This window comes from Mesocricetus auratus, unplaced genomic scaffold, assembly GCF_017639785.1.
Source record: "Mesocricetus auratus isolate SY011 unplaced genomic scaffold, BCM_Maur_2.0 Super-Scaffold_100004, whole genome shotgun sequence".
NCBI classification, from domain to species: Eukaryota; Metazoa; Chordata; class Mammalia; order Rodentia; family Cricetidae; genus Mesocricetus; species Mesocricetus auratus.
In genome coordinates, this window is record NW_024429189.1 from 13,325,875 (window position 1) to 13,614,232 (window position 288,358).

General features: G+C 38.6%; 2 protein-coding genes across 2 annotated transcripts in view; both read left to right on the forward strand.

The window, feature by feature from the left end:
• The first annotated feature begins 30,076 nt into the window (after positions 1–30,076).
• Kynu (kynureninase) lies at positions 30,077–170,637 on the forward strand. The gene is made up of 14 exons (XM_005069024.4): positions 30,077–30,164; positions 36,915–37,089; positions 57,214–57,334; positions 67,194–67,276; positions 82,775–82,836; positions 84,189–84,260; positions 85,712–85,786; positions 87,707–87,853; positions 111,198–111,296; positions 112,401–112,474; positions 162,111–162,163; positions 163,921–164,006; positions 168,902–169,132; positions 170,138–170,637. Exons 2-14 carry the CDS (start codon positions 36,921–36,923, stop codon positions 170,267–170,269), a joined length of 1,404 nt encoding a protein of 467 aa, XP_005069081.1. The 5' UTR covers positions 30,077–30,164; positions 36,915–36,920; the 3' UTR covers positions 170,270–170,637.
• A 69,212-nt stretch (positions 170,638–239,849) lies between these two features.
• The window catches only part of Arhgap15 (Rho GTPase activating protein 15), a 591,993-nt gene continuing 543,484 nt past the window's right edge, over positions 239,850–288,358 (forward strand). Inside the window, exons 1-2 of the mRNA XM_013112601.3 lie at positions 239,850–240,082; positions 264,423–264,600. Of these exons, the coding sequence (XP_012968055.2) occupies positions 240,072–240,082; positions 264,423–264,600 (189 nt within the window). The 5' untranslated portion in view covers positions 239,850–240,071. The remainder of the gene's footprint in view (positions 240,083–264,422; positions 264,601–288,358) is intronic.

Genomic DNA, 288,358 nt, shown 5'->3' on the forward strand with positions numbered 1-288,358 from the left:
CGAGTTCTTTGGGTAGATTTAGTTTTAATTTTTTGAGAATTTTCTCATCGATTTTCAGAATGACTGTATGATTTTGCTTTCTCACCAACAGTAAATGAAGGTTCCTGTTTCTTCACAGCCTCTACAGCATTTGTTTTCAGGTGTTTCAATGTTTAATGTCATATTTGTAAATTATTGTTCATACAATTTTGTTCTTTTGTGTATATTTCTTCTCTCAGTAATCAGAGAATTTGGGAGAAATTCTTGACTTGAAATCAAGGTGATGATTGTGATTCAATAAACACTAGAATGTAAAACTGTATGAATCATTTTTGCTTATTGATATATATTATAGAACAATATTGTGATGACATGATAGTTCACACATATCAGTAAAACCGTAAGCTCTTTGCTTTCCCTATTCAGTGTAGTGTCTTGCTTTTAGAATAGCTTATGGATGTTATGACTTTTATTTCCTCATTCTAAAAGTGTTTTAAAGATAGGGAAAGTCCAGATGCTGTGCTAGGAGAAGTAAGGTAAAAGCTACTGGAAGCCCAAGGTGACTCCGTTTGATCATCATTCTAGTGAAGCAGACATATGTCAACAGGGAGCCTTACTTCAATGTATTCTCCCTTCTTTATAAAGGAGAAAAGCAAAGGTTCATAGTGTCCACCAACCTGTGATCAGGAATATAAAATTGCATGCCACTAAAACAGCATTATCTTGTCTCAAGGCCATTTGCATATCACTAAAATGCAGCAATATAATTCTCTTCAACTCAATGAAACCAACAGTCAAAAATCATTCATATTTCAATATATCCACAGTTGACTAACATTCTGCTAGGGTTGTAGAATAAAATTCCTATTATTTGCAATAATATGGATGAACATGGGAGATAATGTGTTATAAGAAATCATCAGATACATTAATAAAATTTCCACATTATCTCTTTTCTACATGAATGTAAAAACGCTTATCTCACAGAAGCAGAGAGTGCAATACCTATGAGAGGCTAGGGAAGAAAGGCTAGAGGGAAATGGCACATGTTAATGAAATGGTGCAAATATTCACTATGAGAGTCAGCAGTGATGGTATGATTCCTACAATGTGGCTAAAATAAGAAAGGATGTATGGTATATTCCAAACTTGCACAAATAATAGTAAAATGTGACTGTCAGCTGACAATTCTGTGAGTTCATCTAATTTAAACCTATATGAGAAACATATCAAAACATCACAGTAAGCCCCAAGAACATTTACAAGTGCCCTGTTAATTAAAAATTACATTAAAAATACTAACATAGAAGGCGAGTATATACAAAGTACATATTTTTCTAACCATACTGAGCATTTCATCTCCTACATTCACACAACATTTTAGCGAGTGATACATGGGATATGGGAGAACACCACATTTATGTGTCACCATGGATAAGCATGCCTGTGCCTTGAACTCATGGAGTGTCCTCTCTAGTAGAAATGTCTAACTATATGCAATCTCTTCTGGTCCACCAGAATTCTTGGGAAGGAGTTAGACAGGTTACAATATTTTGGAAAGAGTACGTGCAGAGTATTGAATAGACTATCTTTTGTCAATGTTTGTGAAAATAGGTAGAAACAGATTACTAATTTGATTTATCTGTTCATGTCTAATTATTCATTATTATTATTGCAACTTCAAAAAGCAAATATTCAGCACAACTTGGCAATATGAGTAGAATTCAATTATTTGGTCACAGGCCTGGAAAACTCCAATGTCTACATTATTCTTCAGTAAAGAAATCATATACAAGACTAAATTATTTTAGCAGAGGAAGTAATACTAAAATCTTTATGCATTATGCAGAACTTTAGTACTTACAATTTTGGCTTGTTACCTGTACTTAATAGATTAAGAAAGTCGTCCTTAAAAGATAATTTTAATTTCTCTCTTCAAGTGCTGAAGCTATGGCCAGAAAAGGAAGATTTCGAATCAGCATTTGCTTTTCTGTCCACTGAAATACATGACACTTGTCAACTACTGAGTTTGGCTGTTCTGTTTTCTCAGAAGCTTTGGGCTTCCTCATACTGCATTGTCTCCTCCAACATATAACACATCTCCATTTTTAATAATTCAAAAATGATCAATATTCTTTTAAAATGGAAATTAAGATGCTGTCTTGTGTCTATTACAGTACACACTTAAAAGTAGTGAAAACATGCCACCTCAAACTATGACACATTGTAGTGAAGAGTCTTTTGAGCTCAAGGCATTTGAGATTCAACAGGCATAGGAAGTATTTTCTTCTCTTAGTAAGCTAAAAGGATATCATGAATGGGCTTCCTGTCAGAAAGGTCTCTCTCTCTCTCTCTCTCTCTCTCTCTCTCTCTCTCTCTCTCTCTCTCTCTCTCTCACACACACACACACACACACACACACAGACACCCACTCAAATAAAAGTCTCTTTGTGTCCGAAACAGCTGACCTGAACAAGGGGGAGCTCTTGGACCTGAGACTGATGACTGGGAGGCCAGCATGGGACTGACCCAGACCCCCTGAATGTGGGTGTCAGTGAGGAGGCCTAGGCAATCTATGGGGCCTTGGGTAGTAGATCAGTATTTATCCCTGGCTCACAAATGGACTTTGTGTGCCCATCCCACAATGAGGGATGCTCTCTCAGCCTGGACTCTTGGGGAAGGGCCTAGGCCCTGCCCTGAACAAAATAACAGCCTCACCCTCCCTGGGAAACTGAGTGGGGAGTGGGGGGGCTGGGGAGCATGGTAGTGGGGGTGGAAGAGGAGGGGAGGGAAAGGGAGCTGGCATTGACATTTTAAGGAAACTTGTTTCTAATTTAAATTTTAAAAAGATAAAAGGTTTCTGTGTGTAGGGAGAGTTCTATGTACCCACAGCCCTGATGACACCTGTGTGGGTGTGTTCACAGGTATGTAAAATGTACAGGGGATACAAAGAGCTAGGGAGAGGAAACTCTCTCTTTGGGTTCCGGTTTCAGCCTGGAGAGCAGCCTTCAGACTTTTGTTTCCTGGCTTTTTTGGCTTCTCATGTAAGTGATTTCTTCCTCAATAAAATATCATAGGGCATCCCTATTTTGTGTATCTTAATATTTCCACATTATCTTGTGTGTTTGCATTATGTATGTGTGTATGTGTGTGTTTATTTTAAAATGTGAAACATTTGAGAGCTCTCAATAAATTTCCAGTGATCTGATCCCAGAGGATTCACTCTAACACACTTAATATGTTAAACTACATAAGGCATCTCTGTCTTATATTTCAAAATGTAAAGATGTATGGAACAAGTAAATATCTGAAATTAACATCACCTATTCTGTTTCCTTAAATAACTAGTAATCACAGATACACAGATGCAGTAGCTGAATACAATAAACAAGAATAGTGTCACACTTATTTTCCATGATTTCCATTACATTTGACCTTGCTCATAAACCATTAGAAACATAAATAACATCATAAATATCACACACTATTGTGTGATGATAATTCCAGAGAGGTTTTAAAATTTCCTTTTTTTAACCCCTGAGGTCACTACCCATTATGGTGATTTCTCCCAATGCCAATTCATTGGTTCCCTGCTATTGACAGAATTCTGATAGGGGCAGTGCCCAACCAACTCAGTATAGCAGAGATCGTGCTTACAACCTATCTACATGGTCTCTGATTTAATGATTCCATCTGTAGGATGGTAGATAAATCTTCATAAAGTTGACTAAGTGTGTCATGTGTGCATCTGTTTGACTGTACTGGAGATGATGGACAGATAACAATAGAAGGCTATTATAAGAAGTCTCAATATTGACAAGTGAGTGTCATCTGAACAGTGACTTCAGAAGGGCTGTCAGTACAAAAGCCATGCAAGGAAAACAGGGACAGAAAGGGCACAAGAGGCATGACTGTGTGTGTGTGCGTGTGTGTGTGTGTGTGTGTGTGTGTGTGTGTGTGTGTACATGGGAGAGAAGGGAAATGAGGAAAGAATATCTCACTATTGCAATGTTACTCATTGTAACCAGTACCTTAATATTAATTAATAGGAGATGATTTTATAACTGTTTGTGTCACTGTAATTGTTTAATACCAAAACTCGTCTCTACACCAGTATCACATTGACAGGTCTACTCAATAACACTGACATCACACCAAGGAAGAACTCATTACCTTGTGGCTTTCCTACCCTGTCTCTTTTCCTGCTTCTTCACACCAAGTTATGAAACACTGAAAAGACAGTATCCAATAAGAATAAGCTTTGTATAGAATAAAATCAGGAAACATTTTTAGGTACTCTATAAAGCTAAGAATATATAGAAACTGGTTGAACATTTATTTAATACAAAGTCCAATAGCAGGTTTCTGTGAATTGTGGCGCATGATGAACTTTAACGTCTTCAAACTTGTTTTTCTTACACATTCAGTATTTCCCATTACTACTTCCTGTTACTACTGGCCAGAGTTCCTCCAATGATGTAGTAGGATTCCCCCAAAGCCTTTGCTAAGTGGGTCTTTAAATCAACAGATATTCCTTAATAGTGTCCCATATTTCCTTTAATCAACTTTAATTTTTAATTACTTTTATCTACAATTTACAAATAGTCAATTAAAAAAGGATATTATAACAGAAATGAAAAATTTACAAAAAATCATATTTTAATTATCTTGACTTTAGGGATTTGGGTAAATATTTCCTTGGAAGTAGATGAAATTGCTTAAGCCCTTAATTTCTGAATTCTGTAGATCTCTTTACAGCTTATTTGTGCCTAAAGAATTTCACAGAAGTCTAGGTACAGTCGAGTCACCATGTGGAGAACTACAAAGATGAAGAAATAACCACAACAAACATAGGGACCTCAACACAGAGAGTCAAATGAGGATGATGACCAGTATGACAGAATGGAGAAACAATGAAGTCATCACTCAGTAGTGATCCATGGCTTTCATTGGGATCCACCCAGTGGAGGAGCTGAGCAGACCTTGTATGAGGTCTGATATGCTGACATTACATGTGTCCCAACAGTATTAACATTTTAAAATAGTTATTTCAATATCCTAATTTCTGATTTTTATGAAATAATTAAAATTTAAAAAGAAATATTGACAATAGAAGAGTAAAAGATAAATATTACATGTAATATTTTCAACTTAAAGGCTAGAAAAGCTGTCTCACAGGACTTTTGAGTGTGACTTAAAATGAAGCAGTTCAGGTAAAATATCGGGGGTATTATAAAATGTAGGAGCAAGTCTATGAAAACAAAAGAAGAAAGGCAAATGTGGTGCAGGGGTACTGCGCTTAAGAGAAGCTTTCATCAAGATAGCCTGACATAGGAAACAACCTGTCCTACAGCGAGATTCACAAAGATTCCTGTGGTATACAAAAGGAGATGAGTTCAGGAGGCAGAGAGTGAGAGATGCTTACAATTTACATGCCTTTTAAATCCTGTTTCTTGATCTTAGTCTGCTGGTGTCTGCATGCAGTAGGTGTCACAATGCTACAGAGTTGCCATTTGAAGGGGAAAAAAAACACACCTTAAAACTAAAATTAAGATTTCTCCCCATCTTCCTGAATGTGCTTTTGATCTGGGATTTAAAATTATAAACTTTTTACAGAGGTAGACAGTCATACTTAAGATATTGAGTTTGAGATCCAGCATGTGCTTCAACTAGCGGTATTATAATCATTTAATTTTTAAAATGACATTGCTAAAATTGCTTTCATGCAAGCATAGGATAATAGATAGCAATACAGATTAGAAAAAAAACTGTAATGCCTCTCTTCAGGGTGCAAAGCAGGTGCCGCTACATCTCTGCTTGTGTAGCCAATGCTTGTACATTTTAAATGTAAATTGTTTCTTTTTTTTTAAGAAAGAGCATTATACTGAATATGGATGCAAAGGGGTTATACATTTGTGTTTCATTTCCTTGTGCTGTGAAACTCATTTTCTACCAGTAATGAGAGTTTTATAAAATATTACAGTGTTTGTAACAAATCTGGCTTTTAAAGAAGCAGATTTACATAAACTAAAGCAGGGATTTCTCTTCTATCTCTATGTAGTTTTGTTCTTTGTGGCATTTTGTGCAGGCTTATTATGATTTTATCTATAGATGCATTTAAATGTGCTTTGAATACAGGGAAAAATAAAAATTGGAAAGTGAACAAGGTGAGTTGCTAAGACAAAAAACAACTTAAATAATATGTTTTAAATGTTAGATAAAGTTACCTGGTAAGTCATCAGGCTATAAAGTAAATGCATGAATCATTTTATGTTGTGATCTAGTGATGAGTTTTCTATAGCTTTCTCTGAAATCATCAAAGTCCCTGAGGTGTGCATATCATGCTTATAGAATGTTCCAGAAGCTGCCCTTGAAATAGACAACATGACCATAGCTTAGATGTCTGTACAATAACATTTATATAGCAATTTTTCAACCAAAGAATGCCAACCCTGTCATGTTGGGTAGTACTTCAATGTGTTATATTTTTCAACACATCTGTTGTAGTTAATATAGAATTATGCCTTATATAAACTATATTATGCACATGTAACTTCAGGATTTTTACATACATATATATAATATATGTATTATATATAAACTTAGTGCTGTACACACACACATAGAGGGATGGAGGAAGGGGATATAAGGATAAGGGAGGGAGGGAAAAAGAGAGAGAGAGAGACAGTTTGGATTTTCTAATTGTTTATGTGTATGTGTGTGCTTGTATGTGTGTTCAAGAGCCCATGGTGTCCAGAAGAGGGCCTCAAGTCCCCTGGCACTGGAGTTGCTGGCAGTAATGAGCTGCCATGTGGATGCTAAAAACTGAATTTATGTCCTCTGCAGGAGAAGTAAGCAGTCTTAACCACTAAGAGATTTCTCTAGCACTATATCTTGAATCTTAAACATCTTCACATCCCAAAGTCCTATGTGCCAAGGCTTGCTCCTCACCCTATGATGATATTTGGATATGAGAAAACATTGAGTAGGTGTACCTTCTAAGAATGTGTTAAGGCCACTCTGGTACCTGATCTGTCTTCTATCCTATGATTCCCTCATCCCTCTATTCTACACCCACCCACTCAACTTCCTGTTCCCCCATGACCAACTCTGTTCCTCTTCACCCCCTTTCTTCTTCCCAGCTCCCACTCCCCCCCACCCCTCGCCGTGATCTAAAGGGATAACACCAATTGGCAAGCTAAGCAATAGTGGAGAGACCACCTCGAATGTCCATTCCTGATAATGAACTTGATGTCTATATCCATCCGGGAGCCTTCATGCTGTGACTGATGGAAGCAAAGGCAAACACACAATTAATCACTGAACTGAACCCAAGGAACCCAGTGACAGAGAGATGAGAGATGAGCAAATTGGCAAAGTATGGGCTGGCAAAACGAGCAGAGACAGCTGATCTGAACAGGGGAGAGCTCTTGGACCCCAGAGCAACAGTGGGGAGGCCAGCATGGGACTGATCTGGATCCCCCAAATGTGAGTGTCAGGCCTGGGCAACCTATGGGGCCCTGAGCTGTGGATCAGTGTCTATCCCTGGAATACAGTCATCGTGTGCCTATAGCACAAAGAGGGATGCTCTCTCAGCCTGGACTCTTAGGGGAGTGCCTCACCCTACCCAGAGTGAAATGACAGACTCTAGATATCCCCTATGTGGAAGGATTTGGCAATAGGGTGGGAGGGTGGGGGGGGGAAGGGGAGTGCGGGAGGAGGGGAGGGAGAGGGAACTGGGATTGACATGTAAAACAAGCTATTTAAAATTAAAATTAAAAATGATTAAAAAAAAGAATGTGTTAAGGCATTGGAGGCTTCAAAGGATCTTCAGTTTCTTTTCTCTCCTCTTTATTAGTGACCATCATTTAGTGAGCACTGTGCTCTTGCATCTTCTCTTGGTGTGAGCTACTGACTTGCCATATGCTTTAAAACCACGGTGCCAGTAGACCAGGAATCAAACATTTTAAAAGATATTAGAAAAAATACACCTTTCTCATAATAAACTCATTTATCTCAAATATCTCATATAGTAACTGAAAACTTGTATCCTTTTGCAAAACAAGCAAGCAATAAAGTAAACAACTTGACCAGGTTCCTCAGTTGTCAGTGGGCTATAAGCAACAGAAATCCTCTGCAGGCTTTGAAGGTAAATTTGGTTCTCACCATTTGAGGAAACAGATTCTCTTGGGCTCTAGAGTCAATGTGTGGCATATGATAAGTCTGTTATTTGGTCAGCTTACAACCTTTATTAGGAACATTGAGAGTTCCGAGAGAACAGGGTAAGAAAGAATTTGTTTTGACTGTGGTATGCAAGGTTCCATTCATTCCAGAACTTCAGAGTAGAGAAGTATAGTGGCACCATGCTGAGAGTAAAAAACAGAAAGAGACCAAAAAGAGCAAGATAGCACCAGGAACCTGATAAAAATTGCTAAGTCACACAGTATGTCCCTTGTGGGAACCCAGCTTTCTGGGGCTACAGTCGGAACCATCAGACTTGCCCGGTTCGTGCCTGAGATGGGGAATTTGGATTGAGAAAGGGCAGATAAAGACTCTAAGAGGAGGACAGAGACACAGGATAGAGTCAGGAGGGCAGTGAATACTGATGCTCCAAGTTTATTCTTCACCATGCTTAAGTACCTTAACCGAAAAGGGGAGCATGGTATCACACACACAGAACAAACAGACTTTCTTCCTCAGTTCTCCAAGGATTCGGTAACCATACCTTAGGTTCAATTTCTCGTTGTCTAGCCTTGAGGTCGAGAGTAACCACACCTCATACCAAGTCAGTTGTTATTTAGATAAGACACCCAAGGCCAAGATCAAATGTCCTACTGTAGCCACACCTTAGGCCTTTAGGTCTTATGACTTACTAGAGACAGTTTTGAACTCTGACCATGAGCCAAGATGAAGCAGAGCCATCTTTACGGGCCCCAACAGTCCCTACTTTATTCCAATACATTTTAAAACTCCTAAATTTCAAAATGATGGTTTTGTGAACTCAAGTGAATAAATAACTTCTCATTTTCTTGTTCCAGAAGTTATCAGAATTTTTACTCTTATGAGTATTATTGATTTATAGACATTTCTTAATGCCTTTAATGTACACTTCTGTAATTTCTAAACTGTCTACCACTTTAAAAATATATTAACTATTCATGTTTTTTCTTGGGGAATGTTTTTACTATAGTTCTTCTGTTTTTCATGTGTTGTCTTTTGTAAAAGCCTCTCTTAAAGTTTTAGGAGTTGTTTCTAACCTTTCATGTATGTTAACTCTGTCTAATGATTATAATCTACTTCCTGTTTTTTAAAATCGAAATAATACTTGCATTGATTGTTTCCACTAAGTATTTAATTAGATAACAAATATAAGATACTAGTATAACTTTCACCATGGAGTAAGGTTTTCATTCATGCTTGATATTTACTAATCTGTTTTCCATTGTACTGATATATTTTTCATACCTAAACATGTATACAAATCTAGAAATTTTAATTTTAACCTAGGTTTAAGTAGATTGTTAGATCCATTTCCTCTCACATCAAAGTCTTAGACTAGACTCCTACAATTTAGAGTGAAAGCTACAATGATAGACGAGGGGATACTTCTAGGAAATGAGAAGCCTTGTGCTCACATTAACCTGCTACTCCTGTCAGGGTAGAATAGAGACCCTCTTTTACAGCTGACCTGCATTTCTGCACTTCTCATCTGACCTGCTGGTGATGGAGGCATCTAATGGTACCTACTGAATCTATATTTTCAAAACAAAGAGACTTTGGTCTTGACCACTCTTGCTCCTACTACTATATGATTTATCACCCAACACATAAAAAATATCTTGAAGCAGGTGTTACAAAATGCAAATTCTACTATGTATCTGATTTTCTTTCTGAAACAAAGTCATCCTACAAGAGAAGAGAAAGTTCTACAGATGTCTTAAAAATAAACAGTTATTTATAAATTCACAAGGTGTATGTTTTACTCAAAACTTTACTATGAATGTTAGACAATAGAGGTAAATGTGACAAATGTGACCAGTCAAAGTTTTTATAAATACATGGCATTTTCTCTTAGCAGAAAGTTTTACTTTCTGTTACTAAATAAATTTGTGAGCAGTGGGAGTATTTCAGAAGTTACCAAGACTTGATCATCAAAGCAAATTTCCTAGTGTTTGGTAAATGTCTACTCAAGTGTCCATTCTCAGCACATGGAGTCAGAGTCTTCACTAGCAAGGAGTCTTTGGGAGTATTTTATGTTCATTGTCTATTCAGGTTAATCTAATATTCATGTTGTCCAGCAGTGGGTACACTCAACCTTAAGCTGGTAAAAACATTTCATCCCTTAAAATTAGTGTCTACATACACTGTTGAGAGAGTGATAGATGGCATCCTGGCACTGAACAATCATGGTGGAGTTCAAGTAGTAGTGGCTGTCACACAGAAGTTAGAAGAGAATAGGATAGAGAGCATCACCCCTTCTTTTCTGTAACATTCTCACCTCCTTGAAGAATAATCATTACCTGTTGGTAATTGTGTGGCAATGTAATTCAAAATACTATCAATGACTCAATTCTAATCATGTAATCCAAAGTTCTAATAGATCATAGAAAATATAAAATACTTTTCTTGATAGCTTTAAGACATTTACAACGTTAATCAATAACTTCAGTTCATTAATCAAGTAGCTTACCAGGTATTATGTACTTAGGATCTGTGCATAATTAGGGCTTTCCAAACTGAGCTAATCCTTTTATCTAATCAAATGAGTATTACAGGTATGCTCATACGGTTTGGGGTTTTTTAAGAAAGTCATATTAGATAGCTTAATGTTCTAAGTCTCACAAACAGAATAAAAAGTGTTCCTTCCATTGCTTTGTGCTGTAATTATACTACAATCAAGTTATAGAGCACATGAGGTAGCAGAAATAAATAAACAAGCCTGTCCCATAAATCAAGAATGAGACTCATTTAATAGACAAAGACTTAGTTCAACTGTTAGGCTAGAGGCAGAGTTATAAAGAATAAGCTTTTAACAACACCTCTTTAGTTGAAAATGCAAGCACAGTCCTTTGTGTGAGCATGAAATGGAAAGAACTGGTTATCAGTATGTGTGAGTAAGTGTGCAGGATTACTTAGTGTCATGATTGCTTGTAATAGGGGCAACTTTGGTTGTGAAGGCATTGGTGTGTGATAATGAAATGAAAAAGCAGAAGTAAAATACTTTATAGTGATTCTGCAGTCTGAGTTTAATCTTGGTTGACATTTTTGTTGATGTGACAGTTTCCTTGAGACTGTGTTTTCTTGGTAGAGTTTTTGTTTGTTTGTTTGTTTTAATCAAAATAAGATTATCTCAGTTATGTTTTCTATTAACTATTTTTAGACTGGAAATTCAGAAAGAATAAACTTTTGAGACCAATGATAGTATTTTCACATAATTTTCTGTTTGGAGACTCATTTATTCAAATCCTTAGTTAGTAAAAGACTTAAATCAGTATTTTAAAAAACATTTATTTTTTAGAAAATCATTTTCTTCCTTATCTAATTGATTTGTCCCTACTCCTTTGTGGAGATTCCATATTCACTTTTCATACCAAGTCAAGATAACACAATACACAGCATCCTGGTTCAGTAGTGTTTTCTGTCTGTTTGCTTGCTTGCTTGTGTGTTTGACAAGCTCTTACTATGTTTTCAGGCTAATTTTGAATTTATGGTCTTAAGAGATCTTTCTGCTTCAGGTTTCCCAGCATCTAGGACCATAGATGAGTGACATCATGCCAGCTTGTTTCCTTCCAATTTTATCACCATATATTTTGGGATTTACCTTGTAATATCCTAACATATTTAAATAATTGACATCATAGAATAATCCTTACGAATAAATATAATTCATAAATAATAAGCACAATAAAGCATAATTTTTAACCCAAATTAGTTTTTGTTTTGTTTTGTTTTGTTTTGTTTGGGGAGAGATTCAAGGCCTGGTTTCTCTGTGCAGTATTGCAGTCTGTACTATCGCTCACTTTGTAGACCAAGCTAACCTCTAAAACTCACAGAGATTTGCCTGCCTCTGCCTCCCAGAGGGATTAAAGGTGTGGGCCACCACTACCTGGCTAATCACACAATATTTGATGAGGTTCCATTTAATGGGTAGTAGAGAAAGAGGAAATTTCCTATGCAAGAAAAAAATTATCTAGAAAATGTGATAGTTGACCTTGACAGTTCAGGAAAATACAGTAAAATGGAGTTGACTGTTTATAAATGGCAGGTACTGGAACATTCTACACAAAGATGATGTCTTATTTCTTCATCCTCTGAAGAGGAAGGGGAATCCTCACATGGCAGAGGGTGAAGACAAAAGATTCATTCTATTCAAACTGACACCTTGTAGGTGTACTCAAAAAGTGAAAAGATGGTGAAGGGCTCCAAGTCTCCATCACTGACTCATCTCCTAAGCCTCCCACCTCCGAATACCATCAGCCTCCAGATAAAATATTAATGCAGTAATGCAGGAAGGCACCAGGATTGAAACAATTCAAATCTGCACTTGAACCCACAGTACCCATTCCTTTTCATACATAAACAACATTCACTCTGTCCCAATAATTCTAACCAACATCAGCTTAAAACCTGTGTCCTCAGCATCATCTAAATCTGATGTGGGTGAAACCCAAGGTGTGAGACATCATGAGACAAATTTACTCTAGTAGTAATCCTGTAAACTCCAACAGATTAAGCACTTCCATGCATAGGATAAACATTCACACTCTAAGAATGAAGCACAGCCAAAAAGAAAGAGTATGAGAAAAGCTCCCAAGTAAAAGCAAAGCCTGCAAAGACAAACAATAAGCCTTAGCACAAGGAAAACTGAGAATGTTTGTTTCCTCTAAAATAAAGAATAAGATAAGGATATCCGTTTAGGCCACCATTGTTCAATACAAAGCTCAAAGTCTTACCTAGAGAAATAAGACATGGTACATAGTCATACAGACAAGCAAAACACCCACCTCGTGACAAACACATATTTTTTTAAAGTTAATAAAAGAACTACAAATCAATGAATTGGCTAATAAAAACAGTAGATGGTTCTCTATTAATGTGCTCTAATATTCTCTATAATCGATTTTTTCTTGAGTTAGAAGGCTGTAGATTTCCATTTAGATTTTTGTTGTTGTTGTTCATTGTTCATTTTGGTTAAGCTTTGTATCAGTATCCTGTTTCCTATATCCTACTCCTCCATATACTCTAACATTCATACCCCTGGTGTTTTTTCTCTCTCTTTCATTTCATCTGTATTTTATTATCTCTTCTCACTCAAGGTATCTCTATCTACAGTTGCCCATTTCTAGTGGTCTGGCTTGCACATTTACTCCAGGTTAAACATATGAAACAAAAGATTTTATGCTAGAATCTACATATGAAAAAAAACAGGACATTTGTGTTTCTGTGTCAGAATGACCTCATTCAGTGTCACTTTTTGCAACTCCATCCATTTACATGCAAATTTTGTTATTTCATTTTTCTTTACAGATAGTAATATTCCATTATGTACATGTATCATGTGTTACAGATGAACATTTTGGCTGGTTACAGTTCTTAGCTGTTTTAAATTCTCTGAACATGCATGTGCATCCTTACAGTAGGATATAAAATCCATTGTGGATAAACCCAGGAGTGATATATGTAGGCAATATGGCAATTGAAAATTATTTACTCATTTATTTATTTTAGAAACATCCGGACTGTTTTCCATAGTGGTTGCCTTAGTTTATCACCCAGCTTACAGACATGAGGGGTCTATTTTCCCTGCCTAGCTATTATTTGCTTTAATTTATATTTCTGATCTTGGTCATTCTGTCTGGGGTGAGATGAAATCTCAAAGTAGGTTTAATCTGCATTTTCCTCATGATTAAAGATGTGCATACAGGATTTACAAACCTTTGCTTTTCATGCTTTGAAACCTGTTTTTTGTTGTTAATTTCATAGACAATTTTTAACAGAGTTCTTCAGTTTTGTGAAGTTCATTTTTTTAGTTCTTTGTAACATCCTATGTTAGATGTATATCTGAAAGACAGTTCAGAAATTAAGGCTCTAAGTAGAATACATGGATTGAGAATGAAGAAGTTAGATAGTGAGTGGCTAAAACTTAAGCTATATGAAGAAGCTATTTTAAAATCCAGCAGTTTGTAGGGTTAATACACATATACACATGCATACATACATATATATAGAGATATATGTATATATATATGGAGCTTTATGAGAAATACTCTTCAAGTGTGACTCCAAAAATATAATGAATATTTTAATGAAGAGCTCAGTGACAATCCTGAGATACCTCTGTATGAGTTATCGGTCATGAAGCCCACAGAAACACTCAAAACAAAACACACTGTTGCCATTGCTCTTGGTTGGCCTTTATAACTAAATGGGGATATCCTATTGCTGAAGATACCACTCACTTGGATTATAATACAGAGAAATCAACCTTAAACTGGCCAGCAAACTCTCTCCCTGCTTGTTAGCTAGCATGGTGCCAAAAGATGCTACACATTCTGGTAGAGGAGAAAAACACTGATGTTGATACTCAGCAATGGACTCTCAATAATATAATACTAGCTTGATGGCAAAATGTGACTACTAGTATAATCCTGGCATGATATTTATGGAGATAATCAACTACTTTCTGATTGAATATCAGGCCTGCTCCATAGGAGTGATTTCATGCCTGCTATATAATTTTGGTATAAGATCCATGACTGTGAAGATAATAGGGCCAAGGGGGAAACCTACTGCTGTATTGTTAAATGGCCATGCTGTCAAGTTACAGTCTGAATATTTATGTGTATACTCATAGATTTGTGCTGCTCTCAGCTGGGGTCTGAGAAGCTTCCTTCTGCAGTGGATGAGTGCAGAGACTCACACTCCTCAAAGGAACAAGTACAGATAACAGTGAGGGTTCTATTGTAGATGGGTCACTTTTATCAATCTCCTACTGTGGAAGGTTCAAGGAATATCATGGAAGAGGGAAAAGAAGGGATGGAGGGACAGTGAATAGGGAAGAGGCATTGATGAAGTGCTGAGTTCTGGACATGATGGATATTGCACACAGAATCACAGCAGCTGTGATTATCTGCACAAGATCACTCCAGGCAAAATTCCACTGTAGATGGGGAGACTCCATAAGGGCTCACCCATGGCAGGGGAACTATTGGCAGTTGGTGGCTGCTAAGTGCATGCCATTCATCTTTGGAAAAATGCTGTTGATGGATTTCTCATACTCCTGTGGATGGGCACATAATCATGAACATGTGGGCAGCACTAATCATGCTCAGGGAGTAATTAATAATAATAATAAAGAAGTTACAATGTTGGGGAGGAAACAGGGTGCAGGGAACTAAAAGAATTTGAGGGAGGTAGTAGTGTATGCATGTCATCAAAATGTATATAGCTGTGTGAAACTTTCAAAGAATCAAAAATAGACAAGAGAGTTGAATGATTAGTAAGCATTTTAAAAAGTTTCAATAACCCTAGCCATCATGGAAATATAAATTAAAAATACTTTGAGACTCCATCTCATCCCAGGCAAAATACCTATCATCATGAAAACTGATGACAACAAATATGGGCAAAGATGTGGGGAAATGATCTTTACTTGTTGCTGCTAGAAGTGTACAGGAGCCACTATATGAGTTTCACAGTTACCATGAAAATGACTATGGATATTTCTCCTAAACTTGAAAGTAGAATTGTTATCTAATCCAGCTATGCCACTCCTGCACATGGATCAAAAGGGTTCACTATTCTACTACAGAGACACTTGCACCCCATCTCTACTATGACTCTGTGCACAGTAGCATGGATATGTAACTTAGATGTCTGTTGAGAGTTAAATGGATGGTGAAAATGTGGTTCACATATACAACAGAATTTTCCTATAAAGTAAAATAAAAATATGAAATGTATAGTAAAAGGAGGAACTGTATCTTGCTTATATTAAGAGAGGTGACTTAGGCTGAGAAGGACAAACAACCATGTAATTTCTCTCATATGAGATCTTAATACTGAATCCTAATACTGAATCTTACTCATATATATATGATTGTTTTAGTCACTTGTTTCTGTGATAATGTACCATAAACAAAATAAACTCATGGAAGTAAGGATTTATTTGTGCTTGGCATTCTAGAGGGAGAGCCCATAATTGGGGCAGGGGACATGGCAGCAGAAATACAGCTTAAGAATTCCATATTCAACCTCAAACATGAGGCAGAAAGAACAAACTATAAGTGAAACAAAGCTACAAACTCCAGCAAGGATCCTCCTCCTAAAGGTTCCACCATCTCCACAACTACCACCACTAACAAGAGATCAACTATTCAAATAAGTTAACCTATTGGGGGATATTCCCCATTCAAATCGTCAGGTGACTTGAAAGTTGAAAGAGAACTAGAAGAGTGGAGTGCAAAGGATGCTGAGGCAGGTGAAAAGGAAGGATAGTCGGTACAACAAATGTTGCTTGAGAATTTCATAATGAGATCTAATACATTGTGTGTTAATTAAAATCAATTAATTGCAAAAAGACTTAGGGCTTAATAATCCGAGCTCCTCTGTCTTGTATATTCATTAGTGCAGGCATTGTATTGCTGATGAACTAAGTGGAAGCTGACCCTGTATTTTCTGCAGGCAGAGCCTCCAAAGAATCCCTCTTTGGAGTTGAACCACTATAACGCTCCCAGGATGGCACTGCATATAGTGGCCAAGCAGTTATGGAGACTGCTCCCTTGGCTTCTTTATACATTGTGGTTGTGGGGAGCCTCAGCATGGTCTACCCAGGTGGCAGTTCTCTCTCTAGTTCCTAAAATTCCTGGAGCATCCTTTAAAATCAGGTGGAAGTAGCATTCCCCCAAGAGTTCATGCCCTTTTCATAAATACTGAGTAAGTTTCTCATGGACATGACCCATATTTATGACTTCAACATTCCAAATGGGTAGTTCTGGACCATGTAAGCCATAACTATGACAGTTAATAAGCACGGCATTCAAATACAGGATATAAAGACTTGAGTTATATTATGAACCGCAGAGCCTCACAATTCCTTTAAATCCCTTATAAAAGCCATTCTGCCTTCAAGCTCCTAGTTTTCTTGGCCTGTAGTTGGTGGTGGTCTCTAATGTGACAATATGCTTTGGAAGTCATTCTTCTATTATCTTGATAGATAGCTTCTGCTTTCCTTACAGCTATACTAATTTCTTTATCAAATATTCATTTGATGCCCTTTTTCCTCCCACATGAACACTCCTCTTCATTATTTATCAGCTGACAAGCCTAAACATTTTCTAAACTTTTTGGTTCTGCATCCCTTTTGACTATAAATTACATTTTTAATTCATTTCTTTCCTCTCACACCATCCAGTAAGCTGCCAAGGGAAACCATACAGAACCCTCAAAACTTCTTTGAGAGTTCTACTGCCAAAAACTCAAATTTCATTGCTCATACATCCCTCCTTTCACACAGCTGTAGGACACAGGCACAATTTGGCCATGCTTTTCAACACTTGGCCAGTTTCTAACACTGTAATATTATTTGTGTCTAGATCCAAGAACTGCCTTCACTGTGTGTATTATTTTAATGCTGTGACCACAATTGCTCATGCAATATTTAAGGAGAGTAAGGATCTCCCCACAGTTTTTTGTCTTCTTCTGAGTCCTTAACAGAATAGCCCTGTATGGTTCAGCTTCTATCATTGCCTACCTCAAAGATGATTACACATTTGGAGGATGCATTTTAAACACTGTTCTTTTTAGTTTTTGAAATTAGAATACATTTATATCAACTTCCCACTCTCTTTTCCTCCCTCTCACTAGTTCTATATACCCTGTCCCTTGCTTTCTCTCAAATCCATGATCTCTTTTTTCTATTAAATATATAGAACATATGCAGTCCACATTTGTCAGACAATCCAGTCCAGTCTGCCACATAGAATATCTAGTCTACCAGGAGTCTTGCTATTTTCATCACAGCTCTGGGTTTGAGAATGGTAAGATGTCAATAACATCAGTGTATAGTTAGGGTTTGCTTTGCCTGTCTACCACTTCTGTAAAGGAAGAGGAGACTGAAGTGCCTTCACATTCAGAGTGGACAAGGAGGGTGCTCTCTGAAACTCCCTTCATACAATTATTCATCTGAACCATGGCACAAAGCCCCTGTGGCCCATTCACCTTCTAAGAAACCTAACTCAGTGTCATCATCTCAAAGTTTAAGTTTTAAGGTAGGAAATTTGGGTACATCCAAACAGTAGAAAGGACCATGAATACAAAGAACATCAAAAAGTAGACTGTGCTATGAGAAACCACACAAAAAGTGCTCCAAAGGCAAAACTGAAGGGTCTATTTCACACTGGTAGCTCTAAAAGAGGAGCATAAAGACAGAATGTAAAAGAAGCAATAGAGCAAGGCTAGAATAAAGATTGGCCCAGGCTCCACACAGTGAAGAAATTAGTACAGGCAAGTATAGTACCTGCCAGCAGAGAAGGCAGTTGGAATTTGTCTAGAGCATCACTACAGCATGGCTGAGAAGGGGTACTGATTCAATTTGTCTAGAGCATCATTGCAGTATGGCCTCGGGAAGGGGTACTGTGAATGATTCAGAAGAACTTGTGCTTAAAGGGACACATTGAAGGTCTTACCTTGGCCTTCTCTTTAAAGGCAACAGAGACTGTGGAAACTTCTTTAAAAACACAGATGGCAATTCCGTTTATTACATCATCCAGGAGTGAAAGCCACTCAAGAGGCCAAGGCCAGAAGGTGGCAAATTCAAATCTAGCCTGAACCAACCCTGTCTCTAAATGCTATTAACAGTTCTGGAAAGGTTCAGTGGTGAAGTACCTTCCTAGCACATCCAAAGCTTAGTCCTAAATAAATAAAACAAAAAGCATAAGGAGAGCTGCCAACCAGCACTAAGACTCAGAGGGAGGAAACCTAGAGAAGGCACTGCTAATTTCTGTGAGTGTCCCAAGGCAGGTGATGTGGTCCGTGGCAACCCATTGAAGTCTATCTAACGAGTACTTTATAGAAAAACAAATAAGCTGGGGAGTGATCTCTAAACTCCATTCTGTGACCAGGCATATGGCTCAGCATTTAAGCATTTTCGGTGCAAGCAAGAATACCCAAGCTCAGATCCCAGAGCATATTTAAATGCTTTGTGGGTGTGGTTATCTGTTTATAATTCAAGACCAAGATGATGGACAGAGGGCTATTTGAGTTAGTGAGCTAGGAAGCCTACAAATCCATATCAGAGAGTTCTAGATTTGTTTAAGGGGCATATCTAAAATAATGAGATGAAAACATGATCTAGGAAGATTCCCAACATGAATTCCACACACTCACATGTGTACATATACCTCACACATGCATAAGCCTATTCACATACTTAAATGTATGTGCACCACATACCATGAACATAGAGGGGGGAGAAAAAAGAAAAAAGAACCTCCAACTCCTCTCTGAACACTGGAAGAAGACATAAGACTGGAGAAGAAAGTACACAGATCAAGAATTATCCTAAGAAATTGCAGTCACTGTGGCTATCAAGTAAATGTAGCAGCAATTTGCTTTATCCTCAGAGATCTAAGCTAGCTAAGTCATCTCCCAACAGAAAAACTGGGTCACCTGGTGCTAATCTTGAACCATATTGATTTTCTGCTTTAACAATAACAAAAAGGATTGGGCCATACTGGGCAGATAAATCCTTTCATGGCTCCTGGATATCTAACCTCTCTCAGAACAAAACCAGACAGTTAAATAAAACATTGTGAGGAGCAATATAAAAGAAGGAAAAAAACACACCTCTGACTAGAGTATAAGGGAAGACCTCTGAGTTAAAATTGAGACTGAAGTTGGGTTTTTTGTTTGGAAGAGTCACAAAAGAGGAAAGAATAGCACGGACAGGAGGAAGTAACCACATGTAAGGGAAGGCAGAGAGGTGACAGCGAGTTTGAGAGTCAAATTCTCATAGAGAATTTAATGGAGCTCTTCTCACCCACAGTGAAAAGGGCTGCAAAATTGGACCCATAGCTCAGCACAGGTCAAATCGAAGAGCCCTGCATGTCATGTCAAGAACTGCATCGTTTTCAGATACCATAGCACAAAGACCCTTTTCCCCCTAATATATAGTTCCATTTGTGTTTAGAAAAAGCTAATATATGTATCACAATGATACTTTATTGTTAGAGAAATTACAGAAGCAGGTAAATATGCTAGGATATTGTCAAAGCAAATTAAAAAAAGTTTGAGTGTAAATGGAATTGGGGAAATAAATGCATACCGTTGGTCTAAGCAAGTGGGTTGTTTGGATCTTAACTATGCCCCAAGCCAGTATGCCACTTGGTGCTGCCAGGAAAAGGTAGAAACTTTTGCAGATGGGGCATAAAATGAGGGAGTAGGTCACAGAGCGTGTGTGCTTCAGTGTCTATCAGGACCATGGCCCCATCCATTTTTTTTCTCGCCCTCATGACGATGCTTCCCATTATTTATTTTTGCCATGTTTTCCACCATGATGATATACCTTTTCCCATGCCTAAAGCAATGTGGCTAAGTGCCCATGTCCACTGATGAGACAAGCAGACCTTTCCTTTTGTGGTTGTCTATGATATTTCCTGCCAGTAGTGGAAAGCTCACAGCACAGTGAAAGCTCCCCATTTGCCATAGAGGATGATGGGATGCTGATTCTATGGTCTTTGTCAAGAATTACAGATAAGCAACTAGAAACAAACCCTACTGAAAACATTTCCTGGTGACATTTTTTGTTCTCTATTAATGTCACATTTTTTCATTCAATATTTAGAATACCATACCTACCTATTTATTATAAGGAAAATATTAACCAATGACTGCCTCTTATAGCAATGAATCCAAGTGTTCATTCCCTCAAGCAGATGGTAAATTAGAGGTCTCATGTAAAGAGACTATTCCCAAATAATTTGTTAGATAAAGATGACAAGTAAACACAACTTGAAAGACACAAAGCATAAGGTATGTCAATTGCTGTGTTAAAAGTGGACCTATGAAAACAAGACAGGAAATGAGACAGTTGCTGACTACTCTGTGTGCCACAGCAAGGATCCTGACAAAAGTCCCTTCTTATGCCAGCTAGGCTGGGAATGCCTGTGGACCTGCCTGCATTTTGGGCCCTTCCTCTGATCAACGTGTTGAGGTGGTGGTGGATATGTTAAGTACATGCTCTCAAGTATATGATAATGAAATAAAACATGGTGCAGCAAGTAGGTTTTAAGAAGTACTCAAGGTACAGAGAAAATGAGAGATGGAGCCTAGGATATGGCTCACTGGTAAGGTGCTTTCCCAACACAACAGAGGCCATGCGTTTGATCTTAAACACCAGAGATGACAAAGGTAATTGTAAGTATTGAAATCATGTCTGTATGGAGAATGGCAAAGAAATAAGTGGATTGATAGAAGAGAATTGTGTGACAATAAGGTCACTAACAGTGAGTGAAAAGCTGACTGGCTGTTTCTAGTAGCCAGAGCAAGTGATAGCACAAATCTGTATCATTTTTGGAACACCAATATTCAAAAGTTATATCTCCTGTGACTTGCCAACTAAAAACTCATGCTTTGTACTGGTCATGGTGGCATATGGTTAGGAATCCCTCATCCAAAAGTCTGAGGCAGGCAGATTAAAATTTTGAGCCCAGCTTGGGCAACATACCAAGGTTGTCTAAAAAAATTCAAATGTGAAAGAAAGAGACAGACCAAAACAAAGACAGACATAGAGACAGATAAAGGAGCTGTTCTGGTTTGGAGTTCAAAAAAAGTGAAATCCATGTCTTTTTTGCCTTTATATGGTCCAGTTTTCACCTTTCGAGAAACTGAGTTCTCTAAAAGCCAAACCCATGGAACCAAAAGCAATGCATTGGAAGTGTGCTTGTTGTTACATGTAAAAACGAAATCTTCTGGGAGATGAGCCAGATCTCTGAACATCACATTTTCAAGTTCCCTTTGTTGGCTCATAGTCATGAATGTATATGAAGAGAGAGATAAATACACAACTTCTCCATCTTGCATGAATTCCAACACTCAGAGTGTTATTTCATCATGAAGACTGTCATTATCAGACACTCTTTCCCTCAATTTGATCAAACTGTGTTGAATATCAGGGCCATTCTATTACCCCTGACAAGAATTTCATAGGCCCAGTCTTGACTTCAACACTGTAGAAAACAGTTTACATCAGAGGATACTAGCACTAAAGATCCCTAACTCTGCTGGTTTGAAAGAAAAATGTCCCACATAGGCTTACATATTTGGAAACTTGGTCTCCAGTTGATCACATTCTTTGGAAAGGTTTTGGGACCTTTAGAAATACAGCACTGGGAAAAGGATTTGTTGTAACATCCTGATCCTGCTCTCTTTCTGTCTGTGTGTCTCTCTGTCTGTTTGTTTACCTCTACTCACTATGTGTGCATGAAAATGTCATCCATCAGATTTCTACTACTGCTGCCATGCCAAGACATCTCTGCCATTATGGACTCAAGCCCTCCTAAACCATAAGACACAATAAATTCTTCTATCTTAATTTGCTTTTGGTGTGCCCTTTTATCACAGCAACAGAAAATGACTGATAGATGACATTTATTTATATATCTTTTATGTTCCTCATTGCCCATCACTTCTTGTGTGCATAAATTTGAACATTGCTTTCATTTTTCAAGGATAGAGAACTTTGCTTCTACCTGGCTGACCTCAACTTAGCTGTGCTAGTTTACAAAATGAATTGCTTGGGCTAACTCTCTGTTGTTAATTTGTTCACTTTCCCCTCAATATTTGTGAACATGGCAAGATAGGAATTTATGAAAATCTCATGAAATTTTTAAATAGCTTTTGATTGACAGAATACAGATTTCCTACTTTGTCTAAGGGGTTGTAGTAAAGTTAGACTGAACATTTTAGGGTCTGTTTTCTTACAAATGTAGGAATTTCATGGAATAAGACATAATCTTGTTTGGACATTTGTGAAAGCAAGTGTATATACAGACACATGGAGGGAAGGCAGAAGAAATACTCAAGGGAAGGGAAGAGGCTGTGACTTTAGATTCACATGGCAAACTTGCTCTCTCATTTAGCTATTTGTCTATTGAAGAAAATTGGTATGTTTTAAATCAATAGATAATATTTGATACAGGCCAGTCTCTGTTTCAATATCCAACAAACAACTAAAGTACAATGATGGGGGATTTCCTTCTGTGTATATGTTTCTCTTATTGGATGATGAATAAAGCACTGTTTGGCTAGTGGACAGGCAGGGCTCCCAGATGAGGAGAATTCTGGGAAGTGTAGGCAGAGAGGTGTCATCATGTGAGCCTGGGAAGAGAGGACATGAGTCAGAAATTCTCCAGTAAGATAAGACCATGTAGAAATACATAGATTAGTAGTTATGGGTTAATAATTAAGACAGACCTAGCCAATAAGAAGCCCACGACACCAGCCAACAGTTTCAACGTTAATATAGAATCTGTGTGTTCATTTGGGGCTCAAGGGCCAAGGGACTTGACTAGTCAGAAAAATCTTGCTTACGAAATGGTGACCATGTGTGATTCGAATGAATTTCCACACAGAACCTGACAAAAGCTTAAAAATGGATTTTAGAAACAAAATAACAAAGCCAAGCACAGCTTATTGGTAGTAGCATTTTCTCTGTTGAGCTCTGTTTGCTGAGGCAAGCAGAACCTCCAGGTTCCTTTAAGGGAGGTTTTCTATTTCAGCAAGCAGCAAAAAGCACACTAGGCTCTTTTATCAAACACTTAAGTGGTGTTAACAAGCAAATAAGACTCATGTGGTTTGAAAATGATATACAGTAAGACAGATTCAGATGAAAAAAAACTCTAAAGGATTTACAGTATATTTAAAAATATACATAGGATTGTGAGAGAAAAAAACAGAATCAAGTTAATGCAGAAATATTAAACTACACAAAATAGGGATGTGCTATGATATTTTACTGAGAGAGAAATCACTTATGCGAGAAGCCAAGAAAGTCGAGAACTAAAGGTCTGCATGCTACTCTCCAGGCCACAACCAGAACCTAAAGAGAGAGAGTCTCCTTCTCCTAGCTCTTTTTATCCCACATATATTCTGTGTACCTGTGAATATACCCACACAGGCATGGTCATCGCTATGGGTATGCAAGATCTCTCTCTGCATAAAGTGATTTTTTAAAAAAAAGAAAGAAATAGAGTAGCTGGGTGATAGTAATGCATACCTTTAAACCTAGCATTAAGGAGGCAGAGGCAAGTAAATCTCTGTGATTTCAAGGACAGCTTGGTGTGCAGAGTGAATTCCAGGACAAGCAAAAGTGCACAAAGAAACTCTGTCTCAAAAAAGGAAAAAAACAAGTAAAATAAATAGAGTAATAGAAAAGCCACATAAATATGGAAAATACCCAGATAGTCTGGATACTATATGCTATAGTGTTGTCTTTGAATTGTTTGATTGCTGAGGAAAGAGATACAGCTGCTAAAATATATTTGACTATAAATGCTGCCAGATTAATCCAAGCTACATATTTTAAAAATGACTTGATTTCATAATTTAAGTCCAAAAACATTTTACTTTGGAAAAGAGATTTTATTTGTGTTTCCTTCCAGACTAATATGGTTTGATGAAACAAGACCCCTTGAAGCAGTGACCCAGGTGATTCAACTTCTAAAACACTTGGGACAATATAGACTACTACAACTAGGATTTGTCCAGGTTTCTGGATTTTCTCAGAATCCCATGGTATGGACAGTTTCCCCAACCAGCAGGAAGCAGTTTGGAATGAACGATGCCCAAATTCCCATATATATATTTTTATAAATGTTTTCATTTAAATGGAGTAGGTTATAAATGGTTAATGATCACAGCCAATCTCTTTTTAAAGGAAAAGGAGAGATTATGATAGATATAGAAATGAATACTTTGCATTGGTATGGATTTTGGTTTATTGATACAAATTTAAGGCCAATTTTGATATATGTGTATTTCTCCTCTTGTTTAGGTATTGTGTTTATACAGATCATTTGAAATATAATGCATAATTATATACAGATTAAATATAGTCACCTATAATAGTTAATAGTTAGGTTATATTTCAAATGGATATATATTTTTCAAACTTCCACACATGAAGCTTTCCTTCAGGACAGAATCTGTAAACAGCAATAGTTAATGGGAATGCACAAAAAATCCCTAAAAGGCAGCCATCCATGTATGTGTCACATCCTTCTAACAAAACATTAACAGTTGTATCCATATTGGAGCCTATGACTTCTGCAGTCATGGGTTTTTGTTTTGCCTTACACTCCAGGATTTCAGCTCCTTCTCATGGAAAGGGCCTTAAAAATGATCAAATGGCAGTTGATAACATTCTAACACTATAAAAGCCAGGTAGCATAATAACAGATCACAATTATGTCATATTTCTCCATGTCAAACAGCCAAAACATGGGGTTTCCTCAGCTATACAGTGTTATCATTTGGCTCCAGCGTGCAATCAACAGCATTAGCAACAGCCTTTGTAGTTTGGGGGTATCAGGAGATTCTGTGCTTAATAGAAGATAGAAAGATAGCTCACCTCTTGTACTGCGTTATTCATTCAATCACCTTATGTTTTCTAACAGTGTCTTTTTTCTATTCACAGAGGTACTTCCTTGAAAACCATCTTAACCTCCTCTTCATTCTTCTTCCAAGATCCTTAAGTCACTCAAGGGTTAGTACTACATAATAAGACAGTTTTACAGAGTATGGTAAGATCTTTGAAGGTTCTGTTATGCTTTATAAACAAGTGTCCATTGGTCTTCGACAGTTATGAGGACACTAAAATGAAACATTATTAGGGTCAAAAATCTTATGAGATCTTATCCTAGTTTCATTTCTGATAAAACAACTTGGCCAAAAGCAACTTAGATGAAAGGGGGTTTATTATATTTACAATTGCAGTTCCTCATGGTGGAAGTGAAGTCAGGATCTAGAAGCTATTCACGTCACATCCTCAGTCAAGAGCAGAGAGAAATAAATTCATGAATATTGCCTTGCTTGCTTACACCCAGTTCAGTTTCTCTACACTTACATACAGTTCAGCACCCCTACCTAGGCAATAGTTCCAATCACAGTGGTCTGAGTCATCCTACAGCAATTAACATCAGACAATGCTCCATTAGTGAGACTCCCATTCTAAGTTTTCTTACAGCTAATCATCAGATCACTTGTACCAACTGTTTCATCAGAAGAGTAATGTTGAGTTCAGGTATGTCAATCATTCTGAAAGGAAATCTGAAACAATTATTTGAAGTACTCACTTATTTTCCAAGTAGGACTGATGATGGTTGAATATATGCATATCCTTAAATATTCATGAACTGAAACATGCACTTCTACAGCATAAAACTGTAGGCAAAAGGAACAAAGCCAGCTCAGATTTCTCATGTTAATATGAACCTTGAAGAAAGTGGGACTTCACCTACAAATTAATGACTTAAAGTTATTCCAACATGATATAACAAAATATTTAGTCACTTTAGCAACAAAAATATATTTGAGAACATGTACAAATTAAGTTAAAATGTCACTCATGAGCATGATCTATGCAAAATAATTTGAATGTCATGGATTGAATCCATGTCCTCAGGCATGCTATGCATGTGCTCTAATCCTAAAATACTCCTCCCAGCCCTGCAAAAAGTTTAAGAAATAACTCTGAAATAAACAGTAAATCAGAGAAGACAATTAAAATTGAAGAAGAAGGAGAGAGGGAAGACTCTCAGAGAAATATAAGCAAAGCAATGTTACCATCACCTATACCCATCTGTGTATAATGAGAATGTAGTTGATAATGACAGACTTGGAAAGTTTAGTTGTTACCCCAGATGCAGTCTCTGGTTAGCCTGGTTCCAGTCTCTTACTGGAAAGACTGATAAACACTAAGCTGCTTCAGCCAAGTTCAGAATACATATACATATGCACTTTGAGAAGAAGGAAGTAAAAGATTTCCAAAATTTTCTTCTATGAATAGGCAGAGACAGAAGGGAAAGAGAGTAAAAAGTCTTGTAAAGGTGTCATTTTTCATGAGGGGGATGTAATAGGAAGGAAGAAGCAGTGAGATTTGTCAGAGGAAAACGATACTTTGATTCCAAAAATGGATTCATGAGGGAGAAATGAAAAGTGCCTAGTAGATACAAACATACAGTAGAACTTCCAGTAAAAGACTGATGGATCAAATAAGAAAACCATAGGGATGGATAGAAAAGGAAGATTTGTAATATAATCAATGAAGTCCAATCTATGTCACACAACAGACTAGAACTATAAAACATGTCACTCTAGGGTAACACTAAATGTATTTGGGATTAGAAGACAGATGATAGACAGACAGATAGACTACTGATAGGTAGATGATAGATGTACGACAGATTGAGGATAGATAGATAGATAAGACAGATAAGAAAGAAGATAGATGATAGAGAGATATATGGAAATACAGACAGATTGATAGGTGAATAGATGAATACATTGATAATTCATTACACATCTGGAAATCAAGAACAATGTTGTGGAACAGGGTTGTATCTCAAATGCTCGAGTTCATGAACCTAAAAATAACCAAAAAGTTCAACACTCATAAATCCAAGAAACTATACATGACAAAGAAGTAGACACAGGAACAAGGAAATGGCCCTTAACAGAATGAGGAGTCAACCATCATAAACAAGGATTGGTTGGCATAAAGGTCCAAATTAGAAGAAAAAATTTATAAATTTAGACAGACATAGTTAAGGATAACAGGTTATAACCAGAGGTATGACTTGCTTAGTGTCCAACTAGACCTCACAAGATTGCTACCACACAGAGCTATTGCTCCATTATTTTGCTCTGGCAAAGAACTGGCTAGAACTTCCTGATTCTGGGAAGTAAGTGACAACTTATGGGGAAAGTCCTTCTGTATGCTGTGGGTATATGTTTCTCATATTGGTTGATAAATAAAGCTGTTTCAGCCAATGGACAGGCATGATGTAGTCAGGTAAGAAGTACAGTAGGGGCTACCAGAGTAAGAGAAAGCTGGGAAGAAGGAGGCACAGAAAGAGTTTCCAGAAAGATTCCATGTAGCTGCCAAAAAAATAACATACCTGAGCATTACAGGTAAGCCACCACCTCGTGGCAATTCATAGCTTAATAGATATGGGTTAATAATTAAGAGAGAGCTAGCCAATAAAAAGCCTGAGCTACTGGCCAAACAGTTTATAATTAATAGAACCCTCTGTGTATTTATTTGGGACTACAGTGCTGAGGGGCCTGGGGAAACAGAAACTCTGTCTTCAAACAGCTTAGTAACAGTTTGTTACTAAATAACTTAATAACAATTAATAAGTAGATTGTCAGAACAACAGATTTTTCCTGTTCTAAGTGTCTATATCAAAGTAGCTTGTGGGTGTCATAAAAAGACTGCTTTTTAAATTATATCCAATGATAATCCCCTAATACTAAACAGTTAGGGGAACTGGGGAATAATGTAAATCATGAACTAAAAACGGCAGGGTAAAGTGAAAGGATGGAATTCAAGAAGAAAGGTATGCAAGCAGGAGAGGATGAGAGGAAGGAAAGCAGCAGCTCTGTCTGCATGCACCACAGTTAACACTCAAAGATTTATTCACCAAATACATGAAAGGAAGACTTTGTCCTGTCTGTCAGTCTTCATCCCTTCATACCTAGTCAACAAGGGAGTATGGCTTTCTCCCTTCTCCAACACTCTGACAGCACAAGACACTAGATGATAGAAAAATAAAGATACAACAATATTTTGGATTTCTCAATTAGATTCAAATTTTTATAATTTGTATAGAGTCAAGTGATCTTTATTTTATGTGTTTCTTTTGATAGTGGTCAGTAAATTATCTCCAAGTAACTTCTTGTGTTCTACCACCATGTCTTAGAAGCTGGAGGACAGTACATTTTGGGGAGCTTTGTCTAATTTGAGGGAACAAAGAGTGTGTCAAACAAATTTATGTGTCACGGTACAGTGGTTTTCCCTTGTATTGCTTTACTATTTCAGCAATCTTGCAGGGAAGAAGGGTTTTCTGTTCATCAGACCAACAGCAGCCTGAGCACAGTGCAGTTGAGGTTACCATGAAGACACTCAGAATAAACTGAAGAGGGCCTCAAGGATCACAGTGTGCTGCGAGCTGCAGCAAGGATTGGGAGCCAATCAGCAATGACTCTTCCAGAAGACTCTTCTGTAGTCCCATTTGGAAAACCTTGGCACTTTGTTTCTCTGCCTCATAGAACATTCCTCAAAAGACCGGAGCTCAGGAATAGGCCAGGGGAAGTAATGTAGGCCAGATAGTACACAGCACAGATTAAAGAATTAATCTGTATTAATGAAGTTGCCCAGGTTACTTTTCACATAGAGTCAAGCCTTAACTCTACTTTCTGTGGTTGTCATACTGTCAAAATTTATAGCCCAGAAATTTTAAAATTCCGTTTGTTAGGTAATAAAGTATTTTGAAGAACTAACAGCCTGTATTAACTTTCTTTGGAGGCAAGGGCTTTCTTATTTAGTGTGGAGTGCTTGAGTTAGTAACATGTACCACCATACCCAGTGTATTTTAAGTTTTTGAATATAATCTGTGTCCACTCTAAGTCAAAAATCCTGCAGTCAAACTGAACAGTGAGTCAGTGTCCCAAAACCCAAGAGAAATGTGTCCAGAGTTGAAGGACAGCATTTCTCCAGGGTTTAGAATATTCCTGAGCACAATGTGAAAATTAAGTGCAGATATTTGGAGTTCAGTTCTCTAACACAGTGATCACAGCAGAGATAAACAGAGGGCAAGGAAGTGTCTGTAGGTGAGCTGTCTAGAATTGACAAGGGCTCCAAAGAAGAAGCCCTCAGCAGAGCCAGATATTTGGCTGCCTACAGGGGAGACACAGCAATTTGCTTAGTTTTTGTCAGTGACTTGAAATTGGCAACCTGAATAAAAATGGTGGGAGGAACTAAAATTGACATGCAAATTCCCAGCAGGGAGGAGTCTGATCAGCTCTTCTAGTCTGCCTGCTAGCCACAAGAGCTATCAAGCATCTGCTGAGAAGGTACTGAAATTTTAGTGTACCGAAATCTGAGTGCCCTGTGAAGATCCCAGCAGGTAAGCAGAGAGGCCACAGCATGGCTCTACATGGAAATGGACATTCACTTTCTCTTGTCCTTTTCCAAATGGTACTACACTCCGCTAATACAGTGCAGTTCTTTGGAGACTTCTCTTGCTTGTTTCTCCTTTTTATAGCATGGCTTTCTACACCTCAAAGCCCAGGATTGAGAGGAGACCTAAATAACACAGTGAGATAAAACATTGCAGTTCATCTACTAAACTTGACTACATGTAATCACCTTGGGTTAGCCCTGCACTTAGTCCAGTTTAAATGGTCCTATAGAAGAAGTCCAGGGGGCAAAAGACATGTTTAAATAAGTTTTGTGATCTCAGGTTTTGTGCTTTTGTCCTGTGCTGCTGTTAGTCACATTAACATTTGCAGAAGTGAAAGTATCTCATCTGGAGTGGGAGTTTCTTCCCCTTTTGTGTTCTACAGCGTTTGCTTAAGAATAGAAAGCCAATTCATTTTTTTTCTATGTTTGATAAACAGTTTCAGTTCCAGTGTTCAATACTGTAAGAACTCAGAAACAAACTCAAACTCAAGCAAAACCATACGGTCATGTCATGCCACATAATTGCCAATGACAGTCCTCTACAGGCATGCTTTGTGCACTGTATATAAACTTTCTACTTTCCCCTTGGAGGATGACAACTTTATGAATGTATCTCTACTAGCTTCTAGACTTTGAAACGTGGTATCGAATTTCCTCACTTCAAGGTTAGAATGACTCTTTGCTGTGTAAAGATTAACTATTGGCTACTGGGTCATTTATTTAACTGGTTAACCTTAGGCCAGTGGGATCAGAAAATCTTAATCTGTGACTCGTAACAACTGAACAACTTTTAGTAAATGGAACCTTTCAACTGTGAAAACTTAAATAAAACCATGAAGACACAATTTTCAAAATTTCAAACATATGCTTGAAGACAAAATCAATTTCCATCAAAACACATTGATATTTAAAGCTGTTATGAAAATCCCTTATGAATGTGACTTGATGCTAACCACAGTCTCCTGGAAAAAAAGTTAAATTGAACTCTATTTTATGTAACAATGACCAGAGAGTGCTAAGATGGCTTACATGCTAGCACATGACATGTTTGCGTACCTTTGCAAAATTAAACCATGCTTAATACATAAAATATGAAATTTGACAGTTAGCATAAGCTAGGACTTAACATCTCATTCACAAACAAATCATGTCAATTTACTTGGGAATGATAAGTCTAAACAAGGCATAAAATGATGTTTCAAAGTACTAATTGTCTTAGCTGGTTGTATGAATGCAGAATTAGGCAGCAATTAGTATGAGCTAATCAACTTCTCTCTTGGGACAAAAGCCTTGAATAAGCATTGCAGCCTGTTGGAACTGTGCACACAGGGGTAACCAGGAAGGAGACCCTACTTCAGGAAAGACATTCCTGTCCAGCATCCCCTCCTACCTTAGGTGTAACAAGCCCAGAAGTGGAAACAGCCACACTTTTGCCAGAGGGGTTATAGCCTAAAATAAAGGCATACAGACATGAATCTGTAGCCCCAGCAGTCAGGAAGGAGAATCATGGGATCCAGATAAATCTCTGCTGCCTCATGATGCTCTACCTCCAAGTATTTTTAAGGGCAAATAAATTCATATATAGAATATGCAGATGTGTAGTCTTTATGTTGAGTTGAAAAGAGAAACTAGAGAGAAAGGGAAGAAACTTCAAGTCATTGATTTTAAGGCATGAGAAACAGGATACAATGTTTTCTCTCTCTGATCAGGGACTTTTCTCTGTGGGACTGACGCCATACTTCCTCAAGAGAAGCCTAGTAGTTTGCCCTACACTCTCAGACATACTTGATGATGAACACTGCACTGTCCTTAGAATCCTTTTTTTAATCTGTTGTATAGTCTTTGCCTTCCAGATTAAAGTAACTCTTAGGTCCTCCACATTGTTCAAACATACTAATACTTTTGTTGTTTCTTTTTTTTTTTTGGATAGGATCTGGCTATTAGTCAGGGCTGGCCTAAAACTCCTAACCCTTCAGTCTTTTCCCCTGCAAGACAACTGTGATAACAAATATGAACCACCATGCCCAACATGATTTGCTTTTATATTGTTCACATGCTTTGTCATGAGAGTAGAAGCATTATTTTACTTTTTTAGAGCTATATGCCTAAGCCATAGAAGATGCTCAATAATCATTTGTTGAATTGATGGTCAAATAACTACCACTCTTTTCACATTTGGAAAGTCTCTATATTTGCTCAAAAATTATTACCAATGGTTTTCTGTTATTGTTTTGGTGTATGTTAAAATATATGTAAGTAACCAGGAAGACCATATTTAGATTGCTGTTGTTTAAGACAGGTCTTATAATATATCCAAGCTTAACTGGACCTCGCTGTATAGCGCAGGGTAATGTTGAATTCAAGGCAATCCTCAGCCTCCATAGTGCTGAGGCTATGAGCATGAGCAAACATTCCCAGTTTAATTTAGAAGTGCTGCACCAGCCTTTCACTGATTGAAGGGATGACAGCAAGGTTAAAATGTGACTACAGAAGATTTTACAGTGTTCACAAATGCTCCCTGTAAGGATAGTGAGGTGCTGCTTGGAATATGACAGTGAATTAATCTCAAAATTGAAAGAATATCTCTCAGAACTCATATGTCCCCAAAGAAACAGTAAAATGCTAGCACTCCAGCTAAACTCCCAACTCTGAGTTTCACAAAAAGTGCTTCTCTAATTGGTCTCCTTATGGTCAGAGGGAAGGAGGGCAAATTCCCCTTGGAGCAGGTTATTGCTCATGTCACATAAGTAACTGAGCTGTTTGTTTGGCCTCTCCTATTCAGCTGTCCTTTTATTTTAGAGAAAGCCTGCATGAATAACACTGCTTACCAATGGGGTAACCATCATGAGAAATCAAACATGGTGTAGTGCCAGAAAAATAGACACAGCCTACAGGAACTCACTGTAACAGGACAAAGAACACCCCAGGATATTTAGCAATAGCCCTCAAAAGGCCCCGGAGCTTTGTACAGAGCTCAGTGCATAGCAAGGTTCTGCGACTCTCAACATGGACTAGTTGGTATTTGTTTAGTGTCTTCACTGTTTTGCCACAACAATTGCTCAGCTCAGCTCAGTGACCTTATTTGCTGCTAGAATCACTCACTGCACATTTTCTGTGTTTTAATAATCAATACTTCTGTTTCACTGTTAAAATAAAAATGACACTCTTGTAACCATATACTCTTGAGCCCCAGAATTTCATGGATTCTCTCTGATTCTTTGAAATTTATGATCCTGTTTCTACCTGAATTAATCAATGTGTATCACAGTTCAAACTCCTGGAAGAATTTGGTGGTATGCTCAAATAATGCTATGCCCACTGCCTCAATGAAATTGTAACAAATAATTCACAGGCAGCAATGCATGATCAAGGATTCAAGCAAGGTCTAAACAAATGTGTCAGGTCAAGGGAGAAATAGTCATCTCTATTCAAGCTTCCTTCATCAGAATGTACCTGAGTAGGAATCAACTTAAAATCAAGTTGCAAGCATGACAGGCATATTCTGTCTTTCTCATCCATACATGGACCTAAACAGTATTCTAGTTAGGATTGAATAGAAAAGGAAGGATAGAAGATAAAATGATACTTTAAAAGCTTCTTCCATACCAGTTTTGGACAAAACCCATTCTAGATTCTTCTTAGCAAGAGGTAAAAACCAAACTACACACACACTCTTCATTGCAGACATGGATGTCAGTGATCACTCTAACATCACACTCTCTAGATGCCCAGTACTTATGGGATTAAATGTTTTCTATGTAAGACTCTGTCATCTATGTAGGAGAAACAGTTGCCACACTGTCTATGTTTTTCTTACCAACTGTATCATGAACTTGCACTCTTCTCTTTTTTCAATCCTGTAACACTTAAAAATGATCTATTATTATGAGTATAAGTAATATTGTGTGCACATGTGTGCATTAGTTTTCTACATTAGTACAGGCACATATGTGCCACAGTGCATTTCTAGAGGTCAGAGGAAAACTTTTGGGAGTTGGTTCTCTCCTTTCACATTTTTGAGTCAAGGGATTTCTTGTTTCTGCAAGGCTCATACTCTAGGCTGGTTGTCCCAGAGAATTCTGGGTAGTTGTCCTGTTTCCCCCTCCCTTGTTATGACAGGAGTACTGTGATTACAGGTGTGTGTTACCCCATCTGACTTTTTGACCTGGGCTCTGAGAATCAGACTCAGGTTGAAAGACGTAGGCAGCAAGTATTTTTACCTGCTTGCCCTCTTGCCAGCTCCCTGTTAGATTCTTATAGTTCTTCACAGTACATAGTGATTTTCATTTAATCCAGATTTACATATCATTTCTCCATTGTGCTGAATAAGTATGTTTTCTATCCAACAAGTATCCCAAAGACCCTTTCAGTTTCAGAAGTTTCCTATGACTAACATCTGGCCCTGTCCACTTCATTCTATTTTCCCCCTCAACCCTACACAGTATTGGTTGACCAGACCAAAGCCATCTCCTGCCATGAAGCTTTCAGTTACAGCTGTCTTCCTTCAAACTGAGATCTCCATCAATGCACAGGGCCCCACTGAGGTTTACCAAACAAACACTCACATTATTCTTTCCTCTTAGATCTTAAAACTATCTATAACATTTACTACCATGGTATTTACTCTCCCTTTCTTCCACATAATGTCAAATGTGCAAGAAATGACACAGCCTTCTACTCTGCCCTTCTAACAGGGTCAGGAGCTCATGGAGGGCACATGGCAACTACATATTTTAAAGGCTTAGGTGAATAATGCTTACAGAACTACCATGTGTGGATCAAGAAAGTTTAAGGAGGACTGGTTGTCTTTTACACCTCTATTACTCAATTTCAACAACCCCAAATTTAGGGCAATATAAATCAATAAACCAACAAATGAATGGAGGTAAACCTGCAATTAAACCTGCATTGTTAGACCAATGAAACAACTCAACAGGTAAAAGTGCTTGCTGCACAGCCTGCTCTTCCTAGTTCAATACCCAGACCCAAAGTGCAAAGAGAAAACCACTGCCTAGCAGATTTCCTCTGACATCTGCACATGCTCAGTGGCATATTGGTGTTCCCATTCACATTTTATACACACACATAATATATATTAATGAAGTAAATTTTAAAAAATGAATGATAATCCTCCAGTGGCCCCTAAGAAAGGTTTTGCTCACTTCCCCAAACACTAAAGAGTTCTAAATGATTATGGAACCGTTGAATGTGGTTTCAACAAACACCACAGATTCCTTCTTGTTAAAGTTGAAGTTATCCATAGTTTTAAAAGGTTGCTAAATAGAGAATTAGGTGTCTGTACTTTTATTTTTTAAAAAGTACCTTCATTGCCACAACTTAACAAACTAGCTAGATTCAATGAGATGAAGCAATAAATTTGCAGTCCTTTTTTTCCAGATAAGAATGGAATGGGGGCTACAGAGGTGGCTGAGTTACTAAGAGTGCTTGTTCCCTTACATTGAAGCTGGCTTTGGTTTTCAGCACCCACAGTTAACAACTGCCTGTAACTTCAGTTCCAATGACCCTTTTCTAGCCCCTGTGGACACTACACAGATAGGGTGCATATATATATGTATATATATATAAGCAAACAATCAAACACACAAAACAAAAATAAATAAATGCTAAAACTGAAAAATAATGGAATGAGAAGGGTAAGGGAGATGTCTCTCACGGCAAACTATCTGCCATAAAAGATAAAAGCATAAGGACCTGATTTCAGATTTTCAGCACTCACAGAAAAATCTAGGTGCAACAACAGGCAATTTGCAATCCCAGCATGAAGGGAAGTTCAGAGACCACCAGATCCCTGGAACTCCCTGGCAATTCAGCCTAGGCTATTGGTGAGCTCCTGGTTTAGTGAGAATACCTATGCCAGGAATGTAAGGCTAAGTGTATGAGGATGGTAGCAACAGTGACATTCAGCCTCCAAATGCACACAAACAGACTTGCAACCCACGAAACACATGCACATACACACACAGAAACACATGCATGTGTGCATACATACATATACCGCACACACCAAAAAAAGAAAAAAGAAAAACGGAAAAATAAACCACAAAATCAAAAATCAGCAACATTACCAACAAAAACTCTTCTTCAGCCTTAGTAATTATTTTTGTTTATTTAGACAAGGTATCACTGTGTATCCCTGGCTGGGCTGCAAATCTTTATGTAATCCAGGTTGACCCCTGCCTCCCTTTTGTGCCACCATACCCAGAGTAGTATTTTCAAACATTTCTAAGGTACATTTTATATATAATGAAATATTATAATGGGGTTTAAAGGGAGTAATTACATAGTACCTTCCACCATGTGGATTACAGGAATGGAACTTGTGTTTTCAGGCTTGGTAGCTAGGGACCTTACTCTTGGAGTCCTATCTCCGGCCGTTTCTGTTTGTTTGATTACTGGGGACTGGGTTTCAGTCGATAGTCCATTCTGGTGAGACTCTTACTGTGTAGCCCAAGCTTCTGTCTATTTATCACTTACTCTCCTACCTCAGCCTTCTAGTTCTGGGATAACAGGTGTGTATCCCCACTCCTGGCTATAACTCTATTGTTTCTGGAGTTGCAAAAAAAATGGAAACCTGAGTTTAAAATCACAGTACACTCTATATAGGGATGATACTCTGAAGAAAAATGATGATAGCTACATTGTCTCATCATTTCACTTCCTTCTTTGATAACAGTTTGTGATGGAGTCCTCGCCTCTTGAGCTACCAGTTGATGCAGTACGACGCATCACAGCTGAACTCAAATGCCACCCAACAGATGAGAGGGTTGCTCTCCGCTTGGATGAGGAAGATAAACTGAAGCATTTTAGGGACTGTTTTTATATCCCCAAAATGCGGGATCTGCCTTCAAGTAAGACTACTGGGAAGGGTTTTATAAATCAATTTAGTAATTAATTTATCTCTGCTAAAGCATGTGATTGTCATACATCTTTGAAACCCATTGTTCCATTACACAATAGAGCTGTTACAATTGTTTCTGAGAAAACAGCAGGCCCCTGGTGCTACCCTATCAACCTGTCTACCTACCTGAGTCTAATATTCTTTATGTTTCTTATCCTTCCTGAATATAATGCTCACAGGGTTCTTATGCTGTCAACTACTTCTGTGAACAATACAGCAGCTGATTGAAAGTATAAGGCAGAGGCGTTTGCTTGCTCTCGGCACTTAAAGTACAAAGCAATGCTTTTCAAAGGGATATTAGAATGTGTCTTATTTTGTGGCATCTCGTTGATGATAGCATGGTGCTTGTCTGAGAGCTAATGCATTTGTGGCTGGGAGTATTGGGAGGCATATTATGTGAACAGCTATCTTTGCATGGTCTAAGGAAAGGCAGTGTGTGTCAGAGCTACAAGAAACCCACACGGTATTTTTAATGTGACAAAGTGACCTGAGTGGTCCTGTTTGGGGAAAAAAACTGTTTTCAAACATTTGTAGCCTAGGTATAAAAGATATGAAGCATCTAGTATCAGGCTCCGTTACTTTATATCAATGAGAAAGCTACAAGGTTGACTGGACTGAGTCACAGAATCAGTCTCGCATGGTGTATATAGTTCAACTTCCTTTATTTTTCCTTCAAATTTAATAAAGTGGATCCAATTTCGAATACACAGAATGTAAGAACCTCCACTAACATTATTCAGGATAGGATTGGTTCATGTATTCTCATTTGGCTTACACTATATGAACACCTCTGTGAAATGTGACACCTCTAGGATCTATACATGTGTGACTGCCATGTCTAGCATCAGACATAATTTTGGAAAGAGGAAAGTGGAGTGCAAATCAGGTGTCACAGGATGAATATACTTGCCTCAGAATTGAATACTTAAAAAATAGAAGAGATGTAAAATTTTGTTGTGAGGGTTTTAGCATATTGTTTTCCTATGTGTTACAAGTAGAAGTTTCTGGGACTGAAGAGCTGACTCAATGATTAATCTAACATTCTGCCCTACCAGGAGATCATAGTTCAGTTCCCAGCACCCATATCAGATGATTCACAACTGCCTGTAATTCCAGCTCCAGGGGTATCAACACCTCTGGCCTGGCACATGAATTCACATCCACAGACCCACACAGAGGCAATGAAAACTGCATTGCCTCTATAATCATTTTAAGAGTTACCATTGTCCCAACCCTAAAAATACCATCTGCCAACCAGACTTTCTTGGGCAAGTCATGGTTGGTTCTTAAAGAAAATAAAGATGGATGATAAATTGATTCAATAAATAATCTAAATTTGTTTTAATAAATCGAGTTTCAGGTGGCTAAAAAATTTTTAGTTCATCAAGACAAAGCATGGTTTCCCCTGTGAGCAGCCTGAGGGTGAACAGGGACTTTATTTAAAACTCTGTTTCTTAGCTCTGGCCCCAGAATTATTGAATGACAGCCTTAGGTTGAGGCCAGTGTCACCTATTCTAGATGAAACTGGTTGATGTACTGGAGGTGGAGCCATAAATCTCCATTCTTGTATTCTCATTCAGTGTGTGTCTCTCTCTAAGGATTCACTCATTCAATTGACATCTTTTCATCATTTTCTGATATGACTCATTTTGCTCAGAATAACTGAGTGAAGTAAGTAGTGATTTATAGTGTGCTTGATTGTGTATCTAGTGTGAGAAGACAGATATTAAGGAAAATCACAAAGAACATAATATATGTTCTGCTCTCTGATACTGCTTTGGTAGAACTCTGATGATGTGTGTTATTTTACTAAAGATAATATGGGATGGAAACTTGGATATGGTGACATCTGTATGGGGATGACAAAGGAGTGAGAATGTAAGCCCTGTGTAGATATAGGTGATGTAAGCCGAGGAAGTGTTCAGGTTTACATTGTTAAAAAAACAACAACAACCAACTCAGGAGCAAATGATGGTGGCTTCTCTTCTGTGTTTACTTTTACAGGATATATATTCATCTAAAAAAACAATATTTTAATAGCATAGAGCAATGACATAGCAGGTCATTCTGAGAGGCTAACATAAAACCAAAGCAAAGAGCTTTAAATACTGAACAACAAGAAAAAAGAAACAAAGGAAGGCAAATCAACAAGGACTAGAAAAGTAAAAGCAACAGGACTCTCAGTGGTAGAATTGTATTTTCTGTTTTGTGCTATAAGATCTTGCTCATAGCCCAGTCTGGCTACAAACTGGTGGTTTTCCTCCAGTCTCCTGATATCTGGGACTGCAGGCACATGCCACCATTCTCAGATCTGATAGCATGTACCATAGAATCTCTAAAAAGCACTGCGTTTATTGACCAGATAACATATAGGTTGGTTGTTTAATTTTTGCAGTCCGTCATATACTTTAGATATTAATACACTGCCTGAGGTGTAGTTGTAAAAGAGTTTCCCTATCTTTTCTCTGGAAAAGTGTTCAACAGCCTTAGCCATTATGAAATTGAAATGGAAAAGTTTGTTGAGATTCCATCTCACCTTAGTTGGAATGACTAATGTCAAGACGAAAATAAAAACAGAAGGAAAAAAGGGGGAGTAAAATAACAGCAAATACTGGCAATGATGCAGGGAAAGAGGAACCCTCATTCCCTACTGGTTAGGATGTAAACAGTTGCAACAACTGTGGAAATGAGGGTTGTATCAGGCTTTCTTTTAGGTCACCAGCCAGCTCTCAAATAATGACAAGAAGACTTATTAGTTGTTACGATTGAATGCTCGGCCTTATTTTATGTCCGTTTCTTGATAGAGCTTATAACTTAACATCTTTATCATCAATGTACTGCCTTGGGGATTTTACCTTTCTTTCCTTCTATATATCTTACTTACATTGCTTCTCCATGGTGTGCTGGTGATGTCCTGGCTTCTGGACCTGGATATATCCTTCTCATTCTCCCTCATTCTCTCCTCCTTCTCTCTTGTTTTTTTAATCAATCCTAGCTTTCTCCTCCTATTTATTCTCTCTGTTCACTATCCCCACCTAATGCTCTCCTACTTAGCTATTGGCTATTCAGCTCTTTATTAGATGCAGATGTCTTAGGCAGGTTGGGTGAATCAAACGCAACACATCTTTACATGATTAAACAACGACAGCAGAAACAAATGTAGCATACCTTCACACAGTTAAAGAAATGTTCCTCAGCATGAACAAATGTAACACATCTTTACATAGCCATAATAATATTCCACAGCAGAGTGTAGAGGATGTGCAAAATCGAAATCAGAACTGCCATGTGACTCTGCTCTGCCACAGTCTTATATGTCTGAAGGACTGTGTTGTCATGCCACAGCAATGCATGCATGTCCATGTGTTTTCATTTGTTTGCATGCCCTGCTATTCATAATGGCCAGGAAATCAAACCAATATTTCACACCTGGCAGCAAAGGAACGGATAGAGAAATATACTGCATTTAATGTGATGTTATGCAACCATAAAGAGATATGGAAAAGTCACATTTCCAGGAAGTAGATCAACTCACTGTGTTAAGCAAAATAATTAAATATGTGTGCACAAATAGCACATGCATTCTCTTTTATGGGCATTTAGGAGCTCTTAAGGGTGAACCTTAAGCTCTTAAGGTCCATGGAATACATGGAATAAGAAAGCAAAAGAAGTATGATATGTGGGAAGGAGAGGGAAGCTAAAGGCAAGAGGGAGTGCAAATGAGAAACCAGTGGGAACAAAGGACACCGGCATCTGTGTGTGAAAGCTTCACAATGAAACATATTACTTCATAGGCTAGCATGAAATTTAATTTTTAAAATTTTTTTCAAGAAAAAGCTACAACTATGATTTATAGCTTTCTATATGTTTTATTAAATGAACGTATAGTCTAGGTTTCCATTAGAGTTTTTCAAAATGAATAAGATTCTAGAAAGGAAAATGAGAGTGGAATTGGGGAACTTCTAACAGCTGGGTTAACGGTGAAATTATCACTTTGAGAGTCATCAATATTTAGGTAATATTTGAAAATATAGGCTTGAACATTAAGAACTATACATCCCACGGGAATAAAATGTCAGAAAGTGAAACCGTAGGCATGAGTCTGGAAAACAAACTATTAACAGAGTAGGGGATATTGAACCAGGGAAAACATAATGCGTGTAGAAAGGCATTCAAAGGAAAGATAGTGATCACCAGCTTGTGAGGTCAGAGGAACTGAATCCAGCCTTGTAATCCAGCAGTTAAGAAAGTGTTATTTAATAGGCTTAACTTTAATCAAGTCATTGGAATGATAGTGGGGATATATTTTTGCAGGTGTAATTGAAAGATTAGAAACTGGAATTTACAGCCGCTTTCCAAAAATCTTTCCCTTGAAAAGAAGAAAACCAGTGATCGCAGGGAGAGAAAGGAAACTTCAGATGTCTTTGATCCTGGCTGCACTTTAAGAAAAATAAGCTGAGGACAGTGAGCTATAAAGACAAGGTTTCCAGCTAAGAAGAATTTATATTAGCTTTGTTGTGTGTCCTCACATTTTCAGCTTGTGGAACCCACAAGCCTAACATAACATAAAATGCTAAAGACAGTCTTTGTCAGTTCTCAAGAGATGGGCATAGTGGGCGAGATCAGCAATTCAGATGGATATTGCTCAAAGAACTTTCAAGGCCCCAACTAGTCATTATATTCTCTTGACAATACAGTCCCTGCCTTACTCTTCTGTGTGACAGAAGGTTGTAAACAGAAATGTGTTTATCAAGGGTGCAGGGTGTCACTAAAGTGTGGTAGCAAGGTCTATTTTCTCTGGCATTTGTTGTCTTAGTTTCTTTTCTATTACTATAATAAAGCTCCATGACCAAGGCATCTTATAAAAGAACTCATTTACTTTGCTCATGCTTTCTGAGGGCTAGAGTCCATGATGGAGTAGGAAAGGAACAACTGGGAGCTCACATCTTGAAGCACAACCACAGACAGAGAAACAGTGGCACACCTCCTCCAACAACTGCATACTTTCCTAGTCCTTCCCAAAAAGGTCCACAAATATTAGACCAAATATTCAAATGCATATATGCATTCAAACACCCAGAGTTGTATATCTTTTTTCCCTAAGGGGAACTTACTTTTAAGAGTATATATAAGGAAATCCTTTTTAAGTCCCCAGATACATCCTTTCTTTGGGAGTCTTCCACCCCATAAATTCCAGACTACATAGTGGACTAACAGACTCAAAAAGTATGTAAATTGTGAGGGCAGGTCTGGTAGTGAACCATATTTTCTCTATCTTCCTCTTAGTAGATGAAGTCCCAAGGGCTCTGCGTGGTCATAGTCTTGCATCTTCATAAAAGCAGATGTAAAAATAAAACCATCCTTTCTTAGTACCCAGGAATGGTTGGTAGGTATTTATCTACCAGTGAACCCATGTGAGATTCGTGCCATTCACACTGGCATCTCAAATGGTGTCATTTTTCAGGCATTATTAGGTTACTATATTTTTAAGTTTCATGGGTGTACCTTCCCTGTCATACAGAAGACACTATTATCCAGTAGATATACTGGTCCTCTGCCTCTTAGGTTATCCCGTCCCAAGTGGGCAGCTCTAAACACATATACATGCAAGCAATATTGAAGGCACTCAGCAGGTTGTATTTATAAGTTTATATAGATATATGCAACAATAATAATTAAAGGATAAGAAGTCATCAATAAAAAGAAAAGGAAAACCAGTTTTCCCTTGGGATAATATTAAAAAATTCTAATAGTATTAAACAGGACATAATGAGGTGTTGTGGTATGTAATGTTAGTATTAAGTCACTCTGCAATACACAAAGACATGAAGTCATTCCATTCTGAACAATGCAAGACTAGACATAGGTACAACTTTTATTCAGTAAAATATATAAACCGGATTAAGAAGTCTTTACAATGTGAGTACATCAGTGTAGTCAGAAACACCGGCACTGTTTTACACATTAATGCCAGATCTTTTTGCACAACTTGAGTTCAGAGACTCATGTGTGACTCCATATGATCTTCGGAAACTCCCTGCTACTGAGAGATGATTAGTTTTGCTTTAATTTTTGTTTTTATGAGGATGCAAGGCTACAGCAGGAAACTCCCTTGCTGTAGTTTGCACACTACCCAGCTTCAAAGGGTCCAGGTTCACGTACCTCCACTAGAAAACCGAGACTTCAATTTGTCAAGTATTCTGCTGTTGACACTGGGAACAAGGAAGCCGGGAAAAAGTTTGACAAGTGCCCACATTGTTTCCCTCCTCAGAGATGTGGCCAAGAAACTTGAAGCGGGACCAACATATGGCTACAGGAAAATCAGATGGACGGCACGAGTAGAAAACAAACCAGCAACTGCAATATCTCATTCGTTCTTCACAATCTTTAGGGAAATACTGCTTTGACAAGAAAAGGGACAGTGGGATTCTCCTAGAATTCTGACAGACAACAAAGCCTAGTTTGCGGTTTTCTGGGTCCATGAATTCCTCAAGAATAGCATGAAACTGTGAAACTGCTTTGCAGGTTGGTTGTATTTCCAGTTCTGACTTTTCAGCCTAATCTACAGATGGCCCTTAAACAGGAAATTATCCTAACCAGCTCATCACAAACTGAAAGTGTCCTAAGGTAAAACCTCAGTTGGAAGTTTAAAGAAACGAGTGAAATTTAAGTCTGTTAAGTTGAACCTACTCATGCCTCTGCAGTCAGTTCTCTAGAGTCATTAGAAGGCCACTAGACACACCACAACAGACTCCAGTGTCATCTGGAAGTGTTTCACTATGTCAAGTTGTGCCTGACTGCTACCTAAGTACAAAATGCAAGCAAGGTTTTCCACAGTTCAAAGGAAGGCAAGTACCCATTGTACCAGAACTGAATAGAAAAAAAGTGAGCTTTATTTTAAAATGTTTTTAAGGGAGAATATTTTAGCACCCTCATATTTCATTTTAATGGCCAGGAACAGAATTGTTCCTTAGGAAGTTTGACAGGCAGAATTATATGTATTAGATAATGGAAGAAAAGGAAGCCTTCCCTTTCCTATTGCTTTCCTTCTGAGACATCTTCACCTTAAACTAAAGTTTTGACCTGATTCTTCAGAGAACTACAATCTCAGATATATGGCCACGAACCTAAGTTCCAGCTACTCCAGACTGTTGAAATGCAGTTCGGTATTGCCAACAGTAACAAAAAAATCCACTTACATCAATATCACAATTATTAAAATTAGAACAATTTTACAATTAGGCAGTTTGCACCCAACAAATTCAGATTACAAACCTGATTCTTCCTGATAAGGGGCTCTGAGTAATCGAAACATGAAGGAAACAAACACAACTGGGCCCTCTGTGTTTTCACCAAGTGATTGCAACACAACCAGCAACCGTTTCATGTCCATTAACCTGCGAAAACATTGTGTACCTTTGAAGACTAGATTATCTTTCATTTATGTCTTTTCCATTTCCTATCTTTGCCCCCTGCTCCTTTCCCTCTCCCTGCCCTTTAACGTGGAAAGAAATTCTCAATTGAGACAAAATTGAAAATAAAAACAAAAGCAACTTATTTCAGCTTTCTTAAATCAATAGTCATGGTACCCCTGAGATAAGACAACACTCTGGATCAGGATTCCAATCACACTGGTCCACACCAGCAGCCCTGGAGAGAAGAGTCAGGGAGCAGCCTGAATAGCAGTAGGGAAGAGTCCTATGTGTAAGATTTCTTCTACAGTTGTGGGGAGGGGGTGGTAGAAAAGTTAGTGCTAGTTCAATAGAAAAGTTCTTGTCACTAGAGTCACTTCAATCACTAACAGATGGACATAGAAGCAGAGCATAGTTATCTGAGCTGTTAGTCTCAAGACTTGGCATGCTGGAGTCTCCCATGCCTGTTATAGGTACAGTAAGAAAGCTGTTCTGTGCTACTTTAAGAAGGCAGTGTCTCCAGTTTCCCTCTGGTAACAACAAACACCCTGGAGGCAAGGAGGAGGGCTGAAGTAGCCTTCTAAAGTCCTCATCTGTGAAGCAGCCATGAAGGCAGGAAAGGCTGTAAGAGGAGGATGAAACTGAGCCTCATGAAACACTTGCAAAACTCGTCTAAAGTAAAAATTCCTTAGTTCAGAGACCTGTTTCTACTTTCTTTCCATAAACCTCTGAGGACACTGCCTGGCACTGATAGAGGGCACTCACTGAGCCTTGTGTTAGCATCCAGGACACCAAGAGGCTGTGAGTAGGAAGATATGCCTTAATCAGGAAGATCTTTATTAACAATATGAGGACACTGGGCAGAACTGAGGGCGGTGACCTACAAATCCATCCTCATATGCTCACTACAGTCTCAGTATTTGTTTGCTAGGAAAGGGAAACAAAGACAAGGCTGAAGATGGGCATGGTGATTGATCATGCAGATAGTCTAGCCTTATGGTATGATTGATCATAACTTTGGAGCATTTTGGCAAAGTCTGCCACACAAAGCTTTGCTGGCACAGGAAGGTCACTGTATCCTTCATGGTAGTTCATGTCATAGTCACTAGTGAGGTTTATTATTCCTTAGAGGAGAAAGATTGAATAGCTCCATCAGGAGAGGAAACAAAAGGGATCAGAAACAACATGGAGTTGGCCAGGACAGTAACGTGGCACTCCTTGAAACTTTCAGGGGCTGGACATCCATCATTCACATTTTATCAAAGTGAAGCTGAACATAAGTATCTACAATGGTATATTGATAATTGAAGTTCTAGCTAGATAGGCATAATGGCACACACCTTTAAAATCTTTACACTTGGGAGGCAGAGGCAGGCTCCGTGAGTTCAAGGTCATCATGGTCTACATAGGGCATGCCGGGACAGCCAAAGCTACATAGTAATACCCTGTCTCAAAAAAAGAAGAAAAAGAAAAATGTAATCCTAGCAATTTCAAATGAAATAGTTCTGTAATAACACCTGAATCCCACCTGTCACATAGCTGTTCACTAAGGTTATCATGTCTTCACATACACGTATAGGGAAAGACATGTCACATATGAATTCTTTCAAACCAAATCATGTATTTTTGGAGTTAAATCTCACAGGGGTATTTCATTTTCTTTCATTTCTTTTTCTTCCCCTGTGCCCTCAAGCCAAAAAAATTACCATAAAATGCTCTTATAACTATGTCAACAATCTGTCCCAAGGCCATGCCGTCAAAGTAGCTTTGTGGCTGACATAGTCACTAAGTCAGGACCTCAGCTTTGACAGCTTTGCTTTTTTGGTGTCACTCTTTGTACTTGGACATCTCTAAAGCACAAAGCGGTGATCTCTGGTTCACAGAAAAAGAATGTCAAAACTGGACAATATTTTTTTGAAAAGAACATGTCCTTCAAAATAATTAAAGAACATTAATCTTTTCTTATAATTTATTCTAATAACAAACATCAGTTGCATAGAGAGACACTTTAAGATTTTTTTTTTACCTTTCTGAAATTGAATGAGAGCAACTGCCGATGTATGAGCTACACCAAGACAAGACCCATGGCTCATCCATCTTAAATTCACACCAGGGACTCAATAAACTCAGTGACTAACATATTCATTCCAGAATCATTTTATTTCTAAATATTCTGTACACATTTAAAAATCTTTGCCATTCTGTAACACTATGTGGTCACTTCTGGGTTCCCTTCATAATTTGAAAAAAGGGTGATGGTGATGATGATGATGATGACGATAACCATAGCAATAATAATAACAACATTGGGCTGGAGAGATGGCTCAGAGGTTGAAAGCACTTGCTGCTCTGCCAGAGGACCTGAGTTTGGTTTCCAACACCCATGTCACACAGCTCACCACCTCCTGTAACCCCATCACCAGGGGATCTGATGCCCTCATCTTGTTCCTGTGGGTACCTGTACATACTTAGCAGACAGATATATACAGGAATACAAGTAAATGTATAAAAATATGGATAATAGTAGTAGTAACAAAGCTAGTTTGTATTTGTCTGCATCAAAATTCTGTGGGAGTCTCAAGATGAGATTGTTACTGCTTGTGTTTGTGCATCTGTTCTGAGGAGACAGGATTGTTCTGAGCATGCAGTCTTTGAGGCAGCTGACCAGAACCTGAGTCTTCACATGAGCCGCTTGACAGACTACAATACACTGAATGATGCAAATTTCATCACGTGCAGAGTGGGAAAATTTTGCATACAAAGACTCTATTATTGAATCTTAAACATTTCCAGTAGGACCCCTCAAGTCCTATATTACTGAAATTACTTGTCCTAGTGAGTGGAAGGTAAAATACCCTACATGGCCTTGGTAATTCCATTAACCTTAAGGAATTTCTGTGCTTTGTTTGCTTCTTTCATTTTGTGATTTTCATGAACTGAGTTGAGTGAGACTTCCCAAACTAACTGGATAATTTGTTAGGTGATTATTTTTTAAATGCCTAATACAGAGGTACTCTATAGGAGCAAGTTAAGTAAAATATTTGGTTCTAGCCCAGACACCAGTATTTATTTTCTTTTTTAAGAAAAGTAATAGACTAGAAAGTAAATCTAAGGATGCCCATGAAGATTTGGTTAGCATTAACAGTATTTTTAGAGTCATTATTTCATTAATGGGTCATAATCACTTTAAACAGCAGTAACCGCATATAGTTGTATAGAAATAAATTAACATAAATATATAAATAAACTTACATGATTTAAAAATAAGTAGCAGTTTATCTCTTTCAATCATAATATACCTGTAACTGGTATGCAATGTATTTTCAAATAAAAGTTTGTGTGAACAAATTATATTGCTAAGTGAGTGGTATAAACATCTAATGAGCACGTTTTGTGTAAGTGGAAAGCAGTTTAATAGAAAATTAAATAGAAAATACATACAGAAGACATGAAACTCTACTTACAGACATTAAAATAATTACAACTTAAAATAGCTTCATTAGTATGTCTGCAACTGCTGAAGGTATATTTCTTTTAATCAACCCAGTAAAAGCTAGTAGAGCTTAAGTTACTCCAAAGAGCTCCACTTGGGAAATCTCCCTGTTAGATTGCAGAAGGTCTGGAAATGTGTTAAAGAGAATAGTAACTACTTCAAGGGTCTGGTGGTCCTTTCCAAAGAGAAGTTTCTGGATTACTCACAATAATTACCTCACCAGGGAAGGAGCTAATGTAGATGCACCAAGGCCTGAGGTAGGTTTCCTTTTGTTTCTGTGCTTTACAACATTCTTGGTTTTGTTTCTATTTTCATTTCCCCCTCTGATGGAGGGATTAGAAGTCACATCCGCATTAGAAAAACAAGTCAGATTTTATTTTTCTGAACTTAGAACAAGAATATGATGAAACTTCACATCAAAGATGATGCAGAAATTTTACGTTATTTCTAACACATGCATACAGCTTAATGAAGTAGGTCCGGTTCCCTATCAGAGCTTTATGTTTGCAGTCAAGTTCCTTTCTCCCGATTCTATGTTCTATTTTTCCCCCACTGTGCCGTGAGATACCAGAATTTACTCCTTCAGCTTGCATACAAACACTTGTCCTCGGCCTTTAGGAATCATTAGATACTCATGTTGCCTTTTTTCAGCATCTATATTAATGAACATGCTGTGTTTTTCTTTCTTTTTCTGGCTTCTCTGGTTCCTCAAACAACTGTGGAATTATTAAATAATTATAAGGGTTATTGTTCTAAACTAGTTCCTATCCTGGACTGAGACTGAAATTCAGTTACAGCCATCCACACTTAGGTTTGATAGAGTCTGGCCTCAACAAAGTGAAACCAAGCATTTTATCGGAACTTCTAAAAGAACAACAGAAATGGGAGATAGTAGTCAAATGTGCCAAACAGGCATCTTCAATCACTGTGGAAAACAAGAATTACCTTAATCCTCTGCACCCTGCGATATGTAATCCTTTAAAAATGACCCAGAGGAATCTGTGTTAACAAAGTCATTAGTTTCTGGTGTTTTGCCCCAGTCTTACACGGAAAGTAATTTTTACATCATCAGTCACCTGGTTCTTCTGTTTGTACTTCCTTCTGCCTTTATGTACCTGTGAAATCAACTTTGTATTGATTAGGTTGTTATTTGGTTTCTTAGTTGCTCATATTTCTGTTTGTTTTGTTTCTTTGTTAGCTAGATCCTCATTGCATAGCCCCAGGTTGGTATTAAATTCTATATTCTTTTTCTGAAAGCCAAGTCTAGGGCTTTGTCATTGGAACACAAATTCTATGTTATACAGTGAAATAGTACTTGGCACTAGAAATGTAAATATGGTTAAATAATATCTTTCAAATAAGTTGCAGTCATTCTGTTCTCCAATAAATTATATTCACTGAACCATGGAGTAAATAAAGACCAAAGTGATGAGCATTTTTATTAATTAACTCGTTACTCAGATTTCTAATAGTGGACAGTACCTCACACTCCAAATAACCAAATTATAGCCATGGCCAAGTAAGGAGACTTCCAGAATAAATCAAAACTTAGTCTATAAAATTGCATAGAGAAAGCCAAAATTTTTAAGTGCTTCTACAAGTTCTTAAATATATTTACAGTGAGTGAGACCTTTGAGGACAGTGCTCTGGGTTGAAATGTATCTTTTCAAAAATCCATGCTGAGGGTCAGTGAGATGGCTCAGGTGCCAGAGCCACTTGGTGTCAAGTCTGATGATAGGAGGTCAGTCCCTGGATAGTGCATGTTAGAAGGAGAAACTGATTCCTCAGCGGTGTCTTCCGGCCTCCACATGAATGTAGAAAGATGAAAATGCATGTGGAATAAACATTACTTTAAAGAATAATCTAGTTAAATTGTCCCTAGTCTACCATGATTTTGTATTTTTATGAAAAGAGGAAGTCAGGAGACAGACTTAGGGGAAATACAATGAGAACTGCCCAGGAAGATAGCCATGTGTTAGCCAAGGATACAGATTTAGAAGAGGTCTTTCCTCATGGGCTGCAAGGGAATTAAATCAGAGAGCAATCTAATGTTCGGTTTCCAGCCTCTATTACCATGAGACAATAAAGTTCTCTGTGTTAGGCCTCCTCATTTGTGATACATTTTTAGAGAAGAGCTGTCCTGTTCTTAAATTTTGGAATTGTTAATTTGGAAATAAATCCAGAGGGCTCATAACACTAACGCAAAGTGTTCCAGCTGGGACATATTGTAGATGCTTCGCAGATAAAGACATTAAGGACACGCAAGAGTTTCAGAGTGGTCTAGGGAGAAGCTTAACATAACAACACCTCTTTTTTTTTTTTTTTTTTTTGGTTTTACGAGACAGGGTTACTCTGTATTGTTTTGGAGGCTGTTGGTCCAGCCTGGCGTGGAACTCACCGAGATCTGCCTGCCTCTGCCTCCCGAGTGCTGGGATTAAAGGCATGCGCCACCACCTCCAGGCAACAATGTCTTTTATTCCCTTAATCAGACCCTCAGGAGGACATGGCCACAATTCTTGTCTTAGGCATCCTCTATAGGTGCTTCCATGCTGATAGAAAAAACCAAGTCACTGCAGCAGAAATAGTATGATTAACAGAGCCTGGCTCATGAAAACCAGCGCCTCACTTTGCGAAGAACAAGACTACTTACTACTCGCTGTTCTACCAACTTGAGGTTGACAAACAAAAGCAGCAAATGGTCAAAGCTGAACACCAAGCCATTTGAAGTAGATCTAAACAGTATGGACTAAAAGGAAAAGACAAGGTCATCTTCTTTACTTCTTCCTCCTTCCAGAAAGAGTGAGGCCAATTCAAAGAAAAATTTCTTCTGATGGACGAGAAGGAAAAATTGAAAAAGAATCATAAAAGAAACCCAAAGAATCAATCACCTCAGGTGTTAGGATTTAGCCAATTTGGGGGCATCTGCTAAGATAGGATGTATCGTAGTTCATGCTAAAAGTAGTTTACAATAGCTCATTCAGGTGAGCATGAAAACAAAACAAAAAGAAAAAAGAAAAATGAGACAGTAATCCTCTGTGACATAATTGGAAATTCTTAATTCCAAGAAAAGAGGTGTGTCAGTGTCATCATTTCTACAATAACTTGTTTTGCAGAGCATCAAAGTAAACATATATTGAAATGAAGGAAGTTGTCATGAGACCAAAAACAATATTATGAAGAATATTAATAACAAATATGCATCAATACTAACTTCATTTTGGAAGAAAAAATAAATCTACCCCAAAGGCATTCATTCTCCTCCTCCTCCTCTTCCTCTCTCTCTCTCTCTCTTACTGTGTATGTTAATGGAAACTCTCCTTAGCCCATAAATAGGATGAATATGAAGCATTAAACAAGGCATCTAATAAGCTCACGAGATGTCAAATTGTGAAAAACTAGGGGTGGAGCAATAAGGAATTTGGAATTATGTATATAACCAGATCTATATTCTCAGGAGTTGCACCTAGAAATCACAGGGGATAAGAAATACACAAATGTGTTTTAGAAGCTTCTAGATGTGTACTCTAGCTCTAATGTAGAAGGAGATAATTATTAGTAATGATTGATTTGACAGACATCAGTTACATTTGACATGATGGTCTTGAGGATGAGAAACAATGAACCATGGCTGACTTGAGGCCCAACAACTAATTTTCTAGCCAAGGGTATCTGGCTTGCACAGAATCACATCTAGACACCCGAGGAACACATAAACATCCTATTATTCCAAAACATTTTGGAAATGTTATGTTCAGGCTACTCCCTTTCTTCCCATTTAACATGGAAAGAGTAGCTAGCTGGACTTCAATATAAGGATTAAAATAAGAGTTAAAATAGAAGCTATTTGATCGTGAACATTAAGGCACATGATGAATTCTGTATAGCTACTGTCTGAAGACACTCCAAACATTCACATAATTAGTTTATTGATACCATTTGATGCCATGTTCTTCACAGCTTTCATAGATGCTGTTTCTCATGATGAGTTCCTGAGAGGTATTGTACAGTAAGTTATGTGTGAACATAGTAAGTTTCTTCCTCAACTCATGCCTCACCACTCATCAAATTGTTGATCTTATGTTCTATGTCCCCAAGGAAATAAATCTTTCTGGAAATATTAAGGGAAAGAAGAGTGGGGAGAGAGATACAGGGAGGTGGAAAGAGAGCTGTAATAGTATGAGGGTTGAATCTGCAGGTAATATCATTCAGGTGAATAAATTTCTCACTGATGAAATTTGCTTAAAGGGCAGTAATGTGATAAAAATAAATGAAATTCTTTCATGATTTTTCTATATGATCTGACTATAAAATAGAGTTAAGGAATAGAAGATCATGTTAGAAGTATTGCTTGGTAGTAAAATGCTTGGCTAGCTTGTACAAGGCCTTGGATTCAATTCCCAGGACAAAACAAGGAAAGAAGAAAGTTCAATTTGAAGAAGAGAGTTATTTTATTTTGTACAATTCAAAAGTCATTAATATTCTACTTTCAGTCAAATTATTGAAATGGATATAATTTCATTTTTAATGCCGGGTCAAATTCACTAGCACAAGAGTTGATAGCAGATATTGTCACATCAATTTTGGAATTTTCTTTCTCTCTTCCTGCACGTCTCTAAGATTTGAAGGGTCTCTCTCCAATCCTCTGAAATCTGATTCTGTAAGAAACGTGTCTCTCCTGTTTACTCTTGTCCCAGATTCTATGTCATAGGTCATAGGCCTCAATGATGGGAGACACTTTCTCCCATGCATGTCGTACCCAGTGCCCTAACATACTCAGGCGAGGGGCTGTCTTCTTTTTTTCTTTCTATATATATTTAGTTTTTTTTTTTTACATCCCAACAGCAGCTTCCCCTCCCTCCTCTCCTCCCAGGAGGTTCCCATTCTCCTCACAGTGACAAAACATCTGAGAAAAACAACTCCAAGAGGTGAAGATTCACTTGAACGCTCACATTTTAAAAGGTTTCGGGGCACGATTAACCACTTGAGCTTGCCTGGACCATGCTGAAGTGGGACATCATGCTAAAAGGCCATGATGGAATAAAGGTGCTGACCTCATGGTGCCCAGGGAACAAAGAGAGGGAGAAATTGCAACAAGGTATAGCCTCCAAAACATGGCCCAATTACTGCTTCCCGAAGCCAGGTATCAACTTCTTAAGTTCCCATAATGCCCCAAAATAGCACCACCAGCAGGGGTCAAAGGCTATTAACACATGGGCCCAGGGACGTTTTCTATAAAACTTAAAATCCTACCTCTGAACCCCAAGGCACATGTCCATCTCATAAGGCAAGATGAATTTAGTATCTCTGTAGCAGTCTTCAAAGTCTCCACAGTTGCAACATTGCTTGAAAGTTCAAGTCCAAAGTCTCCTGAAACTAAAGGCATAGTCTCAACAGTGAACTCCAGTAAAATGGAAAAAAAGGAAAGAAGAAAGAGAAAGAAACCTTTTTCCTCCAAGGTACTACAGTACAGAGTGAATATTTCTATTCTAAAGTGGAAAAAAAAAAGGTCATGGAGTATAGAGAGGAAGGATGGATCCAAGTAAGACCAACACTCAACAGGGAAAGCATAATGAACATAGTTCTGGGAGACATGGCTGTACAGAGCAAAAGTTCCAGCACTTTAAAAAGTGAAGCAGGAGAATTGGGATTTTGAGGCCAACCTGGGCTATATAGTGAGACTCTGAACTTTGTCCCTCCCACAAAGGGGTCTCTAATTATATATCCAGTGTTCAGGACAAGTAGCATCTGTGATTCAAATCTCCAAGAGTGTGGGTGGCCTTGTTCCTATGGACATTGTCACCTGTAAGCTGCACTCTGCTTGGCTTCTGTCTCAGCTGGATCCAAAACAGATATTTTTTGGTAAACATTCATCTCTTTCAATTCTAACTTCCTGGGGTCTCCATTGTATTTTTAGCTTCAAGCATTGCCTTGTCAAAGACTCCCCACAGAGATCCTGGCCCTCTTATATACTGCCTGGCCTCCTAGGTTTTCCTTTAAAGTCTGGGTGGAAGCTTACATAATCCTGTAACTCCTACTTTTTACATGCCTGCAAAACCAGAATTTCATGAATGGTACCAAAGTCAGTCCCCAGCTCATGCAGTAGCTCTACTTTGAGGCCCCACATCATTTAAACAAGGGCTACAATTATTTCAGAGCTGATCCTGAGTAAACACTTCTCTAGGCTATCCAGTGTAAGCAGTGTTCTCTCAAGGGAAAGTCTTTTAAATGCTCACTTTTTTGCCACTGTGCTTTGTTGAGTCCTCAGGTTATTCTGGCCCATTTTAATTGTCTTCGTTTAATAATGCCAACCTCTTTAACATTTCAGTGTGTCTCCATCTTATCTATGCTCTTCTCTGGGGAAACTCTAAGCTTTTCTAACATTTCCTCCTCTCTTTCTTTCTGCTTTGTGTTCATAATTCTCACTGTACATTAATTAAAATCATCCAGCAACACCCATGCTAAATCCAGAGTTCCAAATTGCTCCCATTTGTTTGCCACCAAGTTTCAGCTTAATGTCTAATTAACATTAGCACCCATTTTGTTATGTCAGATTTGAAAGATGCTACAAGGAAGCCCACTAGTTAATAAGAGAAAATTTAATACTTTATGGCTATTAGTATTATTTTTATTTATTTGTTTGTTTATTTGTAACTCTCAACAGGAGTGATGATGTATGTCTTTAACCCCAGCACACTGGAGGCAAGGGCAAGCATATCTCTGTGAGTTCAAGACCAGTCCAGTCTATGGAGCAAGTTCGAGTACAGCAAGAGATACACAGAGAAACCCTGTCTGAAAAAAACAAACAAAATTATCTCTCACAATTCTAGAGATCCAAGGTCAAGTTGTTGGCAAATCTGGTGACAAGGCCACTTTCCTTCACAGGTGACTCCTCATTGGGTGCTCACATGATGGAAAGGACAGGACATTTTTGAAGGCAAAGCCCTTCTGATCTCACAATGCCCCAAGCTCTTCATTTCCTAATATCATCAGTCAGGAAAGTAGAACTTCAACATATGAGTTTTGAGGAGATGCAAACATTCAAAACATAGCATATTTTGACACTTTCTACGTATTTCTACATAGGATTTCATATTTTTCCAGTAGAATAATTTACCTGTCTCCCTGAGGCATTTCTTTATGATAAAATATATGTGACAAATCACAATCATTAAAAGGATGGAGTAAGTCACTTGCTGAGGAAAAATGCCACATTATTAAACAGTGTTTCTACACATGCTCTCATGCAGACATACTATCTCAGCATATCCTTCTAAACAGCCACCCTCAAATCTCAGGTGATACCTCAAAGGTTTAGTTGGTTCGCTGGGAATGCATAAGCTAATGGCTGCCATTCAGCAGTTCCCACAGTCCTTATAGCAAAAGGCACAGGCTTGCTTGTTGCAGAGATGCTCTGCTCATTAGACTCATGAGGATTCAGCCACAGCAGGTCTCAGCCATTGCGATGCTAGAGGGAAGGTCGGTTTTGGATGACCTCACTTTGCTGATTAAAGAATCCAACTTTCAAATGACACAGGCCACTCCTGCTCATGCTTGACTTAACCTGGATCTGTTTGCCCTCTTTACTCAGTCACAAGAAAGTAGGAAGTGTGTTGTCATCTTATGTGCCTGAAGACAGGAGAATGCATAATGTTTGGCAAAGAACTATAATGATTTCCTCACTAAGAACCCATGTGTCCTTGTGTTGAAGCTGTGACTTAAGTCTTGGGGATGACTATGCCTTGTTGTTACCCCTAAGAAAGATATGAGTGACCCTGCATCCTGATGGGCCATCCTGACTCACAGCCATGCAATGCATAACAATGCACATAGCAAAACAAATGTGAGGTTACTGGTGACCTAATTATGAATTCAATAAAGTTCTTTTATGTTGTTGGTCTTTGTATTTCTCCGCTCCTGGCGATTGAACTCAGTAGCTATTACTATTTTTTTCTTTTTTAAAATAGTTGTTTTTTCCTATTTTTTATTTAAATTAGAAACAAGCTTGTTTTACACATCAAACCTAATTCCCAATCCCTCCCCTCCTTCCCTGCTCCCCCCCCCACTAACCCCCTATCCCATTCCCTTTCTGCTCCCCAGGGAGGGTTAGGTCTTCCATGAGGGATCTTCAGAGTCTGTCATATCCATTGGAGCAGGGCCTAGGCCCTCCCTGTGTGTCTAGGCTGAGAGAGTATTCCTCTATGTGGAATGGGCTCCCAAAGTCCATTCGTATGCTAGGGATAAATATTGATCTACTACCAGAGACCCCATAGATTGCCAAGGCCTCCTCACTGAAGCCCACATTCAGGGGGTCTGGATAAGTCCTATGCTGGTTTCCTAGCTATCAGTCTGGGGTCCATAAGCTCCCCTTTGTTCAGGACAGCTGTTTCTGTGGTTTTCTCCAGCCTGGTTTTGACCCCTTTGCTCATCACTCCTCTCTCTGCAGTTGGCTACCAGGAATTCAGTTCAGTGTTTAGCTGTGGGTGTCTGCCTCTGCTTCCATCAGCTACTGGATGAAAGCAGCCATTTTTATTAATGTGTTCTTTTCTCCACAGTCTTACACAGGTCTTAAACATAGAAACGATGTATTTATTTGCTGCAATCAAGGCTAAGACCTAAGTTGGAAAGCACAGCAAAGTTCTGATGTACCTGAAGGAGAAAAAAATGTAGAAAACAATTGTTAATTCATGATGTTTGCACTATACTTGTGTATATAAAAACACATAATAAGATAACTAACACCAATAGCATTACAATGTTTAATTTCTAAACATCTCTGTGATGCCCATTAATTCAGAATGTGCTTTGCCTAAATTCTAGTAAGCTAACACTATTAGATAGGCCATCATATTTCTTGTAGAAAACTCTTCTTAAATCTTCCTAAAGCCTTTGGCCATTTATGATTGGAAGTCGCTGCTAATTTAGATTTCTTCCTGTAGCACAATAACTGTGAGCGATCTCCGTGTCACCTCTGTGGGTTTAAGTTATGTTTTAGTGTAAAATACAAAAGGTTAATTACTGCTCAGAACCTGACACTTCTGTGGGAGTAACTGCAAGTTATTTATTATCCTTCCTCTAGTTAATTATGTTAATTGTAGTGGATTTACAGTGTCAAGTGCAAGCATGTTAATTAATTTAATAAGCACATTTTTTGTACTTTCTTCTGTTGCAGTTGATCCATCTTTAGTGAATAAGGATGAAAATGCCATCTATTTATTGGGAAATTCCCTTGGCCTTCAACCAAAGATGGTTAGAACATACCTAGAAGAAGAGCTGGAGAAGTGGGCCAAAATGTAAGTACCATGTTTAAAAGTGGGATTCTACATCTGACAGAAGAACTTCGAAAATTACAAAAGGTGTTTGATTAGGGCAAGTTATGCCCTAGCACTTTAGGACTGAGGAAAACCTAATTAACCATAATTATCAATACTATACTATTCTGAAGAAAGAATTTAGGGTCAGAATAAAACTAAATTGCAAATCTGTGATGGAAGGAAAGTAAAGTAAGATGTTTAAATATTTAAACCCTTTTCCTACATCTAAGTCAATGTAGCCATTTTATTTCACACAATAAATGACCAACAAAGAAGCTAATTTACGGTGTTGAGCGTTTTATGAATAATTCATGATTAAGTAAGCAATGACATCAAAATATGGAATCCAGGCTTGTTAACGTTAGGTTGGGGGACACATGATCATGGATGTAGTGAGTGAGATGTATCATCTAATCTTAGCATTTTAAAGCCCCTATGGTTTTCTGTTGTGTAGACAGTTAAAAACTATTTCCACGCTTGCTGTATATGAATTCAGACATGTACCCACCCCCACCCTGTACTCTTGTATATGTGTAGTCTTCTAATGACTAACCCTTCCTCTTTTCACCCTCCCTGAGGCCTAATCTTCTGTAAACAAACCTCCTCAGCCACTTGTTACCTCTCCCAAGTGTCACTACATTAATAACACATCTCTTTAAATATTTCAAATTTTTTCATTAACACCCAATGGCGGTACATATTGATGAGTATATCAGTGTGATGTTTTTATATTTGTTTATAATATGTACCAATCAACTCAAGGTAATTGAGGTTCCCATCCATTTATCACAGTTTATTGTGAATTACGATCCCATCAGTTTTATAAAACACTAGAACTTATTACTTCTGTCTAACTGAGTTCTGATACCCATTTCTAACCCTCTACAATTTCCCCCTTGAGTAGACAGCTTAGAGACATCTGTTTTCATTACTTTCCCGTTCTTAGAAAAATAATCCGATTTTATGTATCATCTCTCTTTCTACAGTAATTACTTATAAAACTGAAATGAGATCTATTTGCTAAGTATTTGAATTTTTTTGTCTTATTGCTGAATTGTAAACACTTAAGTATTTTAAACAGCCCAAGATGTTTTTTTAAATGTTTTCTCTGATCATTTGAAAATTAAAAAAAAGATCATTATGGAAATAAGTCCCACCCAATGGTGAGGAGACAACATTTCAGAAAGATGAAATCACATTAAATATGAATTCTGGAGCAGGCCGTTTTGTGTCCATAAAATCTCCTGCTTCCTGACCATTCCTCCTTCTTTGTGCTCTGTCATACTGGGAGTAGTTTAGTTCTTACCACCTAAGTGAGGACAGCTACCTTGACTCTCAGGCAACACTGCAGAGTCCTCACTTTTTCTGGTTAAGAATGAGAGCTCTCAAATTAATGCAAGAATCATGGGAAGCTTATATAATTTATTAAGCATGTTATAATTTCATCTGCCCGAGGACTTTTATGTGTAAGTTTCAAAATACACATCACCACATTTGAAAGCATTTTGGACTAGCAGGTTTTAGTCTTTAATGAATGAGGGTCACAGTTAATAAAAATGGTCGATATTCATGTTGGTCCTTAATATTTGAGAGCAGAGTTAAATTGGATGATTTTGCACTTTTGAAAGTGTCTTTCCCCATTGAATACTCAGGCGGCCAGGCTTTGCATTTTTATGCTCTAGGCATTTAAAAGATGCTGCCCTGCTGCTCCATTCACTCCACATCACACCGCAAACCACCAAGGGACTGGCTGATGATTGTTGGGATGTTCGAATTATGTTTCAGGAAAGTGCCTGTCTCTCATAGACTCGTCCATTGTTGCATTTCACTTTCATATTTTACTTTGTGAACATATACAAAGCCAGAGCCTTAGTTAAATCCTCCTAGTGCTCATTAAACAAATGACTCACAGAGGAGTGCACTTTCAGGCTGAAGGCAATGAAAACTGAATTAAAGGCCTTTTCTGGGCAAAAGAGACCCTCCCACTTTTGCTTTGATTGCTTAAATTCCGCTTAGCCTCAGTCCTGGAGACCCAGTCAACCTTGTGGTCCTGCTTGCTCCTAAATAGCAGTAGGGTTTCAGATGTGCAGTTACACTCTGTTCCTTCCACCCTTGCCTGCACAACTTTGATCCAGAAACGGTTCTCACTTGTTTTTTGCTCCCAAAATATTTATGTTGAAACCCCACTCCTAGCCTTTTCCATGTGAGTCTGTAGTACATAATTATTTTTCCTATCAACTTAGCTCCACATTAATGAGAGGGCCTGCAAACTCTCTGACAGCTGAGAGATTATCGAGGGAAAGCAGGTTGTACAAGCAGACAGGAAGGACTTTTTACTGGCCCAGTTGGCTGAAGAACTTGAGGTGGGGGACAGCTGTAGTGATTCCTGGGGAACACAGGAGGCTCTGTATTGAAGCTAGTGAGTGTCCTGAGCTGGGAACTTCCAGGAAGGACACTAGGAAAGTGACATTGTCCCTCTGAGTTTGGGTCTGTGACAGCTTTACCTTAAGGAGGCTTTTACTCAAGTTCAGACTGTTTCTTTCTTTTTTAAAAATAACTTGCGCTGTGTGCACGTGTTTTCATTTAAACAACCGTGGCATGGCGCTCACTGAGGTAGGCTCTCAGACCTTTCACTTCCCTTTCTGGCAACTGTTCTGCTTTCCCCTCGTGCCATTTGTCTCTAGATCTGGGACTTCCCAGTATTGTGGTAAGCTTTAACGGATTCGATATTACTCTCTCTGTATCTTCCAGACCCATTTTGCTCTAGGGCTGATACCCAAACCAGGTCTGTGACTCTTTCACTTGACCAAAGGAAGATTCCCAACCCAAGAAAGCTACAAACTATGTTATGTTTTCCCTAAAAAAATTACAATATAAAGTGATAAGTTTCATGATGGTATTTTCATACATAATTTACTTTCATTGATCCTCCTTCCTCTACTTACCTTCCCTGGCCTCTTGCTCCTGGGCTTTTGCAGTTCACAATAGTTCCCTCACATCTTTCATATCTTATGTATTCTGCTACTCTAGTCCTGCACTCCAAACGTGTCACCCACTACACAGCCAGGCTCTTTTCTAGTTTCATCACCTATGGCCACATTCATATTCATATATGTTCTCATATGATAAAGTACAGTATTTTTCTTTGAGTCTGGGTTATTTCATGTACTATAATGAATTCCAGAGTCCTCATTTTGATGTAAATTTCAAAATCTCATTTTCTTTACAGCTGGGTAAAGTTCTATTGTGTGTGTGCGCCACACTTTCATTATCTCTTAATAGAAATCTAGTATGGTTCCTTTTCTACAGCACAGCAATGATCATGGATAGACAAGTATCTCTGTATGTCATACAGAGTCCTTTAGAGAAGTCCACAAATGATATTGAGATGGTGAGGAGTGGCTGTCTTTGAATTTGGTGGAAGCTTTCTCACTCACCTCAGGTGGGTTTTGACTTGGAAGTTAGAGTGCAAGATACTTGTGGACACACAAAAGGTGTGGTAAGTCAGTGGCTCGCAAATTTAAAAAGTGAAATTCACAGAGCACAGAGGGTGACTTTTCAATACATGTTTGATAGTAAGGAGTTCAGGAAAAGAAGGGTTAACATCCTACACAGCAGGAGCAAGGCAGCCAGTATATCATTCAGTTGCTACTGTGGGTGCTTTGAAGGAACTGAAGTAGAAAGTCCTACAGACTCTCATGGGGAAAAGGTCAGGAGGCAGCCAAGAGAGGGTCCACTGCTCAATGAGTCCCATGGGCCTCCTCTCAATTTCAGTTAAGTCTTCATGAATAACCTTTAGGCAGGGTTGCCCATTTAGGGAAAAAGAAAGAAGGAGAAACTAGACCAGGAACCAGAACTCCTTTGGGATTTCTTTCCTTTAAGCTAGGACAGGACCAAGGACAAGAATAGGAACTCTTTGCTTTCAGTGTCCCAGTCCCTAAAACGACCCACACAGTTTCCATCTCCCATTCTTCTAGGTATAACTGGTTATGCGGTACTGTTACTTTTAGTTTTTTTTCAGAAACCTCTATGTTCTATTTTCTCCTTAATCATCAAGAAATAAGGATGCCTTTCCCCTACTTTGTCAGCATCAATTATCATGTTTTCTGACTTTAGTTTTTTTTTTTTTTTGAGAAACCTTCATATTGGTTTCCACAGTGGCTGTTCCAGTTCCTACTTATCAGCAGGAAATAAGGTTGCCTTTCCCCTACTTTGCTAGCATTAATTGTCATGTTTTCTTTGTGATGACCATTCTAACTGAATGAGATGAAATCTCTCAAAGCAGTTTTTATTTGCATTTTCCAGATGGATGAGTAAGTGAAACAGTATTTAAAATATTTGTGGGCTTTTTGTTTCTTTTTGAGAACTATCCAGATCACTGCCCTATTTATTGATTAGCAGTTTTGGGTGAGACTATTTTGGAGGTTGTTAAATTTTTGCAGTTCCTCATGTATTCTAGATATTCACATTGTGTCAAAAGTATAACTGGGGAATATCTTTTACCATTCATTTTGCTGCATGTTCTGAGGACTGATGGTTTCTTTTGCTATGAAAGCTTCAAATTTTCAAAATGGTCTAATATGAATTAAAGCTTATTGTCTTGGTAAATACAATATTAAAGTATACAGTCTTGACAATAGCATTAAAAGTATCAATATACTTTGGCAAAAGGAGACAACACTAAGAGCTATGAATATCAAGGCAGGAAATATCATATTCTTGTACTCTAGTACAGACATCCTGTCTATCTACAGCTTCACCTGCTTCTAATTGTAACTGATCTTGACCACCATGTGTGACTAATACTAAAGTCAAAAATCAAAACATTTAGATATTTTTAGTTTTAGGGCCTTATAAAAGTCCAAAAATAACAGAGACTGAAAATCTTATAAATAACAGAAATGTATTTTCTCACAATTGTGCAAAATTAAGGTATGAGAAAGCTTAGTGCCTGCTGAAGGCTGCTCTCTGCTTCCCAACTGCTGCTTCTTGCCGCATCACAGGTAATGGATGGTGCATGCACCTTAATCACCTTTTATAAGGCTGTGAGTCCTACTGAAGCCTCTGTTGACATGGCTTGAAGCACTGTTTAAATCAGCAATGTTTAACCTGTGGCTTGAGACTGTTGATGGACTTTGTGTCCAGCCTGGTCCCTTCGAACCTCAACCCAAATAAACACACAGAGGCTTATATTAATCAAACTGTTTGGCCAATGGTTCAGGCTTATTAGTGGCTAGCTCTCTCTTAATTATTAACCCACATCTATTAATCTATGTATTTCCACACTGTCGGGCTTACCAGTGATGCCCGATCCCCTTTCTTCCTCAGAAGCTGCTCATTCTCTACCTTTCTTTTCCCAAAATGCTCCTAGTCTGGTAGCCCCATCTATACTTCCTGCCTGGCTATTGGCCAGTGAGCATTTTATTACACCAATAAGAGGAGCATATATTCAGAGTATACAGAAGGACATCTCTATCATGAGACCCCCTTTGGGGGTTGAACAGCCATTTCACAGGGGTTACCTAAGATCATAAAAAAACATGAATATTTATTTACATTGTGATTCAAAACAATGGCAAAATTACACTGATGAAGTAGCAAGAGAAGTAATTTTATGGTTGGAGTTTACCATAATATGAATGTCTGTATTAAAGGGTCACAGCATTAGGAAGGTTGAGAACCAACAATTTAAGTGCTTTCCCTATTAATAAGGACACACAAATGACTTACATTAACATATGACGTCTGAAGATATATATCTAGTCTCTAGTAGTACACAAAATATTTCTTATAAAATTTCCACTTATATGTGAAAAAATTTGCATCTCCCCAAGTTTAATAAGAGCTTTGGTCTCTCAGCCGGGCAGTGGTGGTGCACGCCTTTAATCCCAGCACTCGGGAGGCAGAGGCAGACGGATCTCTGTGAGTTCGAGGCCAGGCTGGACTGACAGCCTCCAAAACAATACAGAGAAACCCTGTCTCGTAAAACCAAAAAAAAAAAAAAAAAAGAAAAGAGCTTTGGTCTCTTGTTAAACAATCCTAATTACTGTTATTTTGCAATTTGATTTTCATTTATGAAATTTTTGAAGTTCTGAACAGTTTAAATTATACTTACTTAATTTATGTGTTCTGTCAAATGAAATTATTTAGGCAATTATAATATTTTGAAATAGAAAAGTTGTAATATAGACTCATTTGCTATGTAATAATTATCAATAAAAAGTTTCTATAATCCTAAACATTGTGTCATTAACCTAGTATCCCACCATTCAAGATGTTGAAGCAGGAAATTTGGGTATTTAAGGACACCCTTGGATATAGAGCAAGATACTGTCTAAAAAAATAAAGAAAAATATCTTATAATAATAAGAAATGGTAATATTCTTCAACCCTACAGTATGTGAGCAAGGATAGACTATCAGCTTATAATGTTTTATATTGAATATTTCCTAATGGTCTGTGTGGTAGTTTGAAAAAGAATGGTCCCCAAAGGGAGTAGCACTCTTAGGTATGGACTTGTTGGAGGAAGTGTGTCACTGTAGAGGCAGGCTTTGAGGTCTCTTTTTCTTAAGCTTCCCTCAGTGTAACATAACAGGCAGTCAACTTCCTGTTGCCTGCAAAATATAGGATTCAACTCCTCAGGCACCACATCGGCCTGCATGCAGCCATGCTCGCTGTCATAATGATAATGGACTGAACCTCTGAAACTGTAAACCAGGCCTCTCAATGAAATGTTTTCCTTGTAAAAATTGCCATGGTCATGGTGTCCGCTCACAGCAATAGAAGAAACCCTAACTCGAGAGTCTGCATTATTTAAGAGATAATAGTCTGTTAATAATCCTAAAGGTAAATTTCAGTTGGAAAGGAAAAAAAAAGGGGAGAAAACATCTTTCCTAAGAGTATATTGTACAATGAAAAACATACATTATATCCCAAAGACAGAACCTAGAATCTTGGTATTTAAGTCATCTGCATTCTCAAATCTGTTAGATGTCGTCTGTTTTTCACAGGAGTAATGCCTGTTGTGGTTATGCCTTCATAGAGACTTTTGTAAAAGATGGACAGCATAGGTAAAATTAGTTAAAGAATAAATGTCACATTGATTTATACGTCAGGAACATTCCAACTGGCTGAAGGAAGAATTTACATGGCAATGTGTTTGTGGATGGTGCAATGATGAAGTAGACCAGAGAAGTTTTCATCTGACGACACCTATAATAGTTTTTATTCAATTATTAATTTCTTTCTTTAAATAAAAAGGGACACATGAATAAGAAAATATAGATTTAAGCTTCATTGCCATCTAGCCACAAAATGGGTCATGAATAAAATTGTGCTTCATTTATAAAGGCTGTATGTAGAAATTTATTTATTTACTTATAGGGAAAGCTTTCTAAAATAGGGCAACTTCTCATTTCATAGGATGGGTAAAATATGGTTCTATTTTAAAGAGAATTCAAGTTTCTATTAACTTCTTAATTAGATGTTATATCCTGAAATATAATTTCATGAACAAATATTGCTCATAGCCACCTCATAAGACACCCCACTCCTGGTAATGATTTATGTTGTGGTAATGGGTTAGCTCTTCATATTTCTTTCTCAGTATTTGTAAAGGATTGCAGCTGTGTTAGGCTTATTTTAAACTACTTTGAATGAAAGCAATCTAGCAACTTTCTTAACACTAACACATATGTTTATAACTGCACTTTAATCTACATCAATTCTTCCTAATGACAGACCACTTTACTTTGTGTTTATTTAGATAAAATGTTCTAAATACATTTCACTACCCCAGGCTAGTGGGCTGACAAAATGAGAAAGTAGCCTTAGTTTGTAATACTTTAAAGAGAGGAAGATACCAAAAGCCTTGCAGGGAGAAACATATCCCTAAAGATTATTACCATGGTGTCTACCAGAGTGAGAAGTAGGTGGCATAATATTCAGAGATATAAATTCTCTGAGGCAGAACATAGAATTTTACTACCTAGATCTAATAAGATATATTGTGCTATCAGCAAAGGCCAGGGAGCTCTATGTGATTAAAATAAAAAAAAGGATCTGAGTATCTGCCTTTAACTACCATTTAATGATAATGATTTTTGTCTTTAACATTTATATTGGGAGTCTAGAGAGGCAAGCTGCAGGCTATCTAATAATAATATGAATAATAATAACTAGCAATTGAATTGCCCTTTTCTTCCTCCTAGTTCTTAGCAGCCTATGTTTATTCACACAGAAAGTCCTCCTCCTTCATCTCAGTTTATATGGTAATGGAAATATTAGCTTAAAAATTCCTGTTATGTACCACAGGTTGATGAAGGCAGTTTAGCATTAGATTTACATTAGAAGAGATGAGTCAGCAAGGGAATATTGTGCATCCATCTTTTTTATATGCTATCTCATTTACTTGTTCTGCCAACCCTTTAAAGAACATATTGTCACTCTTTTACTTATCTTTACAATGAAAACTTAGCTCCTGGAAGCTTCCAGTAAATGAGGCTTCCCTCCAGTAGAGACCTAAAGTTGACTCATAACGATATGACTAGATGCCAACTGTCAAACATTCAGAATGATTTTTTGTTTGTCTTGTTTTTGTAGCACGGTATCAAATATAAAGGCATCCCAGCTTGTCATAGGCAGATAAAAGAATTTCAGTAGGTGGACATAAACCTTGATTTCCCTTAGATAAAAAACATGTACACTAGCCTTATTTCCTAGTCTACAAGATATAAAACTAACGCCAATCCATTTCAGAGTTATAGAATACATGAGCACTCTAGATGCTCCTCCACATACTTTGATACAATTTGCTCCATATTTTCATGTGTATTTATCCTCCTCATTTGATGGAAATTTCTTGATACTGAAGTACTCTTTTTGTATTTCCTTATTTGCCTCCAAGAAAACCTGTCAAGAAATTCACTGCAATGATAGAATTGAGCTGGAACATGAAAGGTCAATATGTAGTGAAAGATAGGTGAAAATGTAGTGTTGATTATGACTGTTACTAAATTATGTTATTTGTATAAGATACTAAAACAAGTATGGTGATGTTATGTGTTTTTATATTGTGAATAGATTTTGGCCTCCCAATATAAAATAGTGTATGTATTTTTGTATAGATACTACTATAGGCACCAGTATGTAAAAAGAGTTCTCCAATAGTCCTGAAAATTTTAAAATAAAGAGAAAAAATAGCTGTTTAGACTGGAAATGTTTTAAAAAATGAAATAATACATGGATAATCTTACATCCACAAAAGTAAAAAAATCAACAAAAGAATGATGAATCTTAAATATACAGTACCCAGGTATCATTTCTTGATTTTAAAAAAGTTATACTTTAATGTTATTGCCTAAACATTACAAAGGCATGTGTATTGGTTACTTGTCATGTCACTGTGACAACTGCCTGAGAAGAATCAACATTTATAGGGAAAGATTTATTATGACTCATGGTTTGAGGATACAGTCCATCATAGTAGAGAATATGTAATGGTGATTGCTGCTCTCAGCTCCTATGACAGGAATGTAAGACTGTTGGCTCACATCTGGGCAGATTAGAAAGCAAAGTAGAAGTGGCCTACAAACCTCAGGTTTACCCCTGAATTACCCACTACCTCCAGCTAGGTGCTACCTCCTAAAGATCCTATTACCTCCCAAAAAAGGTTTACATACTTAGAAAGCCATGTTCTGGTACATGAGCCTATGGAACATGTTACATTTAGACTAAAATAGCACACACAGAAGTATCTTATTTGCTAATATTTGAAAACAAAAATCACACACCACTACCATCACAACTAAGAAATGTTTATGTCCCTTCTCAATTTCAGGGGAGCTTATGGTCATGATGTAGGGAAACGTCCTTGGATTATAGGGGATGAGAGCATTGTAGGCCTTATGAAGGACATTGTGGGTAAGTACAATATACAGTGAAGAGAACTTATTGACTAACATTCTGAATTTTTAAGTTAATCCATAAAAGTAAAAAGAAAATATACCTTTAATATTAATAGTCAAGATTTTGTATGAGGAATATAATATTAACATACAGAATATAAAAATAAATGTGTTATTTTCAGCTCTTTCAATTATCTGTTTACTTAATTCTTTAGTTTGCAGTATTAGGATGGGCCCCAGTTCCTCACTCAAAATACTGTGTTATCAACAAGTTATACCCAGGTCTCCTAGGTATCAGCTTGTTTTTTAACACAGTCTTCATCTGAAGCAGGCTATCTCAGAACTCTTGCCTTGGTCTCTTGTGTGCTGGGATTATAGGCATGTCCAGCTTCTTATATGTTTTGAAACCCCTATTTATCATATTCTATAAGGAAAGCAACATTTTATTAATTTATAATCAAATAATTAAAAACTGTATGAATACTATATAATACTACTACATGATAAACATTGCTTTTCATTATTTAGTATAAATCACTGAAATGATCATTTCAATTTAGTCCTTGGTGATCTATTTAAATTAAGACTGAGCCAAGGAAGACACGTGGTGATTCTGAGTTTATGGTCAACAAAGTTGCATAGTACGATTCCATACTAAATTTGACTAAGTAAAAAAAACGAATGAACTAAGTGTGAGTGTGTGTGTGTATGTGTGTGTGCGTGTGTGTATGTGTGTGTGTGTGTGTGTGTGTGTGTGTGTGTTTTAGAATAAGAATGATCCCCATGAGCTCACATATTTGAATGTTTGGTGCCAAGCTGGTGAACTGTTTAGGAAGGGGTGGACTTGTTGAAGTAGATTTGGTCTTATTGGAGAAAGTGTGTCACTGTGGGGTGAGCCTTGAGGTTTCAAAAGGGCATGCCAGGCCTCATCTCTCTCTGGCTACCCCTTGCTGGTCAGGATGTAAGGTTTCATCTACTGCTCCAGTACCATACTTGCCTTTGCTACTATGATCCCTACCACAGTGTGAATGGACTCATACTCTGAAACTGTAAGCAAGCCCCAATTCAAGGCTTGTTTTTATACGTTGCCTTGGTCATGGTGTTTCATCACAGCAAAAGAACAGTGACTAAGACTCTCTCTCTACTTCTCTCTGTCTTTCTATCTCTTTCTGTCTGTCTGTCTGTCTGTCTGTCTCTCTCTCTCTCTCTCTCTCTCTCTCTCTCTCTCTCTCTGTGTGTGTGTGTGTGTGTGTGTGTGTGTGTGTGTATGAGTAGATGTGACCAAAGAGGCTAGAAAGAGGCCTTTGAATCCTCTAGAGCTGGAATTTCAGGCAGTTGTGAGCCATCAACCATGAGCACTGGGATTGCATCTTAGGTATTTCCTTAAATGTCCTTAAATATGGAGCCGTCCATTCACCCCTGAACCTTTAACTGTAATATGCTATTTTGTGGCATAATGAGTTTCTGCAATAAAATTTGGTATTCTATCGGTAAAATTCATGACCTTCTAGATAGTAAATTAACTTTTTATTTCATTGGCTTGAATATTTGGCATTGACGAAAATCTTACATGAAATTTAGAGTTATGCTAAACTTTTCCTATTTTGTATGCTATATGAAAAATATTTGAAGCACTTCAGGAAATTTACAGTTTTCAAATGGATTTGAAAACCTCACTCCCCTATCAGAAAGTATAAAACTATCTTTGTTTTTGTCTTGTTTGATTCTGGGCAAGTAACTAGATTTTTTAATCAACACGGATGACAGGTGGAACTAGAGTGAAGAAAAAAGACTCAAATGCAGAAAAGACTTTGGCAAACCATTAAAATGTAAGATTTAGAATATCTACTCAAAACCAATTTGTGATCCTTTTCTAAAAATCCCAAACTTAAGTGAGGAGGAAAGGAAAACAAAAAAGAGTCCCTGGTTCTGTTGTGGCTGCAAAACAGAAATTAACACGCACATGACCACTGAAACACAAGGAAGCCCAGTATTTGTCACTGTGACTCGTGCTACCACAGGAATTAAGTTTTTAGTTGACCCAGTACCAGGCATATGCATGGGAGTACATTTTACCTGTATTATCATTCAGAAATTATTTAAGGATTTGGAAAAAAATATATCAACTCTAAATGATGTCCATGCTATTTGGAGAATCTGTTAGCAGAAAGACAATTGCTAATTGCTTTGTATAAAGGAATAAAATACAAATAAATACACAATAAGTCAAATTTTTCTACTAATAGAAAAACAAGTAACAATCCATTCGTCACACTGGTAATTATCTCTCAAATCTTTGGGAATTAACTCATTTGGTCAAATAGGGGAATATGTATGAAGATAGGAATAAAGGGGGGGTCTATTGAAAGACTGTATACACTATATGCAAGTGATGAGCTCCTCTTGCTCCTGTGTGTGGCCTCCAGGCTCCTCCTGTGTTAAGCTGCCAGGGAAGTCTGGAGGTTTGGAAAGCAGGGAGAACCAAGCCCAGAGAGAGGAATGGCATGGTGTGCATGTCAGTCAGCCCATGCTGCCATAACAAAGTGTTCAAGACACCTGTTGTTTCTTTTTTTCCAACCTCTGATACCAACGGCCTTGATCTAAATGCCACCAGGCTCTCTTCCTGGATTGTACAAGTCAATTTCTAAGAGGAAAAAAAGTCCAAATTTAAAGTAACAAAAATTGTAAAAAACTTCAAAATATTGTGTCTTCTATACATATTTTACTACATTGTTCTCCTCTCTCTCTCTTTTTCTCTCTCTCTCTCCCTGTCTCTGTCTCTGTCTCTGTCTCTGTCTCTCTCTCTCTCTCTCTCTCTCTCTGTCTCTCTCTGTGTGTGTCTCTCACTCTCTCTGGGGTGTGTGTGTGTGTGTGTGTGTGCAAACGTGTATGCATCTGAGTGTGTACATATCCTCAGATGGAACCACGGTCTTGCATGCAGTATACAAGTACTCTATCATTGTGCCATGCTCCCAGTTGATTTGCAATTTTTTAAAATTAATTTTTATTTAAATTAAAAATAATCTTATTTTACATACTAATCCCAGTTCCCTCTCCCTCCCATCCTCCCATTTTTCCCATCCCCCCATTGTCCCCCCATCTACTCCTCAGGGAGGGTGTATACTCCCATGGGGGATCATCAAATCTGTCACATCATTGGGGGCAAGACCTAGGCTTTCCACCGAATATCTAAGCTGAGAGTATATCTCCATAGGGATTGGACCCCGAAAGCCCATTAGTACACTAAGATAAATACTGGTTCCACTGACAGAGGCAGCATAGACTTCCCAAACCCTCCAACTGACACCCACATTCAGGGAGCCTGATTTGCTCTTATACTAGTTCCCCAGATGTCAGTCTGGGGTCTGTGAGCTGCAACTTGCTCACAGCATAGTCTTGACCCCTTTGCTCATCACTCCTCCCTCACTATAATTGGAGTCCAGGAGTTTAGCTCAGTGCTTAACTATGAATCTATGCTTCTGCTTCCATCAGCTATGGGATGAAGACTCTATGATGGCATTTAAGGTAGTCATTAATCTCATTATACAAGAAGGGCATTTAAGGTAGCTTGCTTAGATTATTAGTTGGGGCCATGCTTCCGGATTCCTGGAGATTTATTTATCTAGTGCCAGGTTTCTGGTTAAGCACATAATGAATCCCTTTATTAAGATATCACTTTCCTTGCTCTCCTTCTCTGGTCTTCCCCCATCTTGACCTTCCTGATCCCTTATGTTCTCCTCCATCCTCCCCTTCTCTCCTCCTCCTTTTCCTCCCTCCCTCCCCTCCTCATACTACCAATTTACTCAGGATATCTTGTCCCTTTCCCTTTCTCTTGGTTCCATGTATATCTCTCTTAGAATTCTTCTTGCTACCTAGTGTGTCTGTGGTTGTGGATTGTAAGCTGGTTATCCTTTGCTCTACGTTTAATATCCAGTTATGAGTGAGTGCATTCCATGATTGTCTTTCTGTGTCTGAGTTACCTCACTCAGGATGGTTTCTTCTAGTTCCAACACTTTGCCTTTGAAGTTCAAGATGTCATTGGTTATTTTTGTTTTTGTTTTTTTTTAACTACTGTGTAGTACTCCATGTGAAAATGTACTGCATTTTCTTCATTCATTCTTAGGTTGAGGGGCATCTAGGTTGCTTCCAGGTTCTGGCAATTATGAATAATGCTGCTATGAGCATAGTTGACCAGATTTCCTTGTGGTGTGAATGTGCATCCTTTGGATATATGGGTAAGAGTGGAATTGTTGGATTTGAGGTAGACTGCTGCCCATTTTCTGGAGAAACTGCCATACTGATTTCCAAAGTGACTGTAAAAGATTGCATTCCCGCCAGCAATGGAGAAGCATTCCCCTTTCTCCACATCCTCATCAGAATAAACTATTATTGGAGTTTTTTATTTTAGTCATTCCAGCGGGTCCAGAGTTCTTTTGATTTGCATTTCCCTGATGGCTAAAGATGTTGAGCAATTTCTTAAGTATCTTTCAGCCATTTTAGATTCCTCTATTGAGAATTCTCTGTTTAGTACTTTACCCCACTTTTTAATGTAATTATTTGGTGTTTTCATGGCTAGCTTCTTGAGTTCTTTGTGTATTTTGGATATCAGACCTCTGTCTGATGTGGGGTTGGTGAAGATATTTTCCTATTCTGTGGGCTGCCGTTTAGTCTTGTTGACTATGTCTTTTGCCTTACAGAAGCTTCAGGAGTTTCCATTTATTAATTGTAAATCTCAGGGTCTATGCTACTGGTGTTATATTCAGGAAGTGGTCTCTCATGCCAATTTGTTCAAGGGTACCTCCCACATTTTTTTCTAAGAGGTTCAATGTGACTGAGTTTATGTTGAGGTCTTTGATCCATTTGGACATAAGTTTTGTGCATGGTAATAGATATGGATCTATCTAACTGCAGTCTTCTACATGCCAGCATGCAGTTATGCCAGCACCATTTGTTGAAGATGCTATCTGTTTTGCATTATAAAGCTTTAGCTTCTTTGACAAAAATCATGTGTCATTGATATGTGAGTTAATATCAGCATCTTCAATTTGATTTCATTGGTCTACCAGTGTGTTTTTCTGCCAATACCAAGCTGTTTTCATTACTATAACTCTATAGTACAACTTGAAGTCAGGGATGCTGATGCCTTCTGAAGTATCTTTATTGTACAAGGTTGTTTCAGATATCCTGGGTATTTTGTTTTTCCATATAAAACTGAGTATTGTCCCTTCTAGGTCTGTGAAGAATTGTGCTGGGATTTTGATAGGGATTGCATTGAATCTGCAGATTGCTTTTGGTAAGATTGCCATTTTTACTATGTTGATACTACCCATCCAAGAGCATGAGAGATCTTTCTATTTTCTGGTATCTTCTTTAATTTCATTCTTTAATGACTCAAAGTATTTTTGCATCAATGCTCATGATGGAGATTGGTCTGTAGTTCCCTATCTTAGCTGTATCTTTGTGTGTTTTGGCTACCAAGGCAGTTGTAGCCTCGTAAAAAGAGTTTGGTAATGATCCTTTTACTTCTATTGCGTGGAACAATTTGAGGAGTATTGATATTAGCTCTTCTTTGGAATTTCTGGTAGAATTATGAACTGAAACCATCTGGCCCTGGGTTTTTTTCGGTTGGGAGAATTTTGATGACAGCTTCTATTTCATTAGGAGTTATTGGTCTATTTAAATTACTTATCTGTTCTTGATTTAATTTTGGTAAGGGATATCTATCCAGAAAATTGTCCATTTCCTTTAAACTTTCGAATTTTGTGGAGTATAAGTTTTCAAAGTATGACATGATGATTCTCAGTCTTTTCTCAGTGTCTATTGTAATGTCTCCCTTTTCTTTTCTGATTTTGTTAATTAACATATTCTCATTCTGCCTTTTGGTTTGTTTTAATAAAGATTTGTCTGTCTTGTTGATTTTCTCACAGAACCAACTCTTTGTTTCATTGATTCTTTGTATTTTTCTTTATTTGTACTTTATTGATTTCAGCCCTCAATTTGATTATTTTCTAGTGTTTATATCTCAAGGGTGAGTTTGCTTCTTTTTGTTTTAGAGCTTTTAGGTGTGTTGTTAATTCTCTAGTGTGACTATTCTACAGGTTTTTTTTATAAAGGCACTTAGTGCTATGGACTTTCCTCTTAGTACTACTTTCAAAGTTTTCCATAAGTTGGGTATGTTGTGCCTTCATTTTCATTGAATTCTATTCTTTAATTTCTTACTTGACCCAGGAGGGATGCAATTGAGCATTGTTCAATTTCCAGGCATTTGTAGGCTTTCTGAAATTTGTGTTGTTGTTCAATTCCAATTTTAAACCATGGTGACCAGATAAAATACAGGGTGTTACTCTACATTTTTTTTCCGTATGTGTTCAGGTTTGCTTTGTTGCTGAGTGTGTGGATGATTTTAGAGAAGGTTCCATGTGATTCTGAGAAGAAGGTATATTCTTTTGATATTCTTTTGTATTTGGATGGAATTTTCCATAGATGTTTGTTAAACCCAGATGAGTCGTAACATCTCCTCCTTTATTTCTTTGTTAAGTTTCTGTCAGGTAGTCCTGTCCAGTGGTGAGAGTGGGGTGTGGAAATCTCTAACTCTGTGTGGATTTTTATGCGTGATTTAAGTTTTAATAATGTTTCATTTACTAATGTCTGTGCCTTTGTATTTGAGACATAGATGTTCAGAATTGATATTTCATCACGATGGATTTTTCCTGTGAAGAATATGAAATGATCTTCTTCATCTGTTTTTATTAATTTTAGTTTGAAGTCTAATTTGTTAGATGTTAGGATAGCTACACCAGCTTGTTTCTTAGGTTCATTTGATTGGAAAATCATTTTCTAACACTTTACTTTGAGGTAACATCTGTCTTTGAAGTTGAGGCATGTTTTTTGTATACAGCAAAAGTATGTATTCTATCATTGTATCCTTTCTGATAGCCTGTGTCTTTTTATAGGTGAACATATATCATTGACATAAAAGGATATTATTGACCATTGAATATTGATATTTTTGGATTTGTTGGTAGTGGTGATAATGTGTCTGTGTTTAACTTTTTTTTTCTTTTTGGCTTTTGCCAATGTGGAATTATCTATTGCCTATGTTTTTGTGAATGCAGCTAACTTCCTTGAATTAAAGCTTTCCTTACAGTACTTTATATATGGCTGGGTTTGTGGATATGCATTGTTTAAATCTGGTTTTGTCATTAAATATTTGGTTTTCTCCATCTATAGTGATTGAAAACTTTGCTGGGTATAGTAGTCTGGGCTTCTATCTGTTGTCTCTTAGTGTTTGTGTAACATCTATCTAGGACCTTCTGGTTTTCAGAGTTTCCATTGAGAAGTCGCGTTCTAATTCAGATAGATGTGCCTGTATGTGTTATTTGGCCTTTTTCTTCTGTAGCTCTTAATATTCATTCTTTATTCTGTATGTTTGGTGTTTTGATGATTATGTGTCAAGGGATCTTTTTTGGGGGAGAGGGGTCCAGTCTATTTGCTGTTCCGTGAACTTCTTGTACTTTCATAGGCATGTACCTCTTTAGTTTGGCAACGTTTTCTTCTGTGATTTTGTTGAATATGCTGTCTGCTCCTTTGAGCCAAACTTCTTCCCTTCCTCTATACCTATTACTCTTCGGTTTGGTCTTTTCATGGATATTTTGTGTTAAGTATTCGTTGGACTTAACATTTTCTTTGGTCAATGAATATATTTCCTCTAGTGTATTTTCAACACCCGAGATTCTCTCTTTTATCTCTTGTATTCTGTTGGTTATGCTTGCATATGTAGTTCCTGATCATTAACCCTGATTTTCTATTTCCAGCATTCTCTCAGTTTGTGTTTTCTTTATTGCCTCTATTTCAGTTTTTAAGTCTTGAACTGTTTGAATTTTTCCTTCACCTGTTTGATTGCTTTTTCTTGGATTTCCATGTTCTTTTAATGAGATTTGTTGATTTCTTGCATTTGTTAGTTTGTCTTTCCTCATTTTTTTGCATTTTTTTGTTTGTGTTTTCTTCCATTTTTAAGGGAGTTTCTTATTTCCACTTTAAGGGCCTTTATCATCTTCATGAGGTTATTTTAAGGTCATTTTCTTGTGTTTCATCTGTGTTGGGATGTTCAGGTCCTCCTGGCTAATGAAAGTGTTCTTATACTGTTGTCCACCCATCTCTTCCGCCAGTGGGTGCAGATGTGGACTGTGATTCATGGGATCACTTTTCCTCCAGTGGTATAGGTGTGATCTGTTGCTCAGGTGGTTGCTCTTGCTTTTCCAGTGGTTGGGGGAGACTCTGCTGGGGGCAGATATAGTGCTGGATGGTTTGAGGCTTTCCCCAGGGCTCTAGGGCTGGATGGGTTGACATGCCCATGTCTGGCCTCCAACCTGGAAGCAAGGGGTGGGTAGCAGAAGGCCCAGTGCTCACCTCACCCAATGAGGGTAAGGCCAAGGTTCCTATGGAGGCCTTATTTGCAATTTTTATTCTTCTTTATATTATTTCAGAAGAAATTTTAAGCTGTCTGTAGAAGCTATTATGACTTAAAATCATGAAATAATTAAAATAATAGTGAAGTGTGGCAAAAAGCCAAATTACTTTTCATTGCTAAATATTTCATAAGCAGACAGACATGTCTTATTTTGGTCATGGTTGAATCTTCTAGTTACTTGAAAGCATAGTCTTTTGTTTAGCATAAGTTTCTTCTAAAAGAAGTAATAGTAGGGCAGTAACAGTCATTGTATTTACACACCAATGGCTCTAGAATGAACAGGGAAGAAATAGTAAAAAAAACTATATTTATTAAAAAAATTTCAATTTTGGTTATAAAGAAAACCTTTTAATGAAAGATATTATATAGTGACAGCAATTCTACTACACATGGGGCATTGGGTAGCTTTCTCTTATAATTAATGTCATATTATCAAGGTGCTAGAAATAGATATGCTGGAGAATATTACTAGGATCATTATTAAGTCTACTTCCCCTGGATACACAACAATCAACAAGAGCCAGATGTGTGTATTTGATATTTGGAAAATGTAATATGAACATATTAATTTTTTATGAAACTAGTGGTTGACCATGAGAGGAGCAATGATCCTCAGGTGATCTGCTTCAACTCTCCCAGACTTTCTTCAATGCTCTGGCCATCTCTACCAGCCATAGGTATTTGCAACTAGAAAAATTCCTTGGGGCTTTGCCTAATTACAGTCCTGACATCAAATGCACAATAGCATTTGCATCTGTTTAATAAAGAAGAGAGAAGGTGATATGACAGTCCACATTGGACTCTCTTACCAGACAGTAAGCAGCTTGGGGACTTTCTTTTCTCTGCTTTCAAAAACTTTGAAGTCATAGTGGGATTAGAGTGACAAAAAAGGAAATTAGTTATGAACCTGGGTCTCCCATGTTTTATTTATGGGGAATGTCTTATAGGCAGTACTTCCAAATATAATTCTGAACAAAAATTATTCTTATTTGTGAGATTTTGGTTAGTTCTAGCTGGATATAAGTTTCCATATTAATACAATGAAGGAAACACACAGTAGATTCCTTATCTCGTTGCTAAGAAGGCTGTGTGAAATGATACAATTTGCAGATTTTAAAGTGTTAGTACACTTTCTGAACAGAGTCTTCAATGGTTCAGCTCTCTTTAGACTCCCAGGAGTGGCTGTTTAAACATTTCTGAAATTAAAAGGTGTCAGTGCATAGTAATGTCTCCATACACGCTACCTGGTCAGGCTTTAATATAAGAAGGCACTGCTTGTGTTTAGTTGACGAAAGCAGGTGGGGAACACTCACCTCAGATGAAGCAACTCCAATTTTGACATTTATCAAAGAAAATCACAGATGGTCCCCTAAGAGGAGCAGCCTCCCAAGTCTTAAGTTTTCAGGAAGCTTCTAAAAAACTGTGCTCTGAATAATTTTAGGTCATGATGTTTCCTCATTAATTCCAAGAAGGCTCTTAGGACAGGAAAAGGAACAAGGAGAGGCAACTTGAAAGAGTTTTATTTAACTTAAACAATTTACCTCTTAGATAATATTAAAATGTTGTAGAACTGTGTTGTTTTTAGAGGTACAACTTGAACCCATGAGGTCAATTAGATAAACTTTCTTTTGAAAATAGACTAAAAATTAGTTCAGTTGGCATTGCTGTGATGTTAAGAATAACTTATTCTTAAGTGTCTTTAGTTATACTCACAGTAAACATTTCTGTTAGTGTTTTAAGACTTTAATTCTAGTTTCCCTCCTGGGCATTCCTAGGTATGCACATTTGCATCTTAAATAAATAGATCCTGTCTTTGGAAATGGCACAGCAGTAGGTTAGGAAGGCATTTGGTGAAGTCCTCTGGTGAATTTCATATGTAGTAGTCAAAGTTGTGATAACAGTGTGAGGAAAAATAATCTTTCAAAGTAGTGACTGTTGACAAAGAATTTGTTAAGAATGAGCATGCCCTTGAAAGTGAGGGAGAAATGCCATGAGTAAGTTTATCTGTGGATCTCTGCATCTGGCTCCACCAGATACTGGATGAAGGTTCTACGACAATTAAGGTTGTCATCAATCTGATTACAGGAAAAGGTCATTTCAGGCACCCTCTCCACTATTGCTTAGAGTCCTTGTGAATTTCTAGGAAATTCCCTAGTGTTAGTTTTCTCACTAACCCCATAAAGTCTTCAACTATCAGGATATTTCTTTCCTTGCTCTACCTCTCTGTCATTCTTCCAACTCAACCATCTACTTCCCTCATGTACTCCTGAACCTTCCCTCCTCCTTTACTCCCCCTCTTCCACACACAGGCCCTCTCCTCCCCCCCCATTTACTCAGGATGTCTTGTCTATTTCTGCTTCTCAGGGGGATGCATTGTATGTACCTCTTAGGGTCGTTCTTGTTACATAAGCTTTTCTGTGGTTGTGGATTATAAGTTGGTTACCCTTTGCTTTATGTCCAATATTACGTATGAGTGAGTACATACCAAATTTATCTTTCTCAGTCTGGGTTTCCTCACTCAGGATGTTTTTTTCTAGTTCCATGCATTTGCCTACAAATTTCAAGATGTCATTGTTTTTTAACCACTGAGTATACTCCACTGTGCAAATGTACCACATATTCTTTATCTGTTTTTTTGGTTGAGGGGCATCTAGGTTGTTTCTAGGTTCTGGCTATTATGAATAATGCTGCCATGAATATAGTTGAGCAAATATCCTTGTGATATGGTTGTGCATCCTTTGGGTTTGCCCAAGAGTGGAATTGCTGGAATTTGAGGTATTGATTCTCAGTTATCAGAGAAACTGTCATACTGATTTCCAAAGTGGCTGTACAAGTTTGCACTCCCACCAGCAATGGAGGAGTGCTCCCTTTACTCCACATCCTCTCTGCCATAAGTTTTCATCAATGTTTTTTATCTTATCCATTCTGACAGGTGTAAGATAGTATCTCACAGTTGTTCTGATTTGAATTTCTCTGATGCTAAGGATGTTGAGCAATCCCCTAAGTGTCTTTTATCCATTTGAGATAGTACAGGATTGGTTTGACCACTCTTGGTTTTTGTTTTTCCATATGAAGTTAAGTATTGTTCTTTCAGGGACTGTGAAGAATTGTGCTGGTATTTCGATGAGAATTGTGGTGAATCTGTAGATTGCTTTTGGTAAGATTTCCATTTTTACTATGTTGATCCTACATATCCAAGAACATGGGAGATCTTTCCATTTTCTGATATTTTCATCACAACTTAAAGTTCCTGTCATACAGGTCTTTCATTTGTTTGGTTAGAGTTAACCAAAGATATTTTATGTTGTTTGTGGTTATTGTGAAGGCTGATGTTTCTCTGATTTCTTTCTCAGTTCATTTATCATCTGTATATAGGAGAGCTTCTATTTTTTTAGTTAATTTTGTATCCAGCCACATTACAGAAGGTGATTATCAACTGTAGTAGTTCCCTGGTAGAATTTTTTGGATCACTTATGTACACAGTCATGTCACCTGCAAATAGTGAAAGTTTAACTTCTCACTTTCCAATTGGTATTCCCTTGATCTTCTTTTGATGTTTTATTACTCTAGCAAGAACTTGGAGTACTATTTTAAACTATAATATCCTTAGGGGTAATAGGTCTATTTAAATTTCCATCTGGTCTTGATCTAATTTTGGGACCAAAATTAAGGTTGTTTCCTTTTGCTTCATCTGAGTTGGGATGTTCAGGTCTTGCTGTTGTAGAACCACTAGGTTCTGGTTATGTCATATTTCTCTTTATGCTCTTAAATGAATTCTTCTTTTATTAGGCAGAAGTAATTTATTCCACATCTGTACTTGAATTTTTGACATAAATTCACTTTGACCATTTTCTTTTATTTCTCTTTTTTAATAATTTATTTTTTACTCTCCAATCCCAATTCCCTAATCCTCCTCTCCTCCAACTCCCCCCACCTCCCATGTGCTCCTTGGAGAGGGTACATCCTCCCTTAGAAAGTCTACTAACTCCATCCCATCATCTCCTTGAGGCAGCACTAAGGTACCTCCCAATCCCCCAGGCCCCTGTGTCTAGACTGAGCAAACTATCTCTCCATATAGAATGGGCTCTACTAAGCCAGCTTGTACATTAGATTTGATCTTGGACACACTGCTAGTGCCTTTATATATTTCCCCAGCTGTACCATTGTTACCTGTATTAAGGGAGTCTAGTTTGGTCTTATGCAGGTTCCGCCTTTGTCAGACCATAGTCAGTGATCTCTCACCAGCTTAGGTCAGTTAATTCTGTGCGTTTCCCCATTATGGTCTTGACTCCTAGATATCAAAATACCAAATAGTCCAATTAAAAATTGGGGTACAGATCTAAACAGAGAATTCTCAACCGAACAATCTCAAATGGTGAAAAGACCCTTGAGGAAATGTTCAACATTCTTAGCCATCAGAGAAATGCAAATCAAAACAACTCTTAGATACCATCTTACATGGATCAGAATGGCTAAGATCAAAAACACTAATGATAGCTTATACTGGAGAATATGTGGAGAAAGGGGAACACTCCTCAACTGCTGGTGTGGGTGCAAACTTATACAAACACTGGAAATCAGTATGGTAATTTCTCAGAAAGTTAGGAATCAACATACCTCAAGATCCTGCAATACCACTTTTCGGTATATACCCAAAGGAGGCACATTCATACCACAAGGACATTTGCGCAACCATGTTCATAGCAACATTTTTGGAATAACCAGAACTTGGAAACAGCCTAGATGTTCCTCAACTGAAGAATTGATAAAGACAATGTAACACATTTACACAATGGTGTACTACTCAGTGGTAAGAAACAATGACATCCCAAATGGACAGAAATAGAAAAACCATCCTGAGTGAGGTAACCCAGACCCAGAAAGACAAATATAGTATATACTCACCTGTAAGTGGATACCAGATGTAAAGCAAAAGCCTACAGTCCACAACCCCAAAGAAGCCAGAACCCTCTCCAGAAACAGATGGAAGCAGATATAGAAATCTACAACTAGCCATTAGACCAAGTTCCTGGAGTACAATTGATGTTGAAGTTATTCTTACACTGACATCGTCCTATCTCTTCAGTGCAGGTGGGACCTGTGCTTCAAAGGGTCCCTTGTCCCCCAGTTGGTGCAGGTGGGCTCTGTGGCTTAAGTGGCTGCTCTTCCTTCAGGATCAGTTGAGCCTATGGCCCAGTTGATTGCCTCTCCAGGTGCAGGTGGGGCCAAGGCTCCAGTGGTCAATGACACGGCAGGGGATGGTTCAGAGTGTGAGGAAGTTGCTGCCAGGTCTCTGGGACTTGGCTGGGTGAGGGTGGGACTCTGAATGTGCCCCTGGGGGTAGGGTCTAGAGAGTAGGACTGTGCAGCTGGGAGCCCAGACACTCACCTCCTCTAAGTACAGCCTTGGTCACTTTCATAGAATTGGTGATACATCTTTACCACACCCAGCCAAACACTACATTTGCACTAAGAGCCCTTGCTTTAGACCAAGAATGTGGTTAGCAAGGAAGAGGTGGCCGCATAGACAAGGGCCAGGATGTTGCTTAATCTGAGGTATTGGCAGTATGGCTACTCATCTGTCCTTAGTACTGCAGGACATATGCTGGTGTTGGAGTGTTGAGTTGAGCCACTCAGAGGAACTTTAGAGGTTTTGCACCTACCAACTTAACTGATGTGTGAGGTTGTATTTCATCTTTTAGGTGGAGGGGCTGGTCCAGAATCTCCTAGTATTCTTTCCTCCTCCTCCAAGATTGTAGGGTTTACAGGCATATACCACCACTACACCCAGATACATTTGTTTTTTTCCACACTTAGTCTTAATCTATGTTGCCAAGGCTAGCCTTGAATTTTCTGTGAACTGCTTACTTTTGTCCCTATTGTTGGGATTCCAGTTGGTGAAGGGTTTTCTTTTTCTTTCCTTCCTTGCCTTTCTTTCTTTTTCTTTTTGCTTTTTGAAACAGGGTTTCTCTATGTAACCAACTTCTATGTTTCTAAAGGGAACTGTTTAGTAAGTATGCCAGTGGGTAGAAAGTGTATGATCAGCATTATATATGTTCTCTAACTACTTTATGAACTTTGTGATATTTAATTCAGTGTCAGTGAGGAAACCATTGCCCTTAAATAGGCCTAGTTCATTTTTTTTTTTTTTTTGGTTTTACAAGACAGGGTTTCTCTGTATTGTTTTGGAGGCTGTCGGTCCAGCCTGGCCTCAAACTCACAGAGATCCACCTGCCTCTACCTCCGGAGTGCTGGGATTAAAGGCATGCACCACCACTGCCCGGCTGTGGTTCTTTTTTTTAAGACAACATCTGGAAATCTGAACCACAGAAGGTGTTAAAGTGTCTCTGAGTTGTCACATCTCATGTATAGGTTCTGTCTCCTGTATACTTCCAGTTTTCAACCTTGGGAGTCAAGTCCTATGATGTGTAATAGATTTCTTAATTTTGCATATGTTTTCATCAGATGGTATACATTGAGATTATCTTTTTATCTCTGTCAATGAGTAATTCATAAAGGTATCTGAGCTGTGATATTTTGCCATGCAACTCCTTTGTCTTGACAACTAGGACCAATCTCACCATGGTAACATTGAGTTACATGTAGAGTTGATGTCTGTTAATGAAGGTGAACTTTAGTTTGATGTCATAAACAACCAACTTTAAAGATATGATTAGCCTTAATATCATTTTAAGTTTATTTTGAAGATGTACACATATAAATAGTACTCTTTGGGGGCTTTGCAAACTGACAACACTATAAATCACTCTGAGCTTGAGGGTCATAGAAAATGATTATTATATCTGTTTTGTTAGTCATAACATCAAAAGAGGAATACAATGTTATAACTGTCTACATGGATGTAATTCCAGATATAATTTGGTAAATGGGTCATCTGGGAAGCCTCCATTTTCACAGTGAAAAATCAATATGCCCTTATCTCTAATGACATTGATATGATCAAGTAAAGTTCCAGTCTCGAACTACATTCCAAACCAATAAGAAAAATCTCAAACATGATGCATTTTTGATGATTATTTTCCAGGAGCCCATGAGAAAGAAATAGTTCTAATGAATGCTTTGACTGTCAATTTACATCTTTTACTGGTAAGATTTCTTTTCCATCTGTGTTTTGAGTTCTTTCATTTGCATAATCTATTGTGTTTCTAAGAATCTTAAATTCATAAGTCTCTAACAGGCTATTTATTAACATGTGAGATTATTTATATTTTCACCAAGAAATTCTAGACCATGATCTCGTGGTTCCTTCTTAATCATGGAAGCATTGCTTCTTAAAAAGAACTTCGTAGTAATGAGTTCTTCTCACAGAGCAGAAGGAAAATAGTAGTAGTACTTGAGAGAGAAAATTGCTACATAAGAATGTTCACTGGCTGCTCAGAAAGGATGTTTCCCTATGCTGGAAAAAAAGTTGACTGTTTCTAATTAAAATGCACCTTTGGTAGCAGAGTCAACTATGCCAAACATATTTCACTGTTATCACCATGTGATCGATTATAGTTATCAAGGCAAGAGAGTTGCATGACAAAATACCACAGGTTAAGTACCTTTGTGGTTTATTCATACACAGGAAGAAAAAGACAAACTAAATGATACACTCTGATGAAAACATACAAGAATATGTTTTCAAGTCATGTCTAAAAGTTCATACATCCTTAGTTTTGACTCCCAACTAATTACTTAGCATCTCTTTAATGTTGGTCAAAAATCTTTAGTATCTCTGCGAAATAGTATTTCCATTTGTAATAATTATGACAATGGTGTCTTCCTCATAGATGTGCAGAATTCAATGAGATAATACGTGAAAATTAACTTAGCACCCTGGCCAGTGATGAGCATCCTGTTGAAAGGTGTTGTCATCTGTATTATAATCTGTACCAAGCTATTATTCAGGGACTTCATGGAGAAATGAAAAGACCAGTGAACAGCATTATACCTCTGACTGGTGCGTCTATGATGAACAGGGGTTCTATGAGAGGATAGAAACACATTTAGCTGTACCTAACCCAAAATACCATAAAGCAAACAATCATCAAAAAGGAATGGTGATAAAGGGAACCAAGCTGGCAGTATAAGATATGTAAATAAGACACACATAGAAGAAGCTATTTCAGCCTCACTCTAGAGAAATTACCTTTAAATGCTTAAGAAGATAAATTTTCAATTAACATTTAGGTAAAGCCTTAGAATATGTTTTTATCTGCTTTACATTTTCCTCTGAGTTTGTTTTCCATTGAAAAATGTAATGAGCCAATATCTTCACCCTCTTCATAATTCACTGGAAACTAGGCTAATTGGAAAGATACCCCTGTCAGGTACCTTAGATGTTTAATTAAATAATGTCTTTAAAATGTTGGTGCTTACAATATGGGAGTGTGGCATAAAGGAACAAATGAATAAATTGTGGGTTAATGCTTCTCGATAACTCTGTTTCATTGTAGCTATCATTCTTTAAGCCTACACCAAGACGGCACAAGATTCTTCTGGAATCGAAATCCTTCCCTTCTGATCATGTAAGGGTTTCTTCAAATTATATTTATGTTCTTTCTACTCTTCCTAGGGGACATATCATTTTTCTGACTTGAATGTTTATTCGCTAGTCATTTCCGAGTAAGCTGACTAAAAAAGATCTGTCAAGTGCCTTTGATTTAAGTTTTTTTTTCTAGATGGTAGATTTATTTCTTTTGTTCAAGTAAAACATGTGTTCAGGGAGAAAAGAACTGAATGGGGACATTGATTTATTAGTCTTTTTAAAGATGTTGAGCAAATCGTTCCCTAAATCAAGTGTGGTTATAAATGTTTTATTAATTCCTGTTGCTGTTTTATTTTATGAAATGAATTCAATATGAACTCCACTGCTTAACCCTTAGCCATGCTAAATTGTCATATGAACTTCCATTTGCATCGCTCTTATCATAGTATGCTAGTAATATTTATTGATTCCATTCTATGAAAAAATATTAAAGATTTAAAATACTCGTGCATGAACATGGCTAAGTCTTCAAAGAGGCTGCTACACAGGAATAAGGACCTAAACTGGGATATCTATCACTCACACAAAAAAAAGCTGAGTGTGGCTATGTAGGCCTATAGTGCCTGAACAGGAGACAAGAGAGACAGAAGAATGTCTAAGGCTTATTGAACAGCCTCTCCATCTTGTTAGTAAGTTTCAGTTTCAAGGAGAGACCTTGTCCCCCCAAAAACAAGTAATAGAATGTCAAGCAAAGTCACCTTGACATTGACTAATGGCTTTTATAAATGAATGTGAACATACACAGGAAAATGTACATATAAATATTGCCCTGCAGAGAGAGAAGATGAAAAGATTTCTTGTATCTCACTCAAATAGTAATGATTCTTCTGGGTCCATATTCAGATGAAACATTTTCATTTAGTTTGATAGAAACTTCACTATCTTTTTATTATTCTATACTACATCTTGTAATTTTAAAGCATGTAATTCTATTAAGCCAACAAATGATTTTTTTCAAAAAAGAAAAAAAAAAGATTGAGACCTTGCTACCTTGAAGACAATTCAAACTCCTCATAGTGATTTTGTTACATGCATATCTTATTTCCTCCATAGAGATTTAATATGATCTGTCTTTGCTGACTCTTGCTGCGGTGAGCAGTTAGTGTATCCTAACTCACACACAGTTCACACTTCAAGCTCCCCTCCTTGGTTACATTGCAAGATCCAGTTGTGATTTTCACTTCATGAGTTTTACTGTACCAATTTCCTTATCTCTAGAAGCTACTCTGCAATTTTGATCACCTTTAGTATGCAGTAAAGCTCTATTATATTAACAAGGTCCTCTCTGATGTAGCCATTCTCTTTACCTGTGATATGTGGCTTAATATAATGACATGGTTTCATTGCTATTTTATTATTTATTTTCAGAGGAGCTACGTTAACAGACTGCCATGCTTTGGACTTAGTTTATGATTTTTTTTTCTTTTTCAGTATGCTATTGAGTCACAGATTCGGCTTCATGGACTTGATGTTGAGAAAAGTATGCGGATGATAAAGCCAAGACAGGTATTTGAGAAAGAAATAAATGTTCATTATACTTCTACTTACTGTCCATTGATTTCCCTCCATTTTCCTCAGAACTTTATTATCCTCATGGCTTTGATGTAACTTCCAGGAAAGCATAAGAGACCAGTGTATTTGTTACTATTAGATTCTTTTGTTTAAAATAGAAAATAAATGGCAAGTATATTTATTTTCATTTTCAAGACCTAGATTCATGGCAAGAAATTTTTCTTTTTATACTAGTGGAGTCCATAGCAGTCACGAAGGTGAGAAGTGAATGACAAATTGAGTATTCCATTTTCAATTTCACATATAGTTGCTTATAGATTCCATTAAATCAAATCAAAGACTTGAGATCATTGTAAAATCATATGGAGACTGTGCTTTTGCAAAGTGTCAAATTTTTCTTATATGTAAGTGAGTTTTCTAAAGCCAGTAATTTGTAGAGTCTGGGATTCCAGTGTATGTAGCAACCAACATTAAAGTTTAGTGGTATAAAAGATTCTCACAAAAACAAAAACAAAGAAAAGATTCTCAATCTGTAAGTGGTACCTATTTTCACATGTGCTGTATAAATGAGTGGTTCCTAGCATAAATGAACATAGCAACCAAGAACAAATATTCAGGGTTACATATGACCAGCAATCTGTCTTCTGGGCCTACTCTAACCCATTGTTTGCATTACTACACAGCTTCAAATCAACATGAATGAGAGATGTATCTCACTTATACCTTTACCTCTTTTTTGATTCAAGGAGATCCTTTAGATACATGAATCACATATTAGTTTCTGCAATATTCTCTTTATTTAGTCTGTTTTTTTGTAAATTGTTGTTGTCAGACTGTATTAGAATTTTAAAGGAGTTTTAAGTTGCCAGTTCCCTAAGTAGAATTTTTATAATTACAAAATTCATTCTTTATAAAAAGAATTCTATATAAAAAGTATATTTCTAATAAATGAGAGATTTCAATATCAATGTTTTTCCTATTTGGTAAACAAGCACCAGGATTCTTCTAATAGAAACTGCACATGCACACACACACACACACACACACACACACACACACACACACACACATACACACACACACTTATCCACACAAGTCTAACATGGAGATTGACCAATAGCAGAAAATTTGAAAACTTATATGTCAGGATAGTATAGGATTATTTTATTAAGCTTTCTACATGATAGTAAGTCAATTAAGGATGCACTGGCCCAAATTTATGTCATATTTACTACCAGAGATTTGTGGAAAGTTGGATATACATTAAACCTGCTCACCCCTAAGCAAATTCTTCATCATTATCTGATTTCTTACAGCTCAATTTAAATCTTACTTCAGTGACAATTTCAACCATTAATTGTGGTGAGGAGGTTAGAGAAACTTTGTTCTTGGTACTTTATTTTGATCTGTTTTCTTTGTGTTTCTCTTTATTGTTACATTAGCTTGGAAAAGATTAAAATTTAAAATAATTGGAATGTCAATTTGGCAAAACTTAGCTGAAGAGCTTAAGTGAGTTTTCATTGGAAAAAGTACCACTAACTTGATAAGTGCAATATGAATCTTCAGCTTTGCAATAAGATATTTCATGGACTTCATGCTTTTGTTTGGATAAAGACAACTACAAAACAACTTATGGGCTTGTACATAATAAATATTAATTGAAAACTGAAGTACAAAAGAGTAAATAGGGTTGTGCAGAATGACACCTAAAAGAAACCTCTTTAGCACTTAATTTTTTATTTTGTTGTAACCAAATGTATTCCCGTGCTATTCTTTTGCCAGATTTCTGAAGAGCACTGGCATGCCATAGCATAATCACCTTCCAGTGCCCCATATGTAGGAGAGATATTTGTGGATATGGAGTAACACGTTTATTACTGTCAAACTGTGTAAATAGCACTGAATTTGACTTAGGGAGAAGAGACCTTAAGGATGGAGGACATACTGAAAGTAATTGAGGAGGAAGGAGACTCAATTGCTGTGATCCTGTTCAGCGGCGTGCAGTTTTACACTGGACAGTTCTTCGACATACCTGCCATTACAAAAGCTGGGCAAGCAAAGGTAGTTCACTCTTCCCTCCTTGTCATTTCCCCAGGCAGTGCTCTGCTCAAGAGTGGTCCACCTGCATTATTTCATGTGTGCTTTAAATTGTTCTAGCTATATTTTTCTTTACAAAGCAGAGGACTTAAAAATTAAACTACTATTATAATTGCTGTATTTCAAGTCATGTTTGCAGGACATCAATGATCCAACCTCATTCATAATAATGTCATCATCTAGGATCTAGGATGAGCATATTTGCGCACATGATGGGACTCTTCAGACAGCAAAAAATAGGGATTGAAGTATTAGGGTCTTCAAGACATGCAAGGACTATTAAAAAGCCCACTTCAATAACCTGGAATACTATAACTCATTCTAAAATGTATACCTGCTCTCACTTAAAGCTAGGTAATTCTAGATAGGGAAATGTGGACTCTATTAGTAACTCATGCAGTTATTAGTAGGATGAATTTTACTCATGTGGCTTCAAGAATGCCATTTTATTTCTAAAAATCTTCTAGCTTTATAATACTGTCTATAATAAAAGTGTTTATTCTTGCATGCTATGAATTCAAAATTAAACTATTTTTATTTATACATTATGTCTCTGTGTATAAGTAAGTGACTAAATTTTTGTATTAATTTTGCGCTATAAAAAAGAAATCAAATAGGAGAAAAATTCAATACTCATAAGTTATATTTAAAACCCTAAGTAGCTGTTCTGTTTGATTATGCAATCAATGCTTGTATTAAAAAGGTGACAATTGAATTTTATTCTGAACATTAATAAGTTATAGGATTACTGTATATGTGAGATCCAGCTAATATATGCAGTTATTGGAGCTAATGAATGGAACTAATGAAAAGAAATTTAACACCATTTTCAGTGGTCTCTAGGAATTTCCAAACAGGACTTCCAGCTGATTTGATGGATAACTATGAAAATGGTGCAATACAAAAGATATAAAGATAATGTGATATTAAATCTTAACCACCAAAATAAAGGGAGGCCAATAAGACTTCTGTTTTAAAATGTCCTGCAAGTAATCAGCAGCCATACACCCTTAGTATCCAAGTAAATCTCATTAGCCTCCACAGAGATGAGACAGGAGACAATGAAGAACCATGAGCGTGGCAATCACACAATCAGGTTTGTAGACACTGGCTGGGCCACTGCTGTACTGTGAGCTCCCTAGTAGGTTACTTCTTTAAGCAGCTGTTTCAGAAGTTTACAATAACAACTTCTACCTCATGAACTCAGAGTTAAGAATATGGTATTTGAAGCGTGTCATGGTTGCTTCACATTCACTGTTAAGCAGTGTCCCCCACCCCCGACTTCTATTCTCTTCAGTCAATATGAAACTATAGGAAATGTCTCAGATGTGGATTTTGTTTCCCATTAAAAATTAAAATAAGGGAGTTAGAGAGTTGGCTCCATGGTTTATAGCACTAGCTGCTGTTTCAGAGGACTAAGGTTTCATTCTCAACATCCACAAGGCAGCTCAAACCATTTGTAACTCCTATTCTAGGCAACCAATGCCTCCTTCCTTTTAGCCTCCAAGGCACCAGGCATACCTGAAGTACATATTCATACATGCACAAAAAACACTCACATATTCAAAATATAAGTAAAATGAAAAAAACCTTAAAATAATGTTTATTAGGTTTATATTTAATTCCTGTTAAGGAATTTAATTGCTGAAACTACTCTCAGGCTGTCATTCATTTAATGTGTCTATCGAGTCAAATTCTCATGGTGCACTGAGTCAAACAGATGAAGGGAAAAATGAACAGTTCCAATCTACATGGAATGATACCATGGGAATGAACTAGCAGTATGGATGACTTAGATTTACCCAGTATCAAATTTATTTTAACAAATGTTTACCCTCTTGCTGTACAATTGCTTTCTTTCTTATCTGGAGTTGAGAAATTAGGTTAATTTAAAATTAGACTTATGTAACTCCCCTGTGTGGTCTGTGAATATAAAGCTGAAAAAAGAGACAGGGAGAAAATTAAAGGTGTCAATCAAGAAAGAAATTGACAATTGTAAGGGGGAAGAGGACCTAAATGATCACTGTTAAGACTGAATAAATGAGGTAAAAGAGGAGGAAGTTTCTAGAAATTGAGCATGATAGCAGCTAAAAATGACAGTGAATAGAGCAATGAAAATCAATGAGTCGGTTATGAAGTAAAACCTTAAAAATCCTAAAGCAAAAAATTTGAAGTTATGCAATAGGGAACTGGATACACAAATTTGAGAGGTAGTTTAAAATGCATATATACCAACAAAAACACAAACCATAAGTATCTGGAGTTATTCTGTATTTTGAAATTAGTTTAAAACTCAGTGTATAGTTCTCTAGATCTTGTTAGGCAACCATATTACTGAGGTATTGTGGTTGTACCTTCCTTGTCATTTCTAAGAGACTCTTTCTCACAGATTTCTTGATCCGCTAAATCTTATAGCCATCTACTCTTTCATAAACAGTGTTGTCTGAGACTTGGATGTAAGAGTTGTAAAGTAGAGAAGAATATTAAGTTTGCAATAGGTATCAAAGAAGAAATCAAATTCAGAGGAAAAGAGCTGATACCACAACTTTGATTTGTATGTGAAAGTAATTTTCATAGCAAGGAGAAGTTCTGAGATTTGAGTGACAAGGTTGAAAATGAAACAGTATGTAAGAAATATAGGAAAGGTTAAGAAGCGTCAGAAGACATTAGTTTGAAGATTGATATGTATCTACTCTTGGAGCTACATGGTTGTTTCTTGTTGCCGAACACCCATCTTTCTGGAGCTCTGATTTCTATATTTCTGATTTTTCTTAGTTTATTACTCGTTTCTACTAGCATTTATTTCCTATACCAACAACATGTGGATGTATTCCCTTAACCTCCACCACAATCTCCAGTTATTTTGACACTGCCCCTCAACTGTGCCACTGGTGCCAATTAAAAGTCCTGGATTGCATCACAATGAAAAACCAATAATCAGTGCTAGTCTGCCCACAACACTCTCTCTCTCTCTCTCTCTCTCTCTCTCTCTCTCTCTCTCTCTCTCTCTCTCTCTCTCTCTCTCTCTCTTTCTCTCTCTCTTTCTGACACTTGACATGAAGCCTAGGGACTTGCACCTCTTCCTGCTGAATGCTAAAATTACAGTCACGTGGTACCATGCTGAGCCTTCTGATCTTACCAACTTTTTTCCAAGAGGAACTTCAAAATAATTTGTTTTCTATTTAATTATTTTAAAGTGAGAAAAACAATTGCCTGCATCCAGTATTTTCTCAGAGTCTAGGTGAATGGTTTGCTATGTGCCACATTTACCTTTGGAAGGGAATTGGAAATTTCATGAATCAATGGTGACATGCATCGTATTTTAGAGTTTTGAAATCACATTGGTCATTTCCATCTTTATTTTGTTTTTTATTCTTTCCTAGTGTATTACATCTTGACTGCATCTTTCCCTTCCTCCCCACCCCAGCATCCCACAACTTTAACTCTCCCTTCCATCTCCCCTCAGAAACGAGAAGGCAACCCCAACCAAACATGGCATAACGTGCTACAATAATATCAGGCGCATACCATCAAATCAAGACTGGACAAGGCAACCCAGTAGAAAGAAATAGGTCCCATAAGCAGGCAAGAGTCAGAAACTGCCTCTGCTCCCACTGTTAGAATTTTAACTAAACACTTTTAAATTCTACTTTATCACTGTCTGCCTTTTCTTAAGTATTCCTCAGTCAAATATTAAGACCTGCAGGAATAATGAACAGAACACCAATGAAAACCAGCCCAAACACAGAACTCTCTTTTGCTACCCATAGAACAGTAGTGGCCTGAGGCTGCTGAGCTGTGTGGAGAAGCACAGTTAAGTCTGAGTGACAGATCTGGAGGCCTCTGACTTTCCACATCACAGTCATATCATGGTTAGTTGTTCCAGACCCATTTCATTTCAAGGCCTCAAGAAGGACAAATGGAAGAGAGGGCAGGTTCATCTATCTCATGTGTCCCTTTTATGTGAAGTGCAAAATCTTTCCCAGAAAAGCCCAGCAGATTCCTGCTCATGACTCAGTGCCTCTGAACTGACAGCCAAAAGCGGCACAGGCAATAAAAGAGTTTGCTTTTGTAGTCCTATAGTAAGAAGAAAGTGCTGGAGAGTGGGTTTGGGATTTCCAACCCATAGTGTTTCCTAATTATATATGCAGATGACCCAATGTTTTCTAACCCATTTCTGAGCCATAACTCCTTTTCTTTCTTCCCTTCTTACCCCTTTACCTCTCTCCCTCCTCACATTTGACAAACACTGAAAACAGTTCATAAGAAACTAATAAGAAAGAAATGCATGTTCTCACAAGTGATAACTTCTTAGTTTAGATTATGATAAGAAATAGGTACCTAAGCCTGATTGTGCATACTTAGAAATCCATCATTGTAGAGGTTGATGTAGGAGAATTGAAAGTCCCAAGTTAGTGTGAGTGGCTGAGGAGCCAGCCTTCTCAAAACCAGACAGACAAACAAAACATTCAAATGAACAAAACTGAAGAGTTAAAAGCTCCTTGGGAATTATTTTCTTTCCAAAATTCTTTGTAGGTTTGTTAATAAAGCCAGAACCAAAGACCCCTTCACAATACCCAGTGTCTATTTCTTTCTCATGCCACCCAGAGGTCAACCTTCTGTCCAGGAAGAGATTAGGGTCCTATGATTCAAGATGGGACTCATTGACATTCATAACCTGATGCTTTGGTGTGCCCAGCCGAAGGAGGAAGATAAAGGGTGTCAGTAGTATAATTTCTACGATGCCTTGCCCTTAACATTACTTCCTCATGTGATCTATTGATTAACAGTCTGCATTCTCTGGGACATGAAGTTTAGCTGTGTCCTGTGAAGGACTATTTGCTTTGCTACTCTGGACTCAGTGCTCTCACATACTGATGACGTGAGACATTCCTTTTGAGATGAAGAATAGAAAGAATGTGCACTAGTAATTTTCATAATTAAGGCTGACAAGAGGGCAAAAGGACTTGTTGTGCAAGACTGAAGACCCGAGCTTTATTTCTAGAACTCACATAAAGACTGACCTCCTACCTCTGCATATGTACCATGGCATGTACACCTATTCTCACATTGTACAATACTTTCACTAATAAATAAGAAGAAAATGTTAAATAATTATACTAATCATTTACTTTTCATATTATATGATAGTGCATTAATTATATTTTATATCAATATACTAATGAGTAATTGATATAAATATATCATATGTTGTTAGAGTGTATTATACAGCTTTATAATATGAAAATTATATTTTAGTGTAATAAGCTGTGAAATGCACTTATCAGTAAAACTTATTTTTTCTACTCAGCAAATTAAATGATAGTAATATTTACTGTATAACCCTGCTTTAGGAAGAATTAAGAGAAATGACATTTTAAAAATGTTTAATTCTTAGCATATGGTTGGTACTCAATAAATATTTATAAGTTTCAACATGCAAAAAATAGTAAAACATATATTGGAATACACAGCTTCATTGGAAAAGGAAATGATGGACAAATGAGACTTCTATATAAAAATGAAAGAGATTTTGTAACTGGTAAATGGACATTTCTGTATCAGAAAGCCCATGCAAGCAGACTAATAGACATATAGACAGATTGTTAGGAGAGGAAGAGACTGTACTTAAGTTTCAACAGTTAAATAACAGACTAATATACCATTTAATAATTTGATTCTTGGAAATCTCAGTGTAAACTCCTCATGTTGTCTGTCCCCAACCAAATGCACCACACAAAACACCTGGTTGCTGGCAGATAGTGTATGCCCTATCATTACTCATCGAAGGTAGATGAAAAAATGAGTTGCTTTAGTCTCTCATCTCTTTTACACATTAGAGTAATGTATATATGTGGGTGTTAACATATTTATTCTCTTTTTGTCTACGAAAACTACATGCAGATGGTGGATTAAAAGAAAAAAATCTGCAAAACACCTCTTTATCATGTATCAGTTTTTATTTTTGTATGTGAATTATGTGCCAGGCCCAACCATAAGGACTTTCAATTAATAACAAATATTAATAGCAATTATAGCCCAATTAATGCTAATAATGTTGAATTAATTACCAGCTATGAATGGTGATATGTACCTGTAGTCCTAGCCACCATTTGAGAACCTGAAGCAGAAGAATCACTTGAATTCAGCAACTTTGGGCCAGCCTGGGCAAAGTAAGAAGACCCCATTTCTTCAAACCTACACAGAGTGATGGGAGGGACAGGGAGAGAGATAGGGATTGAGAGTAGGAGCAGAGAAGGAGGAAGGGATGGAGAGAAAATTGAGAGACTGGCGAGATGGTTCACTGAATAGTAACACTAGTAGAGTAAGCTGAGGATCTGAGTTCAAATACTCAAGGCCAATGTACAAAAGCAGGGCCTGACCACTGGTGCTCCTGTCACTCAATCACTTCGAGGAGGAGGAGACAGAAATATCTCTAGGACTTCCTGGCCAGCCATCCTAGCTGGAAAAAAAATGACAAGCCCAGGTTAGGTTAACATCATTGTCTCCTGAAAATAAGGTGCAGTTGAGAGTAGGACACATGGCCAATGCACATGCATATGGATATGTACAATAAACAAACATGTGTGCACACAATTGATTCTGAACACTGGATGATTAAAGGGAACTAATAAATATCTAATTGGTAAAATCAGTTGGTAAAAAGTCAAAGATAACAAAGCAACACCTACATATGAATGGTCACCAGAACCGTTCATTTATCCACAGCATAAATTCCAATTTTTCTAAAAGTTTTATCGTCTGTAAGGGCACAAATAAATGATTGCTTAAGCCTTAAACAGAAACTTTAGCTTTAATGGTTGAAGTCTACTCCCAGGAACTGTTATAGTACAATATCAATAACATTTACGTGGGACATCAAGATTTGCAGTCAGTTTGAATGCATTAAAAATAAACTAAGTCACCAATAATGCATTGATGTCACATTAAGAAAAAAATCAAAGCATTTCCCCTTGTTTCATTTAATCAGGAGAGAGCCCAGATTTGAATTCTCTACTTGCTCTCTCTGTGTCTTCTGTCATGTTAGATGAGTTTGAAGCTGTGCCTATCTGAAGGCTGTCTTGTGAATGTGTACCTGTGTTTGTGTCTGTCTGGTGGAATGTGTTGGTCCCTAAGAAAGGACTTTGCTCTCTCTTCCAATGGACAGCACAGCAAGCATCACATGGGTGAAGGAATGTGGCAATTTGCAGAAATCTTTAACAGCATTTTACAAAGGATTAAGTCACTGACTCTAGCTCATTCCAGCTCACCCAGATAACAAATAGTAATACAAAATACCATTCTTTATACAGAGTTTTCTATAGTTTGTTTACATTTATGATGATATTCACTTTATAAGTATACTTTCAGTCTTCATTTGTTATTTTCAGCAAATTATTATAACAAATGTATAAACATATATATTAAACATTGATCAGTAGCATGGAAGAACACATAACTTGAGTTTAAATCTATGTATTAGTTTAGAGTGTAAATGTCGGCTATGTTTAAAATCCAAAGCAAGTAAGGTCGGTTGTTATATTTGTCTCTTAAAGGCATGTTAACCATCAGGGAAAATACATAGTAGGGTAGCACTCTTAAGTCTTAAGCAACTTCAAAGTATATTATTAATTATGACTTTGAGGTACAACAAAAGCTCCTGTCTCCTAAAATATGATACATTTTTTCTCATAATGTATTATAGGGGTATATATTACATATTATGAATTAGAATGATGTGTGTGTACACTTTTTGTAGCCCAGTCTGACCTGACTAACATTCATGATATGATCCTCCTGCTTTAGCTTCTTAAGCTTTGAGGTTATGACCATGTGCTTACCTGCCTGAGGACATATAGAACTCTTATAAACAAAAATTAACCTCTTATACAAAGATTTAATATCATGATTTTATTATTAAGCCATCTTTATAAGAAACTGTAAGTTGGAGCTCACTTCAGAGGATCTTACTATCAGCACATAAAATAATTTTGTCACTGTATTCTCTATAGTAAAGTGGCAAATATTCATGTCTTTTACTCATCAGTAAATATTTTATGGTACATTATGATAATAAAATTCCAACAAGGAAAATCTAATACAGCATTGTGTGCCAGGATGACTTTATTAAAGAATATGAGATGAAGCCAATTCTAGAAACATGAGCAGATATTATCCAGGTAAGACCTTCGTTGTCAGGGCTGGATCTTTGATATGGACTATTCTCAGAACTGTAAAGTATTAATGGGTTTTTGAAGAAGCAAATGTTTCAGTATAATCTAATTCAAGAACATGAGGGAAAAAAGTAAGACAGTGTATGAGGGTGACAGAGTGAGAAGCATCCTCTTCCAAGACATACAAACTCCATGGAGACCCATACAAAACACTACAGGACTTTGGATATTTAAAAAGACAGATCTATTATTACTCTTGACAGAAACTTCCTACCTGCATGAGTGAAAATGGACTAGAATGAAATGAGAGTAGGCAACATGAAGGATTATAACATTATCTTTGCAAAAATATAAAGACTATCATTGTGATGCATTTCAGTGTGTTTTTTATCTTTTGAGAAATCATTGTATCTTAGTTCCCTCAATTATAATAAGAAATGTGTTTTAAATAATCATTAGAGATTGTTTCTACTCAGAATTCCTGAAGTATCATATAGACTTGATTCTATCAAAAGAATCCAAGGACAAGAAAATTGAAAATGTGTGTTTCTGTATATATGTGGATATGTAAATGTGTATATGCATGTTTTAGATAATAAAAAATGCTATTACTGCCCAGAAAATAATGGATAACAGAACATTAATCTTTGTTTTAGTAAGGAAAGAAGTAAAATTTAAACTGAATACACCATTAACACTGGTGTTTGGACTGGAAGAGGATTGTTGCACTACATGCAGAAAAGTATCCATACTCTTTAATCCTCCCATTTGAAATCCAGAAATTATTAAGTCAAAATAAATGGGTGAGAATCAGCTCCCATGAATCTAAAATCATAGAGCTATTTCTAAGCAATCTCTATCAGGTGTTTTATTTAAGACTTGATTAAGTGGACCATACAAGATAAAAATAATTTATTCCCAGTGGAAGAGTTTTATAGACTCCAGATGTTGTTTTAAGATTATAGATCTGGGAAAAGCCAGCCTCATAGATGTCAATCAGGATATTGCAGCCATTCCTATCAAAGGCATTAGGGAGAGCTAATTTTCTGATATCAAGCCTCATTTACCTGCTAATTCCAGGACCACCTGAAGGAGAAGTTATATGCAGAGGGTTTTCTTCAGATGATGTAAATTATATAGTTAGTTATCTAAGACTTACGGTTGTCCCTCTACCATTGCATTTTTCTTATCTCTTGAATAATCGAGGAAGACTGCTTTGTCTTTGTATGATGAAAAATAAAATGTATACACCCATGTACATACCTATTATAATTTATTTGCTACTGAAACAATAAAGAAAGATGGTGGAATTTAAAGAGTTCCTCGGACAGAAAAACAATGAAAAATAAAACACAGACGTCATCCATGTCATTTTCTCTCCCCATTTCTTTCTTTCAGGTGAATTATTAAAGGAAATAAGTTTAGTGCAGTCACCTTCAAAATTAGTTGAGTTAGAAAATGTTTATGTACCTACAAATAGTCTACCTATGGGAAGGTAGTAACCAAAGGTGAGAACCTTCAAATCATCTATAAGAAATCTCCTTCATTCTTTTGTCAGTTTTTAGAAGTTATTTTATCTATCTATCTATCTATCTATCTATCTATCTATCTATCTACATATCTAGTTATTTATTATGTGTGGGAGCATTTTTCCTACATGTAAGCACCACATGGGTTCCTAGTCAGAAGCAGGAGTTAAAATCTTCTTGAACTGGAGTTCCAGATGTTTAGGGGCTCCTATATCAGTATTGTGCACCAAACCCACATCCTTTGCAAGAACAGCAAGTGTTCCTAACTACTGAACCATCTCTCCAGAACCTGCTTTTCTATTTCTAAGAAAGGGTCATGATTTGCAGGTATGTGACCTCAAGACTGTAACCTTCCTGCCGCAGCAGGAACCGTGGAAGTGCGAAGCCCCATGTGCAGCTTTTAAAACTGGCTGTGATGGGACAAACTTATGAGAGGTCTCTTCAGGCATTACTGTGTAGATTTTAATGTAACATGATCATATTAGTGAATAATTAAAAACAGAAAAAGAAAAGTTGGTTGGGGATTTTATTACTAAAACTGCCACATAAATTGCTTAAAAATGTCTTATGTTTCTTGATTTCACATCAAGCGAGAGTCGTCTCCAGATAGAGTTGCCATTACTATGTAAAAGAAACATTAAAAGTATCTTTTGCATGTATGACAGAATTGTTACAGTTGAATGTCCTCTGTTTTCATCCTTGGGGTTGACCTCTACCTACCAACTCAACAGGCAAAAGCCTTCTCTAGAGATTTTCCTTGCTGCCTTCATTCCATTAATAAGCAGAGTATGTTTTAGAATTTTAATTACATGTCAACAACTACAATGCATGATATTTTATATAAAAACTACCATTTGAAAATATCACAGGAATAACTAGAAGTTTGTTTGGGTCATCATTTGTGTATTGTAACATCTCTAACCTACGAACTCCTCAAAGGCAAGCCTGGGGCCCGGGGCTGTCCTTCATTCTGAAGCTGAATCACAGCTTATGTTTATATTCATACATGCCCTATGGCATGCTTACAGGGGAAACTGAAATATTTTTCCCCAGACCTAACTCATATGTTACTTGCCTGACTTTAGGGCAGCAGTTTTCAGCCTGTGAGTCACAACCTCTTCAGGGGTCTAAAGACCATCAGAAAACATTACTAACAGTATCAATATTACAGGTGAAAAGAAACAACAAAATAATTTTATGGTGGGGGTCACTACAACATGAGGAATAGTATTAAAGGGTCATGCATGAGGAAGGATGAGAATTACTGCTATGTGTGAAATCCTTGCCCTTCATGAAAGCGTTTGCAGCTCTGTGTAAGATTATCATCCTGCAGTTAATGGGAGCATGATGGGAAACATATCACTGGTTTCCTTTTGCTCTACCTTACAATTACTTCGACACCTATTTTAACTCTTGAGTTTGGGAAACTTACATCAGTGGAGTGCCAATGAGTGACTCTACAAACCTCACAGGCTGCAATTCGTGCTTTACACAAAGTGATTTGTCTTTAAATATCTGTGAACAGATATCTGTGTGTTATCAACAAAAGTGTTGGTCAGGCAAATTGATGGACTACAATGTCGCATAAAGAACAGAATTTAAATATAAGCATTTTATGGCGAACTAATTACCATGGTTAGTTACCCTAAAAATCAGAATACTGCAGTACAGGGTGCTCCGTTAGGTCATTAAAAATTAAATGAACTAAATTAAGCATGAAAAATTACCTTAAGCTATTTTCGCACTGAAGATATCTCAAACAAATCAAACAAGCTCATTTTTAATAAGATCTTTGTCATACAGTCCTAAGATTAGGCAAGAATATGATGTCACTAAATCCATTATATTTTCCTGGTTTTGTACACATGAGATTAATTAATGAAAGAAGCTAAGTGGACATACAGCCATTGGTAGAGTGCTTGTCTTGAATGCATGTGTCCTAAGATTATATACCTAGCATGGAAGAAGGATGGGCAGATCATTAAGGTGTGGAGTGTAAGTGACAGAAATTGTGAGACACAAGGTTCCAGCTGAAAATTATAGTACGCTTCAGAGCCTCTGGATTAATTCGCTTTTCCTGTTTCCCAAGTCCTTGGTTCTTACTCTCCAAACAGCATTTATTTTTGCCTTATTTCTTCAAAATAGACACATTAAATTTCATTAAATTGTGCTAGAAAGATGTCCCTCTTCTTCTTTCCATCCATTTTCATTTTCAGATTTGCCAGACTCATCGTACGCTGGGAATTGAATCCAGGATCTCATATTACCTAAATGCTTTATCACTGAGATAATTCAATCTCAGTGTTTGCTTTTTAACAATAGAACTAAAAAGATGGCGATTTCTGGAGAATGATGCATTCTATAGGTGGGACTAGAAAAATAACAGCTACTTCTTTTTTTATCATTTTTTTTTATTAATATTTTTTTTATTTTCCATTTTAAATTTAGATAAGAAACAAGGTTGCTTCACAAGTCAGTACGAGGTCCCTCTCCCTTTCCCTCCCCTCCTCCCGTGCCCTCCCCCCATCCCCCCCCCCCGTTATCCCCTCATTCCCCCAGGGAGGGTGAGGCCCTCCATGGGGGTGTCCATAGTCTGTCATTGGTTCAGGTGCTTGCTACAGTGCTTTAGAGTTCCCAGAAAACACATTTGTGACGTTTTATCATGGCTCGGATGAGAAAACTGATTCTGCAAAATCACTTGCCCTGCCCACTTAAGTGGATAATGAAGGTTGTTGTTGTAGTCTACATATGGAGGATATCAAAGCTATCTTTTCAACAGCTGGCATGGAAGATCTCTTTCCACTAGACTACTTTTCTCTTCATTCAAGTTAATCCTGCAGTGCAAAGAAGTCTGAGAATTTATGAAAGTGAAGTAAGACTGAGTAATTCTCTTTTCTTATCACCTCTTTCCTTGAGTTTTAGATCAGATGCAGTTTTCAAGGATAAGAAATACATATTAGGAGCTGGAGAGATGGTCATTGGTTAAGAACACTGAGTGCTCTTTCAGAGGACCTGGGTTCAATTCCCAGCAACCCACATGGGCAACTCACAACTGTCTGTAATTCCAGTTCCAGGGGACCTGACACCCATGGCTAAATCTCTAATGAATAAAATAAAAACTTAATAAATTTAAAAGAAAAAAGAAATTCCTTAAAAAAAAGAAATACAGATATTCCAGGTAAGGATCTGATCAATGCCAACATTCAGAGGTTGCTTCTCAGACCCTTAGAAACACAATCTCCATCTCATGCAGAAAGATCTTAATACATGGTTCCTCCACCCCTCCTGGTGTGTATCTCATGCAGCTGCTCCACTAACAATGACTCTGGATGGAGGCCTACTATAATCTGTGCACCTGCATCTCTTTAGTGCTTTATGTGGTGTCTGAAGGAGTTCCTTCTAATTAAAAGGATGTGCAAGCCATTATAGGGCTGGATGAGATCTACATAACACTGGGCAGATTTGCAGCAGGAAGTTCCTGAACACTTCACTGGATCTGAGATGCACAGCACACTCAATGAACTTACATGAGGATTGGCTTTAAAGGGGAAAATAAAGAGAGGAATAAATGGGGAAACCCTCACTTAAGAACTCAGTAAGGCAGGGGTGTACAGATATAGAAACATTGCCTTTTGACTATTGAATAGTGACAAAGAAAAGGATCTAATGCATCTCATGAAGTCAACCCAGACCAACAGGACAAAATTTGTTCATATGTATGTTCCAATTTAAAAAAAATTGGACAATATTATGGATGAGGGACTCCATTCTCAATTCCGAAGCTCTACAGAAAACGCTAGAAGGAAAACCTAGATCCAAGGAAGATAACTACATTCACAAAGACACAGGCAATATATAATACCACCTTACTTTCATTTTTATACTTATCCTTCAACACTAAGCAGAATATAAAGATCAGACGGTAGAAACAGCCATTACAATTTCATGCAGATTTCAAAGAAAAATACTTTTTTTGAGTTGGGATATTGCTGGATTGGCCTCAAACTTGCAACAGTTCTACTTCCATCTCCCAAGTGCTGGCTTCCTAAGCATGCATCATCATAAGTGATAAAGCATTGTTTTGACTGCAATAAGTCCTTTCATCTTTGTGCATCCCTTTTCTCATGACAAACTCCTTTTTTATTCAAAACTCTCTTACTGGATTTCTTATCTTTAAAATAAAGTTCTCTGGGACAGGCAAGTCACAGAGCAATGCTCACTTTATCAGGGACTGTTGTCTCCTCTGCAATTACATTGCTTAAGTACCATCAATCAATACATCTGGGACAAAGGGAACTGTGAAATCAATTTAGTGAGTAGAGTAAGTGTTACCTCGTTACTATGCACTTATGCATTAAAATATCTCATTTGAAATCATCAGACGTCAATCTTGGGGTGGCTATTTGGGATATTATTCCAGCTTCCTTCATTCTATTCCAGTTTGCTACTGACCTTCAATATGAGAATTTAGGATTCATCATCGGGCAGCTCTCTTCTGAGATAAAAGATTGTGTGAATTTATTTTCTATAATGCACATTATTTGTAGTTCTATCTTCTATATTACTTACAAGAGCCTAACGTCTAACACAGGCTTGACTAGCAGAGTTCTGCTCAAAGAGAACTTGCACACTGAGTTATTTTGCAATGCAACTTGACTTCTGAAAGCTGAGTCTGTTGTTGCATGAAAAAGATAATGCCTCATCTCTTTAGACTCACTGTTTTCACTTTTATTTTAGTACTAAATAGCTGCTGTTCCCACTGGACTATTTGCACACAAGACTGACAGCCTTACACCCTATACTAGAATAGAGTAGATAACCCTAGGTACTGTTTAGAAAAAAATCTGACTCACATACATTTGGGACGAAGTATGCTTAGAATACAAAGTAATACTAACTCCTGCTCATACATAACCAGATAGTTGAAATAAAATGAAAACAGGAAGATTAAAGACATCTGACAGCCTTGGTAAATTTGTTCCGTATAAATTTGAGAATTTTGAGAATTCCTGGGCTGGGATGATTGATAGATATACTGGGACAATAGGAGACCCTCTTAGAGATCTGATTGCTTGATTTTATGTTGTTTTACTTATTTATTCATTTTGGAAACAAGGTTTCACTGTGTAATATTAACTAACCAGAAACTTGATATTTACCAGGTTGCCTTCCAATTTACAGAGTGTCCTGAGTACCTGAATTGAAAGTGTGGAATACCACATCTAGCCAGATCTTGTTTTCCATTTTTGTTTTGTTTTTTTTTCCAATTTTATTTATTTATTTATTTTTTATTTTATTTTATTTTACAGTTTAAATTTAGATAAGAAACAAGGTTGCTTCACAAGTCAGTTCCAGGTCCCTCTCCCATTCCCCCCCCTCTTCCCGTACCCTCCCCCTAACCCCCCCCCGTTATCCCCACATTCCCCCAGGGAGGGTGAGGCCTTCCATGGATCTGTGTATGATTGTGAATCTTAACAAGTGAGTGAATTTGGAGATCAAATGTTCCAATACTGTAGCAAGAAACCATATTTTGTTCCCATCCTCTATTCCATTCCTACCCCTCTCTAGTAATTCAGTAGATCTCTAAATGTGAACCTCATTGCAAAACCCAATGTCAGAGTTACCTAGCAAATCTGTTATTGTTAATTCATCATATAGCTATATGTCTCCATAAAATGGTATGTTCACAGGCATGTATGCACATATGAATATACATAGAAAATTTCTTACACATTTTAAACAAATTTTTTCATCACATTTTTTTCTTATAAGAGTGTGGTCCTAATTAGGTGTACAGTATTACCTGGACTTTTGAGTCAAGTAAAGAAGGGTTTTCAGAATTCTCAGATTTCACTCTACTGTAAGGTGTCTGATAAGAAAAGATGCTCACACAAACACATCAAGAGTGCCCACAATTAGTCTGGAAGGAACTGAGCAGACTCTGGACACACTCAGTGCAATTTTCATGACAATGGAGATAGATGTATCTCATTCCATGGACTGTGGTCCAGTGATTTCAGTGAGCACTCAGTGGTTGGTTTCACCAATGGACAGAGTCATTCTTCTGTGTAGCAACTAGGATCAGAAGACCACATCTGTAAGTTGGAATTCAGCTGGCTTGGTACAATGGCTGTTTTCCACCTCATTTATGATTTTGACAAACCTTACGAAAACATAGACATACACCTGGTGAATACCAGCCCCAAGTATTAATATACCTGTCTGTATCATATCATGTTCTGCATATATCAGAGAGCTTTTTGGGGTGAAGAAGCATGCTAAATAGCAATAAAGAGTAAATACATTGCAGAACTTTTAAATTTATTGTAACTTAGAGAATTCCAAACCCCTTTAGTTATCTCATTCTATAATTCATTTAATAAATTCTGAAGAGACTGTGCTTTCCCTTCTGAAGATGTCAGCATTAACTCTGTGCTGCATTTGACTCCACTGATCAGAAATATTATTAGTGCTGTGTTAAAGACAACTTAAAACAAACTCATGTGTTGTTTCATTTTTAATTGAGCAATTTAGAACATTTTGAACTACTATTTTACCTAAAAGTCTCCATTTTAAAAGATGCCCTCAAAGAAAATAGCATATAATAAAGCTACATCAAGAACAACCCTCAAAGCATCTTCTTCATAATCCAACATCTGGGGTTTTCAGATGACCCTGTCCTTTGTAACCACTTTCTGTAAACCGTGGTCAACTGAACCGTGTTCACTGACATTAACATCTTTGTAGGTGGATAGGGAGTCCTTGGGCAATGTCTTCTTTGAGCTGTTTGCAGATAGATTTCTAAAGACAGCATAAAATTTTCCTTCTCTGAGCCCTGGAGGAAAGGGAATTGTTTGCAACGATTCATTTTCTTCACACAATTACTTCAGGATTCATGTGCCAAGGTGGTGACATCATAATGGCACTGGCTGCAAGTCCATCTGTAGGACATATATGTCCTGAGATTTTCCTCATTGCAAATGCTGAATTAAACACAATGACTCCTAGGTTTTGATCTCACTGCCAAGACTGAGTGGTTGGATGACAAACCTGTGATCTTTAGGAAAACGAAAGATGTCATAGCATTGTGGAAGCCATGAAGCTCCTTGAGTCCGGAAGTGGCAAAGCCAGCAAGAGGATGGTCTGGACAGTTCTGATACTTTTGACTTGTGTGGAGCTTAACTACTAGCACATTCCTTCTGTAGATCAGGGGAGCTCCCATTTCTCATCTGCTTGAAGTATCTTGATGCTTATTGAATCTCAAGTCTAGCCATATTTCAATGCTTATGAGTGTGAGTAAGAACAATCAAATAAAAAAATCCAATATGAGATGAGAGGATACCCATTGACAGATGATGATTTTATTTGTTAATTCTTTGCTTACTGTTCAAAAAAACATTTCCACTTATTGTATAAAACAAGAAGACTGGATATTTGCATAAGAATATATAAATAGGGGGAAAGAATGGAGGCCATCTTTAGGAGTTACCCTGTGAACATAATCTGAGCCATTCAGTCCCATCTGATTCCAGTGACTAGAACTGAATGATGTAGACCGAGTAATCCATGAAAGAATGTTGTTTTATTTTACTTGTGGTTCTAAAGGTTGATAAGTCCAAGAGCAAACCCTGGGATTCTTGGGAATGTCCTTTATGAAGCCATCATACCATAGCAGAGGACATCACTTGGGAATCAGAGCACAGATGAAACTGTGGGGTTGTTTACTTTCCTTGTACTCAAGAATGCCCTGTGATGGGACATAGTGACTTCAGCTTATATTAACTACTACCCAAAGGCCCCACCTCCGAATGTTATTTACATATGAATTTCAGGGTGAAGAGGCTCAACAGCTATAGCATCAACTACTATGACATGCTTCCTCATCTTAACTGGAGTGTTTCAGAGGGAGAGCCCGGTGTTGTCAAATTTGCGGTTTGGAAAATTCACTGGAAAAAGGCAGACTGGAAGAATTTGCATTGTTTGAGAAATAAATTATTAGAATTATTCGAGGATGGCTAGAAAGCAAGGTACTGTGTTTCTGTACACACTGTAATGTCAGAATGCATATTCAATAATCATCTATGGTCAATCTGAGTAAAAATGTGTCAAAATTTGTGAATTTTTATTTTAAAAATTGTATAAAAGAGGTAAGCGCACTTTGGGTTCTTCTCTTCCTCCTTTTTTTGTTTGCATCTCAAGACAACTACTCTTATTTGTAAAATAATGGAAACAGCTGAGGGAAAGATCCCTGATAGATGGCTCTGTTTTATGCTTTGTTTTAAGATGCTGCCATCTAGCGACATTTTGTAAAATCACACTGTGGCCATCTCACTCAAGTTTGCATCTTGCTGCAGTACCTACTTTAATAATTTATGTTTTCTGCCATCCATATAAAAGAATTGTACATTCAGTAAGATGTACTGTGGGATCCTGGGGTGGTTCTCTGATACGATGCCATATCTGTGGCCACAGGGCATTAATAACGGGATCCAGCAGGTGAACTCGGTAACTTCTTAAATAATTCACACTGAAATAAAGTGCAGACTTTTGTATTCCCTGAGTTTTCTAAGAAGGTTGAATCCGATTCTAAAAATGTGTAAAGAGATGAGTTTGACAAATTCTTTCATTATGAAATTGCTTCTCTAATTAGAAACATGGTGAGTAGAAAGATGACGTCAATTTCCACATCTTTGTTGTTTTTCACATGGAATCTCAGTCATTTGTGTATCTCACAATACACAGTAACTAACTAATGTGCCTGTCTAGTAAGCCTGGTCATGAATCTATGAGACTAGATCCTGATGATCTCCAAGTCTTCTTGGTGTGGGTTAACTGTATTGCTTCCCAGTCTCTCTCAAAAGATGCACTATCATAAAAAATGTCTTGCTTATATGCTATACAGTCCTCAATTTGGATGTAAGATTAATTGTACAAATCCATCTCTCTACCTTAGAAGGAAGCAACAAAATCAATTAAGTATTATGGATAAGGTTTTCCTTTTGTGAAATGATGGATGCAGTCAAGTTAAAACAAGTTTTGTTTTGTGAACTGAATTTCCAGGGAAAAAAAGCCACACCTGTGTTAAGAATTCTACAAAGCTGAATAGATTAGTGACTGATTAGAATATGTGTGATTGTGGAGAGCTCCGATGTGTTAGGTTTGGGGCACAATTATGTTAGACTATCTTTAGTCTCCTTAATAGTTATTCACAGTTCACCTCTGTGCGTGGCCTACCATCCTTGTGACTGTCAGGTAGAATAATTTGGGAACATGCTAACAAAACTAATTGCTTTCCTCAGCCCATAAACTTAGAATGTCATCTGAGAGCACCGGGGCCCATTACAGAGACTTCTCCATTTTGCTATAACAACCTGATATTTCTTTTTTTAAAACATTTTTATTACTTTAATTTTAAATAGCTTGCTTCACATGTTAATCCCAGTTCCTTCTCCCTCCCCTCCTCTCGTACCCCCCCCACCAAACCTCCAGCCTCCCACCATATCCCCACTTCCTTCCACATAGGGGATATCCAGAGTCTGTCATTTCACTCAGGGCAGGGTCCAGGCACTCCCCTAAGAGTCCAGGCTGAGAGAGCATCCCTCTTTGTGTTATGGACACGCGAAGTCCATTTGTATGCCAGGGATAAACACTGATCTACTGCCCAGGTCTCCTTACTGACTCTCACACTCAGGGTGTCTGGATCAGTCCCGTGTTGGCCTCCCAGCTGTCAGTCTGGGGTCCAAGAGCTCTCCTTTGTACAGATCAGCTGTCTCTGCTGGTTTCGCCAGCCCATTCTTTGCCAATTTGCTCATTGCTCCTCTCTCTCTGTCACTGGGTTCTATGGGTTCAGTTCAGTGTTTAACTGTGGGTGTTTGCCTCTGTTTCCATCAGTCACTGGATGAAGGTTCTAGGATGGCAATATAGGATAGACCTCAAGTTCATTACCAGGAATGGGCATTTAAGGTGGTCTCTCCACTATTGCCAGATATTTCTATGGACGTACATGAGAAGGGACATGATTTATGACTTTGTTTTGTTCTGTTACTGTACTTCATGAAACTTCTGCCACAATGGACATGATATATGAAGTAAACTGAATCTGTCTTCTTGAACATTATCATGCACATTTGGATCTCGAATAAAAATGTCTCTTATTCCCTCTTTGGAAAGAGATGTTTTTGTATCCACAGATATGGGCACACAACCCCAAGGATTATCCACCTCACTGCAGGAGTAACATGCATCTGTGTCGGTTACTAGCATGAGCCTCTCATACCCAATTGCCTAGTTGTGGTGATATATTATTTATGATTTATTAAAACTTGCCTGATGATTCAGAAAGCAGAGCCAGCATCAAGCTATAGATATCAGGCAGTGGTGATCCCAGTAGTTATAGAAACTAGACAGTGGTAGCACAAACCTTTATTCCCAGGACTCAGGAGAAAAAACAGATGAGCTGTGAGTGTAAGAACACCCTGGGCTACTGGAAAGTGAATCAGAGCTCATGCCTTTAATCCCAGGATTTGATAGGTATAAAAGATAGAGGCATTCAGTCTGAGAATTAGTATCTAGATACATTTAGGACAGCATAGCAGTCTTAGTGAATAACAGAGAAATTGTTGAGAGTAAGGTATTGAAGTCACCTCTACTATTGTGCTGGAGGTTACTACGTGACTTTGTCTCCAATAGTAGTTATTTCATGAAATTAGCTGTATCTATGTCCAGGGCATATATGTTTAAACAATGATGGTCCCTTGATTGATTGTTCCATTAATCACTATGATGTTCTTGTCTTTCTCTTTTCTCATTAGTTTTGGTTCCAATTATATTTTGTCAGACATTATGGCAATGATACCTGCTTGTTTGTAGATGCATTTGCTTGAAATAGTATTTTTTATTCTTTCATTTTAAGGTGATGAGGTATGTTTTTTTGAGGCACCAAATAAATGATCCCTGCTTTTTGATTCAGATTGGGCATTGAGACAATTAATATTCAGGGTTATTGAAAGTTGTGTATTGATTCCTGACAATCTGCTGGTTTTGTAGTGTTGTTTTTATTTTATTTTCCTCATTCTCTCATGGTTTATTCCTATCTATAGCCTCACGGGTCAATTTGTATTTATCTTAAGTCTTAAGATCCCTTTAAGTATTTTCTGTAGAGCTGGGCTCAATGGCCATACTTTATTTCGCCTATTTTTAATCATAGAAGTTCTTATTTTCCCTTAAAATATGATCTGTAGCTTATATTGACAGTAATTATATTCCAGAACTTAAACTACATCATACCAAGACTTTATAATTTTTTAATTTCCAGTTGGATAATCTACTGTTATTCTGATGGGCTTTAATATGTGACTTGGTGTTTCTCTCTTGCTGCTTTCAATATACTTTTTTGGTTCTCTTTAAATAATGTTCTAATGAGAAGACTATGAAAGGAAGTACTTTTCTGCCCTAAATGCTTTATCTATCTTCACTGGCATCTCTTTTAATTCTGATAAATTTTCTATCATGGTTATTTTGAAAGTGTTTTCTATGCCTTTAGAATAAGTTTCTTCTCCTCCTCCTATGCCTATAACTCTTTTCAGAGGGCCTCAAATATCTAGAATTCTCTGTATTAACTTACTGTTTTATCTCTGTCCTTGGATTCTTCCAGTCCTTCACTTTGTCTTCAAGTTCAGTATTCTTTCCTCTCCTTGGCCAATTCTATTGCTGAGACATTTTTGTTTTGGAGAATGGTGTTTAAAGACAGGGTTTCCTGAGTGGCTTTGGAGGCTGTCCCGAACTCGCTCTTGTAGACCAGGCTGGTCTGGAACTCTTAGAGGCCGGCTTCTGCCTCCTGAGTGCTGGGATTAAAGGCGTGCGCCACCGCCACCAGGTTTGATGAGGCATTTTGTTTTTGTTTTTGTTTTTCAAGACAGGGTTTCTCTGTGTTGTTTTGGAGCCTGTCCTGGAACTGGCTCTGTAGACCAGGATGGCCTTCAACTCACAGAGATCTGCCTGCCTCTGCCTCCCGAGTGCTGGACGAGACATTTTTAAAGTTTCATTTTATTTACTGTTTTATTTTACTTACTGTGGTATTTATATCCAGCATTTCAGGTTATTTCTCCTTCAATTTTTTTTGTATGTGGAATTCTCTCATATTATCTATCACCTTCCTTATTTCATTTGGCTATTTGTGTCTCTGAACATGTCTATAATCATTATTTTGAGTTCTCTGTCTAGGATTTAATCTAATTCCCTTTTACTAGATGCTATTGCTGCAGGAGCAATAATATTTGAAGGATTTAGGTTGTCTTGTTTTTTTATGTTTCTTCCTGTAGTGAATTGGGAATTGTGTATTTGGTATTACTTCTTCTCTTGACTTAGTGTTTTTTTAATCATCTATGTTCTTTTATTTAAAGGATTTGTAGTGTTCAGGTGTGACATAGATGAGGAAATGTAGAATGTGTATTTCAGAAAATAATTCTTCATATAAGTAGCTCCAGGTGCTTGGTATAAACTCTGTATAAATCCCTCTGTAGTACATTACCTATGTAGGAGAATGATCAGAGCTGTTTGGTATTATCACTATGTAATTTTTATACTGGCAAAGGCTTCAAAAACTGTGGAAAGGTAAACAATCAAGGATAACATGATGTATACTAAAATTTTAGTTGATATGATTAGAAAGGGGGGTTAAGGTAATTAAGGAAAAGGGTTAAAATATTAGATCAACTTTGAAGAAAATAAATTAAAGTAGGGAAACTTGAAGGATAGTAAAAAATCTAGTGAATTTAGAGATTGTTACATTGATGGAAGGTTATAATTAGGCAGTAAAAGGAGGGATAAGGATGATAAAAAGGAGAAAAGACATGAGGAATGAGAGAGTATATGAGATATGACAGAATAGACTAAATTAGACTAGATTGGAGTGAAATGACTTAGAGTAAACTGTATGGAGCAAAATAAACAAAAGTCTAAAACCAGCTGAGCAGCCAGCAAACAAAGAAAGACCATCATGACATATATGTGCACGAGTGGAGGGTAAATGATGGCATCTACATGCTAAAAAGAATGCTTGTGGGTTGATTGCTAGCACAGATGCTTTGTGTTGAAAGGTAAAGATCTCAGATCCTTTGTTTCTAGTAGGTGCTTCTTGTCCAAACAGGGCAGGAGCCATTGGCTCTGAAGCCTGGATGTTCTGGGGACTCTCTGAGTCTTCTGGTGCCAGGGACCTGCTTTTACCCTGTTGTAATTTTCACAAGAAGAATGTAAGCAAACTCCTTCTATTTCCCACAAATAAACTGTTGACTGAGTGCAACAAAGGCATCCCAGTTTGGCAATGCTGCCACCGATTCTCCTACTGGATCTGAAGTTTCATCTCTGTCCCCATTTTTGCATATAGGTGCAAATGTCAACGCACTGAAGAAGGATGTAGTGGCAGTTTTATGAAGATGGCTTTGATCTAGAAGGGTACCAAAAGGATTTGGGGAGTTGTGGGTCAAATGTATTGAGAGGGAACTATTACTTTTCAACAATATTACAATATTACAAGAGATTTGAGATAATTGTCCTTACTGCTTCTAATCATTAAACCAATTGAAACCTTGTTGTGTTCTTCTCTAGGGTTGTTTTGTTGGATTTGATCTAGCACATGCAGTTGGGAATGTTGAACTCCACTTACATGACTGGGGAGTTGACTTCGCTTGCTGGTGTTCCTACAAGGTTAATGTCTGGAATCCTTTTATTTCACATTGATTTTAATATACTCAAAAAACCTTGGTCCATGATGTACATTCTATTTCTGTCAGTCTTGGATTTTCTAAAGTCATATAATAGAATAACATGAAAATAATTTAGTTCTATTATTCCTACAACTGTAGAAAATTTATTCATTAAATTTCTAGGATACTAAGACAATAAATTAAGTGTAGAGAAAAGATTCCACACTTAGAGCTTAATTCTTACTGATTAAGGCCTTTTGATTTTGACGATATGAAAACTAAGTTACATTATCTCTCCATATAAAAGTGAAATTCTTAGACTGTGAGTATTTGACACAGAGCATTTGAACAAAGGCTTTGAAGTCAGTGAACATTTAGTTTATCTGCTAGCTACTAACTAGTGATACCAGCCATCTCAGGAACACCTCTGGAGGTTTTTAGACTATCATGTTCTGAAGGAAGGAATTGAACACAGAAGAGCCACTGAATCAGGGCTGTGTGCTGAAGGTAACTTTCTAGGCAGGAAGTATGCAAGAGCAAAAAGAGCTTAGTAGTTCAAAAGGTCCTACTCCATGGGGATGGCAGCTTTGGAGTCCTTTTTTCCCAGCATTCCATGCATGTTTTATCTGTTAAATGTAATTCTACATACAACTTTGTGCATCACAAGCATGTATTTGCCCATCTTATGCCCCCCCAGGGGTGTTTGTTAGCATATTGATGAATCACAGATCACTTTCCGACAACAGCCTCTTGCATCTGTCTGCATCTGCTCTGTTGCTAGGATTCCTTGGCATCCAGGAGAGGATCAGGCTAGCTAAATTTTCAGTATATGCAAGGCTCTCCAGAGCCTCACTCTCCCCTGCTCGCCTGATGCAATAATATGAAAAATAATATGGCCACATATTTTCAACTTAGTAATACTTTTTGTTTGTTTTTCTTTTAACAGTAAGACCTGATATTCTGTCTCAGAGCCCAAACTCAAATAATCACACATTTTGAACTGGTCAGAAGTTTTGGGCTTATTTAAAGCAAGTAAAAATGAAAACACTATTTATATTTTTCTCATGTATTCAAGTAAACCTATAAATTTTCACTTCCTTTCCAGTATTTAAATTCAGGAGCTGGAGGTCTGGCTGGTGCCTTCGTCCATGAGAAACATGCTCATACGATCAAGCCTGCGTGAGTAGCATCCAAGCTTTTATTCTGCTTTGAACAAATTGGTGTGCATTCCTAGGATGTTAAACACTTCTAAAATTGCTCACGAACAGGAGCTGGAGTAGATTATAATTATTTTACCACTCCATTAACAGTGCCGTGCCTTATCAGAAATAAATGCTTTCCAGAGACTTCAATTGGTTGAATGAGAAGTTTAATCAAAAAAAGGAATCTTCGGTGCAAAGTGAGTTCTTGCAATCATGTAGAGCCAATGGTTTAAGGCAAAAGCCCTCTTGAAATTTATATTTTTTTAATGTGCTGCTTCAGCTTTCCAATTGCTATAAATAAATCTGTCTCTCCATACAAACAAGCCACAATGTTATGACCATGACATGAAAGTTACCAATTGTTTTGAGTTCCCCAATGCCAAGGTGCCAGATGAGCCACTGGAATCAGGACTTTCACCAAGTCTCAATTGCTTTGCCCTCTAAGCTGGTCAAATCATTTTTAGAGTAAGGACAGCAGAGTGAGTGCTCATCCTCCTCTGGGGAATAGGAGAGGGAGCAAGAGGAAACGTGGAGGAAGAAAGGAAGTGATCACTGCTGGGCAGAACTTGAAGAGCAGCTTCAGTCAGTACATGAAAAAATTGTCTGTCCTGTCCCAGAGCCCAATATCTAAGCCCAAGCTGAAGAGAGAAAAATGAAAAATGGAAGGACCAGAAGGCAGAAAACATCAAAGCCGGGGTTGGGATTGATGAAGATTATGAGAGGTCTCAGCTACCTTGACAATTTACCCCAAGAAATCTAAGAAAGCAAGTGACAGTGGGAGTGGCAATGCTGCTCCTCTACTCCACCCTGGCTTTGGACCTTCAGAAAGAAGTAGCAACAAGATGCCCAAGGAGGCCACAGAGACAGCCCATCTGGCTTACCCATTGACTAAGATTCAGAGGGGCAAGAAAAAAGCAGACCCAACAGCTACAGTGAGAAAATGCAGTTGAGCATGGATATCAATATTACCTTCAAAGAATCTGGGTTGAACCACACCCATCGCTGAAGCTAAGGAACCCTCTTTATGCCACTCAAATCCAGAAGCAATTGGGATTGTTTTGGAAACTTACAAGCTGTGCGCACTTAGCTTGAGCGCTGTTTTATCCTAGCCATGAAAGAAACTTTGTGAGCCTGATACCATTAAACACAAGGGAAGGGATGAGTGTACCAATTAACTACGAAAATGTCAAATGGTCATACACACACACACCCCCCACACACATACAGATACACACACACACACACACACACACACACTTGTAAGAATAATTAATGAAAAACAAAGTCATAGATTTGAAAGAGAGCAAGGGAGGATTTGGAATGAGAAGAAAGGGAAAAATAGTGTATTATAATCTCAAAGTATATAAAAGAAACAGCTTTAAAAAATACTTCCACAATCCAGTTGTAGAGAGGGGGGAGTGATGAGCAAAGGGGTCAAGACCATGCTGGGGAAACCCACAGAAACATCTCACCTGATCAAGTGGGAGCTCACAGACTCCAGACTGACAGCTGGAGAACCAGTATAGGACTGAACCAAGCCTCCTGAACATGGGTGTCAGTTAGGAGGCCTGGGTAGTCTATGGGACCTCTGACAGTGGAACCAGTATTTATCAGTTTATGAATGGACTTTGGGAGCCCATTCTCCATGGAGGGATATTCTCTCAGCCTAGATACTCAGGGGAGAGTCTAGACCCTCCCTCAGATGATGTGACAGACTTTGATGATCCCCCATGGAAAGTCTCACCCTTCCTGTGGAGTGAATGGGGAGTGGGATAGGAAGGTCAGTGGGAGACATGGGAGGGAGAGGGAACTGGAATTGATATGTAAAATAATATCATTTCTAAATTTAAAAAAATATCTCCACAAATGAGAAAGGGAGGGAGGGAGGGAGGGAGGGAGGAAGGAAGGAAGGAAGGAAGGAAGGAAGGAAGGAAGGAAGGAAGGAAGGAAGGAAGGAAAGAAACCTTTGCAAATGGCCAAGGAAGAGCTAGCTTTGGGGAAGTGGGAACTACTGATGCAGGTAAGATGTCAGTGGACAACCCAACTCCCAACTCACCAAAAAGCCTCTCAAGACGGTGAGTGTGAAACAATGTCACTGTGTATCAAGTCCCAGTGTCTCTGCAATTCCAGCCCCAGATTTAGCTCCTCATCCTCATCTTCATCTCCTTGTGATATCATTGATTTTGTCTCAATCAGACTAAGAGACAGCTGGGGCAGGAAGTGGCAAGCCCCTTAACCACCCTGCCCCAACATTTAACTCCTTGTGATGCTTATTCTCACGCTTAGTCAAAGGACATCTGACTCTGTAAGGAAGAAGAATACAGGGATGTTCATTAAAGCAGGGACATGACCAAAATAAGACTGAATTCTCCAGGCCTACTGGCAGTAACCTCTTAGATGTGGAATAGATAGGGCAAAGGTAGGGGTAGGGAATGATCAAGGTCTAGCACAAGACTTCCAGAAACCTAATCTGCCCTGTTTATTCCTAAGGATCCTGTTTTGAGGTTTTGGGGGGCTCTTTGTTGTTGTTTTGTTTTTTGCTTTAATTTATTATACTGAGAAAGACTGGTAGTGGGTAACACCGTGGTCCTACCTTCAGCCTCCACGGGTGTGAGAAGGGGCAGGATTTCTTGTTGGCCTTTTCCTACTCTATTCCCTTTGTCCTTTCACCTCATTTGGAGCCTGGAAATTTGGTCATATCTTCTTCATTTAGATCCCATAACTGTTTTTCCTTTGTCTCTTGATTCTAACTTGTAAACAAGGAAAATATTGTTGGAAAAATTATATATTAGAAAATTTCTTATTCCTTGTCAAAATAATGATGACCAGACTGTGCCTAATAGAGGCCCAAGTGTGTTGTTATTCAAACTGAATCGACCTCTAATGCTGACAACCTCACAGGAGACCATGTAAGGAGTATCTTCTCTCATGAAAGACTTTACAGTCCTTGAAACATAAAGGACCTGAACATTGAACAACGGGCTGATATTGCAAGGCAATACTTGCAAGCTTTATATAGCTCTCTTCATGTTTTACACTAAGTGTAAACAAAAATGCAATATGCCAACACATTTGTGCATTTTTACTTGATGAGGGAACTCATTGTGTGCCCTTCATTATTATCTACTGTGGAAATAAACAAATAAAGTCCTGCATCTTATTTGTGTTTGCCCTGCATCTTATTTGTGTTGGATGAGCATCAGGAATGCCACTACATGATGCAGCACAGTTGGTTAGTTTCCTTCATCCCTTTGCCACTGTCTCAATGATTTAACCTTTAAAGAAATTACAGGAGAATTAGTAGACCTTGGAGCACCTCCCACTTCTGCAATCAGCTTCATATTAATCCTAGAAATTTAAGATCATTTTCTGTGGGTTACTTAATCATGTCTGAAGTCTCTTTATGATTTCAAGCTTCCAAAAAAATTAAAGAGTGCTTTTTCGTTGGACAGCTATTTAATCAGGCCTGTATTTTCCTGAAATGCACTGCTGTCAATGCATTAAATTGTTCTCTATATCCCAAATCTTCAGAGAAGACTGTAAAGGACATACTATGATAATTCTATACATATTTTAAGCCATTGTTTTGGTGTGTGTGTGTCTGTCTGTCTGTCTGTGTGTGTGTGGATGTGTACATGTGTGGTACATGTGTGTGGGGGTCACATGCGCATATGTATATCTAAGTGTGAAGGCCAGATGTTGATTTTGGGTCTCTCCTCAGTTGCTCTCTTCCTTAAGTTTTGAGACAGGGTATCTCAGTGAACCTGGAACTCACTGATTTGGCAAGACTACATGATGAACAAGTTCCCAGAATCCCCTTATCTCTGCCCCACAAGTCTAGGTTTACAGCTGTGTGCTATCATCTGAAATTTTTACAAAGGTGCCAGAGATTTGAATCCAGGTATGTCCTTATGCTTGCAGAACAGGCACCTATCTAGCTGGGAAGATAGCTCAGCAGATAAAGCACTTGCCCAACCATGGAGACCAGCATTTGTATTCCAGAGAATCTATAAAAATCCAGATGTCGTTCCATACACATGGTAGTATCAGCTTGCCTGTGATATAATGACAGGCACAAACAAGAGCATCTCTGAAAGTTCCCAAGTCAACTAGCCTGCCTGGCATATGTCACAGTGAAGAGTTAAATAGATATCAAGGCTGTCCTCTGACCTCTCCACTTGTGTACCATGGAATATGTCCAAACACACACAGGAACAAGCAATCACATACAATACACAAATACACACAGCACACATATACACACAATACACACACACACACACACACACAAACACACACAGAACTAATGTTGCTACCATTTCATCCAGCTTAGCTGTTTTCTACATAGTTGAAATATAAGTTATTTTTTATGTTTGTGTGATGAGCATTCTTCTCAGCCATTTGTCATTCTCTGTTATTTAAATTGCGATAGAAGGTCTGATGTGTGATATCAAATTGAAGGGCAAACTTGTTACAGAGGGACGGAGGAAGTAATTTATACATGCTTTAGGCCATGCTAGGAGTTAAGCTCTGGCCTCCCAGCAGAGGTGTGTTGCAATGAATGAGGAGCAGGAGGGTGTAAGGATGTTCATCTGCAATGCACTCTGTAGAATCCCTAAATCATGGTCTCTTGCTGGTGTGCACCTTCAAGAATATTTCCTAAAGGAAATAATGTCTGCCTTTACTCTATGCACAAGCTTTGTGGGGAAAAAATAATTTTATATATACTAAGGCATTAAACATTGCCACTTAATTTTATTTTATGTCATCAGTTTCTATAAGGCTACATAAATATATTCAAAACCCTAGGCAGAATAAAACTGGGTGACATTTCTAAAAATGTCATTAGGAAATTCTTTCATGCTTACTCTTCAGGGCTTCTTTAATACTACCCTGGTTATGTTAGTGGCTCCCAGGAAACATGTAGCATTTTGCCCAATCAAAAGCATTTTTCTCAAGCAAGAAAGATAACTCCAAAGTTTGTGGTTTCTGGCCTTCTAGGTTATCAAATCATTCTTGGCTGTCACCAGTTTTGGTGGACCTTTGAAGAGCTGACTGAATTTCCATTCTCCAAATTCTCTCTCCCACTGGCCTTATTGCCTACTTATTTCTCCTCCCTCCCTTCTTCTTTTCCCTTTTCTCCCTCCTGTTCCTCCCTTCTTTCCATTTTGAGATTTCTGAGGCAGATTGTGTAGCCCAGGCTGGTCTGTTCTGAAGCAGATTGTGTAGCCTAGGCTAGTCTGAACAGTCAGTATAGTCTAGCTCAGCTCTTGAGTGCCTCACTCATTACAGGTGTGTCAACCACACCAGAAAGACCTTCTTAGATACTTTGTGTTTGAATAAGCCATGGTGTAAGGTTTTTGAAAGATTATATTATGATGTACTGTATTTTAGCTACGTGGCTTGGCATATGGATGGGCTTAAATCAGGCTTAACTAGTAAAGCTGCACTACAAGAGCCTGGCTTTTGGTTTTCGGTTTGTTGTTCATTTCTTCGTGTCCTTAAAGCTTCTTTCCATGTGATGTCAGAATGACTAACTCCAGGGCTTCCTGTTTCTTGCCTTAATTCCCTCTTCCAAACCCAGAATCATGTGTTAATTTATGTTAGGGATTGAGTGCTCTGTGGACGTGGGATGCTGCAGACTTGGGCACGAGCAGCCTAAATTATTCCCGGTGATCCGCTCTTGTCTGTGATGGGAGGCTTAGTGCTTCGCTGGAGCTTCACTTTGTGCTCTGCAGTGTGTTTTTCTCCTTTGTGCAGCTGCCAATCAAACAGCATCCCTGGGAAAATGTTAGAGGAAGAACAAATATTGGAAATGTCAAAATAAAACACTGAATTAGATTGAGTCCATAAACAGCAATGACATTCAGTAAAGTTATACTGAGATGAAAGGATGTTTTCTTGTGAATAGTAATTATCATGCACAGACCACATATAACTTAAATTTCAAATGTATCATGCTAATTATATTGCCTATTCACAATTAGATTTCAGTTGTTGTGTCTGAGGTTTCAGTTGGTTAACTGTATTTAATCAAACTTCTAATACTCACACCCTCTCCATTTTCATAGGACTGCAGAGAGACTAGGATGCTTTTCGTTGTTAATTATTCATTACTGTAAGTGAGAACCATACGAACAGCCTCATTGCAGATGCAAGGATCTAAAGGCTAACAAACATGACAAACTTGGCAAAGTCAGCTTTGTTGCTTGAATAGGTCTGACATCTAGTGGTTAAAGCTGTTATTTCAAGTTAATACAAGTCGCCATTCACCTTTAACAAATATTTTCATACACACACAAACACAAATTTTAAATCTTTTATCATAATACCACATAGTACATTGCAGCAGTCTGATAATCAGTGCTTTAAAAAGATGAAGAACAGAATATGGGTGGGAGTAAAGGTATGGGGAAACCTCAGGTGTACAGCTCCAGAGACTTTTAGATGTTCATCATGGATGTGGAAAGAACTGTCTCGCAGAAATGGGTGATCCGTCTGGTGCAGAATGAATCACAGGAAATGAAGTAGGTTCTGGAAAGTTCGTATTTACTATACAACTTTGCAATGCTTTGGCTTCAGTGTTTCCATCAGGAATGGATGCATTAGACCTGTAGCAAGAATTTTACTTCCTTTTTGATTAAAAGGTGCTTGTCGGACATTGTCTGTAGCTTACGATATAATATATTTCTGGGGCTTTTTTGTGCATAAGGAGAATAAGGATATTAGAGGACAGAGGTAATGCATCGTGCAAAGATCAGAACTCAAGCTATCTCACCTTGTTCTAGCTTCTTCTAGTTTCATATCACCCTTTCTCATGGCAAGGTCACATTTTACCTCCCATACTTAACAATTATGATACATTAGGACTGCTATGAATAAGTTACGTATTGGGAACCCCTCGATAGATATTTAAGGTGGAACTCAGTTCAATCTACAAAGTTAATAACTGCCCTAAAATACAGGGAAAATTTTTAATTTACATTCTTTGAGCATTTCAAACGTAAGTATTGCATTTATATCACTGCCGCCACATCCTTTACCCCTCTAATTCTTCCAAAGTCCCATTTCCCTTCAAGTTCATGACCTCTTTGGTCAATATTACTGCTACACACACACACACACACACACACACACACACACACACACACACACATGCATTGCACATATACACATAACCTTCTGAGTCCATTGAGTCCATTTAATGTTGCTCATATGTATGTTTAGGACTGACCCATTCAGTATTGGATAACCTATCAGGGGACTTACCCGAAGAGAAAACTAATTCTCCCTGTCTCAGAGGCCATTAATTATCTATAGTTCTTCAACAATGAGTGGAGCCTTGTGAGACAGATCTCCCTCCCGCCTCCACATGGGCCTATTAATTGGGGTTGTCATTATGCATATCTTGGTTTGTTGCTTATATTACAAATTGTGGTTTGGCTCCCCACAGTCAGGTGTTCTTTGCATTTTGACCACTTGTGTCTTTCTATAAGGATCTCCATCTACTACAAAGAGAAGCTTCTTCCATGAAGGTTGAGGGTTTGCTCTTATCTGAAGGTATAAGGATAAGTATCAGGCATGCAGTTAGGAATTATATTGGTTTAAAACAGTAGTACATTTTCCTACATGATCCATGACCTAACTAGCTGCTAATAGTTAGCTAGATTTACAACAGCCATTATGATTTCCCTCCTGTTGAGCAGGACTGAAATTTCACTAGAGGGATGCTGGCTGCCCCTGAAATGTGGCTGTTGTACATTTTAGGGTATCTTGCCATTCTGGTCATTGTTGTTCACAGGTTTTATAGATGGGTAGGATTGCCACTTGCTGCCCTCTCTTGGTTGCTAGTCTTCAGGTAGGGGGTTTCTAGGCCCATTTTACCTTGATTCCCTCAAGCACTGTATCAAAAGTGGTCTCTTCATCAATACTTCTTACCTTTACGTTCTGGTGACAACTGAGAACAACAGCCATGGCCTAAATTGTTTGGAAAGTCTCCTGGACTCTCCTGACCAAGAACTTGAAGGGAGGTTTCCTGCAGCTGGCTCTCAGGGGAGCATTACCACTCCAAGGGGTGAAATTACATTGAATACATATGTGCATATATTATATATGCATTTTTTAAATTTAGAAATAATCATTTTACAGAGCAATCACCCCATTCCCTCTCCTTCCCATCCTCCCATGCCCCCGACCAATCTTCCCCAACCCACTCCCACCCGCTCCCCAAAAACGGTAAGGCCTTTCATGGGGGATCATAAAAATCTGTCAAATCATTTAGGGGAGGGCCTAGGCTCTCCTCCGTGTATCTGTGCTGAAATGGTATCCCCCCTAGGGAATGGGCTCCCAAAGTCCATTTGTGCACTAGGGATAAATACTGGTTCCACTGTTAGAGGTTCCATAGACTGCCCAGGCCTCCTAACTGACACCCACATTCAGAGGGTTTGGTTCAGTCCAATGGTGGTTCCCCAGCTTTATGACTGGGGTCCCTGTGCTCTCACTAGGTCAGGTCAGCTGGTTCTGTAGGTTTCTCCAGTACTGTCTTGACTCCTTTGCTCATCTCTCCTCCCTCTCTACAACTGGATTCTAGGACTATGGCTCAACGCTTAGCTGTGGGTACTTGCTTCTGCTACTATCAGCTACTGGATGAAGGCTTTAGAGTGGCAATTAAGGTAGTCATCAGTCTCATTATAAGGGGAGGGCATCAAAGGCGGCCTTTCCACTACTGCCTAGATTCTTAGTTGGGGTCATCTTTGTTGAACTCTGAACACTTCCCTAGTGCTAGATTTCTCTTTAAACCTATACTGGCTCCCTCTATAAAGGTATCTCTTTTCTTGCTCTCCTTTATTCCTCCCTTGTCTCAGTCTTCCTGATTCCTCTTGTGCTCCTCTCTCCTCCTCTTCTCCCCTTCTCTTTTTCCTCCCTCTCTCCTGTCTCCCCCCATGCTCCCAATTTTCTCAGGAGTTCTTACTCAACAAGACAAAAGGGCAGCCCATGGAATGGCAAAAGATCTTTACCAATCCCACATCTGACAGAGGGCTGATTTCCAAAATATACAAAGAACTCAATAAGCTACTCACCAAAACACCAAACAATTGAATTAAAAATTGAGGTTCAGAACTAAATAGAGAATTTTCAATAGAGGAATCTAAAATGGCTGAAAGACACTTAAGTGCTCAACATCCTTGGCCATCAGGGAAATGAAAATCAAGACAACTCTGAGATACCATCTCACACTGGCCAGCATGGTTAATCAAAAACTCCAAGTCTGTGCTGGAGAGGATGTGGAGAAAGAGGAACACTCCTACATTGCTGGTGGGAATATAAACTTGTTCTGCCACTTGGAAATCAGTATGGTAGTTTCTCCGAAAAATGGGAATCAGTCTACCTCACGATTCAGCAATTTCACTCTTGGGCATATACCCAAAGGATACACATTCATATAGCAAGAACATAAGTTCAACTATGTTCATAGCAGCATTGTTTGTAATAGTCACAACTTGTAAGCAACCTAGATGCCCTCATCTGAAGAATGAATGGAGAAAATGTGATATATTTGCATAATGGAATATTACTCAGCAGAAAAAATTGAAATCTTGAAATTCAAAGGCAAATTGATGCAACTGGAAGGAACCATCCTAAGTGAGGTAATCCAGTGACAGAAAGACAAGCATGACATGTGCTCACTCATATGTGGATATTAGACATACAGCAAAGGACTATCAGCCAATAATCCACATCATCAGAGAAACTAGGAAACTAGGAGGACCCTAAGAGAATAATACACAGTCCCCTAAAGAAGGGAAAAGGGACAAGAACTCCTGATCTTTTTTAAGTAGACATAGTATGAGTCCTTTAATTGCAAATGCTTAATAATCAGAAATGTATGGCAAAAAGCAGTGTTCAAATTATTTGACTTTGTGTCAACTTTACCAATGTCACCTTTCTATAATGTTTACCCCTTTGATTGAGGAACTTAATGCTATCTGAATTACATGAAAAGTTGCTTTTTCTTTTTCTGCATGATCCCATAGGTTATAATTCCATAATCAGCACCCAACCTGTTTTTATAAACATAGGTATTCTGCTTTGATTGGATATGCAGAAAGATGACTTCTGTTCATGATGTTAACCTTATTCTGTGAGATCTTGGTGTTTAATGTTATTACTCCTCATTTGCACACAGGTTCAGCAGGTCTCCAAATACCACATTATTTATCTCTTGGGGTAATTGTGAGCATTTTAGTTGGTCAAGAATGATGCCTACTGATAATTTTGATGAGAATTGTCTAATGGTAATTCATGCCAACACATTTCAGAACCACTTAGCATTTGATTTGAAACCACATTTTCATAACCACTTACCATTCAACCATTTGATTGAAAATTTTAAATATAGATGACATTTTAAAAACCTTCTTAAAGGCTTTCCTCCTCTTTATTGTTACAGATTATGAGTAAAAAAAAACTTCTGGCTAACTTTAATGAATGTTTAAAACAAATTTTAGACACACGGACTTTGGACTCCCATAGAACAATGTGAGGTGCACTCTCACCCTGAACTCTTGGGGAAGGGTCTAGGCCCTGCCCTATATGAAATGACAGACTATGGACACCCCCATGGAGGGCCTCACCCTCCCTGGGGGAATGAGGGGATAATGGGGGGTTGGGGGGAGGGCACGGGAGGAGGGGAGGGAATGGGAGAGGGACCTGGAACTGACTTGTGAAGCAACCTTGTTTCTTATCTAAATTTAAACTGGAAAATAAAATATAAAAAAAAACCAAATTTTAGATCTCAGAAACACTGGGTAGTATTGTTGTTCTGACACTTGTTATATACATAAAATTATTTTCAGAGAAATACAATAATGAATAAAACTATGCATCAATATGTCCTACCAAAAGACTTAAAAAATACATAAGCTTATACCATGATTTACCCAAGTAAACAATTGATATTTGGGGAGAGTAACTTATACACATTTATTCTGGGGAACACCAAGTTGATGTTTTCTATATCCACATACATCTAGAAGCATGCCCAAAACCATATCTAAAATGGAAACCTTGTTTTAGTTTCTTAGTGATTTCTTCTGACTTATTACTTACCAAATTACTATGTTGTTCCTGTATAACACATCCTTAGGTAATGCTCCAATAGAAAAGAGTGCAGGTTTCAGAGGAAGGTGTTTGTCTAGGACTAGCTCTACCATAGTAAGGATTTTAACCACACATTTGTGGAAGAAAAAAAATTCCATAGTTATCTATTATTTTCATCAAAATGCAAATTGTGGGATTTTATCATTATGCAAACATTATCTGTCAAACACAATACAGAGTGATGAATGAAAGCAAAGATTTCCATACAAGAACACATGTTCACATACCAACCACCCTCTTACAAAATTAGTCTTTACTTGAACATCCTTCAGCAATAGGGTCTTGCCATTATTTTGTGAAGCAGAAACTATAGCCTTTGCAACTGTCTGGATTATTTGGGAGTTTCCATGGGACCCCCTTTTTCAGATAACTCAATTGGTTGTAACCCAATTCTGGTACTGGAAGCTTCATTTAATGACACGAGATGTCCAGTTATCACTCTGTCTCTTCATTATTTGCTGATTTCATTTAGATAACCTTCATACATGTATATATTTTAGGAAGCTTCTACTGAATTAGGTTTCCATAATACTCTTCAAATGACCCTTAATTTTAGCTATCTCTCCCCATATTCCTTCTTGCCCCTCCTCATATTGCCCCTGCCCCTTTCCCTCTCCCTCTCTACTTGATCCTCCTGTTTCAATCCCTCCATTCATCTGTGACTACCTATTCTATTTCCCCTTTCTAGAGGCATCTGTCTCTTCAAAGTCTCTTCTCTTCCAAACCTCTGTTGTTCTAGGGATTGTAGTTTGGGTATCATTTACTTAACAGCAGATATCACATATAAGTAATTACATACTACATTTGTCCTTCTGGGTCTGGGATGCATTACTGAGGATGATTTTTTAAGCCCCATCCATTCACCTGCAAATGTCAAGACTCCATTTATTTTTATAGCTGAGCTGTACTCCATTGTATACATGTACCACAATTTATTTATCCATTCTCCTGTTAAGTCAGGACATTGAGTCATTTTCAGTTTCTGGCTATTATGAACAAAGTGGCAATTAACATGGTTGAGCAAGTATCTCTGTGGTAGGATTTAGCATCCTTTGTATATGCCTGAGAGGTATAGCTGGATTTTGAGATAAATAGATTTTCTTCTTCCTGAGAAAGTGACATACTAATTTCCAAAGTGGCTGTACAAGGTTACCTTTCTGCTGGCAATGGATGAATGTCTTCCTTATTCCACATTCTCACCAACATAAGATGTCACTTGTTTTAATGATCTTAGTCATTCTGATGGGTGTAAGATGAAATCTCAAAGTAGTCGATTTGTATTTCTCTGACACCTAAGTGTGTTTAACATTTCTTTTAGTGTTTTTCAGTCATTCGAGTTTCCTCTATTGAGAATTCTCTGTTTAGATCTGTAGATGATTTTAATTGGATTATTTGGTGTCTTAGGGTTTCTTTTTTTTACTTCCCAATTGTTTTAATATAAATTAGAAACAAGCTTGCTTCACAAGTCAATCCCAGATCCCTCTCCCTCCCCTTCTCCCCGATCCTCCCTCCAGGTCCCCCAGCCTCCCACCCAATTCTCACTCCCATCCCTGGGGAGGGTGAGGCCCTCCATGGGGTATCTCCAGCATCTGTCATTTCATTCAGGGCAGGGCCTAGGCCCTCCCCCAAGAGTCTAGGCTGAGAGAGCATCCGTCATTGCGGGATAGGCACCCAAAGTCCATTTGTATGCCAGGGATAAATACTGGTCTACTACCCAAGGCCCTATAGTATCTGTTCTTATCTGTCTTATGGTTTCTATTGTAGTAAAGAGACACCACTACCACAGCAACGCTTACAAATGAGATATTTAATTAGGGTGGCTTGCTTACAGTTTCAGAGGTTTAATCCGTTATTATCATGGTGGGGACCATGGCAGCATGCATGTAGGTAGACCTGATGCTGGAGAAGCTGCTGAGGTCCTACATCTTGCAGGTAACAGGAAATCAACTAAAACACTGGGCAATATTCTTAGCATAGGAAATCTCAAAGTTCACCCCAAAAATGACATATTTCCTCAAGCAAGGCCATACCCTCTCCAACAAAACCATACCTCCTAATAGTGCCACACTCTATGAACTTAAGGGGTTCGATTATATTCAAATTATCACATTTGTGTATTTTGATATCTAGCTTTTTTTTAGTTCTTTATACAATTTTGGATATTAGTACTCTATCAGATGTGTAGTTGGTAAAAATGTTTTCCTGTTCTGTAGGCTTCCTCTTTATCCAAATGATAGTATCTTTTGGTGCACAGAATCTTTTCAGTTTCATGTAGTCTCAGCTATTAAATATTGATCTTAGTGACTTTGCTAACACTGTTCTGTTCAGAAAGTCTTTTCCTATGCCAATGAGTTCAAAGATATCGCCACTTTCTCTTCTATCAGGTTCAGTTTATCTGGTTTCATGTTGAGGCCTTTGATCCATTTGGAGTTGAGCTTTATACACAGTGATAAGCATGGATCTAGTTGGATTCTTCTACGTGAAGCCATCCAGTTTGACCAGCACTAGTTGCTGAAGATGCTGTCTTTTATCAAGTGTATATTCTGGCTGTTTTTTAATGAAAAATCAGGTTTGTGTATATCTGAGTCTTCATTTCTGTTCCATTGATTGATGTTTTGTACCAATTCAATACTTTTTTTAGTATTATAGCTCTGTAGGAACAACTTGAAATTCAGGATGATGATACTTCCTGCTGTTCTTTTATTATTCAGAACTGCTTTTTAGCTATTCTGGTTTTTTTGTGTTTCTGTAAGAAGGTGAAAATTGTCCTTCCAATGTCTGTGAAGAAGTGTGTTGGAATCTTGGTGGGAATTGTGATGAATCTTTAGATTGCTGAAAAATCCTCTTTTTTACATATAAAATGCCTTTGCTGTATAGTCTAGGCTGTTGAACTTATGATCCTTCTTTGTCATTGCTGGCATTACAGGTGTATGCCATTAGGAAAAACCCTCAAGAAATTAAACATTATTTCAGCTGAAATTTTTTTAAAGTTACATTTAATTTGGGAAGATATCACTTAAAAATCATATAGTTGATTTGAATAACAGACAACACCACAGCAGAACCTGTTTTCCAAACCAACTTATAAGTAATGGCTGATTTTGCCAAAGAAGTGAAGACATATAAATAACTTGGGGCTGGTTGTTGTAACTCAAGCCAAAAGAGGAAGACGTTAAAGCCGCAATTCCTCTCCCAAACAGAATGCAATATTAACTAAGTGATTACCTTTATCCAGTTACTTTGAAATATGAAACTGTTGTCTATAAAATAGTAATTCCACGAATTCCATCCACTTAAGGAGAAATAAAAGGAAAAAGGAATTGTTGAAATGGCAACCCTTAAGTTTATGTTAAGGGACTCTTTTCTATTCACTGGTACTTTTATGGAAATGTTATTGGCTTAACATTTTAAAACTGCCTCACTATAATCAGAGTGTCCTTTATCCCCAGTATTTAATATTTCTGAGAGTGTAAGCAATAATAAAATCAGAATTATTTTATCAGTTCTGAAGCCACACTGAACAAGTCACATACATCTCTCCTCAGACTAGCCCTCATGTTGTGAGTATATGGGGGTTCAAAATCAGACATGTCTCTTTCAGAGAATGAGGAATGTGGAATCATGATATATAACCAACTCTGTTTTCACTTATAAGTGATTAAGATTTAAGATTGATCATTATGAAATTATTATTTCCCTCAAAGGCAAGGTGGTGTGTGTGGAGATGGGGCCGAGCTCATCCAGAAAACCAGACTTCAACATTTGGTGTTTTCCTCTCTCAGTCTTCACCTATTATTTTTACTCATTCTCCTCCCCCAGTTCCTCCAAGATCCCTTCCACCTCACTAACTACCCATCCAAGATTCTTCCCACCTCACTAACTACCCATCTTCTCTCTCTCTCCCTAAAATAAATGAATGTGTAAGGACTGGAGAGATGGCTCAGTGGTTAAAAGCACTGACTGCTTTTCCAGAGGCCATGAGTTCAATTTCCAACTATCACATGGTGCTCACTACCATCTTTAATGAGATCTGGTACCCTCTTCTGGCCTGCAGGAACACTAGAGATACACACACACACACACACGCACACATACACACACACACACACACACCACATATCTTAAAATTTAATGCATAATAAAAACAAATACAGAACCAACAATACTGAAAAAAAATACTAAAACCAAAAGAGAAATGCACAAAATTTATGGAGTTCATTTTGTGTCAGTCACCTACTTCTGGGCATGGTGCTTGCCTCAGTGAGTGGTTAATATACCCAGTGACACTCCAATGGACAAAAATGATTTTCTTTTTTCCAACAAGTGTCAAATGCAAAGAGATCATCGTTTTGGGGGCAGAAATCTGTGTCTACTTCCGGTTCTCAGTGATGAAATTTCATTTGATTAGAACCTGTGCAGGTGTATGAGTGCTGTCACCATCTCTGTGAGTTCAAATTTATATCAGTTCTATTGCATCTAGAAGGCACTGTTGCCTTGGCATTGTTCAACACCTCTGAATTTTATAGTCTTTCAACCTTCTCTTTCACAGATCCCCAAACTTTCATGGGAGGGATTTGATAATGACATCCCAGTTGGGGCTGAGTGCTCCAAGTCTCTCACTGTCTGCACATTGTCCATTTGTGAGTCTCTGTGTCCATTCCTATCTACTTCAAAAAGAAGCTTCTTTGATGAAGGGTGAACAATGTGGTGATCTATAGACACAGCAATATGTCATTAGGAGTCATTTTATTGATATTTCCTTTATTGGAATAACAGTAGTAGGTTTGTCACTAGGGCTCCTGACCTATCTAGTCTCAGGTTTTTGGCCACATTAGCAGTGTCAGATATGGATTCTATCTCATGGAATAAACCTTACATAAAATCAAGATTGGTTACTCCCTTAACAGGTCGCTGTTGTAGGTCATAAGATGGTAGCTGGGTAATACTTATCTCCTCTGGTATCAAACAGAGTACTTTCCAACAATAAAAAATAGTCAGTAGGGGTGTAGCTTCTAGTTAGGCACAAGCTTGAGCTCTTCATTTTCAATGATATAAGTAATATCTTCAATAATAAGGATATAGTATCAGATTGTAGAGATACTGTTACTTAATCTAACATTCACTGATTTGGATAGATTGGTTGACCAGTGAGAGTCCTGGAATCTACCTTTCTCCTTCCATCTGGACTCTGGCTACAGGTTTATAGCCATATCACATTTTTTGTTTTTTTTTTAGTCATATAAGAATACATTTTAATGTTTGCACAGTTGTCCATGGTCTGGGCCTTGTAATATTAATTATTAATGTTTATTGTTGAAATTATAATATTATAACGTTCTCCCTTCCCTGTACTCCCTCCAAACCTTCCCATATGTACCTCTCTAGTTTCCTTCAAATGACCTTTTTATTCACAAATTGTTATTCATATATATATACATATATATATGCCTAAATATAACCTGTTTCATCCGTATAATGTTACTTATATGTATGTTTTTAGTGCTGGGTTTTTGGCACTGGACAACCAGTTGGTGTGCAAGTGTGGGGAAGACCACTTCTCCCATGACAAGTTTATTCAGTTTCTTATAATTATTTTTGTAGGGTTGAGGTCTTGTGGCCATTTCCGTATTCAGTTTTGCATGTCCATTAGTGTTATCCATGTTCAGCTCATCTTTGGGCAGCCATGTTGGTGAGATTTTATAGGTATACCTTCTGATATTACTAGGAGACACAACCTCACAAAAAATACCTTGATCCTCAGGCTCTTAAAATATTCTCATTCCCTCTTGCACAATGTTTCCTGAGCCTTAGGGACAGGATCATTTTGTATAGGTGTGTCCTTTGGTATTGGGTTCCATAACATTGTATTTTGATTGGTTGTGACTTTCTGTAATGGTCTCTATCTATTGCAAAGAGAAGTTTCCTTGATGAGGGTGAATACTACACTTATCTGTGGGTGCAAGAACAAATTTTTATAGACTCATATTAGAGACTATGTGGGTTTAGTAAATTGTTGGTTGTAGATTCTCCTCCAATAACGATGATTTCATTAGCCCTGAGTAATTAGTTAGGATTCTAGTACCAGCTATTGGTTTCCACTTATTGGCATACAAGACTTTTATATGGGGACTAGGGATCTGAACTCAAGCTCATTATTCTTGTGCCTCAAGCATTCTACCCACTTAACCTTCTCCCCAGCCTCAGAAGTTTTTTATTTGTGTGAGATTTCCAAATAACTTTCACATATGGTAAATTTAAGCTGTTAGCATAAAAATAACTTATTTGTACTGAGGTGTGATCACAATTAAAAATAAATTTGATTAATCATTTTGTTTTCCTTCTACTAAGGACATAAATAATACCAGCTGTTAAAGGAAGCCAAATAGTAATTATTCACATTATAAGATCCTTAAGGCCCTTCTTGCTAGCGCATAAGTCTTCACTGATAATGATGACATAATCATACATTTGGGTATGGTGAAGTCCTTTGAAACCTCAAATTTCATTTTATGCTTTAAAACTCTAGTCTAGAGGCTCAGAAGGTACACAGGGTCAATGATCCTTTCAGGATTTAAAAGTAAAACTTGTCAGAGAGCTTCAGCTTTTGTGTTAATTACTTCAAATTCTGTACAGAAAATGACCTTTGAAATACAGGGTTTTTGTTTTTTTCTAAAATTTTACACAGAATTATCTAGAAATTGCATGCATCCCCCCAGTTCTTCAGGATTGCCAAAAGAGCTGGGGTGGAAGTCTGCTGTGAAGATACACACATCTGGTATGTGGACAGATTGGCAAATGACCTCATCACTCATGGGCCTAGAGCACCATAGTATATAAATGGCATTCTGAATACAGTTCTTGAAACAAATGGCTGACCTACTAGACATAGTTTCTCTTTGGCTGTTTGTGTTTTGTCAAAAAACAAAAAGGAATTTGTGTGGGTGGGAACTATTTATTTACCTGACATTCTCATGGCCGTATATAGAGATGACGTGCCTTTGGTTTGCATATCATTTTCTGTTTCAATCAGTTTTGGTTGATGTCTCTGAAGACTAAACATAGCAATTTAGGTAGAATCACCCTGTCACACATTTTTAAATACAGGGTTTATGCTCCTAGTAAGATTTCATCATACTCTCTCCAAAGAAATTGAAAAATTGACTGTAAATTGAAACAATTTAATTCTGAATCATTTGAGTAAGAGACATTGTGCTATTAATCTCTCCTTCATTATCCAACATGCTCAAGGGAAAAATTAATGTATATCCCTGTCTTTCTTTCCTTCTTTCTCTCTTTCTTTCTTTGTTTCTTTATTCCACAATAGACAAACCAGAGTTTAGCATATGGAGGCATTTATACTCTGAAAATTATTCTGAAGGGGGTGTTAGTTGCAAAGTGCTGACAAATTAAATATGTATTTCCATATGCTTCTAAAAGATCAAATGTATCTGTGAGAATCATCTACATAAATCCATCATGAGCTTGGTTCAACATGGATACCCAAAATTTGAGTACTTTTGAAAGTGTCAGGTTGAGATATATTTTTCCTGTTCTTGCACTCAGGACATCAATATTATTTCAAAGGATTTCACATGAATATTTCAAGATAATAAGATACTTCAAGAAAGTATATTCAGAATTTCAAAGATACTTTGCACATAATATTGTATTCTAAAATATTAAGTTAGTTCTTATAAGAATAACACAATATTCTGCAACTTCAGTAAGCAATAGTTTTCATTAACTAAAATTTATCAATTTAGGAGATGTGTTTGTATGATTGTGCTTATCATATTGCTAGTTCACTGGCCACAATTGAATAAGTCTCTTAAAAAATTAAACTTGAAAAGGTGACAGTACCAGGAAAGCACGGATATGCAAATGAGAGAAAGAAAATGAGTTGATCTCAGCAATAAGTCCCCAAACTTCTTTGCTGAAAAGTGTTAGACAACTGTTGAAAATCTAAGCACAGCAATGGTGAGGAGGTGAATAATTTCAGAAAACAAAAATTGACAATGACTTCAATGCCATGCCATATTGAGCCTAATATCAGGCCTGCTTGGGGTCTGGTTGTTAGTGACATAAGAGGAATCAAAATTTGTAGACCAGACAACTTATGGTGCTTCTTTCCAGTAAGCATCTTCTTTGTCATGGAGGTTATAAGTCAAAGTTTGTTTTTGTCATGCAACTACACTTTCACCTTTTTGCCAATATACTGATTAATCAATGACTGGATTTAGGCATTCCTTACTCTTTCTCTGGCTGTTTAATTTGTGTTCTATTATTTATGAATCCTTTAATTGATTTCTTTACCATTGCCTGTCCTGATCCCTCTGTGCTAACCACCTTCACTCTGTGCCTGAAATTCTGTTACTGCTGAGATATTTTGTCTACTTGAAATCTAACAAAGGAGTGTCTGTTTCCTTTGTGTTTCTTCTTACTGTATTCACTGCTTTAGCAAAATAAAGTCCTGCTGTGACAGAGACATTGTGGCCAAAGAATATTACCTCATGTCTTATGTAACTACCAACACAGGTCCAAACATTACCCAACTAACTTCACATGCCAGAACACAGAGTTCTAGTACATTAAAACAGAGGTTGTTTGCATTTGTCCATCCAAATAGGATTATACATCTAGAACACTGCCAGGGGAACATACAAGAAACAGTATGGTGATGATAGGTAATAAACTTTAGATCAATGAACCATTATTATGGAATGATCTATAAGTGTTCATGATTAGAAGTTATGTTCACTGAACCACATAAAAATATTACCTTACAATTTTAACACTGCCAGGGGAACATACAAGAAACAGTATGGTGATGATAGGTAATAAACTTTAGATCAATGAACCATTATTATGGAATGATCTATAAGTGTTCATGATTAGAAGTTATGTTCACTGAACCACATAAAAATATTACCTTACAATTTTAAAAAAATATTGGCCATATTAAAGAAATACTTCTGTACATCAACTATGTACCAAGTAAATTTTAGGACACATGGAATGTACCAACAAATAAGCAATCTTGCTTATCTCCTAAAACTTGTGCTTCTACTGGTATACAGGCCTTGTACATAATACATAACAATTACATGCATTTTTCACTTAAAAATCACTTTATTATAAACAATTTAAAAATAAAAATATCATGCAGCTAGATTAAGGTAGCTGAGAAACAAAAATCACATGATCATCCCGCTAAATGCTGAAAAAGACTTTGATAAAATCCAACACCCCTTCATGATAAAGGTTTTGGAGAGATCAAGGATAACAGGAACATACATAACGTAATAAAAGCTATATACAGCAAACCAACTGCCAGCATCAAACTAAATGGAGAGAAAAATCAAGGCAATTCCTCTAAAATGAGGAACAAGACAAGGCTGTCCCCTCTTGCCATACCTTTTCAATATTGTACTTGAAGTTCTAGCTAGAGAAATAAGACAACAAAAGGAGATCAAGGGAATACAAATTGGAAAGGAAGAGGTCAAACTTTCATTATTTGCAGATAATGTGATCATTTACATAAGTGACCCAAAAAACTCTACCAGGGAACTCCTACAGCTGATAAATACCTTCAGTAAAGTGGCAGGATACAAGATCAACTCAAAAAAATCAGTAATACTTCTATATACAGATGATAAAGGGGCTGAGAAAGAAATCCAAGAAACATCCCCCTTTGCAACTGCCACAAGCAACATTAAATACCTTGGGGTAACACTACCCAAACAATTGAAAAGCCTGTATGGCATGAACTTTAAGTCTTTGAAGAAAAAAATTAAAGAAGATACCAGAAAATGGAAAGATCTCCCCTGCTCTTGGATAGCTAGGATCAAAGTAGTAAAAATGACAATCTTGCCAAAAGCAATCTACAGATTCAATGCAATCCCCATCAAAATCACAGCACAATTCTTCATAGACCTTGAAAGAACAATTCTCAACCTTATATGGAAAAACAAAAGACCCAGGATACCCAAAACAACCCTGTTCAATAAAGCAACATCCGGAGGTATCACCATCCCTGACTTCAAGCTCAATTATAGAGCCATAATCCTGAAAAAAACTTGTTATTGGAAAAAAATAGACAGAACAATGGAATCGAATTGAACACCCCAATATTAACCCACACATGTACAAAGACCTGATCATTGACAAAGACACTAAAATTATATAATGGAAAAAAGAATCTTCAACAAATGGTGCTGGCATAACTGGATGCTGACATGTAGAAGACTGCAGATAGATCCATTTCTATCACCATGCACAAAATTTAAGTCCAAATGGATCAAAGACATCAGCATAAATCCAGCCATACTAAACCTCTTAGAAGACAAAGTGGGAGGCACCCTTCAATGAATTGGTAAAGGAGAATGTTTCCTGAACATAACACCAGTAGCTCAGACACTAAGATCAACAATTAATAAATGGAAACTCCTGAAACTGAGAAGCTTCTGTAAAGCAAAGTACAGAATCAACAAGACCAAAAGGCAGCCCACAGAATGGGAAAAGATTCACGAACCCCACATCAGACATAAGGCTGATCTCTAAAATTTACAAAGAACTCAAGAAACAAGTCTCCAAAAACACCAAAGAATCAAATTAAAAAGTGGGGTACAGAACTAAATAGAGAAATCTCAATATAGGAGTCTAAAATGGCTGAAAGACACTTAAGAAAGTGCTCGACATCCTTAGCCATCAGGGAAATGCAAGTCAAAACATCTCTGAGATGTTTTCTTACTACTGTCAGAATGACTAAAATAAAAAACACCAATGACAGTTTATGCTGGTGAGGATGTGGAGAGAGGGTAACACTGCTCCACTACTGGTGGGAATGCCAACTCGTACATCCATTTTTGAAATCAGTATGGAGATTCCTCAGGAAAATGGGAATCAGTAAACCTCAAGATCCAGCAATTCCACTCTTAGGCATGTACTCAAAAGATGCACAATCCAATTTTATAAACCCTCATGGAGGTTTTAGAAACTCCCACAGATCCTCCTGCTCTCACTACACCTAGAGAAACTGAGGCTCCGTGAGAGTCTGATTTACCAGAGGCCACAATGATTGTAAATATGGAGACTGAGATCCTGTCGTCAAAGGGGATCTAGGTTGAATACTACCAAAGTGACTCAGATCAGAGGAATTAGTCTAGGGTTCTGCAACACAGTGGGAGCACAGGTACTTCCATATCTTTGGCCAAACACTAGTCCCCTTTAGGGAAGGTAGCCCTGGGTGGCTCCTAAATGGTGCCATGTGGGAGAAAGGGGCTTCCTTGCTGAAGCCTCTAAACAAGATCCTAGTAGTGCCACCTTATGAAACAGGAACAGCATCCACACAATACCCCACCCCAAGAACAATAAGGGTAGAATAAAGGTTCTTTCCCTTGCTCTTTGCTTTGAGGTGTTCAAACACAATAAAAAATGAAAACAGACAACTTGTCACACCTACCTGATGTCTTAACACTTTGTTATGGTTCATTTGGTTTCATATATGCTTGCCAGAAAAACAAACAAAACAAAACAAAAAACAAAAGATGCACATTCATACAACAAGGACATCTTTTCAACTATGTTTGTAGCAGCATTATTTGTAATAATCAGAACCTGGAAGCAACCTAGATGCCCCTCAACTGAAAAAATTGATAGAGAAAATGTGGTACATTTATACAATGGACTACTACTCAGTGGGAAAAAAAACAATGGAATCTTGAAATTGGCAGAAAAATGGATGGCACTAGAAGAAACCATCCTGAGTGAGGTAACCCAGTCACAAAAAAGAAAACATAATATCTACTCACTCATATATGGATTTCAGACATAGATTAGGGGAGTGCCAGCCTACAATCCCACTGCCAGAGATTCTGGGAAACAGGATGTACCCTAAGAGAGATATGCATGGTACCCCAGAGAATGGGAATGAGACCAGATCTCCTGAGCAGACTAAGAGCATCGTGGGAGGGAAGAGGGAACCTGGAAAAAGAGGGGGAGAAGAGGAGAGGAGAGGAGGACATGGAGAAGCAGGAAGATTGAGTTGGGGGAAGAATAGATGAGAGCAGGATAAGTAATACCATAATAAAGGGAGTCATTATAGGTTTGGCTCTAGTGAGATTTCCAGTGATCTTCAAGGATGACACCAACTGACAAGCTAAGCAATATTGGAGAGAATACCTTAAATGCCCATCTCTAAAAATGAGTTTTATAACTACCTTGTATGACATCCTAGAACCTTCATCCAATGACTGATGGAAGCAGAGGTAGACACCCACAGCTAAACACTAAACTGAACTCCTGGAACCCAGTGACAGAGAAGAGGGAGGATTAATGAGCAAAGGAGTCAAGACTGGGCTGGTGAAACCCACAAAGACAGCTGACCTGAACAAGGGGGAACACATGGAACCCAGACTGATGCCTGAGAGACCAGCATGGGACTGATCCAGACCCCCATGAATGTGGGTGTCAGTGAGGAGGCCTAGGAAATCTATGTAGCTTTGGATAGTAGATAAGTATTTATCCCTGGAAAACAAATGAACTTTGGGTGCCAATCCCACATTGAGGGATGCTCTCTCAGCCTGGACACATGGGAGAGAGCCTAGGTCCTGCCCTGGATGAAATGACAGACTCTGGTGATTCCCCTAGGAAGACCTCACCCTCCCTGGGGAACAGAGTAGGTATTGGGTGGGGGGCTGGGAGGGCTTGGGGGGGCGGGGGAGGAGGGGAGGGAGACGGAGCTGGGATTGATATGTAATACAATCTTGTTTGTAATTTAAATAAAAAATATTTAAAAACCAAACAAACAAAAACTTTTATTTAAAAAAAAAGTCTTATGGGGATTTTTAAGAGTGTCAAAGAAGAGGTTTATGCATGCACATTTTGTGACACCTTCAGTTTGCCAAATTTTGAAAAGGCTTCTTGAAAACACATTGCCGTTGTTAATGATTTAAATGAATGCAAGTGTAGATGAAGTTCTTCTGAAAAGAGCTGCAAGCAGAGGAAACACTTTATCCAGGGCTCTAATATAATAGCAGACCTTGAGTACTTATGGGGAAGCAAGGATGTCTGAATAGATTGGATGAGATGAGAATGAATTGACAGAATTAGACAGGTAAAAATAGCTGGATTTCTCAGTCCTTTGTTCTAAAGATTTGGATCAATTGTCAAATTTTGCAGAAAACATAGTTAAACTTTTAAATGATTATTCAATTGGATTCATTAGAAGGGATAGAATGAAAGAAAGATACACTTGGCCATTCCTTTATTGCCTAGGATTGTTTTAGCTATCCTGGGATTTTTGTTTTTCCATCTGAAGTTTAATATTGTTCTTTCCAGGTACACAAAAAGTTACATTGGAATTTTGATGCAGATGGTATTGAATCTGTAGTTTGGTTTTTGTAAGATGGTCATTTTTACTACGCTAATCCTACCAATTCATTAGTATAGAAGATCTTTCCATCTTCTTATTTATTCTCCAATTTCTTTGTTCAAAGACCAGAATCTCTTGTCATATAGGTCTTTCACTTGCTTGGTTAGAGTCACCCCAGGATATTTTATACTGCTTGTGGATATTGTGAAGGGTGTTGTTCCCCTGATTTTCTTCTCAGCCCTTTTATAATTTATTCACTTAAAATTTTAAGGTAACATTCTTCCATGGTTTTGCCCTTTATGCAATAGTGGGTAGTATAGGCTGGCATACACTTCCTATATGTCTGCTGAATGAAATAACACATGCATTGATTATACAACATGACATGATACAATGGCATAGCTTCTGTTCATGAACAATCACAGATCATTTGATAATAATTTTATTGCTCTAAGATTTATTAATCCATCATCAGCCATAGTGCTTCATGAACACCCCTTCAGACAGTCTTTTAGATGGGTAATCCAATTTGCATGGACAATTGCAAACAACCTCTTTTTTAATGTACTAGAATTTGTTAGCATATGAGGTTAATTGGACCCAGTCTGGTAGGTGTCTAAGTCGTGAGATTATGTTATTTGCCACAATGTCACAGCAGAATATTGTTTTGGTAAAGCAGTGGGTATAGTAAGAAAAAAACACAGAGGAAACAGACATTCTCTGGTAGATTTTAAGTAGACAACAGATTTCATTGAAGTTTCCCTTGTATCAGTCTTCCACTCTACTCTTTAAAGTCTCCCTTTCCAGTCACCTCTCTCAACACTCTCCTCCTCTGCCTACCCCCAACCTGATCCTTCACGTTCTCATGCCTACCCACCTTGAGTCCAACCAGGATATCTACTCTATTTTCCCTTCCCTGGGAGATTCATGCATTCCCCCTTGGGATCTCCTTGTTACCTAGCCTCTCTGGGTCTGTGGATTACGGCATAGTTATCCTTTACAGTCAATATGAACTTATGAGTAAGCACATGCCTTGTTTGTATTTTTGGGTACTGTGTTACCAAACTCAGGATTAGTTTTTCTAGTTCCATCCATTTGCCTTCAAATTTTCTGGTGTCCTTATTTTTAACAGCTGAGTAAATGGAATTGAGTCAAAGACCCAGTCATAAATCCACACTCTGATGGACAGTTGATTTTTGACAAAGAAGCCAAAACTAAACAGTGAGGAAAGGAAGCATCTTCAGCAAATGGTACTAACATAATTGGATGTCACTATGTAAAAGAATACAAATCAACCCATATCTATGACCCCGCACAAACTGAAGTTCAAGAGGATCAAAGACCTCAATGTAACTCCAGATACACTGAAACTGATAGAAGAGAAAGTTGGCAATAGCCTTGAATGCATTGGTACAGAACACAACTTCCTGAATAGAACACCATTATCACAGACACTAAGATTGACAATTAATAAATGGGAACTCATGAAACTGAAAAGCTTCTGTAAGACAAAGGACACTGTCAATAAAACAAAAATCATCAGCCTACAGGATGGGAAAAGAAATTCACCAACCTCACATCTGACAGATGGCTGATCTCCACATTATACAAAGAACTGAAGAATCTAGTCACCAAAACACCAAATAATCCAATTTTTAAAAATGAGGTACTGGCCTAAGCAGATAATTCACAACATAAGAATCTCAAATGACAGAGAAACACTTAAAGAAATGCTCATCATCCTTAGCCCTCAGGGAAATGAAAATCAAAGCAACTTGAAATTCCATTTTATAACTGTCAGAATCATTAAGACAAATAAACACCAATGACAACTTATGCTGGAGAGGATGTTGAGGAAGGAGAGCACTCATCCATTGCTGGTGGGAGTAAAATCTTGTACATCCACTTTGTAAACCAATATGGCAGTTTCTCAGAAAATTGGGAATCAATCTATTTCAATACACTCCTGGGAATATACCATAAAAAAGGAAACTTGCTCATCTATGTTCATAATGTTCATAGCAGCTTTATTTTTAATAACTAGAATCTGGAAACAACCTAGATGCCCTTCAACTGAGAAATGAATAAAGAAACTGAGAGATTGTAGGAGCAAGGGCAGTTCAAGGAAAATGCACAGAAATGGCTAGCCTGGCTCATGGGAACTCAGTCTGAAACAACAACCTGGGAGTCTGTTTGGAACAAGCGTAGGCCCTCTGCATGTATGTGACAGTTGTATAGCTTGGTCTAGTTTGTGCCACTCCTGGCAATGGGAGCAGAGGCTGTCCCTGGTGCTTTGGCTAGCTCTTAGGACCCTATTCCTCATTGTAGATTGCCTTGCCCAACCTGAATACAGGGGGATGTTCTTAGTCTTACAGAAGCTTGATATACCATGCTTTGTTAATGCCTGTGGGAGGCCTGGCACTTTCTGAGTGAATACAGAGAAGGGGTGAAATGTGGTTTTGGAGGGGGGGATTACAGGAGGTAGTAGGAGAGGAGGGAAGGTAGGCTTAAAATAAATAAATTAGATTTAAGAAAATGAAATAAGTAGAGGGGTGGACTTAGGAGCCCTTCCAGGGAGCTATCCCAGTGACCAAATGCAGATGGGCAGAATGCAAAGAGGAGGACACTAGAGGAGGTTGTGGAAGGTGTCTGGTTTCTGGATATATGCTCTGAGATAGTTAAGAGCTTTCATGAATAATTCAAGAACAGAAATAGTGTCTTCCTCAGGAAAAAGAACAGATAATAGTGGCTCTGCTGAGCAGAAAGACCTGAAAGACTTGCTGACCAAGGTTTGAGAGACTGCAATGGCCTTGTTCAGGCTTCTGCAGTGGTCTTCAGAACAGTAGTCTCATGTTGGAGCTAGGATGGATGTTGCTGGAGTTTCCTTCCAGCTTGGTCCCTCTGCCACTGTGCTGCTTGTACACACTTTTAATTGGTAACAGGGCCTCTTAAACCAGCTGTGTATTTTTTGCCACTAATGCTAAGTCAGGAAACCTCTCTTAAAGGATCTGCAAGCTTCTGCTTGTCTCTAGCAAACAGAGACCGCCCAAGAAAATGCTGCTAACAAGAAGCTGTGTTTGCCTCTGTTCTTTTGTTTTTACGATCCCTTTTTAAAACTTTTGTCAGGTTTTATGTGGAAATTCATGCAAACCACATTGATAGCGCCATTTTGTTGCAGTGGTTTCTCTTGTCGCACCAGGTCCCACTGCTTCAGCCCCAAATGAACACACAGAGACGCCATGTAGAGACCGGGAGGATAGGGCATGCCAGGAGCTGCCTGGTAAGATAAGGCCATATAGAAATACATAGATTAGTAGTTATGGATTAATGATTAAAACAGAGTTAGACGATAAAAAGCCCTAGCCATTGGCCAACAGTTTAATAATTAACATAGTGTCTCTGTGTGTTCATTTGGGCTGAAGTAGTGGGACCTGGTGTGACAAGTGAAAATCCCATAGCAGGTGGAAGCTGGAGACTTGTGGTGGCAAGGAATGGGTTCCCATTATTAAGCTGGGATACCTGGTCAAAGACACAAAACTCATGTTTCTGGAAGAGACCCACCTGTTCTTGTTACCATCAAAGTCTGAAATTATTGGCTCACTCTTGGCTGCATCCTTTAAGGAAGAGGGATTGAAGAACATGTCAATGCAGAAGCAGACTTAGTCTACCAAGTAGACTAGTATAAAGGCTTTTACTGTCATTGGTCACTACAGTGGTCATTCAAAGGGACTTTCTTGGCTGTTTGGAATAGCCAGCACATTTTGTCACTCATTGTCACCTACTATGCTACGGAATACTGAAACCTCTCTTCCCATCTGCCTGTACTGGGTGGTCTTTCTGCTTCTCGGCCTCTACTGACCTCTACTCAACTCACTTCTGTGACATCAACTTCTTCAGCACATACACGTGAAGATATATAGTCACTGACTTTCTCTGCTTGTCATTTTGTGTAGCATCCTCCAGTGTTATCACCAATGACAATATTGTCTTTTCATGTGGCTGAGGGCATTCTGTTTTGTATGTATGCCAAATTTCTTGGTCCATTCATCCACAAATGGACACTTTAGTTATCTGTATATTGACTGTTGTGAATAGACTGCAATGAATGCAATGATCTCTTTGTGTGTAAATATAAGGTCAATCTGCCAACCATTCTAGAAAAGTAAGAACACTTTCAGTGAATGAGTTTCTGATTATTCTCCAATCAAACAAACCTTTGTGAAACTTTGGAGTCCACGAAACTTGATTCACAAATATGTGTGTGTGTGTTTGTATGTTTATATGTCTGTATATTCATTAATGTATTTGCATTTCAGCCACAGAAAATTTGGGCTGACAGATGTTCTAACAATATCCCCTACTACGTTTTACCATTTTGATTCTTTTTAAGAATAAACAATCATGGTGTATCATATTCTGGTTTTGTTTTGTTGTTGTTGTTGTTTTGCTTTTTCAAAACTATAACACTTCATTCAAATCAATTCATTTTTAAAAATCATGAAAGCAGTAAGACAATTGTATTTACCTTTAAGTTATAAAAGAAAAAAAAGTAAGGAGAAGTTGTAAGAAACTAAAAGCTTAAATTCTAAATTTATGGTCATATTATACGAAGGAAAAAGACATTATGAATGCAACATTCGTGACATTTTATTTTGAAGATGTGTGGGACCTGACTGTGTTAAACTTTGGAATGTTTTCCAAGAGCAACTGAGTTTTTATAATAAACTACAAGCTTGAATTATTACTTTGCTTGATTTCAGCGAGGCTTGCTGTGAAGGAAAGTAAGGGGTGTAAAGGTTTTTTAATTTACTAAGTTAGATACTTATGTTAATTTGTTAAATTTTGATCTGAGGATTCTGACATTAACGTCTCCTTAAAGAGATGAAAGATGAGGCTGGAGTACTGGCAAAGTTCTTAAGAATGCTTTCTGTGCCAATGTGAGGCCACAGTTTGGATTCCAGAATCTGGTATCAAGCCAAGCCTACAGCAAACACATAATAGAAGTAACTCTGATGCCCTCTACTGTCCACTGTGTGGATACAGACAGTTAAATCCAGGAGAGTCTTGACTTTACTTCATCATTCCTTATGTTCACATTTAAGCACTCTTGTGGTTTTTCTCTTCCTGAACACGATGGTGTCTCAGAAACACCCTTAATAAGTTGTAGTCATACTTTCCATTGGTTTGCACTTATTTGCTGTTCCCCCCCAATTTATGATGTTCAAAAAAGTTTCTGGCTTTTTTCCAACTCCTCATCATGATTTTTTAAAAAAGAAATCCAGTCCCTGTTTAGTTTTTAATTTTCATGGGAAATTTTTGAATGACTACTCAAAATGCCACGAAATTACATTTTAATTGTGATTGTTCAATTCAACTGTAGAGAGTTTGTTGTGTTGGTAATTAATTAATATGGTGGTAATTTTAGTTCACTGGCTTTACATCTGTTGGTTTTTAGAGTGCATGCCATAACTTCTCCAAACTGCATCTTCTTATTGATCTAGATTTCTTTTTCTTCTCCCTAGTTCTAATTGGTGGGATCTGCTAGATTCTATGCAATACATTTGGAGTCTGAATATTTTTAAAATAATTATATTTTTGTTTTCTAAAATCCTTTAAATGGTCTTGAGTCCATTTGTAACAGCTTCAAGGTACACTGTAGGATTGAATCTCCTCTCTCAAGTTTACTGATTTATGTCCACATCTACCTTTTTTGGGGGGACAGAGTATCATGCCTGGCCTCAAACTTGTTATGCTTTGTAGGTAAGGTTGGTCATGAACTCCTGATACTTCTGCCACACACAGCAAGGTCTATCCATTTTGAAGTAAAATTACTGACTAAAACCAGAGAAGTCAGGCAACGATGCTGGTGTGTTCTTAACCACCACTACTTTCTCAGATCCAGTGAACCAGCACCAATTGGCCAGCAAAGTAAAGGTTTCATTTCAGTGGTGCTGGTCTCTTGTTAATCATGACTGATTCTTCATCCCCAAAGGAACAGAACCACAAATTCTTAACTTAAAGTATCACACAAATAGCTGTGGAAGAGTCTTTACTTCCCTCTGAGACATCACAAGCTAGGCCTGTTTCTTCTGCCTAGCTCTCAGTGGATCTGATAACTAACCAAGTGTTTGCACTGAATTGTTTTTCTACCCCAAAGGTTCCATAGGTCTTCTACAAGTCTCGTGTGCTGGGTGGTTTTATTTCAACTTGACACAAACTCAATTCATCTGAGAGGAGGGAAGTTCAATGTTTTTAAAAAATCTGTATGAGACAGAGCTGTAGGCAAGCCTACAAAGCATTTTCTTAGTTAGTGATTGATGGGGGAGAAGAACCCAGCCCATCGTGGTTGATGCCATCCCTGGCAGTGGTACTGGCTTCTATAAGAAAGCAGGCTGAGCAAACCAGTAAGCACTGCCCCTTCTTTGCCTCCAGGTGTCTGATTTCCTTGAGTTCCTGTCCTGAATTCTTTTAATGAACAGTGACATGGAAGTGTAAACCAAATGAACCTTTTCTTCCTTGACTTGCTTTTTAGTCCTGGTGTTTCACCACAGCAATGGAAACCCTACCTAAAACACTTCCTCAAAACACATGGTCAGGTCTGCCAAATAATTACTCTGTTAGCTGGAACAAATTTCTTCCTCGTCTACGGTTTCCACTGGTATAATAAAGCTCCAGGACCAAAACCAACTTGGGAAGGAAAAACTTCTTTCACTTTGCATGTCCCAATCATAATCCATCATGAAAGAAAGTCAGGGCAGGAATGCAAGGCAGCCACCTGGAGGCATAAATCATGGAGGAATGTTACTTACTAGCTTGCCCACAGGCCAATCTATAGGGAATATTTTCTCAACTGAGGTTCCATTTTCCCAAATGACCTGAGCTTGTGTCAAGGTAACTAAAACTCACCAGTTCACAAACGTTTCCCTTTCAAGCCTCCTTTTCTGCTCTCATGAGCTTCCTTTTAATGTCATTACTCCCATTCACTCGCATAAATACACACACACAAATCAGAAGGCATGGTGTACATGTGAAAGAGAACACTGAGCATTTGTCTTTCAGAACCTGGGTGATCTCACTTGTTATATTGTCAGTTCTGTGCACTGTCATGACTATTTGATCACCCCAGTGTTCGTTACCGTTAATAATATTCCATTGTGTGTACGTATCATATTTTCATTTTCTGTTCATCTTTAAATGGACAAATGAAGTGACTTGTTTTTTCCTATTGTAAGTAAAACAGCAAATGTATGTCTACAACTATCTTCGTGTAGGGTACAGAGTCCTTTGGGAAAATGCCCAGGAGTAGGATTGCTATATTATACAGTAGTTGTATTCATAGCTGTTTAACAACCTTCCAGAGTGATTTCCATAATGGTTCTACTAGCTTATACTGCCTCCAAAAGTAAATGAGGATTCCTCTTTCCCCACATCCTCATTAGCATATGCTGTCATTTGCTTTCTTGGTGACAGCCATTTTCAAATGAGTAAGATGGAATTTCAAAGTGATTTTAATTTGAATTTCCTGGGTAGCTAAGGATATTAGTTGGTCAATTGTATTTTTGTCTTTCAAAATCTGTCTAGGTCACTGGACCACTTATTCACTGGCAGATTTCTGTGGGTGTTCATTACATTTTTGCAGGTTAAAGAAACATATTCTAGATAGTAACCCTTTCTCTGAAGTATAGCAGGCAAAAATTTTGCTCTCATTCTGTAGGCTGCCTGGTTGATAGTTTCATTTAATGTACAAAATCCTTCTAATTTGGTATGATCTTTTTGTAAATGACTAGGTTGCTGTGCCATTGGGATGCATTCAGAAAGTTCTTGTCTGTAACTAAATTCTGGCAAATTTCTCTATCTTTCCTCTAGCAATTTCAATGTTTTGGGTTTTAAAGTAAAGTCTTTGATCCACTTTGAATTGACTTTTGTGCAGCCTGAGATTCATACATGTAATTTCATCCTTCTGTAGGTGGGTATCCAGTTTTGCTGATGCCTTGTACTGAATAAGTTGTCATATTTTTCCCAGTATGTATTTTGTATTCCTGTCAAATGCTGGGTGTCTATAGATGTTTTATTTCTGTACCATGGATTTTACTTAATAGTCTGCATATTTATTTTTGTGCCAGCACTATACTGTTCTTGGCATTATGGGTGTATAGTATAGTCTGAAGTCACGTAATGTGATATACCTGCCTATATACTTTCTGCTTTGAATTGCTTTGGCTATCCATGGTCTTTACATTTTATATGAATATTAGGAAGTATTCTAATTCTGTGATGAATTTCATTGTAATTTTGATGGAGCTATCACTGAATCTGTAGATTATTTTTGCTAGTGTTCCATTTTATAATACTAATTATGCCATCATCTATTGACTTCTTCGGTTTCTTTTTTAGTTACTTAAACTTTCCTTGTTTAGGTCTTCTGTATCATTGGTTAGCTCTTTTTCAAGACGTTTTCAAAGCTGTTGAGAATAAGATATTTTTCCTAACTTTTTTATCTGCAAGTTCTTAAATAAAATATACTGAAACTGTGAATTTTGTATGCTCATTTCATATCCTGTACCTTTTCTGAACGTGTTTATGAGATCTAAAAGTTTCCCCATGGGTTCATGGGTCTTTGAAGTGTAGAATCACATTATCAGCAAGTAGGGATAGTCTAACTTTCCTTTACAACCCTTGTGTCTTTCATACATTTCTGTTTTCTTGCTCTGCATAAGACTCCAAGGAATATGATGATTAAGAGTGAACATAATCTCTGCATCCCAGATACTTTTGGATTTTCCCAATTTAGTATAACATTACTTGTAGCCCTGTTGTCTACAGTCTTTATTATGTTGAGGTTTTATTTCTAGTCTGAGGTAAGTTGTATCCTAAAGAAATGGTGAGGGAATGGAAAGATGTCTCTGTACGTGAGAGTGCTTACTGTACTTGCAAAGGACCTGGGTTTGAGTCCCAGAACCCAAATGGGAGTTCACAATTACCTGTAATTGCAGTTCCAGGGAATCCAATGCTCTCTTTTCACCTCCATAAGATCACCAGACATGCATGTGATGCATTCATATACATCACTTCCTTTCTGATTCTATTGAAATGATTATTTGATTTCTATCTTTCAGTCTATTAATAAAGTGTGTTGCATTTCCTAACTTGATTATATTGAACTAACATGTGATATTGTTAATGTGATCTTGAATAAAGTTTCAAGTCATTTTGCAAAGAATGTTTACAGCTATTTCAATCATGGACATTCTTCTGTAACTTACTTTTTTGGTTATGTCTATATGAAATTTCGGTATCAAAGAAATACTGGATTTGTAGAATGGGTTTGGCCCTGGTTTCTCTGTATTTTGTGGAACATCTTAAGAAGTATTGGTATTAGAAGTATTGATAGAGAGCCTGGTGATGATGGCAGGGAGTTAAGTTGAAGACAGGGAGGAGGGATTTCATGAGCAAGGGGAGGTCAAAGTCAGGACAGGGAAGCCCACAGAGACAGCTGACCGGGGCTCATGGGATCTCATGGACTCTAGACCTACAGCTGGGAAACCTGCATGGGACCTAACAAGGCCCTCTGCATGTGGGTGACAATTGTGTGGATTGATCTATTTGTGGGGCCCCTGGACTAGGATCTATCCCTACTGTATGAACTGGCTTTTTGGAGCACATTTCCTATGGTAAGATGCCTTGCTCAACCTTGATGCAGGAATGAGAAGCTTGGTCCTGCCTCAACTTGATATGCTAGACTTCACTAACTCCATATGGGAAGCTTCACCCTTTCTGGGGAGTGGATGGAGGTGTGGTGGGGAGGAGGTGGGGGGAAGAGGGAATAAGGACAAATGGGGAACTGAGGTTGGTATGTAAAATGAAAAAAAATTAGATCAAAAAGAACTGTTGGTAGGTAGAATTCATTAGTGAATATATCTCCTCTTGGGAGTTTCTTTGTGAATACGTTTTACTACTGCTTCAATTTCATTGTTTGTTGTGAGAATGTTTAAACAACTTAAATGTATCCATACATTTTTATATTCTTCTTGATTCTATGTCCTTGGAACTTGGAAAAATGGAGCCAATAAATGAGATGGGCTGTGGTCTCATGCAATAGCCAACTTTACTCAGAGCATCTGACAGTTTATACTCTGAGGGCAACGAAGAATCACATGAGTAAAATGTACAATTACAAGGGCAAGCCACTGGTGGTAGGCAGGTCACATGTAGCCAAAACTAACCATATTTTTTCATAAAGGCACATAAATAAATAACTGTAGCCAGTTGTAATTAATAACCTGAAGTAAATTCACTCATATACACTGTATCTGGAAGAGTAACTAAAGCATACCACAAGGACAAGTTGTGTTTGAAAGAAACTGAGGTCATAAGACTTATCTTGTTTCTTAGAGTTTTCTCACAGGCACTCAGAAATCTCCCATAACTCCATTCTTGGACCATTTTCTGACAATATACACTTTGAAATTTTTTCTGTTTCTCCTAGATTTTCTTTTTCAAATTTATATTTATTTTGTGTTCATTTGTGTTTTGCCTGCATGTATGTGTATGTAAAGGTGTCAGAAGCCCTGGAACCAGAGTTACAGACAGGTGTGAGCTGCCATGAAGATGCTGGGAATAGAACCTGGGTCCTCTGGAGGAGCAGAATGCTCTTAATCGCTGAGCCATCTCTCCAGCCCTCTTATAGATTTTTCTAAATCATTAGACTAAAGGTCTGCACATTATTCTCTAGTGATTTGGCTTCTGGCTTCTGTTGTAATGTCTCTCTTTTCATCATTGATTTTACGAACTCAAGATCTCTTTAGTTGCATTAGTTTGGTTAGGAGTTTGATAATCTTGTAAGTTTCTACAAAGAAACAGGTATTTGATTGGTGATTCTGTTTATTGTCCTTATAGTCTTAATTTCATTACCTTCTGTCCTGATCTTTATTATTGTTTCTTGCCATCAACTACATTTGGGTTTGATTTTGTCTTGTTTTTCTATAGTTTTGAGCTGCATTGCTAGGTTATTTATTTGCCATCTCTCTGATTTTTATATGTGAGCGCTTACAGTTATAGCCTTTCATCTTAGGCCAGGGTTAGATGCATCCCAAAGGTTCTTGTGTGTAGTGCAATAATTTTCTTTTGATTATAGTTTAGAATCTGCACTGAGTTAATCTATAAAGAAGATCACATTCCCCCCTTGGTATAGTCTTTTGTTCATATTTCTGTATGAACATGTCATTGTGTATACTCAAGACAAGTTATCATTTTCTTCTGTGATTCTATGCTGAACAGTGGGTCTTTGATGTTCCCGTTAAACATAAACAGAAACCATCATAACTCATACTCTTGAATTTTTAATATTATCCCATACACAGAGATGGCAAGTACTCAGTTCTCTAGTGAACACAAAAAATGAAAGCTTGCTAAATAAGAAAAGATTGAAATATCACTGCCAATTTTTATTTTGATCCCACTAAAAATGAAATGAAGAAACATGTTAATGTATTTTTCCAATACTGTGTCTCAAGAGTCAGACTTTTCAAGAAAATGCAAAGGCAAAGTTGGTATCATTGAGTGCATAAAGGCTTGTATGCTATCATGATATGTAGCTGCAAAAGAAATAATCCTACTTAATAAATTGTTATATTCTATGTTTTCAAGCTGTAAAAAATGAAGGTCACTCCAAGTTCATGCTTTTGCCAAAAATTTTACCTAATTCTTTCATTCTACAATTAATATTACCTCTTCTACATTTTCCTTAGTATTTCTCAAAAACTATTATTTAAGCTGCTAATCTAATAACAATTCTAGAATAAGTTTTACCAAAACAACCTTCTGTTTAAATGTTTTATGAAACATTTGTTGTGGGGCTGAGGCAGGCATCATGGCATCATGCGGATTAAACAGCAAATTCTTGGCTGTCCTATGAACATTTACAGGGATAATGATTCTTTCCATTATGATGACACACACACACTCTTTTCTTTCCTTTCTGGTTGCATGTTTCTTTCTGTGTGAGCATGGATTTGATAATCATTACCAGACATGTCTCTGATTATGTTATGCCTTTTAAGTTAAACTGTGTTATGTCCATCATTCAGTCAGCTCTTACCTGTTTTCAAACTAAATAACCATGAACTCATTGGGAGTGAGTTGATCATATTATAGAAATAATTGCATTATGTTTCTTTTTTTCACTTTACCCACTTGATGTCATTCAGCTAGTTACATGAAATGTCTATAATTCCCACATTACACTTAGAAAAGTTCTGATTTTTATTTTAAACATGTTAATAAGACCAAACATTTTGAAAGCTAGTTAGCCAAGTGAAAGCTAGTGACTCAGTGGATAAAGGTGACTGCTACCAAGCCCAGTGAGCTGAGTTCAATCCCTAGTACCCATATGGTAAAGAAAAAAAACCACAATCTTTCGAGTTTTCTTATGAACTGTACAAGTCTCTGTGGCACACAAGTCCATACCCCTCCACACAGAGAAATATAATTCTTAGATGCGAATTTGCCATGCCCATATTGTAAGTATTCATAACCTTTATAGCCATTATTCTTTTGATTTTCACTGGTACATGTCACAAAATACTCCTACAATAGTATCTGGGAATTATCCCTTTTGTCACATTTATCCAAAAGATGGCACACTCAAACTTTTCCTTTTTTCAGTTTGATAGGGTGAAGTATGATGTGTCTTTATAACTATAATTATTAATGACATCACTAAGTGGAAATCTGGTATTTTGAGAGTTAAGACAACTTTTTAAGCAACACTGACATTTTTTATACACACTTTGGTGCTTTGGTTTTTTTTCTATGTGTACTCCGATTTTTTCTTAGACTTTTCTTTTTTTTAAGATAAGAGCTTCACCTATAACAGGTGGCCTCAAACTCTCTATGTCCCTGAGGCTACCTCTGACTTTAGATCTACCTGTCTCTACTTCCCAGGACTTGGGCTCCAAGTATAGAATGCCTTTCACCCTTTGTCCATTCTCAATGAATTGTTTTATGTATGGCTTTCTAAAAGGTAAATTAATTGTGATGCATAAAAGCACAGCAATGATAAATGTTAAAACCACAGTTAGCAGGGCGGTGGTGGTACACGCCTTTAATCCCAGCACTCGGGATGCAGAGGCAGGTGGATCGCTGTGAGTTCGAGGCCAGGCTGGACCGACAGCCTCCAAAACAATACAGAGAAGCCCTGTCTCATAAAAACCAAAAAACAAAACAAAACAAAACAAAAACATACAGTTATTTGATGCATGTGCACATTTAAGTTCAGGTTAGCTGTGTCTGTCTTATAAACATCATTTTTGTGACAAATCCATTTATTCTCCTTTTCTACATTTTGAGAAACACTATGCTCAATTATAATGTATCATCAACCTATGGTGCAGTTTTGTTCCAGAATTTCTTAGCTGTCTAAGTTTAACTTATTACCAGTTGATCTACTTTCCTTAACCCCTTCTTTCTCCCTTTCCAAACTCTGGTCATCTCCATTCCACTCTAAATGTATTTGAAATTAGATCACTTACATTCTATACTTTAGTGGTATCACGTTTGTCTTTCTATATGTGTTTTGTTTCACATAATATAATGTCCCCCATTTCTATCATGTTGTCCTAACTGGCAGAATTTTCTTCTTCCCTTATGGTTGAATACTGTGTCTACATACATAGGAAGAATATAGGGGCTAGAAAGATGGCTCAGGGGTTAAGAGCACTTGCTACTTACTCTTCCACAGGACCTGGGTTTCGTTCCCAACATCCACAAGGTGGCTTACAACCACTTGAAATTCCAACTGAAGGGAATCACAAGACACCTTCTGACTCGGCAGGAACTAGATAGATGTGTTGCGTAGACATATATGCAGACAAAATACCTACATACCTAAAATAAGTAAATTTTAGGTTAGCTAATCCTTTGTGATATAAATTGAAAACATTGTTTATATTGTTATCTAAACAACCCTTTCAAGTTGGTTGTTCTGCAGAAATGGTCTTAAGATTCTTCTTAGTTTTATATGACACAATGAATTATGTATTTATTCACTCATTGACATAGTGTACATTGTTTTGGATTGGAACTTTCACAGATAGTACAATCTTCCAGGAATATTCCCTGTCATTTTTTTTCACAAAGAGATTTCTTAGTGTTATTTGTTTTCCATGTGACATTTGAGTCAGCTCGAATGTTAAATTTATTTCATAAATAAAAGCAGCTTGCTTGTGCTTTTATGTGGCTCATATTAAATTTATACATCAACTCAAGGATAATTGGTTTCCTTTGATTTTGATTACTAATCATGTCCTTTTGAAGTGGTTTAGAAATGTAGGCCTTACATGTTTCTTGGTAATATATTTGTGTAATAATGCAAGTTTGTATTTAAGAATTTATTTTGTAATAATTACATTCTAAACTATTAAATTATCAATTGGTTCTTACCAAGTACAAAATTACATAACTTGAAAGTGGTAATAATTTACCTCTTTCCCCTAATTTTTTCATCCGTAAACTCTTGCAAAGAGTTCAAGCTCTGCAAAGTTCAAATTCTTTGATTGTGTATACTTAAGATTATATTTGATTTTATATCTGTCATTTAACTTAAGTTTCTATTGATATTATATTGCTCTTATAAAATAGTAATTTTTCAAATGTTTTCTGTCTGATTGAATACTTTTTTGATGGATGGGAATAAATAATTTTGAGATTTATCTACTCTAACACAGTAATATAGAGATAGTTTTTTATGGCTTTAGGTTTTTATAATGTTTTCTAGTTCTAAAAAATATTTTGGTTTAGAGTTTTTCCTTTCTGGGACTAAGTTAAATAAATCACTTTCTTTTAGAAAAGTGTTCATCTTATTGGTGTTTTAAACTATTTTAGGTAATCCTTTCTTCACCATAGGCTATGTTTTCCTTATTTGTCACTAACCCTGCATATAGCGTTTTCTTTTACTTTATTACATTGTTTCCTATTTTCCTAAGGAAACAGAATCCGCTGGCCATTACTGACTTCAAGATGCTCACCGGACTCATTGGCATCTATTGCTTTGGCAGATGTGTCTGAGCTTTCTTCAGTGCTGTTTAATGCTGTGTCTTCTCTTTTAAGAGCTTCTAAAGGAGCATTTCAGCACACTTTACTTTTCTGTTTGAAAAATCTTCCAATACTTAGGATTTTCTTTAAAATTTTCTTTCGAAAGATCCTGTTATTTCCCTTCATTGAATAAAGGTGGCATTGGCATGTTTCATCTTCCTTTGGCCCAGCCATCATCACCCTTGGCTTTGATTTCCTTTCCTTTCTGAATGCCTTATAAGCTAAAGTTCTCATATGCAGATGGGTAACTGTGAGTTGCAACTCTCAGATGACATTGCATTGCTTCAATATAAAGGTTCGAATCAGTCTTTATTCCATTAAGTTCTGTTGAAATAGTTCAACTTTTTTTAAATGCTCAAAAGTTCTTTTACTTCTTTTCTTCTTTAGGTGCATGGAGATGATATAATTTCCTTCTTTGGGGCCAATAACTACCGCTTTCTCTGCAAGTTGCATTAGGTCCCTTTCTTTCCTTGCTCTCCTCTGTTCTTTTCTCTTTCCCTCTGCCTTCCTCACATTCCTTCCTAATCCTTCACCACTTTAAGGGGTCCTGTTTTCTTTTCAAATCCAATTCTACAAGCTCATTTTCATCTGTCATATTTCTAAGATGTTGTGTGCAAGACTTTTCCTAAGAAAAACTGCACATACAGACACACACACACACACACACACACACACACAGACGTGAAGGCAGGGTTTATTTTTTTATCATTTTTTATTTTAATTTTAAATAGCTTGTTTTACATGTCAATCCCAGTTCCCTCTCCCTCCTCTCCTCCCGCACTCCCCTTCCCCCCTCCCTCCCACCCTATTGCCAAATCCTTCCACATAGGGGATATCTAGAGTCTGTCATTTTACTCTTGGTAGGGTCAAGGCACTCCCCTAAGAGTCCAAGCTGAGAGAGCATCTCTCTTTGTGCTATAGGTGCATGAAGACAGTTTGTATACCAGGGATAGACACTGATCCACAGCTCAGGGCCCCATAGGTTGCCCAGGCCTTCTCCCTGACACTCACATTTGGGGGGTCCAGATCAGTCCCATGCTGGCCTCCCCACTGTCGGTCTGGGGTCCAAGAGCACTCCCCTGTTCAGATCAGCTGTCTCTGCTGGTTTTGCCAGCCCATTCTTTACCAATTTGCTCATCACTCCTCTCTCTCTGTCACTGGGTTCCTTGGGTTCAGTTCAGTGATTAGTTGTGTGTTTGCCTCTGCTTCCATCAGTCACAGGATGAAGGCTCCCGGGTGGTTATAGACATCAAGTTCATTATCAGGAATGGGCATTTGAGGTGGTCCCTCCACTATTGCTTAGCTTGCCAATTGATGTTATACCTTTAGATCACTAGAGGTCACTCTGGTGCCTGATCTGTCTTCGATCCTATGATTCCCTCTTCCCCCTATTCTACCCCCACCCCCTCAACTTCCTGTTCCCCCATGACCAACTCCCTTCCTCTTTACACCCTCTATTCTTCCCAGGTCCCACTCCCGCCCACCCCTCGCCGTGTTCCCCATCCATTCAGAGGATCTTGTATCCATCCTCTTCTCTTGGGTACTATGCATATATGCATATCTTTTAGGTTCTTTCCTGTTTCCCAGACTCTCTATCTGTGGAAGTGCAGACTGGCACTATCCTGATCCATATCTAAAATCCATATATGAGTGAGTACATACCATGTTTGTCTTTTTGCGACTGGGTTACCTCACTCAGGATGGTTTCTTCCAGTGCTATCCATTTCCCTGAGAATTTCAAGATTCCATTGTTTTTTTCTGCTGAGTAATACTCCATTGTGTAAATGTACCACATTTTCTCTATCCACTCTTCAGTTGAGGGGCGTCTAGGTTGCTTCCAGGTTCTGGCTATTACAAACAATGCTGCTATGAACATAGTGGAGCAGATGCCCTTGTTGTATGAACCTGCCTCATTTGGATAAATGCCTAAGAGTGGAATTGCTGGGTCTAGTGGTAGATTAATTCCCATTTTCCTGAGGAATCTCCATACTGATTTCCAAAGAGGCTGTATGAGTCGGCATTCCCACCAGCATTGGACGAGTGTTCCTCTCTCTCCACATCCTCTCCAGCATAAATTGTCTTCGGTGTTTTTGATTCTAGCCATTCTGGCAGGAGTAAGATGGTATCTCAGAGTTGTTTTGATTTTCATTTCCCTGATGGCTAAGGATGTTGAGCACTTTCTTAAGTGTCTCTTGGCCATTTTAGCCTCCTCTACTGAGAATTCTCTATTTAGCTCTGTACCCCACCTTTCAAGTGGACCCTTTGGTGTTTTGGAGACTTGTTTCTTGAGTTCTTTGTAAATTTTGGAGATTAGCCCTCTGTCAGATGTAGGGTTAGTGAATATCTTTTCCCATTCTGTGGCCTGCCTTTTTGTCTTTTTGACTGTGTCCTTTGCCTTACAGAAGCTTTTTAGTTTCAGAAGGTCCCATTTGTTAATTGTCGATCTCAGTGCCTGTGCCACTGGTGTTATGTTTAGGAAGTGGTCTCCTGTACCAACTCGTTGAAGAGTATCTCCCACTTTCTCTTCTAAAAGTTTCAGTGTGGCTGGAAGTATGTTGAGATCTTTGATCCATTTCGACTTAAGTTTTGTACAAGGCGATAAACATGGATCTATCTGCAGTCTTCTGCATACCAGTACCCAGTTATGCCAGCACCATTTGTTGAAGATGCTTTCTTTTTTCCACTGTACAGTTTTAGCTTCTTTGTCAAAAATCAGGTGTTCATAGGTGTGTGGGTTAAAATTAGGGCTTTTGATTCGGTTCCATTGGTCTACCTGCCTATTTTTGTGCCAATACCAAGCTGTTTTCAGGACTATAGCTCTATAATAGAGCTTGAAGTCAGGTATGGTGATGCCTCCTGAAGTTCCTTTATTGTATAGGGATGTTTTGGCTATCCTGGGCCTTTTGTTTTTCCATATAAAGTTGATTAATGTTCTTTCCAGGTCCTTGAAGAATTGTGATGGAATTTTGATAGGGATTGCATTGAATCTATAGACTGCTTTTGGCAAGATTGCCATTTTTATTATGTTGATCCTACCAATCCAAGAGCATGGGAGATCTTTCCATTTTCTGGTATCTTCTTTGATTTCTTTCTTCAAAGACACAAAGTTCTTGATATACAGGTCTTTCACTTCCTTGGTTAACATTATCCCCAGATATTTGATGCTGTTTTTGGCTATTGTAAAAGGTGATGTTTCTCTGATTTCTTTCTCAGTCACTTCAATATCTGTATATAATAGGGCCACTGATTTTTTTGAGTTTACCTTGGATCCTGCCACATTGCTGAAGGTGTTTATCAGCTCTAGGAGTAACCTTGCGGAGTTTTTTGGGTCACTTATGTAAACTATCATATCATCTGCAAATAGTGAAAGTTTGACTTCTTCTTTTCCTATTTGTATCCCCTTTACCTCCTTTTGTTGTCTTATTGCTGTAGCTAGAACTTCAAGTACAATATTGAAGAGATATGGAGAGAGTGGACAGCCTTGTCTTGTTCCTGATTTTAGAGGAATTGCTTTGAGTTTCTCTCCATTTAGTTTGATGTTAGCTGTTGGTTTACTGTATATTGCTTTTATTATATTCAGGTACGTTCCTGTTATCCCTGATCTCTCTAGGACCTTTATCATGAAGGAGTGCTGGATTTTGTCAAAGGCTTTTTCAGCATCTAGTGAGATGATCATGTGGTTTTTCTTTTGCAGATTGTTAATATGGTGGATTACATTGATAGATTTTCTAATGTTGAACCATCCCTGCATTCCTGGAATGAAGCCTACTTGATCATGGTGGATGATTTTTCTGATGTGTTCTTGAATCCGGTTTGCAAGTATTTTATTGAGTATTTTTGCATCAATGTTCATGAGGGAAATTGGTCTATAGTTCTCTTTCTTAGTTGTGTCTTTGTGTGGCTTGGGTATCAAGGTAATTGTAGCCTCGTAGAAAGAGTTTGGCAGTGAGCCTCCTGCTTCTATTGTGTGGAATACTTTGACGAGTATTGGAATTAGCTCTTCTTTGAATTTCTGGTAGAATTCTGCACTGAAGCCATCTGGGCCTGGGCTTTTTTTTGTTTGGGAGACTTTTGATGACTGCTTCTATTTCATTAGGGGTTATAGGTCTGTTTAGATTATTTATCTGTTCTTGATTTAGTTTTGGCAAGTGATATCTATGCAGGAAATTGTCCATTTCCTTTAAATTTTCAAATTTTGTGGAGTTCAGATTTTCAAAGTATGCCCTGATGATTCTCTTGATTTCCTCAGAGTCCGTTGTTATGTCCCCTTTTTCATCCCTGATTTTGTTAATTAGCATGTTCTCTCTCTGTCTTTTGGTTAGTTTAGACAAAGGTTTGTCTATTTTGTTGATTTTCTCAAAGAACCAACTCTTTGTTTCATTGATTCTTCTCAGTGTTTTCCTGGTTTCTACTTGATTGATTTCAGCCCTCAATTTGATTATTTCCTGGTGTCTGCTCCTCCTGGGGGAGTTTGCTTCTTTTTGTTCTAGAACATTCAGCTGTGCTATTAATTCTCTAGTATGACTGTTCTCCAGTTTTTTCATGTGGGCACTTAGTGCTATAAACTTTCCTCTCAGCACTGCTTTCAAAGTGTCCCATAAGTTTGTGTATGTTGTGTCTTCATTCTCATTGAAATCGAGGAAGTCTTTAATTTCTTTTTTTATTTGTTCCTTTACCCAGGGATGGTGCAATTGTGCATTGTTCAATCTCCATGAGTTTGTAGGGTTTCTGCGATTTGTGTTATTGTTGAATTCTAATGTTAATGCATGGTGGTCTGATAAGATGCAGGGGGTTATTCCAATTTTTTTTTGTATCTGTGGAGATTTGCTATGTTTCCTATTATGTGGTCAATTTTAGAGAAGGTTCCATGTGGTGCCGAGAAGAAGGTATATCCCTTTGTATTTGGGTGGAGTGTTCTATAGATGTCTGTTAAACCCCGTTGGGTCATAACTTCTATTAATTCTTTTGTTTCTTTGTTAAGTTTCTGTCTGGAGGTCCTGTCTAGCGGTGAGAGCGGAGTGTTGAAGTCTCCTACTATTAGTGTGTGAGATTTTATGTGCATTTTGAGCTTTAGTAATGTTTCTTTCACGAATGTAGGTGCCTTTGTATTTGGGGCGTAGATGTTTAAAATCGAGACTTCGTCTTGAGGTATTTTTCCTTTGATGAATATGAAGTGCCCTTCTTCATCTCTTTTGATTGATTTTAATTTGAAGTCTAATTTGTTAGATATTAGGATTGCTACGCCCACTTGTTTCTTGGGGCCGTTTGATTGGAAGATCTTTTCCCAGCCCTTTACTCTGAGATAACGTCTGTCTTTGGTGTTGAGATGTGTTTCTTGTATGCAGCAGAAGGAAGGGTTCTGTCTTCGTATCCATTCTGCTAGTCTGTGTCTTTTTATAGGCAAGTTGAGGCCGTTGACATTGAGGGATATTAATGACCATTGATTGGTGATCCTTGTTTGCGCTTGATTTATTGTTAGTGAAGTTATTTTGTGTAGTTTCTCCTCCCTTTTTCTTTTGGTGTTTTGTAAAGTATGATTATATATTGCCTGTGTCTTTGTGAATGTAGTTATCTTCCTTGGCTCTAGGTTTTCCTTCTAGCATTTTCTGTAGAGCTGGATTCATGGATACGTATTGTTTAAATCTGGCTTTGTCATGGAATATTTTGTTTTCTCCATCTATGGTAATTGAGAGCTTTGCTGGATATAGTAGTCTGGGCTGGCATCCTTGTTCCCTTAGTGTTTGTAGGACATCTGACCGGGATCTTCTGGCCTTTATCGTTTCCATTGAGAAGTCAGGTGTAATTCGGATAGGCCTGCCTTTGTATGTTACTTGGCCTTTTTCTTTAGCTGCTCTTAATATTTTCTCTTTACTCTGTAGGTTTGATGTTTTGATTATTATATGGCGAGGTGACTTCTTTTTCTGGTCAAGCCTATTTGGTGTTCTGTAAGATTCTTGTACTTTCATAGGCATATCTTTCTTTAGGTTAGGGAAGTTTTCTTCTATGATTTTGTTGAATATGTTTTCTGTACCTTTAAGTTGAAGTTCTTCACCTTCTTCTATACCTATTATTCTCAGGTTTGGCTTCTTCACTGTGTCCCATATTTCCTGAATATTTTGTGTTAAGGATTTGTTGGTTTTGAGATTTTCTTTGGTTGACGACTCTATATCCTCTAATGAGTCTTCAACACCTGAGATTCTCTCTTCTATCTCTTGTATTCTATTGGTGATACTTGCATCTGTAGTTCCAGACCGTTTACCGAGCTTTTCTATTTCCAGCATCCCTTCATTCTGTGTTTTCTTTATCGTTTCTATTTCAGCTTTCAATCCTTCAACTGTTTGAGCTGTTTCCTTAATTTTCTTGGTTGTTTTTTCTTGGTGCTCTTTAGATTCTTTGAGAGATTTGTTTATTTCTTGAATTTTTTCCCCCATTTCATGGATTTTTTTGTTTGTTTTTTCTTCTATTTCTTTAAGGGATTTCCTTGTTTCTTCTTTGAGGGTCTCCATCATCTTCATGAAATAATTTTTAAGGTCTGTCTCCTCTTCTTCATCTATGTAGTGCTTTTCGGGTCTTGCTGGTGTTGGATCCCTGGATTCTGGTGGGGTCATGTTGGTGTTTCTATTGCTGAGTGATCTCTTATTCTGTCTTCTTCCCATCTCTTCTTCCAGTGGGTGCTGGTGGGGTCTTCCCGTCTCCACTGGTCTCCTTCCTTACTGCAGCTGAAGCTGGGGATGCTGAAGCCAGACTCGCTGGGGTTGGGGTCTTGGAGGGGCTGATCTCTTTCCTGAAGCTGGACTCGCTGGGGTTGGGGTCTTGGAGGGGCTGATCTCTTTCCTGTGTGGACGGCTCTTCTGGAAGCCGGGAGCGGCCCCGAAGATGGAGGGGGATGGGTGATGGGCGGGCGGTCCCAGCCGGAGACCCAATCTCACCTGAAGCTGGGCTCGCTGGGTTGGGGTCTTGGAGGGGCTGATCTCTTTCCTGTGTGGGCGGCTCTTCTGGAAGCCAGGAGCGGCCCCGAAGATGGAGGGGGATGGGTGATGGGCAGGCGGTCCCTGCTGGAGACCCAATCTCACCTGAAGGCAGGGTTTAAATGAGTCCAAAAGTTCCAAGATAAATGATAAACAGGTATTTATTAGGGAAACATGCAAATAATAGTAAAAACCGCTGCAGTCTTCCTGCTCTAGAAGATACAGTATCTGCCCTTCTGATGCTCTCATTACAACCCAAGAGACTGAGCCAGTCCCTCCTCTACCTTATAAGGGGGTCACATCTGCACACCTGAAGCCATGCCCATAGGATGTGGCCACCATTGCAAGTGCACTGGCAAAGCAAGATTCCACTACACACTTGAATGTGCATGCACACCTATTCACCCCAGAAAGGAGACACACAATAGATGAAGAGTAACATGTGAACCAAAGGGTTTCTTGTAGCAGCAGGGGTGACTCAAAACTGTACTGTCACCAAAATGGCCACTCCAATACCTATGGTGACTGATGAAAGCTACAGCCCAGGGACTCTCTACACAGCTTGCAAATAGCTGCAGAAGTTCTAGAATCTCTTCTGGGCATTGAGGCTGGTCACTTACCTCAAGGGCACTTCTTTGCTGCTTCTACAAACTGCTATACAACATTGTATCTGTCTTTTCATACATTTTCCCTTGAGATTTTCACATCCTATTGAATATTACTAACTTAGCTCTTTAACATTTATTGTTAATTGCTGCATATTTTCCATTACTTTTTGGCAACTCCTGTGTCTTATGATTTCTTATGATTTCCATCTGTGAGTAGGGTTGTTCCTTTATTTGAGAGTTTCATGTAGATTATTCATGTTGTTGCTTCTGCTATTTTCCATGCATTTTGACAAGTCATCCTTTAGAAAGGCTTGAACGATTGCAATCCACATCAGTAAACAAAGGGAAGGTTTGCTTTTCTTTTACTGCTTGGCAAAAACAGGCATCCTAAATTTTCCATCATGTTGTCAGTTCAGTATCTTAAATATGGAGCTTAATTCTTCTATTATTCGAAATTTATATTTGTGAGATTGAGATGTGTTACCTCTTTTCTTGAATGGGGCTACATTTGCATTTCCTCTTTGATCATATTTGGGCATTATTCAAGAAAACATAGCTCTTGAAATATCTTGTTATTCTTTCTATCTGAAAACCAAAAAATAAAAACATGCTCTATGAAACATTTCAAAATTGGCATCATCATTGCTGTCCCTCTCGGCCATTTTGTCTGTAATCTGGCCTACCTTTTTAATACAGGATTTAAGTAGTTATGAGTCTAGTGTGTATTCCTTTATATTTTCTTCTTTTGTTTATACTTAAAAAGAAATTATTTTTAAAATACAGAAAATAGGGTTAAATGTGGCTCAGGGATGAAGAGCACTTGCTGTTCTTCCAGAAGACCTGGGTTCAAATCCCAGCAACCACATGGAGAAGCTCCAGGAGATTCAAAACCCTCTTCTGATCTCCATGAATACCCACATGCATAGTACACATATGGACAAATAGATACGCATGCAAAGACAAAAATAAAACAGAAAAATAAAATAATGGCAATGTACAAGCACATTTTATTTACTTTGGGGTGCTTTATATCACAATCAGCAAATCAGCATGACACAAGGATAGCTTTTATGTATTCTCTCTAGTTCCTTTCATTTTGGAGTTGTTTCTTTTGCCAGTTTCTTTTGCTTACCTGTTTAATGCGCTTTGAGTATTGCATATTTTTTTAAATATTGTTGGATATTATTTACAAAATAAGACAGTAAACTCCTTTCAATACTTCTGCATTTTAAAGTTCATTTTGTTTTCATGAATTTATTATGTATAAATTCACAAATACTTCTCCAAGTTCCAAAAGTGAATGCCATAGTCTTTATTCCTAAGGCATTACACTGACAATGACGTGCTAGTCAGCTTGTGTAACAAATACCTGGGAAGAAGAATTTAACTGAGCAAGAGTTAGTCTGCTTCTCAGTGGCAGATTTCAGTTCATGGTCAGGGGACTCCATTGCCCCTGGTCCCATGGTGAAGCAGAGCTTTATAGAGGAAGATCATAGTAGAGAAGGGTGCCTCACGTCCTGGCACCCAGGAGTCAAGGAAAACAGTAGCAGGAAAGAGCCAAAGCTACACACAGTGTCCCAGTGACCCCATCCTCCAATGAGGCTCCACCTTCCACAGTTCTACCAAGTATTGAAAGTTAGAGGCCACCAAGGAATAGACAACTTATTAGGGCAGAACTTCCGTGATCAGTTTCTATGTCTGCTAAACCTCTATGCTACACCAAAGGGTGAGCTTGCTCATCTTCTCCTGATCTCTAGAGCTCATCAAGCACACATAATATCATCACAAACGTTGTTTACAGAAACTCCCAACTGGGAGCACTGTACTTTTCTCACAGTTTGATTGTATGTTTTTAACTCTAAATTGTTTTGTCCTGTTTTCCATCTAAACAGGATGGAAAACAGAGACAGAGGTGAATTTTTTCTTTATAATCTTGATTTTCAGTCTGGCTCATTCAGATACATTGAATGTAAACTAAGTTCAAACTGAAGACATACATTTCCTTATGAAGTTATTCAAATACTTTCAGAACTCTGTCAAGTTTTGCTAGGCCAACTCTCTAGGATTCTACTGTAAAATATCATGGTATGGATGGTGACATTAATGTTTAAGCTTTAGTTTGTCATTTAAAATCAAAACCCCCATGAATGTTCTTCTAAATCATCTCAGTGATAAAAAGATCATTGTGTAAGAAAATATTAAATGTAGATATATTTTACTATACTAAAACGAAATAATGGGAAAAATTGATTTTTATCTTTATTTTTGATAATGTCTTATTCTCTTGTGTAACATTTATATATGTAAGTATTTGCTAACTTGCACCACAATTTATTTTATTATGCTGGCCAGAAATGTGTAAATCAACGGCAGTAGTATTGTAGAGTAAATGCCTCTTGTTATCTTATATTTTAGGTTAGTGGGATGGTTTGGCCATGAACTCAGTACAAGATTTAAGATGGATAATAGTAAGTATATTCAACTTTATCATGTGCAGTTTTGTTTTGACTTCATTCTAATTTTCAACTGACTTTGTATTCCATGTAATAGACATGCCCCATGGAGAATGCACTTTGAAAATGTCGCTGTGGTTTCCAAAATAAGAAATGACATTTCAGTATGTAAGGCTAAGTGTTTATAGATTTAGCATGATTTTGTATTTTATCCCTTTGAAGAGAGATTAAAGGAAGTGAAATCTAGCCCATGGCTCATGTGGCTTGGTCCAATTCCCGAGTAGAAATGGCCAAAACACAGGCAGGCAAGACAGGGGCAATTTGATGATTGAGGCCAGAGCCAGAGAAACATGAATGTCAGTCCCAATTTTCTGCTTAACAGTTTTGTGACAATGCCAGTTATTGTTTGTTCTATTCAACATATTTAATGTGAATAATGTTGACTTCCGTGTTTGGTTTAAGAGTAAGTTAAATTCAAAATTACAAACCCAATGGCATACTATGGGACTTTAAACAACTGTTTACAGTTATTCATGTTCCAATTATTCCATTGCTGTGGCATTTGCCGTGTACCAAAGACTAAGAATCACTGCAAGCAGCTACATCAAGAGGTGGTGAGCTGCCAGGCTCCAGGGGCACACCTGTCCTCTTCCTTTTTCCCATGACTGTACTCCAGCCTTCTAGAGCACCAGAGGCATCATGAGCCTTTGCCAGCTGAGCATAAATTTAGTGTTTAGTGTGTGTCCAGTTCTTGGGAACTCTTTATGCCTTCAAATTGGCAACAGCCAGGTCACGGAGTCCTGATGGACAGCCCCGATCAGATGAGAAGCCTGTAATGTAGCCAGGCTGCTAACTTCACACCAGTTACTTCAGTTAACTCAGGTAAGGTTTCTTATCCATCACGAGGGGATTTGATTAGGCCAAGAACAGAACTGGCTCTCTTGCTGTGACATAAAAGACTGGAACTCTTTAAGCTGTTCTGCTCAACTCTGTATTATGGTGCCTAAGCAACCCTAGAGGCACATAGAAGTCACTGAGACCATCGTCCAATAAGCCTTTACTCAAAACAAAATAATTTAAAACCAAGTGGTAGACTGGACTTTGACTGTTGGTCTTATTTTAGCTAGGCCAAGGCTTGATAAATTTCCAAAGAAATGTAACACATTCTTCTTTGTCTTAAGTGAATTTCCGGTCAGTCCAATGATATTAGGTTTAACTTGCTTCAGTTTGATGCATTTAATCATGTTAGGGGGTTACCTGCTCCCTCTTTATGTTCTAGATCAGGATACTTAAGCAAATCTTTTCTCTCCTCTCCTTTTCCTAAGAAAGTAACCTCACAAAGCTCCTAGAGCTAGAAGCCACCTTCATGGGTCATTTCATTCATCTCTCTGACTTCAGGTGACTCAGAATCCTGTGCCTGGGCATCATGTTCTCTCTCATGAAGTGACAGTCATAAAATGTTTCTAAGCATGGTGTAAAAAGAAAATAATATCTTGGAATCAGGAAGACAGAGGGTAGGGTTTAGACCATTTTTATTTTCCTTGTGAGGGTTCTAGTGTCCAGTTAGCTGACATGACTGAGCACAAGTCATAGGAACTGCCATGGAGTGAAAACACACCAGAATTTTCCCTCCACTGAGTTTCTTTTATGTCATTTAAGAATACCACTGGGGGAATGGTTTTAAGTCTTACTCTCTCAATTGTGACTTCTTTACAGCTGTAAGCCCTTCTTTAAGATGTCTTATAAATAGTGACATTATACTAATTTTTCAGAACTGCAGTTAATCCCTGGGGCCAATGGATTCCGAATTTCCAACCCTCCCATTTTGTTGGTCTGTCCCTTGCATGCTAGTTTAGAGGTAAGAATCCTGGGCTTCTGCCTTCCCACATCCTGGCCTGCTCACCTCACTGGTTGTAACAAGTTCTAAAGGGTTTCTGCTAATGAGAAAGGTCCTGAATCAGCATAAGCAATTGACAGAAGGCAGCATTTCCTACTAGGACAGTGACTATGACTGTGACCTTGAATGTGTTTTATTTGTTAATTGGACCTGATGTGGGAAGACATATCAGCTGCTGTTCTACTGAAGTGAGTGTGGACCTGGCCGTGCCCATGCTCATCTTTCCAGAAACCAAATGATTATGCAATATTTAATTCTATGTTAATTCTCTTAAGTAGCTGGTATTTACTGAGAAAGAATTGCCAGTTATTATTCTGAGTTCTAGGCATCGTGTTACTTCCTGTTTTCCAAGCCAAGGAACTACCAATGTGCCCTAAAAGACACTTAACAGGAGACTAATTTTGTAAGATAACAGTGAAGAATTAGTGAAACCATACATTGGATAAAGTGGTCTCATTAGATGGGGTGGATATTTTTTCTTATTAAGATGTCTACAGCATTGTATCCATGTATAATTTCTAGTATAATCACTCTGTATTCTCTTTAAATTAATTCATACATATGTCTAAATTGATTTTATACAATATTAATATTTGTAAAATTATGTAGTTATGTATGTATACAAAAAATAGAGACAGATAAAAGAACATATCTAGAAACCCAAACTGTCACGTCTTTGATATCTTTTTGTCATGCTCTAAATTCATTCAGGTAAATAAACTAATATAATTATTACTTCTCAAGTAATTAAAATTATATAATTAGGGGCTGGAGAGGTGATTAAGAATACTGGCTGCTCTTCCACGGGACCTGGGTTTGACTCCAGGCACCCACATGGCAGTTCACAACTGTCTGTAATTCTAGCCCCAGGGAATCCAATGTCCTCTTCTGGCCTCCGTGGGCACCATGCACGCATGTGGTTCACACTTACACATGCAGACAGACATACTCATAAAATAAAAATACACTTCCAAAGTTATATGCTTAGTAATGATGCATATATTAATTGAATAAATTTGACTGTACTCCTAATCAAAAAATTTGGGTCTTTTTTGTTTTTTAATGCTATCTAAAATAATCCAATTCATGATATTTTAGGAAATCAAGTTGTGCAGGATTTGAGCTTGAAGGGGGTTGTTAGAAAGAAATATCTCTTCTAAATCCAAAATATAGCAGTGTCTCCTTATGGCCACTAGATGGCAGTATCAAATTCCTGGTTTTGTGCACCTTCACCCCTAGACAGTGACAATTGCCTTTCTCATTTCATACTAGTTTAGGAAGCACCTACTCAATTTGACCACTAGATGGAGCATGTGCTATTTTCACCTTTTTGAACTGTTTTGATAGAAAATAGAGGAAGTGACAAGGTTAATTTTCATCCAGTGTAACATTTTTCAAAGTCTTTTGGAGGAAAAATCTATTCAGTACTTTGTCCAATGATATTTAGTAGTTGTCTAACAGTATTTAATAACTATTATCCGTGAGAAGAAACGTTGTGTCCAGTGACTTGAAAACAGCAGGTGTCATCTCAGTATGCAAGGTTGTAACAGAAGGGCTAAGAATGGAAGTAACCAAGCCACACCCTAGGGAGCAAGGGAGGGCTAGCATTTAGCTCATTGCTTCTGATTTCCCTTATTCGAATATTCTGAAATTTTCCATTTCTCTTTTCCTCAAGACAGTGTGACCTCCAACTTAGCAGCCTCCATCTTTGGTGCAGGGTGACTCCAGCCTGCTGGGCTACACCCAGCCCCTCTCATTTTAGCTAACTATCTGCACAGAAGGGAGGCCTCCTCTCCTTTATCCCACCGCCTGTCTACTGGGCTGGATTAGAGCCACCTGCACCAACTTTCCATTCCCAGACTCTGGGGACTGGCTGATCTTGCCCTTCAACCCCTAACTTAAAGCTACCTGAAGAAATGTAGCAGCCGCCTGCAGCAGCGGGAAGCAAGGGTCTTAGCAGCTTCTGGTCTTCCACTGCAGGCATCCACTACCAGGGCTATATTCTGGCCGAATGATCTTTTCCCCATTTTTACTGTTTTTAATTTTTAGGCATTTTAATTAAAATATAATTATGTCACTTTCGTCCTTCCCTTTCCTCCTGTTAACCCCTCCTTCCAACTCACTCTATGCCTCTCCCCAACTGAGCACCTCATCTTTGCTATTGTTGAACATACTACACAAGCTTTGTACTGGCTAATGTGGCCTTCAAGTTTTTTCCCCACATTTTAAACCGCAAAGGTTTAAAAATTACAAAATGACACACAATTCCCTTTTCTGATATCCTAATCACCATGCATTCCTGAGCCATGCCAGTAAGCATTGGCAAGTTAAACTCCTTGATTTTGTTTCTATGGTTTGTTTGTTTCTGGGGAAAAGCCAGCCATGCTGTGGAGATGAGAAAGAAAAAGTGCTGTGAGGCAGGAAACCAAAAAGAGAATGTACGAAAGGGGTCTCAAAGAGAGAAAAGCTGAACAGTGAGGGAAGAGAGAAGTTGGGAAGGTAAGCTGGGAGCGAAAAAAGACAAAAGAGATAAGAAGACAGCCGGGCAGTGGTGGCGCACACCTTTAATCCCAGCACTTGGGAGGCAGAGGCAGGCGGATCTCTGTGAGTTCGAGGCCAGGCTGGACCGACAGCCTCCAAAACAATACAGAGAAACCCTGTCTCGTAAAACCAAAAATAAAAATAAAAACAAAAAATAAAAAAGATAAGAAGACAATGAGAGTTGGCAGGGGATTCGTGCTACTAAAATATGGCCAATATTTAAATGAAAAAAAATGATTTAGCTAGTTTGTCTTGTCTGCTTTCCTTTCCAAACAAGTTCCATATACTTGAAAAGCAGCTTGAGGATTGTACATTTAAAAATCAGCTGAGCACGGTGGTCTCAGCATGTAAACTGCTGCTACAAAAAACAGGGAAGCCAAGTAAATAGAGGGGCAGGAGAGAACCAAACTCGCAATGCTGTCCTCCAATGTCCATGTGTGCCCCCACAGTAAGGAAGCCTCCACCCAATACATACTTACAGTTTGGAAGTTCTTTTCAATGAAATAATTTTAAATGCATTAATATGGCTTTGTTGACAACAACATTTGCTCAACTGCTATTGTTAGAAGTAGTTCCTGTATTTCCTATCTTCAGTTTGAAACTGTCACTTCCTGTCCACTGCTGGATAGTCGTCATTTATGCTGTCTTTTAAAATACACCCTGGCTCACTATTAGAGCAATCAGGTGTTTTAGACAGGCAAGGCAACACAGCTTCACAGAGATAAACAAATGTTACATAAAAGAAAACAACACGCCTTTGCATCATTAAACAAATGTTCCACCGTGTAAACAAATGTAACATATCTTAAAATAATATTCTACATCATAACAATGGAAAACTCCACGTTCCACAGGATTTCAATCCTTAAGAGTTTATAACCTTCTCAGTTTGAGAGTCTAACTTTCTTAGGCTTATGCTCATTTTACAAGTAACAACAAAATAAAGCAAGTAGAGAAGCCTGCCAACAATTCTGTTTAAAACTATAGGATTTTAAAACTGAATTTTTCAACTTCCTCTAATTAAAAAATTATCTTTGGTTAATAAATGAAAGAAATAAAAAACAACAGGGAATGTAGATACTCATTATATTTCTCTTCTAACTCCTATTATGTTTTTGTTTTGTTTTTATTTTGTTTTGTTATGGTTTTTCCATGCTGAGCATGAAGCCCCCTGGTCTTTAGGCAAGCAATCCAGCACTGAGCCGATCCCCAGCTTGTTAATTGCAGGTCTTCAGAACCAACTTCTCAGCTCTGGGAGGACATTTTTAGAAGTCTCCGGCCATGTTGTGGTTTGAATGCAGTCCATGAGGATTCATGTATTTGAGTGTCTGGTCCCCAGCTGATGAACCCATCTCAGAAAGGAGGTGGAGTTCTGGAGGAGGCAGGTCATAAGGGCTGGCCTCGGAGTTTTACAGCACATCCCCACTTCCTGTCTACCCTGTTCCTGATGGTGAACACAGTGTGACTAGATGCAAAACACTTCTTAAAAGCACTTCTTAAACAGTCAGCTGGCATAACTACCTCCCCCCCACGTTGCTTCTTGTCAGGTACTTTGTTAGATCACAAGTAACAGGAAATATGACTGAAAACCTCAGCCACCCTTGTTGTGACTGTAAAGTGGAAAATAATTTTTATGTATTTTTCTGTAGAAGAGTAAACCATTTTGTAATATAAAAACTAAAACTGGTTGACATTGAACACAATGACATTTAGCTATAAAAAGGAATCAGTGAAAGAGAATGCCTCATCTTTTTAAGAACACAAGAAATGTTAGCTAACAATCTCCAAGAGCTTCGTTAGCTGCAGATACAAATGAAATTCTTCAAAGTGGACATCTTGCCCTCCATATGTACAGAGTCTTCTTTCACGGACCCCTTACCCAAGGGAAACCATTGCTTTGTACAGACGTATTTTTTTTCCTTGTTACTATACCAGATGACACAGTGTTTACAAGTAGCTACACAGCAGTTGTGCTGTGATAGGTACCGTTAACTAGGATCTGTAAGTATTTGTCTTGTTTTGAATGTTCTGTGGACCAAACTATGGACAACAGTTGAATTATCTGAAGCAAACATTTTCTTCTCTTGCAAACATACATGGCATTCAAATATATTTTCTGTCATGGAAAATTGGCTTTCCCTATTTAGTGATGAGACATTTCAAAGGTGGCATGTTTTAATAGAGAAAAGATTTTCTTAAATGTGATGGTTTTCAATAGATCAAAGCTGGGAATTTCCTCGTTTATGTGTGATTTACATTTAACTTTTGCTTCTCTTGAAATTAGTCGCCACTGCTGATCTGATTGTCACTTTCAGCTCTTTCAGCAAGCAACCATGACAGCGCTGAGGAGAAAATCCATTCTACTGACAGGCTATCTGGAGTACATGCTCAAGCAATACCATAGCAAAGAGAACACAGGAAATAAGGAGCCGCTTGTGAACATCATCACTCCGTCTAGAGTAGAGGACCGCGGCTGCCAGTTAACACTGACCTTTTCCGTTTCCAGGAAAGGTGTTTTTGAGGAACTGGAAAAACGAGGAGTTGTTGTATGTATATGATAAGTTTATGTCTTGCATTGAATCACATATTCTCTTTGGGTTCTGGGTTGGGAAGAGTCTTAGTCCTCAGTTTACACTTTGTTACATATCATTCCCGTCAACCAGTCAGAATAAGTCACACACCAACTTAGCACTCAGCACTCTTCTGATTGACGGCCACAAGGGCTCTCTGTTATTTCTGATCAAGATAGCCCTTTTATATTTTATTGAAAGAAACAAAACTGACCATCCTCATTTGGTTGATTTTGTGTTTTCACAAAAACAATGTGGTGACATTTCCCTAGAATGAGAACAAGACAAAGAATTATTACTATTGTTTCCAACACATATTACCAAGGCAGTTGCCAGGGAACCCATGCTCCGTTGGCTTGAGATTTCTCATCTCCATTTTGTGTTTAATAGCACTTCAAAGAGTCGTTATATAATTCCTTATAGGAATTAAACGGGATAGCATACCCAGACTATACTAACTGATGCCTATAATATTCATTTCTTAAGTTGGCCACGGTAATGACCAGACCAGAAGTAATTATGTGGTCCTACTTCCAAACCCTTCAGCAGTTCTGGGGACATATAGACTCCTCTCTCTCCATGGTCAGGGATTAGAGAAACAAATGAAGGTTGGTTTCTAAAGCTCCTAAAATATCATTGAGGCACTTGAACATTGGACATTTAAATTGGTCCCAGGGTTCCATGTGCTCCTCCAGGTCTTACCCTCTAGAAAGCTTGTTATAGGATCCATTTTCAAAGATAGCTCCCAGTGACTCCAGAAACATCATTTGGACATTCACCTGTGAACCCACTGCTAGTGTCATTATCAAGAGGAAAGCTTGGACTAACAGGGACAAAGGGTTTTACTTACAGTGATTAAAAAAAAGAATTGCTCATGTATTGAATTTTCAGAAAGTCGTGATCTATGGAATTTTATCATGTAAGTAGAATTTCTGTGTGTGGATAGTGCTAACACGATGACTTTATTGTTTTTCTCTGCAGTGTGACAAGCGAGAACCAGATGGCATCCGCGTGGCCCCCGTCCCTCTCTATAACTCTTTCCATGATGTTTATAAGTTCGTCAGACTGCTCACTGCCATTCTTGACTCTACAGAAGCTAGCCAAGTTTTCTAGAACAACTCAAGCAGTTCTCATTTCACTACGATTGAATTTTAGTCCCTAAAAGTATCTAGAAATTGATTGCATAGACCTGGTGGTAGTTATATATAAACTTACATAAAACTTGATATATTTCTTGATGACTGTATTGCTGGAGAGTAGGGTCTCTGGGAGTGGGGAGTCTGATATTACATGGCTTCAACCTGTAGGTCACTGTCTTGATAAGCTGTACATCCCATGGTCCCTGAATGGTTTCTTTAAACTGACAACTTTATAATGTATATGGGCTTCTTATGTCAGCATTGGAAATATCACTTTAATTTTGACGTAAAGAAAAATAGTTTTTCTTTTAAAACTTATAAATGAATCATCTGAAATACGTATGATCTTGTGATGTTCCTTACAATTCCAGGAAAAGAAAACCCCTTTTCTATGCTGTTACAATCGTGTGTGTGTGTGTGTGTGTGTGTGTGTGTGTGTGTACCCATGTAAGTGCACATCCATGAGGGGTGAGGGTGCTTAGGCCTACATGCTCATGTGAAGCATTGCTATCTTCCTCTGTCACTGTGTACCTCATTTTCAAAAATTTTTATTCATTTATTTTTATGTGTATGGGTGTTTTGTTTTGCTTACACGTATGTCTGTTCATCACATACAGGCTCGTGTCTACAGCAGCTAGACCAGAACGTCAGATCACGCAGCCATTTGTGAGCCACCATGTGGGTGCTGGGAATCGAACCCAGGCCCTCTGGAAGAGCAGACAGTGCTCTCTGTTCCTCTGAAACATCTCTCCTGCCCTTCCACCTCATGTTTTGATACGGCCTTTCTAACCAGACCTAGAACTCAGGCCTTCAGCTCACGTGACTGGCCAGTGTGAGTCTTCAGGGTCTCTGTCTCTGCCCCCTTCTGTTAGCGCGGGGTTATTGGCGTCCACTACAGCCACAGATTTTACGTGGCTTCTGGGATCTGAACGTGGCCCTGAGGCTGGTGCATCAAGTGCTTCAGCCACCCAGCCGTTCCCCAGCCTTTGCGTTGTTGTTTATAACTTTCCTTTCATCATGCAGCCCCATTCCATTCTTTCACCCACCCTTTCTCATTCACCCTCCGCTCTTTCAACCTCCCTTTCAAAATAAAATACAATGTAAGCAGAGAACAAAGACTTAAAAAAAATCAGTCTCATCATGGAACCTGTAAAGAGACACAGTGAGTCAGACAGCAACACCCCTTACCCACATACAGTTATTTGCAAGTGTCCGTTGCAAAGAGTCATTGGTCTGGTCCGAGGCCTCTGACTTCTGCTACCCTATCGATCCTGGGTGCTGGAGTTCCCTTTGTTGTCCTGTGTTGTAGCGATCCCACAGCTTTGTGTCTGTAGGATGGCTCCCTCCACACGCTCCAGCAGATCACAGTTTGTATGGATGCTGGAGTCAGCCAACCCACAACCCTAGTTCTGGGCCTGGGTAGTTGCAGGGTTGATCATCCCGCCAGCTCTCCCTTGTCTTCACCACCAGGGTGGATTTCCTGCATAGCCCTGGCTAATTTACCCCTTGCAGTGATGAACAAGCGTCAGGTCCAGTTCTCCAGCTTTCGTGTCCTCAGAATCAGTTTGCCCACACCTACACCTTCAGGGCCAGCTCTATTATGTTGCCCAGGCATAGCATATGAGCATTGCAGCTGATGAGGGGCAGGGTCAGCTCTCCTACTCTCATGTCCTCGGGACCAGCTCTCCCACCTACCGCAGGCATTAACGGGCAGGACATCTTGCTCCTACCCAAGCCACGCCATGACAGATGATTCATTCGGACTGCTCGCCCACGCTCACAACTTCCAGACTGGCTCACCTACGACTCCGCCAATGGGGTTGTCTCTATTGTGCTGCCAGGCGAGCTTCAGGGTCTGCTTTCCAGAGTGCTGTAGCTGGCACCGGTGACTGGGGTAAGGGGGAAGGGCAGACAAGGGGGTTGGGGACAGTTATCCCACTCTCACACTCTCAGAGCCGGCTGGTCTGTGCCTCTGCCACCAGGAATCAGCTGGAGTGTGCTGCCCAGATGAGGAACAGGGCCCCTTTTCCTGAGTGCTGCAGCCGGTAAGGGAGGGGTCAGCCAGCTCTTTCGTCTGTAGCAGGCGATGAGGGGGCATCTCTCCCTTGCCCACACTGCCACATCAGAGACGAGTCCTGGGGACAATTCTGCTCTCACAACCTCAGTACTGGCTCGCCCACACCTCTGGCTCTATTGTGCTGCCCAGGTGAGATGCAGAGCCTGCTTTCCCCAGGTTGAAGCTGGTAAAGGGCTCGGCTCCCTAGCCAACTAGAGGAGGTAGGGGAAAAGCGGGGACATCTTTTCCTTGTCCCCACCACCACACCACAGATGAGGGAGGCCGTACCAACTATTCTCCTTTCACATCAACAGGGCTTAGCCATCACTTTTGATACTACTCGTAATATGTATTTATTAGCAAAGTGTTCTAAATTTGCACATAGAAACAAGATACAATGCTTACAATATGATTGGCGGTACTGATTTGATAAACTTGAATGAAATAAACTAGGTCAGACAGCTACTTGTGATGCAGTAAATAATAAGATGTGAGAGTGTAGCGACAGCTACCAACACACACATGACACTCTTGTTTACCAAGTAGTTCTATTCCATGTATTCCACTCATATGTTTGTTAATGTAACAAGCCTCTCCACTGCGTTATCTTACCTTCATTGATGGAATGACTCTCAAGAACTTGAGCCTCATACCTGCATGGCCTCCTATATGTCATACTTTTTTTAAAATTTCACAATGCTCAACAAAAGATATGATTTCCATTTCCAAGGAATATAGCTACATGGAGTTCAGCCATTAATCATGGAAAAAATAAATACTTAATTACAACTGGTAGCATCTGCTGATGATGTCCTATCTGGCTCTCAGTGGCTGGGACAAACATTGTGCTGGCTGGTGTTTTGTCAGCTAGACACAGGCTGGAGTCATTTGGGAAGAGGGAACCTGAGCTGAGAAAATGCCTCCACTAGACTTGCCTATGAGCAAGCTTCTGTATGTTCTTAACTGATGGCTGATGTGGGAGGGTCCAGCTCACTGGGGACGATGCCAGTCTCTGACAGGTGGCCCTGGGTGCTATAAGGCACTCTGAGAAATCTGTCGGGCAGAAAGCCAGTAAACAGTATTCTTCCATGACTTTCCTTCTAGTCTCTGCCTCCAGGTTTCTGCCTTGAATTTCTGTCTCAACTTCCTTGGATGATGGACCTCAGACTGTAAGGTGAAATAAACCATTTGCTTTCCCAGTTGCTTTTGGTCATTGTGTTCTATCACAGCAATTGAAATGTTAGCTAAGGCAAACATCATCACAAAAATGACTTAGGGAGGAAGTAGTTTATTTTTTCATACAGGTCACAGTCCATTGTTGAAGGGAGTCAAGGCAGGAATTTGAAGCAGAAACCATGGAGACACCCTCCTTAGTAGCTTGCTCACAGGCTTGTGTTCAGCCGCATCTCTCGTACAGTCCAGACCCATCTACCAGGGATGAGATGACCCACAGTGCCTGCCCCCATCTCCCACATCAATTAACAATCAAGTGAATACCCACAGACATGCCCACAGGCCAATCTGATAGAGGCAATATCCTCAATGAAAATCTTCCAGATAAGTCTGGGCTTGTCAAATTGACAGCTGAACGCTAACTAGGATCGATGATAAATAGATGACAATGTGAATTGGAAGACTTAACTTACATGGTTGAGTAAGGGAAGTGTTTAAAGATGCTTATAAGATTATATTAACAATATTACATGCTAGCCATACTTACATTTTATCAAATTATAAACAGAAACTATGGAAGGATTGTAAGTAGCATATACATATAACTCACAATGAAATAGAATGTTACAATCCAGTTCCTTTCCCTCTCTCCTGTTGTCACTTTTGTAAATAACTTGCATGTTTTCAAGAGTTTTACAATTATGTAAGCCCATGGATATGAATTAATTTTGCTGTGTAATAACATTGTATAAATGTATTGGCACTGGATCTACTCAATTGCTTTTGCTCACCATCATTTTTTTTTTAGATTCACCTATTTGTTTTGATTATCATTGACATATAATGTGTAAATTAACTGCTTCTGTACAAGTGAAAGGATAATATAAATATAATTCTATCTTGGTAATAGTTTACAAACGTTTAGAGACCATATATAAGTAACCTTTAAGTTTTAATACCCCTGAGAAATTTTTTCTGAGCATTTTCAAGTAATTTTATTGTATTTTTCCTATTTTATTGTATTTTATTTTGTTTCCTAATTCCATTTTTGTATGTAGGTGTGTGTGTGTGTGTGTGTGTGTGTGATGTGAAAGTGAAAGAAAGGAGGTGTAGGTTAACTTTTGTGATTCCAGCTGCCCAATCTCTATTGTCATTCTTCAATTCTGAACTGCTTTAATTACTACAACATAGTAGGATCCAGCATCTGCAAAATGAAATATCTCATCTTTTATTTTTAAAAGATTGCCTTGGGTATCCTGGGTCTCTTTATTTTTACTTATAAATTTAGAATATATCTAAATAAATTTGGAATAAATGTATTGTGCTCTATAAAATCTCCTGCTGTGATTTCAATTGAATAGCAATTAAATTTTAGTTTAGTTTCAGAAGAATTAACTCATTTCAGTGTTGCGCCTTCTTCCTCAAGAACATAACATTTATTTTAATTTATTTATGACTTCTTTAATGGTTTTTGAAAAGTTTCATTTTCTCTAATTAAGACATTGCACAGTTAGAGTTCAGAGCACTTGTGAATGCCTCTGATGCACTGTTGCCTCTCAGGATACCTTTTATAACTGGTTCCCTGACAGTTAACACTGCACAGATGTTCAACTGATAGGTATGTTTTGAATTTTTATTTAAAATCTAACTCTTTAATGCTCACTTAATGGTGGAGTCTTCCATGAGGGAGTCATCTACAAAGAAACTCCATTTCTATTACTTCCTTTCTAATTTGGGAGATTTATCCTTTCTTTCTCTCTTTCTTTCTTTCTTTCTTTCTTTCTTCCTTCCTTCCTTCCTTTCTTCCTTGCTTTCCTTTTTCCTTTCTTCCTTTCTTTGATTGACATATTTTATCCTTTTATCACCTAAAGGTTAAAGGGTTTGAACACTTGGTTTCCAGGTGGGACTGTTATTTTGGAAAGTTATAGAACTTACTGCAAATGGGGTAGAGCTGACAAATGTTAAGCCACTGGGACATGGGGCTCTGGGTAGGAACTTCCTAGTGATAGCTACTCTAAATCCATCCTGTTTTAAATTGCTTCTTGTCAGGTATTTGGTCAGAGCATGAGACGAGTGATCCATACAGTATGTGTATGCATGTGTGTTCAATCTGCCGTATCCTTTCACTTGTACAGAAGCAGTTAATTTACTCTAGCAGCCCCTACTCTGGTTCTGGAGCTCAAACTCAGGACTTTGTCCCTACTAGACAAGTCCTTCACCACCGAGCTATACCCCATCACTTTGATTTCTGTGGGAGTGTCTCACTGTGCAGGTCAGACTGGCCTCATTGACCTTGCACACTTATTGCCTCAGATGGATGCACAGTCACACGAGTCTTCCCCTGCTGACTGATCTTAACACATGTCCTTGACAAAGCTTAAAAATAGCCCTCTCCTCTGACCCTCCTCCTGTGCCCTGAGCCTGTGGCTTCCACACTGGTCATTTGGTGCTCATTCTTGGGCTGCCTTCCACCAACACTATCACACACTGGGATGTTGTTCACATTTCATATAATTTAAATCACACAAAAAGATTGCATTTAAGGATCATTTGATTTTGTCTTAATGGAATTTTCTATTAGAAATACTCTTATTTCTTTATAACCCTGTAAGGAATGATTTTTTTCTTTGTTACATAATTCTATATTAAGTGTTATTTTCTCTTAAATAGACACTCTTCCCTCCTCTGCTGCGCAGGAGAGGAGGGGAGGGAGAGGGAGCTAGGATTGACATGTGAAGCATACTTGTTTCTAATTTAAATTAAATTAAAAAATAAAATAAAAAAGAAATAGACACTCTTAACTCATTGTCTTAGCACTCATTCACTGCTTACATTTTTTTATTTTAACAATCTGTACTTTTATTCCAATATATCAAGGCAAAATTTGCATGGAATTTTGGTTTAACTGATAGCATATCCAAGATCTGAGAATGACACTTTTAGGTTTTGGATGAATACCCTAGCTCTGGAGTCATTTGTTCCAACATTATTCATTCTCCATGTTTTTGAAACTCCATTAAGATATTGTGCCCTCATTCTTGTCACCAACTTGTTTCTTGTATTTTCTGTTGAGTTTGTAGACACCATTCTTGGTTACAACTTTAAAAACATACGGGTCATGAGAGTTTTTCCTGCATATATGCCTGTGCACCACATGCACGCATTGTTCTAGGGGCCAGAAAAGGTCCTCAGATGCCATGGGTCTACAGTTACTGGCTGTGAGCCACTAGGTGAGTAAAGGAAATTAAACGCAGGTCTTATGGAGTAGCATCAAGGGCCCCTTAATTACAACTTCTAAAACACATTTTGAATCTTTACACATTTGATTTTTTTATACTTTCTTAAATTTTCAATGCTATGTTTTCAACTACTTTCCATGGGCCTTCTGGTATACCGTCTCAGTTCTCCTCACCAGCTATCCTACATGGAGCCTGATCACAGCCTACAACTGCTTCATTTCTACTGGGTGAGTGGCTTAGTCATGTCCTAGTTAGAATTACTATTACTGTGATGAAACACCATGGCCAAACCAACTTGGAAAGGAAAGGGTTCATTTGGCTTACACTTCCACGTTGTACTCCATCACTTAAAGAAGTCAGAGCAAGAACTGAAACAGGGAAAGAATCTGAAGGCAGGAGCTGATGAAGAAGCCATGGAGGAGCCTTGCTTATTGCCTTGCTCTTCATGGTTTGCTCAGCCGGCTTTCTCATAGAACCTGGGACTAGCAGCCCAGAGGAAGTCCCACACACAATGACCTGGGTCCTTCTCCATCAATCACTAATTAAGAAAATGCTCTATAGGCTTGACTACTGCCCACTCTAACGGAAACAATTTCTTAATTGAAGACTCATTCTCCTTTCTGATGACTCTGACTTGTGTGTCAAGTTGGCATAATTTTATCAAATACAGTCACTATTCCACTGTTGTAAAAAGGCCTTGCTTACAGTTTCAGAGGGTTGGTCCACTGTCATAACGGCTGGGAGCATGGCAGCAGGCAGGAATGCATGGTGCTGGAACAGTAGCTGAGACCTTTACATCCTGATCCACAGACAGGGGAGGACTGGGGGGGTTGAAACCTAAAAGCCCATTCCTAGTGACACACCTTCTCCAACAAGGACACACCTCTTAACCCTTCCAAACAGTTCATCACCTGGTGATTAAGTGTTCAAAGATATGAGTCTGTGGCAGTTTGAATCTAATTGGCTCCCATAAGCTCTTAGGAAGTGACACTATTGGGAGGTGTGGCCTTGTTGAAGGAGGTGTAGCCTTGTTGAAATAGGTGTAGCCCCGTGCTGGCAGGCTTTAAGGTCTCTTTTGCTTAAGCTTCACTCAGTGTCACAGAAAGTTTCCTGCTGCCTACAAAGACGTAGGACTCTCAGCTACTTCTACAGTGCCAAGTCTGCCTGCACAATGCCCTGCTCCCTGCCATGATGATAATGGACTGAACCTCTGAAACTGTAAGCATGCACCCCCCCAATTAAATGGTTTCCTTATAAGGGTTGCCATGGTCATGGTGTCTCTTCATAGCAATAGAAACCTTAACTAAGACAGAGACTATGGGAGGAGAGAATTCTCATTTAAACCATTGGATTCCACCCCCTGGCCCCCATAGATTTGTAGCTATGTCATAACACATAATTCATTTCGTCCAACTTCAAAAGTTCCCATAGTCTTTCACATTCTTACTACTGTTTAAAAGTCCAAAGTCTCTTCTGAGACTTAAGGTAATCTCTTAACTATAATTTAACAGGTCCCAAATCTTAACACAACTAACTCCAAAATAGAAGTAACATTCAGGCTATTAAACTCAGCAGGTAGGCAGCAACACCAGCCAAATCTAAAACAAAGGCCTAACCCATTAAGTTTGAATTCTGGGAAAGGCTCTAAATGCACTAACCTTGCTCTTTTGGCTTCTGTAGTTCCATTTCTGGCTACCTCTTCTCGTTAACTAAAGTATGCCAACCCAAAATGTGTTTTTGGTGCTTAAAAGCTCACTCTGAGAAGAGCTCATTGCTCCACTGTGATTCTGAACACCAGTGTAGTTGCCAGTCGGCTAATAAAGACTTTCTATTGGCTTAAATCCATATCCACGCAGTCTTCTCTGGTGGATAACCCACAGTAGCCCCCTGTAAAATCAAAAAGCAGATTACATACTTGCAACATACAATGGCACAGGATTTACATTACCATTTCAAAAAGGAGGAAAGGTAGCATAGTGAGGAAATGCTGGACCAAAGCAAGACGGAAAACCAGCAGGGCAAACAAATTCTGCATCTCCAAGTCAAAGTGATCTTCAGATTGTCAACTCCATTTAGCTTTGTTGACTGCAACACACTTCTTTCTTACATTGGTTCCACTCCCTGTTAGCAGCTCTCCTTGGTAAGTAAGTATCCCACAACTGGCATCTCTAACATCTTGTGTCTCCAACACAATCCAGACTTCATTTTCCCAGCTTCAAGCAGTGGCCTCTTTGTCCTCCTTGCAGGGATTCCCCTGCCACACACCTGGCCCCACTGGCCTTCCTTAACCCTGAGAAAGGTCCTGTAACCGTTTTCCATACCTTTGACTCTAAAGTCAGAACCACATGATAGAAGCTGTCATGTTCTGCTTTCATCATGGCACAGTTGTGCTGAGGTCTGGGACCTACTAAGGCTTAGAGTCCTGTTAAATCTTCCACTGGTACTATGGGCATGAGTCAAGTTGCAGGCTCACCTGAAGATAGGGGGCTATTTGGGTTTTATTGTCACATTAGCACTGGCAACTTAACCTAATTTATTTTCTGTTTTACACAGATAATATTTATGATTTATTAAAGCTCACCTGAAAGGTCAGAGAAGCAAGACAGCAAGGCCAGTAGCTCTTACTTCTACCCAGGCTGAAGCAACCCTGCTCTTAACATCCTGGAGACTAATTGTCCTGACACGGCTAGAGACCAAAATGCCCCAGACTCAATATCTGTTTCTATCTTATATACTTAAGTTCTGGGATTAAGGGTATGTGATCCCAAGTGCTGAGATCACCTTTGTGTGAGCTGTTTTTCTTTTAGACAGGATCAATTTAATGTATCTCAGTGTAACCTTGAATGAACAGAGGTCCATCTGCTTGTCTGTTATACACTTGCGAAACTTGACGTTATCTCAGGTAGATCACATATAACTGTCTCAGTGGGTGAAGGGGTGGTCTCAAAAGCACAACTGATATCAACACCTTGTGTTGAATTGGTTCTGATCTGAGTTTACCAAACTGTTTCAGAAGTTATCAACATTTAGAAGATCTACCTGAGATAACCTCCAGTTTTCCAAGTGTACAATCACACTATGTAAAGTGAGAACATTTTGGAGCTAAAGAGATGGCTCAGAGGTTAGGAGAGTATTACTTTTGCAGAGGACCTGAGTTTAGTTTCCAGCATCAATGTCAGAGGGCTCATAACTTTCTGTATATACAGCTCCAGACAATCTAATGCATCTGGACTCAATGGGCACCTGTGCTCACAGCCCTGTACTCATTCCAACCCAAGCATATATAATTACAATATAATCTTAACATATAATAGTTTTTCAAATGGGGCTGTTTTAATTCAAGACTGTGAGAAAAGTCGAATGACCTGACATTTCACTCCCTCCTTGGCCTCAACTGATATTTCAGAAACATATTTACCTATAATTGTAGGTGATAAGAAATGTATTTTTTGTGCCAATATTTGTGAAGAACAGGTCTTAACATTTTCTCTCTCCCGTGTGTAAGAGCATCACTCCACCCCAACCTCCCTGCATTCCATCATGCTAAGCAGCCAGCTTGTCAAGAATTGAGGCATCGTAGTGATGCATGTGTCTGTGGGACATATTTTCTGTGGGTTAAAGTAAGTGTTGGATCAAAGTCAGGACATAGATGCTACAGCTGGTCTGGGGAAAAATGGCAATTAAGAGGGAATAAAAAGCACACACAGGGAGAGAGAATCACAGACAGTCTTTTTTTAGGTGACAACAACAGATCCAGACTGCTTGAAACTGGTAAATCACTCCAAATGTCTCATTTTTCACTGAATGCTAAATAATATTGCAATTTTATAACCATGAGTTGGTTATTTTGAAGACTATATTAGCTTCTTTCATAAAAAATGTATTGTATACATTTTTATAAACTATTTTTGTTATCTTTCTTACATTCCTTTGTCTCAACAATACTCAGTATGATTGAAGAAAAGCTACTTAAAAGTTAAGAGCTATGACTTTTGAGTGGCTTTCTGTCTAATCAAATCTGACATGTTCAGTGTTATATATGAATGCATGTCTATGTACTTCAGTAAATGGAATCTGTGCCAAAACATATTAAACACATAAAGTCACCTCTGTCAAAGTAAAAAATGAAATAAAGCAGCAGGTAAAATAATGTTTTACAATAATTTCTCTGGTGAAGTTGGTAATTCATAATTACTTAAGGAGAGAGGAATTTCCAGGTAATAATAATATCTATATCACCAAGTAATAAGACATATTACTCATCTAATTTATAGGAAAATCATAATGAATGAATAAAGACAGGAAACAAATGCAGCCAATGTCCTCTCTCCGAATCCTGAGGAGCTAGTGGGAAGGTGTGTGTCAACATAACTCAAAGCTGGAAAAGGAAAAGGAAACCAACATTGAAGAAGGTTGAAACAATGCAACTGCCTAGGGTGGAAACTGAATTGTAGAAACCTGATTCAAGTCAAAGAACCATTGACAAGTCTAGGTCTGAGTTATTCTGAATGTAGTCTGTCATTTCTGAAGGCCAGACTGCAGGCACAATGGGAGACAGATGGCTGAAAAGCTGGAATTAGCAGACAGGGCCCAGATCCCTTTTTCCAGTTGGTGCAGCCAAAACATTCCAAGTGACAGGAATATATTGTCCAGAGAAATGGAACTTGGGTAGTTCTGGGTTCAGGGACACGAGTGTCACCCAAGAAAGAGATAGGGCTTTTGGCTGAAAAAATGGAGATTCAAGGAAAAGTTTTGCATTCTAAACGATGAAAGTTTCCACTCAGTTTCCCACTTGGATCCTGAGGGTTAACACATGCTCATGTTTACATCTACCCTCCCCACCAAGGAAGTGAATGTACACTTTGCTCTGGAAAAACTATGCAGTTCAGAGGAAATCTTTCCCTATACAAAAACTTGCCTCTGTTTTCTCTGAACTCTACCTTAAAAATAAATAAATGAATTTAAGGTATAAATGGATAATTAGTTATAGTGTTTAAAATTCTGAACCAAGTCCAAGGAACTAACAGAAAAGAAACAATTCAAGGAAAACAGTCAAAAGGAAGCACAGAAAAAATATTAATAATCACAGAGAAAACATGGAAAAGAAACACGCTTGAAAATTAAGAATATAATATGAAATTTTTAAAAAGCTTACAAAAACTTTCAAATACACAGTTGAGAAAAATGTCTCAAACAAAGAGAAGAGATTTTGATTATATAATCAATATAAGAGGTCAATAATAGGAAAGGATTTCTAGTTTAAAATTCTGTAGTGAGAACCCAGGAGGTTGTCCAATAAGAAAAGACCCTTGATGACCAGCCTAAGGACCAAAGTTCAAATACAAGGATCCACAGAGTGGACAGAAAGAATTGACTCCTCCAAGTTACCTTCTGACCTCCACAAGCTTGCCATGGCACACATAAGTATGCGTACATGTATACATACATATACATGCAAAAATAATTGTGAAAGCATTCCCATGATCAGTAAAGCTATCAGTCAATGAGAAGGTCCCTAAGAAACTTACAGATGATATCTTAGAATATTGTAGTCCTGCGTTGTAATTCTCAAAATACAGAGAGAATTACTTCAAAACTAAACCTTAGAGGCAGGACAGGCAGTCACCAAACAGCATGAAGACAAACCCAATGCTATCAGTGGTTCACCAGCCCCAAAAGAAGAACTAGACCAGTTGGAGCTGGTGAATAGAAGACTCTCACTGTGGATTCTGTGTTTGTTCCTTCTTAATTCTCTTACCTATCCTCCCATCCACCTAACCCAAACTATTGCGGTACCAAATGCTTGCAATATTTGGGTATTATGTCAAGACTAATTTAAAATAAAAATAAATAAGTATAAGCAATAATGCTGAGAAAATATAAAAGAGGACAATTATCATCCGTAAGACACAGAGATACAGATGATGGGTAAGGAGACATCTAGAGTAAGCTGTACAGTGTTAAATATTCCCAGCTACTGTTTGAGAATGCTGGGTTCTCAATAAATTTTAGGATATATTTCTATTCTTTCATTTATATCTGTTAGTTTTGTCACAAACATAAAAAAATGAATACTGATCTAATCAAATCATAGTTGTATTGTATTTGGATAACAAGGGAGAGATGTATATGAACATTGTGAGAATGAGAATACACAATAGCTGAAGGTACTGGTTCCATGATCAGAAAAGCAATAATACTGAAAAAGTCATTTTACTGAAATAGCAATAAATTCTATTATTTTAAAATATGGAGTGGGAACTAAAGACTTAGAACAGTGGTTAGGAACACTTACTGCTTTTCCAGAGGACGTAGGTCCAATTCCCAGCACCATTTGGTGGCTCACAATCATGTTTAACTCCAGTTTCAGGAGTAGGATGACCTCTTCTGACCTCTGAAAGTATTAGGCATGCATGTGATACATATACAAACATGCAGGCAAAACACTCAAATACATAAAATGATCAAATAAATATAAAATAAATGAATAAACATATGGAGTAGGATCACTATTATTCAATTCACAGAAGAAATTTTGAAAGAGCCTGAGGGAGAGGGAGTGGGTATCTATAGCTAACCATAGTGGGGACATCACACACAAGACATGCACAAGATAAAAGCAACCAAAGTGTCAAGGTGAAGTCCCACTGATCACTAAGTAGCTACTGGTAATTGAGGGATGCTAGGCGAGAGAGGGAGAGGGAGGGAAGGAGACAGAGGGAGAGAGAGAGAGAGAGAGAGAGAGAGAGAGAGAGAGAGAGAGAGAGAGAGAGAGAGTCAGTTTTCTTCATGAGCCTGAGAGACTACCATTCCTCTAATCTATGGTTCTCAATGCACATGCAGGTAGCACTAAGTAAATTCAACAGATATCAAGTAAAACAAGAGATATTGCTAGTCAAGTTGGGAGGAAAAATGGGGGTGGAATAGGAGAGTAATTTGAGGGAGGAAATTGTGGTAGATTTGACACAAACATATTACATGCATCTACTAATATGAAATAAAATGTTTTCAAAATATGAAAGCTGGATGTGGTGATACATACCTGTAACACCAGCATTTTAGAAGCAAAGGCAGAAGGATTACAAGTTCTAGCTTACCTGGGCTACTGTCTTAGTCATGGTTGGTATTGTTATGATAAAACACCATCATCAAAGCAACTTGGTAAGGAAAGGGTTGATTGGACTTATATGTCCATATAACTTTTCATCATCTAAGGAATTCAGGAAAAAAACTCAATCAGGGTAGGAACCTGGAGGCAGGAACTGACGCAGAGACCATGGAGGAGTGCTGCATTCTACCTTGCCCGCTTGCTCAGCCTGCTTTCTAATAGTAGCTTGGATCACCATTCACAATGGAGACACTTTCTCAGCTGAGGCTCTCTCCTCTCTGATGACTCTAGCTTGGGTCAAGTTGATATAAAACTAGCCAGTGAGATCCACCCTGCCTCAAAATTCAAACCAAAAAAGCAATATGGATCTGATTAAAATCAGATACAAAAATAAATACTTGAAAGCAGAAGTAAACAGTAGGTGTGTGTGGAAAAGACCACAGATTTTGACACAGGTGAATAGTACAGAGAAATACTCCAGAAAGGTTAAGTGTATGGATCCGAAACAAACACAGAGTTCAAATGGTGTGCCCACACCCTCCTACTTATAATTCTTGTTTTTAAAACTTACTGCTTTTATATTCCTGCTTGGGAAATTTAGTGATAATAGTACCACTTCAAAGGGTTAGTCTAAAGTTTGTGTTAATAGAAGTCATTACGTAAATAACCCCTAGCACAGTACATTGATGTTGCCAGGTTAGGTGCAGCTGCTAACTGTCTACCTGGACTACTTTGATATAAGAATGGAAGGAAAATAACACATAGTATGACACAAAGTATTCAAGATAGAGGGAGGGTCCTATATTTAAAAGCTAAAAGTTTATAAGTAATCAATAATGGAATATAACTGTTTTAACTTAAGTATAATTGTACTATTATTTAAATAATTATATAATTATGTTTAATTATAGAAAAGATAATGTGCATGCATTACTACAAAATGTCTGGAACACCAACGATATGAACTGCAAATGCTTTTTTTTGAAAATGGAAGCTTTATTTGTGAAAAAGGTGAAGCCATAACAGGTGTCAAAATAATAATGAATTGGCAGAGGCTCGTTAACACCCAAGCTAACATTTCCACTGATGAAAGTTCACACTGCATCTGTATGTGATAGCAGGTGTGCTTTGTTTTCAGTTTAATATCAACAAAGGCCTAACATTTCAATATGTTTTTAATACATCTCTATTCATTTATTAAGATAAAACTGATATTCCATGCTTTTTGCACTTCCATACAAGTTGAATACAGTATTTTTTTTCAACTACCAACCCTATTTAAAAGAAATGCTTCTAAATAAGTGGAAATCGGGTAATGTTTTGATCATGGTAGTTTTATTAATTATAACATACAGTAAGCCATGTTTGTGTTTTTGTTTGTATTTTCAAAATACAATGTAAATAAGAACACCTCCAGATATTCTTTTGGCAGGCACAAAAGCTGTTTATTCAACAGATGATATAGACAATAATGTATGGCTCATAATTAGGGAAAAAGCTGTAACTTCAGAAGTTCTGATGGCATTCAAACAGTTTGTGTGTAACTAAACTAAGGCTGTTAGTGAATGGCAGCTTCAAAACATTTTAAACATGTGGGCAAAAAATTGAATTTTTATTATTGTAAACGCACAAGGAAGATTTGTGGAGAAGCTAGACAACATACTGCAGCCCAGGCTGAGTGAGCTGAGAAGAATGCTGCTGTATAAATAGACACCTGCTCCTCCACACTTGGGCCAATTCTATGTTTCAAGACCTCCTGCTACATGCATGCAACAATGTAACAAGGTAACAATGTAACAATGCAACAAGGTAACTGAAAAATACACAGTGCACAAGGAATGTTGGGGGGGGGGGACATGCACCTGCCCTCACAGACTCACAACTACATACACAATTTAATTAGAACATCGTGTCTGAAACTTTAAGTCATCCAGTCAATAATTTGCATATCTAAAGTTGAAACTGCATGTTGATACCTAAAAATTAAATCAATTCCTCATTTTAAATTATTTTGAAGATTTGATTCGGCAGGTTATCTTTTCATTTGAATGGCAAGTTATCTTTTCATTTCCAGTTAAATTGAGAACTTCACAAATGAGCTTCAAGATTAAAATTATAAAATTAGCCATGTTTTGGTCAATTGACAAGAAAACCATACCCACGTAGTCCATCTTGTCTTATTGAAAACCCCAAGTAGATGTCTAAAACAATAGGTAGAACCAAAGCCATATGTCTTTTCCTAATGCATATTGTCTTAGTCACGGTTCTATTGGTGTGAAGAAACTCCATGACTACAACAACTTTTACAACAGAAAACATATAATTTGGGCTGGTTTGTAGTTACAGAGGTTTAGTCCACTATCATCATAGTAGAGAACGTAATATGATGGTGTACAGGCAGGTGCTGGGGCAGTAGCTGAGAGCTATATGTTGATCTGCAGGCAGCAGGATAAAAGAAACAGATCCTGGGACTTTCATGGGATTTTGAAACCTCAATGCCCACCCCTAGTGACATACTTCCTTCAGCAAGGCCACACTCCCTAATCCCTTTCATATAATGCCACTCCCTGGTGACTAAACATTCAAATATATGTGCCTATGTGGGTCATTTTTATTCAAACTACCATATTCCACTCCCTGCTGCCCATAGGCTTACAGGTACCTCATAATGCAAAATTTGTTTAGTTAACCTTCAAAAACATTCTCAACACTATTTAAAAGTCCAAAGTTCAAAGTCTCTTCTGAAACTAAAGGAAATATCTTTACTGTAACTCCCATAAAATCAAAATCTAAAATCAGATTACATACTTCCAACATCCAATGACACAAAACACATGTTACCATTGTAAAAGATAGGAAATGGAGTATACTGAGAAAATATAGCACAAAAGCAATACTGAAAACTAGCTAGGCAGACTCCAAAATGTTCACTCCATCTCTGATGTCAAAATACTCTTCAGATCTCTGACTCCTTTCAGATTTGTTGACTATCACACACCTGTCTACCTTGGGCTGGTTCCACACCTTGTCTGTAGCTTTCCTTGCCAGGTATTTCATGACTATGGCAACTTCAATGCTTGGGGCCTCCAACACAATCCAGTCTTCAGCTTCACAGCTTCACACAATGACCTCTCTGGACCTTCATGCTTGGACATCCCTAACTCATACCTGGCCTCAGTAACTTTCCTTAACCATGAAGGTAGATTCCTGACGCTACAGCCAGATCCCCGTAGTGAAGTTGTGATGCTTGATGGGGCTGGAACTTTGTCCCCCCTCTTTCAATTACATTTGCATTAGCATTCTGTTGTAGGTGATTTCCTTTACTGCTTACAATTTTCTTTAATTCCTTGTCACAACTTGAAAGCTTAGCTGGATGAGTTCTTGCCTTCAGCTCACCACTCCTTTATTCCATTTTACATCAAACTTTCTTTAACTTTTTTAATCATCTTAAGCATTGCATTCAGCTCCATTATACTTCCTGGTGCTCATTTTCTCCTAAAATTGTACATTTTATATTTCTTTGTTCAGTTTGTATTTTTTCATTATTGATCTTGTAAATGAGTGATAACTAATAAACACCAGACATAGTCAATATTGGCTGTCTTGAAATCTCCTCTGCCAACACCATTAATCCCAAACTCTTTAATTTAGCATTGAACAGAATTTTAGAACAAGGTCAGAAAGCAGTCACATCTTTGTCAACATACCATAAGAATAGTCTCTAGCCCCTTTACTAATACTCTTCAGCTCTGAAACCTCATGAGCCCACTTGCTTTCAGCACTTCTATCTTCTAAGATCCTATTAGCAAGGTTCATTAAAGCCCCTTGATGCTTTCAACCATCTTTCTAGTCTAAAGTACCCAAACCTTCCATATTCCTCCAAACAACATCATGATCAGGTTTATCACAGTAGTACTCAAGTCCCTTGAAGAAATTATGACCAAGGTTATTTTTTATTATAATTTTTTAATTTAACTTTTTACACATGTTTCTCCCAGTTCCTTTTCCCTCTCCTCCTCCCCTGGACCCCCAATCCCCCAACCCCCTACCCCACTGCATCCCCCCCTCTGCTCCCCAGGGAGGGTAAGGCCTTCCATGAGGAATTTTCAGAGTCTGTCATATCATCCCAGCAGGGCCTAGGTCCTCCCCGATGTGTCCAGGTTGAGAGAGCATCTCTCCATGTGTAAATGGGCTCCCAGAATCCATTTATGCCAGGAATAAATACTGATCTACTGTCCAAGGTCCCATAGATTTCCAAGGCCTCATCTCTGACACCCAGGTTCTGGGGTGGGGGTCTGGATCAGTCCCATGCTGGCCTTTCAGTCATCAGTCTGTGGTCCATGCATTCCCCCTTGTTTAGGTCAGCTGCCTTTGTGGGTTTCACCAGCTGAGTCTTGATTCCTTTGCTCATCTCTCCTCTTTGCAACTGGGTTCCAGGTGTTCAGTTCAATTTTTAGTTGCGGGTGACTGCCTCTGCTTCTGTCAACCACTGGATTAGGGTTCTTGGATGGCATATAAGGTGGTCATCAATCTCATTTTCATGAGAGGTCATTTGAGATAGCCTTAATGCCAGTTGGTATTTTACAAAGAAAATTATTTAATTGGGGTATGTTTACAGTTTCACAGAGTTAGTCCACTATCATCATAGCTGGGAGCATAGTGGCAGGCAAGCAGGTACTAGAGCAGTAACTAAGAACTACATCATGATTTGCAGGCAGCAGGATGAGAGAAATAGAGTCTAGGCTTGGTACCAGCCATCACTAATGATACATTTACTTCAAGAAAACAATACCTACTCCAATAAGACCAAACCCCAGGGAAGTGAAATTGTTCAGGAAAAACATTACAGATGGTCCCTAATTTACAATGTTGGTCCCTACTCTATTGTGTTGAGTGTCTACTGTGGAAGTGGTACACTTTTGGTAGAAACTACAATTTAGTATTGAATTTTTATATTTTTTCTGTGCTAAAAATGTATAGTCTGGTATGTTCTTATAATAGAGCACAGTGACCATGAGCTATAGCTCACAGTTGGTCATGTAACCTCCAGGATAAACAACTGAACATGGTGAGATTTTTTCATACTTTGGGTGTATTTTAGTACATTTTTTAAACTTCTGATATTTTCAACTTACAATGTTAGCCTGCATTCTGATTTGTGCATATTAATATAAGAAGAAAGCTTAGGACATGACTTAATCTGCTCTACAAAGTCCCATCTGTGAACATCATGCAACTGGGAAAACAAGGTCTGTGAGAGCTTAAAGTTAGGGAGAAGGATAAGAAATACTGTCTTCTAGTAATGACATAACCATTGCAACCATGTTCTCACAGCTGCAGTGGGTTTCTCAATGTATGGCCATAGCTCTAGGAAGGAATCCTGGAGCTGTATTCCTTCCTGCTGTCTCTGAGTGAAAAAATACTCATTGTTACCAGACTCCAGTGCATAGCTATAAACCTGTGGCCACACAGAAATTCCCAGTTAAAAATCACCATGCTACAAAACAAAATGAAAAGACATGAAAGTGGAAAATGTGCTTGTAAGATAGAAGATAGATGACAGAATAGAATTCAGACAAGACAGAATGGGGAGAGACTAGAAAAAGCCCTTAGCCATTAAAAACTAGTCTCACAACCAAATACAAGAGAGAGTGGTGTGAGAATAAGCAAATATTTGGAAGGAATTGTCAAAGAACAGATTTAATTGGTAATTTTAAAGAAGACTCAAATGAGGTGTACTTACATTATTCTAATTTTGAAAAAATATAATCTCTATGGAAATAATATTTATCTATGAAAATAGAAACTTAGTGAGTATATGTGCATGAGATAATGGAAGGAATGAAGTTTTCTAGTGGACACAGGCTAATCCCATCATCATTCCCAGATGTACAATACTTAAAGACATTGCTAGTCTGTAGGAGGAAACTTTAGGACTGCACCATTAACCATGTGGCATGCTAGAGGCGCATACGGATGTGGTAATGATAGGGCTGTGAAGTACACCGCTAGCCAGGCTAGAGGCATGCACGTAGGTTCTAATAAAAGACTGTGCTGCAGAGCCACACTCTCTTTTCAGTTTCCGAATAAGTGGCAAAAGCTACTTGACTCATCTGGGTTGCCCATTTTCTCTTGTAAGTAATTTCTACAATAAACAGTTATCTATACCCTCAACAAGTGTGCCGTTTATCATTAGAGTTACAATACCCAAGATACATAAGAAAAAATCAGTATGGTGATTCCTCAGAAATATGGGAATAAACCTACCACATGACCCAGCAACTCCACTCTTAGGCATATATCCAAAAGATGCCCATTCATACAACAAAGATGTCTGTTCCACTATGTTCATAGCAGCTTTATTTGTAATAGCCAGAACTTGAAAGCAACCTAGATGTCCCTCACCCGAAGAATGGATAGAGAAAATGTGGTACATCTACACAATGGAGTACTATTCAGCAGAAAAAAATAATGGAATCATGAGATTCGCAGGCAAATGGATGACACTAGAAGAAACCATCCTGAGTGAGGTAACCCAGTCACAAAAAGAGAAACATGGCATGTACTCTCTCATATATGGATTTTAGACATAGATCTGGGGAGTGCCAGCCTACAATACTATGGCCAGACAGTCTGGGAAACAGAAACTTCATTTAGTGGCCGGTTAAGTACTGAGCTGAACTCAAGAAAGCCAGTAACAGAGAGGGAGGACTGATGATCAAAGGGATTAAGACTGGGCTGGTTTAACCCCCAGAAACAGCTGACCAGACAAAGGTTAACTCTTGAATCCCAGGCATCAGCCTGGGAATCCAGCATGGGACTGATCAATACCCCCTGAATTTGGGTGTCAATGAGGAGGCCTAGGGAACCTATTGAGCCTTGGGCAGCAGATCAGTACCCATCCCAAGTATACACACGGACTTTGGACTCCCATAGAACAATGTGAGGTGCACTCTCACCCTGAACTCTTGGGGAAAGGTCTAGGCCCTGCCCTATATGAAATGACAGACTATGGACACCCCCATGGAGGGCCTCACCCTCCCTGGGGGAATGAGGGGATAACGGGGGGGGTTGGGGGGATGGCATGGGAAGAGGGGAGGGAATGGGAGCGGGACCTGGAACTGACTTGTGAAGCAGCCTCGTTTCTTATCTAAATTTAAACTGGAAAAAAAAGAAAAATAAAATAAATGATAAAAAATGTGTAGTTGTTCATGAAGCTTCCTCATATTGTAATTGTGTCTTTGTAAGAGTTTAACATCATAATAGCTTATTAATAAGGAAGGAAAGTAGAGAAAAAGACATCGAAAAAGGAAAGAAGTGAGAAGGGATCACGGGCAGGATGGACAGTATCAATTAATGTTCCTATTTTGAAATAGTTATCATAATGAAAATCCCTGTCATTAGCTCTCTTTCCTGAGAATTCTGCAGCCACTCTGTTTTGTGGTATTATCCTTTCTTATATGCCTCTTACCCCTTGTAAATCTCGATATTTGTTTAAAACTTTCCTTAATAAATTCCAACATTGTTGCGTAGTAAAAAGAAAACTAATTTTTCTATAAACTTCAGGAATTAAATACAAATATATTATATATTATAGAATTCTGAATTCAGTGCTTTAAAAATATTTACTCTAGGTCTGAGGAGATGTCTCAGCCAATAAAGCCTGATAACCCCAAGCATGATGACTGGAAATTGTTCGTTGGTACTCACATGATGAAAGAGGAAAACTGGTTGCCACAAATTATAATATAAGAGAGCATCCAAATTGATAAAATTAGAGATGAAAAGGAAGTCATTACAATAGACATTGAAGAAATTCAGAGAATTGGAGTTTAGACATGGGGGACCAGGAAGATTGAGTTGGGGTAAGAGGAGACCAGGATGAGAGATACCATAATAGTTGGAGTTATTATAGCTTTGAGGAGAGAGCTGACACTAGTGAGATTTCCAGAGATGTACAAGGATAACACCAACTGGAAAACTAAGTAATAGTAGAGAGACTACATTAATAGCCCCTACCAGATGATAAGTTGATGACTACCTTATGTGACATCCTAGAACCTTCATCCTGTGACTGACAGAAGCAGAGACTGATACTCACAGCTAAGCACTGAACTGACCCCCTGGAACCCAGTGACAGAGATGGAGGAGTTATGAGCAAGGTGGTCAAGACAATTCTGGTGAAACCCACAAAGACAGCTGACTGTACAAGGGGGAGCTTTTGAACCCCAGACTGATGACTAAGAGACCAACAGGGCACTGATCCAAACTCCATGAATGTAATGTCACTGTGGAGGCCTCAGAAATGTCTGGGGCCTTGGGTAGTAGACTGGTGTTCACCATGGCATACAAATGAACTTTGGGATCCCATTCCACATGGAGGGATGCTCTTTCAGCCTGGACACATGGGGAAGTCCCTAGGTCCTGCCCTGGATGAAATGACAGACTCTGGATATCACCTCAAGGAGGTCCTCAGTCTCCCTGAGGAAGGATGTTGGGATTGGGCTGAGGTTTAAAATGTTCAACATCCTTAGCCACTAGAGAAATACAAGTTAAAATTACTTGGAGCTTTCATCTTACCCTACATAGAATATCTAAGATAATAAAAGCAAAACAAAACAAAATCTTACATGCTGGCATGGATATGGGGAGATAATAACAGTTATTCACTGCTGGTATGAGTGCAAACATGCGCATCTACGATGTAAACCAATGTGAAGGTTCCTCACAAAACCAAAACCAGATCTACCATATGATAGAGCAATATTATTTTGGGGCATAAATTCATAAGGCTATATATTTTACTATAGAGTTACCTGCTTGCCCATGTTTATTGCTATTCTTATCCAGGAAATAAAATATCTATCAGCTATTGAGAAAGAAATGTGGTGCACTACACAGTGTAATATTATTAATCTCTTAAGGAAAATATGGTTATGAAATTAGGAGGTAAATGAGTGAAAGAGATAACCAAGATCTTCAAAGACAAATATTCAATTTTACTCTAAATTTTAGATGTTAGCCTTGAATCTTCAGGTACAGATGTTTCATTTGGAATATCCACATAGATCAGGAAATCAGTAAGGGACCATGGGCAGGGATCTTTCAAAGGAAAGAAGATAGAAAGCAATTGTATAAAGCTTTAAAGAGGAAAAATGGTACAGGAATACTTAAATGGGGAAAGAGGGTGGAGGCAGGGTAGAGGGAATATAGAAAGGAGTAAATAACACTTAAGACCTTTGAGAATATGAGCACACACATAGATTAAAAGATTTAAAATGGAGTTAACCTATAATAGGATGGCAATGCCCTCACTAAAGCCCATATGCTAACAATAAATACAAAGCTGAGTGGCATGAGTGGGTTGTCTCATTTGGCTAGTGAGGTTCCCCTAAGGATTACAGGCTCTGGTCAGTGCTGCTGGTTACCCTACAGAACAGGATTCTAGGATTCTATCACAGAAGACATCATGTACTTGAGTCATGAGAGACATCAAACTCGTATTGACCTAAAGGTTTCAGACATTTGGACTAGCTTTCTTAGTGATAGAAGGTGCTATGTAGAAAAGTAATCATTAACCTTATCCAGCAGGGAACCCGAGAGCTACAATAATCAGAAAGTTAGTTTGTCCCATGATAGTCATGACACTATTTCACTATTCAACATGTCTTGCCAGGTCATGGTTATTTCTGTATCATTATTTTGTTCCTGCAGATCTCAGGTATGCATGTCTTCCTGAAGCCACAAACTCTGCAAACACATGCCCTACCTTACAACAGTCTAGTAATAATTAAGTCCAACAAGAGTAAAATAGCAAATAAAGTAAAAGACACTTTGTGGGTACAAAAATATTTTTCTTGGGGTCCTCCTTGTTTTCTAGCATCTCTGGGGTTGTAGAGTGAAAACTGATTATCCTTTGTTCTATGTCTAATATCCTCTGAACACAATTTAGCAGCTGCTCCATGAACCCACAGCCATTATGTGAACATGCACAAACCCCATGGAAGTCAAGGCAGACACAATCCCAGTATGGAGATGGGAGGAAAACATGAAGTCTTTCTCCTGGCTAATGAGCTATTTGCAATTCATAGCCAACAGGACAGTTTTCATAATACTGAAAGTTGATCATGCTTCACTGAAAGGCCACGTACGCAAAAATATTTGGGAAACATATATTGGACAAACAAACAAACAAAAGGCCACAAAGTTGAGCTTGTAGAGAAGTGGGGTTGATCTGGGGGTATGTTGCGAGAGGGAATGCATATGATTAAAATATTAATGACGTCATCTGTTTGTGAAGATGCTGAGAAGCCTGTTACTCACACACACTGATCGTTATGGTGAAAAATGACCAGAAAAATCTGCAAAGTACTTTGGGAATTTCTTCTGAAATCAAAACATGTTTGTATTTGCAGTTGCTAAATGCCCTCTTGGGGATTTATGCCAGATAAATGAATGCCCATGTTAATATAAAAATATTTACAAATATGCATAGCAGCCCTGTTTATAATAGACAAAAATTAAGAGTAACAGCATGTATTTCAGGGGATGGATAACTAAAATCTGTTACATCCATATCATAGAATCCTACTTCTAAATATAATGTAACAGACTTTTAACACTTTTAGCCACCTAGGCAGACAGAACTCAGAGGAATTTAAGAAAAGAAAAGGTGCTGTGTCATATGGCTCAACTTTATAATATTTTAAAAATTGTATTTTAAGATCTGTATAGCAGCTATGTAGTTGCCAGCAGCTAAGAATTAGGGATTTGGGGAAAAAAGCTAGAAGTAAACTTGTAAGTTTTCTGAACCCTGTTTTGATCATTTTTATGATATTGCACATACATATTTCATAGAATTACACATAGGCATAAACAAAAATATTGCACACTGATAGTGTATGAAAAAGCTGTGTATCATATACCAGTGTAGATTATGTTTTTACTGTACTGTTGTATAAAGGGGACACCACGTAATCTCTCTCCATGCTTCCTGATGACTTCTGAATCTATAATTATGTCTACTGAAATGCTTTGCCTTCAGTGCTGAGCTGAACCAAGAGTCTTGCATATGCAAGGTAAGTGTTTTACCATTGGAATTCTATCACGGGCCCTTGAAAGCTTCCTTGAAGGATCAGAATGAATATTACTTCCACGTTTCTCATTTCACTGTTTTTGAATAGTTTACATCAACTCTTTCTGAGTAGAACACACTATTTAATATTTCTTCCAAATTCTGCATCCATTCATGTTACTTCAGTATTTGAAATGAGGCAGAGTAGAAGCATTTATTCATGGACACTGGCAAACTCTATAGACCAAGAACTGATTCATTGTTCTGGTGATCCTCCAAACTAAAGAGAGCTATTGAAAATTTCGATAAAACATAAAATGCCTTATCTATAGCTGCTGCTTTGAGTAATAAAATACAATTGAGGACACATTCTTCTAGTACTAAACACTGTTATGTGTTTCATAAAAAATGTCATTCATTTATTATTATTTAATTTTCAGCTGTAACATTACATTATTGCACAGAACTAATCAAGCAATAATCACTCAGGAAGTATACTCTGATTACTAGTTCCCAAATATTTGCCAGCTGCCCACCATTTACTGTGGTGATTTTGATCCTGAAAGAGCTTTCAGCTAGACAGACATGAGTAGGGACAAGACCCTGATCTCACTGTTGGAGTGTGATGCAATTCAATAGTTAGCACTATAAGATCAGGATGATTCATAAACAAAACTAAAAGTTGCTCCTTTGACATTGTCAACCTCTGTATTTTAGGTGAGGGGTCTGCATATGCACTTTCCTGAGTCTAATCAATAGTGTAATTTAAAGTTCTATCATTCAGAGTTTCAAGAGAGAAGTCTAGGTTGGCTTAAGCCTCTCAATAAATGTTTTTACATCTTACTTGTTAAATGGGGCCACTGTATTTGAAAATATTCCCTACCAACATTTTGAAATTGTCCCTGGATTTCTTTACTTCCTTCAAACCCTAAATCTATGGATGGCCTTCACATGGCATTCTTCATCTGTTTTTGCTCTATACCCTTGGATATGCCTTAATTTGGTCAATAAACATAGATTCCCGTATTCTCTATGTCCTCACTATCACTTCTTTCTGACTCACAACATTAGAGCACAGATAACAAATTTTTTGTGACAACCAGACTCCAACTATATCCCTAATGAATCACCCTCCCTACATAGTTCCTTTCTCTGAAGGTGGGTTGCTGAGACCTTAACTTTGGTCAACAGAACATAGCAGAAATGACGTTCTAGCCCCAATGCCTTATGGTAAAGAAATATAGCTTCTATTTTTAACTTTCAGAATGATGTTCCTTAGTCAGCTACCAGGCTCTGTCAAATACAAAAGCATCACTTCATAGGTATGATTTTAAAAATCATCAAATTGGTTTTTATAGCTGATTCAGTTAACAAAAGCCTAGGGAGTAACACAAGAAAGTAAGAAGTAATCATCAACCCAAATATTTGATCTTTGAATATTTGTTTAATTTAATATATTCTTACCCAGAATGGAGAGAAATTCTCCTCTATTTGGTTTTATAGTGACCTTATAGTGATGATTTAACTGAAATCCATCACAATGAGGTCAGTAAACTGCGGATGCTGAGATATACTATCTTTCCTTGGTTAGCTTCAAGCTAAGAGTATTTCTGTTAGTCCAGGGATGGAATTCAGGGCCTCTCATGTAGAGCCATACTCCCAGCCAAGTAATGTTTTTCCATACGTTCGAATGGTTATTCACAAAGTTATAAGATATTTTCATAACTCAGTTATTTATTATTCATTGGAATTCAGCCTTGCTCATGGCACCTTCCATACTATTGCACTAGAGTCCTAAAGCATTACCTATAATGCCTAAAAACTACATCCCCTGTTCTTTTATTTAAAAGATATATGAGCCCCTAAATTGAAAACTTAGTTTATTAAGGGACTATCAATAACATAGCCATATAGTAATATTCAATTCTATTGTATAACTCATTCATTTTAAGTTTTATATATATGTGAGCTACTTCTACTTTTAACATTTAGGGACATTCTTTCCATTGATATATAGAACAATTTAATTTTAATAGTATAAATATAAATATTTTCACAATATATTTTAATGCCTCCTCAATTTTGCTTTGGGATGTTAGAAAGCCCTCTAAAATTACACTATTAAAAAGGTAATATTAGATGCCAGTATTTTATGTATTAGTACAATGAAGACATACATCATTATTACTAAAGACAATAGTAATTTTCACAGGAAAATTACAATTCATCACACTTCCCTACCACATTTTGGGTACCCATGTCATGTAAAAAGGCCCTTACATTTTCTACAGAAAGAAACTTCACTATTTAAGAATGTTGGCTGAAATGGTTTTGTCATATACATGAGCAAGACTAGAATTTAAGAGAGTTCTATTACCAACAAGACCCTCCACATGGTCTCCATTATAATATGAATGGTGCTTCAGAACAATGACCATTTGATGGAAGAGCCTTATTTCCAACCCATTTAGTGGACTGCAGCTTTAGTAGATGACCCTGAGCTGAAAACAGCAACAGCAAGTTATGGGGAAGTGGAAAAGACCCTGAATTAGAACTACATTTCCAAAGGTGCAATAGCTGTCTTATTCAGAGCAACTTCCTTAACCTTATCTCTGCGTCAATTTTCTAATTTGTGTCATGGGTAATATTATGAACCATCTAGTTCATACTCCTCTGGGTTTCTGTGAAGGTTAGATAATTTAGTTGGCTGAGTCATTGTAATCCACACATGTTAGCACCTCTGTCCTGCTACATCCCAGTTTTTCTTTATCTTACACTTAGTATATGACCTTCAAGAAATAGAGGCTTTTACAAGATTAGGAGTGAATCCTATGAATCCTGGAAGGACAGCCCCTCCCCACCCCATTTTATAAAGGTCGTGTTTCCCCATAACCAATCGAGAAACCTGTGACAAAACCAAGCCCTTAAGTTTGGAGGTAAAGCTATACCTTGGGCAGATGAAGCCACCCAAACCCCAGAAATTGTTTTTTAAGTTGTTAGATTTATACATCTTGTAAGTATGTAGTATGGGATGTCTCTCAAAAGCATTTTCTATTTGTCTGTATTACCAGAATGAGAATAATTTGCCAAAGAATGAGAGATTAAATGGAAAAAACCTATCCCATGTTACTCTTTCCTAGAAACTAATGTCTTAGCTTACTTAGTATTTAACTACTTTATGGTTTTAGAATATATAATCAAAACAAAAAGGGATTCTTAAAAGTATGAAAGTATATTCAACCTTATTACATCAATAAGTGAAAAGGAACACCCAAATAAAGTGAAGGAAAAAAGAAATAAACAGACCACACACTTATAGAAACTTACATAATACATATGAATGCTCAATATTAAGTTCAGTCTGACAGCAAAAGACTGCATACACTAAGAATGGAAAGATTAAGGTTGAAAATGTAACTGGTAAACTCTGATCATCAACTTTGTTATGCTTCTGAATGAGTGTTACATCTAAAGCACCCAAAGGTACTTTGGTCCTCTCACTAAGCAGAAAAATCTAACTTTCTTCCTCTTGAATGTGAGCTTCCTTAACCAGTAGAATATGGGTCATCAGTGGCTATCATAAGAACCTAATTGTGTGTACTCATCTCTAAGGAAGAGCCTCCTAAGAAAGATGCCTGCCATGTCAAATGTTCCACTGCCCCATAACCCTCATGCGAAGAAAGTATATGGAGCAGACCCAGTCAAGCACAGCCATCTAGCCAACTTCATCACAGTCACAGAGAGATGAAGGCTGAAGTTACAGCCCTTCAGACCAGACCTTGTACCAGTTAAATGAAACTGGGTGATCTTAGCCAATTTAACACTGAACAGAAGAATCCAGCATGAAACAGCCATGGCCCTGAAACTGCACACATTCACTCTGAACTTGACTCACTCAAGGCTTTGTCCAATACTCACACAGGAGATAGAGTGGAAGGAGGCACAGCTTAACACTAAGGATGTTGGAAGTGACTACATGTAAACCTATTAATCTGTTAGCTTCCTGCAAACATCTATTTGTATAGAAGCACTTAATAGGAGTTAATCTGTGTACGGAGGATACTGCTCCTCTGAAAATTCATAGGTTGCCAGTGTCAGGCATGGGAACTAAACTAATAATTTCACTTTGAATTACTTGTAACTGAATTGAACAAGTAACTTCACATTGGATTAGTAGTCAGGGGTGTCCTAGAAACCTCCAAAACATAAACTATTATAAGCCTCCAAAATCTAAACTATTGTCATTGCTCTCGGTTGCCCACTAGAACTTACTCTAATGACATTATTGCTGAAGACACCACACATTTTGATTACAGAACACTAAGAAATCAAGTCAGTACTAATAGGAAAAGCTCCTTCTTATTGACTAGATTTTAAAATACCAGAAGGCTTCTGTGAGGAAAAAGTCACAAAAAGTCTCACCCAGCTGGGAAGCACATGAGCTACAATAACTAGCCTGGTAAGATGTGCTCATGAGTGCAATAGTGCCACAGATGCTATAGGAGTAAGCAACCACTTACTGTTCAATTTAAGGCTTGCTCCACAGGAGAAAATGCTTACCTAGTACCATAGATCTGGCAAAGAACTTGTGGTTGGAGAGGTCAAAGTCTCCAGAGATAAAGCTGTAACTATTATTTTGCTGAAATGACATAGTTTCAAACTTGTCTTTATCGGTATGCCCACAGGTTAGTGCCACTGTCATTCCACTTCAGAAAAGGCTCTCTTTTCCAATGGTAGCAGATCATACAGAAATTGGCAACTGATGAAAGTCTATAGAGTAATTGTCAAGAGTGTTCATTAACTAGTGGGATGTTTCTGTTACCCAGCCTCCTTCCTAAGGCTCAGCATTCATCAAGGATAAAGCAGTAAAAAGACTGTACAAGCCCGAGATCATAGAAGACTTAAGAAAAACAGTGTCTTTTGGACATGAGAGAACCACAGTACTCATGAACTCAGCGTCTTCATAAGATCTACAAAAGATCAAATAAGTCAGCATTCCAGCATGAAGAGAGGGTGGTTTGAATGGGAATGTTCCACATAGACCCCTATATTTGAATGCTTTGTTCCAAGTTGGAAGAGTTTTTAGGAAAGATTAGGAAATATGGCCTTGTTAGAGGAGATATGCCAATGTCTGCCTCTGTCTCTATCTCTGTCTGTGTGTCTGTGTGTCTGTCTGTCTGTCTCTGTCCCTCTCTCTTACTCTCTCTCTCTCTCTCTCTCTTCCTTTCTCTGTGTGTGAGTGTGTGTGTGTGTGTGTGTGTGTCTTCCATGTGTGCATATGCCTGTGGATCGGATGTAAGTTCTCAACTACTGTTCTAGTGCCATGCTTCCCACCATGAATAATCACTGAAACCAAAAGTAATCTCCATGCCTGGCCAAGTTGCTATTGCTAGCTGATAACTTCTGAGGAAGGGAGATTTCTGAGGGAATCTCAAGCTTCTTTAGGGGAGTGGTCCCTAATAGGTCAATCACGCAAAAGTGGATAGCTCTAGACCCATGAGCTTCTGGACAGCACTCAGTTTATCTAAAACATTTAAAAGAAGAGGTTGCAAAGTTGGAGGGCATGAATCTGGATGGAGTTAGGAGGTGAATATGATCAAAGTGCATTGTTTACATATATGAAATAGGTTTGCCTTTGTATGTTACTTGACATTTTTCCTTAGCTGCTCTTAATATTCTTTATTCTGTATGTTTGGGGTTTTGATTATTATGTGACAAGGGAAATTTTTTGTGGTTCACTCTATTTGGTGTTCTGTAACCCTGTATTTTCATTGTCATTTCTTTCTTTAGTTTGGGGAAGTTTTTGCCTATCATTTTGTTGGATGTTTTCTGACCCTTTGAGGTGGTTTTCTTCACCTTCTTCTATACCTATTATTCTTAGGTTTGGTCTTTTCATGGTGTCCTGCATTTCCTGAACATTTTGTATTAGGGATTTTTTGGACTTAAGATTTTCTTTGGTCAATGACTCTATTTCTCCTAATGTATCTTCAACACCCGAGATTCTCTCTTCCATCTCTTGTATTCTGTTGGTTATGCTTGCATCTGTAGTACCTGACCATTGGCCCAGCTTTTCTGTTTCCAGAATTCCCTCCAACTGTGTTTTTTTATTTTTAATTGTCTCTATTTCAGCTTTTAATCCTTGCACTGTTTGAATAATTTCTTGCAATTTTTGTTTTGTCTTTTCCTCCATTTCTTGAAATTTTGGGTTGTTTTTATTTTTCTTCCCTTTCTTTAAAGGATTTTCTCATATCCTCTTTCAGGGCCTCTATCTTCCCTGAACTAATATAAATTTATTATGCATGCTACCATTCTACATATGGTCGTTTTCATAAAATTAGGTGATATGTTGTGAAAATTCGTATTCCATACCCCTCTCTACCTATCCATCCCCTCCTGCTATCCCTCTCTTCCCTGAGCACTTTCGCTTCTACTTTCATGCCATATATGCAACTGTATGTAGCTACATAAATCTAGAAACCATGAAGGAGAGAAAAACTACTTCTGGGTATTTACTCAAAAGACCTCTAGTCAATATATCAGAGATACCAGTTGCATATCAATGATTATTGCAACATTGTTTCCATATGACAAATTATGCAACCAACCTGGATTTCTGCAGGGCAAATCTTTTTTGCCAACAATTACTCATAAGAAAATCCAGGACTAGGTTTAGCCTCTCCATCTACCTGGAACACTTCACACTACTGTCCCTGTTTGTCTATACTAGTTTGGGATGTTTTCTTCACCTAGGCTTGTTTCTAAGCAGAATCCAATGTTCTCCCTCTTTTGACACAGAAACCAAACAGGCAATGTTCTACACTCACTATCCTCAGTACTTTATTTTCTCTTCCATGGCTTACTTAAAAATAATTTTAAAAACAAAGTCATGTAGGCACCCCTGAAGTAGATACTTTGCTTCCAGCCTATACTTGGAATAGTCATTGCCTCACTGTGTTGATTTGGAGTGATGGTTCCATGAGCACTGGCTCCAAGCCAAGGGCAGTAGCAAAACTTGGTACTTGTTGAAAGACAAATAATTCTTTGGCACTATCTCAGACATACTTTTCAGGTATATGAGGATGGGGCCCATCTTTAAACAATTCTCAATTACTCTCATGTGTGGCCAAATGTATAATCTGCTAGTGTCAAGAATAATTGTATGGACAAACAAAACTAGTTCTTATACTGCTTGCAAGGTTGGATAAGTTTTAGAGGATGTGAAAGAAAGGGAAAAATAATAGGAAAATCTTATTTAAAAAGTCCTTGATATTCATGGGGCTGGAGACATGGCTCAGTAGTTAAGAGCACTGGTTTCTCTTCCAGAACACTGGGTTCAATTCCCAGCACAAACATGACAATTCCCAATGTCTGTAATTTCAGACATACATGCAGACAAAAATGTCAATACACATAAAAACAAATAATTTTTAAAAAGTCTCTGATTGGAAAAAACTGTCAATATAATGATGTATAATGATATTCTGCTATACTCATAAATTGATGACTAGCCCAGTTGTCATGAGTGGGGCTTCATCCAGCAGCTAGTGGAAACAGATGCAAAGACCCACAGCCAAACATTATGGTAAGTTTGGGAAATCCTGCTGGAGAGAGAGAGGGAGAAAGACTTGTAGGAGCCAGAGAGATCAAAGACACCACAAGAAAACCCACAGATGAAACTAACCTAAGTCCATAGGAGCTCACAGTGACTGAACCAGGGAGCCTTCATGGGACTGATCCTCTGGATAATTGTGACACTATGTAGCTTGGTCTTCTTGTGGAACTCCTAACAGTGGGAGCAGGGGCTGTCTGTGACTCTTTTGCTGACTTTTGAGACCCTATTCTTTACACTGGGTCACCATGCCCAGCTTTAATACAGGGGAGGTGCTTAGTCTTACTTCAATTTGATATATCATGTTTTGTTGATATCCATGGGAGGGCTTCCCTTTTCTGAATAGAAACAGTGAAAGAGTGGATGGAGGGGAGGCAGCAAGGAGAGGTTGGGCAGAGAGGAGACTAAGGGGAGGAGAGGGAGGGAAAACTGCAGTCAGGATGTAAAATAATTAAATATGTTTTAAAGTCCCTGATATTCGAGACCACAGCTTCACTGGAAGCTCAAAAGCTAGTGTCTTCCTCTCTTTAGCCTCCAGCATCTACTGTGAGGACATTCAGGGATCCTGATTTAGGAACATCAGACACAACTGAGCTGAGTTTTCCAGGTACATTATCATCATTTTAACCAGTACAACAAATGCATCTGTAGATATTTCTCTTAAATAGATATTTGCATTATTTCTGAATAAAGGATTACTCGACCATTCAGTGACTACAAGAAAACATTGATTGTATTTGCCCATAATTCTGCATGTCTAAAAATTTGATCAGCCTCAATCACTTGTTTCTTCTATTTTTGCAACACACTTTAGGATGCCTTCTAAGGTTCCACCTCACTCAGATGGCAGGTAGGAGCTAAATAGCCAAATGGTTTCACACACCTATGCACTTGGCCCCAGATGTCACCCACAGAAATATGGAAATGAACTCCATTGCTTAATGAAGCAGAAAACCAAAATATAGAAGCAAGCAAAGGATTGTATACGTGGCTGAGGCTCTCTAAAAGGAGTTGAGTATAAATATACCCACAAGAAGTCAAGTTTAGGTAAACTTTTCCAAATAATTCTTAAATGGACAGAAAGTGGAAATCAATATAAAGTGTAACCAGGAAATGCTAATTCAATCAGTGCAACATTAAAAGTAACATCTTTGCAATTTTTGAACATTTTGATTCTCTATATCCAACAGAGAACATAAGCACAAAAATAAGGAAAAAAAAACTATTCCTGTATAAAGAGAAGAAATACACACTAGCATCTTTAAATCTGAATCACAATGGACTGAATAAAAGTACATTACAAAGCTTTTCAAGGAAACTGGGAGTTTTGATACCAGCTGAGGATGTAATGAAGAAGGCCACTCCTCTTCTTTCTGGAAATCTCCAGATGACTCAACTTTACAGGAAGTCTTTCAAGGATGGAATGAATGAGTCAGGGAGGAAACAGTGCCATCCAAATATAGTGGAGTCCTCACATAAAGTAGATTTCACCATCAAACATTCAAACTAAGTGTGCATGGACCAAAATAGGCAAATTAAAGAAGAGATTCAATGATGTGTGTAACCCAGATAGCCTCGCTTCTTGGGGAGCTGAGGGTGTAGGCTGACTGTAACAAGGTTGACACAAATTGCCTTCATTGTCTCAATGCCTCACAAGAACAAGCCATGCCACAATAAATAAGATCACAGAGTTCTCCAGAATCCAAGAGTAGTTGCTGTTCCTGGAACCAACCTAAGTACTACATTTTCTAACAGTATATGAGAACTGACTGCATTGAACTCATTAAAAAAGGGAGACAATGTTTGGGGGGAAAGGGACCAATCAAAGAAACACACTGTGAGCAGAACCAAAGAAACACACTTTGACCCTGCAACCAGAACCAAAGAAATGTGCCCTGACCCTGAAACCAGTGCCAAAGAAACACATTTGTCCCTGGAAATAAATACAACCTGGCCCTAAAATTAGAGCTGAAAGGCTAAAAAGGACCAGATAAAGAAATACACTTTGACCCTGAAACCAGACCCAACTCTGACCCTAGCCCTGTGCAGAAAACTAACCAATCCTCGAGCAGGAGCTCTAGCCAATGTGAGCTCTGCATTGAGATCTGACCAATCCCCATTCTGGAAGCCCTATATGAATCCTATGTTTGTTCAGCTTGTGGCTGTTCCTGCTACCCTGCCACCCAGCCACTCTGCTGGATTCTTCCCTCCAAATAATCCCTTTTGAGGTTCTGGTGAAAACCTTCTTTTGTGGCAGAGCAGGCATTAGCCTGGGAAGAGCAAAACCAGCAGGACTGTAACACTTTTGCGGAGGAAACTTTCCCCTGGCAGAGTGGAGTAGTTACACTCCGGAGCAGAGCTGAACTGTAGCAACTTCCTCAGGAAAACCTCCTGCCAGAGCAAAACTGCTACACTGGGCAAACATCCCCAGCTGGAATACCCTCTCCTGCTGGAGCGGCGCCTATAAGCTGGGAAGCCTTTCCCTGAGGCAGGACTGTAAGCTGCTATGCTTACTGCGACCTGGGTAGTCCTTGGCTCTGGAGCTCCAGGATACCTTTCCATCTGAGCTGTGTAACACAATATTCTGTGACTCCCGAGTGCCAGAATACCTGTCCCACCTGATCTGCCCGAAATACCTACAATGTTGGCCTTCAGGATTTCCGTCATGAAGATACCCAGTGTGTGTAGGCTCATTGTAACAAGTACATCCTTGCTCCTGCCTCTTCTGGATGCTGAAATTAAGGGACACACAGTTCACTTCAGGTCCCTTCAAGTTCTTACTCTGACAATTTCCCATCCCTTTCCACACTACACTTTTGTGAGGATTGACAGTTCTCTGTTGCTCTGCCATTGCTCTCAGTAGAAATAACAAAATTGCAAGCAATTCCTTTAGTCATTATCTTACTTAGCTGCTCAAGTGTCTTCATAAACCCTGTCTCTTTTCTGAAAGAAAACACGACAGTTCTTCCGAGAGCTCTACACACTCCTTTGAAATGTCAGAGATTTAGCACCAAGAAAAGGAATGAGCCATTGGCTTTCAGACAACACATAAGAACCCTGTCACTTGGCTTTCAGAGAGCACATAAGAACCCTGTCCTTTGCCACCCTTCATCACATCAAGGGAGGGGGACCCCCCAACAACCATGTAAGCATGCTAACTTTTAAGAGAACAAAATGATAACACAGGAATACTGCCATTGGAGATTTTTGGCACTAGCCAAAGCTCACCCCCCCCAAACCACAGGGAATGGGAAATAGCCTTGATATGCCATCTCAGCCAAAAGTCCTTCATCCCAGAGGATACAAAGGATAGATTTTTTTAGGTTTCTTTTTCTTACTACATCAGTAGCTTCTGAAAATGGTATGAGAAACTTGAGATGATGGTAACTTTTTTCTTCATAAACCTAATCCAGACTACAAGGAATTAATACATTTAGCCAATATTAAAATGGAAAATCCTTCTTCCATAAGCAAGAAACCCACAGAAGTCACTTGACAACAATCACTGGACTGTTGCTCTATCCTCAAAATCCATCTAGTTTAAATATCACATAGTTAATATGAAATGATCAAGTAGCTAGCATTTCCAATACCAATTGAGGATACCTGTTATTAAGGGCTGCAGAGGTGCTCAGTCAACAAAGAGCTTGCTGCAGAAGAATGAAAACCTGATTGTGGTTTTGTTTCACTAGAACCATTTAAAATCTGAGGGTGGTTTATGACCATAACTCTCAGAAAGTAACAGACAGGAAGATTGATTGCTGAAAGTTGTTCATCAACCCAAATCAGTGAGCTTCAGTTATAGTGAAAGAACCTGTCTCAAATCATCAGGTGAATAAAAATGAAGAAGGTGCTCAACATTAACCTCTGACCTCCATAGGTTCACAAATGAGCACTTGCAAACACACCCACAAAGAGCTCTAGGGTGAGATGGTCTTTCACTAAGTGAAGTCTCTTATGGGGAGATGCCCACCTCTTCTACATAAGAAACTCTTGCAGAAGTGGTCATGACTTCGAGAAAGAAAAAAAATCACTGGCAGGGTTCAGAGTCCAAACCCAAGCGCTACATGCTTGGAGGACTAAATGTTTTAGTTCTAAACATGAAGGCAAGCACTAAGGTCAAAATAGTCGGTGACCAGCAAAATAAGAAGAAAGATTTAAAAGGCAATGCAGTTCTAGAATGATATATCCTTTACCAACCATGTCACACAGGACAGGCTTGTGTGACCCAACCACCTGGAAACAGAGGCAATGCCCTTGTCTTACAACTCTTCCTTCCTCCTGGAGGTTTCTAATTGCCTGACTTTAGTCTAAGGAGCCTGGTACCCATGAGTATGTCCTTTATGCTATATCATCACAAGTCCACACTTCATATAGGAATATTGTCATCGAGTTATCATTATATATATGCAAACATATATACATGCAAATGTATACATTCAATATAGAGAAGATATTCATAGAAATCTCTGTAAAGTGCTCATTCAAGTGAGAATATTTTGAGAACCTTGTGAGCAAGTGTTGACGATTGGGGTACCTGAAAGTCTAATATGAAGCGGCTTTTATTTTTTAAAGAAAAATAACTAATTCTTTAGTAACCTTTAAAATTAGAAATAATACATACACTTCCATGTGTAAGCCTGGAAACTTTAATAATTAAAGATGTGAAAAGAGGAAAATTGCCCTTAACCTGGCCTGAGACAAGGATATTAAATCACCCCCTCCTTCTGGGAAGAAATTAGCATTCCTGATAAACTGTCCCAGCAGTTTGCAGATGAACTCCTAATGGTGTTAAGACCTCTTCTGGGAAACCAGTTGTCATCCCATACAATTTAGTGACAGTCAGACACTCAGTGACCTTTAGCCAGATGCTTTCCTTTCTGTTTGCAATTTTAAAGGGATGGATATGTACATACATTTATATATATGTAAATAATCATGTAGCCCCATATACATGTATATTATGTAAGAGACTCAAATTGTCCAATTTATGATCTTTTCTTTTGCAATAATTTTTTATTGGTCACTATATTTATTTTAGAAACAATCTTATTTTACATATCAATCACCTCATTCCCTCGCCCACCCATCCTACCATGCCCCCCAACAATCCCCCCCAACACAACCCCAAGGATAGTGAGGCCTTCCACGGGCAATCACCAGTCTGTCACTTCATTTGGGGGAGGGCCTAGGCCCTCTTTCATATATCTGGGATGCAATATTATCCCTGCATAGGAAATGGGATCCCAAAGTCCATTAGTGCACTAGGGATAAACATTGACTCCACTGTTAGAGGTCCCATAGATTGCCCAGGCCTCCTAGCTGGCACCCACATTCAGAGGTCTTGTCCAATGCTGGTTCCCCGGCTTTGTGACTAGGGTCTCTGTGCTTTCACTAGGTCAGGTTAACTGTTTATTTGGGTTTCTCCAGCACAGTCTTGGCTCTTTTGCTAGTCCCTTCTCTCTCTCTACAACTGAATTCCAGGAGTATGGCTCAGCGTTTAGGCGTGAGTGCCTGCTTCTGCTTCAATCAACTACTGGATGAAGACTCTAGAATGGCAACCAAGGTAGTCATTAATCTCATAATAGGGGAAGGACAGCAAAATCAGCCTCTCCACTACTACCTAGATTCTTAATTGGGATTATCCCTGGGGATCCCTGAACATTTCCCTAGAGTCAGACCTCTCTTCAAACCTATACTGGCTCCCTTTATCAAGGTAACTCTTTTCTTGCTCTCCTCTATTCCTCCCGTGTCTCAGTCTTCCTGATCCCTCTTGTTCTCCTCCCCCTCCTCTTTGCCTCTCCTCTCTTTCCTACCTCCCTCCTCTCTCCCCCATGCTCCCAATTTGCTAAGGGGTTCTTGTGCCTTTCCTCTTCTTTGGGGGACCATGATTTCTTCTCTTGGGGTCCTCCTTGTTTCCTAGTGTCTCTGGTGGTGTGGATTGTAGGCTGGTAGTCCTTTGCTCTGTGTCTAATATCCATATATGAGTGAGTACATACCATGCTTGTCTTTCTGTGATTGGGTTACCTCACTCAGGATGGTGTCTTCCAGTTCCATCCATTTGCCTGCGAATTTCGAGATTTCTTTTTTTTCCACTAATACTCCATTGTGTAAACATACCACATTTTCTCCATCCATTCTTTGGTTGAGGGGCATCTAGGTTGCTTCCAGGTTCTGGCTGTTACAAAAAATACTGCTTTGAACATAGTTAAACATGCGTCCTTGTTGTATGAATGTGCATTCTTTGGGTATGTGCCCAAGAATGGAATTGCTGGTAGAGTGGTTTCCATTTTTCTGAGCAACCGCCATATTGATTTCCAAAGTGATCATACAGGTTTGCACTCCTACCATAAGAGGAGGAGTGTTCCCCATAGATTGTCATTGGTGTTTTTGATTTTAACCATTCTGGCCAGTGTAAGATGGTATCTCAGAGTTGTTTTGAGTTGTATTTCCCTGATGACTAAGGATGTTGAACACTTTCTTAAGTGTCTCTCAGCCATTTTATATTCCTCTACTGAGAATTCTCCATTTAGTTCTGTACTCACTTTTTAATTGGATTGTTTGGTGTTTTCATGACTAGCTTCTTGAATTCATTATATATTTTGGAAATCAGCCCTCTGTCAGATGTGGGGTTGATAAATGTCTTTTCCCATTCTGTGAGCTGCCATTTTATCTTATTGAATGTGTCCTTTGCCTTAAAAAATCTTCTCAGTTTCAGGAGGTCCCATTTACTAATTGTCCATCTCAGCATCTATGCTGCTGGTGTTATGTTCAGGAAACACTCTCCTGCACCAATTTATTCAAGGGTACCTCCCACTTTCTCTTCTAAGGGGTTCAGTGTGGCTGGATTCATGTTGAGGTCCCTGATCTATTTGGACTTAAGTTTTGTGCATGGTAATAGATATGGATCTATCTGCAATCTTCTACATATAAGCATCCAGTTATGCCTCTTTTGCAAAAATTTAAAAATAAAATTCAATCAATAGACCTAACTTTGTTTTTTCAAAAATAAGAACCTTTTGAAGTAGGAAATATTTCATACATATTTGGAGATATTTAGAAACCTCCTTTAAGTATTTTAAAACACAGGTACAAATTTTAAAACTCATTTAATTTATTAGAAACTTACATGATCACAAAGATCTTTTGGGCACTTACATAATTATTACAAAATGTACTAAAATAATGTGTCAAATATAACAAAATCAACAAATGCTCTAATACTAATGAAAACTAATATTTTTGTTCTGATCTCAAGTTCAGTCAATATCATAATTGCATATTCTGAGGTAAGATTACAGGCCTGGTCTAATATTCTAATGCACCAAATCTTTCAAAACATGTCAGGTATTTCAAACAATAAAGATGCATAGTTTACTAGACAACAATATAAGCATACTATATTTAAATTCTCTTAAACATTTTTTAACATTTTGAAACATGGTTTTCCTGTGTAGCAGACTGAACTGAAACCCAGATTTCTTCTGTATCATGTGTGTGCTGTATACTCCGAGTCTTCCAGCATTTGGATATGTCATTCTAAATCGTTTAAAGAGAAATAAAACCACACATAAGAAAGCAATTATGACTTCAAACACAGTTCCTGAGTTTTGTTCCCAAGATGCTTTTGCTTTGCATCCTTTTGGTTCTTAAAGAACTGATAGGAATCCATGTCTACACAGAGCATCCAACAGAACCTCCTCACTTGAAAGCATTGTCACTTGGATCCTTTTCTTAGGAGTACTCACATTTTTCCAAAACTGTATGGAAACACTACCATCAAATACTTTTTTAATCACACAATACTGCCCAACCCATGGCTATGTTGTAAAAACTTAACACGATGTTTATAAAAGTTGTGTGTTGTAGAGAGATTATTTCAATTACCATGCCAACTGCTCTCCACAATGTTTTCCTTGTAGGTCAGAAACCACGTTATGGGTCCCACATCATCTTTTACACCACAAACCAATGCTGTGTGGCAGGCAATAGAAATCTCCACTTCACAGCCAGAGTTTCAAAGCATAAGTAATACGTTCAGGGTTGTACTGCAGCTACTGATGGAGCTGAAATTTGAAGGCAGTCTGCAGCACCACATGGCTGGCTCTTAACCTCTACTGTATGAGCAATGGCTTAATAAAGTAAGAATCTTATGCCCTAAATGCTCCAGGCAGACAGGAGAGCAGTGATCAGTCTCCACTGCCACATCCCCATCTTCATGTAGAGGTGGTCCACTATTTGTTTCCCCATCCCCTTTAAAAACATTTTTCATACCCACAAATTGCCTTTTCTTCATTTGCTGTTTTACCCTTGTAGGGCTCATGTTATTAGATGGTTTGAAGGTAGGACTTGCGTTTGCATTGTTTGTAGCATCTGGGTGACATCCAATATCACTCCGTACACAAGATCAGCAGTAAGAAAATTACTTGTACGCTAATGTGGAGAACGGGTTTGTGCCATTTAGTACTTACACACAAGTGTAGCTATATAAAAGGAGAAAAACAAAACCTTTAAAATGTTTGTGCTGATTGATCTTAGCTCTGCTATACAATGGATGTTGTTTCAGTTCCATCTAGCTCCAGACAGCAACTCTTCAATATATCCAGCCTACAGTCCACTTTATTTATTCAAGCTTTTCAATAACCTGCCAACACAGGCCATATTGCCACCATCTATTACTGTTGCTGTAACACTAAAGAAGTTAAAGGACTTGTCAAAGGAAAAAGATCATATAAGTACTAGGACAGACTTTGGAGTCTAGTGTGTCTGATTTCACTAATAGTCTTACCCTTGATCACAGAGGGGGTACTGAAAGTCAGTTGTTATTGAAATTGTTTCTTACACTCTGCTGAGGATTCCTTGGTCCTACAGCCCTCCTCCAGGTTGGTTGAAGTGCAGTGTCCTCATACCATAGCAAAGATTTTAGAAAATAAAAATGTGCATTGATTTTTACTGCATCCCACGTTTGGTGTGTATGCCTCACTCTCCAAACACCTGTTACCCAGGAAGTCTTCGGGAATGATCTGGGTTGACATGCACCTCCTCTCTGAACAGAATGACAGAGGAGGTTTGCTCCCACCCCATCTTCTGCATGTTTAAAACTGAACTCACTACCTTCCCCACCACCGCTAACAAACCCTGACCCCCTCCTTCCTCCTCCATTCTCTCAATTTACCTCCCCATCTGTCCAGGGTTTAACATACATATCCACTCATTAATTGAACCCTCCTTTCGGGTACCCACATTCAACCAATTATTACATTGCATTGCTTTTTACCTCACATTGCCTTAAAATTTGATTCATTTTTCTCCATTCCCATTGCTCAAATTATAGTCCAATGTAACATGAATAATAAAAAAATCCAGAGACAGATATTGAGGTTCAAGCTGAAGATCAGAAAAACAAAGCAGCCAAAGTCACCAGAGAGTGCTCACCTCTACCAAGACTGAAAGGGGGATCCTGTCCTCAAAGTGACTAGAGACTAACTGCCTAAGACTGACTGCCCGTTCCTGTCCTAAATACCTTTTTAATGCTGAGATTATAGGCATGAGCTCGATTTCTCTTTTAGATTGATTCACTCTTATGTAGCCCTGGGTGGCCTTGAACTCACAGAGATCCATCTGCCTGTCTCGTGAGTCCTGGGATGAAAGGTGTGTGCCACCACCACCCAGATTCTATGCCTGTGGCTAGCTTTGTATTCTGATCTCCAGGCAGACATTATTAGATCTTAAACAGTCACCACAGTCCAACACAAAAAGAAGATCACATCAGTTGGCTTACCTAGTAGAGAGAGCATGGTGCTCTTAGAATTGTTTAGATTTGTAAAAGTGCATCTTCATATTTCTTTCATGGGTAGTCTCCTATCCTTTGCGTTCCTTAAAATACAGTATGGGATGGCATCTTTTAAATACAGATATGTTCAGCCAGTTCCTTTTGGTAGCTATCCTCACTTCCAGGAACCTGGGGACAAAGTGCGTATCTGCTCTGATACCTCTGAAACCTCACACTTTACCACCAGTTCCTTCCATTTGTCCTTCGGCAAAGCTTAGACTTTCTCTTGCTTCACATCACTAGCCATGGTTCTGCTTGCATGACCTCTCTCATGCATTGTCCCCTGGTTATCCCCTAGTCGCTCCTCCAGTCTGTCTAAGTCTTCACTTGCTAAAGAGACCCTTTCTGTTGAGTGTAGACTTAATCTCCCCTAACAGGCCTGTATGGGGTACCTAAATTCATTCATTAGAAATTGACAACCTGTGTTTCTACTGCAATTTTGCACTCTGCTTTCATCTCGCATCATGTATGGAGCCCATCTTCTAAGTGATAGACCAAGATCTGGAACACATGTGGCATTCTTAGAACATTTGTGCACCTGCAAAAGCATACTCATCACCTACATCACTCATCTAAAGGGACAAACCTCGGTTAACTGAATCACAAATTCAAATTGGATCTTTCTACTTTTGAAATTATGTATGTAAAGGAAATAGAGAAAAACAATAAATTATCATAACTAAAAGTATGACATTATGCTTATATGAGATTGGATATCATGACAACTCAACATGACTAATGAGAAATCTTTGTGACAAAGTTGTGCTTAAATGAATTGAGGAACAGTGCATAACATTCATACTTATGAAATACTTATATGACATCATGTTATATATTAATCTCCTATCTCTGGCTCCTTTCTGAGATTTGATGCTCTATTGGATTGCCTTTTGGGTCAACTGAATTAATTTAAATAAGTGAGTTTTGAAATGTAGATTAAGGGGAAAATGCTCAAGTTGAGGATAACTGATAAAAGGTTGTAAAAAGTGAATTGGCATAAATGAGAAAATATAAAACTCTCAGCCAGAATAAAATGTTCAACTTTTGATGTAGCACGTGTCTTTCATGACATTTAATATCCTTACTGGGTAGAAGAAAACTCAAATAAGTCCCATGCAGTTTCTCTTGGATGGCATACACACCGAAGAACAGTTTTCTATAAAACTCTTCAAGTGTGTAACATGATTAACCACTATTTTGTCCAGGTATGAGCAGATTTGGCTCTGTGTTGAGTGTTTTTTTTTCATTTATTGTTATCAAGCAAACAAACATGCATGCAATATTAGTGACACATTTTATTTACAAGCCCTGAAGCCATCACAATGCCTCAGCTACAAATCTATAATTTGTGCCTTTTATTCCTCAATTTTATTACCTAAACTTACTCTTCTAAGCATTGTTTTATGTTTCTGGTTAAATATAAGTGAAAATTGATTGGAGTATTTCTCAATGGAATTTTATCTTTATTTCATCATAATTGCTTCATATTTGAATAATGACAGATGAACTGCCTCATTCGATTGCAGTTTTAAGGCTTTGAAGTCACAATAACATCACAGGGTTTAAATCCTCAAGCCATTATTACAGCAGAAACGACATCGGGGAAAATGGAAACTTATGGTGTGATAATTTGCTGGGGGAAGGAAAAGAAACTCCAGTAGCTAAAACATATTATCTCTAGGACAGTTTCTAGCCTATGACATACGAACTAGAGTGAACCATGACAGAGTGAACTGGAGAGTTACATGGGGTCCCACTTTTCCCAGTGGCTTCGAGAACACTATGACTGTGGAACCAAAATTCACGCAACAAACAAATGACATCATAGTTAATTTTTTCTAAGATGAAACGTCCGGGCTAGGAGTTAGCTCAGCATCACGTTTGCCACTCATGCGCAAGACCCCAGGTTTGCTCGCCAGCACTGCTAAGACAAAGATAAAACATGACCTCGGTAACTTGTAATAATAATTCATTACTCATTATTTCATCAACAGAGAACACATGCAATTTCTTTTTTCTCTGACATACGTATCAAGAGCCGAGTACTTGTCATCCTGCTCCAACGTGTATAATTAGGTTATCTTTGTCTTTGGGTTCAGTTTCAACAAATGACTCAAATTATTAGCAAATGCCAAAAGTAAAAACAGACCTGGAATTTAAAATATCATCAATAGATATGGTGTTTTGGGGTGCTGACTGATCTATGCGCACAGCACTTTCCTTACTTGAATATTTAACTGTTTTCCTGCCCTTGTGTTGGTGAGGGTTCAGGACCACACTAGAAAATGGAGTATGATGGAAATTCTCTAGAATACATGAAACCGTGAAAAGCACTCAGATTACATGGAATAGCATAGGCATGAGGGGATGTCTCTAACAAGTTACTGTATACATGGTAAACATGAAGCATACTCCACTAATGGGGTAGTCTCTAGCCAATTATAAAAGCATACTGAATAGGTCAGCTCAGTGGCTTTCTTTTCAAAGTGTCTTAGTAAAGAAAAGCCAGGTAACACTAGCTGGACTTAATACTAGAACATTAGTCAATGTTTCGATAAAGCATCACACCTCATTATGAATGAAGCATTCCAGAGCTTGTGCAGTATCTAATCCATGGATTCTCTGCCTCTACCATTGTCAAAGACAGCCTGATGTTTAATTCCATCTTGTTCTGCTGAGATAGTTCTAGATTCTGGCCCTAGTTGAGGAGAGATTTGCTTGGTCCATTTTTAAGATTTATTTCATTTTATTGTGTATGAATGCTTTGCCTGCATATACATATGTGCAGCACGTGTGTATCTCAAGCCTAAGGAGCAGCTTGCCAGGTCTCCTAGAACTGAAGCTATGGGTAGTAGTGAACTACCACATGGATACTGGGAACTGAACCACGGTCCTTTGAAAAGCAGCAATGTTCTCCAGCCCCTGTTCAGTACTTTTTTATCATTGAGTTGAATTTGCTCCATTCACCAAACTAATTCATTGAAGCATTCTTGTCTCCATTTCCTGTGACGCAAACTTTGATTTGTCAATGCCTCTTTACTAAGTGTCTTTATTTAAAAAGAAACCAGAGCTCAGTAGACATTGGAAGACACTAGTACAATTCAGATTTGGACAAGAAGACAGTTGAAGAACACCTCAGCAAAATATATCAGGTTTTTGTTGTATTGAGGGGCATTTTTTGTTTGTTTACCTTCCTCTGCCTAAATGCATAAGAGACTATCACATACCTGGAAAAATGATGCTTCCCCCCCCCACACACACACTTTTTTTTTTCAAAATCACCCCAGTATTTGCAGAGCCCTGGGCAGAAGGAAAAGTAAAGTCGCTTAAACCGCATGATGAAATAAAAGTTGCAAAACAACTACACTGAAATCCAACACAACCCTGTCTGCTGACACAGGATGTCCCCCTCAGTGTGACTTGAATCGCCACACTCAAATTTTGGCTTCCCGTGCAGCTTGGAGTGCAGGAGACCTGGCTGTGTCCTTGAATGGTCCGTTTCCACTCTGATTTCTATGCCGCAGCCCCGTGCCTCACCCACTCTCCCCGGAACATCTCTCTCTAGGCAACCTTGAGGCTGAGAAGAGCACATAGTTGGTAGTGTGGCAAGATGAATGGAGGGGTGAGGCTTAAATGAGATCCCAAGTAGACACAGAGATCCTTGGGCAGTAAACAGTCAAATATCCAATCCCTGAAAATGTCTAGAGGCAAAAGCCACAAAGGTCAATGTCCCCAAACAACCCACTGTTTTCAATCAGCTCCCACATACTAAGTGTCTACCGCCTCTCAATAGCCCATAAGATAGGTGACTAAACTCCCAAAGCTACACTGCTGAACATCAGAGCACTGGGGACCAAACACTACGCACAATAGGGGACAATTTAAGAATCTGTTGAGAGATGGCACCTATCTTACACACGAATTAATTAACTCACACACGGAAACATTAAAGGACACGCAACACAGATGTCTGTTCATGTCCTCTAATTCCCCTAAGGCTTAAAAGCTAGTTCTTTTTCATCTTGGTGATATTTGTGCAACCCGTGACCACTCTACTTAGAATCCACTTAACGTGGGGACCATACAGTAAAAGAAGAGTGGTTTTAAAAGAGCGAGGTCTTGTCTGTGTCCTATCAGTGAATCTGGAGCGTGGTAGGCTGTGGGGACTGTCCCCACGCCTGAACTGTTGTTTGGGGTGGCTGCGACTTAAGCGCAGTATCTACTGTTTTTAATTCCTGTCCTCTTGCCGCTCAAACGTCACCATTTGGCTGATCTAGCCGACCTAGATGTCAGCCTGCTACAAATACACGTGGCTGGGGTTTCTGAGAGCACTGTCTCTGGATAAGAAGTTCCAGTTAGGAAAACCCAGAAAAGGTCCCCGTTAGTATTTACGCTGACTGCTATAGCGGCCACAAGGTGGCGCCAAACCACAAAGAAAACTGACAAGAACTTGCCTGATCTCAAATGTGCAGATCTCGCATCTGGGCAGCAAAGAACCAAGGCCCTGCCATTTCTTTAGCTTCCATTTCCCTGATGCACTAATGCTCGCATCCGATCTTTCTTATCTTTGAAGGATTTTGCTCTAGGTACCAAGAAATCAATGAAACCGAGGGTTTGGAGATAATCCATAAAATACACAGTTAAATTTAAGAGATAAGGAGACAGAGTCAGGTGAGGTTTAAGCAACAGGAGACCAGCACCATGACGACACCTGCCCGCAACTCCGGCTCTGAAGGACTCTAGTGAGACTTCATATGTAGTCTTTCTCACCACGTGATATCATGCTATGTTGTCTGAAACATAACTCTGGGTATATATGTCCCAGAATAGGTGGCACTGTGAAGGCACTTACAACTTATGTGCTAAAATGGCTTGTCAACGGGGACTGCCACACACCCCTGTGAGCCCGGAGGGTCTAGTGTCTGGAAGGACTGAGCTTACACTTAGCTTTTCCTGAAGCACTGACTTGATTTTCATGACGCGTGTGGGGGGGGGGTGTGGGGGGTGGGTGTGTCTGAGAGAGACAGAGACAGAGACATAGACAGAGACTTCATGCACATATATCAATATATCTACGAGTCTATATGTATAAATTTGTTTATACTGGTTGTAGAGTTAGGTTCTTACTAATTGTATAGGTTTTACTTGTCTGTCACTGATCATAGATTTTGTGGAATCTTCCTGGATTTTGTGATATGTAAAGTAAAACACATTATTTAACAGTAGGTTAATTGATGCATGAGAAGGTCAATTCTTACCCAATCTTTCATTCTGGAGACTCCCAAGCATTACTCTCTCCTTCAGAGGTAATAAGATCTCTTTTTTTGTTTGGGCTGTCAGTGGACCCATCCTGAAGTGATGCATTTGTGGGCTGCAAAAATAAAAGCAAAATTGTCATTGTGGAACATTTGGAAGAGTGTTTTTGCTCGTGTGCCCGGTAGTCTGTGAGGAACCCATCCATGAAGGCAGGAGGTATGGCAACCATTTTGAGACTCCGAGGCCAAGGAAAAAGGTCACTAGCTGACTGGTTCTTTCCTGTTCAGAGTTGTTGAGTTCATTGTCACTGTTAGCCACAGGCCAGCGCTATGTTTCCCTTTACATACAGAGACATGTATATGTCAAAGCAACTGGCAACTTGGGTTTTTGTTTGTACAAGAAGTAGAATGCTACCTACGATAGGGAATAACTGAGACCAGCCTGGTCTACAAGAGCTGGTTCCAGGACAGCCTCCAAAGCCAAAGAGAAACCATGTCTGAAAAGCAAAAAAGCAAAACAAACAAACAAACAAAAAGAGAATAACTGCAGACCATGCTTACATGCTTCTTTTGAGCTTGATACCCAGGATGAGTCACTAAAGCAAACTGGGCTGCTATTTCTCTGTTCTTTTTAACTTGAGCTCTAAGTCATTATTCCATTTGAGCAACACAAAGCTGGAAGTGATCCCCTCGCCATGGGTTTACTACACAGAGGCTGAAAGAGGATGCAGACACATCACACAAGCAGTGTGAAAGGTGAAATGAAGAAATAGGAAAATTGGTGAAATGACATAGAACATGGACAAAAAGAGGTTAGCAAAGTAGAAGATGGGACAGCCTGGGCGTGGTGGTGATGTTTTGTTTATAATATAACAAATAAAGCTTGCCTGAAGATCAGAGTGCAAAGCTAGCCACAGCCACAGAGGCCAGGCAGTGGTGGCACACAGTTAATCCTAGCACTCAGGAGACAGAGGCAGATGGATCTCAGTGAGTTCAAGGCCACCCTGGGCTGCATGAGAATGAATCAGTCTAAAAGAGACAGAGCTCACATCATTGATCCCAGTACATGGGGTCACATGCCTTTAATCCCAGCACGAGGGAGATGGAGACAGGATTAATATAGCTAGGTGGAAAGGGGAATATAAGGCAGGAGGAGATAGGAACTCATTGCAGTCTGAAGTTTGGTGGAGACAGACTGCAGTCTGAGAATTTGTGGAGACAGGACCGCCCATTTCAATCTGAGGTAGAGGTAAGAGCTGGTGGCTGGCCACTTTGCTTCTCTGATCTTCAGCTTGAACCCCAATGTCCGACTCTGAGTGTTTGTTATTCATGCTATACCTGGGCTTCACACAGTACACATGGGGAGCCTCCGGATGCTGGACAGAAGTATCACAGAGAAGAGAGATGTGTGGAGAACCGAGGGGACCCCAGCGAGCATGCAGGCCTCAAGAGGGCATAAGCCACACATATTCCAGTGACCACAAAGAGAGAACCGAGAGAACCTCAGAAAGCATTCTGCTGAATATGCGGTAAAGACTCCAGAAAGATTCGCTAAAAGCCAACAATTGGAAGCCAGTGAAACAAGCCTGTCAGTACAATTAATGAATGAGCACCCGGATGGGAGGGAGGTCTTCAAATACCACATGAAAGAGCAGCTTGACTTTCAGACTTCATCTGTAACTGTTTACTGGTGACGTTGTTGCTATGAAATGAAGTACGATGGATAGCATGGTAGAGCTGGCAGAACTCCGTGATGATCCTGATCATTACATATGTAGCGTTTTTTAGAGTTCATTTCTCTTTTGTGAGTTTAGCTCATTTGTTACAATGTTACAAACACCTGTCTCTGCCTAGGAAGCTGAAATGCAGGAGAGTAACAGAAGTCACCCATCCGTTCTTCCACCCCCCCATCCCCACACCCCTGTCTAAAATGTCCTCCCTGTGTGGTCCCACTTGACACCGACTGAAAGTTTTAATATAATTTATCCAGGAAGGCAGGCCTGCTAGAGAAGGGTGGGGTCAAATTTCTTCCTTGTGGCTCTACGCACTAATATTTGATTAAGATATTTATAGAACAAATGTTTTGAAATATGAAAATAAGATATTTGAAGTTGAACATCTAGAAAATATTTGATCAGATATGAAATTACTGTTAACACATCAACTTTGTGAATGCTTTTAGATGTAGGCTTAAAATTAACCCTTAAGTTTAAGTTTACTTCAAAGTATATCTTTGCCTTGGGGACTTGAAGGAGGGCCACATTCAACCCGTGTTCCTGTTGCTACTGGGATGGCCTTGAACTTGGTGACTGCAAAGCCCAAATTTGTCTTTAGTCCCTCTTTCCTCACCTACTGCTTACCCGGGTGAGTGGCTATGTACTCTGCCTCATCATTAAGCCAGAATCCTGCAACAGAGCCAAGGGACCACAGACCAGAACCTCAGAAACCCTGAGCCTCATTTAGTCTTTCCTCCATCATTATTAGACATTTTGTCTTGTGGCAAAACCAACCAAACAAACACAAAGGAAAAACAAACAAAACACAGTATTTTAGCATGCAAAACTATTGACAATCATTTCCCACTTTACTCTGGAAGAAGAAAGAGAATCCACTCAAGTTTCATGACTGAGACCATGTGACTACGAGGGTTGGTGGGCTTCAGTGTATGCAATGCGCTGCTGAAAACCCAAAGATTACTTTTGAATGGGCTAAAATCTACCTAGTGGATTATCATATGCGAGATGAAAACTGCTTATTCTAGGAGACCTTTTTGAAATAATGAGTCCACAAGACTCCTAATTCAGTAGGTAAGGGGCACTGAAGTTTTAGTGTGTATTTTTAAATTCTGCTCATTTTGGTGCAGGAATTTTGACTAGATTTGACGACAAATGTACAAATAAGTAAGAGTTACTCTCTAGGTTTTAGCCAGGCAAGGTTTTAAAAGAGCTCCCTACAGAAAGGAGACAACATTATTTCCCAGAGCTGTGGTGGTTTTCCTCATTACATGTAAGCAAAAGGATGTTTTCATTTTGAATATTCAAGCCTGCCAGAGAGTGAAATACAACTGAACTGAAGAGTCAATGTAAGATGAAAAAAGGAGCCCCCACCCCAGCTGTCTGCAAAAATAGATTATTTCTCCTAATTTCCTGATTTAGTTATAGTCATAGTGTACATAAAAACAGATTTGATTTTCTTGGAATCAAACGTAAAATGAAAGCCAAGCCCTTATCGCTGGAACAAGACAGCAGTTTGCAAGGCTGTTGCATCCTTTGAACTCCGATGACATTGTCTCAGAGGGAAAGATGTTTGATGAGTTTTTTACACTTTAAAGCTCTTGCTAGGGAAAATGAGCTGGGAATCTCTTGGTAGAATTGAAGGGGGTGGATCATTCTGTCTTCAAAAGATGAGGGGGAAAGTGTCATTTTCTATTTCCCTTAAGTATCATTCTTTCAAATACTTGTGTGACAAGAGGTTCAACAGGCTTAGATATGGAGTTTTAGTTTTCCAGAAATGCGTGGAGGACTAAACTGGCCTTGTACATCAAAAAGAAAAAAAGAGTAAGAGAAAGACAGAGAAAATAAAATCCCCAGAAAGAAGAGAATGCTAGAACAAACCCTGGAAAACTCTAGTTCATAAAACTCCTGTGACCAGCTTTCTACCCTACCAGTGCAAAGGAAATAGGCCATTTAAACCCACACTAACCCACACTAAAACACAGATTTCATTCTTCTTGTCAACAATAAACTCAAAGAGAAATGCTCATTAGAGACAGAAACATCTTTGAAACTTTGGTCATTCCTCCCAATATATACAATATGCTAATAAACAAACATCTGTGTCTCATGGTACCCAGGTACCCAAGCGTTGTCAGGAATAAAGCAGTAGCAGAACAAAATGGCACCAAGGAGAAATGAAGGAGAAGGGGTCACTGGCCTATGACTGACACGGTGAAGCTAACAAAGGTGAAAGTGGAGACAGAAGGAAAGGAAATGTGAAGGCTCAGAGCCTGAGGCTTTGCTGTGTTTACAAGTTAACAAGTCTCTCCAAGCATCAAAGATGGAGGCAGAAGACAGGAACCTCCTGGTCAGAGCCCCCAGAACAAGTTTCTCATGTTCACCTCTGCTCCCCTTGTTCCCAGTCCCCCAAAGACCCTGGGGATGCAGTCATAGGAACACTATTTTCACAGGGGATTTCTGTGAGCACTTGAAAATGAACAAAACTTGAGATTGCAAAACTTCTATAGTGCATGAAGGTAATCCTGCCCATCAAACCTCTAAGGCAATGATAGGCATAATTTTCATCCTCTTTATAGATAAAGAAACGCTATGTCTGCCACTGAGTAAGACACTGTGTCCTCCAAGGCTGTTGTCTATAGAAAGTTCCTGGAAGCTGTCCCAGAACGAAGCTACCAAGGCCTTTGTCTTGCAGACAGGCAGACAAGATTGTCTGCAGTAGGATGTAGACATTAAAATTATTTCTCTTAGGATTCATGTGACAGTCTCTGCCATTTCATATCTTCATGGTTCTTTCCCTAAGTCCAAAATACAATGGGCCTCAATCATTCTTCTACATAATCTTATTAGAAATCTGCTTTGCATAGTCATTCCTGAATAAAGCAAACAGATATGTCCTTTCTAGAAATAAATGTATAGAAGATGCGCAGTGGATTAAAAATGCCATGGTTTGGAGGAAATGTATCATGATATTTTTATCATGCGTGTTTTAAATGTGATTAAAAGGACAAGAGAGATGCCTCAGTCGGTATGCCTATCCTGGAAGTATGGGGACCTAAGTTCAGATTTGCAACACCTGTGTAAAAGCCAAGCATAATAGCACACATGTGCAACAGGCTTGGAGCAAATAGACATCAACTGGCCCCGTACTGCGATCTTTGGTCAACCTGGGTAGCTAATCATTGAACTCTGGGTTCAATGAGCAACCTTGTCTCAAAAGAAAGAGTGGAACATAATAGTGGAAGACTGCTAACATCAAATTCTAGTCTAGAAATGCATGCGTGCATATGTGCACATGCCCTCACATGCACATGAACACATACTATAGATGTCGAGACATACTATACACAGAAAACTGATTTAACATTTTTTATTAATTCATTTCTCTTTATTTGCATTATTATTATCATTTTAGAGAAAATGCATCATGATAATTGACAAGTCTGGGAATTTGAGGTTGATACTAATATTTTCTGTGTGGTCTAGTCATTCTTATTTCTTTCAGTGAGAAAAAAACAAACATGTTTCTGTCTTTCAAATATTTTTTTATTTTTTAAATTGTAATATAAATTACATCATTTCTCCCTTTCCTTTTCTCCTTCCAAACCCTCCCTTAACCCCACTGTGTGACTGAAAAGAAATAAATTCTATTCTTAATTAATTGCTGTTACATATATATGCCTAAGTATATAAATAGTATTATATACATATTCCCAAATACATAAAGAGTCAGATTGGTCTGTATAATATTACTTTTATGTGTGCTTTCAGGGCTGACCATTTCATATCGAATAAATAATTGGTGTGTTCTTCTGGGAAGACTATTTCTTTTGCTGTCAGCATATTTTAGCTGCCTGTAGCTTTTTGTGTAGGGTTGAGGTCTCCTGGGCTTTCACTGATCCACTTGGGAGACAACAGTCTCACAGTAAACTCCCTGTTCCTCCGTTTTGTTTTGCTTTTATTTTAAATCTTTGTTCCCTCTGTTGCAAAATGTACCCTGAGTCATGGGTGCAGGTTTATCCTGTAGACATCTTCATTGAGGCTGAGCTCCTGAACTCTTCATTTCGATTGACTGTGTTTTTTTTTTTTTTTTTTTTGGTTTTTTGAGACAGGGTTTCTCTGTATTGTCCTGGAACTCGCTCTGTAGACCAGGCTGGCCTCTCACAGAGATCAGCCTGCCTCTGCCTCCCGAGTGCTGGGATTAAGGGCGTGTGCCACCACCACCCGGCGGCTGTGAGTTTTTAAAATTGTCTCTGTTTCGAAGACAAGTTTTCTTGGTGGGGGCTAAAGACTACACTTTTCTTTGGGTATAAGGACAAAAAGGACAAATATTTAAAATGTAGTAAGGGATTATGGTGGTTTAGTAAAATGGCAGTGGTAAGTTCTTCACAAAGTTTCATGACTTCACTAGCCTCCTGTAATTGGGTAGGTTTCCAGTATCAGGAATGATTTCCCTCTTGTTAAGCATGTCTGAAGTCCAATTAGAGAGCCGTTGGCTACATGCCGCTACTGTGCCCTTAGGGTTGCTGAGCCATACTAATCATTTTTCTGGTTCATAGGCATCATAGTTCAGAAGGACTGCTGACTACGTACCTCCTGTTTTACTCAGTCATCTATTGCTCTAAAGAGACACCATGACCATGTAACTCTTTTTTTTTTTTTTTTTTTTTTTTTTTTTTGCTTTTTTGAGACAGGGTTTCTCTTTATTGTTTTGGAGGCTGTCCTGGAACTAGCTCTGTAGACCAGGCTGGCCTCAAACTCACAGAGATCCGCCTGCCTCTGCTTCCCGAGTGCTGGGATTAAAGGTGTGCGTCACCAACGCCCAGCAACCATGCAACTCTTGTAAAAGAAAAGCATTTAATTGGGACTTGCTTACAGTTAATGAGGTTTAGTACATTATCATCATTTCAGGAAACTTGGTAAGAAGCAGGCAGACAATGCTGGAGTAACAGCTGAGAGTTCTACATTCAGATCTGTAGGCGACAGGAAGAGCAGAGAGCCACTGGTCTTTCCATGGGCTTCTGAAACCTCAAAGCCCACCCTCAGTGACATATAGCCTCCAACAATGCCATACCTCCAATCCTTGTAAGTAGTACCACTCCCTGATGACTAAGCATTCAGATATATGAGACTATGGGAGCCATTCTTAGTCAAACTACCACATCTCCTCTAGAATCTTTCATGATAATTTCTGAGACAATGAAAGCTAGTCTTTAGGGAAGAGGCATTCAGGTCAGTTCTAGATGGGGCATCTGGGCCCTGCTTGTAAAGTGCATGGTGTCTTCAGCAGTAGGGACTTACCTTCCACTTCCGGTGGGGATATCCATAAGCAATAACAATAGTCTGTAACGTTGTTGGAATCTCTTGGAAAACCTTGGCCAAGAACTTGAAGGAGGAGTTATTTTTCATGGTGTTGGGGTTTTATTAGATGATCTCTTTCTCTTGAAGAGAGCAGAGTCAGTTCAGATGAGAAAATTTCATTTAAACTATAAATGTATACTTATATACAGACTTGTGTGTACTGTAGGTTTTTTCTTTTTAATTTTTATTAATTATTTGTGGATTTCATATCATGTATCCCAATCCCACTTACCTCCCTGTGCCCTTACGTCTGCCTTCTGTCCTTGCAATCTCCCCCCAAAACAAAATTTAAAAGTAAAGCAAACAAAAATAAATTTTAAAAAAGTCTAGGAGTGAAAGCTATAGTGCGACCCAGTGAGTCACACAGTATAAACTTTAGTACATACTAAAGTACTTGTAAGAGTTCATTGCAGTGTGTCACCCAAACTCCTAGCTCCTACACCATGCTTGGTATCAATAGGAGTCATGGATGTCAATTCAGAGCCCAGGTGCCACAGGGTCATGGCCCTAAACATGGCCCTCAGTGTTGTGGGTTACCCTATTCCGACACCCCTTGGAGGAGGGGGTGAGATGACATAGCACCAACAGCTCAGGTACTGGGATTTAATGAGTAACAGAGCATGGTACAGACTCATATATTAAGGAAGTTAGGCCTGCCTTCATACCCCCTCCCAAGGTCCTGTTGACTCAGGTGGCTGACTCTGTTACATGTCCTTTCCTCATTGGTGTCTCTGGGTCAGGTGCCTCTCCATTAGCAATCTCTGGGCGTTAAGGCAGGCTTGGCGGCTTGGCAGCTTGGTCAGAGTGACTTCAGATTGGGTAGGCTGACTCCAGTTTCTCCTACATCTCCGCAGCAGTCTGGGCTGGATATTACCATTTTCCTGGGTGAGGCAGAAATCCTGGATCGAAATGGTCCCTGTGGGGACATATCCCTTAGACATCAACTTGGTAGTGGTCCAGACTCCAGGCATCCACAGGGCCCTCATTGGCAACAAGAGTCATGTACATCAACACAGACCCCACAGCTGCATCATAACCATGAACCAAATCATGGCCCTTGGCAGCAGCCCAGGCTCAGACATCACTATGGCTCTGGGTATCAAGCAGGGCATCTACCTCAACCCATTCCATATTGCCCTTGCCTCTTCAGATCTACCTCTCTTCCAAGAACATGAATGGTTCTGCCTCGTTCTCTCCCCCATTTCACAACCCTGTACTCACTCACAATAGTGGTGCCTGACTGCCCATCACCAGAGGCGCCAGGCAGGCTCTTAGGTGAATTCTTCACACCCCAGGTCTAGAGACTTGGGTAGAGCTGTGTTTGTCTTCTAAGAATGCGAGGCAATTCTCATTCAAGTGACATTCTGCTCCCTGGTCCCCATAGGCTTGTAGCTGTCTCATAATGCAAAATGCATTCTGTGCAACTTCAAAAGTCCCCATAGTCTATTACAGTCTCAACACTGTTTAACAGACCAAAGTTCAAAATCTTCTGAGACTCGTGCAATCATTTAACTGTAATCCCCTGTAAAATCAAAATGGAAAAGAAGATCACATACATCGAACATACAGTGTCCCAGGATACACATTACCATCCCAGAAGGGGGCATAGTCAAGAAATACTGGACCAAAGCAAGACTGAAAACTTGCTGGGCAAACTCCAACCTGCATCTCCATGTCTGATGTCAAAGCTCTCTTCAGATTTCCAACTCCTTTTAGTTTTGTTGACTGCAACACACTTCTCTTTCTTGGGCCTGTTCCACTCCCTGTTAGCAGTTATCCTCAGCAGGTATTCCACAGCTCTGGCACCTCCAACATTTTGGGGTCTCCAAGAAAATCCAGGCTTTACCTTCACAGCTTCACACAATGGTCTTTCTAGGCCTCCATGCAGGGACAACCCTGACACATGCCTGGCCTCAAGGGTTTTCTTTAGTCATGGAGGGAGATTCCATAATCCCTTTCTTCTATCCTTGACTCTAAAGCCAGTTCATGTCCCTGATGTGGCCAAGCTCTGCTGCTTGCTGGGGATAGAACATTCAATTATATGTTTACCAGCTCTCTGTTTTTGATGGTTTCCTTCATTGAATAAGGTTGAGTGTCCTGAAACTCACTCTGGACCAGGCTAGCCTTAAACTCAGAGAACCGCCTGCTTTTGCCTCTGGAGTACTGGGATTAAAGACATACACCACTACACTGAGCTCTAAGGTTTTTTTTGGGGGGGGGTTTCGAGACAAGGTTTCTCTGTATTGTTTTGGAGGCTGTCCTGGAACTTGCTCTGCCAACCAGGCTGGCCTTGAAATTACAGAGATCTGCCTGCCTTTGCATCAAGTGCTGGGATTAAAGGCATGCACAACCAATGCCCGGCTTAAGGTTTTCATTAATTTCTTTTTACAAGTTAGAAGCTTAGCTTCTGAGGGCACCACTCCCTTTATTCCATATAACATCAGGCCTTTCTTTAATCTGTTTATCTCCTTGAACACAAGATTTAGCTCCATTTCACTTCCTGATGTCTCTTTTCTACTTGAATTGTACATTTTTTACTTTACCCTGCTCAGCTTGCATGTTTTCCTTATGGAGATTCATAAGCCTGAACATTAATAACCCTACAACAGAGTCAATACTAGTGTGTTTTGAAATTTCCCCTGCCAATACAATGAATCCAAAACTCTTTAGTTTAGCCTCAGGCAGACTTTTCTGACAAGGGGCAAAAACCAGCCACATTCTTCACCAAAATACCAAAAAGGACATTGCTCTAGACCACATACTAATATTATCCTCTGAAATCTCATGAGCCAGGTCCCCACAATTCAAATCAGTCTCGACACCATTTGTCTTCCATGTTCCTACTACAATGGCCCGTTAATGCCCCCACTTAAAGTATTCCATTGTTTTTCTAATCCAAAGTTCCAAATTTCACATTCCTCCAAACAAAAATATGGTCAGGTCCCTGGTACCAATTTCTGTCTTAGTTAGGGTTTCTATTTCTTTGAGGAGACACAATGACCATAGAAACTCTTATAAAAGAAAGCATATAATTGGGGCTGGCTTACAGTTTCAGAGGTTCAGTCCATTATCATCAAGGTGGGAAACATGGCCGCATGCAGGCAGACATGTTCCAGGAGAAGGAGCTAAGAATTCCACATCTGGAATAGCAGGCAGCAGGAAGAGAAAGAGCTGAGACCTCAAAGCCTACTTCCAGTGACACATTTCCTCCAAAAATGCCACATTTAGTCCCCTAAGGTCACACCTCCAAAGAGTGCTAGTACCTATGAGCCTATGGGGCCATTTTTCATTCATACCACAGTCTGTCTTGGAGAAGGTTGGGTATTGAAATAACCTATGATTAATGATGTTGGTTAAATTGTCGTTAAATCCAGTAGTATATTTTTTATGAAATTGAGTATATCAGAATTTGTGCATATATATTTAGAATACTAACATGTCCTTGGTTAACTCTTCCCTTCATTAGAATGAAGAATCCCTCTTTATCTCTTCCAGTCAGTTTTAGTTTGAAGTTTATTTTGGCAGATATTAGGACAGCAATGCCTGCTTGCTTCCTGATATTTGTTTTGGTGTACTTTTGTCTATTCTTTGACCCTACAGTGGTGCCTATCTTTAACGATAAACAAGATATGTTTCTTGCAGACAACAGATAAGTGGATCTTTATTTAGTCTGTATCCTTTGTTTAGAGAATTGAGACCATTGGTACTTAAAGTTATTACTAAAATGTGTGTATTAAGTTTGATCATCATGATTTCTTTTTTTATTTTTGGTGTTGAGTTCTAAGTGACACTATGTGTTTTAATAATTATGTATTTGTATTTCTTTACTTCCCAATTACTGGTGGGAGTGCAAACTTGTACAGCAACTTTGGAAATCACTATGGCGGTTTCTCAGAAAAATGGGAATCAGTCTACCTCAAGATCTAGCAATTCCACTCTTAGGCATATACTCAAAGGATGCACATTCATACTATGAGATCATCTGTTCAACTATGTTCATAGCAACAATATTTGTAATAGCCAGAACCTGGAAACAATCTAGATGCCCCACACACATACAGATACACACACACACACACACACACACACACACACACTTGTAAGAATAATTAATGAAAAACAAAGTCATAGATTTGAAAGAGAGCAAGGGAGGATTTGGAATGAGAAGAAAGGGGAAAATAGTGTATTATAATCTCAAAGTATATAAAAGAAACAGCTTTAAAAAATACCTCCACAATCCAGTTGTAGAGAGGGGGGAGTGATGAGCAAAGGGGTCAAGACCATGCTGGGGAAACCCACAGAAACATCTCACCTGATCAAGTGGGAGCTCACCGACTCCAGACTGACAGCTGGAGAACCAGTATAGGACTGAACCAAGCCTCCTGAACATGGGTGTCAGTTAGGAGGCCTGGGTAGTCTATGGGACCTCTGACAGTGGAACCAGTATTTATCCTTAGTTTATGAATGGACTTTGGGAGCGCATTCCCCATAGAGGGATATTCTCTCAGTCTAGATACACAGGGGAGCCCCTAGGGCCTGGCCCAAATGATGTGACAGACTTTTATGATCCCCTCTTGGGAGGCCTCATCCTCCCTGGGGAGTGGATAGGGGTGGTATGGGGGCTGGTGGGTGGTATGGGAGGATGGGAGGGAGAAGGAACTGGGATTTATATTTAAAATAAGATTGTTTTCAATTTAAATAAAAAATTTAAAAAATAAAAAAGGAAAGATGTCTACTCTGCCACTTCCATTATATGTTTTATTGGAAATTCTAGCTACAGCAGTTGGCAAGAGAAAGAAGGAATGAATGAAAGAAAATAAGAGAGGTAGGGAGGGAAGAGGGAGGGAGGGAGGGAGGAAAGGAAGGAAGGAAGGAATGAAGGAAGGACACTCAGATAAGAAAGTATTTAAATGGTATCTTCAAATTATATAATCTGGTGAAGAAAAACCCCACAGAGTCCATAAGAGCTCTGTCGGAGGTAAGGAGAAAATTAAGTCAAGGAACCCAAAATTAACCTCTTAAAAGGTATGGACCCTGTTAGGTTGATCATGCCTCAGGGGATGGCTATAGACCCACAAAGTTATAGACAGTAAAACTTGGATTTGACTGATACAAAGAAAAGAAAGAGGACAAACTGAAGAGGAAGCGGGTGTGTAGAAAGGTAGTTGTGGATCTAGGAGGAATCAGGATGCATGCTCAAATCACAGTTCAAAATTCTCAGATAATTAATAAAAATGGTATATTAAAAATGGGCTGTGGGACAGGCCACACCACTCAGAAGAACAGATTGGTGCCTAGTCCAACTGCCATGAGAGAAACTCATGCAGTAAGTGATGAAAACAGATGTAGAGACTCAGAGCCAACTTTAAGCAGGGCTCAGGGAATCCTGCTGAAGAGGGGTCAAGGGAACCCCAAGAAAAGCCACAGAACCAGCTACCCTGGGCTCATAGGGGCTGATAGAGACTGAGCAAATAAGCCGGTGGGCTGCATGGGATTGATCTAGGACCTCTGCATAGATGTTCTAGATTTGTAACGTGATCTTCCCGTGGGACATCTAACAGTGGGAGCAGCAGCTGTCTGTGACTTGCTTGCCTGATTTTGGGACCCTTTCCTCCTTACCAAACAGACTCTGCAGACTTAATAGAAAAGGAGGCGCCTACTATCACTGCAACTTGATACACCATGGCTGGCTGATATCCATGGGAAGTCTGCTCTTTTCTGAAGAAAAACACAGGAGGAGTGTATGGAGAAGGGGTGGGAAGAGAAGAGGGAGGGGAAACTTTGGTGTGGATGTAAAAACAAAAATAAATAAACAAGCAATCAAACAGGATAGATAGACTATGGAACTAAATAGAATTGTCAAGATGAAAAACACAAATGGATAATTGACATTTTAAAGGAGTTCAACATTCTCAGTCACCAGGGAAATGTGGCTCAAAGGTATTTTAAGATTCTATCCAACTTCCATCCAAACAGTCAACATAGAGAGCACAAAAGACTACAAAAGCTGGGGAGGTATGTCAATGGGGGACCTTTATATTTGGAGAGAGTGTAAATTCGTGCGGTCATTTCGCAAGCCTGTCTGTAGGCCTCTCAAAGAACTAGATGTATAGCTACCACCTAACCAGCTATAGCACTCTTGAACACATACAACACAAAGGACACATCACATCATACTATTGTCCTATTTGTACATCCATGTCCATTGCTGCTCTACTCATGATACCTAGGAAATGGAAGCAGGCTAGAGGTGCACCAATGGAAGAATTCATAAGAAAAATGCTTTATAAACACACAAAAGAAGTTTGTGTTTGTTTGTTAGTTTGTTTATTTATAAATTGAGGAAAAATAGAGTCATGAAAACTTCAGGTCATTGGAGGAGACAGGGGAAGTTGCTCTGAGTGGGATCACCCAGGCCAGACAGACAAACGCTGCACATTTTCTCTCAAATGTGCGTCCTGGCTGGGGGCTTCGGTGCTGTTTATTTAACCTGGGATTCCTGTGGAGACTAGGAAGGTGATCTTGGGCAGAAGGGTTCCTTCTAGGAGTGGCAGAGTAAAACATAGGTGAAAGGAAAGTATTTGGGGAGGGCACTGGTAGTGTGACAGGGGAGACTAGGGAGGGGCTAAGGAGGAGGGCTAACCCAAGCCAAGACTGTAGGAAGAAACCACATGGAAACCCACTCTTTTGTAAGCCCAAGACACCCTCTGCATGAATAAATATCGCTGCTTCCAGAAGCTGTGAGAAAAAGGCTCCCTGGGAGAGAGATTCCTTCTCAGAAATCGTGGTCAGGGAGGCCCTGGAGGCCCCCTGAGCAACACAGGCTTTTGTCAGTCCTTTTAGATAGATGTTGATCCAACCCCCAGGTTTTGTATGACATCTGTCTCGAAGGAACCTTTCCGCCGTGTTCTTTGTTTTCACTGCTAGCCTTGGCAGAGGTTGAGAGCTTCTTGATAAGGGTGCCTTTTTATGTTGCACAAACACCTCCTGCTATGCTGGGATGGGGCAGACTGCTGAAGGCTTTAGTTTGAGGAACGCACTTGTGGCATGGCAATTTCCAGTTTGCTTCCTGAAAAGGGCAAGGCGATTTCACTGCCCGAACAGCAGTTTAACGTGGAATTCTACCTTTGGGTTTCAAATATGAGAGCTGTGATTATAATTTTAGCGCCTCAGCGTGAACTCATTTTCAGTTTCTCTTCAACTTTTTGCTCTGCCTTGTGTTCACAAGCTTTCCTTTTTTATTTTTTATTTTTTTTTAGTTCCTCTTATGTCCCACTTGTAGCCACTCTGTGTAGGTCTGGCTTCCAAGCAGCACTGGCCTCTAACTCATGACATCAGATAGCCTTGGTACCATCTTCTCCTTCCCTCTGTATTAGAAGTTTCCTGGCCAGGGGATTACATTCAACTTTGCTAGTTAGCTGGAGATTTCCAAGCATGCCATCCCTCTGAGAGTCAGCTTTCTCTCAGAGAAGGTGGCCTGGCTGTGTGCTTAGCGTTAATTTATGTATTTCCAGTTGTGGGCTGTGCAGGCAGAGCCCCTCATCTCAACAGGCAGTGTTGCTGCAACAGGAAGTTTCCACCCCAGCTTGCAATGCCACTGACGGGAAACAAAGGCGTCTCGTAAATATACCTGCTTCTGCTTCTCTCATCAGAAAGTGAAATATTTAGGGTTCTCAAAATGTGCCCGAGGCCCAGAGATCAGGTCCACATTTTTGAGACATGGCCAAGTATGTTACCCACAGCCCTGTGACCCAAAAGTCCATTCTCTAGACCAGGGGAGCCTCTGGAGACTTTACTTTGTAGACATTTGAACAAATTACAGGATTGCAACCCTTCTTGACATAAAACCCAAACATGCCAGATGAATATAGTATATCAAGGCACAATTACCATGCTTTGATGGAGGTGGGGGGGGCAAGAAGAAGTTGCATGGTCTTATCTTTAAGTTGCCCCCTAGTAGCCTCTACAGTATCCATAAAACCATTTTCTGACCTTAACACCCCAAACTCTGTGCGGTTCCCACTTTTCCTTTGCTTCCAGACACACAAACATTTTAGCTCTATTTCAAATTGCTAAGCAAACTCAACTTTGCCTCTTCTTTTCCTTTTCTTGGATCGCAATTGTCTGGTTACACACATGAGTAGTTCCAGGTCCTGCACCAAGTGTTGTCTTTATCAGAAATGTCACACTTCCCCTCCATCTTCTGTTTCTCTTTTCTTGCCTGCCTCACTGGGAATTGTCAATATCTAAACTGAATCAAACAATGCTGCTTTGACTCCTTAGTGCCATTGCTCCAGTAAGTTCTCTGTTTAGTGTTATATCAACAAGATTCTTCTCTTTACTGCTTCACTCAAACTAGCATAGGTGTCACAGGAGACTTGAAACAAACAAAACCTTTTATCTTCTCATCCACATTAAGCAGTCCATATCTAATTCATCTCTTTTCAAAGAACTGCGTGTACTTGCTGTCTGTTTACTTTGCTTTACGTTCTCTGTAATTGTTCTGCTTCAGCTATATTAATTAATAATATGCTTACTCCCCGCCTTACCTCATTAATATTAGTGACATCTAAGAAATTGTACCCCTAGATCTTGGTGATACATCTAAAACAAACAAGGGCTTTCTATTTTTTGAATGAATGAGAGACTGACTGCATCCAATTTCTTTCCCCCAGAATAGTGTAACACTTGTTTATGAGAATTGGCATACTCTTCCCCCTATAAACATCCGATTCTGATGTTCACTATCCATTCTTATATGAGAAATCTAAAATTTTATCACATTTCGCACCAGTCTTTCCCAACCATAGGTCCTTAAAAACCACACAGAATTTCCAAGTACTTCTCAGAGAAGTTCCCCAGGGCCATTGTGAACACTGTGAGGCTCTCTGACCAATTCAACAACACAGTTTGGTTTCAATGCTCCTGAAAGTGCAGAATCTCACATTGCTGTACTGTTTGACAGTTTCCTAATTCATAAACCTCTAAATCTTTGTCCCATTTTCTTGAATCCTAATTCTCCTTGTTTACTGTGTTCCTGTTACTGACAACCAGAAGAGAACTTCTAGTGATCTTGAACACAGGGATCTCTGTATTCCTGCACCTTGCCCAGGAGTTCAGGCAGGATCTGTCTTCCAGACTGTGCCTCAGACAGGCAGTCAAGCCCAAGGCTTACAGGGATCCCTGATTCCAATATATCTCTTCACTCTCGAGACATTTTCCACAGTCCTCTCTGCTTTTTCCTCCCATGCATCATCTCTTCTTCCATCTAAAGACTCATGGTCCAAATTCACGTGTTCTTTACCCATTCTGAAAAGCAAAAACCTATAAAACAAATGGCTATAGTTCAGTTTCCCTACTGGGTGCCACACTATTCTCTGCCACACTTGTAACTTCCTGTCCCATAAGAGCTCCTTACACATGGTTATAACTCCTCTTATTACTCTATTAAAATAACGTCTTTCTTTTCCAAGTCGTGTGTGTGTGTGTGTGTGTGTGTGTGTGTGTGTGTGTGTGTTAGCTTCCACTAAGATGCATGTGTTGTGGTCAATGGATGTCTTCTAAGACTCGATTCTCTCCTTTCACCATGTAGATCCCAGGGGTCAAGCACAGGTCATGAGACTTGACAGTAAATTCCTTTACCTCCTGAGCCACCACACCATCTCCATATAACAATATTTCCTCGCCGTATATCCAACAAGAACTATTTTTATCGAGGTCACAGTGGCCTCTACTATTCCCTATCTAAAGGCACTTTGACCACTTCCATGTAATTCTTGAACCCATCAGCAGCATTTGACAACTTATAAATCTCTCAAAACAATTTTTTTAATTTGATGTTTCAAGACACCACACTCTGTAAGCTCCTCCTCTTCCTTAGTCTTTTTAGTTATTTCTTTTTTTCTTCCTTCACAGTCTCCCGATTGAGCACTGAGAGTCCTGTCTGACCATTCTCTTTTCTACAGTCACTCTAGGCTAGCACATCCTGCGCACACAAGTACATGCGGAATGTTGCTGACCTCCAAATAGATACCATTAGCCCAGCTTTTTCCCTAGTCTCTCACCTTTCTATCTGGCTGCACATTGGTTAAGTGCACCGTGAGCACAGCCCAGCTTCTCAGTAACCTGTGTTGTTACTTTGCTTCAGCTGTGGCTGCAGGCGACATAACCCACATGGAGTTTACTGGGGAAAGGGAACAAGGAGAGAGATAGGTGTTAGCTAACCTGAAACAGAGATGGAAGAGAGGGAAAGGGTGGGAGGCGCTCACTTAAAAAGGGGAAGTTTGCACATGCGCACAGAGTTCTTATGCGCCACATAATGCATGATGTAACCATGGCTTAGTCACGAAACACAAGGCCCTTTGAGCTGTCTAAGTATCTGCCTGAATGCTGGTGCGAGTACCTTGCCAGTTGTCAGGGGGGTGGGGTCAACATAATGCCAGGTTACCAACACACTAGCACTAGGTATAGCCTCGGTGTTGCAGTGCACACTGGGCTCTTCTGAAGCCATCTCCATCCCATCTACATTTGATGTTTCCTTTGCTGTTCAAGATGAGATTCAATCAGTCTGTTTTCAAACTCCTTCCAGAATTTACCCATTGTCTCCTGCTCATGCTTCAATATGAACCATGACCCAGTCCTCTCTGCTGTGGCTTAATTGCCATGGCTTGGTCCATCCTTCAGTGCTCTCTAGAGTGTCACAGAACTCCATGTAGTTTCTCGGGAATGGCAGACAGGGTAGTCCTCCTACCCTGAAACATCTCTGTTCCACCACGAAGGAACCTGCTTTGCTCTCTTCTTCACATTCTCTGATATCTCTCATCCAGCTAATAATGTGATTTCTCACTATGGCACTTTGCATTCTCTTTTCTTATTGATGATTAATATCTAAACCATGTCACAGTGACTTCTCTGTGTAGCTTTGTAGACCAGGTTGGTCTCGAACTCATAGAGATCCACTTGCCTTTGCCTCCTGAGTCCTGGGATTAAAGGCGTGCACCACGACGGCTCAGCTTGACTTATTTCTTTTTAATGTAGAAAATAATGTGCCATTTTGGGGGGGAGTGGTCATAAACTCAGCAGCTTAAAAAAATACATAATATGGGAAGACCAAGGCCCTGATGCCAGCAGATTCAGAATCTGGCCAGGATCATTTCCCATGGATGCTGTCTTCTGTTTATGACTTCTTGTGGCAGAAAAAGTGAGTCATTTTTAGAGGGTCCCTTCAATGGATGCTCTTATCCAAAACATAACCCCAAACCTAACTCCTAGCATCTCATTTATGTAGACTCTCTCTCTCATCCTAGCCACATCCATCGTCCCTTTTCTGTGTTCCTGGAGTTGCCATCCATTAGAACCCAGAGACTTCGTCCAACCCCCACCCCACCCCCAACACAGATTAACCACAAGTAAATATCACCTGCTACACAAAGGCCAACCAAGATCAAGACCCATTAATGTATGATGAAGAAGTGAAGATATTCCATAGGAGGAATTGTCTGCGCCATTATGGAAACCAGAGTTGGGGTGTTGGAACAAACTTCTTGAGTGTATTTTATTTTCCTTTTTTAGAATGGCTTGTTCATAGTCTCACCAATGTGCATCATTTACTGTTTTACACATTCACATCCAGACCTTTAACATTTCAATGGAAGCTGTGGTAACTTGTTTTATTGCAATTACTCTAAACTTTGTGCTTCTTTCATGGTCTGGTTGGATATTGGAGTACTTGTTTTCATGAATATCTCATCCAACTCCATTGTTTTTAATCCAAATTTCTCTGCCTAGAGGTTTTTCTATTGGTTTATATGAACCTTTTGGAAATATATGCATTTTCTACTAGGCTTTTCTTTTTCAGTCATCTATGTCGATGTTATACCTGTAATAGAAATGTTTAATTATTTTTTAGCCCAATCTACATATATTTGCTCTTTTTCGTGGTAATGGGAATACAATCTTTAAGAAAGTAGAGCAGATTTCTTGCTTCAAGGTATCAGCATCAAGACTTACCCTCAAATATAGGTTTAACCCATTAGGGTGGGTCTGTCATTGCACGTGATTTAGTGTAGGGTTAGACCCATATTCATCTTCCCATTTACATCTGCTTAATGCCTGTATCCTGTCAACACAATCTATGAAACCAAATGGTTTCTTCTTATTTACTACCATAGGATGATATTTTCATCACGTATTTAATTTTCAAATCATTTAATAATTTTAAATTATTAGAAATAAATTAATTGCAGTAATGTTAGTCTCTTAAACTAATTATTGTATACAATGTTATAATATACTACTAACATTGATTTAGGCATTAACGTATTTACTGATTGTTCTTTGAAAGAGGGTCTCCTGAAAGTCAGGCTGTCCTCAAACTCCATATGTAGCTGAGGCCAGACTTTAACTGCCAGTTTTCCTTGCTTCAATCTCCTACCTGATGAGGTAGTGGGCATACACCACTATGTTCAATTTACATATATATATATATATGTATGTATATATAATACTATGCTTTTGTGGCATGTTTATAGATAGCAGAACAAGTCAGCTGATTTTTTTTGTTATTACTCCAAAAATGAACTCAAGCACTTTAGATATTCATGTGCTACAGAAATTCTGGAAGTTGCTAGTGACTTTCTTCTAAAGTTCCCATTACAATTACAATTAGGACTGTGTTGAGTCTATACTGACCTGGGAAGGCTGATGCCAAGCCACTGCTTTGCATCTATGAACACAGTGCATTTATGCTTGTAGTGAATTTCATTTCATTTATTTGATATGCATTTAAATTTTAGAGAACATTCTGGGAAATTGGCTTCAGTACTCCTCCTGGAAATGACTCCTAACTTCAAAGTCCATCGTCCTCATTGGAGAGCCTAAATGAAATTCGGAAAGTAGGACTTTAGTACTCAGCATCACTCACTCAGAGCTAGGCTGTGGAATGAATGGTTCCTAGATAGCCTGTTCTGTTATAATAGGGCCTGAAGGTCAAAGCCTCAGTCTTTGGTTCCTGGTGCCTTTCTACTAATTTGGCCCACAAATAAATCCCACTATCCTTAGGTGTAAAAATAGTTTAATTATATGCCTGACTCATGAATCATGTGAGGATTCAAACCAAGGATAGAAGGAACTTAGACTGCTTGCCCCTAATATTTAGCTCACCACAAGCACCTACTAAGTGCCCATTCTGTGACAGCACAGAACCAAGAACCTTAATCATGGGTGTCCATCACTCCTCACAGACCAAACCAAGACAAAGTCTTGTGAAAAGAAAAAGCATATCTGACTCCGTTTAATATATTTTACTAATACTTGTTTTAAAGGAGACATCTAATTTACACCGCTCATCCTTGACTTCTGATTCCAATGAGATTTTACCAAGGCTTCAAATTAATTGTTTTTAATTTCTGGGATGCTTCCTGGCCCCATAGGCTCATATGTTTGAATATTTAGTCCTCAGTTGGTAGAACTGTTTGGGAAGGATTGCGAGGCATGGCCTTGTTGAGTTACATGTGTCACTGGGAGTAGGCTTTGAGATTTCCAAGTGCACAGTAGGCCCAGTCCCGTCCTCTGTCTCTGTCTCTCTTTCTGTCTTTGTTTTTGCTGCTGATGGTTGTGGATCAGGATGTATACCTCTCAGTTACTGCTCCTGTGCTATGCCCATCTGCTTCCTGCCATGATGTTAATGGACTAAACTCTGAATCTGTAAACCCGCCCCTAATTAAATTCTCCCTCTTATAAGAGTTTCCTTGGTCCTGGTGTCTCTTCACAGCAATCCAATAGTAACTAAGATGCCCACAATTCTTCAAGATTTGAAAATTAGCCGGGCTTTGGTGGCGCATGCCTTTAATCCCAGCACAGGAGGCAGAGGCAGGCGGATCTCTATGAGTTCGAGGCCAGCCTGGTCTACAGAGCAAGTTCCAGGACAGCCTCCAAAACCACAGAGAAACCCTGTCTCAAAAAAACCAAAATAAAAAAGATTTGAAAATTAGTGAAATCTACTTATTATGTTCCCTAAGGTAGAATTTTCATATCTATGGATATCTAACTGAATTTTAGGGAATGTCAATGGCTTGGACAAGGCTAAGCAGCAGTATCAAAATTGGTCTCTGAATTCAGCTTTCCTCACTTCTATTATCAATCTTCCCACTTTCTGCTTGAGTACAATAGTGAGCACTCATCAACGTCCCTTAGGACCCATATGCGTAAGAAGGTCTATCTATGAAGGAGGTGTGACAGTGAGTTGAATGGCATCGTAAAGCAGTCCACACCATCGTGTTCCTCAGATGTCTCATCCAATTAGTCTGATGATAAGAGACTGTGATTTATTTTCTCACATATGTGGAAGGCACAGGTTCCCTTTTATGACTCTCTTGCAAATCTCAAAGAGCTAACCAAACATGGTAACCCAGAGCCCAATTTTCTGAACTCTGGAGCTCAATGCATCTGCACATATGACTGTTACTGAGATGTGTTACTGTGTGCTTCTGGTCGGCTGAGGCTTGCCATCTGAGGCACAACACCTGGCCCAAAGGACAGGTCTTATTTTGTCTTGTCCTTTACGTTAGACCAAAGGATTGAGCAAAGCTTGAGCAAATGCTCATCAGAGCATTTCAAAACAGCCTGGGAAGCAGAGAGAACACATGAGGGTGAAATCTCATTCATGGGCAGTGTTGCAGCAAGCACCTCTAGCTACTCAATCTCCTGGAGTGCCTGCCGGCTATGGGCTGTGTGCTCTCAAGTTCTGATGCCATTTGCCCAAAGCCGAAATAGGTTCTTGCATGTCTGGTCACAAGTGAGACAGGCAGCAGCTCTATGTCACAGGTGACCGCCTGACTTCCCTGTGGATACCCAATGCCTTCTGCTAGCATGCACATGCATGAGTTAACCCAGGAGAGACTGTTTTTAGGGCCTTACTAGAAGACAGAGAAAGAGGAAGTTTCAACCACTCTTGACAGGCAGTTCCTCCCCTGACCCCACCCAACCCGGTGACTAAAATTTAATCACATTCTCCCCTCCACATTAAACTTGATGCAGCCCATATAAATATACAATACTTGAAAACTGACCGTTACATTGATAAATAGTAATACTGTTGACTGACTGTTCAAGGCAAGCTCTAAGTCAGATAATGTGTGGTTAGCTGCATGTACCCAGGAAGTGGGTTGTTTTTTAGGTCTATGCTACCCTTTGCCCCCGCCTTTTTTTTTTTCTTCAGTACTGAAATTAAGCAGCAACTAGCAGAGGCCTCCTCACAGGACATGTGACTTCGCTCTTTTCCATTTTGCTGAAAGAGTCAGTAACAGGAGTGGATATCAGTTTTAATAGCAGGTCGTCATGGAGAAAAGGTATGCAATTCTAACTTCATACTGTGTATTAACAAATTGAAAGTATTGCTGATAGGAATGTACAATAATTTCCACAAAGTACACTGCATCTTACCTGTAACTCAAGCATCAGCGTGTTTCCTTTGGTGTAGAAAAGTGTTTTTTTGTTATTTTGTTTTTTGTTTTTTCGTGTTTGCAACTGACTAATTCAAAATTCTGTTGTGGATATATTATGCTGTTATCTTTGTTTGTGATTGTAGGCTAAACTGTTATAGACAGCATGGCAAAGTTTTACCTTGAAAGTGCTTTTAAAAGGAACCATTTGTAAAATGTGTGAGACCATGCACCTTTAACTTACAGCTTCATAAGGATATACAGTATTCAAAACTTTGTTAACAAGAGAAAAATGCCACTATAATAGCAGGAAATAGTCTCTTAAATTTCAGTGTGACAAATACTCTAAGGCATTGTGTAGAGAGCCTTGAGAACCTGATAAAATAGCGACTAAGAAGCAGGAGCGTTTTAACATATAAAAAGATGATTTCTGTCACAACAAGAGAGTATTTCAATCTAGCTTTTAAGTATCAGATTGGATAAAATCAGGTCAGTTTTTTAATTCGTAAATTGATCGTTACGTTTAAAACAAGTTTATCCTGATTTCACTGATGGTTATTTCTTGGTAGAGGGCTCACTTGAAGACATCTTTTAAGGTAACTACATTTTGAAATATTCTGAAATAATAAATGGAAAGGATTTGTTTATTACAAAACAGCAAGACCTTTTCTTAACCATTGATGTGCCAATGTTTCTCTGCATTCTAACTTACATGCAGAAATCATCAAAATGTTGTTAATCTTGGATACAAATACTTAAATAAATCTAACTCAAGAGTTCTGAGAAAGTATAATAAAAGTGCAAGATATGATCCTCTTGCCCCTAATATTATTTTATTGTGCTGTTGGATGAGGAAGTGATACCCTACAATGCAGATATTTGGGGTTATTAAAAATGTTTGCAGGGTTGGTAAATGACACAATTTTCTTTTCTTTTATTGTGGTCTATTGAAAGACACTTATAAATTTTTTTGACAGGGTCAGTTTTATAGGAAATTATTCAGCACACTGACACACTCCGGGCACGCTGCATTTTAAGCTCTTTTCAATTGTCCACATTGAAGCTAGCTACTTGTTGACTATTAAAATGATTATGGAGAAATGGAGATTAGGATGTGGTGTTCAATACTCATTATTGTTAACATGTCAGAAGATCTTGGTAACATACACTTGCTTTGATATTCTGATTAGAATTTCAATTTGTTGTATTTCCTTACCATGGAAAGCAGTATTTAAATCTGTCTTCAATATTATGCTGCTGAGACCCTACATCCTGAGAAGCTGTATCCTTTAGATAGTTTTGGTTGATATGTTATTGCTGATTCCATTGTATTATAAAAGAGCATCCCATGAATAGAGGTGGTGGAATCCACACATTAGCAAGAGTTCAGATGAACATCCAAAGTAAGGAAATATGATAATAATGATTTAAAACATTTTATATGGTTGGAAAGCAAATTCTTTGTAAGCAGTGTTTTTGCAGCTTCTATTAGATGCAGATATTTTATGGAGAATGTATAAAGCCAAGGGCAAGCTAAGACGGTTTGGGATGGATTTAGACAAGGCAGCAAGTAAAGATAGGTACTGATGATTTCAACACTGTTTTTGCAAAGCAGTGGTGCACAGACTCTGGTCTATTCAGACCAATTCCTAAAGGACTTGATTGAAATCCAGTTATTCCAGATCGCTCTACCTTTGTGCATGCAGGCTGAATCGTTAAGCAAGTTTTACTGAAATAAAACAAGACAGAGAATTTCATTTTCAAAGTCACTGCACGACAAACCTGGTAAAAGAACACTATAATTTTCACGTGGGGCCAGCATTCAGCCGAATTCAGAAAGGAGGAAACTCTTTCCTACACACCCCACCCCCTTTACTAATCTTTGACTCTCTTCACAGCATACCCCACACAGCCTCTGATTTAAAATCCTGCAGTTGACTTCTCCCATGATGCAGATCACAGGGACTTTAAGGCAAGCAAACTTGTGCTTTAAAAGGAAGGCTACATGGCCCAGATGTAGCTCTATATAATATGGTCTGTAGACAACAGGATCTAAAGAGTCATTTAAATGCTGACGATTCCAGTCTTGCTTAAAGAAAATGGTGTGCGTGAATGGTTGTAAATAGTCCAGGGCAGAGTGTCTTCCTACCCCAGTCAAACCTGTGGTATTTCAAGGAAAAAGTTCTGAGAGTGTCTAATAAGGATCCACCTCGGGATGTACTCATCCCTATCAACTATTCCTACAAAAGTACACTCATTTCACAGCAAGTGAAAACCCACTGCAGTGTGTCTTCAGACAATTTGGTGTTTCCATACGCAAAATACTTAACATGATCAATTACCTTATAGGTGTAGATTTTGGGAAGTGGATTGTGTAGAGTATGTGTGCATACTTGTGTGCCTGTGAAGATGAGTGTTTGTGTGTGTGTGTGTGTGTGTGTGTGTGTGTGTGTGTGTGTGTGTGTGTATGTATGGTGCTCACTTATGTTTGTGTTAGTGTATAGGCCAAAAGTCAGTGTTAAGTGTCCTCGTTAATTGTTCACAACCTAGTAAGCTAGACTGGATGCCCAGAGAACTCCAGGCATCCGCCTGTTTCTGCCTTTCCAGTGCTAGTATTACCAGCCCAGTCTACAGTCTCCGACTTCTTATGTGGAATCTGGGGATCTGAACTCTGGTATTCATGCTTGTACAGTGAACACTTTACCCACCTGACCATCTTCCCTCACCAGAGATGCAGTTTTTAAGCATTTTTACTGTTCTGAATTAAACTAGATATGATATTTCTATAATGTGAAATATGAGTTCTATGACAACAGTTAGAAATGTATTTATAACTTTTGTGACTCTTAACTTCTAGCAAACAAAACCTTTTTGTTGCTAATGCTGCAAAACTAGCAGGGCTAGCCATGATAGTCTTTGATTTGTGATAGCTCCACAAAATACAGTGTCAGGAAGAGCTAGCTCCAGGATCTCCTTTGAGACTTACAGGATTGGATCTTTATGCCCTCTGTAAGGAGTATAAAGAAGTTCTCACTGAGTTAAGAGCAGAGCGCCACACCATATATCCTTCTTTCTTTAAGCTTGTGGCAAAAGAATGTGTTTCCTATCACTACAGTAAGACCTAAGATCTATATCTAAGTGCATTCACTTGACTCAGACACTGCAATTCTGAAATGTAGACCTAGGTCCAGGTTCAGCTAATGAATCTGCACCAGTAGCACATGGGCTTTCTCGAAAAGGAGGATTCTACTGAATTAGGAAGAGACACTTTCCCAGAAGGTTATTGTGCTACTGTAGACAAAGCCACAGGACTCCTCTATAGAGTGGCAAACGGTTGCATTTGAAAATATTGCTCCCACCTTCTCCAAACCTGTAACTACACAGAAATACATAAAAGGCATGGCTGACTAAAGTCAGAATTTCCAAGAAACTGAGTTGAAAATATTTTCAACAATGATTTATGCAAACATCCTTTGAATAGTCTAGGGTTTATAACCTAAGACAAAGGTCATCTTATTTTGAAAATTTTGTTTACTTCTATTTTATGTGTATAAGTATATAGCCTGTGTGCTTGTCTCAGATCACATTAGGGCAGTGCCACAGAGGCCAAAGACGATGCCAGATCCCCAGGAACTGGAGTTATAGGCAGTTGTGATCTGCCATGTGGATCCTGGGAATAGAACCCAGTTCCTATGCAAGAGCAGTTAGTGCTCAAAAACAGTTAACTTATTACAATGTAAATAAAGTATATTAATTACCACAAAAATATAGGAAGGATGTTCCATCTGGATTCAGAAATTTTGCTGTTATTGGTGTTTGCCAGGACACAAACTATAGAAACTTTGTAAATAGTATACCATTGGATCTGTCCTCTTAGATAATTCAGGGAAATTGTGAGGAGGGCTTATGGTGGGTCTCAGAAACAAACAGCAGGAAATGAATGTATCAAACAAGGGAAACATGGTCAAGGGCAGAGTCTCAAAGCAGGAATGAAGTGTCCAGGTCTACTGAGAAGTAATGTAATGCAAGGTGTGGCTGGATGGTGGGGTTGTCAGGGCACCCACCTATTGAGCTGACTGCAACTCAGAGATGGAGATGTAACAGCAGCAGTGAGTGGCAGTGTCCACCCCCGAGACCCCACGCTGGCATTGAATGGGCTTTGTTACATGAGCATTAGCATACTCCTTTAATTTTTATCTCACTGCTGAGTGCTGTACTCCTTGGAATTTAAAGGCAGACTGAACTCACGGACAAGACACAATCCTTCTAGACAGGCACTCACTTCCTAGCCCAGACACCCAAGGCTCACTTTAAGAGACCTTTTAAGGCCCAGGCTGCACTTTAAGAGACCTTTTCCTTTTTTGTAGAAGTATTTAGATGGCTTAATTAGATGATTACACATCAAAGGAGCTTTTCAGAGAAAAACCTTCTCACATTCATCTTTCTGTTTACCTTATTTATTCACTCTGATCTCAACTGTCATTTTCAAACTGATTTATACTCCTCAAGTTGTTCCTGTAAAAAGTATACACTTAAATATGTTCATATGTGTGTGTTTACTTAGAGACCTAATTTTACACACTTCTCCTATTTTGTTTTTTGTTTGTTTGGTTGGTTTGGTTTGGTTTTTCAAGACAGGATTTATCTGTGTAGCATTAGAGCCTGTCCTGGAACTCTCAGAGATCCACATGCCTCTGCCTGCTGAGTGCTAGGATTAAGGACGTGTGTCACCAACGCCCAGTTCCAACTTTTTTTAGCAGTGAATATTGGGAACATTTTCCAATAAAAATTAATGATAACAATACTGTTTTTACAACAGTTTGGTATTCTATATGAATTTATTATATTGAGTTGGGGTTTTTCTCTAAGAGTTATAGTGTCCATCACTTTAAATTTTCTGCAGGTTAATATATTTCTGTGTAATTTTTTTGAAAATATATTTAGAATAAATTCTTAGAAATATGTCAGTAAAGCAAATGAAGTAATTTTGATAGGGGAGCTAAATTGTTCTTCGAATTCTTGGAACTTTTTGAGCTTCTAGCCACACTTCATGAGAGTGACAGGCGGCACAGAGAATACCTCTGGATGCCTCAGCATCTACAGAGATGGGAGGATAGCAGCTGACTGTTCTCTCCATCTTTTCTGGTTTCATACATTTACAATATTATCCTTTGATGTAGTTTTGTGTGCTCTTTCTGCCATTATGAATGAGATCGAGTTTGTTCTAAAAAGTTGTATCTGTTGTCATTGTACAGGAGGGGACTCATTCTTAATGGTTTAATTAAAAAAATATATATATACCATTGACGTTCAAGCCTTGGCATGAGATCTTGAAGAAAGTAAGAAACTAGGAACAGAGTAGCATTCACAAAATAAGCCTTTCTAAAGATTGAGTAGGCACTAGCTAACTTGGGAGGGGGGAGACTGCTCTGTGAATGCTCAAAAGAAAGAGAGAAAGAATGCAAATAAAACAATACATCCAGAAAGCCAACAGGTCTCAAAGGAGCCAGAGACAGATGGGTGTAATCACTAGCTCAAGTAGATAAATAACCTTAAACAGAAGGAAGCAGGCTTTAATGAGTCTGAATGTAGATGAATTGGATATAGATAAGATGAAACGAGGAGAGAAAGTTGAGGGAATTCATGCTTCCTAGGTTCTGTCTTCCCTGAAACAGTTGGAAGCTCAGCTGATGACAGTGAGTACTTCCAGGTGCCAAAAAACAGATGGAATATTTTATTTAAAAAAGGGCCTTGTCTACAACGCAGTACAATTGTAGGTTTTTATTTTTAATTTTTTTCTTAGACGTGGTTTTAACCATGTAGTCAAGGCAGGCCTCAATGTCTTTGTGTAGCCCACACCAGAGTCTAATCCCATTAGGGGCCAGGTTGAACTAAACTTGAACCAGTCCTCACATCTTACCCTCATACGGGCTGGGAATACACTCACACACCACCATTCCCATTGTCTTTATCTCCTTTCTACTGCTGTGATGAAATACTCTGACAAAAGTAACTTAGAGGCAAAGAGTCAGGTAGTCTGAAGTACCAAGTGAGGCAGAAACAGAGATACTACCTTAAAAGAAAACCAAGTGGAAGGTGAGAACCAACTTCTAAAAGCTGTCTTCTGAGCTCTACACTCCTGCTGGAGAACATGAACATGTGCCCCCCCCCATCATACACAGAGAGAGAGAGAGAGACAGAGACAGAGACAGAGAGAGACAGAGAGAGACAGAGAGAGACAGAGAGAACTAACTGTGAGACTGGGAGAGGGGAGGACTTTTGAAACCTCAAATCCCACTCCCAGAGACACAACTCTCTGATAAAGCCACACCTCCTAATCCTCCCCAAAGCCCCCTCTATGACATTTTAAAAGGCATTGTCTTCAAGATGTTTATTGTTTAAATGAAGCTATTTTAATTGTATCCATGTATTTGTATTCATAAAATATTTGGATCTTGGATTTTGTCTGACAGATTTATACCTTCTAGTAGTCAATTAGAGCAAATCAGAGGACAATCAAGGGCATATTTTTTGTCTTGAACTCAGCACTTATACCATGTCCATTACTGTTAGTGCAGAATTCTTAAACTTTCCTCCCTGTCATTTACAAGAAGTTCTGAAGTGACCTTTTGGAGACATAGACAACTCAGTTCTCTCCTAAACATCCTTACTATGCTCCCCATGAAATCCAGTCACCTGTCTTAGTTTGCACTGCCCTCTGTACCTTATTACTCTGCTTCTGTTTCCCTTTAGAGGATGGAGTATACTGCTTTTCAGCTATCTATTTTCAATGCACCTTGCATGTTGTTGTATTGCCTACTACTTAGAACCTGTAAGATTAGGCATGTATAATGAGCAGTAAAAAAACGATTTTCTTAGTGAAAGAATGAATGTGGCAGACGTTGACGGTGGGCTATAAAGGTAGGGAAAGATTTCTGAAGACTTCTGGCTTTTCCTGAGTCTAAAACGTGGAAAAATGTGCAAGTAAACTTATGAATATATTCCAGGTAAATATCAATGCACCTACTTTGTGCTGATTATTGGTCCTTCAGCAGCTGTGTCAGGCTGCGGTCACGGACTGTATTCGATGTTACTTTTAAAAACCAAACACAAAACTGTCTTTTTGGTAACACTTAAAAACCACTACCATATAAATTTTAAGCTACTTTATAAAAGGGATTTTAAATTAGAATATTTTATGTTTAGCATAGGTTAATCATCTAAAAACTTACAAGGGCTCTTTTCGTTTTCAGCTTCACTAGTTAGTTCCTGGCTTAGCATCAACAGAACAAGGCATGCTCCCCGGAAATCCTGTGAAGGGGAGAATGGTCAGTTCAGGGAGATTTCTGTCTCTGCTCTTTTAGCTTCCTACTTCACATTCACATGAGCAGAACTAGAAAGGGAGCAATGCAGCCTACATGTATCTTTCCACTTGGTACACTGAGGAGCTAAGTGATTTGTCTCTAAAGAAAAGTACCTTGACAGTCTTCCTAAAGGAAGTAAATTCGAGGGAGAAGCCTCTCAACTCTATGTCATTGCGGAGAGTATTACAGTGCTCCAGAATTATATAGTAGTCCTGGATGATCAAGAAACTTAAAGAGGCATCAAACATACCCCAAGATAAATTGAGTGTGATTGTTAATGATCATTGTCACAACTATGGATTTTTTTCAAGATATGTCCAGGGCTTTAATATACCTAAATAATATGTGGTATCCAAACTATATAAACTTGTTGCTAGTTCCATTTTAAAGATAAGGTATCAAAGACTGAGCAGTTAAGTACTCAATAGTTAAGCACTCACATTTACATTATGTGGTACAAAGTTCCCAAGTCAATTCACTGGCAGCAATTAAATTAAGCAATTCTGACTCTTTTTTTGATGTTGTGGTTAACAGAATCTTGTTGTATAGGTTGTAGCCTAGCTTAGGCTGGCCTTAAACTGGTCATCCACTGTTCTCTCTCTCTCTCTCTCTCTCTCTCTCTCTCTCTCTCTCTCTCTCTCTCTCTCTCTCTCTCTCTCTCTCTCTCTCTCTCTCTCAAGCACCAGGGTTATAAACTGCACCATGTTACCAGTCCCTAGAGTCTAGAAGCCTCTGAAAGAGCCCTGCTTGGTTCAAGCTGTGTAAAGCTATGCAAGCTTGCTGCTTGGCTCACGCTGTGTAAAGCTATGCAAGCTTGCTGCTTGCTCTCTGCATTTGTTGCATTGTGTAGTGCAACTTTAAAATGGGAGCATCTGTTACACTGGTGTCTTTTGCTATTCCTTTTTCTTCAGTGCTCTGGACTCTATTTCTATGTTCAGATCTTAATCCTAAGGTCACATATGATAGAAAATAGCTTGTCAGGACAGGGAGATACATATTCCTACACACACATACAACATACACAAACATTAAACACATGGACAAGTACATATATGCATGCACACACATGTATGCACATACACCCCTATACATGCACACATTGGCACACATGCACATGAGCACACATACAACCCACACAAACACATGTGTACATACACACACACATATATATAGTTCAAACCTGCACTCCAAAATTATAATTTTGAATTATATAATCATTCTGAGCTTGTGTTTCCTCCTCTGTAAAAAGAATAAACTTCTTCAAAATGTCAAATCATAAAGAAAACAATGTATGTTTAAAGTGCACCTAGTGGGTGACATATAATAAAAATCTAAAGGCTGGATATGTCCTTGAGAGCAGTAGTAAGTAGCAATTGGATTTGCACTTGAATCTTTCACTCTCTTTGCTTTCTCTTTACTCTTATCTAAAGTTAAATGTAGCATGATTTCTGTTCTATTTGAATTCTAAGTATTATTATAAATTCACGAAACTCATCATGAGCATTTCTTGCTATTAGGTTCATTTCCACCATATAGCTGGGTGTGGGAGTGCAGTCCAGCTGTACAAGAAAGACAGAAGATGGGCTAATTCCTCCGCTGTTTGTTCTGGTTGATAGAGAACTTTTACTCCAAATAGCTCAAAGCGAGCTTCCTCTAGAAATACAGTTTTAGTCTCAAGAATTCCTATATTTGATTAAAACTGGTAGACAGTCACTAATCCTTGGAACTAAAGTTAGAATGAACAAAGGTGTACTAAGACATGGAAGAGAGAAGGGTATGGAATTCTTTTTACCCACTTTTACTTTTAATCTAGTGTTTGTACATGTGTTAAAATGAATGACCTGAGGCAGGTATGCTGAGGCCACATCAATGGGTCCGATAGAAAAAAATGGGAAAGGAAATTGTGAGGTACAATATCTCTATTTCTGAAAAGTTAAGAAAACCTTTCTTGTTTCGTTTCTTCCCTGGGTACACCGCCTCAGTATCCCGTTATTGAGTTTAGGTGGATATACCAGTGCTGTTGTGAAAGGGCATTGATGAGCACTGTGTTAAACTAGGGAATCCAAGCACCCAGACAGCACTGGCAACAGCCAGGCTTCTGTCCCTGGAGAACCAGAAGATTCTGTGGCTGCTTGGCAATAGGTTCTAGATTAGCCATCTGGCTTTCAGAAAGGGACTTAGCAATGGGGTGGGGAGGTACTGGTGGGACTATCTTAATAAGAAAACTGGACATGAGTCTGTATGGCAGATGTGAAGAGCACATATAATGCCATAGACATGCAGAAAGCAAGATTTAATTTTTCTGGCTTTCCCTCTGTGTTACACAAATCCTGGGTCCATTTGGCTCGTGTAAGTGGGAAGCAGAGGTGAAACACAAAAATACAATGACCCCTCACACTGATTGGGAATTGCAACCATTTTAAACATAATGGCACCTCTGAACTTGGACGCGACCATGGTCCTGGAAGAATTTGTGGCATGGAATTGCAGAAAAGCAGCAAGCATCTGTAAAGGTGAAGGTACAGAGACATTGCCCACACTGCCTTTAGGGAGCCTGCAACTAATTGGGCAGATTAGACACATCTGAAATAAAGACTAGGAAAAAGGTCAAGAAATAAACATCCGCCAAAGTATAATAGGAACAGCAAAAGAGGCCAGAGCAAGAGAAGAGAGAAAGGGAATCCACATGTGCTATCTAAATGTATGGCTGGAATCACATTGAGAGGGTGGTATGGACATGTGAGGGAACGTCTAAAGCAATTCTTTCTGAAGCTGTGGTGCAAACACCATCTTCTGGTTTCACTCTGCATTTCTAATTTACCTACCTGAATCCACGAAGAGTAAAATATAGAAACTTCTGTGAGCTAAATTCGCAGCAGAAACTCTGTTCAATGCACACAGCATAGGAGGGATGGTTCTATGCCTATGTCCAGTGTGACCATCAAAACCATGTCCAGAGCAGTCAGAACACGCAAGATAGAAGAGTTACTCAGAGAGAAACTGGGGACCACAGGGACATGTGTCAGCTCCAAGGGATGGAAAAAGGGTCCTCATCCAACTGACTGCTATCAGCCAGGCTGGATCACTTTGTCGAAGCTAATGATTTCCCAAGTGAAGAGATGTAACTGTTTTTTTTTTAAATAAACATCAGCTCTCATTTTCAATTGGAAATTGATTCAAAACATTTAAAACATTGTTCAGGCCCAACACCATATGTCTGTGGGCTGAATCTGGTTGGCTGTCTGGCTGCCTTTTCCACCTCTTGTTGAATTTATAGCTGTTCCCAAGAAAACAGGAGCAGGTGTCGCAGAGGGAACAAGAGTCACCATCTAACTTTTGTACATTTAAGACATCTTAAAAGTCCTTAGGGGTTTGTTAACACATTGAATTATCTTATAAGGAACCATCTATTTATATATATAGCTTTTCATTTAAGTTTGTTTTGTCTGTCTAGATTTCATGACTGGGTTCATTTTCTTAAACTAGAAAGAATAAATTTTCTTCTGCTGCCAACTCTCTCCAAAACATTTAAAAATCATTAAATTATGTCTCCAAAAGTTTAACTTAACTGAGTAATAAAGAATACATTACTTTCTTCAGCTGATATTTTAATCATATATTATAGACTCTGAATTATAGATTATCACCTGATATCTAAATGTGAGTAGACGCACTTTTCTACAGGATATGAAAGATTTTTATACAGCACATGAGGGTGGTAATAGTGACAACATCTAAACATATATGCACACGTGTGTGCCCAAACTGGTGTGCATGTGCACACGCACGTGTGCATGAGCTCACACACAGACACATACACACACACACACACACACACACACACACACACACACACACACAGAGTTCCCAGTACACAAGGTGGGAAATACAGTCAAGATGTGGATGCATGACCTTTTCCTCACAGAGACTGTCTGTTAGCACAAGAGACTCTGTTTAAGAAGGATCATGTCAAAGGAGATAAGCAAGTAAATCCACACAGAAAATAAAGGAAATACAATCCAAACATTTTAAATAAAACAGTCCTCATTCCAGTATTTATTATTTTTGAGATTAAAATTATAACACATTTCCCTTCCATTTCTCACTCCAACATCTTCCCCTGGCTCTCCTTAGAATTAATACACTCTTTTTTTCAAAAATTGTTATTATGTGCATATATTATGCATATCTAAATCAGGCTTTCAGTCCATATAATATTGTTTGTATGTACATTTTAAAACTTTAAGTGTTATGCATTCTCTAAATTAGGACAGAAATTTGACTAAACTGATAATAATAACAATAATAATAATAATAATGTTGAAATGTTGAATGAACTGGACCCCTGTTAGGGAGAGTACTAACCCTCATCACCTCTATTTGAGGAGGGGCTCTGGGAAATCTGGTTGTGAGGAAACAAAAGCAAAAGCAGACTGGCTTAGATGGAGGATCCTTCCAGCTTCCCCAAAGGTTCGTGAGTTAAGGTAACTGGCAAAGCAATGGGAGGGACTGAAGATACTAAAAGCTTGAGGATCCTTCAGTTACTCATCCCAGGAAAAGCTGGAGATATTCTGAGGTGTGTGAGGTGTGCAATGAACATGAGATAGTGGGGGATTTTTAAACATGGAGAATGAGAAACTCAATTTAAAAATTTCAATTTAGTACTAAGGGCTGGCCAATAAATTTTTTCTCATTTTACTATACTTGGCTTCTGCAAAGAACTTTTGCGTGATCAACACTTCTAACCTTCCTCTACTCTTTCACAAGGAGAGTTCTTTTGCAACTGTCCAATTTGCTATTTGGTTCACACTTACCAAGTCCATGATATAAGTAAACAAACCTAAAGTAGCATAGTATGCTTAACCGAATGTGGCAGAGTAGGCTTGGATTCTGTGGTATGCTGTGTCTGTGTTTATCTCTTATGCAAAAGGCCTGATTCTCAGTAGTGTTTGTGATAGATGTTTGTAGTGTCTAACTCAAGTATTGAAGCATTGTTTTCATTCATCCAAGTACCTACCAACTGACTACTCACATCCCTCTTCCCAATAAAAAGTGCTCCATCAGCTGCATGCTGTAATGATATAGCAATAATTTTAGATTAATATTAATATAAAATAACTTGCAACCTTTATAAGGGAGACTGGTGATGGCACAGTGGTCAAGAGCACATGGATGTCGGGCAGCTCTCAACTACCCATAATACCACCTCCAGAAAAATCCCACCCCTTCTTCAGGACTCTGCCTGTGCTGGACCCGTGCAAATAATACACATATATAGATAATCAAAAATAAAATAAAATACGCAAACCTCCTTATAAAATAGCTGAAAGCCAGGAAAATCTGAGTCCTTGAGGGGTGATGGCCAACACATGGTTTCCTTCTTTTCTTTTTCTTTGTTTCTTTCTTTGTTTGTCTCTTTCTTTCTCCCTTCCTTTTCCTCCCTCCCTCCCCCCCTCTCTTTCATTCTTTCTTTTTGGTTTTTCCACATAGGGTTTTCATGGTGTAGCCCTGGATGTCCTAGAACTCACTCACTAGGCCAGGCTGGTCTCAAACTCAGGGATCTGCCTGTCTCTACCTCCAAAGCTCTGGTAGTAAGAGCATGCACCACAACCACCTGGCATGAATGTAGTTTCTTACTCCCCCTTAATATTACTGAACTGGAATGACTGTGGAAGATGTGACTAAGTTCTCTTTCTTAATAATCTATTGACAGTTCATTGGCAACCACTGCTTTATAACATATGTCCCATCCCCTTGCACTCATTTTCAACTGCAGTAGAATTGTTCATTCTAATGCTTAGGATTTACCTTAACTAAGTGCTGCTAACTATTAAGTCCAGAGGGATGGGATTCTGTGGTTGCAAAAACGACTGGTCTGGGATATTGGACTGGGCCTGCAATGTACACAGTAAGTTCATTTCCACCTTAGTTCCGGACACTTCCTCTTCACTAGGCATTGTGCTGTCTCTAACCACAGTTTCCTCTACTGGTAACCTGGTCATCTGTTGCCTTATCCACTTCATAGGCTTGACGTCCTGCTGTAGCACTACCAGTCTGAGATGTCTGCCACTGGATGATCAACCACCTAGTGGATAGTTTCTGCATTGCCCCTCCTTGGCTGTTTCTGCTTAGAGGATTCCTCCACCTGACCTGTTTTTCCATTTGCCACTGTTTAACCCGATAGTGAGCAGATATTATGTCTTTTTTTTTTTTGGTGCAATGTTGGTACTTGTCAAGTTATACACCTCAGTCACCTAAGAGAGATCTTTAGAAACTGTCACTTTAGATGATTTGCTAGTTCATGGTCCCTTTCACTTTGTGAACATTACAGATGATGCTCAATTCAAATATACACATGTATGAGTTATCCATAGGGCAAGCATTTTATCTCATCTCATACAAAACACAAAATTATTCCAAGTTAAATCAGTTTTTAAAATAAAAACTTAAACTATCAGTGTTTCAAAGTAAAATATTTCATGCAAACAAGTATGTGTGTGACCCAGAATTACCCTGGTACATCTAGAGAAAAGTGATGATTAAAAGAAGAAAGAGGGCCCAGAGAAACGGCTCAGCAGCTGTGCATGGTTCCCGCTCTTACAGAGACAAGTTTTGGTTCTAGCACCCATATGTCAGTTCATATCTATAACTCCAGTTCCAGGGGATCTGTCCCCTTTTCATAGCCTCCATGGGCACCAGGCACATGCATGGCACACATAAATGTGCATAGGTAATCATTCATCCACAGAAAATGAAATTTTTAGAGAGGGAAGGAAGAAGATATTAGAAAATATTAAAATTAAATGATCCTACTAATAACATATGGGATTAAAAGAATGAAAAGGCTACCCATAAGTAGAAAGTGCATACAATAGAAAATGGTTTGTACTAAGGTCAATAAAGAATTACTACCAAACAATAGATGACAGGCAAACAACACAATAGAAAAAGAATAAGGAACATGAGGAAGACAGAATCATAGTGGCCTTTCATGAGGTGAGGTGATAACAGCTGTGGGTGTGTCTCAAGTGCACTGCTGTGATGTTTAGCCATGACGGCTCAGAAGTGTTCGGCTTCTAACAATTCATTGAGCTTAGGACACAAACACAGGCATGATCACATATGTAAAAATGCCTTAACAGCTACTTAACATGCTTTATGCTCATGAAACAGAGACAGCCCCTTTTTTCCTTAATATATGTTTTTATCTAAATTAGAAACGTGAATGTTTCACATGTCAGTCCCAGCTCCCTCTTCCATCCCTCCTCCCTTGTCCCTCCACCAGCCCCCGAGTCCCCCACCCAATCCCCACATCATTCCCCAGGGAGGGTGAGGCCCTCCTTGGGGGGATCTCTAAAGTCTGCCACTTTTTAAATATATTAATGGAACACCTCTGAAAAACTTTTAATGATGCAGCCATCGTCCCTCACAACAACGGAATGTCACAATGCTGCTCCATCCCTGGATTGGCCTGCCCTGCTGGCACTGAAATTCAATCCAATCAATCTAGACTTTGGAGGCATCAGCATTATGGGAAGAATAATGGGCACAATAGCAAATTTTCGAGATGAAACAAATGCCAGCTGTATTGACATTACTGATCACTGTTAATTACTGATGAGCACTAATTGTGCAGTATGCAACTTCCCCATATTTGAACCCTGCCCAGGCAAAAACAGACTTACAGTGTGGGATAACTGTTACCAAAGCTACATTTAATGAACTTGATAGAGAACTTTGCCACAGAAACAAAGTCCCTTAGGGGGAAAAATCACCTTAGAACAGGAAAGCCCAGGAAACAGACACACAGTACTAAACACAGTGTCTGTTCTTCATAGTCTTCCAGGAAAGACCAGAGCACATGCCTGGTGTTGGCAATATCTAGATTGTGTGGCTGCAAGGCAACTGTGCTGGTATTTCTCTTAGGCGATGCTTTATTGTCAGTCCCTGTGATAAGTATGCAAGAGACTGAAAGTCCTCCACATGTCTTTCTAAGTTAGGTCAAAGCTAATAAGGAAATAGGCCAAACACTGCCTTAGTTAAACCCTGTGTAGTTCTCCTCTGTATCTGAAGGACTGACATTCCAGACAACATCTTCCAGTCCTGAAAGACAACTGCATCAGCACTCACATTTTGGTCCTATGTGTTTGCAATGCTTCTCAGTCTGCCTGAGCATCAGAAGAAAGCACAAGTTTCACTAACCTCATTTTCTGTCTTCTTAGTTCAATGGCATTGAACCTGTGACCTCTGTCACTAAGTACTTGGACTTTCTTGTCGCATCTTACACTTTCCTGCATATGTTTGATGCCTAGAAATATTAAAGAAGTACTTGGATGTCCAAACTGTACTTTCTGAAATCCTGGATCTTTTCCCCTCATGTCACATGGTTCTCTTGTGATAGTAAGATGTATAAGTAGATGAAAAAATATGGATTCAGATTTATGTTACTTGGTGTGTGTGTGTGTGTGTGTGTCTGTGTGTGTGTATGTATGTATGTATGTATGTATTTAGGCATGTGCTGTGTACACATGAGTGATGGTCAGAATATAATCTTCAGACCTCAGTTCTCAGTCTACCTTTGTTCCTGGGAATCAAGGTTAGATCACAGGCTGGTACAGCTGTCTCACTGGCCAGTACCACATAAACAAATAGCCAAATGTCTCCAAGAACTATAAGGCAAGCTCAAATTCCTTGAAAGTAGTTGCACGGTAGGTTCCCAGTTCCATTCTCCTTTGCATTCTTATCAGACTCCACCATAGTCAAGCATGCTATGCTCAACTCTACTGAAAGATTCTCCATAACTTCTGTAGAAAGCAGGATACAACAAGCCCTTCTCTGGGTGAAGATCCTCTACACATTGAACTAAAAACTGGCAGCAGCTTTGTTTCCATGAGAATGTTGCTTGAGTTTCTGTGAGATGGGGTTGCCAATTACCTACAGTTAATGAATGCCAGAAATGCCTACCATGCAGATTTTGCATTTATTCTGTTTTTTTTAATGAATTATCTCTATCTATGTGGATAAATGCAAGGATAACAATGGTAATATTACAATTTTCCTAAGCAGCTGACCCATTAGCCATTTTCAGTAAGTGCAACCTAACCCCAGATTCTCTGATATCCGTTAAATAAATGTAAAGTCTTATTATCACATTTCCCACATGTAACACCTGCCCTGTCAAAGCGAATGTTACCCAATGGGCTGGCTATGATCAAATTCCTTTACTGTGATCTTCCTTTCTCATTATATTTGACATTTTCAAAACTGGATTTTATTGTATTCTCTCAGCTTATGGAAGTGGTCTGGGGAAATGAGACTTAATAGAGACGTAGAAGCCACTGGGACAAAAAGGAAAGGAAAGTAAGCTAGAGAGAAACTGAAATTAAAATGTTATTTTTGGTAAATGGCTGCTGGGGTAGAAACAGAAAACAATTGCAATGCAAGTTAATTACTGACCTGTCAGGAAAGCATGGCACGAAGGCTGTGTCACATATTACTGGGGCTACCACAGCCACAAGTCATTTACACAGGGGAATGAACAGACTTTGGTCTACCACAGATCAACATAAGATCTTTCCAGGGGATTGAAATGAATTTCTGCAAGAAATAATACTTGTCTGTGGAGTAGCCATGAGTCCTTAGCAGACCTGGAGAGCCATTCTGACCCACACATGCAAGAGAAGGGACTAGGATCTAACTACACAGGGGCTTCCTGCATTTGAAGGCTGAAGATACCCTGCTTTTGTGGGCAGGGATGACCACACAGATCCTCTGCTACATACGGAAAATCCAGGCTTTCATAAAATAGGAATTCTCTGAGGGTGCATGCGCTATCTGCCTCTGAAATAGTTGTCCTCAAAAAGCTCCCAGTGGTAGCCAGTGTCATCTGAAAAAGTTCATATTTGTGTATGTGGATGTGTGCATATATAAACTGCCTGAAGTAATCTTGTTCTCAAGGGAGATGTTCACTTTTTGCAATAAGAAGGAAACATAAGGGTTATTCTGAAATGGAATGAAAATATGGTGTTCTGTACATTTTTGGAAACCTATATGAATATCTAGGAATACTTTAATTCTGGCCACATAAAGTATAAAAAGCCCCACTTCTTTGTGCCTCTGACTTGCTATGAAATATTCGCAGTGAGCTGGCCCTCATGAGCATTGGTGAGGACAAAGTACACATATTAAAAAAAAGCTTAGCCAGATGTTTTCATGAAGGTGTGGGTATGTTGGTAAGTTACATACACTAGCATTACTGCTTTCCTCAACAAGCATCTATTCTATATCTCTTGTTTTTCTGAAGTCCATAGGAACACATATTAGATAATTTACGTGATATGTATCTAATGTGGCTACATTGTGGTCATTTTACTTCCCCCATCTCATGGATTTACTATGGAATCTTTGTTCTCTTAGTTTACCAGACTTAGTGTCCTCTGACTTTGGAGTCTACAATGGCATCATGTACTTTTAGGGATACAGGGCCTGTCCTGCCTGGGATGACTTTGAACTGCCCATGGCCCCTTAGAGAAGAAAGACATTGTGCTCAAGTCTAAATCTGCTGAGTCATACAACATGGAGGTTGCATCCTAGGGCCTTTTCACTTTTCCACAGCTCAAAAGATATCTTAATATATTCTTATTTTTAGTGCTGCCGTTCTGAAAGAGACATCAAAACTGCACTTTCAAACTCAAAAGGGCATACTGCAGAACTTCCACGTAATTAACAGTGCAAAAAATAATTGGCAGAACAGCTATGAAATTTGTGATTACACATCATGTTCACTCCTCTTTGGGCTTTTTCTGGGTGAGAGGGGAAACAGAACTCAGAACACTACAGAATCAAGTCTGATGAGCAAAGTCAACACTTATGTGGCCCCTATGAAGTGTGTTCTCGTCACACTTCCTGTTTTTAAAACAGGGTTGAAAGTGGAACTTCAGTGATAACAATATCTTTCTTTCTTAGTTTGTACAAAATCAGGAGTCTAGAGGAATAGTGAAGCCAGGCTTAAATGATTTATATTCAAATTTCTAAATTGGGAATTGGGGATTTGGGGAGAGAGATCTATAAAATCAGTGGGTGTCTCTGGCGCATGTAAAATTGTCTTGTTCTTCTGTATTTTTGTTAGTCATTCATCACTATTGAATACTTCCTGCAGAAAACACCAATGCCTTATCATATGTAATAAAATGATTATTTAAGTGAGTGACATAGTCTAGGGTAAAGAAGGAGGAATCTGAGCAGGAATGAAGATTCAATATAACCAGAATTGTTACAATTTCTGTCAGCAATATGCCTGAAGTAACTAAGTCACACAGAGAAGAAACAAGCAACACCGAGATTACAAAATCTAGACAACTGAGGCTTTGTGGGATTGAGACAGAGGTAGAACAATAGAACAGCATTAAAGATACCTGTGAATAATTTTGGAATAATATAGAGAGACGCAGAGCTCTTCATGTGCTTTTGAAGAGGCCCTAAAAGGCACACAGTGCTTGGGTAAGCCCAGCCACTCCCAGATACTGAGTCAAGTCATCAGGATCCCTCAGGTATGAGTCAATATTGAGCAGGTTTTGCGATATAATTTTGTGTCAAGATATGTATTTCATGGAGACAGGGACATCACTTCAATAAACCTAGGCGGTATTTCTCAGGATCCACCACTAATGTGCAATCCTGATAGCATCCCCATGGAGCTTACTCAGTGCCACTTGCAATATGGTCGGATCAACATCCTTTTACCTGATACAAAGGCACACACTGCCAGAAGAGTTTCTGTTTTGATATTCAAATGCATCTTTGAAAATTGTGGAGACAGCTGGCAAATCTTTCATAACAAGTTTGTTGGTTTAAATGGAATAATTTTATCTAAGTAATTCACTGAATAAAAATGGGTGTTTTAAGAGGATATAGATCAGGAAAGATGGGAATGAAAACTGCAGAAGTCCAACTTCTGTAGATGGCAGGATGCCCAAGTAAGTGACAAAACAGGGGCATTAACAGCCAATTTATAGAGACGATGGTAGGGATGTGGTAGAGGGACAGGGTGCTATAAGGATGAAGGTAAGGGGAAATGAGAAACTGTAGGAAGGTAAAGAGAGCGCTTTAAGTAGGATCCAAATACAACTTGCAAAATATGATCTAGAAATGGTTCTATACAGAATCCGTGGTTCCTGACACAGCAAATAAGAGTGAGTCATCTTTGCAAATACATTGCCTACCAGTGTATTTGTTTGTTTGGTTGGGTTTTTTTTGTTTTTTCCAAGACAGAGTTTCTCTGTGAAGCTTTGAAGCATGTCCTGGAACTCTCTCTATAGACCAGACTGTCCTTGAACTCATAGAGATTTGCCTGCCCCTGCCTCTTGAGTGCTGGGATTAAAGGCATGCGCCACTACAGCCCGGCACCAGTATGGTTTTTGTTCCAATTCTGTATGAGCACTCTGCTTCCCACTGCCCTAGACTTGTGCACCTCCCTTTGTCAATGGAGAGATTCTGCTTTCCTCTCAATTCATCTATAGAAGACATTTGTACATGATGCTAAGGGAAGTCTCCTCTCTCAGACTCTCTTCTGGAGAGTGTACAGTAACAGCTCCGTATAGCTTTGTCAGATGCTCTCAACTGATGCATCAACCAGAAGACAGGCAAGCAACACCAGCAATCTCACTGCCCAGATGTCAAACATCTTTATGACATTCATCATGGTTTTCCTTCAGTTTATTCTCTTCCATCTCACTTTATTTCCCTTTCATGAAAGCGTCTGTAGCTAGTTCACACTATCTTAAATGTTTGCAAGGCTGTGTACTCTAAGACCTTGCCTACTTTGCCATTGGCTGACACAGCCCGGCCCTCTCTGATTTTCTCTTGCAGAATTGCTCTCTCCATCCCCTAACTCTTCATCAGTCTAATACCTCTTGGGAGAACATGTATGTTGAAGGAATAATGTTTTTCAGCTGATAGAAATCTTTTCCCATGTGTGATGTATGTTTGTTCTTGTGAGTATGTTCAGATGTACATGTAGGTATTCATGAAAGAAAGAGGGGCGGGGGTGTGTGCCAGAGTCAACTTGGAATGCTTTCCTCCATCACTCCCCACTTTACTTTTTGAAACAGACACTGGTCCTCAAGCTTGCCAATTCAGCTAGTTTGGCTTGCAATGAGATCCAGGAATCTGTATGTATCTACCTCCCAATTCCCCATGATGCCCTGCTTTCAGGTTTTGACAATGGTGATGAGGATTTGAATTCAGAGCCTTATGCTTATTTGGCAGACTCCATTACCCCAGTCTTGAAAAACAGGTTTTGTGGTATTTTTAAAAACCTTATTCAGAATACTATTTTTCTAAAAAAAAAAAAGAAACTCAGAAGTAATTGCAAATAAGAAGGTCAATTATAAAGTAGTTTTTCTAATTTGTTTCTCTGTTCCTGTGATAAAATATTGACTACAAGTTGAGGAAGAAAGGGTTTATTTGAATTGTAGTTCATATATAGTCTGTTGTCCGGGGAAACCAGGACAGGAACTTGAGCAGGGTGTAAGAAAGGAAGCAAAGACTAAGGAGAAACACTGTGGCTGGCTTCCTCTCCCTTGCTTGCTCAGTTGGAATTATTCTTCAATTTGGACAACATTACTGTGTGGTACCGCCCACAGTGGCCTGAGCCCTCCCTCATCAATCATTAATGAAGAAATTCTCCACATACTTTCCTGATAGGTGGATAGAAAAGCAGTTGAGGTTTGATCTTCTCAGCTGACTCTAGTTTGTGTCAAGTTGATGAAAATGAACCAGCACAATGGTACAAAGTTGAGTAACATAGCAAAATAAAATTTGGTAGCAGTTCCTTAGCTTTCTGTGGCTTCACTTACCAACACCCAATATTCTCAAAGTATTAAATGGGAATTCACCTAAATTTTAAAAATCTTAAGTTTGAAGCCATGTGCTGCTCTGAGACCATGGTGAAATTGCATGTCTGTTGTGACACTCAAGAGCATGAGCCATTCCTGTGTGTAGTGTCTTAGTTGTATATGATACCCACTTGTAAATGGCTTGGTAACTCACTTAGTCATTAGATCCGGTATTCAGCAGCCTGTACCTGATTTTGTGTAACCCTTACGCAGTGCTTAATGCTATGTCATTCACATACTGTATGACATCACTTAGGCATATGTCATCTCCCCTTGTCACTACAAGAAGCATGAAGATAGCACACTTTTAAGAGAAAGAAATCACATTTGCATAACTTCCATTACAACACAATGTTATAACTATAATCTCTTTGTGTGCCTGACGTATAAAATAACCAGTATCACCAATATATACATGGAGGAAAGGAACGTAAACATGATGTTCATCATCGTCCAGTTTCAGGACCCACCAGGAGACATGGTACAAAATCCTTATAGACAAGGACAAGAAGGATGGTGTAGACAGATATTAATAGTGTAAGGCCAGATGAAAGAGGAAGCAGTGGTTACAGGGGAGGGGAAAAAGAGGGAAAGTCAAGAGTAATAAGCAGGAAGTCTTTCAGTCAAGGGAAAGCTCTGAAATCTGAAGATTGCCTCTGAGCAAATAATCAGAGAAGCCAGAAAAAAAAATACTGTAAGTAATCCTTCCTTTTGATGATAATACATCACCTGGCAATTTAGGGGTAGGTTTCAAAATGAGTACAACAATGTAATCTTTTTGTTTGGCACCTAAAGTTGTACAAATATAGGAAAGCAACATGTCCTATAATTGGTCAGTGGTAGGGCTATGCAAACCCAGAGGCTAGCTAGTCTCAGGCAGAAGACAAAGGCTTCAGCACGAGTGAGTCCCCCACTAATGTGACAAGCTTCCCACACTTAGACTCTGAATCTGTTGAGTAATGTGAAATATCAAGCCTTGAATGAACTTGGAGAATAACTTAAAAGTAAAAGGCACGTCTAGAGGAAAGTAAAGTGTAATTATTTTAATGTGAATTAAAATGTAATTAATTACCTCAATTTTTCCTTCATACCCATTGAAAAAAGCTCTTTATATACTTAGGTAAGTTTTACAACACACTCAGATAGGCATATTAAAGAAAACATGGCTAGTGAATTCTTTGAACAACTTTCCTCTAAACAACTATGTATACAATAACTGAAGTGATAGAGTATAATTATTTAGTGTGCACAATGTATCCATTTTGTTACATGAACATGCAAACACTCAGCATTTAGTCAATAAGACAAATATCCCTATCACTTACATTTCCTCCTACGTGATAATAGCCAAGCTATTGCTGTCCCCACTGTCTTCTTTCTCCTTAAGAAATTGCTCTTTGGGTTTCTGTGCCACATTGGTTTGCACTTTCTTAGAATACTGTACTAATAAGATAGCAGAACAAATATTCTTCTTTTCTTTTTGAGACAGGTTCTTGTTATTTAGCCCAGGCTGACCCAGAACTCATCACCCTTCAGTTTCAGCTTCCAAGTGCTGTAATTATAGATCCGTGAGACTGCAGCCATCTACATTGCTTCCAATTGCTCCAGCTTTCCTTTGGACTGGCTTTATTAATTTGACAGAATGAGTTTTTGATTCTTTGTCGTAGTGTCCATGAATAGATTGTTCCATTTTTAAGATGTTTAACTATGTATATGTATATGTGTCTGTAGATGAGTGTACACAAGTATAGGTGCCTTTGGAGAACAAAGGCTTTGGATCCCCTAGAGCTAGAATTCAAGGCTATTGTAAGCAGCTTAATATGAGTGGTGTGAACATGATTTGGGTCCTCTGAAACAGTAGAGCTCTTAACTGCTGAGTCTCTCCCTTTCTGTTTTCATTGTGTAGATACACTAGAATTTGTTGCTCTGTACTGCATTTGTTGGAATCAAGAACACATTTCACCTTCCTTGCCAGTGTTATTGGGAAAGTCCTTAGTCCCTTTGCATTTATCTCCTCTATAAAAATTGAATTGAGCCTGGCAGTGGTGGCACATGCTTTAATCCCAACCTGGTCTACAAGACAGAGTTCCAGGACAACTTCCAAAGCAATACAGAGAAACCCTATCTCAAAAAAATATGGAATTGAATGTCTGTTTCACAGGAGTTTTAGAGAAACAGGAAATGAACTATTGTGAAGATTGACTACTTTGTAGTAAATAAATTTGCACAAATCTCTAAGTTGTAATTTTCTTATTTTATAGTGGGTGCTTCAAGACAGGGTTTCTCTGTGTAGCCCTGGTTGTCCTGGTACTTACTTGGTAGACCAGGCTGGCCTCAAACTCAGGGATCTGCCTGCCTCTGCTTCCCCAGGCCTGGGATTTGCAAGCTAGCAACCATCCCAAGGTCCAGTTCCAGGTGATCTGAAATCTTCTTCTGGTCTTCATAATACTGCATGAACATCTCACACGGACATACTGTGGGTAAAACATCCGCAGTTATAAAACAAAATAGAAACATGATTTTAAAGAGATTTTATTTTCAAAAGATGTGTATATGTGAGTGTGGGTTTGTGCACATGGGTGTATTGCCCTTGGAAGTCAGAAAACAGTGTCAGATCCCAGAGTGCTGGAGTAACTGCCGAGACTGTGAGCTACTCAAGGTGGGTGCTGGAATCTGAGACAGCTCTTATGCAAGAGCAATAGGTTGTCTGAGTGATCTTGGTGGTCTCTCGGACACTATAAGAAGCTTCTAATAGAATTAGAGATTACATGGGTAGGAGTTGCGATGCTTACAAACATCTGTCATCTGTGCAGATGGAGGGCAGAGCTGCTAAAAATGAGCACCAAGTGGCAACTGTCTCATCTCCTACTGAGGAAGGTTCTGACTATTGAATTAATAACAGTGGTGAGGAGGGACGTTAAACTCACTAGTAGTTTTTCACAGAAAATATATGTATTTATAGCAATGTAATGTTTTCTGTTTCACCAGGATAAGCTGTAGTGTGCAGACATCTACAAATTGTGATAACTCTTTGGAAACACTGAGCTCTGCCCACCAAGCTACAGGAGCTGTGCAGATGAGAATCAAAAATGCCACCAGCCACCATGACAGGCTGAGCCAAACTAAATCCATGATCCTCACCGATGCTGGGAAGGTCACTGAACCTGTAAGTCAAGCACTCCAAACATGCCACTTTCTCTTGGCAGACAGATTTAAAAAACAAAACAAAACCAAAAAACAGCTAATTAGCTTTGTTTTGTTTGTTTACTCAATGTGCATGAAAAAAACTGTTTTGTGATGGATGGATTTTATCTTGCCTACTTATAGTCATAATAATATCCCCAGTTACAAGGGCAGAGCTGGGCCTAATCCAGAGTGATAAAGGGGATGTGAAGCCAGGCTGAAGAGCACCTTTGACTCAGTTTAAGGGCCTCTGCTACCATGCTTCAGTGTCATAAAAATAATGAGGTTATGCTAGCACGCGGTGTTTGTACTTCCAAATACAGTACATCACTTTGAAAAGCCAGAGGCTAAAATTAGCTAAGAATGAATTGGGAGTAGGGAGGGGAATCAACGACTTAAAAAATGTGAAAATCCTTTTCTCAAAAATCTCCCCATAATATAGAGGAGTGGAAATTGTGGTTTGATTTGCAGTAGGGCTCAAGCCGCTGCAATGGTGTGGCTATTTAAGGTTTGGAGAGGAAGCCATTTTGTTTCGATAATGTGTCATTAGAAAGATTTGAAATAAAATAGTTAGAGAGATGAACTCTACTGCCAATTGTGTCCCTGGCCCTGCATGCATCCTGAGCCACTAAACCCAGTGATTGCGATGAGTCTCCTCTGGTTAATTTTCTACCATAATGGTGGTAACTTGCAGCTGAGGCCATAGAATGTTACAAAATTATTTATGCAATGTTAGCCACTCTTTTGGACCCCAGATCTATTTTGTTTGTCACAGTGAGAGCAAGAGTGAGACATAAGTTAGCTGGGGACAGACTGTGAGTCCCAGTCACCCTGCTGAAGCATGTGATCTATTAATTGAGTATTCTGTTACTATTGTAGGGTCCTATGAAATATTCAGCTCCCTAACTGAGTTATTAAATGAGGTAAACTTACTGAGTAGAATGTTACCAATTATATTTATTTTCCATCTCTCACTTGAATTTCAAGTGCAATATTAACTCACAACAGTTTCAGGGGTTTGAGAAATACATGAATTTAATCATTTCTTCCTCAGGTGCTATAGACGGATTTAAGGTGTGAAAGCCAGTGTTGATACAGGGGGAGTGGGAAATCCATCCTTAGATGCGGTAACTCCGAGAAAAGCATTTTCCTTTATTGACTTTCTCATTTACAACAATTGGCTGCTGGGAGGCACAACACTGCTTGCTGCCTTCACTTTAAAAACAGCTAAACTGTTTCTCAACTATGAACTTGAGACAGTGGTTCTGAGTCAATTATTGGACTCTCTATATGTTCTCTCCATAAGAACTGTACCTTTGAAAAAGTTTAAAAGTTAAGTATATTTAATGATGCCTAACATATTTTATTGGCTGTGTTTAACAAAAGGCACTATGCCGCAGTTGTTTTTGACAAGCATGAAAACATCACAGCATGAGACTGCAAAAGGAATTATGGAGAGAAATTACAAGTGATCCATCTCTCAATGAATTATCCACCTCAATAGCCCGCAGAACTCAGCTACCAATTAACACCTACTTTATTACATGTTGGGATGTACTTAATAACTTTCATGTGTTTATGCACTATTACCTTGACTGATGCCTCTTGTACAATTAGGCATAATTGGCATATCAATATGCAAAAGTTAAAAGGATTAACCCTCTTAAAACTAATGAGCATTTCTGTATCCAGCTGCTAAATGAGACAAAATTAGCATTTTTCACTTTTGGGCAGGATTTTATCATGCAGTTTCTCATTGTTGGTATTACCTTGTTACATAACTTTAGTTTGGGGGGTTGTATGCTGGACTGCTAGAGAAAAAGAGTTTTCCAAAGTTAAATTAGCTGTAATTATCCCAGCTTTTGTTTCCGCATTCTTAGTCTGCGCAATATGGATTCCTCGATAAGGAACAAAAATAAAAGTTACTTCTGGTTATGTGTACTCAGAGCATAATTATATAAAGGGGGTATTTTAGTGAGGATATGTCATTTCACAGAGAAAACTTGGCTCAGAGATCCTGTATTGAAAGCTTGCCATGGCACTAATTTTCTTTCTGTCTCAGTTCTTTTCATCTTTTTTTTCCATGCACAATTTTCTGACTAGATACTGACAGAATGTAAAGTATTTTGGCATATTTATTCAAACAAGCCTGTTAAAGTTATCTGCTTGGTTTTTCAGAAGTTGGGTGACAGTGTGAGGTCAAGGGGGATAGTTCTCATTTGGAAGCGGGTTGAGATGTTCCCTAAAAATGTGTATGTATATTCACACAGAGCAGCTTGCTATAACAGGGACACACATACGGAATCTCTACAAAAGAAACATTAGGTGCTCAGAAGCCACACATATGCTGTGTGTCCTGATTAATAAAAATGTCTTGTTTGTAATACGTATTTATTGGAAAGTCTCCTTTTAAACTACTGGAGTAACCAATAACATAAGCTGTCTGATATTCACATTGGTTTCATTATTATTTTTAATATTTTATGGTAAAATTAATAGACTGTTTCATTAATTCATAATTTTATGTTTTGAGCTACAGTATTTTTATATGGATGTATTCTTATAATGTAGTAGATAACATGTCATTTGTAAGTCTTTTAAGATTCTGAAAATTAATGGTATTTTGAAATGCTAAGGTAGTTTTTCAACCCCAAGGAACACAAACAGAAGTGAATTTAGTTTGTAATTTGGGGATTTTGATGACCTAAATGTTTCAGAGAAGCTCTTCAGTTACACAGGTATCCCATCTGACCTTAGAATGATATCAGTGTGTGTTTTTCTCTTTAAATATCAAATAATTGATATCAAAATTTCAGGTGGTTGATTTGATACTCAGGGAATGTTGGAGAGGCAGAACTACTGGGTGTTTAAGGATGCAGTTTGCAAGGAAACTGCCTCTCCATAACAGAACTCTAGAGTGTTCCATTTGAGTGGGAGGGAAGTTCCCTGGTCTCAGTGGTGATCTCCTGTCCCATCCTGAGATGCACTGTGAGGCCTCTGAAAGTAGGGTGTCATTTTCTAGTACTAGTTGGAAAAGCAGTCAGCAAGGGCAAAAAAAAAAATTGAGCAAGTCAGGTTTCCTGTCTAAGGGTAGATAAGCCAGTGTGTAACCCAGCAAGCAGCTAGTGCAAAAGGTTCAGTGCACTTCGATGTCTATTTATTGTAGGATGCTCCAGTCTTCCAGACAGTTTAAAATAGATATTAATGAACAGTTTAAACAGTCCAAATCAGGAAGCTGCAAACACAGGATCTGCAGGCTGGAGCTATTTCAGATTTAGTGCTGGTGTCTTCAGAAGTGACAAGCATGAATATTCACCATTTCCATCCTGTAAACCCACAGAAGGGCATTACTACATTCATGGCCATCACAAACAGAGAAATATGTTTTCACTGGTGTTTAGATGAGGACTTAGGTCGAGCCATCCTGAAGTGTTAACATTCAAGATTCTTCTTACCCCCGTTAACACACGGCTCCTGGTCTCTTTCTCTCTTTTTCATTTTAGTGTGTTATCAGGAAAAAGAGGAAACAATTTTCTTTTGTTTCTTACTTCTGTCATTATAGGACACTTGCCAAAGTTGTGGCTAGCCAAAAAGGCAGACATAAAAATCACTACTAAAAATACAATCCTTCTGTTTAGCAGACTTTTTGAGAAATATTATGAGATTGTAGGGCATGTTCATATTTACTTCAAATCAAGCTTATAGTTAGGTTTGAGGCTTTGTTTGGATAAATTGTCCTGAAGTGGATCCTGATATTTAATTAAAATGACACTAAATCACATTGAATTGATAAGACTTGGCATCTCAAACAAAGGTAATTGCCCGTATTGGTTTTGCGCAAAAATAGCGCTGCTTGGAAAATGTGCAGGCAACACAGACTGTCAACTCCATTTATAGATCAATATGTGAAAACCATTGATCAGGCAGGCATGTGTAACAGTAACACTTTGCATTTATTTGTTGTTTTTATACCACATTAAGGCTTACAGGATTATAGACTTCCTAAATATTTTGACTTCCTCATAAATATATGATCTGTTGCATGTTAATTAAATGAGAGTCTGCAGCCATTTCTAAAATTGTTTTTAGTTTGATGATTTCCTTTTATTGCTGTGGATCGTATGATCTGAAAATGGATTAGTTTCCTTTTGCATAAAGATTATTAAAGCTTATTTTAATGTGTCCTATTTAATGTAAGATGCAACTGCCGTTTTGCTTTGGAAAACATAGCTACAGATAGTTATTTTCTCTTAGTGAGTGGCTGATCTGTTTTTTATTAACTGGGCATTCTCAGTGCACAGGGTAGAATTATTTCCTGACATATTCTGTACACCCAGACGATAGCAGGTCTCCTTGATTTCCCTGATAGAATTTGTTTTCTTTCTTTTCTTTCTATCGAGCTCTGTGACACGGGCATCTGATCGAGCATTATGTAGAAAACAAACTGATCATTTCAATTAAATTTTAAACACACACACCAATGCAATTTGAATTCTATCTTTCTGATTTGAGAACAAGCCTCATGAGCTGTTCTTCTATGCCGCGTTCTGCAGTTGTGTCTCCCTAATCTCATCAGTGTAAGGACAGTGTTTTGTTCCTAATCTTTATTGGACTATTGTAGATGACATTTGTAAGCCATTTTGGTTTATAAGGGAAAGCTGGAGGACACTGGAGTGAGACTCTCTGCAGATCCAAAGCTTTGATACCACCACGCAATAATGTGTCTTCCACTGCAATTTTCTTTGCCACTGAGAGGTCAATTCTGTTGAAGAATCATTTGTACCCTCTGTAAACCTTAGGAGTGCTGCTTTCAAGACAGTATTCAGCTCTGTGCATGATATTAAAATGATACAAGAAGCAGGACTTCAGACACACCAAGTTAAAAGAAAACGACACAAGAACAATAAACAGAAACTCCCAGGTTGCCTAAGGTAACCAGTCTCCAGCTGTTGGCAGTCACACCATGGAGCAGATGAAAAAGTTTGTTAGTCAGAATTTCCACTTTTCTACAATATGCCCCAGAGAACATTCAAACCCCACAAGAGAGTTCTGTCCCTGTCTGTGCCACCCTGTGCCATTTCACGCTGGGAAATCTTTTAACTCTATTTACCAAGTACAAATTGGGGTTCCCAAAAGGTGGGGAAAGTTTATGGCAAAATTAAAGAGTCCATACTTCAAAGAACAAGCCAGGGCTCTGGAGTTCACATATGTGGCAAGCACCGTTTTCCTTTTAACTTGAGCACAGAGCTAAATTTGTTTATAATCTCCTACTGATTGAACATGGTGCAGAATGTACATGAGATACATTTTTTTAAAAGTTAGTCCTCTGATTACTAATTTGAATCCAAAACTCTAACCTTGTTAGCATCTGGACTTATTTCCATAATAACAACCCCTTCAGAACCTACAAAGTAATGAATAATTGACAACAAATGAAATGTTTTGATAGTTGTCGGCACAAAGCATGTTTAATGTTTTGTGTTGCTTCCTAGCTAATTATGTAGATGACACATTTGTCAGACCTTGACTGCCATTAGAAACGTGTTTCCAGAGGGGAGAAAAACAGGCTATTCATAGAGTAATTAACTAGAATGCTCAATGACCTGTGAGAGATTCAAATCGCTGCCAGTTCAGACATTGTTTTGTTACAGAGCAGAGGGGTAATTAAAATTCCAAATTACAGTCCTATGATGGAGCATTTGTTTGTTGACAGTATACTCTTACTCTAGTTTGTTAATTCTTTTTTAAATTGCTTCTAATCCATTTTATAGCTTTAGTAGTTCCGTCTTTGAATTTACTGACAACTAATATTATGGCAAATTGTACTTCAATGGAGGACTGCCTGCTTCAGTTTCCTGGGAGCACAAGGTGGGTGGGACAGAGAGGCTCCCTCCTGAAACTGACATACAAGGTGCTGTCAGCGGGAAGAAATGTCACTGCTGTGAAGCATCTTGTTAAACTCTCCATTCCCGATTCTGTGTTAGGGGTCATGTCTCAGTTAAAAAAAATACAGCGATAAAAAGGAAAATTTCAATGAACACCTAAAAATGCTGAAAGAAACCTGTCCCCAACAAGAAATGATAGATGAGGTTGTGGGTACCCAGAAAGAAGAGAGAGGAGGACTTGAGCAGTGTGTGGAGATGGTGCTAGGTTGATTTCACAGGATACAGCAGTGCACACGGAAACTCAGACACATCACTCAGTGTGGCGGGTTTTGCAGCAATACTTTCTTCCCAGGTCAATAGCAAAATGGGGATAACAGGTGTCACTTATGTGGCTTTCCAAGTTATTAGAGAGGGCTAAACAAATCTAGAGGGCTAAACTAGTCTAGAAAGATTCAGCTCCAGTACAACATTTATTCAGGTTGCTGAAAGTGAGAATATAGTTTTATTAAAAAGATCTGACAGAAGTCACACGGTGTTTGATGCAGGCGAGTTGACAGAGGCATCCAGTGAGCACTGATTATCCCGAAGTCACTGTCAGCTAGGATTGATTTTCACTTTCTCCATTTATGTAACGGTTCCTGTAATACAGCTGACCCCGAATCACGTTACCTTGTCATTTCTCTGCATGGATCAAGAAGAGATGAGCTGAAAATAGCTAGACACCGACCTTGAACTTGCCAGAAAAGTGAGAAGTGACAGTGGGGTTTTCTGTAGTTCCTGCACAAAGATGAAGGCGCACAGTTCTCTGCTGAGTTCACCGCAGCAGCACAAGGGGGCAGAGCAGCACTGGAGATCACAGGTAAAAGCTTTAGTACGGTGTGGAGAAACCTCAATCTGTGTGAGCACAGAGGTCTGATTTTTACATCTTAGTGAAACATAAAGGAGAATCACCGATGAATCAAAATCTCGAGTCCCATGATGTTCATAATCAGTAATCTAAAATTATACAACCTAATTAAGAGAGGCTACCTAATATTCCGAGTGCCAGCAACTATGCCTTTCCAACCAATTGTCTGCACTGCCTCATCTTTTATCCATATATGTATCCCCACAACAACTCTGAACTGTAGTCAGCATTAGTAAGAGAGGCTATGACAAGCCCCAAAGGCGACCTGCCATTTTTAGGAAGGTGAAATCCAAGGTAAACAATGGGTTTGCCAATGAATTCAAGTTTGTCTGTATGCTGTAACTTTTCCAATTTTAATATTTGTCTCAATTTCCAAAAACTGTCTCGTAATAGACCATGATTACAGGCAAGGTTAACTTAAAACAAAGCATAGTGAGCAGTCTTCAGTCTATGAAGCTGAACCATCATCACTTCATAAGTAGTGTTCGAACAGTTTTCCATGTTAGGCAGAGGACTTAGAGAACAGCAAAGGACAACTCAACTGAACCCCAGTTTATCAACTCTTGATGTAATGCCACATTGCCATCTTTGTGTGATGGTTCGTTGATATTTCAGCAAATCTAATACCTAGATCTTTTCTTCCATATAGTAGATTCTGCATGTCTGCATTCAGGCTTATAGCACATGTGAATGCATGCAGAGTTCTATATCTGCATATATAATATGTATACATATCTATAAAGAAATGCCGAACGAGTAAGTATAACATGCTTTTGTACTCGTTTGTGTATTTCTGGAAAATAATACACATATAATTGCAGACAGAAATATCTATGTCAGCTTATTAATCTTTTATAGGTTCATCTCAGGATGTAGTAACAATCTTAAGTTCTAAAAAATAAATTGAATTTTAATTTATTTTTAGGGCACAGCAAATCGGGGATCATTCTATCACCAAAAATGAGTCCAAAAATATTTTTCCCTACTTGGGTCATCACAGAATTTTCTAATACCTAGATTTTTGTCCTCTGGTACAAGAAAAATCTCAGCTCTTCTTGTGCTTGGGGAAGTGAGCATGTCAGGGAGTACTGGGGGGCTTAAAATTCTGGTGTGTGTGTGTGTGTGTGTGTGTGTGTGTGTGTGTGTGTGTGTATGTGTGATGCTGATGCCTTTGAGAGAAGTCCTGAGGAGCTGTCTGAGAGTCTCACAGACTTTGCCCTCCCACTCCTGCTCTGAGGAGTGGTGTGAGCACACAGACCTCTGGGTACCCTCTCCTAGGTGGCAGTAAATCCACCCCTAAATGGTTGATTAGCCTCTGCTTCTAAGGTCACTAATGACATAAAGCCGTTGATGGCTGAAACAGTTCCCCAGAGTTTTGGTTTGGATTTTACTTTTTTCTATTCTCTGTCTTCAGTGTGCAAGGCTTTTAATAAGGGACTCCACTCCCTGATGTGTTCCGATTCGGTTTATTGTTGCCATCTGTTTAATTATCCTCCCAGGTTTGTGTCGGGAAGCATGAAAGTATTTTCTCCAGCCTTTGAATCTCTATGTTCCTAAAGAGATGTGGGTAAAGTACGTGTCAGTTTTCAAAGAGCATATTAAAAACTGATAAGCAGAACCATCTCCGAGCAGCAGCATGGAAGGCCAAGGCATTACTTTGTACGTTAATGCTTGTTGCAATTAATTAGCAAATGGACAGCCTTGTGGCGCTGTGGCAGACGTGATGCTGTCTCGGTTTCGTGGCAGTCTCCTAGGGTGCTTCTTTCAGGTGATAGGCTTTGCGATTCCTATTTACTTTCAGTCCACTGACAATGAGTTTATCCGGAGACAAGATAGGGGATTTGAGTAGTAGCGGCACATGTGTTTGTCATGTGTCAAGCAGGTTTAAGGGTGTGTTAATGTTGAAAAGAAGGAAGTTTGTGAAAACAAGGAGGGCCTCTTTGGGGAAAAAGGAAAAAAATGAAAGGAACTCAGAATCCCTTTATCCTTCCCCATCACCCCACTCTCCCAGTCCCCCTAGTCCTCCACCTTTCTCATTACAACTATTACATTATAGCATTGAGTCTTTTCTGTTTTTTCATTCATAGACACCGCACCATGAGTTTTCCTTTGTGGTCACTATTCTCACATTCTTTCTGATGCTTTCTTTCCCTATGAAAAATTCTTTGAGAAGCAATGTAGTGAGTGACATAGACCAGTTATCAGGTCATATCGAAATTAATTTGTATAGTGGCCTTTGGGTAAAATAACACACATTGAAGCAAATCAGCTTGTCAATATCCAGACATCACCCAGAAACTTCAACAAGAAGTAAACCCAGCACGTTTATTCCTCGAATCAAAGAAGCCAAATAGCTGCAAATTAGATGGTACATCAGTGTGACCTAATTTTTCCTGAGATTCTAAGATGCTTTCCTGTTATGTTTGATGGTATTAAGAAGTGGCTGTCTTGTTTTTATGCACCACCTTCCCTAGGCACCAGAAACAGAGGTAATCAGGACCCTGTTCTATTCTGCAGTGTGGGTAGCTACAGTGTAGCCTTACGCTTAAGCAGGATCTCCGGCAGAGAGGAGTAATGGTTACACTAAACTTTCCTCTGTTACCTTTGGGCACCTGACCTGTTTTCTTTCCCACAGGGTGAAAACAGAGCTACAGTCTCATATATGCAATGAGAAGGGACATGTGTCTCCTTGCATTGAATTGTCCTGGATCATAACATGTAGCACCAAGTGACCCAATATAGGAAGACAGGAAAACAAAGTGACAGTTTTTGTTTAATATAAACTAACATCAAAACAAGGGGCCCAAACCTCCAGGCCCACAGCCAGATGACAGAAATTATATGACCAGAGCTAGTGTTTTCGTCTTAAATTTGTTCAAGGCACAGCCTTTAATCAGAAATACAGGTTAATGAAGAAATAAGCGCAGCTTGTGTCACACAAACCAAGTGTAAGTACCACTGTTTTGAGAATCCACAGCAAAGTGAGACTGGCTGATACTTGACAATACATCACACACTGTGGTCTCACCTATTGATCACTGCCCGACAATGGGCAACCTTTCACAGCAGCTTCCTCCTTTACCATGAATTATTGACAGTGTTAATGCCAATAGCACATGACCAAATGGACAGGAAAGAAATTTAAATTCCTGGTGTAGTATCCTTAACTTCTAGGCTCTTGAAAGAGAGACAGAGAAAGAAAGAGACAGAGAAACAGAGGAAGCTCTTAGAATCCCTTTTATACATAGTAATAATGGGACATTCTCAAAATTCTTGTCTATACCTAACACCTATCCTCTCTACTTGAATACGTTTTTTCCCATTGATTAATCACTACATCAACTTCACCTGTGTTTCCTTCAAGTGTCCAGAAAACAGAAAGCAGGCTTCTGCCTCCACACGCATTTGTCCATTTACTTACTCCACATATACAGCCTGACACTTAACTACTAATGTTGGAACTGCTTTGGAAGCAGGGGTACAAAGCAGTAGTGATTCTGTCTCCTTGCAGGATACCTACCCTTTGAATGAGGTTAACTCCTAATTCTCGTGGACCAGGACACAACCTGCCCATTTCATGATGGTCCTAACACCAGCACTGCCTCAGCTCTTGGTGCTGTTGCTAGGATCGCTGACTTGCATTTTGTTACACATGCACAGTGCTTGAAAATGGTCACAGAACCAAGAAGTACCCTTTATTTTCACTTCCTGTAGGATGTCTTTCTGTGGTTGCGAATCCCAAGTAAAACCCTTTTTCTTTTTAAAATATTTAAGAATTGTGGGTTTCCACACGATCTTAAACTTTCTTGTGTATGGTTAAACACCTCTCCTCTGTGCTGTTCCCTGGATGCACAGAAGTTAACGAAGGATGATTTTTGACAGCAGATGAAGCTGCCACTGTTCTTACCTGGTTAAGAACTCACTGCTGGTTTTAACCCTTCCTTTGTGCTTACAATTAATGATACATTTAATTGACAGTAAAATAATACTTTATGATTAAAAGTAAAATATTAACCATTAAAATATTAATATATTTGTTTATCTGATCTTTGTTCTTGATTTCGATAGAACTGAACACTGGCCTAATTTAGACACATACAGGGGAATCAATACTGTCATGTTCTTGCCTTCTAAAATTTTTACTTGGTTCTTTGCTGCTTTGAGATTGGTGGAGCATTATCCTTCAGTTCCTCATGATTTATAGAGTTGTGTGGGGGATTGATTGCAGCTTGTACTAGATCCAATTTATAAGCCTATCAAAGTATCCCCTACCATTAGTGTTTTCCTGTCTTTATAAGATGAACAAACCACTATTGCCCTTAAAATGTGCCACTGATCTTGTGCTAACACTGGATCAAAAGTGACATTATCCGTGAAGGAAAGCCTAGACCACAGGCTGAGTCACTGAGGAGCTATCTTGAGACATATTCCACCCAGAAGGGAGGAAAAAGAACCTTTATATGAGAAATTTATTTAATTTGCTTACACATGCTAGAGCCAAGACATAATGTAAGCAGGGTATTGAAATTAACTCGTCCGTTAACAACCCTGCCAAGGAGAGGTGACTTTCTGATCTTCTTGTTCACCTGATCATATACGAATGGCACTATTGACTCCTTGTATTTTTTTGTTTCTCCCCTATGGCATAAGTAAATAGCTGTCTAGCTAGCTATAAGAATGCATGAGAAAATGTGGGTTAGATTCAGAATTTGCTAAGTGGTGTTATTTCTCACTTTTTCCTGTAAAGTTGAGCTCTCCTTCATTCAACTCCAAGTCCCCCTCCTGTTCCGTTGAGGCCAGCCTTGGGTGACCTATGCTTCCCAATGATCACCATCCTGTATTTTTAAGTCTGAAAACTGCTTTTCACCTTCCAGTATATAGACTTACTTCAGACTATTCTCACCACAGTCTGTCTTGACTTTCTGTCTACCATACTTTCTAATTGTGTTTGATAGACTACAATCAAGTGACCAGTCCACTGAAACAATTGAGTCCCTAGGTATTTGTATTCATCTAAAGTGGGTTCAGTTTTTGTTTTTAGCATTTTTGGATGTAATTCCTTAGCTGGAGGTGTGATACTTACTTGAAGGTTATATTACCTGCTTAGTCCTGGACACAACATTGCATATCTTACAGCCATTCCATTGGCTGCTTTTTCCCAAGTGAGGACACCATGAGGAAAGTCAGAGTGTGCCAATTGTCTTTACACATGGAAACTCAGACGCTGACAGTTGCTACTCATAAATTTGGAAATGTAGTCTCTACCACATTTCAGTGACAGTATAAAAACAATCTTTATAGCTAAAGATGAATTTTCTTACTCAGATTTTCTCCTTTGGGTTTAATTTCAATTTTAGACTCTTACATTACTGTAAATTAACAAACATCTTGCTGCCTCGTAGACAACACTAAAAAAGTAACTATGTTGTCTAAGGAAATGGTGTTCTCTTGTCACCAAGTTATAAATACTCTGTTTACTCTAGGTTATCTGTGGTTTAACTTTCACATGTTTTGTGAAAATCACTATGACATGATGGGAAGCTGCTTGAAAGTCAGACAATATGTGCTGACCTAGAACTCTTATCAGAAGGGGCCCTCAGAAGCGAGGGATGAGACGTGATGCAGGCTCTTATGCAAAATTAAGCCAGCTTAGTTCTGAGTAGTTATCTAATCCCTTACCATCTAACATGCATTTTGACTAGTTAATCTTAACTTGAAGTTTTCTAAACTTTGTTTGAATTTTTATCCCCTTTCCAAGAGCTTGTGACTGCCCACAAGAAGCAAAAGCACACAGGAACACGCACTCTACAAATACAGTCTCAACTTAATTCTTCAGGACTAAACTTCTTTTCCAGCAGCCAGCGTTTTATCCATTAGAAGTCTTTATGGAAATGGAGGAGTAGTGCCACATGAGGGAAAAACACTCCTCAGGAGCACAGATCAGAGCCTCTCGGGACATCTGGATTTAGAGTTGGGTTTCTGCTTTCAGCATCTTCATTTCACTCTTCTTCCTTCTGTCTTTTCAGTTCCACTGACATTTTAACATTGCCACTGCCCTATGGAAAGCGTTATTTGTATTTTGAATTCTTCTGCCATAAGCTGGTTCCCCAAAGGATAGTCAAGAAGTCATTGATGTTAAGTAGCTGTTGTCCCATCTGGATGAATCCGTGTCCCTCAAGTTCACAAGTGAACCCCCAGTGATGATGCTTCCTAGTGGGCATTTGAGCCAGCAATATTAATTTTAATGTTTCCAATCCAGCTTTGACTTGGCCACTGAGGGCATGCGAAACTGTACCATTACTCAAGTCAAGATACAGATCTCTTGAGTACAAGTTCTCCAAGTTCCTGGTTCTATGTAGGAATAAGCTTTTGAAAGGGGAAGACAACATCTTTTATATATTAGGGAGGTCATTTACATAACTAAAACTTCAGGAAACTTCAACCTTTGCTGATCCAGTAGACAGAAATTATTGTGCCAATGACCATAAATAACCAATGAAAAATCAAAGATTTCATTGGCTAAGAAGTGGTCCCTCTTGGTTCTCTCAGATTTATCGGTGACCACTGTCCCTTTCAGCACAGTGAAAAGTGCATGTTCAAAGTTTCAATCAGTCACATTTCAGTCGGTGAGGATGAAGATATTTTCGGGATTGTAAAGCCAGCTGTGACTCATGCCCTCACAGGTCTCCAAGATAGTCCTTACAATGTGGTTTTCCAATCTACGCAGCAAATATGAGTCCCTGATTATGAATCTGAGCAGTCTTAGGGACAGATCTTGGCTCTGTCCCTTCCTCGTCTTGTTAGTTTGAAGTCATTGCTCTTAGTAAGACAAATGTAAAAATAAGACAGGAGGTGGTAGTGAATACCATTAATCCCAGCACTTGGGAGGTGGAGGCAGGCAGATCTCTCTGAGTTTAAGACCAGCCTGATCTACAGAGTGAGTTCCAAGACAGCCAGAGCTACACAAAGAACACCTATGTCAAAAACAAACAAAACATAGTGATTTAATAAAAAGTTAAGAGACTATGCATACACCCATGGGCTCTTGGTACACATCATTGTAAGATGAAATAACACAATGTGTACAAAGAGCCTGTGGGTGTTTTGTGTTTTTTTTTTAACTTTTTATTAAATTACTACTATTATTAAACTATCCATATGCAGTCACTCTCTGGTTATGTACCTGAAAACTTCCTCATGAGCCACCCTGCCGTTTTATCATGACCTTTCAACAAATACGTTGTGAATGTCTGTCTGTGTTATGGCCTATTCTGATTAAAACAAGCTTGAGTGTTTATTCAGTTTCTTCTTGATTTTAGCTTGGCTTCTTACTCAGGTCTCAGAAATATGCTGTTATTTTAACAATGCCTTGTTGGTTTCTCTCTTCTGGTATGACTCATGGTTAGCTCTTGCATTTCACTAGTATAAACGTTTAACAATTGGAATCTTCCATTGTGTGCTTGGAACTGTGTAGCATAACAAAAGATTTCCTTAACCCCTAGCAGCAGCAAATTGACAATGGTGGTAGGAGGCACTCTAAGAATGTCTAGTGTCAAAGCTAAAGCTTTTTGCAGGGTGTTTCTTACATTAAACCCTGCAGGGAAGGAGAGGGAATCAAGAGTGTCACTGAGTTTATACCTACTGAAATTTACTCTAAGACCCAATTAAAACTTAACCTCCTATGTTCAGTTTTGTGTCAGGCTTTCTTTTGTCTGAACTCTGACAACAAATGTTCACCTTTTTAATTATGTAATTATCCATTATTCATAGCCTCGGTGTTCTTTCTGTCTTTGTAAACTTTCTAACTTTCTTACTGCTTTTCAGAATTTTATATTTCTATAGTATAAAGCACCTACCCAGTCAAAAACTCCTCAAATTCAGACCTCATGCCAATTTTTGTCAAAAATGGCATTGGATACTACTTTATTTTATAATATTTTAGAAGGCTTAAAACATTATTGTTCTAATCATACCCAACTATATCATCTTTCTGAATTTTCAAACAGAACATTCTCAAAGACACTTGATAAACTAGTCTGCTTCCGTATTGGGCTTGAAGCAGGAAGCACAGGGCCTACAGGTGTCTGCACCATGTTCTCTACATATGTGTTAGCAGTCTTCTTGTTGAACCCTAACTGTGGGGACTGTTCTTGGGACTTTTTTCCTCCTATTGTGTTGCCTTGTCTATGTGTTGCCATGATTCGTGGTTGTATTTTGGAGGCTTTCTTTTTTTCTGAACAGAAAAGGAGAGGGAGTGTGTCTGAGGGGGAGTGGAGGTTAGTGGAAGCTGGGAGGAGTGGAGAGAGGAGAAACTATGGTCAGGATATAGTGTATGAGAGAAGAATCTATCCCCAATTAAAAAAAAAGAAAAACAGTCTTATAGTAAAGACAAACTAGGCTTATTCCTGTTTATACCTGAATCTCTGTTTCTCAAGGATTGAATTATTCCCCACCTGTAATCTTAACTACAAATAGTTCTGTGCTGCCTATTCCAAAAATGGCAACCATGCCTTTGTCTCTAAAGGTTGTTATGACTGTATTATTATGACTACATTGCAACCATACCTTTGTTTCACAGGGATTTTTATGACCAACTTGTTATGCTTATGGTCTACTTCTGCCACACTTACCATTCGCCCTATTGGAAACCCCTACCCTTCTCCTGAAATATAAAAATCATTATCTTCCCCAGGTCCAATGCTGATCTTTTGAACCCTGCTCTATGGAAAGACAGACCATGTACAGAGATAAAGCTTACTTTAATTAATTTGGCCATGATTTGGGTCAGTGGTCTTTATTCTTGCATCTGTGGGATTAACACACAAAAAGAACAAAGGCAAAATTTGCCACAAGCCAAGTTGTGGTGGTGTATGCCTTTAATCTAAGCACTAGGGAGGCAGAGGCAGGCAGATCTCTGTGAGTATGAGGCCAGTCTCGTCTACAGAGTAAGTTCCAGGACAGCCAGAGCTACAGAGAACTCTTCTTCCAAAAAACAAAACAACAAAGTAAAAACAAACAAAACAAACAAAATGAACAAATTGCCATTGCTTAACTGTGCCTCACCCGAAAATAGTGAAGGCACTGCTGTGGAGAAACTGAGACCAAATTGGGCAGCTTACCTCGTCCACAGACCATTCAGAGACTAAAGTGACCCGAACTGAAAAATGTCCCTCTATTGCACAGGGATTACCTGGTGAAACAGCCAAAATTCTGTTACTCTTCAACCTTCCACACTTTTTCTTTAAGAAACTGGAATGCTAAAGAAACACACAATGGGAATCATAGGGTACTAGCAATAGACTAAGTCAGCCTGAAACCAGCAGTGACTGAGACTGCCTTGTTAGGTAATTGAGCTACAGTTATAAGAAACACCAGAAAGGAAGACAATGTTGCAACTTTCTAGCCATTCCTAGTCACTCTGATGTAATAGGGAGCTCTGCAGGGGGAGCCAAGGATGGTCCTGCTTCTTTCTGTCTTTCAAAACCATAGGTGGCATTCTTCTTGTTGTGCCCAAACTCCTTCAAGGTGTATCTGGCTCCAGGAATGAAAATCATCTACCCTTCTGGATAATAAATTCTACTCAGAAATAGTCACAAGACCTTTTATAAGCACTGAAGTTTGTATTAACTTCTATGTATTGGAAAAGTGAAAAAGAGGATTAAATAAGTAACATTTCTGTATGCATATGAAATGTATATGAATTGTACACTGTGTGTGTGTGGGGTGTGTGTGTGTGTGTGTGTGTGTGTGTGTATGTGTGTGTGTGTGTGTGTGTTAGTAATACAGAGGCAGATCTTTCCTAATCAATTTTTGTGTCAGGATAAAAACGGTTGAAGACATGGGCCTTTCCCCTCTTTCTGCTCCCAATCTTCAGAATGCAGCTAGCTCATTTCCTATTGCTTCTGTTCTTGTGGCCAGCAGGTGGCTGCTTTATTAGTTTTTCAGCTAAATCCCAGGAAAGAAAGGCATGGAAAGGGGAAAAGTCAATTTGTAAGTTGAACCTACCCTCCTTTTAAAAAGTAAGGAAGAAATGAAGGCAGGAAAAAGAAAACAAAATCTGTTTAGTGGTCCCTATCATCCTTATGGTTCAGAAAAATATCACACAATCACATTCAAATGAATAGGCTGATGCTTACCTGATTTTGGGTAGATGTAAGTACTAATAAAAGATCAAAGTTAAGCAACCATGAGTTAAGGATTGAAGTGCTGCCATTCCTTAGCTGTCAATAACTTTGGAATCTACTGTAAGTTTGGGCTTTATGATTTGATACATAAGTAGAGGCAACTGAATGATTCTAAGCTGATTACATTTGCTGAATGAGATAGGAGTTAGGAAAAAAGATAGAAACCCAGGGGACTATTGGGCACTCTATCATAGTCTGTGCATAGTAAAATATAGGAGCTTGTCCTGGATTGGTGGAGTGGAGACAGATGGAGAAAAAATAAATAATATGTTCAATGTAAAATGACAAAAAACATGGTAAAGGATTGGGTTTCAATAGAAAAAGAGAGTGAGGGCTCTTAAATGTTATGATAGGGAAGTAAATGGTGGATGGCAGGGCCTATACTGAGCTAAGAAGAGCAGAGCATCACAGGGTACCCTCAGCGAAGGTGTCAAGTGCTTATGAGCTTTCAGGACTACATCAAAAGGATAGTTACCAATTGACAATCGAGTGTGTAAGATAGGGGCACCAAGTACTTATGTACATATGCCTTGGAGTTGTAGTTTGATGTCAGTCACCAAAGTTTAGTGATCAACACCACGAAACAGTCAAAATCCCATTGGGACATAATATAGTTACAGAAAAGTGAGTAATTGTTGATATATAAGAGTATTTATCTATATGCATATGTGGGTACTTTCATATACATGTAAGTATGTATGTTATAATAATATTAAACATACATTTGTGCCTTCATATACATGTATGTGTGTTTGTTATAACAATATTAGAGATACCTAATGCTTTAAATGTTGATTTTTTTCTGCTTTTGTTACTGGAAAACTCAAAACTTTTAACTTTTCCATAGAAAGCATCATTTCTTATTTAAGAGACTCAGTTTGTCATTGCAGTATCAGAAGGAAGAAAAAATGTCAAAACTGACTAGAAAATGACACCTGGCTACAACATGCAAAATAAATGTTTAAACATAGAATCAAAATGCAAATATCAAGGTAGAGGTGAAAACAAGCTGCCCACAGATTATAGCCCAAAAATCCTCCTGTTTTGTATGTAGTGAACTGAACAGATATTTTCAAACTTTTCCCATTTACGGTTGGCTCCAAGATAAAATGATAAGTGCTGTTAATCAGAAAGGACTAGTGGCATATTATTTCCTTGGTAGATAGATAACAGATTCTAGACCAAATTGTTTATAACTTCTGTCTAAGAATTGTCATATCTCAGGAGCAGAATACACAAAAACATCAACTCTATGTTTGATTTAATCCACTTAAAGAAAAGAAAAATCCCACAAGGAACATTATAGGATAATGGAATATGTAAAATGTGTTGCTTTCCAAAAGGTCTTTCCCAGTTTTATTCTTCTGGGTTGAATTCCCTACCCATTTGGCCCTCAGATCCACAGTCTCCTGTTGGAAGAGGAATCTGTGGAACTGTACCAGTGCCCACTCTGAATCAGCCTGCATTTGTCAAACAATTCCCTCTCACCCACACAGTCCCAGTGTAGTCACTGCGTGCAATTCTCCTTTGTTTGTATTTTCCATTTGTACCTGGTGGACTGTATATTATATTAATTCATAAAACTGGCTCTGCCAGGCTCCCCATGGTTACAATTATTAAGGCCATAACTGAACCAGTTTCTCTCATCTTGATCTTCAACCAGAAGTTCTTGTCCCGAAGCTTTTGCTTCACATTAAAATGCTAATGATCACCTCCACCAAATTAGCAGCTTAATAATAATATTAAAAAAAAGCCGAATGAAAAGACTTTGATCACTACCTTTGAGAGTTCTATTTCTCACATCTCTCCCCTGCATCGTTAGCAAACAATGACCTTTAATTAAAAATAAAAGATATATTCAAAATACCTTAAGAAGTTTTATTTTAGCATTGCATGTTCTCACATTGTTGTCTTCTAAACCTATTGTATTTGTTTTTTCTGATCATACAAACACCCTACTTGCCCATAGGACACTTTTAAGCTATTTTCTAACAACTGCATTGCCCTTCTAAGGAAGTAAAGTTAGTTGTAAATCTAGTCTAATGGTAGAAATCTGGTACAGCTTTGAAGTTCCTATCTGACTTACTTGTTAAAAGAGCGGACACAGATGAACCATTGTAGCCTGTCCCCACATCCACAGAGACAATGGGTCTACTTGATAGTTCTTTCATTTTACCGTCTCCTCCTAGAAAAAAAAAATGGAGTAATAGCTTTATAATGAAGTCCTGATACAAACAAAGTGTGTACTGAAAAAATATTAACAGTGTATTGTAATTGATCAAAGGGGAAAAATCTCTTTAGTTATCAATTAGATGTATTAATGTTATCCATTCCCCTGCTAACTAGTAATACCAATACCAATGCAGACTTTTCGTCCCCAGATTTTAAATCCCATTTCCTATTTTAAGTTATGCATTTTCCCCAGGACCCTGCAGATATCAAATTTGAAAGTGGATGCTGTCGTTGTAGACTGTGCATCCTCACATAGAAAGCCACAGAGGGCCAAGAAACTATGAAGCCTGAGTTTTTATGTGTCATTAGCTCTTTAATGAATCTCAAGGGCCCCTGAACCAATGAACAGAGTGTCTTGGGAAGCCTCTTGTCTGACCTGAGTGGAAGAAGTGAGGGAGAGAGCACAGATTAACAGTGCTCAGTTCTATTAAAATATTCACAGAAGACTCATTTGAAAAAAGTATTAACCACATACTAAGTTAAGACCCACCACAGATCAAATGCTAAGTTTGGGGACAGGAAGCAATTGACAGAAGTTAATTGGCCAATATTCAGGGAGAAGACTGGAAGAGAGAAGGCTGGGAAAGAAAATGCCCTGATAGCCTTTTAAGACCTGTGGTTGGCAGACATTTTGCTGATAATGATCTGTGTCCATTGGTGTTTCTTCCCTTAGGAGGTAAACACATGAATAAATGGTAGCTCTGGTGCCTCCTGGAAATGGAGCAGGCGTCTGCATGGTAGAGTGGAGGGGAGGATTGAGTACTAGATCCTTTCACTCTCAGCCACATTCAGGATAAATAATGCTCTCTAATCCTCAGAAGCCACTTTTTTTGGCTTACTCTTAAGGCTTCTTCTTTGAATTAGAAGTTAGTACAGTATTTCCATCTAGGGCTTTCTAATGACTGTAAACTGCTAATTTCATCAAGGCTATATTATGATGATGATCTTCAAAATTCAACTTTATTGCTAGATATGTTTTCAATGGAAAGAAAGCACCAAATCCAAGTCATAGCTCATGAAACATAGTTGTCAACCTGAGTAAAGTAACATAGAAATAATGTAATGAGGTAAACAATACGGGATATGCAATGGCTGAAAGAACCCAAAATTTGCAAGTAGTAGAGTTCAGTTCTGTACAATCTGAAACATCTAGCAGCAAAGTGGAATTTTGAAGGTCATCATCATAATATGGCTTGATAAAAATTTAAATATCAACAAATTTCAAGGAAATAATTTTCCTGTTAGGTTTGAGCATGTTCTTTTATTTTGAAAACTTCTTCAGTGACAACTGATGATAAGAGATGGCATCATTATATAATTATTAAAAAGATTATTTTATATGGATGAAAATATTAAGTAGGCAATTATGTGAAAATTTTCTACTATTTAGATGTAAAACATGTTTCCTACAAAAATCTCAATTGTACTTTTCAAAAACCATTAAGGAAATTATTCGACACCAAAATAAAACTATTTTAGGTTATATCCATATGCAGAACACAAGCTAACAATAAATTACTCATTGTACAAACCTAATTCTCAGATTTAGGCAGCTAGTTAAAATCCTTCCATGAAAGCAGAAGAAAATCTCCTTTCTCTTGGCTTCTTTGTGATTTATCAAATAGTGAAAACTATCAAACAAAAAATCTATATGAACACTTCATTAACTTAACAAGTCTTTCTTTTTATACATGTAGACTCACATTTTGAACTACTTAATAAAAAAGTAACTACTTTTGTCCTTAGCTGTTTAGTTATTGTTGATGACATATTACTAAATGTCTGTTTAACTTACACAGCTACAGTTTGGGCAGGGGACTATAGTAAAGGTCTGTATTCTAAAGTGGCACCAGTCAATTTAGGACTGCAAGGTTTTCTTTTTGATGGCTTGCTCATGGGATTACAAAACAGATGTCATTGTCTCCTAAAAGATTATCTGGGCTTGAAGATTGGGGTTCGGGTTCTATTTCCAGCCACATCAGGTTCTTGAGGGCAGTATTGAAATTATGTTTATATAGTAGCTTTAGAAGTTTGTATAGAGTCAATTTGATGGTAGTTATAGACCTGATAGGTTTAAGGGAACATAGACTATTCATGTGAGTTGTGTTTTGTACAAAATTAAATAGGTCACAAAATGAAATGTAGAAATGTGCCAGACTCTACTTATCTTTTCCTTCTGTCTGCTGTTATGGTCTGGTATCTTTGTCCTCTCCTAAGATATTCTTCTGCTATAAAGTCGGGGAGCTTACAGCTTAGTATGAGCTTTTACAGACAGAAGAGCTGAGGTGGAGAAATTACAATCAAGGACTCAAATTGACTGTATTTTGATCATGAACCAATCTCATATCAGTTGCTTGTCAAGTTGATGGCTCTAGGGACTTGTCTCTGCAGAACCCAGCAGGGCAAGTCCATTGGATTAAGAAAGGCTGTCATCACTTCTACCAAAGGGATTTGCCTTCAGTGTAGGCAAAATAAAACAACCAGAGAAAGTTATAACAACAGAGAGAGCTTTTGTACTTTCTACCTACCTCTTTCTTTAATTGTATACTTTCTAATGGTACTTACTTATCATTGTGTTCAGTCAACATTTTGCAATTCTTAGCATCTGACAGACACATCAGTGGTTCTCAAGGGCACTCTAAGGAGGTGTGGAGGCTTCTCAGCTTCTCAGGTCATAGTAAGCTGTACTTAGTCCTTTTATGCTGATGGACACCTAGGTGTATGGTGAGAGCCTGAAGAGGCTCTGTCTTGTCTTGTATGGTCACAGCAGGCTAGGTCCAGACTTCAGCTCTGAAGAGCCTTTTCCTTTTAAGACAGACACAGTAGACATTTGCAAAACCACACCACAAGCCAGTTCTTCAGCAGAGAATTGTTTTGAGAACTAGTCAGTTTTGCTGAAAAACATGTTGATAGGCAATATGTTTATTATTGTTGGATTGAAATGAATTGGTACTTACATATTATCAAAATAACTCAATTTTAGCTTCTTGTGATAAATAGTAATAGCTGTAGCTACCATTAACAATGTCTTTAAGGAACTTAAAACTTTTTAAAAGAGTAATGCTCTGTTATAAATAATTGAGAACCTTCATCTGTGTTAAAAATGCAAACTTCTGCAGAGGACACAGGAAAAGATGCTATGGGAAAATGATAAAATACATCATACCTTACTGTGTGTGTTTATCTAATGCTCATAAAACCTCCATTCCTAGAGACGGAAGCTATTCATTATTCTCACAAATAATATTAAAATAGTATCTATTTCTTTTATAAACAGATCTAGCGAGGTGTTTAATTTTATACATTCATGAACCATTGAGACTTGAAATGAGTTGTTAATTTATTTCTAAGGTATTAAAATATTAAGTTGATTAATTATTGATTAGTTTACAAGTATTCATTTAAATCTTAGGTATACCTCCAACATCTTTTCTAAATAAATGTTTAATAATTACTAAAACAAATATTCAATATTTTAGAATTCATTATAGTCAGAAAATAATACTATGCCATGCATTTTAGTAATTGCACCTGCAGTTTGTAAGTGGAATTTTAGAATGGCTTCAAATTTACAAGCAATGTTTAGGCTGATCATTTTCCAGCATTGGTTGGATTTTGCTGTTGTTGAAGACTCACTATGTAACATAAATTGCAACCCAGACCTGAGCAGTGCTTTCCATCCTCTGAAATCACTGGTTTATTTATTTTGGAATAATTTTGGAGTCTCCTGAAAAGCAACTAATGACTGAACTGAGATATTACCTTCAGCCCTCTTGGAATGAACACGGTCTTTGCATCCTTGTAGGGGCACACACACTTTGCAGGTTACTGCTGGGAAGGTCCCACCACTTTCTATTGTAGAGAGTATCAATTTGAATAGTGATAAGAATCATTTGGGTAGTCTTAGAGATACAGATGTCTGCCCTCTTTCTAGATAAAAAAAAACAGACTGACCCGTTCTTCTCTTTGTGCCTGATGTCCCGTCCCCAACCTCAAAGTTAAATAAGGAAAGCACACAAAATGAAATAAGCAAGCAAAGCAGAAACCCCTTTTCCTTTAGTACTAAGCCTATGGAAACCAATAGTACCCTATCTATCTAACAGTCTATGTATCTATCTCTAGTTCCCCATATATTTTTCAAAAATTTAGATAGCAAAACCAAGATTACAAGAATTTCAAAATGATATCAATGAGGCAATATTAAGTATTAATGTTTTAAAGAGAAAATTGGACTGCTCACAGTTTGTCTGTATCTAGAAAGCTTTTACTTTTCTTCAACAATGATTTCTTAGTAGTATCTTGTAACACAAAAAATAAAAGAACCAGAAACAGATATTGGGGTTCAAGTTTCAAGCTGAAGATCAAAAAAAGCAAAGCTTTTGGTCAATAGCTCTCACTCTACCTGAGACTCTAACCTTTTCTTATTGTGACTGGAGAATCCTGCGACTTCAATGTCTTCCTATCCTCAGTGTGGCTGGATAATTAATGCCTAATTCTGACCACTGAAGACCCTGCTCCTATCTTTTATACCCC

Bases quoted from the DNA above. Each gene is read 5' to 3' on its own strand.
- Kynu (XM_005069024.4), top strand. From the start codon at position 36,921: ATGGAGTCCTCGCCTCTTGAGCTACCAGTTGATGCAGTACGACGCATC. The intron at 82,837-84,188 runs GTAAGATTTCTT...GTTTCATTGTAG, and splicing joins TCAATTTACATCTTTTACTG to CTATCATTCTTTAAGCCTAC. The intron at 111,297-112,400 runs GTTAATGTCTGG...CTTCCTTTCCAG, and splicing joins CTTGCTGGTGTTCCTACAAG to TATTTAAATTCAGGAGCTGG.